The sequence below is a fragment of the Bos grunniens genome, chromosome 2, assembly GCF_055505025.1.
Source record: "Bos grunniens cultivar Pamir isolate PY7600 chromosome 2, Bosgru_T2T1.0, whole genome shotgun sequence".
Lineage (NCBI taxonomy): Eukaryota > Metazoa > Chordata > Mammalia > Artiodactyla > Bovidae > Bos > Bos grunniens.
Genome location: NC_141166.1, coordinates 1,340,250 through 1,604,088, shown reverse-complemented (window position 1 = coordinate 1,604,088; position 263,839 = coordinate 1,340,250). Strand labels below are relative to the sequence as shown.

Below are 263,839 nucleotides of genomic sequence, written 5' to 3'. Positions count from 1 at the left end.
GGAGCCCCCCTCGGTGAGAAGCTGAGCTCCACAGCTGGAGACGAGCCCCCACTCTCCCCAGCCAGAGAAAGCCCGCCCAGCAAGGAAGATCTAGCACAGTCATAAATAAATTTTAAATAAATAAAATGTAAATTCGTATTTTCCATGTCAAGCTGCTGGCAGTTTGCTTGCATATTTCATCTAATCCTTTTAGCTGGAGATTATATTACCCTTGTCTTACAGATGCAGAAACTAATTGGAATCAGGTATCAGGTCACTTGCAGAGATCACACAGCTAGACACAGACGTAAGATTGAAACCCAGGTCTGTGCTTCCCCCCGCTCCACAACTGAATTGAACTAACAGTGTGTTGAGAGCTTTCAGACCTGAAGTTCTGTGGCTCTGTTGGAACAGTTTATATTTTTGGATTGGTCTTCTTGCAAAATCCGCTCTTCTGCAGCCTGGTGCCTGAGCCTGTCCCTAGCCTCTTCCCAGGTCAGCCCATGGCTCCCAGGAGGAGGCACCACTCTGTTCCCCAGCCTCCTCTGGAGGCTGTTCCTTTGTGGGAAATCTCCCAGGAAACATGCGAGAGTCTGTGCACCAAGCAGCCACTTGTCCAGGTAGAGTAGAGAGAGCATGAAACTTGGGACTCGGGAGAACTGGGCTATTAATCTCATATAAGTTAATCCCCTGGCGTTACAGGACAGATACTCTTCTGAGACCGGAGATAGAAAAACCAGTGAGACACTTCTGCTCTCTGCTCCTCAGTCCGCCCACCTGTAAAATGAGAGCCTTTGACTAGGTCAGAGGTGGCAGGAGGCACAGCACACCGGCCACTTCTCTCCATTCCAGCTCTCGTGGCAGACATTGCTAATCGATCCCGGAGTGCTTTCCTGCTGAAACACATCAGCCTCCGCTATATAAATGCCAACAGTCACCAAACACCAAGGAAAGAGGTGCCAGAGGAGATGAAATATTTAGCCTTCCCAGGACCAAGGCAGCTCAGCTTCTGCCCAGCTTCTGCCCAGCTCTGCCATTCAATCACTACCTTCCACTCCCCCCAGGGCCCTCAGCTGTGAGGTTTGTCTGCTCTAGGAAAGTGTTCTCCACCGTGATGAGTGAGACTGCTGGGCCAAACCAACAGCCACAGGGCAGGCTCCTCTGTCTCTTTCCTTGTGCTGAGAGGAAGGACACTTAGTAAGCCCCCTGAAGACCTGCCCCCTGCAGCACTTCCTGGCAGGCCTGCTTCCAGGCTTGCCGCAGGGAGGCTTAGCCCTCCTGCAGTCAGATGTCATTCAGCTGCCCCCGAAGACCACACTGGCTCAGACCGAAGTTCAGAAAGGAAAGAAGTAGGAAGTTGGGGTGAGCCAGGGAGGAATCCCACAAAGCTGTAGCTTTCCCGTATCCATCAACTGCTGCATACCCCCAAGCTTTTGCACACACAGTTCCCTCTATGCTGACCGCTCGGCCCCTTTGTCGGTCCGATGAGCTCCTGTTCATTCCTTGAAACCCTATTCAGATATCCTCTCCTTTGGAAAGCTTTCCTTGCCTCCCCTTCAGGCAGTCACCTACTTATTCTTGGGTATGATGTCTCTGTGTCGTGTGCAAACTTATCCTTTCTTGGGGTCACTGTGTACACACTTCTCCTCTCTCGAGGTCACTGTGTACACACTTCTCCTCTCTCGAGGTCACTCTGTACACACTTCTCCTCTCTCGAGGTCACTCTGTACACACTTCTCCTCTCTCGAGGTCACTGTGTACACACTTCTCTCTCAAGGTCACTGTGTACACACGTCTCCTCTCTCGTGGTCACTGTGTACACACTTCTCCTCTCTCAAGGTCACTGTGTACACACTTCTCTCTCAAGGTCACTGTGTACACACGTCTCCTCTCTCGTGGTCACTGTGTACACACGTCTCCTCTCTCGTGGTCACTGTGTACACACGTCTCCTCTCTCGAGGTCACTGTGTACACACGTCTCCTCTCTCGAGGTCACTGTGTACACACGTCTCCTCTCTCGAGGTCACTCTGTACACACTTCTCCTCTCTCGTGGTCACTGTGTACACACTTCTCCTCTCTCGTGGTCACTGTGTACACACGTCTCCTCTCTCGAGGTCACTGTGTACACACTTCTCCTCTCTTGTGGTCACTGTGTACACACTTCTCCTCTCTCGAGGTCACTGTGTACACACTTCTCGCTCGAGGTCACTGTGTACACACTTCTCCTCTCTCGAGGTCACTGTGTACACACTTCTCCTCTCTCAAGATCACTGTGTACACACTTCTCCTCTCTTGTGGTCACTCTGTACACACTTCTCCTCTCTCGAGGTCACTGTGTACACACTTCTCCTCTCTCGAGGTCACTGTGTACACACTTCTCCTCTCTCGAGGTCACTGTGTACACACTTCTCCTCTCTCAAGGTCACTGTGTACACACTTCTCCTCTCTTATGGTCACTCTGTACACACTTCTCCTCTCTCGAGGTCACTCTGTACACACTTCTCCTGAGGTCACTGTGTACACACTTGTCCTCTCTTGTGGTCACTGTGTACACACTTCTCCTCTCTCGAGGTCACTGTGTACACACTTCTCGCTCGAGGTCACTGTGTACACACTTCTCCTCTCTCGAGGTCACTCTGTACACACTTCTCCTCTCTCGAGGTCACTGTGTACACACTTCTCACTCGAGGTCACTGTGTACACAATTCTCCTCTCTTGTGGTCACTGTGCACACACTTATCCTTTCTCAAGGTCACTCTGTACACACTTCTCTCTCGAGGTCACTGTAGTGCAGTTGCTTACTTGCCTATTACTCTCTTTAGACTGTAAACTCCTTGAAGGCAGAACTATGACTCATCAGTCAAGGGCTTGGTACCGAGCCAAACTCACTAAATATTGATCCAACCCCAAGCCCTACCCCCTGAGAAGTTTAAACTGTCTCAAGTTAATGAGCCAGGAACAAGTATCATTATCCCCAATTTGCAAGTGACTCACTCAGGTCAAGAGGCATACCAAAACGTCACCTGTTCATGCCACTAACTAAGTCAGGGCGAGGATCTGGATGCCCGAGCTCACCAACATTCCAAGGAGGGGAAGCTGTCTCTCCTTTTGGTGCTGTGTAAGAGTGGACCAACCCTGAGCATCCGTTCGTGTTTTTCCATCATTTACAGGCTGAGGCTACAGCCGTCACTCCAAGAGGTAGGAGCTACATGTGCATGCTATCATCGTCGAAAGTTTGCAGCATTTGTTTCGGCAAATGCCTTTTAAGAAATCAAAAACAAAGTGCTAACATCCTTGATAAACAAAGAGCTCTTACAAGTAAATAAAAGTAAAAGCTCAGTAGAAAACAGATAAAAGTCACAAACAGGCAAGCCGCAGAGTTTTAAACAACTCAGTGAGCTTCACTGAGCAACTGTATGCATCAGGCACTATCCAGACACTGCAGGTCCACAGTGAGCAGGACGAGGCCCCTGCTCTCGCGGAGCAGCCTGGCGAGAAGGGGGCGACATAAGTAAAGAGCAAACATGTATCTCATACAGAAGGCAGGGTAAGTGCTGAGAGAGTCGATTCCTAGGCGTCCGGAGGTCCCCGAGGAGAGAGTGGTCTGGAGTTCTCAAGGAGGAGGAAAGGACAAACATCTGTTTTCTCTACATTCCTTAGTCTTAGTCACTTAAAACACTTTTTTCTTTAGGCCCGGAACTGATGATTACACCACAAACAACTCAGTTTAAACTCTGTTCTAAGGATTATAGAACAACAGTGTGTCTTGCTTGAGGACAGTTTCTCCTTGAAAACCTTCGGGCTAATCCTGTTATCTTAAAATGTAAACTATGGGAGTGGGTCTAGTGAGATCATTACAACCTTGAGACATTCTTTTGATTTATTGTAATAACTAATTTAAAAAGTATTTAACTCCCTTGCTAACACTAGCGAGGGGAACACTCTCCATCCCCCTTCTGAGTCTATGTCAGAAACTTTCTCTGTGACTTTTCTTACTTTAATCAAACTCTGCTACACAAAAGCTCTTGAGTGATCAAGGCTCGTCCCTGGTCCCAAAGCTAAGTCTTCTTCAGAGATCACAAATCAGACACATTCACCATCAGCTCTCGGTTCTGCGTAGCAAAGTGAAAGAGGTGATGTGATGGAAGTGACAGAGCTAGAGTAGGTAGGTGGTCAGGAAAGATGTCTCACGAAGGCGAGGAACGACTTATAATGGTTAAGACATGGAAGTGACCACAGTGCCCATCAACAGAACAGACGGATGAATAAAGAAGATGCGGTGTACATGTTGGACTGGCCCAAAAGTTCATTCAGCTTTATGCCGTCTTAATGGAAAACCCAAATGAACTTTTTGGCCAACCCAATACACACTGGAATACTACTTAGCCATACAAAAGGGTGAAATAATGCCATTTACAGCAACATGGATGGCCATAGAGATTATCAAGGTATTAAGTGGTGGTATTAAGTGCAATAACACATATGATATAACTTGCATGTGGAATCTAAGAAATGATGCAAATGAACTTATTTACAAAACGGGAACAGACTGCGAATCCCCTGGTCCCTCAGTTGTTGGCCCTCCGTGCTTCCACCGCAGCGGGCAGAGGCTCAGTCTCTGGTCAGGGAACCACATCCCTCAAGTCATGCAGCACAGCGAAAACGAAAAACAACAGACTAACAGACACAGAAAGCAAACCACATACGGTTACCCGAGCGCATGGGGAGGAGTACCCTAGGGCTCTGGGATTAACATCTACACACTGCTGTCTATGAAGTGAACAGCAGGGACCTACGCGGGGAACCATGGTCAATATCTTGTAACAACCCGCAATGGAAAACAATCTGAAAAGGAATATATGTATGCACACAGATACATATGCGTGCTCAGTCGCTCCAGTCGTGCCCAGCTCTTTGTGAACCTATGGACTATAGCCCGCCAGGCTCCTCTGTCCATGGAATTCTCCAGACAAGAATACTGGCATGGGTTGCCATGCCCTTCTCCAGGGGATCTTCCTGACCCAGGGACTGAAGCCCAGTCTTCTGTGGCTCCTACAACGCAGGCAGATTTTTTACTACAGAACCAGCGGGGAAGCCCACGTATACACACATATACATATATAAAATCTTATAAATGAATCGCTTTGCTATATAACATGACATTGTAGATCAACTATAATTTTTTAATGGTTAAGAAAAAAGGAACTGCTGATATGTGAATGACAAAACCACTCCTGAGGAGAGGCCAGTGAGGCAGGACAAGCTCTCTAAGGAGGAAGGAGCTCAGACTTTCAAGAAGCCAAAGGAAGGTGAGTGTGGCCAGAGAGGAGAGGGTGAGGAGGGGCGAGTGGACAGAGAGGAGGGATGGGGAGGGGCGTGTGGACAGAGAGGAGGGGTGAGGAGGGGCGAGTGGACAGAGAGGAGGGGTGAGGAGGGGCGAGTGGACAGGGGGCAGAGGGAAGGGGTGAGGAGGGGGCATGTGGACAGAGAGGAGGGGTGAGGAAGGGCGAGTGGACAGAGAGGAGGGGTGAGAAGGGGTGTGTGGACAGAGAGGAGAGGTGAGGAAGGGCGTGTGGACAGAGAGGAGGGGTGAGGAAGGGCGAGTGGACAGACAGGAGGGGTGAGAAGGGGTGTGTGGACAGAGAGGAGAGGTGAGGAAGGGCGAGTGGACAGAGAGGAGGGGTGAGGAAGGGCGAGTGGACAGAGAAGAGGGCTGGGGAGGGGCGAGTGGACAGAGAGGAGGGGTGAGGAGGGCGAGTGGACAGAGAGGAGGGGTGAGGAGGGTGAGTAGACACAAGGGCCCAGCGCACAGGGATGGGTGAGCTGGGGAGAGAGTTGAGACATGAGAGAGGCGGGAATCACCAGAAGCAGGAGAAGGACATGATCTGGTTGCGTTTTTTCATCACTTTGGCTGCTGAATGGGAAACCACAGAAGAGGGGCCAGAGGGAAGCAGGGAGTGCAGTCAGGAGGCCCCTCATCCGTCCAGGGCAGACAGGACGAGGACTTGGACTGAGGGCGTGCCTGGGGTGGGAGTGTCAAGGTCTAGGGGAGTAAGTCACAGGATTTGCTGATGATGGACTGGATTTGGGGGGGAGGGGGAAAGGGGAGTCGAGGATACTGTATATATCTTGCCTGGGGCAGACGGTGGTACTTTTTCTTGGATGGGAAAAATGGGAGAAAGCAGGAGGGAAGGAGCTGGTTCAGACAGAAATTTGGATTTTAGTTTCCCAATCAGGGATGGAACCCACGCCCATTGCAGTAGAAGCATGGAGTCTTAACCACTGGACAGCCAGGGAAGTCCCTTTAAAACAATAACATTAGCTGACATCAGCTGAGCTGTTCCCCTGTGCCTGGCACACTTTCCATCACGGCTTTGAGGCCAGATAATTCTTTGTCACGGGGCGGTCCTGGACACTGTAGGATGTTTAGCAACATCCCTGGCCTCTGCCCACTAGATGCCAGGAGCACCTGTGTACACACACACACACACACACACACTCAGTTGGACAATCAAAAATGTCTCCAGACAGTGCCTACTGACTCCCTGGGGTAAAACCACTCCTGATTGCAAATGCTGCTCTTCATAGATGCTCTCTCATCTAATCCTTGCAAGCACCCTATGAATTCAGCCATCGTCAATTTACAGATGAGGCCCAGACTAGCTAAGCTCTTCTTTGGCCAGGTGACCGTCCATGGCGAGATACCTTGGAGTCGGGTGTGTGGCTGTGCCTGTGGCTCGCAGGGGCAGTTAGGGTGCCGAGCACGTTGCATTCAGTCGTCACTGGTGTCCCAGTGGGCTGACCCCATGGACTGGGGGAGGCCGTCCCACTGCTGCCCGCCTTGCAGGGTCAGTTCTCCAACCAGGGCCTGAGCCTGGGCTACAGCAGTGAAAGTCCCGAATCCTAACTACGGGGCTGCCAGGGAACCCCCGCTTTTCTTCTGAAGAACGTCATTCCTCCTGGTATCACTCCTGTTTCCTGAGTCAGTTTCTTTCTCTTCTGAATGTTCCCCGTGAGCAAACACAGGCAACGCCACCCTCCCTGTATCGCACTCCCCTCCAGCTCCCACCCCGTTTCTCCGCTCCTCGTCACAGCAGCCTTCCTGAAATAGCTGGCACAGGCTGTCTCTCGCAAACCTCACTTCCCATGCTCCCTGCCACCTTCTGTAATTCCTGGCCTCCATGCCGACTAAGCCCACCAGTCACTCCCCTGTCCCCGTTTCACTGGCCCTCTCAGCAGCCTTGGACACACCTGGCCTCCCTCCCTCTTGAAGCACCTTCTTTCCTGGCCATCTTTTGTTGTTGTGGTTTTATAAAGTTGCTAAGTTGTGTCCGACTCTTTGCAACCCCATGGACTGCAGCACACCAGGCTTCCCTGTCCATCACCAGCTCCCAGAGCTTGCTCAAACTCATGTCCATTGACTCAGTGATGCCATCCAATCATCTCATTCTCTGTTGCCCCCTTCTTTTGCCTTCAATCTTTCCCAGCATCAGAGTCTTCCAATGAGTCAGTTCTTTGCATCAGGTGGCCAAAGTATTGAAGCTTCAGCTTCAGCATCAGTTCTTCCAATGAATATTCAGGACTGATTTCCTTTAGGATGCACTGGTCGGATCTCCTTGCAGTCCAAGGGACTCTCAAGAGTCTTCTCCAACACTACAGTTCAAAAGCATCAATTCTTCAGCGCTCAGCCATCTTTAGGGTCTAACTCTAACATCCATACGTGATTAGTGGAAAGACCACAGCTTCGACTACATGGACCTCTGTTGGCATCTTGACTTTCCTCAGCTCCTCTGTCCCTCCTCTAAATGTTAAAAGGGTCCAAGAGGGACTATCCTGGTGGTGCAGTGGCTAAGACTCTGCACTCCCAATGCAGGGGGCTCGGGTTCCATCCCTGGTCAGGGATCTAAATCCCACACACCTCAACCAAGACTTCAAATGGTGCAACTGCAGATTCCACAAGCGCAGCCGACACCTGGGACAGCCACGTGAATAAACAAGTAATTCTTAACAAGTAAAGTACAAGCGTCCAGGGCCTGGGTCTGGGTCCCCTTCGCTTCCTACTTACACAAAAGAAGAAAACATACATGGCCAGTACACAAAGAAAAATGTGCTCAGCCCCAATGTAACAAAAAGAAATGTCCAATAAAACAGATGAGATATACTTTCAATTTATCACAATGTCAAAGACTCACAAGATGAATAATACTCAGTGTCAGTGTGGATGTGGGGAAAGAGGCATGTCCACTCACCGCCGGTGAGAAAGATAAATGGGACCTTTTGTGGACGGCAGTTTTGCAGTAGCTATCTGTAGACTCGTAAAACAGAACAGAATGGTCAGTCCTCTGCTTTGTCCTAAAATTGTTTTATTGACATAATTTAAGATTTACAGAAAAGTTGCGAGAATAAAACAAAGAGGGAATTCCCTGGTGGTCCAGTGGTTAGGACGCCACGCTTTCAGTGCTAAGGGCCCAGGTTCAATCCCTGGCCTGGGAAATGAGGTCCTGCAAGCCACACATACACAGCATGGCCAAAAAAGTGTAAAAAGTAATAAAGATAAATAAAAAAAGAACAAAGAGTTTGCAGATGCCAGGCTCTAGACCACCTAGAGTCCACAAATGATAATGTCTTACTACGTCGGTGCTCTCTCTCTCCCCCCCACTGTATGCATTTACTTATAGTTCACATGGACTTATATCCTGGGTATTTACAGTCCATGTATCACATGTCTGTTTGTTTCCCAAACCACTTTGTGGTGAGCTGCAGGCATGATGTTCTTTTTCTGTAAATATTTAAGTATGCATCTCCTAAAAGTACGGAATTCCCTTCCATAACCACAATACAATTATCAAGATCAGGAAATTAACACAGTGATACAACACTCTGCTCTAACCCATGGATCTCATTGCGATTTCACCAATTGTCAAAATAACATCCAATTCAGCAAAAGAAAATCCAAGATCATGTGTCACACCCAGCCATTGTATCTCTTTAGGGTCCTTTAATCTGGAGCAGCTCCTCAGACCTTCTTGGTATTTCACGAAATTGACCTTTTTGAAGAGTCCAGGCAATTTTTTTTCATAGAACGTCCCTTGGTTTAGGTTTGTCTAATGCCCCGGGGCTTGGCGAACTGCAGTTCACAGGCCAAATCTGGGGCCCACCTATCATTTTTCTACAACCCGTGAGCTAAGAATGGTTGTCGTGTTTTTAACTGGTGGGGATGCGAGCAAAAGACTAGTCCACGACACTTGAAAACTGAATGAAACTCGGGTTGCACGTCCACAGATAAAGGTTCCCTGGAACACGACCAGGCCTGTCCATCACGCTCTGCGTGGCGCTTCAGCCTGTGATTGAGTCCTTATGACACAGGCTTGTCCTCTCGCCCCTTTGCCTGGCTGCTCAGAGCTCGACGGGTCACTGGCCCAGCTACACCGTGACAGCGTGCGTATCACCGTCACGTGGCTTTTTACTGTTACCGGTGCCCGTCCATCATGTCAAAACAAGAAGAGGCCACTGACTGGTCTACCTTTTTTTATTGTGGTAAAATACACAACATATAAAATTTGCCACTGTAGCCACCGTTCAGCGACCAGTTCAGGGGCTTTCAGCACAGCCCCGGGCTGCGTGGCCACCGCCCCCACCACCTCCAGAACGCTTCATCTTGCAGAAGTGAAACGCTGCCCCCATTAAGCAGTAACTCCGTGTTCCCCAGCTGCCAGTCCCCGGCAACCACCATTCTACTTTCTGTATCTATGAGTCTGACTACTCTAAGGACGACTTTTTCACAAAATATTTCTTTATGTATGTATTTGGCAGTGCCATGTCTTAGTTGCGCCACGTGGGATCTAGTTCCCTGACCAGGGATCAAAGCCAGTGCCCCCGCACCGGGAGCCCAGAGTCTCAGCCCCTGGGCCGCCAGGGAAGTCTCCTGTAAGCACCTTCCCGACTGGCTTCTTTCCTTCACCTTCTCGAGATCCGTCCACGCTGCGCCATGTGTCGGAACCCCCTTCCCGTTTGAGCACTTATTTACTTTTGGCTGCTCTGGGTCTTTGCTGCTGTGCATGGGGGCCTTTCTCAGCTGCGGAGAGCGGGGGCTGTCTCTAGGTGGGCGTGCGGGCTTCTCATCACAGTCTTGTCCCCTCTCTTGTTACGGAACATGGGCTCTAGGGCACATGGGCTTCCGTAGTTGCTGCAAGTGGGCTCAGGAGACGCGCCTCGTGGTCTCCAGAGCACAGACTTAGTAGCTAGAGCGCACGGGCTCAGTTGTCCCGCGGCATGTGGGATCTTCCCCAATCAGGGGTTGAACTGGCGTCCCCTGCACTGCAAGAGGGATTCGTAACCCCTGGACCAGGGCCGCCCTCCTTCCTTTTAAGGAAGAACACTCTGTTGTATGAATGAATCACATTTAGTTTATCCACGCATCCACTGGTGGGCAAGTGGTGTGCTTCTGAGGTCCGGTGGGCCGTGCAGTTTTTAGTCTAATGAGATGGCAAAGCGCCGTCCTTACTGTGCAATGACACTGCATCTGAGCTAAAAGAATCCACTGCGCCTAAAGCGTTCACTGTCAGTCATCCATGCGCACGCTGGCTGACCCTCGTTGTTCACCCTGGCTTCACAGCAGCCCTGGGGCTTTCCTGCAGGTAGGACTCCACTGCGCACCCGTGCTGGCATGGTTTCCACTTCAAATACAGGCTCAGGTGCTCAGCCTTTTTGTCCTCAACTCTGTACGGGTTTCCCACAGATGCTCTTGACTCTTTCCTCTCAACGGTGCCCACACAAGCCCTGTACCTGGCCCCAAACCATCCCAGCCCCCGACTCCACCCCCAGCCAGCCCTGTTCTTTTTTACGCAGACGTCAATCATCTCTGCATTTCCTGATTCCTCTGCTGTACCCAGCCCTGGGGAAGTTAACACTCGAGGAAGGGAGGGGTGGGGTGGGGAGGGGGGTTGCCGCTTATGGATCAGAACTCTTCTTGCCTTCCCCACCCACACACCCAGCATTTTCCTGAAATTAATCACAGAATCTGCAAATTACAGGATCTGAGACACAGGGCTCCTCAGTATGTGTGAATTACAGAACTTCTGAGTTTTCTAGCTCTTGGGTTAATAGAAGTTGAGAATGCAAGAAATACAAGACCTTAGACCAGTAAAATGTTGGGGTTAAGGAATCTTAATGTGCTAAATTGTTAAAAAAAAAAAAAAAAAAAACACATTGGGCTTCCATGGTAGCTCAGTGGTAAAGAATCCACCTACCAATGCAGGAGACACAGGTTCGATCCCTGGTCCTGGAAGTTCTCACAAGCTGCAGAGCTACTAAACCCGTGCGCCCCAAGTACTGAGCCTGTGCTCTGGACCCAGGAGCCGCTGTGACTGAAGCCCGGGGGCCCAGAGCCTGTGGTCAGCAACCAGAGAAGCCACCACAATAAGGAGCCTGCCCGCCGCAACTGGAGAGGAGCCCCGACTCGGTGCAACCAGGAAAAGGCCAGGCTGCAGTGAAGACCCAGCACAGCCAACAGACACATTATTTTTAAAAGTAAAATAAAAACCCTGAAACGTCCAAGCCCTGACCACATGGCCTCCCCTGCCCAGCTTGCCCATCCCCTTTCTCCTCACCTCCCTACCTCTCCCCGCTGACAGACTAACGCCACCCCCACCAGCGTGTACCCCGTCATTCCCCTGTGCAGAGGCCACAGCCCCTCTATACTCAGCTTCACTTCCAGACTACAAGGCACTTTAATTCTCAGAGCTTCAGTTTCCCATCTGGAAAATGGGGAAAAAAACGTGCCGCCTCTCAAAGGGCTGCTGTGGAGTGAAATCAGAGCACACAGGCAACGCTGAGCCCAGCGCAGGCCGCGAGAGCCGAGGCACTCCGGGCGGCGGGGGAGGGTGCTCCGGCTCCAGGGCCCTTGCTGAAGGCTCCGGGCACATGGCCACCGGGGGCACGTGCAAAACCATTTGATCGTGGTGTTGAACCGGAGCCCAGGAAGAAGGAGGGTGTGCGCCTGGCAGGGAGGTGCGGCCAGCGGGTGGATTACCCTTAACTGGCCCCATTTAGATGATGGCGGAGGATGAGGGGCAAGGGTGGGGTGAGGTCAGCGTGTGATGTCAACCTGCGCCGAGGTGGCCGACTGGTCAGAGGGAGGGGCGAAAGGGGACATCTGTCATGAGCCTGCTGGGGAGGGGTTAAGGTTTCAGCTCTGAAAGGACTCACCCTAGCAGGCAAGAAAAAGGAACAGTACACTTACTGAGCATTTGGTGTGGGCCTGGCTTCCCAGGCGGCGCTACTGGTAAAGAACCCGCCTGCCAAGGCAGGAGACCTAAGAGACTTGAAATTGATCCCCGGCTGGGGAAGATCCCTGGAGGAGGGCATGGCAACCCACTCTCGTATTCTTGCCTGGAGAGTCTCACGGACAGAGGAACCTGGCGGGCTACAGTCCATGGGGCCACAAAGAGTCAGACACGACTGAGCGACTTAGCAGGCACTGTGTGCCTGGTGCTGTGCTGAACATTTGATAGGGCCGGGTTGGTCCTCACCAAGTCCCAGCGTGAGACTGAAAGTGTAGCAGGAGAGCCAGGGGGGTCTGGGTTCAAATCTCATCTCTGCTGCTTCACGGCTATGTGACATTGGGCAGGTCACAGCCTTTCTGAACCTGTTTCCTCATCTGTAACACAGGGATAATGATATGAGGTTAAACTAAATAAATTGGTCAACATTTCACTGTTTTGACCTACAAAAATGGTCATTTCGTATGGTTCAAACTAAAATCTATCCTGGCAGATTGCTGGGAAGATTAAATAAATTAATGCATCTAATATCATTGGCCCAGTGTCTGGCACCCAGTAAGTGCTTGCTTTTCTAATTGTCCCCAGAGAGCATACTAAAAAGCAAATATATCACTTTGCCAACAAAGGTCTGTATAGTTAAAGCTATGGTTTTTCCAGTGGTCACATACAGATGTGAGAGTTGGATCATAAAGAAGGCTGAGAGCTAAAGAATTGATGCTTTGAACTGTGACTGAAAGTTTAGCAGGAGAGCCAGTGGGGGTCTGGGTTCAAATCCCACCTCTGCTGCTTCACAGCTGTGTGACATTGGACAGGCGCTGGAGAACTCTTGAAAGTCCCCTGGACAGCAAGGAGATCAAACCAGTCAACCCTAAAAGAAATCAATCCTGAATATCCATTGGAAGGACTGGTGCTGAAGCTGAAACTCCAATCCTTTGGCCACCTGATGCGAAGAACTGACTCGATGGAAAAGACCCTGACGCTGGGAAAGATCAAGGTAGGAGGAGAAGGCGACAACAGAGGATGAGATGGCTGGATGGCATCACCGACTCGATGGACATGGGTTTGGGTGGACTCCGGGAGTTGGTGATGGACAGGGAGGCCTGGCGTGCTGCGGTTCATGGGGTCGCAAAGAGTCGGACATGACCGAGAGACTGAGCAACAATAACAAGCAATAGGGGAAAACACGGAGGCTCGGAGACATTAAGTGACTAACCCAAGTTCACCTGGCTGGCAGGCAGCAGAAGGAAAGTGCTAACCCAGAGGAGAGCCCCCTCCTCTCTGGAGCCAGCAGGGTAGACTCGACGGCGCTGTTCTGGCTCGGCCTTCCTTCCAAGCTCAGGGGCAGGATCCTGCGAGCTGGAGCCCACGTTCCATTGACTGCCTCCTCCCGCCCCCTCCGCCTGGGGCCTGAACCACAACCTCGGGAGAGACTGGCGGCCACTGCCGCCGTCCTGGGAGGGCAGGGGGGTCCGGAGACCCCCGCAAATGGCGGAGGGAGGAGGGGGCAGCGACAGTCAGAGGTACCTCAAGCTTTTCCTCGGACTCTGCTTCCTTTCCGGCACAAAACAGTGTGACTCGCAGCGCCTGGAGCGCTGGGCGTGCGTGAGCGTGTGCACGGGGTGGGCGGGGTGAGCGTGTGCACGAGGGTGGGCGGGGTGAGCGCGTGCACGAGGTGGGCGGGGCGAGCACGTGCGCGGGGGCGGGGCGCGCTCACGCCTTGGGACGAGCCTCGAAGCCGAGGGTGTTGCTGGCGAGGGCGCGTGAGCCCTTGTTCCAGGACGCGGGTTCCTCACGAATGTTTCGTGTGTGTGTGTGTGTGTGTATCTCCTGGAGTCGTGTAGGCGGTAGGGCCCCCAACAGATGGCTTAGCAGAGCTTCCGGAGCAGAAGGCCTGGGTCTGAACCCCAGCTCTGCCACTTGCTGTCTGATTAAGTTTTGTCCAGTTCAGTTCAGTTCAGTCGCTCAGTCATGTGCGACTCTTTGCGACCCCATGAACCGCAGCACGCCAGGCCTCCCTGTCCATCACCAACTCCCGGAGTCCACCCAAACCCATGTCCATTGAGTCGGTGATGCCATCCAACCATCTCATCCTCTGTCGTCCCCTTCTCCTCCTGCCTTCAATCTTTCCCAGCATCAGGGTCTTTTCAAATCAGTCAGCTCTTCGCATCAGGTGGCCAAAGGATTGGAGTTTCAGCTTCAACATCAGTCCTACCAATGAACACCCAGGACTGATCTCCTTTAGAATGGACTGGTTGGATCTCCTTGCAGTCCAAGGGACTCTCAAGAGTCTTCTCCAACACCACAGTTCAAAAGCATCAATTCTTCGGCGCTCAGCTTTCTTCACAGTCCAACTCTCACATCCATACATGACCACTGGAAAAACCATAGCCTTGACTAGACAGACCTTCGTTGCCAAAGTAATGTCTCTGTTTTTTAATATGCTGTCTAGGTTGGTTATAACTTTCCTTCCAAGGAGTAAGTGTCTTTTAATTTCATGGCTGCAATCACCGTCTGCAGTGATTTTGGAGCCCAGAAAAATAAAGTCTAACACTGTTTCCACTGTTTCCCCATCTATTTCCCATGAAGTGACGGGACCAGATGCCATGATCTTAGTTTTCTGAATGTTGAGCTTTAAGCCAACTTTTTCACTCTCCTCTTTCACTTTCATCAAGAGGCTCTTTAGTTCCTCTTCACTTTCTGCCATAAGAGTGGTGTCATCTGCATATCTGAGGTTATTGATATTTCTCCCGGAAACCTTGATTCCAGCTCGTGCTTCTTCCAGCCCAGCGTTTCTCATGATGTACTCTGCATGTAAATTAAATAAGCAGGGTGACAATATACAGCCTTGACGTACTCCTTTTCCTATTTGGAACCAGTCTGTTGTTCCATGTCCAGTTCTAACTGTTGCTTCCTGACCTGCATACAGATTTTTCAAGAGGCAGATCAGGTGGTCTAGTATTCCCATCTCTTTCAGAATTTTCCACACTTTGTTGTGATCCTCACAGTCAAAGGCTTTGGCATAGTCAATAAAGCAGAAATAGATATTTTTCTGGAACTCTCTTCCCTTTTCCACGATACAGTGGATGTTGGGAATTTGATCTCTGGTTCCTCTGCCTTTTCTATAACCAGCTTGAACATTTGGAAGTTCACAGTTCACATATTGCTGAAGCCTGGCTTGGAGAATTTTGAGCATTACTTTACTAGTGTGTGAGATGAGTGCAATTGTGCGGTAGTTTGATCATTGTCTGGCATTACCTTTCTTTGGGATTGGAATGAAAACTGACCTTTTCCAGTTCTGTGGCCACTGCTGAGTTTTCCAAATTTGCTGGCATATTGAGTGCAGCACTTTCACAGCATCATCTTCCAAGATTTGAAATAGCTCAACTGGAATTCCATCACCTCCACTAGCTTTGTTTATATTGATGCTTCCTAAGGCCCACTTGATTTCACATTCCAGGATTTCTGGTTCAGGTGAGTGATCACACCATCATGACTCTCTGGGTCATGAAGATCTTTTTTGTACAGTTCTTCTGTGTATTCTTGCCACCTCTTCTTAATATCTTCTGCTTCTGTTAGGTCCCTACCATTTCTGTCCTTTATTGAGCCCATCTTTGCATGAAATGTTCCCTTTGTCCAGTAAAACCCAACAAATCCAGACTAAGAGCCTTCAAAGAAGAGGACTGTCTCAGGGCAGATGCCACTGCAGTGCGCATGGTGGGGCCTCTGGCGCCCGGGAAAATGTGCTGACTGTAAATGCTGCAAGCTGCTCGAGAACTGGGCAAAATCAGGTTTTCTTTTATAGCGAGGCGCAAACAAGGCTGCAAGGATCAGGGGTGGGAAAGTGAATAAAAAGGCTGGGGGGCAGGAAGGAGGGTCTGAGACTGTTCTATCCTGAGGCCGGCCTGTCCTCAGGAGGGGTGGGGGCCACAGCACGGGCCTAGGCGGAGGAAAGAAGCTCAAGTTTGGGTAACAAGCGTTTTGTTCTGATTGATCAGCAGAGGCAAGCTATTCAGCTCCTCATTTATCCAGTAAAGAATGGGAGTTCAGAGGGTCTCCTTGGCACGGAGAAACCGGGGGGCATTCGTGAGTCTGTCATATGGGTGAGAGGAGGGCTTCCCGAGTGGCGCTAGTGGTGAAGAGCCCGCCTTCCAGTGCCAGTGACATAAGAGACGCAGATGCCATCCCTGGGTGGGGAAGATCCCCTGGAGGAGGGCCTGGCAACCCGCTCCAGTCTTCTTGCCTGGAGAACCCCATGGACAGGGGAGCCTGGAGGGCTACAGCCCATGGGGTCACAAAGAATCGGGTACGACTGAAGTGACTGAGCACAGCACGCACGCGTGCGGTGGGTGCACACACACACACACACACAAACACACACGCACAAACACACACACACAAAGACACACACACACACACATATACAAACACACACACACATATACAAACACACACACACACACACGGGTAAGCGGGGCTCTGCACAGCAAACCATTTTATGAAAGAAGAGGGGAGGGGATTTCTTTCTCTCTTTTTGGGTACAAAGATCCTGCATGCTGCATGGCACCACCAAAAAAAGAGAGAAGTTAACTTCTTCCACTTGGTAGGGGTTTCAGTATCTACAAAACAGCTCAAAGGACATGGCTCAGAATATTATATATATAGGCCATAAGGTGGAACTGAAGATCCTGAGTTTGTTTTATCTCTAAACTATTATTTTTCCTTGTTTGACTACTTTTCTTTGATTCTACTTTTTTTTTTTTTTCATTTCTCTGATTAAATTTGCTCTTTGGAACTCCGAGAAGGCCTAGGAGGCCAAGGCTTTTCTACAAACAGGAGGCAGGGGACACAGCAGGGTCCTGCTCAGTCACCACACCTCTCTCGACTCCTGCACTCATTACGTCGCTCATTCATTCGTTGAGCACCCACCATGAGTTGCGTCCTGTCCTGGGGCCAGGAGCACAGCAGTGAGCGAGACAGAGACTGAGCCCTCCAGGGTCACAGTGTAGTTGGGGGAAGGGTGCAGGCAGACAGTTATCAGCACAAATCAGCAGGGCTGCCAGATAAACTGGAGCAGGCGATGGCACCCCACTCTACTCTTGCCTGGAAATCCCATGGATGGAGGAGACTGGAAGGCTGCAGTCCATGGGGTCGCTGAGGATAGGACACGGCTGAGCAACTTCACTTTCACTTTTCACTTTCATGCATTGGAGAAGGAAATGGCAACCCACTCCAGTGTTCTTGCCTGGAGAATCCCAGGGACGGGGGAGCCTGGGGGGCTGCCGTCTATGGGGTCACACAGAGTCGGACACGACTGAAGCGACTTAGCAGCAATAGCTAGATAAACTACAGGACACCCAGTTGAACTTCAGATAAACAGTGAATAATTTTCCATGTTCCAAGCAATACTCTGGGGTAATTATCCATTGTTGATCTGAAATTCAAATTTAACTGCATGTCTTGGCTTTTTACATGCCTAGGTATTTTCCATTAGTAACAATCTGAGGAAACTGAGCTAGTGTAACTTTTGTGTTACAGAGTGCCGGGGGCTGGGGTCTGCCTTAGCCAGGTTGTCAGGGAGCTGAGACCTGAATTGGGGGGAGGCCCTCACCCCAAACTCTACCTCTAACCCATTCACCTCCGATTTCTTCGTTTCTTCAGCTGCATCCTGGCTTCTTAAGGTTAGACTCATCATCACTATTAAAAGAGAAATCTTACGGGCTTCCCTGGTGGTCCAGTGGATAGAATTCACCTGCCAATGCAGGAGACAGGGGTTCGATCCCTGGTCCGGGATCGAGAGCCCGTGAATCGCAACGAGAGAGGCCACTGCAGCGAGAACCCTGAGCTCTGCAACTGGAGAAAGCCTGCACGCAGAGACGAAGACCCAGCGCAGCCAAAAATTAATTAAAATTAAAAAAAAAAACAAACCCTTAGAATTCTTCCCAGGAGCCAGGCAAAAGCAGAGAGATTCAGTAACATCTTTTGGGTGGCCCCAAAAGAAAATCTTGGAACAAATTTCAGAACAGAATCAAGCAGTAAATTCATCAGCTGAACCCAAACCCAGACACTGCAACTCAAATCTGACTTGAGAAATGGGGACTACATAAACTGAACTCACAGGAGCCAGGCTATATAATCACTCATGTTTTAGATGATGGGAAATCTTGTTCAAGAGATTATAAGTGGACTCATGTCCCAGCAAGGTCACGGGAAAAAGCCTATATCTAAGCCTGAGGTTTCTGTGGACATGAGAGAATCTTAGAGGAGAGGATTACCCCAGAATGGCTTGGGAAGTCAACCCCAAAATTTGCTTGGGGTGGCAAAATCTTTGACATATGAGCCCACATCCCTTAAGCATGATAAGAATTGAGTTAAAAAAAAAATACAGAATCAAAAATATAGTAGTTACATATTTGCGTTAAGAAATTACAGGTGCTGGCACTTCCCTGGTGGCCCAGTGGCTAAGACTGTGTGCTCCCAGTGAAGGAGGCCCAGGTTCAGTTCCTGGTCAGGGAACTAGATCCCACATGCCCCAACTTGAAAGATCCCTCGTGCCGCAGCTAAGACCCAGTTCAGCCAAGTAAGTAATTAAAAATAAAGAAATATTTTTTTCAAAGAAATAATGGGTGCCAAAGTATATTAGGCATGGCAAGGGCATCCGAACTCTCTTAGAGACTTCATTTAACCTCATGTTAAATTGCTCAAGTTCCTAAGAAAACAAAAATCATGGCCAGATGTGAATATAATTATAATGCTACATTGCTTTCCAATCTTAGAGACAAAAAATTTTAAAAGACTCATAATGAGATCAAATAAAACAAAGAGAGATAATGTCCAAGATTTAAAAAAAAAGGTGCATGCTTGAAATTTTAAATATTTGTAATATTTAAAAGAATATGCTCTATGGGAATAGCAGATTAGTCTTTAAGTTTCTAATTTAACATGCATATATGAATCATTGATTGATTTAGACTTCTGATTTTCAAGTCAAAATCTTACTAAATTTGTCAACAGTACTAGAATAGCTATGAGAATTTAAATTCACCCCATTTATAAATGCAATTATTGGATTTCTAAGATCTATTTAAGTGCTTGAGTGAGTTTTCTTTGTCATTAAAGCAAGTGAAGTGTTTTGAAAAGAAACATTATGTTAAATTTACATGTAGTTTAAGATGTTTAAGCATATTTAATTAACCATTAATTATTTTTATAATTAATTATAAACACTCATCTAATGTCCCCTTAAAATTATTTTCAAAGTTGCTATATTCATGAAAGAAGCTTTTTAACCTAACTCAAAGGCCAAACATGAGAGTGTTGGATTAATAAATTGAACATCATAAACTAATAATTTTTTTAAAGGAAAGGGGAGTCCGAAGACTTTTTTCTATTCAGAAGAGCTACCCTCAAGGGCACCAAAAGCTCACACTGACATACATATAACAATAACTACAGAAATTAAAACCAGGCCACCCACTCCCACTGTCCCAGTGACTGTCGGAGGTCCCCAGGCTGTCTGGAGGGACTGGGCCCCTCAGCAAGGCCCAGGGCTCCGGATGCTCAGCTGCCTCCTACGGTTGAAGGTCCTCCGGGCCTCAGCCCTCCTGGGCAGTGCCCCGTCCAGTCCCGCCCACCAGGGGCAGCTGCAGTGACTCTGGGCCGGGGGCTCTAGGTGACTAATCTCCTCTCATCCTTTTAACAAACATGTGAAGAAGATACTTTCAATTGTCTGCATTTTCAGGTGGCAACGTGGAAAGGTCAGGACACAGGCAAAGCAGCACTAGGGTCCAACCAGGCGGCCCGACTCCAGGGTTCTCCCGGCTGCGACACGGCAAGCTCCCCCCTGGAGACAGCAACCCCTCCGATAACGGACTCAGAACGAGCCCCTTCCCTCTCTGAGCGCTAAGAGGTCACGGCAAGCTCCCCCCTGAAGAAAGCAACCCCTCCAATAACTGCACAGAAGCGCTAAGAGGCTGAGGGTTTTGTGTGCTTGGCACCCCTGCCGGAAGCTGGACATATGGCACAGCCGTTCACAGCCGCTCAGAAAAGCGCTCGCCTGAGATTTCTACCCAGGAGAGGGACAGAAAGATCCCCAAGCCCTACGGCTTCTAGAACTCACCCGGGAAAGTCTTTCGACCTCCAACCTGCCCCCAAGGTCAGCTCCACTGTCCCACCTAGACGCTCGTCCCTTGCCACTTGGAGCACAGCCTCCCACCTGCTCTCGGGAGTCCCTCCCACCTACCACCACCTGCAGCAGAGAGTTCTACTTTCCATGGCTCACCACTGCCCAGAGAATCCAGCCAGAATTCTCTCTGGCCTGGCACTCGAGGCCTCCATAGCTTAGCCCTGGACAGTCTTCCTGGCCTAGTCCCCGAAACATCCCCCCATAGTTGACCCAGAGCTTCCACCTTCCCTTTCCTTGGCTGTGCTTGGCCTCCTGACAGAAAGGCCCCTCCCCCACCTCTGCTTGTCAAACTCCTACCCAACCTTCACAGGTGAGCGCAAAGGCCACCTCTTCCAGGAAGCCTTCCCTTCTTTCCTTAGCTTGAATTAACTTTTCCTTTCTCTGTTGAAGCAGAGGCTGTACATACCAGTCAGACTCCTAACAGCACTTGTATCTCTGCCTGGAGGTTTTCTTTATGAGCAGACAACAGACCAGGAGTGCTGGGAACTACCCCAGCCCCCACCCAGACACAGCCCTCTACCTGTGATTCAGTTGGAGGGTGGAGGATGAACACCCCAGCTCCCTCACCCCTCGCTGGAACAACTTTGAGTTGTTTTTCAGTCGCTCAGTCATGTCCGACTCTCTGCGACCCCATGGACTCAGCACGCCAGGCTTCCCTGTCCTTCACCATGTCCCAGAGTTTGCTCAAGCTCATGTCCACTCAGTGTTACTGCTCCACAAGCTACAGTAGCCTGCCAAGGTAAATCAGCTTACCTTAAATTGCTATTGTCCTTATTAATTCCTTAACGTTTATGCATTCACTTCTCATTCTCCTACTGGTGTTTTCTGGGACTCTCAAACAAACAACTTGTGCTGAATTCCTGCCCCGGGATGTGCTTCCCAGGGACCCCTCGCTAGGCCGTCTGGGCATCCCCATTCTGGTGCTTAGCTGATGCCTTTGCTGCAGCCCTGCTCGGCAGGGGCCTTGTGTGACGACCGTTAAAGCCACAGGCGAGTGACTGGCTTCCCTGGTGGTCCGGTGGTTAAGCCTCTGCGCTCGCAGTGCAGAGGGCCGGGGTTCCATCCCTGGTCAGGCAGCTGGATCCCACGTGCCAACTAAGCAAGACCCAACACAGTCAAGTTAAACAAATAAATACATTAAAAAGTTTTAATCACAGGCAAGATGAATCCAGCACTTTCTACTTTTCCTTAGCCCTACATATGTGTTATTTCATTTAAACCTCATGACAACCTGGGAAGTAGTGATCGTGGTTATCCCATTTCACAGATGAGAAAATCAAGACTCAAGTAAAGTGACTTTTCCAAGGTCTCAAAAGCCAGCAAGTGTCAGAGCTGAGGCTTAAATCCAAGAGGACTGCCTCTAGAGATGGGCATTTAACCATCTCACGAGGTGGAGCGGGAATAATTACAGCACCCGTGTCCAGGTAGCTAGAAACGCCTATTCTTATAAGAGGGTGTGTGTGCATGCACCTTCTCCTGCCCAGCCCAATGCGTGGCACTTACTCAGTGACTACTTATCTCAGTGATTATTTATTAAGTGCTTGTCGGAGTGAATCAACAACTCAACAACCAAGGCCCCAGGACCAAGGCCTTATGACAAGAAGACCTGTGAAAAGGACGAAGCTCACGGGACCTGCTGTGCTCTCAGTAGGCTTGTGCAGGGCACTGCCGCTCTTTCGGCCTCACTCCCCCTTCTCTGGGTTCCCAGGTGGCTCAGTGGGTAAAGATTTGCCTGCAGTGCAGGAGACGCGGGCAGATGTGGGTTCCATCCTCACTTGCCCCTCTGTGGAAGAGAGGGCCCCCTCTAAGGATTCACACCGAATCCCTGAACCCTGACCCCAGCCCCCTGTGGGAGATAGGGTCCCAAAAGCTAGAGAAAGGAGCTGAGTGAGGCTGGGCCGAGGCAGGAGGCATCCTTGCGGGATCAGCTTCTTGCAGGCTAGGTGAGGAAGAAAAAACAAAAACACCTCCCTCCTTCCTGCTTCTAAAGTGGGGATCTGGCGCCACCTCGTGGGCACCACCTCTTCCAACCTCCACCTTTTCTGGTTTGCATCTTCTTACCATAGACTCCACTGATGCCCTCGGGAACTCCAGAGCAATTCCACTCTCCTCACCAAATATGTACCTACTGTGCCCAGGCACCAGGGCTCAGCCCAGGAGCGATGATCACAGACAAGGTACCAACAGTTCCTGCCTAACAGTTTAGAAGCGTCTGGACCAGCACTTCCCAGTAGAAATCTAATGCAACTCACAAGTTCATGCCTCGTGTACTTTTAAATTTTCTAGTAGCCACATTTCAAAATTGATGGGTGAAATTAATTTGAATAATATTTTATGTAATCCAATACATCCAAATTATAATCATTTCAACATGTAGTCAATATGTTTTTAATTACCTTTTCTTTTTCTTACAAACTGTTTGAAACCTGTGTATGTTACATTCACAGAGCACCTCAATTTGGACTAGCCAAATTTCAAGTGCTCAGTGGCCCTGGATGTCAGCAGCTACCTACCATGCTGGACAGCACAGGTCTGCACAGACCAGTCAGCCTCCTCTGGCCCTTGGCAGCTCTTCAGAGATTCGACCCATCTGCGTCTTCTTCAGGCCTACATTTGTAGCTTTGCTTTAGAGGCGTGGAAGGAGTAAGAGGCCAGGTTCCTTCCTCCCACTGAGCTGGGTTTGAATCTCAGCGCTTAGGGACAGGACCACATGCAGGTCATTTCACCCTTTGAAATGTGGAGGAGGCTGCCTCTGGGGTTGTAGCAAGAATGCCTGGCCAGAAGGACATGACCCATAAATGGGATGCTGACCTCGGCACCAGAGCTTTAGCCACTTCTTGGCATGGTTGCAGGCATGCGTGCTCAGTCACTTCAGTCGTGTCCGACTCTTTGCAACCTCAGGGACTGTAGCCCACCAGGCTCCTCCGTCCATGGGATTCTCCAGGCAAGAATCCTGCCGTGGGTTGCCCTTTCCTTCTCCAGGGGATCTCCCCGACCCAGGGGTTGAACCCATGTCTCTTATGTCTCCTGCATTGGCAGGCAGGTTCTTTACCACTAGCGCCATCTGGGAAGCCCTCTGGCATGGTTAATGATGGTTAATTTTACATGTCAATGTGGCTTGGCTTTGGCTCCCCAGTTGTCTAGTCAGACACAGACTAGGTGTTGCCGTACAGGTCAGGAAGCAACAGTTAGAACTGGACATGGAACAACAGACTGGTTCCAAATAGGAAAAGGAGTACGTCAAGGCTGTATATTGTCACCCTGTTTATTTAACTTATATACAGAGTACATCATGAGAAATGCTGGGCTGGAAGAAGCACAAGCTGGAATCAAGATTGCTGGGAGAAATATCAATAACCTCAGATATGCAGATGACACTACCCTTATGGCAGAAAGCGAAGAGGAACTAAAAAGCCTCTTGATGAAGGTGAAAGTGGAGAGTGAAAAAGTTGGCTTAAAGCTCAAGATTCAGAAAACGAAGATCATGGCATCTGGTCCCATCACTTCATGGCAAATAGATGAGGAAACAGTGGAAACAGTGTCAGACTTTATTTTTCTGGGCTCCAAAATCACCACAGATGGTGATTGCAGCCATGAAATTAAAAGACGCTTACTCCTTGGATGGAAAGTTATGACCAACCTACATAGCATATTCAAAAGCAGAGACATTACTTTGCCAACAAAGGTTCGTCTAGTCAAGGCTATGGTTTTTCCAGTGGTCATGTATGGATGTGAGAGTTGGACTGTGAAGAAAGCTGAGCACCGAAGAATTGATGCTTTTGAACTGTGGTGTTGGAGAAGACTCTTGAGAGTCCCTTGGACTGCAAGGAGATCCAACCAGTCCATTCTAAAGGAGATCAGCCCTGGGATTTCTTTGGAAGGAATGATGCTAAAGCTGAAACTCCAGTACTTTGGCCACCTCATGCGAAGAGTTGACTCCTTGGAAAAGACTCTGATGCTGGGAGGGATTGGGGGCAGGAGGAGAAGGGGACGACAGAGGATGAGATGGCTGGATGGCATCACTGATTCGATGGACGTGAGTCTCAGGGAACTCCGGGAGTAGGTGATGGACAGGGAGGCCTGGCGTGCTGCGATTCATGGGGTCGCAAAGTCGGACATGACTGAGCGACTGATCTGATCTGAACATTTAAATCCGTAGATTCTGTGTAAAGCAGGTTGCCCTCCCCACCACCACCACCTCATACTGTGGATGGGCTTCATCCAATCAGTTGAAGGCCTTATGAGCAAAGACTGAGGTTTCCGGAAAAAGAAGAAATTGTGCCTCAAGAATACATCACACAGGGACTTCCCTGGTGGTGCAGTGGCTAAGACTCCGTACTCCCAATGCAGGGGCCCGGGTACGACCCCTGGTCTGGGAACTGGATCCCACATACGACAACTGAAGATCCCGCGTACTGCAACCAAGACCCAGTGAAGCCAAACAAATATCTTTAAAGGCGGGGAGGAGGGGACTTCCTGGAGGTTCCATGATTCAGAGTCCGCCTCCCAATGCCGGGCACACGGTCTGAGCCCTGGTAGGGCTCACATGCCACGGGGCTTCTAAGCCCTCACTCCACAGTACTGAGCCCAGGCCACAGCTAGAGAGAAGCCTGTGCTCGTGGATGAAAGCACCTGCACACCACAGCAACTCAGACCCAACGCAGCCAAGTAAATAAATTAATTAAAAAAGAAGAAAACATCATAGAAACCCTGCCTGAATTTCCAGCCTGCAGATTTCAGACTCAAGACTGCAGCATCAACTCTCCCCAAATTGCCAGCCAGCCTGCCTACTCGACAAACTTCAGAATGGCCAGCCCCGACCATGGCATGAAGCAATCCCTTAAAATAGACGTCTGTAGGTGACAGCAGCTCCGGAAGGCTTTGAAGGATGAGTATAGAGCAGAGCACACATCACTCGTTCTGAATACCTATGGTATTAGCGGCTGAAGAACAGCCTTGCTCCAGCCGCTGGCATTAATAGTGCAACACCCCAGCCCTGTAACTGTGTTAGTTGCTCAGTCCTGTCTGACTCTTTGTGACCCCACGGACTGTAGCCCGCCAGGCTCCTCTGTCCATGGAACTTTCCAGGCAAGAATAGTGGAGTGGGTAGCCATTCCCTTCTCCAGGGGAGCTTCCTAACTCAGGGATCGAACCTGGATTTCCTGCATTGCAGGCAGATTCTTGACCATCTGATCCACCAGGGAAGCCCCAGCCCTGCTCTTCCCCTAAATGAAATATCCAGCAAGAGCAAGGGCTGGGACAGAAGGAGAATGACTCCCTCATCCCAGTGCCCGTCCTTCACTGGCTGGCCAGAGACCCCTCACAGGTGGGATGAGAGGGTGGGCTTGGCTGGGGAAAGGGCTATGAGGGCCCAGAGAGAGACCCAGGATGTGGGGAGCTGCTCTTGAGGGCAGAGCTGAGGGTGGAGGAGGTCCCTGGGCCCAGAGAAGCTGCCCTGGGGACAACGACCCAGGCCCCATCACCTCACCACTCTGGCCTCCTGTCAGAACTCCTGTTGAATTCAGCCCTGCGTGGCAGGCAGAGTGGCCTTTCTAAAGCATCCACCACGTCATCGCCATGTTTCAGGGTCCTTCCTCGGCTCTCCTGTGACGGCCCAGGCCCATCACCTCACTGCTCTGGCTGGCCTCCCATCAGAACCTGTGGACTTCGGCTCACACGGCAGCCACAGTGATTTTCCTAAAGCACGTATCAGGTCATTGCCACGTTTCAAGGTCCTTCCCCAGCTTTCCTGTGACCTTGAGATAAAGTCAAAAGTCCTTTACGTGACATAAGATCAGGCCTGGTGTGACATGGCCATGGCAGGCCAGCCTCTCCCCACCCTCAGCCTGGCCAGATGGAACTCACCGCGCCCTTCCGTGTGTGCGTTTCCCTCTGTCACCAACACCTTTCCCGTGTTCCCGTCCCCATAGTCAGCCCACCCCTCCGGGGCCACCCAGCTCCACGCCCTTGGTCTGCATGGTCCTGCGTCCCCTCCTCTGGACCCCCGGGGCCCTGCTCAGTGGCCCCTCCAGAGCTTCCGTATTTAAGGACTTTAGACACAGGCATCTGCTTGGGTGGCTTCAGGGGGGCCTGAAGATGATCACAGGGCCCCCCACCCTGCCCTCCCCTCCCTTGAGGCCACAGCTGTACGGCGGCTGCTGTACCAGCTCTCGGACCACCTGGTACCCGGGACAGCCTGGCATACAGGGCTTCACTGAATCATGCCTGCTGCTCCCTACCCTGGGTCGCTCCATCTGCAGTCTGGCTGGGACACCCTGCACCCATCCTTATCTTCTCTAAGTCTCCTTAGCTTATTAGAACCCTGCTTTGGTTTGCAAACTATGAAGTCCTAGACATTGTGAACGGGGATTGATGCCAAAATCTTGGTTCCCTGTTCACCGACGCCGAAAAGAAATAAGGAGACAGATTGGAGGGAAAATGAAAAAGGAAGAGTGGCCTCATTCTGTGCCAGGCAAAGGGAACACCGGCTTGCTAGCGCCTCAAGAAGCGTGCCCTCCTCCCGGGGGAATAGGGCAGCCTTCACATCCTCATGAAGGTACTGCTTTTTTTTTCCTTTTGCAGAACTTCAAACCAGCCACAGCTGGCATCAGGTAACTCCGTAACTGGGGTTGGCCTTCTTTCCAAAATGAAGAACTCGTCTCCGGCCATATCAGCCTGAAGGCACCCGATCTCGTCTGATCTCGGAAGCTAAAATGAAGAGCTCCGTGAGAGGCTCCGGGGTGGAGAACGCCAGGCGCAGAGTGTAGTTCAGCGGGTCGGGGCGTCGGCGGCTCGTGAAGGCGAGTCCCGATACAGTCGTTTGTTAGCTGTTGTCGCCGTCGTTTCAGTTGCTGTTGTTTAGCCACTAAGTCGTGTCCAACTCTCTGTGACCCCATGGACTGTAGCCCGCCAGGCTTCTCTGTTCATGAGATTCCCCAGGCAGAAATACCGGAGTGAGGTGCCATTTCCTTCAGGGGATCTTCCCAAGCAGGCATCGAACCCGGTGAGCCACCAGAGAAGCCCAAAGAAGAACCAAGACTGCTTAACTCTCTCAGGCCTGCTTACGTTGTTTGCCTGGCCTGTTCATTATGTCCTTGTTTTCCTTGTTTATTAGAAAAGAAGGGCTTCCCAGGGGGCTCAGTGGTAAGAAATCCGCCTGCAATGCAGGACATGCGGGCTTGATGCAATGCATTAGATCCCTGGGTCTGGAAAATTCTGTGATGAAGGAAACGGCAACCTACTCCAATATTCTTGCCTGGGAAATCCCATCGACCGAGGGAGCTGGGCAGACAACAGTCCATGGAACTTAAAAAGAGTCAGACAACTTAACGACTAAACAAAATCCGAAAAGTCTCATTTTTGTTTGAGAAAAGTCACACTTCTGTGTTTGCTGCAGCAGAATGAATGCCTGCTTGGGACGCACTGCAGAGGTTCTTAAAGTGTGTCATTAAATAACACGTACAGTTCGAAGACAGTTTTTATAAAAACTTAACTGCATACAAGCGTAGAAAAGAATTACCATCTACTAGAACTTGAGTCTGTGGTCCTGAAGCATTTTGCTCGGTGTCTGCTGGTTATTCCTTACAACCCTGTGGGCTGGGTGCTGCTAGTATCTCCTGTACAGAGGAAGAAACCGAGGCCCAGGGAGGTCCCCTAGCTCCTGAGGCGCTGAACTGGACTTGACCCCAGGTTTGCCAAGTCCAAAAGCCAGGCATGCTCTCACCTCCAGGCCGATTGCTGCCTCTGTGCAAACTAGGGATATTATTAGCTCCCAGCTCATAGGGCTGTTCGAGGATTAAATGAGCTAAGAGGTGTCAAGCCCTAGAGAAGTTCCTGGCACAGCCCAAGGGCTCAGTAAGCATGATCGCTACAGCAGCATCTCACTGCCTCTGCGTGGGCCCGGTGAGATCACCCCCCACAATGTTCACAGTGGTCATCCCTCTCCTGGGGTCGTGGGGGACCTTTTATAAAACTTTTTCCAAAATGATCAGGTAGGGGAATTCCCTGGCAGTCCAGCGGTTAGGACTGCGAGCTTCCTGTGCAGGGGGCACCAGTTCGACCCCTTGTTGGGAAAGTAAGATCCTCAAAGTGGCAAGGCACAGTCAAGATAATATTTGACCGTAGCATATAATAAGAAATACATATTACTTGTGTGTTTCTTTTTAAATTCTTGCCCGTGTGATGCCCTAAATGAACTTGAGAACAAGGCGGGCTTGTGAGATATCTGGGTCATCTCCCAGCTCCCCTCAAGGCCTGGCACAGATCGCCCCCCAGTATAGGGTCCCAGCAGGGAGCAGCTCAGATGGGCTTCTCCCAGCCCAGATTCTCCGGCCACTTGTGTGGCAGGAGCCAGAGTGAGTCGGGGGTGTGGGGTGCAGGTCGGAGCCAGAACTGGCCCCAGCTAAGCCTGTCCTTTGCTGGCCTTCCCCAAAAGGCACAATGAGGTGCCCCGTGGCTCTTCCTGGCCCCAGGGGAGCAGCCGTGATGGGTGAGACCTCCGGCCCTGAATCCACCAACAGCTGTGACCACTTCAGCTATTTTAAACCCTTGGGCACCCGGAGGCTCCTGTCCCACCAACCACGCGCTCTGACCCAGCATCACAGGCCCCAAGCCAGGGATGGGAGCCCTGTAGGTGGGTGTGCCAGGCCTGGGTGGGATTTTTTTTTTTTTTCCAGAAGAGGGAATTTGATTTCTTGAGTGCTCGTCTTGTACCAGAGACTGTGCTAATGTTTTCCATACATTGTCACATATCAAGTCATCTTTGTATCTAGGCTGAGAGATCACTTTGTTCACAGATCAGGTAAATGAGGAAAATGAGGTCCCAGGTCCCACAGAGGCACGACTGGGATTAGAGCTTGGGCTTCCTCGTCCGCCAGGCAGGGGCCAGCATCCCTCCCTGCTCTCACCCGCTTTGCCCCACCCCCACCTCACCCACACACACACCCGCACAGTTCCTTTCCTGGCTCTGTGCTCTTAGGCGCTACGAGACCGACCAAGGGCAAATTCTCGACCGCTTCTGTGGCTCAGTTTCTTCACCTGTAAAGTGGCAGGGTGATTGGGAGGGTATAATGATCTCATTCTAGTGCATGAAAACGCCGCTGGAGCAGCGCCCAGCACACGGAGGGCGCGCGCTCGGGGCCCGCTGCCCCTCCTTGTCTCCTGGCAGTCGCCACCTTCGCCTGGTTTTCTCTCTCCCCTGCACCTGTGATGACCCGCCCAGCCTCGGTGGGGGTGCGGTACTGTCCCCCCATTCTGGGCCCCAGCGGGTGACGTGAGGGTGCTGGATTCTATGACCCCCAGGAAGGTGGGTACCCTGGCATATGTCCCGTATCTGCCACATAGTAGGGGCTCGAAACTAATTTTGGTAAAGGACGCCCAGACAAGAGTCCACCCTGGGGGCCTCGGGGTTAGTTCTGAGCTGCACGAATACTGTACCATTTTGGCAGGGGGCCACCCTGCCTTCTGACCGGACGGTGCACTCAGCAACTGCGGGAGCCTGTCAGAAGTTACCAGGTTTTCCCAGGTGTGTGCACCTTGGGGGCAGATGCATGCCCCCAGCCCGACTCAGGCCTTCCCCCTTCCCCAGCTGTGTGCCTCCTAGATCTCAGCTACCCGGGAGCAGCTGGGCTCTTGGCCGTCTCCTAACGTGGGCCTCTCAAGGAGGCCGCTGGGGTCAGGCATCTGGGTGTGTCTCCGCTCTGAGCAGTTGTGAGCCTGAACCCTCTTACTCAGACGCACCCTGTCCCATGGCTCCTCTCCCCCAGCAGACTTACCCACTTCCCGTGTAAGCATCCTCTCCAGCCTGCACATCCTTCTTACAACCTCTGCCCTCTCAGAAACACCCCACTTCCGGCCCCTTCTACCAAGGGCCACTCAGTCCTTTGTGAATTATTTGGCTTGGCTTCAGAGCTGGAAGGGTCTGGGATGGGGATCCCGCCCAATGCCATCGTGCACCTCCAGTGGGCCCACAAGTCACAGGCTGACCTCTGCAGGGGCAGCCTCTCTTGCCCAGGGCCCCAGTGATCGATCCCTCACTGTCCCTGCACGGGAACATCAATATTTCAGTCCACAAACACTGGTCAGATAATCCCCTCTCTCCAGAGCTCTCAACAGCCCAGCAGGGGTCTTTGTCGACCCTGCCCAGGACACCTCCTGGCACTCCATCCAGGACAGCCAGAAGGGCCTCCTTCAATTCTGCCCCCAGCCACTCCTCACTGAGGACCCGTGCCAGGGCTCTCATTGCCCACCCATCAATCAATGCCTTGGCTTGACATTCCAGCCTCACTGCCACCCCCCTCCCCACTTCCCGTCTGTAATATTGACCTGATTGTTGGGGGGTTAATGGGGGCAGTCAGGCTGTATCTGGCTTCCCCATTTGGTCAGGAAGCTCCCTCTCTGCCCTTCCCTTCAGTCTGCAAACCCCTTTTTTTTTTTTTAAAAAGTTATTTATTTTAATTGGAGGATAATTACTTTAAATCCTGTGATGGCTTTTGCCACACTTGAGTATGAATCGGCCATAGGTGCGCGTGTGTCCCCTCCACCCTGAGTCCTCCTCCCGCGTCCCTCCCCACCCACTCCTCCAGGTCGTCACGGAGCACTGGCTCTGGGGCCCTGCTCCGCACAGCAAACTTGCCCTGGTTCGGGCAGAAGACCTAAACAGACGTTTCTCCAAAGAAGACACACAGATGGCTAAGAAACACAAGAAAAGATGCTCAACATCGCTCGTTATTCGAGAAATGCAAACCCTTCCTCCAAGAAGGCTCACTCCCCAGCCCTGGCTGGGTCAGCGCATCCACTCGCTCTGTCCCCGCCCCTGTGGCGTTTGCATTATCTGCCCGCGGGGCTGGAGTCGCCCAGAGGGGCAGCTGGCTCTGCGTCCTGGCGCCTGCAGCTGGGGGCCAGTGGAAAGTCTGTTGAATGAAAGAATGAGCAACTCAACTGCTGACGTCACCCTGACCAAGCTGGGGGGGGCGTGGCCACGCTTGACGGACGGGCCCGCGGCCCATTGCGCGAGGAGGCCACGGGCTGCCCCGCCCACCGGCGGCCCGATAAAGGCGGGGCGCGGGCCGCGGGCGGACTGTTGCGAGGGGCTCACCTGCGGCAGGTGCTACGCCGAGCGGCCGGGCGAGGACGCGCGCGGGGCCGGGCGCTGCGCGACGATGCTGCGCGAGCGGACGGTGCGGCTGCAGTACGGCAGCCGCGTCGAGGCGGTGTACGTGCTGGGCACGCAGCTCTGGACCGACGTCTACAGGTGAGCCGGGCCGCCGCGCCCCTCCGCCTGCTGGCTGGGCCCGAAATCTGGGCCCAGAAAACCCGAGACCCTCGCCGGACTCGGGGACACGAACAGGCTGCCTCCAGCCCGAGTCGCCCCTCGTCCGAGGCCCCCGCGCCCAGAAATCCTGAGAACCAGCACCCAAAACTTGTGTCAGACTCCCCCATATACAGAGACCCCCCCAGATATGCAGACACAGCATGGGAACCCCCACTACCCCTTACCAAGAACCCCCGCCGCTTCTCCCCAGACTTCCCGCCCCCGACCCTCTCCAGCCCTTCTCCAGGGACGACCTGGGCACCCCTCGGCTTCCCCAGCCTCTTCTCTTTCGCCTCCCCGCTCTGCCCTCAGCAGCGCCCTGAAGCCCCCAGACTCTCTGGCTCACCTCCCACCGCAGCCCAGACCCTCCCCCGACTCCCGAACCAGCTGAACTTCCTCCTGGATCCGCCTGGGGCATGGCCAGGGGGAACCTGGCCAAGGGGTGGCCTAGGCTCCAATTTCGCCCTGTGGGGGCTCCGGGCGATTGTCTGTCCCCAAGCACTGGCCAGGAGCACCCTGTCCCCAAATGCCTTCCCCTGACTTCACCCTGGGGTCAGGGAGGGGCCTTGTTCCACCAGAGGGAGGGTGTGGACGTGCGGGTTTTTGTCAGAAGAGCTCTCCTCATTCAGGACCCTGTTCCCACTGGCCCTGTTCTCCCGTCCTCAAAGTCTGGTGGGGTGCAGGATTCCTGGGACCGCAGGCCGTGGGATGGGGGAATGGAATTAAGCACCCCACTGCTCCCGCCCCCGCCAGGAAGCGGCCAAGTCCCAGACTGGTGCGAAGGAAGCGGTGGAGAGTCCCAGGTGGGACCCTGCAGTCCTCTGCTCCAGGTCCTTGAAGTGTTCCGCATTGCTGGCATGGGAGGGGTCGGTGCTGAGAGGAGGGAGCAGGGAGGACTTGGGGTGGGGACCCCATGCTGATGCCTGTGGGCAAGTCCCCCGATCCACTCTGTGCTTTGAGTGGCTTACTGCTCCCAAGTCATTCTGTCATCGGGCACCCTGCCTCTCCCAGCCTCTCTGACACCCCATCCCTGTGTCTTCCCCCACATCCTCCCAGCGCATTCCCTCTGTCACCTCCAGTGGCCCTGCCAGCCCTGCCAGGCCAGGCCAGTCCCCTGCCCCCTTCCTCCTCAGCAGGCACTGGCCGACCCCGAGGGCAAAGAGCCGGTCACCCTGCAGACCTGGGGGCCCTGTCCAGCCGTGGCCCCTGCCTCCAGTCTCCGTGTGTGAACCTCAGGGTCACAACTCAGAAGTGCAGTGTGGTCCAGGCCTCAGTGGCCCTGGGGGCGCTCCCCTCCCTTCCCCACCCCTGTCCTAACTGGGCACTGCCAGCGAGTGGGCCAGGAGCCAGGACACTCAGGCCTCTAAGCCTCAGCTGTCACCATACCCGCCTGTTTGTCCACCGGGGCACTTTTAGTGCAGCCTGAGAGGCTGGCACGATGCCTCCGTTGGGGGATGGGGAGTCAAGAAGGGGTCAGGCTCAGGCCCACCCTCTGTCAGAGGGGGGCAGAGAGCGGGGAAGGAGGTGCTCATCCCCCTCTAGCAGGGCGCAGAGGTGTGACCATCCCCTCTGTGCTTTCTCAAGAAGCCAGTCACAGCCCCTGCGACCCTCACCTCCTACCTGCATTCGGCCCAAGACCCTCTCACACCCCCCGCAGAGAAGCAGTACACTCTAGACCCCTGTTGTCCAGTGGAAATAGAATGCAAGCCACAAAGAGAGCCTTAAGGTTAAAATAAGCAGGTAAAGTTAATTATAATAATATATGCATGTGTGTTAAGTCGCTTCAATCGTGTCTGACTCTTTGCAACCATATGAACTTGTAGCCCACCAGGCTTCTCGGTCCATGGGATTCTCCAGCCAAGAATACTTGAGCGGGTTGCCATGCCCTCCTCCAGGGGATCTTCCCGACCCAGGGCTGAAACCCATGTGTCTCACATCTCCTGCACTGGCAGGCGGGTTCTGCACCACTAGCGCAGCTGGGAAGCCCTAGTCGCTAAGTCGTGTCCGACCCTTGCGACCCCATGGACGATAGCCTGCCAGGCTCCTCTGTCCATGGGATTCTCCAGGCATTAATACTGGAGTGCGTTGCCATTTCCTTCTCCGTGGGATCTTCCCAAACCAGGAATGGAACCTGGGTCTCCTGCATTACAGGCAGATTCTTTACTAACTGAGCTACGAATAGCTTATACTTTAACCTCAGTTCAATTCAGTTCAGTTCAGTTCAGTCTCTCAGTCGTGTCCGACTCTTTGCGACCCCATGAATTACAGCACTCCAGGCCTCCCTGTCCATCACCAACTCCCGGAGTTCACTCAAACTCATGTCCATCGAGTCAGTGATGCCATCCAGCCATCTCATCCTCTGTCGTCCCCTTCTCCTCCTGCCCCCAATCCCGCCCAGCATCAGGGTCTTTTCCAATGAGTCAACTCTTCCCATGAGGTGGCCAAAGTACTGGAGTTTCAGCTTTAGCATCAGTCCTTCCAAAGAAATCTGGTCTCCTTTAGGATGGACTGGTTGGATCTCCTTGCAGTCCAAGGGACTCTCAAGAGTCTTCTCCAACACCACAGTTCAAAAGCATCAATTCTTCGGTGCTCAGCTTTCTTCACAGTCCAACTCTCACATCCATACATGACTACTGGAAAAACCATAGCCTTGACTAGACGAACCTTTGTTGGCAAAGTAATGTCTCTGCTTTTGAATATGCTATCTAGGTTGGTCATAACTTTCCTTCCAAGGAGTAAGCGTCTTTTAATTTCATGGATGCAGTCACCATCTGCAGTGATTTTGGAGCCCAAAAAGATAAAGTCTGACACTGTTTCCACTGTTTCCCCATCTATTTGCCATGAAGTGATGGGACCAGATGCCATGATCTTCGTTTTCTGAATCTTGAGCTTTAAGCCAACTTTTTCACTCTCCTCTTTCATTTTCATCAAGAGGATTTTTAGTTCCTCTTCACTTTCTACCATAAGGGTGGTGTCATCTGCATATCTGAGGTTATTGATATTTATCCCGGCAATCTTGATTCCAGCTTGTGCTTCTTCCAGCCCAGCGTTTCTCATGATGTACTCTGCATATAAGTTCAATAAGCAGGGTGACAATATACAGCCTTGACGTACTCCTTTTCCTATTTGGAACCAGTCTGTTGTTCCATGTCCAGTTCTAACTGTTGCCTCCTGACCTGCATATAGGTTTCTCAAGAGGCAGGTCAGGTGGTCTGGTATCCCATCTCTTTCAGAATTTTCCACAGTTTATTGTGATCCTCACAGTCAAAGGCTTTGGCATAGTCAATAAAGCAGAAATAGATGTTTTTCTGGAACTCTCTTACTTTTTCGATGATCCAGTGGATGTTGGCAATTTGATTTTTGGTTCCTCTGTCTTTTCTAAAACCAGCTTGAACATCTGGAAATTCACGGTTCATGTACTGCTGATATTTTAACCTAATATATCCCAAATATTAGCATTTCAATATATAATCAGTATAAAAATTGTTCAGAGCTAGTTCGACATCCTCTTTTTCATACTAAGTATTGGAAACTCAGCGTGTGTTTCGTACTGTGCAGCACGCCTCGGTGCGGACTAACCGCATTTGAGGCACTCGATGGGCGCCGCTGGCCGTGACCACTGTGTGTCCTGCGCAGCACAGGTCTGGGCGACGTGCCTCAGCCTCGGCACCGCTGCGTTTGGGCCAGGATGGCTCGTTGCCACCAGGGGTGTCCTGGGCACTGTGCCATGTTTAGCAGCCTCCCTGGCTTCTCACCCCCCAGATGCCAGTGTGTGCTTAGTTGCGTGCTTAGTCACTCAGTCGTGTCCGACCCTCTGTGACGCCATGGACTGTAGCCCGCCAGGCTCCTCTGTCCATTGGATTCTCCAGGCCAGAATACTGGAGTGAGTTGCTGTGCCTTCCTGCAGGGGATCTTCTCAACCAGGGATCAAACTTGCGTCTCCTATGCCTCCTACAGTGGCAGGCAGTGCTTCTCCTACAGTGGGAAGCCCATGGATGCCAGTAGCAACCCCCAGCTGTGACACCTAGAAACGACTCCAGATAACCCAGCCACCCATGGTAGGCCAAGTCGCCTCCAGCTAAGAACCGCTGGTCAGCGGAAGGAAGCCCCTCCCAATACCAAGGAGACTGAGCTGTTGTCACTCCTGATAGCTGTAATGATAGGAACATCTGTCAACATGGCAGAGGATAAGAGGTTAGACAGCATCACCAACTCAAGGGACATGAATTTGAGCAAACTGTGGGAGATAGTGGAGGACAGAGGAGTCTGGTGTGCTGCAGTCCCTGGGGTCGAAAAGAGTCATGACTTAGTGACTGAACAACAACATACCACGTGCATTATCTCCTCTTTTCCTCCCCGCAGACCTTGGAGATTGTGCTTGGATCATCTCATTTCGTAGATGAGGAAAGTGAGGCTCAGGGAGGTGAAGCCATTTGCCTGATGTCACACAGGACTCAGGTCTAGTCCTGTCTGGCTCAGAACTCATGCCCTTAATCTCCTCTCTAACCTCTGTGTCCTCAGCCACTTAAATTGTGTACGACTCTTTGTGACCCCATGGACTGTAGCCCGCCGGGCTTCTCTGTCCATGGAATTCTCCAGGCAAGAATACTGGAGTGGGTAGCCATTCCCTTCTCCAGGGGATTTTCTGAACCCAAGGATCAAACTCGCATCTCTTGGGTCTCCTGCACTGCAGGCAGATTCTTTATCACTGAGTCACTGGGGAAGCCCCTCTAACCTCCAGTTCAGATTGAATTAGATGACCCTCTTAACCTGTGTCCCTCCCAGCCCCAACCAGGGCCATGAGACACTGCTCCCGGAGACTTCACCCACCCCCAACTGACCTTCCGCTTCCCTCCCCACCCAGACACAAGTCCTGACTCAACCCCCGCGTGATGCCCCAGGGTCTCCAGTCTCCAAGGAGACACTGAGGGACAAGGTGGTGGGCCTTGGGCCCTGTCAGTGAGGGAGTGGTGTCTTGACCCCTCGGTCCTAAATCACAAAGATGAGTGAACAGACTGCAACACCCACCTGCTTTCCCAAGGGCTCTGGGTCCCCTCTCCTGAGACGCACACAGACCTCCTTCACCTCCAGACGCAATGCAGGGCCTCGCCCGCCCCTTCCTCGGCTGGCCCTGAGGGCCACCCACCCTCTCCCAGCAAAACCGGTCCTTTGGGGATGATGACCTGACCCAGCGACATTCTGAGGGCTGGCCTGCAGCACGCTAAAAACAGATGCACAGAAAGAAGGAAGTAGGAAATGTTTTTGTAGAGATTTACTTCGGGATCCTTGTTAAAGACACTTGCTGTTTCCTCTCCCCTCCCTGCCCCCCACGCAGCGTGCTTATCTGAGGTCTGGCGCGGGCCTCGTCTGCGCACCGGCCTCGTCTGCGCACCGGCCTCGTCTGCGCGGTCTCCCCCAGCGGTCCCTTCAGCCCACAGCTGCTGCTTTGGTGGGCCGACCTGAGTCCACATCTGATTCTGACTTGTTGGAGAGAAAGCGCTGCGTGAGTGGCACCCCCATGTCAATTTCATCCTGCTGCTCACCTCCGCCAGGTCCCCTGGGAGCCTGGAGAACGCACAGCCTTGGAATAAGGTGACAAGGCGGCTGCACTCTGCCTGACTCGTCCCCTGACCCACAAGCCCTGGGTTCATGCATCTGACCAGGAGGGGAACAGTGCTTGACTGGGTGGTGAGCTCTCTCCATACCCGTTTCCTGAGGTCTGCAGGAGCTTCCGGGCAGAGGTGATGTCATCGGTCGCCTCTTGCTTCTGTAGGGCTTTCTCTTGGCTGCATTTGACCTCATGATGAGCCCAGGAGGTTGGAAGTAGAGTGAGCCTGGGTTCCTTCCTCTGAGATTCCCCAAGGCAGAGGCTGGCCAGCCATTTCTCCCAGCAGGGCCTGGCCCGCCACCTTCCGACCGAAGACAGGAGAGGGGGTAGCAGGGAAGGAGTCCCAGACGTCAGTGCAGTAAAATGCTGGGCAAACAGGGCTCAGGGCAGTTGCACATCCTGCCTTGGGGGCACCTGTGTGCTCAGTCACTAAGGCGGGTCCAACTCTCTGTGACCCCATGGACTGCAGCCCGCCAGGCCCCTCTGTCCGTGGGATTCTCAGGCAGGAATACTGGAGTGGGTTGCCATGCCCTCCTCCAGGGGGTCTTCCCAGAGACAGAACCTGTGTCTCCTGCAGGCTGAGCCACCTGGGAAGCCCCCAGCCTTGGAGGAGAACCTGCCAAAGCTAAATGCAACCCCACGTCACTCCCTCAACTCAACTCAGATCGCCCTCTCTCTGACTCTTTGTTGGTGTGAGTGTTTTACAAAGTGTCCTTAGGACCCGATCGAAGGGCTAGGGCCTGCGGTGCCTGAGCGCCCCCCCACCGGGTGTCAGGCCCCCCCTCCTGCTGACCCACCTGCCTCCACTCCAGCCTCGCCGGTTCTGTAGACGCTGCTCTTGGCCCCTGACTGCAGCTCCTCCTCCCTGCTTCCGGGCCTCTGCAGGTGTTGTTCCCTTTGCCTGGCACGTGGCCCCCAGACCTCTGCAAGCCTGGCAAGACTCAACTCCTGTCACCTCCTCCCAGCTTTCTGAACTCCTCCCCACCCAGCCCGCATTTCGCGGTGCCGACCCCAAGCCCCAGGCGCTCCCCACCTCAGGACTGCTGCTTTTCTTTGTAGATCTTATTATTTACTTAATATTGCTAGCTAACTTATTCTGTACCAGGCAGCCTTATGGGCACTTTGTACATTCATGACATATGCATTTCATAATTTGAGTTCAGTTGCTCAGTCGTGTCTGCCTCTTTGCAGTCTCATGGACAGTAGCCTGGCAGGCTCCTCTGCCCAGGAAAAAATACCAGAGTGGGGTGCCATTTCTTACTCCAGGGATTTGACAATTTATTTGTGTTTAAACCTCACAGCGGGCTTCCCAGGTAGCTCAATGGTAAAGAATCCACCTGCCAATGTAGGAGACACAGGTTGGATCCCTGGGTCGGGAAGATTCCCCTGGAGAAGGAAATGGCAACCCACTCCAATATTCTTGCCCAGGGAGTCCCATGGACAGAGGAGCCTGGCGGGCGACAGTCCCTGGGGTCGCAGAGAGTCGGAATGACTTAGTGACTGAACAGCAGCAACAAAACCCGCAGCAGCGTCGTGAGCAGGTGCTGTTACGGGGAAACGCACTGGGGGAGCTTGTCCACGGTGGCGAAGCTGCATGATGGCGGCGTCGCGGAGCCCACGCCTGTGGCCGCCCTGGCAGGCCATCTTCTGGGACGGGTGTTGTAGGTGCGTCTTCCCCCTGCTCGATGCCTCCCTCGTTCCTGTGAGCCTCCTGCCCTCAGGTCATTGATGGCTCCTTGGTTGGCTGGCTGGATGGATGGATGTGGCCAGGGGCGCACATAGACTGGATTGTCACCAGGCTCCACCACCAGCCTCAGGGATGGGCACCGCTGGACGGAACGGCGGAAGGCCAAGGGCATGTGGCCGAGCTTGGCCAGGGCAGCGTTGCCCCTGAGAGAATGACAGAGGTGGAATTCAGGCCAGGCCAGGTGGCCCCATAAATTAGAACAACACCCAGGGCCCTCAACTCTTACAAACAAGGAAAGGCTCTGGTTCCAGGCTAGTCCCCAGGGAGTGGCAGCTCCCTGTGGTCAAGCCCATCGCTCCCTGCACGGCTGGGGTCCCCCAGATCTTCTGTCCCTAGCCACAGGGCCTGAGTCGGGTGGGAGCACAGTGGCAAGGGCTCACCCCAGTGCCCATCCCCAGCTGGACAGGCACGTGGTTCAGCTTCGGGGGAGGCCAGTTTTTGGTGGCAGCTTTGTCCTGCCCAGCAGTGCCCGGCCCCATGCCCAGGACACTGACAGCTTGCCTTGGTCACTTATCCTAAGACCCAGGGTAGGATGCCAGCTTTTGGTGTCCACTCTCTGGACTGATGCCCACCTGCAAAATAAGTGGGGGCTTCTCGTTTGATCCTTTCCTGACCCAGGCCTGGCACTCCCCCTCCTTCACCAGGTGCCCCTACCCAGATGATTTTTAGGGAGGACTGGAACCCCTGGATCTCTCCCAGGACAGGAGCAGCCAGGCCTGGAGCTCAGAAAGCTTCAGTTTCCCCCACATCCTGCCTGTCTCTGTCCCTGAGACTCAGAGCAAATGCTTGCCCTCTGTGGGCCTCAGTGTGCTCATCTATAAAACGGGATGACATTAACACGGGTCTCGTGGGGTTGTCAAAAGGATAGACTGAGATTACGTGGGCTTAGGACTTAAAACAGTGTCCAGCACGCAGTCAGTCGTAGTTTTCGTGAATTAGTATTGGGTTTTGTGCATGCTGAATCGACTCTCTATGACCCCATGGACTGTAGCCCACCAGGCTCCTCTGTCCATGGGATTCTCCTCCAGTCAAGAACACCGGAGTGCTTGCTGTATCCTCCCCCGGGAGATCTCCCATCCAGGGATTGAACCTGTATCTCCTGCGTCTCCTGCGTTGGCAGGCAGGTTCTTTACTGCTACTGCCACCCGGGAAGCCCGTTGGGTTTATTATATTATTAAGACAGATAACAATGAACTGTGGCCTCAAAACGCTTAGAATGTTCACGGGAGAGAAACGTTGAAGACGTGTTAAGTATTGTTTGAAGCACCAGCACAGGGAGGGAGAGGTGGGTCCTGGCTGATAGGATCGGGGAGGACTTCCTGGAGGGGGTGGCAACCCAGCTGGAGGATGGACGGGGGTTCACAGTGTGACCCGGACAGGCCATGCAGGAGCAAGGTGCCTGGCAGGAAAGTAGGGACATGGAGGGGCAGAAAGGGCGTAGTTTCTGTAGCCTGGAGTGTAAGACTAGAGAGTGGATTCGTTTAAACCTGGGCTTTGAACGCTGGGATCAGGCATTAACCTTGGATCTGCAGGGAGTGGTTGCAGGTGTCTGGGGAGGGAGTGACCATGGATTAGATTGTTTCTTCCCTAAGGACAGGGCCCCTGGGCAACTAGTGAGAGACGCTGCTGAGCCCACCAGGCACAGAAGAGGGCTGGCTAAAAACAAGAGTCATGGTCTGCCTTCACGGATCCCAGTCCAGACCAGCTGCCCACTCCAGGGCTCCAGCTGCCTCCCCCTCAGAAGGCTCCGGGAGGGTGCTCGCCGTGGGGCTGCATGCCAGGCTGGCACCCACAAACCCCCTCAGATTCCTGCAAAGACCTGGGGACAGGATGTCACACCCAGGCTGCCAGGAGCTGGGTTCACAGTGGAGTAAGCCCTGCTGGTGTTAACGAGGCCCAGGGCAGGTGGACAAGCTAGGAGAGCCAGATGCCAGCAAGCTGCAGGCACGTTCTGCCCTCAAGTCTGGGGCAGAGGGAGCGTCCCAGCCCTGCGAGGCCAAGCTGGCCCTCCCCACTGACTACGGGAGGACCACAGAGGCTGATGGCTCCCTCGAGGTCACACGGCATCTGTGGGGCTGAGCAGATGTTAGGCTGCAGCCCCCAGAATCCCCTTGGGCCAGGCACAGTAAACACGCCTCTTCTTCATCTGACACTGCTTTCCAGTCTTGCTCACAGTTCCTTTGTTTGATGCCCGCTGACTGGCCGTGTCCCTCCATCTCCCCGGCCAACACCCCGCCCCACGCCACCGCCAGCGCTCCCTTGGACAGCTGCGGCCACCTTCCCACTGGTCCCCGGCCCCAACGCTCTCCTGACTCTGCCTCCCACCCTGCACCCTGGAGGAGCTGTCTGTCCCTGCGCAGCGGCCTCGGGGCCTGCAGGGGAGCGGCCGGCTCCTCACCGTCGCCTGGGTCCTCTCCCCGCTGCTCTCCCTCTGTCGTGCTCACAGACTCCAGCCACGTTAACCTTCTTCCATTTTCTCGAACATGCTGGGCTGAGTCCACCTCAGGCCAGCACCCACGCTGTCCTTGCTGCCTGGAAATCTCTGCTCCTCTTCCTCTCATCGCTTTGGGCAAATTCAGCGGTTCCCACACTGGTCCCTGGACCAACAGCTTCACCTGGGAGTTTGTTAGCAATGCGGTTGTCTCTCACGGTGTATGTGTGTCACATCTTCCGTTTATACTCTTTCAGTTCCGTTCAGTTCAGTCGCTCAGTCGTGTCCGACTCTTTGCGACCCCATGAATCTCAGCACGCCAGGCCTCCCTGTCCATCACCAATTCCCGGAGTTCACTCAGACTCGCGTCCATCGAGTCAGTGATGCCATCCAGCCATCTCATCCTCTGTCGTCCCCTTCTCCTCCTGCCCCCAATCCCTCCCAGCATCAGAGTCTTTTCCAATGAGTCAACTCTTCGCACGAGGTGGCCAAAGTACTGGAGTTTCAGCTTCAACATCAGTCCTTCCAAAGAAATCCCAGGGTTGATCTCCTTCAAAATGGACTGGTTGGATCTCCTTGCAGTCCAAGGGACTCTCAAGAGTCTTCTCCAACACCACAGTTCAAAAGCATCAATTCTTCGGTGCTCAGCTTTCTTCACAGTCCAACTCTCACACCCATACATGACCACAGGAAAAACCACAGCCTTGACTAGATGGACCTTTGTTGGCAAAGTAATGTCTCTGCTTTTCAATATGCTATCTAGGTTGGTCATAACTTTCCTTCCAAGGAGTAAGCGTCTTTTAATTTCATGGCTGCAGTCACCATCTGCAGTGATTTTGGAGCCCCCCAAAATAAAGTCTGACACTGTTTCCACTGTTTTCCCATCTATTTCCCATGAAGTGATGGGACCAGATGCCATGATCTTCGTTTTCTGAATCTTGAGCTTTAAGCCAACTTTTTCACTCTCCACTTTCACTTTCATCAAGAGGCTTTTGAGTTCCTCTTCACTTGCTGCCATAAGGGTGGTATCATCTGCATATCTGAGGTTTTTGATATTTCTCCTGGCAATCTTGATTCCAGCTCTTGCTTCTTCCAGCCCAGCGTTTCTCATGATGTACTCTGCATAAAAGTTAAATAAGCGGGGTGACAATATACAGCCTTGACATACTCCTTTTCCTATTTGGAACCAGTCTGTTGTTCCATGTCCAGTTCTAACTGTTGCTTTCTGATCTGCATCCAGGTTTCTCAAGAGGCAGGTCATGTGGTCTGGTATTCCCATCTCTTTCAGAATTTTCCACAGTTTATTGTGATCCTCACAGTCAAAGGCTTTGGCATAGTCAATACAGCAGAAATAGATGTTTTTCTGGAACTCTCTTGCTTTTTCGATGATCCATGCAATTCTATTTGTCAGTTCTCCAATAAAGTTGCGGGGAAGAAATGCATGTTCCTCAATCTGCTGAGTCAGAAACCCTGGGGTAGCCTGACAATCTGCATTTTAACAGGCTTTGCAGGTGTGGCCAGTGCAATTCAAATTTAAGAACCACTGATCTAACAAACTCCAAGCTATAATTTAGAGTGTAAAATTAAAACTTCAACTCAAATGCCACGTCTTCCAGGAAACCTTTCTCGACCTCCAGACCAGGACCTCGTGGAACCCCATACTTTTCCTTTAGAGCAGTTTTCACAGCTGTCATCAAAACTGTGCAATCCATCAAGAGCCTTTTTCTCTTCCACTCGAGTATTTGCTCTATGGCCCCAGGAGCATATTTCCTATTTTGCTCTATCCCAGGACCTGCTGCTGCTGCTAAGTCGCTTCAGTCGTGTCCAACTCTTCGCGACCCCATGGACTGCAGCCCACCAGGCTCCTCCATCCATGGGATTTTCCAGGCAAGAGCACTGGAGTGGGGTGCCTAGCACACGCCTGACACATAAAAAGTCCTCAATAAATTCTGTCACATGAATGGCCACATATGCAAGTCCCCTCTTCCAGCCCTTCCTGGGGCGAACATTGACTGACTGCATGCCTGTGCTAAGCTAGGTGCTGAAAGTGAAAGAAAATACACTCTCTGCCTCCAAGAAGATGAGCTGCCACCAGGGAGAATAAACATGGATGGAGCCAAATCAGTTGAGTTGAGTCATCCGGGAAGGATGAGTTGCCAGGCAGAGAAGCCGGGGGAAAGGGTTACAGGTGGAAGGGCCAGCACATGCAACGCGCATGGCGAGATGAGACAGCGCCGGGAGTCGGGACGGTGGGGCGTTGCAGGCGGTGAGGCGGGCAGTCAGTTTGGGATGCGGTGGCTGAGTACCACTGTGTGAGTATCAGGCCCCAGAGTCTGAATTTTACTGTTTGGTGGTCACTGAAGAGCCACTGAGTATTTTCCAGCAGGCAAGTAACCTGATTTCTTTCCCTTTTTTTCAATCACTCTGATAATACAGTTTGGAAAACCAAGAAGGGTGGGTCCATTCATTCATTTATTCCTGAAATATATACATTGAGTGTGGCCGTGTCCTGGGTGCTGGGATATGATGGGCGGTGCAGATGTGGCCCCCGCCTGTCCTTCTGTCCACATATCTTTAGCCTCTTTCCCGTAAGCCGGAGGTCATGGCCACCGTGATCCCAGCTCTGTCCCCTCCATAACTGTCCCCCTGAGCCCCTCCCTGCAGCCTCCAGGGAGAAGCGAGATGCCCACAGCCCCTGGCTCTTGGGTTTCTGCAGGGGATTCTAAGAGGTTCTTCCTGGGGAGGGAGGCAGCCAGCAGGCTCCACAGGGAACAATGGGCGCCTTTGTTGCTTCTGCCAGGGCCACTCCATGAATAGCTGTTTGCTCAGTTCAGAGCAGGGCTGGGACGGGAGGCTGTGGGGCTCTAGAGCTCCAGTGTAGGTGAGGTGTTAACCCCCAAGCCTCTGGGGCCTCCTCTAGTTTCTCACTGGCTCCGAGGGATGAAGGAGGTGGGGAGCATCACTCAGAGCGACCATTGTCAGAGTCGGGCCCTAAAAGATCATCCTGCCCTGTGAGTTTACAAAGCAATTTTTTAATAGAGTTGTATGCAGAAACAAAATGAAATAATAGTGCTCTGGTTAAAGGGGGTGGGCATCTAGCAGAGGGATCCCCGCCTGGTCAGCACCTCTTCGCCACCCCTTTGTCCAGACCCGCCCCTCTGTGCTCCCCAGACTCCAGCCAGCCTTGTCCTGGTCCCATCCTTTCCCTTTACTCTTGAAACAGAGAGGACAAGTGCTTCGGCCAAGGCCACCCAGCAGCTTTATGGTCAAACCCAGGGCTTGCACTAGAGTGATATCTCCTAGACCTGAGCGCACAGCTACCCAGACTCCCATGATTTTTACCAAAAGCATATTCTAACTCTAGTATCATTGACTTAAAATTTTCTTTAAACCATCTCTTATTTTTCTTATAACTTTAAGTGGAGATCTTATATCATTACCATAAATGCCAAGCCTTTATCAATTTCCATAAAAGATAACACGTTTAATGAATACCTATCTTCTTTTAAATTATGCCACCTAAAAGTATCTCATGGGTACCCACATCTCCTTTTGGGATTTCCAGCCTGGCATGTCTAAAAGGTTCACTTCTGTCCTGCTCAGAACATGTGAAAATGTTAGTCACTCAGTCATGTCCAACTCTTTGTGACCCCATATACTGTAGCCCACCAGGTTCCTCTCTCCATGGAATTTTCCAGGCAAGGATACTGGAGTGGGTTGCCATTTCCTTCGCCAGGGGATCTTCCTGACCCAGGGATCAAACCCAGGTCTCCTGCATTGCAGTTGGATTCTTTACCATCTGAGTGACCAGGGAAGTCTGTCCTGCTCAGCTCCACCCCCTCTGCTGAGTGGGTGTGATGTGCTCAGCCCTGTGCTAGGCTCTGGAGGAGAACAGACCTTGCCCTCAGGGCCTTACAATCCAGAGGAGACAGATTGGCATCCCGTGGCAACAGGAGACGTACCCCGCCCCGGGGAGGAAAAGACAAGGCCTGTAGGATGGGAGGGATGGGTGGTCATTCTTCATCTTATGGGTTGACAAGTGGACACTCAGAAGGTGCAAGAGACACACTCAAGTCCCCCTCAGCACGTCAGTGGCAAAAGGGGTTGAACCCAGATTTTTGGCACATATCCCCCCAAGCCAGGGTTTCTGCCTTCTGCCCAGACTCTGTGCCGCAGCACACCACAGCCAAGTGTCCCCATGATGGGCTGAGTGGTTTGGAAGAAGACAGACAAGAAACAGAGTGATTCTGAAACCTTTTTTCACAATCTCCTTTTCCAGCCCTGGGCATGGGGCTGCCCAGCCCTTGCTGCTCTCTCCTGACAGTGCCCGGGAACGCAGTAGTCTTCACCAGTAACTCTCACCGTCTGTGGCCTGGATCAACGAGGCTCCGCCTGGTGGTCTGTTTGCCTGGTGGTCTCGGCAGACTCCCACTCACGGCCTTGGCCACCTGTCCCAGGACTCTAAGCGCCAGAGTGCAGTGCTGCACGTCTAGACCAGTGGCTCTCGAGCTGTGGTCCGTGGAGCAGCAGGACCAACAGTTCCCAGAAACATGATAGAAATGCAGCTTCTCAGGCCCCACTTCAGGCCTCGTGTTCAGTTGCTAAGTTGTGTAACTGAGTCCTTGCGATCTCCTGGACTAAAGCATGGCGGGCTTCTCTGTTCTTTGCTACCTCCCAGAATTTGCTCAAATTCCACTGAGTCAGTCCCACTATCTACCCATCTCATCCTCTTTCGTCCCCTTCTCCTCCTGCCCTCAATCTTTCCCAGCATCAGGGTCTTTTCCAATTAGCTCTTCATATCAGGTGGCCAAAGTACTAGAATTTCAGCTTCAGCATCAGTCCCTCCAATGAATATTCAGGGTTGATTTCCTTTAGGATTGACTGGTTTGATCTCCTTGCTGCCCAAGGGACTCTCAAGAGTCTTCTCCAATGCCACAGTTCAAAAGCATCAATCCTTCAGCACTCAGCTTTCTTTATGGTCCAGCTCTCACATCCATACATGGCCACTGGAAAAACCATAGCTTTGACTAGACAGACCTTTGTCAGCAAAGTCATATCTCTGGTTTTTAATACGCTGTCTAGGTTCGTCATAGCTTTCGTTCCCAGAAGCAAGCATCTTTGAATTTCATAGCTGCAGTCACCATCTGCAGTGATTTTGGAGCCCAGAAAATAAAGTCAGCTACGGTTTCCACTGTTTCCCTTTCTATTTGCCATGAAGTGATGGAACCGGATACCATGATCTTCATTTTTTGAATGTTGAGTTTTAAGCCAGCCTTTTCACTCTCCTCTTTCACCCTCATCAAGAGGCTCTTTAGTTCCTCTTCGCTTTTTGCAGTCACAGTGGTATCATCTGCATATCTGAGGTTGTTGATATTTCTCCCTGTAATCTTGATTCCAGCTTGTGCTTCATCCAATCCGGCATTTTGCATGATGTACTCTGCATATAAGTTAAATATGCAGAGTGACAGTATACAGGCTTCTTTCCCAATTTTGAACCAATCTGTTGTTCCATGTCCAGTTCTAACTGTTGCTTCTTGACCTGCATACAGGTTTCTCAGAAGAAAGATAGGTTGGGCTGGTATTCCCATCTTTTAAAGAATTTTCCACAGTTTATCGTGATCCTTGCAGTTAAAGGCTTTCATGTAGTCAATGAGGCAGATGTAGATGTTTTTCTGGAAATTCCTTGCTTTCTCCATGATCCAGTGAATGTTGGCAATTTGATCTCTGGTTCCTCTGCCTCTTTGAAAACCAGAATCGGAAATGCTAAGAAGGGGCCAGATAATCCATGCTTTGACAAGCCCTCCAGGTAATGGTTCTGCTGCTGCAGCTGCTGCTCCTGAACTCTGAGGACCGCTGTTCTGAAGCTCTCATTCATCCCTGGCCACTGCCCCAGGCGCACTTCCGTCATGCCAGCCGGACTCTCTGAAAATGGCACCCACAAATCTGTAGCCGCTAAAAACAAGAAAGTGAAGGTTTAAACAGTACCCGCTAATGATTCTGATGCCCGATCATAGTGGAGAACTCTTTGGAAGCCCGAGAGCATCAGGCCTTCGAGACAGCAGCTGTGCCTCTAAGGCAGACACTTGCACCTATATCTTCGTCCTAAACCCCACGAGAATCCGCTTAAATCCCTCTGAGCCCTCTTGAGCTTTTGCGAACCTTCAGACCGTGGGCTGGAGATTTAGCAAAACCGTCAACCCTGGGCGCCTTCCTCCTCTGTCTCCTAGTCCTTCCTGTTATCGCCCTGTAAGTCGGAGTGTTAATCTGCTTGAGCTGCCGAAACAAAATACCACGGGCTCAGTGGCTTAAAAACAAACATTTATCTCTCCCAGGTCCGTCGGCTGGAGTCTGAGATCAGAGCACCAGCCTGGCTGTCCCCCTGGTCTGCACCCAGGGCCTTCCGGCTGTGGGCTCACATGGCCCCCCCCTCGGTGCCCATGGAGGAAGACCGCACTCTCTCTGCCTCTTCTTACAAGGAGACAAGCCCTATCGCTTAGACCTTACTCTCCTGACTTCATCTAATGTTCAACGATGATCACACTGGGGGTTAGAGCTTCAATGTGTGAATTTGGGAAGACTCAAACATCTAGTCCACAGCAACCAGCTCAAACCAGTTATTTTCCAGCCCCGAAATCTTGATGGCTTCTCAAGAATTCTATTTCCCATTCAGTAGAAAACTCCTCCAGAACCCCGAGGAATGACTCTCAAATAGGAGAATTCCAAGCCGTGAAAGCTGCAGCGAAAAGGAGGTGTCTTTGTGCAGAGCCCACCCACCCCTGCCCGTTAAGCTCCTAGTTCATGGCTCCGTCTGTGTGCAAACCCAGCACCTGGAAGCCTGCCTCCTCGCCGGCAGCCGAGCTCCCCTGGTCTTCAGCTCAGACACTGAACAGGGCTTGGGAGACAAGAGTTCTAGGCCCAGCCAACTGTCTTTGCTGCAAATTCGGTCTTCTGTCTGAGCCTCAGACCTCTACCCTTAGAGTAGCAGGTGGCTTCCAAGCTGGTTGCCCATCAGAAATACAAGGAATCTTGTTAAGGACTCAGGTCCCCAGGAGGGATGACTAGGTGGAGCACAGGGGATTTCTAAGGCAGAGAAATTATTTTGTACAATACTATGAACGTGTATACTTGACACTGTGCATTTGACAAAGCTCATAAGACTACAATGCAGAGTAAACTCTGGACTCTAGTTAATAATAGTACATCAATATTGCTTCATTAGTTATAACAAATGTATCACACGAATGCAAGATATTCATAATATGGGAAACTGCATAGAGGAGAAGGGGTGTATGGGAACTCTCTGTACTATCCGATCAACTGTTCTGTAAACCTAATACTGCTTTAAAAACAAAGCCTACTAATTTAAAAAATAAAAGCAGATTCCCCAGGCCCCAACCTGGAACATTCTGAATCAGTGGGTACAAGATTAGCCCAGGGAATCCGTATGTTTCTTCTAACTTATTTATTTTTGGCAGTGATGGGTCTTCATCGCTGCTTGGGCTCTTCTCTAGCTGCAGCGAGTGGGGGCCACTCTTCGCCGAGGCGGATGGGCTTCTCACCGCAGCGCTTCTCCTGCTGTGGAGCACAGGCTCTGGGCGTGAGGGCTCAGTAGTTTGGCTCCCGCTCCTGGAGCCCAGGCTCAGCAGTCGCGGTGCACGGCCTTAGTTGCTCCTTGGCGTATGGGATCTTCCCAGATCAGGGGTCGAGTCCATGTCCCCTGCATTGGAAGGTGGGCTCTTCACCACTAGCACCACCTGGAAGCCATACACATACAGACTCTTTTTCAGATTCTTTTCCTTCAGTCCAGTCGCTCAGTTGTGTCTGACTCTTTGCGACCCCACGAACCACAGCAGGCCAGGCCTCCCTCTCCATCGTCAACTCCTGGAGTCCACCCAAACCCATGTCCATTGAGTCGGTGATGCCATCCAGCCATCTCATCCTCTGTTGTCCCCTTCTCCTCCTGCCCTCAATCTTTCCCAGCATCAGGGTCTTTTCAAATCAGTCAGCTCTTCGCATCAGGTGGCCAAAGTATTGGAGTTTCAGCTTCAGCATCAGTCCCTCCAATGAATATTCAGGACTGATTTCCTTTAGGATGGACTGATTGGATCTCCTTGCAGTCCAAGGGACTCTCAAGAGTCTTCTCCAACACCACAGTTCAAAAGCATCAATTCTTCGGCTCTCAGCCTTCTTCACAGTCCAACTCTCACATCCATACATGACCACAGGAAAAACCATAGCCTTGACTAGACGGACCTTTGTTGGCAAAGTAATGTCTCTGCTTTTCAATATGCTGTCTAGGTTCATAACTTTCCTTCCAAGGAGTAAGCATCTTTTAATTTCATGGCTGCAATCACCATCTGCAGTGATCTTGGAGCCCAGAGAAATAAAGTCTGACACTGTTTCCACTGTTTCCCCATCTATTTGCCATGAAGTGATGGGACCAGATGCCATGATCTTCGTTTTCTGAATGTTTAGCTTTAAGCCAACTTTTTCACTCTCCACTTTCACTTTCATCAAGAGGCTTTTTAGTTCTTCTTCACTTTCTGCCATAAGGGTGGTGTCATCTGCATATCTGAGGTTATTGATATTTTTCCCGGCAATCTTGATTCCAGCTTGTGCTTCTTCCAGCCCAGCATTTCTCATAATGTACTCTGCATATAAGTTCAATAAGCAGGGTGACAATACACAGCCTTGACATACTCCTTTTCCCATTTGGAACCAGTCTGTTGTTCCATGTCCAGTTCTAACTGTTGCTTCCTGACCTGCATACAGGTTTCTCAAGAGGCAGGTCAGGTGAATTTTCCACAGTTTCTTGTGATCACACAGTCAAAGGCGTTGGCATAGTCAATACAGCAGAAATAGATGTTTTTCTGGAGCTCTCTTGCGTTTTCGATGGTCCAGTGGGTGCTGGATTTCCATTACAGGCTCCTGCTGTTCCCTGTGCTCCTCAGTAGGTCCTTGTTTATCCGTTTGATGTATAGCAGTCTGTATCAGTTCATCTCAACCTCCTAATTTATCCCTCCCACACTGAAGGAACCTGTATTTTTAGCTAGTGCCCTCTTCACTACCAGGTGATTACCTTACAGCTGAGTCCTCTGGGAGACCCGGCCGCCTGGGGAGCCCTGCAGCCTTGCCCCCCAGGGGTGTCTTCCTGAAGGCCCTGGCCCCTCCCACCCAGCGGTCCCTGTGACGCGGCCTCCTCTCTCCCTCCAGCGCGGCCCCTGCGGGGGCCCAGACCTTCGGCCTGAAGCACTCGGAGCGCGTGCGGGTGGAGGTGGTGCGCGACGGGCAGGCCGAGGAGGTGGCCACCAACGGCAAGCAGCGCTGGCCCCTGTCGCCCAGCACCACGCTGCGGCTCACCATGAGCCAGGCAAGCCCCGAGGCCAGCAGCGACAAGGTACCGTGGGCGGGGCGGTGCTCCTGCGCGGGCCTGGGGGCCGGGGGCCAGGCCGGTATCTGGACGGGCCGGATCCGCGCGGGCAGGAAAAGCCGAGCATGGGCCACACATGTCGGTTTCAGTTTTCTCACAACCACATTAAAAGAGCAAAAAGAGAGACCTCCCCGGTAGTCCGGTGGTTGGGACTCCACACGGTCTCTGCAGGGCTCACGGGCGCGATCCCTGGTCAGGGAACTGTTAATAAGGTTCCCCTATACTGGGCGGGATGGCTGATAAGTAAGTAAGTAAAAGAGCAAAAAGAAATAGATGGACTTAATTTTGATGATTTTTTTTACTTAACTCCATATATCCAGATACTGTCATTTCAACGTGATATCAATATAAAAAACAAGACCAAGGTTTTCTCCACGCCGAGTCTAAATCGTCTGTGCATTTCACACCTGTAGCCCATCTCAGTTCAAACCAACCACTTTTTAAGAGCTCAGTAAATCAGCTCATGGCTACAGCCACAGAAGGATGAATTCATGGCAGGTTAATGTCACGGGACTCTTAGCACAGACTCTTAGGCTACTGGAAGCGACGGCCACGAACGTCCTTGGTTTCATTGTGTATCAGATGGGATGCTGGGCGCCCATGCCCAAGAGATAGAGCCGAGACCAGACCCTTTGTTCCCTGGGTTCTCTAATTATTAACAGGAACGTCACATGTGTCCCGTGTCAGAGATGGCACTGGGCGTCGTCCAGTGAGAACAGCCTAAGCTCCATTGTTGCTGAGTGGGAGCTAGATACACACCCCAGTAGAAGTGGGGGCCGGCAGCAGGACGCACAGGGGGGCAAGTAGCAGACAACACCCTGGATGCCCTCTGAGAGAGGGGAGCCCCGTCTACTTAGATATTCTGAGAGAAACAGCCCACCAAGCCAGGAGCACTTCCTGGAGGAGAGGGTCCAGCTGGTTAGAGCGGATTGGCTTGACAGACTGTGAGGTGGTCCCTGCGGGTCTGCCTGCCTGTGACCTGTGACCTCTGTTCTCTCCCTCCCCCGGTGCCCCTCCCCCACCCCCATCAAGGTCACCGTCAGCTACTATGAGGAGGAGGGGATCACGCCCGTCGACCAGGCTGGGCTCTTCCTCACGGCCATCGGTGAGTCTGCGTGGCTCCGGCCTGGGTGCCTTTGTTCCCCAGGGGCTGGCACTGCTGCCCTTCCCAGGCGCTTGGACTGTTCTCAGTGCTGCCCGCCTGGCACTCGGAGCTTCCTCTAATAATGCAGGCCTGGGGGGTGCTTCGGGGGGAGGTGTGCCTTGGTCCTCCAGCAACTCAGCTGGCTGTCACAGTCCCTGTCACAGGCTCTGTGGACCGTGGGGAGAAAGAGCCAAGGCTGCTCCTCCCCCGTCTCTGCCCTGCAGCCCGGAGAAGAGCTCGCTTGTCGAGAGGAGAATGGCCTGTCTACAAAGCCTGCACTGTCCTTCCCAGCCCCAGCTGCACCCCTGCCTTCCCCAGACCCAGCCCTCAGGGTGTAAAGATGCAACCTGGGTCCTTAACCCACCTTGTCCTAGCCCTTCATTTGATTCACAAGGACATTGAGGCCCAGAGAGGCTAGGGACCTGGTTCAAAGTCACGCAACAACACGGTGCCGGTTGGGTCCAGAGCTCAGGCTCACTCCTTTGAGGGTTCTTCTGTTTGCGCCGCGCTCCCCTCCCCTGGATGCCAGGGCACGTGGAATGCGAGGTTCCAGGGCTTCACCCCATGGGCTCTTCTGCAGTGAAGGTATTACTTGTCCTTTCCATTTAGCTCCTATAATGTTCAAGCCAGGGGGACATTTCAGTGAGTCCTTAGTTTAACATTGACAGAGTGGCGACAGGTCAGGGGAAGGTAAGCTACCTGTTCCTGAGCATCAGCTATGTCCTGAGGGCGTTGAAGATAACAGTGATGTCTATTTGCTGAACAGCTGCTCTGTGTCCAGGACTTTGGTGTGGAGGTGGCGATTACTATGAGCACTGACAGTGTTTCAGGCTGCAGCGTGAGGTGGTTTAGCTATCATGAGCTCAGTCTATTCTCACATCTATTCTAAGAAGACATGCTATTATAGTCCCCATTTTACAGATGAGAAAACCAAGGTTTGCCTGGGGCCACACAGCAGAACGTGGTCTATGGGACACCCAGCCGTCTCAATTATGTCATATTCTCCCGGGGCGTGGGGGGGGGGGGAGTGGGGGCGCGTAGGGGGGATATAGGGGGGTGTAGGGGAGGTGAGGGGGTGGGCTCGGAAATCCCCCCACAAAACAACTAGCTCCCAAGCCAGCCTTTCCTTCTCCAACCCTGTGCTTTTAGCCCCAAACAGGCTCAGTAGTATTGCTCTCCCACTTCTGAGCTGATTCCCAAACGGGCTTGACTGCCGGTCACTTGCCCCTCTTTCCGCACTGAGGGAGTGAGTGCCCGGTCTCTGGGGGCCAGTCCTCAGGACTACGTGGTGGGAAGGGACCTTGGGAGAGTAAACCAAAGCTTCCAGCGCTGCAGCTGAGGGCTGGCACGTGTGAGCCTCACGGGTACACGGTGCCCCAGGCTGTCTCAGGTGACCGTCCCTAGGAAACCCAACCCCACAGAGGCAAGGACACTTGAGGACGTTAGCGGGACGGGCAGCAGCCCAAAGCCTGGCAGAGGAGGGAGCTCCCAGGGGGCTAACAATGCCACTGACGATACTCCCGCAAAACGCAGCGGCCCCGGACGGGCGGCGCAGTGACACTGAGGAGGCCGGTGCGGGCTCAGGACGGACGGCGCAGTGACACTGTGAGGAGGCCGGCGTGGAGCCGGGACGGACAGCGCGGTGACACTGTGAGGAGGCCGGCGCGGGCCCAGGACGGATGGTGTAGTAACACCGTGAGGAGGCCGGTGCGGGCCTAGAACGGACGGCGCAGTGACACTGTGAGGAGGCAGGCGCGGGCCCAGGACGGATGGTGTAGTAACACCGTGAGGAGGCCGGTGCGGACCCAGGACTGACGACATAGTAACACTGTGAGGAGGCAGGCGTGGACGCAGGACGGACGGCGCAGTGATACTGTAGGGAGGGAGGCGCCGGCCCAGGACGGATGGTGTAGTAACACTGTGAGGAGGCCGACACGGGCCCCAGAAGAATGGTGTAGTAACACTGTGAGGAGGCAGGCACGGGCCCAGGACAGATGGTGTAGTAACACCGTGAGGAGGCAGGCACGGGCCTAGGACAGATGGTGTAGTAATACTGTGAGGAGGCCGGTGCGGGCCTAGAACGGATGGTGCAGTGACACTGTGAGGAGGCCGGCGCGGACCCAGGACTGACGACATAGTAACACTGTGAGGAGGCCGGCGTGGACCCAGGACAGACCGCACAGTGGCACTGTGAGGAGGCTGGCTTGGGCCCAGGACACATGGTGTAGTAACACTGTGAGGAGGCCGGCGCAGGCCCAGGACGGACGGTGCAGTGACACTGTAGGGAGGGAGGCGCGGGCCCAGGATGGATGGTATAGTAACACTGTGAGGAGGCAGGAGTGGCTTCCCTGGTCTTTAAGGGGCAGAGAGTCCGCCTCCCAATGCAGGCGACATGGGTTCGGTCCCTGGGTTGTTGGGAAGATCTCCTGGAGGAGGAAATGGCAACCCACTCCAGTATGCTTGCCTGGGAAACCCATGGACAGGGAAGGCTGGGGGGGGAGCTACAGTCCATTGGATCACAGCATCAGACTGACTTAGCGACTACACAACAACAGCCAGGAGGCAAGCGAGGGTGCCATAGGGCTGAGACTGGGCAGAAGATACCGAATACATGATGAAGGACCAGGCTTGTCCTGGGGTGCTGACACTTTCACTGAAGAGTTATTTCTGTAACCGCCACAAGTTCCAGATATTTAGGCTCCATGGGTCAGTAAAATGTCCCCTCCCCTCCCCACCAAATTAGTAGACCTAACGATTTTGAAGGTTGGCCGAAAAGAAACAAAGACATTAATAAAGTAATTTACCATCAATTATTACCATCTTGTTAACATGTTAGCACCTAAAAAGTAGGCAGGGCATGATCTCAAACTACCCCACAATTGCACTCATCTCACACACTAGTAAAGTAATGCTCAAAATTCTCCAAGCCAGGCTTCAGCAATACGTGAACTGTGAACTTCCAGATGTTCAAGCTGGTTTTAGAAAAGGCAGAGGAACCAAAAATCAAATTGCCAACATCCGCTGGATCATCGAAAAAGCAAGAGAGTTCCAGAAAAACATCAGTTTCTGCTGTATTGACTATGCCAAAGCCTTTGACTGTGTGGACCACAATAAACTGGAAAATTCTGAAAGAGATGGGAATACCAGACCACCTGACCTGCCTCTTGAGAAACCTGGATGCAGGTCAGGAAGTAAGAGTTAGAACTGGACATGGAACAACAGACTGGCTCCAAATAGGAAAAGGAGTTTGTCAAGGCTGTATATTGTCACCCTGTTTATTTAACTTATATGCAGAGTACATCGTGAGAAACACTGGGCTGGAAGAAGCACAAGCTGGAATCAAGATTGCCGGGAGAAATATCAGTAACCTCAGATATGCAGATGACACCACCCTTATGGCAGAAAGTGAAGAGGAACTAAAAAGCCTCTTGATGAAAGTGAAAGAGGAGAGTGAAAAAGTTGGCTTAAAGCTAAACATTCAGAAAACGAAGATCATGGCATCTGGTCCCATCACTTCATGGCAAATAGATGGGGAAACAGTGGAAACAGTGTCAGACTTTATCTTTTTGGGCTCCAAAATCATTGCAGATGGTGATTGCAGCCATGAAATTAAAAGACTCTTACTCCTTGAAAGGAAAGTTATGACCGATCTAGATAGCATATTAAAAACCAGAGACATTACTTTGCCAACAAAGGTCCATCTAGTCAAGGCTATGGTTTTTCCAGTGGTCGTGTATGGATGTGAGAGTTGGACTTTGAAGAAAGCTGAGTGCTGAAGAATTGATGCTTTTGAACTGTGGTGTTGGAGAAGACTCTTGAGAGTCCCTTGGACTGCAAGGAGATCCAACCAGTCAATTCTAAAGATCAGTCCTGGGTGTTTATTGGAAGGACTGTTGCTAAAGCTGAAACTCCAATACTTTGGCCACCTCATGCAAAGAGTTGACTCACTGGAAAAGACTATGATGCTGGGAGGGATTGGGGGCAGGAGGAAAAGGGGACGACAGGGGATGAGATGGCTGGATGGCATCACGGACTCGATGGACATGAACTTTGAGTGAACTCCGGGAGTTGGTAATGGACAGGGAGGCCTGGCATGCTGTGATTCATGGGGTCGCAAAGAGTCGGACACGACTGAGCGACTGAACTGAACTGAACTGAATCTCAAAACAGAAGACAGTCGTTCACATTGCAGAAATAATGCTTTATGAAAAACTCACCCCCACTGAATTTATGTTTCACCAGGAAGCCTGGTGAAAACTAGGTTTCCCTTGGGACCCATCCACTGGTCTGTCTGACCCATCTGGGTCTTGTCTTCCCTCAGGGATCTACCCCAGGAGCCCCACAGCCTAAGTGATCATTTGAGGGTGGCGGCTCAGAGGCAAGAATGCCTTGAATGACCCATGATGGTGGGACTGTCCCCCAGGGATGTATTAGTGTCCATCTCACCCTACTTCTGTCCTGAGTCCACACTGGGTAGAAAGAACACTGGCCTCAGAGTGCACGGAAATACAGTAGGTCTAAGTTCTGGCTCTCCCCTCTCCAGCCACATTAAGACCACCATTCCGCTGAGCCTCAGTTTCCTCATCTGTAAAATGGGTTTCCAGTGTGCTCTTGCACAGTGCTTATAGGGGTTCAGTGGGATGGGGCATCCCCAGGCCTGGCAGGGGCTAGGTGCTGAGGTAATGCTCTTTGCTTTTGTCGCTTCCTCTTGGGGCACTGGGCAGCCCATTTTCTCTCTGCCTATGTGACGCTGAAGAACCTTATTGTGCTTCAGTCTTCCTCCTGGTATCAAGAACAAAATCATGATGCCCTTGGTCAAATCAGGCTGTGGTTCTCGGTCCTAGTCTTGCCAAAAACCTGTGATATGCCCTCTCCCTGTAGACCTCACTTTTTTTTTTTTTTTGAGGGGGGGGACTGTGCCATTTGGCTTGTGGGGCTTTAGTTCCCCAACCAGGGATCAAACCCAGGCCCTTGGCCATGAAAGCACAAAGTCCTAACCACTGGCCCACCAGGGAGTTCCCTGGACCTCACTTTTTCGAGGCTATAAAGTGAGTTTCGAGCTCATTGATCCCGGAGAGCCTCCGAGCCCCTGGGTAGGGCTGATTCGCAACTTCCTCGCTGTTAAGGGGGTTTGAGGGGAAGATGGTGGAGAGAGGCGTAGCCTCACCCTCTTTGCCGAGGTCCTGCAAAGGGAGGAGCACATGGATGGGACCCTGGAGGATTTTTTGCATCAACCTAAGGCCCTCGTTCCTTGTACCCTGTCCCAGACCCAGGATAACCGCCCTCAGTGACTGTCGGGGAGAGTCCCCTGCCCACCACACCCCAAGCTGCCCCGTCAGGCAAGAAGGCCTGGTGCCCCGCCACCATCCAGGGGCTGGCAGCCACCAAAGCGCTCGTGCGGAAGCTGAGGCCAGTGTCTTGATTCCCCAGGGCAGGCTGCCTTGAGCCCAGTCCTGGTGACATTTCCAGTTAATCTATCTCACACCCTGGGTGCCACCTGACACCTTGGGGCTATTCTGGGGAGCTGAGGCAGGATTTGGAGCCTCCGGGAAATGTCTGGAGCCCAGAGGCCCTGAAACAGATGTCGCCTCCCCCTCCCCAGGGAGGACAGAGCGGCTCCGGGAGGCAGAGCCCTGGGCAGGCCACAAGCCTGCTCCCATCCCCTCAGGAGCATCCCATAGGAATCCAGTTAGACTGGACCTTGAGGGAAGCTTTGAAGGGGAGAAGTCCTCGAGGAATACCTTGTAACTTGGGGGAGTCTCCGAGGGAGGGCGGCAGGGTGAGGAGGCCGTTCCAACTGACCATAAAGTTTTGTCAAGAGTCACAAGAGAGAAGGTGTCAAGCACCGTGGGATGTCAGGAGGTGGATGATAAGGGAGCCCGATTATGTGATTTCATGGAAAGTCAGTGAAATTTGTCCCAATTGAATAAACCGAAGAAAAAATAATAGGCATATTATTCGGTATTATAGAGCTTCCCTCAGGCGGTGAGGGGACAGGCTAAACAAAGAACCCCTGGGTTTATTTAGAAGCTGTTTGGTACTCTCTTTGGGTTTTTTTTGTTTGTTTGTTTGGTTTTTTGTTTTGTTTTTTTTTGCACTTGTGCAAATATTACATTGATAACAAAAATTTAATGTAAGAAATTCATAATGGGGAGTTCCTTGGCATTCTGGTTAGGACTTGGTGCACACCACAGGTTCAGTCCCTGGTCAGGGAACTAAGAGCTCGCAAGCCACATGGTGCAGCCCAGAGTAACGAAAAGTTCATAATGAAGTACAGGGAAATGCTCCTGATTTCTCTCCTGTGACCACTGCTTTCACGGACCACAGGAGCCGTGATGCAGTGGCGCCTTGCAGCTTAGAGACCAAAGCCACAGGGTCACCAGGGTGGGGAGTTGGCCCCTCCTCTGGGAACGACCTCTAGAGGAGTGAGTCCTGGGTCTTGGAAGGTGGGCTTTGGTTTTGGAAACAACCCAGGGCGGAGGTCAGCCTGAGACTGTGGAGAAAACAGCCAAGGGCAGGGGTCTGGAGTCCAAGACCTGAGGGCGACCCCTGGCCCTGCACTTTTTGGGGTCTTCATGGTCATTGCCCTGCTGGGAGCCTTCCTTCCTCCTATTTATGGCAGGATGGCCAGGGTGGTGACTGAGGGAAAACACCCATGGGAAGTGCGCTCCTGTCCACAAAGAACTGTACACCCAGGAGAGATTGTTATCTTGAAAAGCAAAGAGTCATTCCTGGAGAGGGCTGGGTCTGCAGCAGGTCCCCTGGGAGAAGCTTCAGGAAGGCAACCTCCCCAAACAGCAGCATTCCCTGGGGAGTGTCCCGCTGGAAAGTCCGTGGCAGTCTGGGAGCCAGCATCAATATTGGTGCTTCTAAGCCTTCCGTCTCTAACAGTAGCTGGTGGGGCTGCCTTCTCCACTCTGTCCCTAGGAGTCTTATCCCGCACCAGCCCCCAGATCATCAGCCCAGTGTGCTGACAAGTGACATCTCCAAGTCTGAGTTTGCTCGCCTATAAAGTGGGAACAATAATATTTGTCTCATAGGACTTTCCCTGGTTGCTCAGACGGTAAAGAATCCACCTGTCGATGCGGGAGATCCGGGTTTGATCCCTGGGTCAGGAAGATCCCCTGGCGAAGGGATAGGCTGCCCACTCCAGTATTCTTGTCTGGAGAATCCCATGGACAGAGGAGGCTGTGGTGTACAGTCCATGGGGTCACAGAGTTGGACACGAATAAACGGCCAACCACACACAGAGAAGACTGGGGGCTCCTTGAGAGCAGGCACTGTGGGCCGATTGCCCACCCCGCTCCCCATGTGTGGGGCCTAGAGGCAGTCGATGCTCAGTAGTGATTTGCTGTGTGAATGGGATCAATGGGAGGAGTTTATATAATTATTTCCTACAGCACCTAATGTGGGGCGCAGAAGTGGGGATACTGCCTCCCTCTCCCAAGGACTCGGTGCCCTTAGAACCACCCTCCTACCTCCTTCCAGACCTGGAAGAGCCGCATTCAGAGTGAGGAGGCAACTGGGCTGTGGGCAAAGGGAGGCCCTCCGTATAATCCCTGACTTAAGAGAGAGGAGGCACGCCACCCCTCCAGGGAGACAGCTCAGCTGCCAGCAGGACCGACCAGGAACCCGGTCGTTCTCACCCAGCTCCGACCTCCGTCCAAGTCATGCTCAGCCCAAGGCCGAGCCCACAGGCTGTCCGCGACCTGGACCCAGCTCGCCCCACTCCCCATGTCGCTCCCACCACCTTCCCAACATTTCCCCTGCCTCACCCTCTTGGTCTCTAACTCAGGGGGCCATGTTGCCCCCAGGGGACCTTTGGCAATATCTGGAGACCTTTTGGTTGTCTCAGCTGGGGGGATGTTATGGGCACCCAGGGGGTAGAAGCCAGGGATGTGGCTAAACACCCTGCAATGCACAGGGTAGACCCACAACAGTAGCAGCAGCAACAATCTGGTTCAAAACGTCAGCAGCGCCTACCGTTGCAATTAGGACAACTCATCTAATGGGAAAGCGCCTCATTTTTCAGGTAGAGTGACTGGGGCTCAGAGAAGCTGTCTAAGCCACCCAGCACCACACAGCTTACAAGCTGCAACCACGGTTCAAGCTCAGTCCTGTCTGATGCTGAACTTTGGGCTCATTTCATTGCCCCAGAAGTCCCCACAGCAGGCCTACGAACAAAGAAGGTCCCTCCCCCAGAGGAGGGACAGCGAGGACCCCATCCTGGATCCTCTATCTGGCGGCTTGGCCTCTTGGGCACAGTCAGATCAAGAGGAGCTGACAATGCAGTTTCCCACCCAAAGTAAAACCCTCAGTCCTTAGGTGTGGGGTCTAGACACCCTGGAGTTCTGGAAGAGAAACACACAGACGCATATGTGTACACAGCCCCAGGACAGGCCAGGAAGGCAGGTAGGGAGTCCCGTGAAAGTTTCCAACATCTGAGCTTTGATTCACACGAAATGCGGTGTATGCTTCAGATCTCCTTGTGTGACCCTGTGACCTTGTGCCCTGGGCACGCGCCTTGACCTCTCTGAACTCCCAGATCTGCCCAGTGCGGCTCACCCCGCCCACCACCCAGAGCTGTAGAGGAGCAGCAAGGGGTCGGGAGACCCCAGACCCACCCGGCAGCACCTTCATGAGTTTCGCAATCTGCACGGCGTCCGCTCGTGTCTCCATCCAGCAGTGTGGTGTTGAGGCAGGGGGTTGGCTAAGGTGACCTCAGCACAGCTCTTCCCTCGGGTGAGCTGCACCGTAACCCCGTAGGTCCCCCTCCTGCCCCCTCCCCACCCTCTCTGGCCAGCCCAGCAGCTCACCCACCTGTCTGTCCCCAGAGATCTCCCTGGATGTGGATGCAGACCGCGACGGCGTGGTGGAGAAGAACAACCCAAGAAAGGTACCTCACTCCCAGGGCAGGCGGCCCTGAATGGGGGGCTTCCAGGGCCAGAGCCCCAGCCTGCGGCCTGCAGGCAGCCACGGTCCTCCCAGCAAACTCCAACAACTCTCACTTTACAGATGAGAAGACAAGTTCCCAGACACACACACCATTGACAGAGCCCACCGAGGAGCAAGCTCCTTAGAGGAACAGCCACAGAGCTGGTCCCCAAGTCTCAGTGGCCCATCCGGAGGGTGGGGACACCCAGGTCATGCAGTTGGTGTAAAGGATGAACGTCCGGCCACAGAGGAAGTGCCGCCAAAGCATTTGCTCTTACAGTTTTGCCTTTTTGGGGTTTTTTTGGCCATCAGGAGCAGAAGATTGCAGTAATCATTCCCAATTCAATGCGTGTCATCTCTAATGATGCACACACACCCTCTTCCTGGTTTTGTGTATTCATTTATTTGTTCATCCGGTCTTCCCTGGGGGCTCAGACGGTAAAGAATCCGCCTGCAATGTGGGAGACCTGGGTTTGATCTCTGGGTTGGGAAGATCCCCTGGAGGAGAGCATGGCAACCCACTCCAGTATTCTTGCCTGGAGAATCCCATGGACAGAGGAGCCTGGTGGGCTACAGTCATGGGGTCACAAAGAGTCGGACGCGACTGAGCACATTTGTTCATTCATCATTCACTCATTTGTTCATTCATTCATTCTCCCCGGTCCTACATTCCTTCACTCCCACTCTGCTCCCCTGCAAAGGACCACGTGGATGATTTTAATGGGTCACTTTCCGTTCTTGTGATTCTTGCGAAACATGCAGTGTGGTTAGGGTGTGTGTATTTTTAACTTGTGTAGGCGGCATTGTGTTCTCCAAGTCGTCTTCCTCACCCCCGTTTTATCTATTTTTAATTGAAGGATAGTGGCTTTACAGTAATGTGTTGGCCTCTGCCATACATCAACATGAGTCAGCCACAGGTATAGATATATCCCCTCCCTCTAGAACCTCCCTCCCACCTCCCACCCCATCCCACCTCTCTAGCCCTGGTTAAAGTTCCCGGAGTCGTACAGCAAACCCCCACTGGCTGTCTAGTTTATATATGGTAGTGTGAATCTCAACCCCATTTTTAAGTTCCGCTGGTTTTGCTCTGCACATCCTGGCTTCTATTTTCCATTTTCTGCTCTTCTAGAGCACTTAGATGTTTGCCATGGGCATACACTACTTTTATAACAACAACCTGTATGCTGGTTTAAATTATATGGAGACGGGCACTTTAAAAAGTAATTAAATACAGCCCAGTGAGAAGCCTGGGGCCTGGCAGCCAGCTCCAAACTCTTGACGTGCCTCTGGGGGTTCCTCGGGGCTGTAGGGGAGCTGGCTCCCGGAGGTTCCCAGGGAGGGGCGTCCGCCCACCCCTGCCTTCCTGAGGCCGAGTCAGCCCACAGATCTGTGCTCAGTGTCTGCGGCCACATGAAGGCAGGCCCCAGGGCGGCCCCTGAGGCGTCCTGCTTCCCCCGAGGAGCTGGGGGCTCACCCAGCCCCTGTGGGCCTGGACTTGCCCTGACTTCCTTCATCTGGGCCAGTGCAGTTTAACGTGATCTTCATTCATCTCATAAATATTTTTAACTTCATTGAAGTACGGCTGATTTACAGCGTTGTGTTAATTTCTGCTATGCAGCAAAGTAACTCAGCTCTACCTGTGCATTCTTTTTCATTTCTCTTCCATTACGGCTTATCACAGGACATGAACACAGCTCCCTGTGCTAACCAGTAGGGCCTTGCTGTTCAGCCATCCTGTATGTACTAGTACGTCCGCAAATCCCAGGCCCCTGGTCCTCCCCCCGCCACCGCCTGGGCAACCACAAGTCTGCTCTCTATATCTGGGAGTCTATTTTTGTTTTGTAGATGTGTTCATTTGTGGCGTATTTTAGATTCCACGTGTAAATGCTGTCACTGGTATTTGTCTGTTTCTGACTTATTTCCCTTCGTATGACACCTCCGAAGTCATCCATGTTACTGCAGACGGCGTGTACCATTCATTTTGGTGGCTGAGTCCTATTCCATCATACCCATATGCCGTCGTGCGCACGTTCCACGCCCATGTGCCGGCGTGCGCACGTTCTATTCCACGCCCATAGGCCGGCGTGCGCACGTCCCACTCCACGCCCATGTGCCGTCGTGCGCGCGCTCCACAGCCTCTCCGTTCGTCGTCGATGGACACGGAGGTTGTTTCTGTGTCTTGGTGACGGTGCCTAGTGCCGCTGTGAACGTGGTGGAGCGTGTATCTTTTCATATTATGCTTTGTCTGGGAATATCTCCAAGTATGCGATTGCTGGATCATGCGGCAACTCTGTTTTCAGTTATTTGAGGAACCTCTGTACTTTTCTCCACAGCGGCTGCATCAGTTCACATTCCCACCAACAGTTCCCTTTCATCCACACCCTCTCCTGCATCTATTATTTGCAGACTTTTTAATGATGGCCGTTCTAACCAGTGTGAGGTACCAGTGTGTGTTGTTGTTTTGATTTATCCCATAAATATTTTTTCAGCGTCTCTTATGTTTCACGACTGGGTCAGGCCTGGGGGATGGCGAGAGCAGGAGAGACAGCAGGCCCTGCCACCGGGGCCCGCAGTCCAGGGGGCATGGGGGCCACGGTGAATGAAGACTGGCGGCGGTTTCGGCACAGTTGTCCTGAGTCCGCCCCAGAAGGAGCGCGTGAACCCAGGGAAAGCTGCTTTGGTCCAGAATATCAGAGAGGCTTCCAGGAGGAAGGGGGGTTATGCTCTGGGACCGGAAGGAGGGGTGGACTTGGCGAGGTGAAGCGGGGCAGGGCCGCTTTCCAGGTAGAGGGGGCAGCGCGTGAAGGCCCGAGCTTGGAGTCTTCTGGGAGCCGGGAGGCGGCCAGCGAGGGGGAGGCAGACGGAAAGGGGCCGAGGTGGGCAGGTCTCGCGGGGCCCCACGGCCCGAGTCAACAGGGGGCCCCTGACAAGGCGTGAAGCAGGGAAGCAACGCGATCCGGTTGGAGTTTGTCTTAATATCGCTCTGGCTTCAGTCTTGAAAAGGAATCACCTTACAGGTCCCACTTGGAGCACTCAGAGCAAGTTTGAAAATGGCCGGGTGTCCGTTCACCCGAGAGCCCTCAGCCCCTCTGGGTGCCTCTTCTTCCCTCCAGTGTTACGGAGATATAATTGACGTATATCAGCGTGTATGTTTAAGGTACCGCAGAATGGCTTTGTTTATTGATTTGGGCTGCGGCGGGTCTTGGCTGCAGCACTCGGGGTCTCTGTTACACCGTGCGGGATCTTTCGTTACAGCGCGTGGACTCTCTAGCTGTGGTGCGTGGGCGCAGTAGTTGCCGCAGCGAATCCAGAGCACACGGGGCTCAGTGGTGGTGGCCTGTGGCTTCAGTTGCTCTGTGGCACACAGCCTGGTGATTGGACTCACATCATGAAATGGTCACCGCACTCAGTTCAGTGTAAATCCATCATCTCATATAGGTACAGAGTTGTTGCTCAGTCACTCAGCCGTGTCCGACTCCTTGCGACCCCGTGGACTGCAGCGTGCCAGGCCTCCCTGTCCTCCACCAACTCCTGGGGTTTCTTCAAACTCATGTCGTTGTGTGGGTGATGCCATCCAACCAGCTCATCCTCTGGCGCCACCTTCTCCTCCTGCCCTCAATCTTTAGAAATAGAAAAAAAGAAAGTTTTCCTTCCGATGAAAACACTTAACATTTACTGTCTTCACAGCTTTCATTTATAGTACATAGCAGTACTTGTCTCTCTCTGACTTACTTCACTTAGGTTCATCCATGTTGTTGCAAATGGCAAGATTTCTTTTTTTTTAATAGCTGAATACTATTCCATTGTGTATGTGTACTGCATCTTCATTATCCAGTCATTTATTTTTTTTTCTCACTATGTGCCAGGCACTTTTTTTTTTTAACTTTACAATATTGTATTGGTTTTGCCATACGTCAACATGAATCCACCACGGGTGTACACGTGCTCCCATATCTATTCATTACTGATGGGCACTTAAATTCCTTCCATATCTTGGCTATTGTAAATAATAATGCAATAACATGGGAATACATATGTCTTTTCTAATTTGTGTTTTTATTTTCTTCAGATAAAGACCCAAGAGTGGAATTTCTGGATCATACGGAAGTTCTATTTTTAATTCTTTGGAGGAATCTCCATACTTTTTTCCATAGTAGCTGCACCAACTTATATTCCTACCAGCAGTGCGCAAGGGCTCCCTGTACTCCCCATCCTCGCCAGTGCTTATTATTCGTTGTCTTTTTTGTGGTAGCCGTTCTGACAGGCGTGAGGCATTTCATTGTGGTTTTCATTTGTATTTCCCTGTTGATTAGAGATGTTGAGCGTCTTTTCACATATCTGTCCCCCTTTGTATGTCTTCTTTGGAAAGAATGTCTGTTCAGCTTTGCTGTCCATTTTTAAAATCAGGTTGTTTTCTGACCTTGAGTTGTATGAGTCCTTTGTATATTTGGGGTATTAACCCTGATCAGATATATCTGTTACAAACGTCTTTTCCCATTCAGTAAGCAGCTCTTTTATTTTGTTGATAGTCTCCTTTGTCGAGCACAAGCTCTCTAGTTTCATGTGATCCTATTTGTTTTCGCTTGTGTTGCACTTGCCTGAGGAGATAGATCCCAAAAAACTGTTTCTAAGACTGATGTCAAAGAGCACACTGCTTGTGTTTTCTTCTAGAAGTTTTATGGTTTCAGAGCTCACATTTACGTCTTTATTCTACGTTCATGCTTGTGTGTGGCATTTGTAAGAAAGAAGCCCAGTTTGGTTCTTTGGGCGTGGCTGTCGGGGTTTGCCCAACACTGTCTGTTGAAGAAGCTGTCTTGCCCGGGGTAGGCTTGCCCCTTGTCGTGGGCTGACGGCCCCGTAAGTGTGCTTCCTCTCCGGCTCTGTCCGCGCCGGTCATCTGTGTGTCTGTCTCTGTGCCCTCACCTTGCTGCTTTGACTGCTGCAGCTTTGTGGTTTGGTCTGCAGTCAGGCCCCATGTTGCCTTCCCTCTGCCTTGGAGCCCGTCATAAAATGTCTGCCTGTCCATTTCTCTGGGCCCTGCCTCCCCACCCCACTCCAGGCAGTGGGGCACCAGATGTGAGGCTCGTGATGCCCGAGCCAGCCTTCTGTATCTGTCTCTCTGCCTGTCTGTCCCCACCCTGAGCCTGCCTTGGCGCTAACCCTGGCTCTCTCCAGGCATCAGGCGAAGGACTCGTGCTCGCCAGGTCACAGCTGCCCCCGTGGCTGCTCTTGAGTCTCACCCTGGGCCGTCTCCCCAGTGTCCTGTGGGGTCTGCTCTGAGGCTGGGAACATCTGCAGAAGTAGAGACAACAGCGTTGCCCTCTCTCCTCGCCGACGCAGGCATCCTGGACCTGGGGCCCTGAGGGCCAGGGCGCCATCCTGCTGGTGAACTGTGACCGAGACACACCCTGGTTGCCCCAGGAGGACTGCAGTGATGAGAAGGTCTATAGCAAGGAAGGTGCGCGGGCTCAGCACTCGGGGCTGCGAGGAGGGCAGGGAGGGGCAGTGGGGACATTCGGGCCAAGTCTTGGGCAAAGCGGGAGGCGGGTGTGACCTTGGCTCTCCTGAGAACTGGACTCAGGTATCCACTCTTGCTAAGAACAGATGGCGAAACTATCAGTACTGCTCGGTTGGATTGGAACCACGCTCTTCACGAAGCTGCACCTATGTTAAAAAAGGAGCAGAAGGATGTTCCAAAAGTGTTATGGGAGGTCATCTGTGGTGTTGGAGATAGCAACTAGTTCTTACACTTTTCATAATATATATGTTTCCATAATATATACGTTTGGGGTTTGCTTTGTCCTGCTTGTAAAAGTAACAGGCCAACATTCCAGCCACAGTTCTCTTTTGTTTTTCTTTTTTAATTGAGATATGATTGACATACAGCAATATGTGAGTTTAAGGCACACAGCACAGTGATTTGATTCCCATACATCATAAAGTGAGTATCTCAAGAAGTTTAGTAAACATCCTTCATCTCATATAGGTACACAATTAAAGAAATAGAAAAAAAAATCCTTGAGAGGAGACCTCTTAGGATTGACTTTCTTAACGACTTTCACGTGAGACGTGCAGCAGTGTCTGAGATCAGTTGTGTTGTTCCTCGCATCCCGAGGATAACTGGAAGTTGGTACCTCCCAAGTACCTTCATCCAGTCCCCTGCACCTCCGACCCCTGCAGCCCAGAGCGGTTCTCTCAGTTCCAGCCTCCTCTTGCCTCTGCCCGCAGACCTGAAGGACATGTCCCAGATGATCCTGCGGACCAAAGGCCCTGAGCACCTCCCTGCCGGCTACGAGATCGTCCTCTACATCTCCATGTCGGACTCGGACAAAGTGGGCGTGTTCTGCGTGGAGAGTGAGTATCCCCTGCCCACCCTCCAGCGGCTTCTGCCCTCGGGGAGCGTGCTTCACCCTCTAAGGCTCCCCAGGGCCCCCTTAGTCATCACAGGGGCAGGTGGCTGGAGAGGTCCAGGACTGGCCTCTTGGTAATGGACCAGCCATCATCCAGGGCCACCTCAGCCCTGTGAAGTCAGGGCCCCAAGGGCTCGGCCTCTCCGCCCTCAAGGAGTCAGCGGTGACAGTCACGGGCTTTGTGAGTCATCCTCCCCAGACTCATGTCGCCTTCATGACGCCTGAGGCAGGGACCCACCCTCTCCCCGGCCGGTGTTTCTCCTCTTGGACTTTCTGAAAATGAAAAACTGCCCCGACTTTTTTTTTTTGGCATGCCAGGTCTTCATTGCAGCATGGGGGATGGTTAGTTATGGCACGTGGGCTCATGTGGGCTCACGTGGCCTCTGGTTCCCTGACCAGGGATCGATCCCGGGCCCCCTGCAGTGGGAGCGTGGAGTCTCAGCCACTGGACCACCCAGGGAAGTCCCCCGCCCCGACTTTGAAAGAGCCCCTGATGATGCTGTGTGCACCCTCGAGGAGTAGACCCCTAGTTCATCTTGCCAAGGACAGGGCATCCGGGGCCCCCTGTGTGGGAAACATGCTTTGCAAGGGGCTAATGCCCACAGCTGCCTGCTCTGTCTCATGCCTTCTGCGGTTGGCTGTTGAGCGCCCCCGTGCCGGGTGCTGGGTCTCAGCACCAGGATCCCTGGGTCAGCACCCTGCCCTCAGGGAGGGGACAGCCTGTGAGGGAGACGTCACGGGGAGCTTGACAAGGCAAGGACACAAAGCAAGTCGTAGGGGACAGCAGGTGGAGGCGGGAGCCACTGGCATAGAGGGTCGGGGGGCCTCTCCAAGGGGGGCGACATCTGAGTCGAGACCCAAACCAGCCATGAGAAGTGCTGAGTGCTCAGTCGCTCAGTCGTGTCCGGCTCCCTGCAACCCCACAGACTGCAGCCTGCCAGGCTCCTCGGTCCATGGGGTTTTCCCAGGCAAGAATACTGGAGTGGTTTACCATGCCCTCCTCCAGGGCATCTTCTCAACCCAGGGATCGAGCCCAGGTCTCCCGACAGTGAGAAAGAACCAGCCATTCCCGAGCTGAGGGAAGAGCGTTGCAAGCGGAGGGAACCGGTTTGGAGCGCTAGGGGAGCAGGCAGCAGACCGCAGCAAGGGATGTGTTGGAGTCAAGGTCGGCGGACTGGGCAGGGGCCAGGGCAGAGAGAGGGCTTGGATTGACTCTAAGCGCAGCCAAAAGCCATTAGAGGCTTTTAAGCAAGCGACTGTCAAGCTCTGATTTATGTGTTAAAAAGCTCTCTCAGCAAAATAGTTCGCTTTGCGATTTGCCGTGGTGCGGGGTGGAGCTGCCCTGCGTGCCTGTCCCTCCAGGAGCCTGGGGTCTCCTAGCTCTGGAACCCACCTCACAGAACAGGCCCACTCAGAACCGGGGCAGGTCCCGGTGACCCCGGGCCCTCGCCTCCAGGAGGGGTTCCGCCAGGACCGCAGTGGACAGCTGTCACCTGAAGCCCGTCCTCCTGCTGATCCACCCCGGGATCGGGCAGTGACTGCCGAGGGCTGAAAGGTCCCCAGTCAGGCCGGCTCCACTGCCCCAGGGGGCCCGAGCTGTTGCTGTTTACCCCATCCAGGCCGGGGTTACCACGGCGGGTGGGGCTGCTGGCCGGGCTGGAGGGGTACGGGCAGCCTCCGAGGTCACGTTGTGACGCTCGGCCTGCTGCTCCCGGCGGCCCCCAGCCGTGACCTGGAGGCCTTTCTGAGGGTGGCGGTAGCCTGAGGTGTGGCTCGGGATTACGTCCGTCCCCCGCCCAGCCTTCCACGCTGGGCCCCGAGCAGACGGGAGCCGAGCAGACGGGAGCCGCCGCTGGAAGCGCTTTGCTGCGCCATCCCCAGGCTGTGTTATCGGGTTGCCATCCCGTGGAGGGGCACGGCCTCACTGACGCAGCGATGAGCCCGGGAGAGTCCGTGTCCCCCAGAACCGAAGCCCCGGGTGAACACTCGGCACCAAAGAGCAGGCTGAGAGGAATTTTGTCAATGGCGTGGTTTCCTTTTCTTCCTTTTTGCGACATTTTGAGGTCTCTGCCAAACTCCAGGTGTACCGTGGGTGAGGCTGTGTGGTGTTACACGAATGTCACGTGCCACTCGTACCCAGCGGCCAGGGGCTGGGCTGGGGGCTCAGGGGCCCTGAGACGCCATTCTGGAGCCCAGGGGCTTCACATCCCGGGCGTGGGCAAGTCTCAGCAGGCCAGCCCTTGGGTACCTAGTGTGGGATGTCACTCGTGGCTAAGGAGAGGCCTGACTATCCCCCTGGCAACAGAGATCAAATAAGAAACATGTCAGCACTCAGCAGCTGGTCCGTGGAACGCTCCCTGTGGATGACACTGCTTCTCAGGGGGCTGTTATTGTGATCGTTGATTATAGTCAGTGACGTGGACAGGCATCCCCAGTGCTGTTAGGAAGGCCCAGGCGTGTGTACCCCGGCCTCGGATTCTGCCCTCGGGTCTCAGAGGTCAGCTCCTGACCTTTCTCTGCAGAGGTCGGCTCCTGACCTTTCTCTGCAGGGGTCGGCTCCTGACCTTTCTTTGCAGGGGTCGGCTCCTGACCTTTCTTTGCAGGGGTCGGCTCTTGACCTTTCTCTGCAGGGGTCGGCTCCTGACCTTTCTCTGCGGGGCTGCGGTGACTGGCTTGCACCAGTTTTCCCAGGACTGTCCTGGTTTTTGCACTAAAAATCCCTCATTCTGAAAAGCCCCTCAATCTCGGACAAACCAGGACAGTTGCTCACACTCTCAGAGTCTCCTTGGGAGGTGGAATGACTCCACCCTGACTGGAAGGGTGATGCCACGTGCCAGCCTGTGGGCCAATGCCTAGGGCTAAGGAGAGGTCAGGGTGGCTGGTGGGGCCAGCCCGAGTCGCGTGGGCCATGCCATAGAGGGGCATTGTTGGTTCCTGCAGGGGGAGCTGGCCACGCGGAGGCAGGCCCGCGTCCAGCTGGGGATGGGAGACAGGGGAAGGAGGCTCCGGGGACAGTGGCTGATTGTTCCACCGAGTGATCGATCTGCCCGGAGCTGGCCCGAGATACTGTGGGCCACAGACAGAAAAGACTACACACAGATGGGCCAAAACGTGTCCTCGTACCCCACCCAGCTCCCCTGCCAGAGCCCCACCCTCCCAGGCCCAGGGGGAGCCCACACGCACACACATCCCACCTAGCTGCCCTGAGCCGTGGGAAAGTTCTGGAGCTTTCTGGAAAGACAAGTCAGCTTTGTGGCCTGAGATCACTTTCCCAGCATCAGTTCAAGTGCAGCCTGAGACACGTGGTCATGGGAGGCCCTGGGTCCCTGGGGGAGAATTTTCCTTAATGATGCGGAGCCATCTGGACCTCCTTGGTGGTTGGGACACAGGACACGTGTCTTTTCTGCATGAGAAGGATGTCACCTTTTGCTCTGACCTGTGACAAACCCCTTGGGACACGCAGTGTTTCGGTCTGTCTTCCTCATTTCTTGGGCCCACCCACAGAAAGGGAGGTGAGGTATTTTTTCCTTTGCCTTCTATTCCTAAACCATTCAACGAGAAAGTCGTGTTTTTCAGTAAAGGGTCTGCCGATACATTCACAGGTTCTCATAACAGTAATACCAGCGGGTCCCAGCTGTGTTACCGATCATCACCCTTGGTTACCAAGCTTACCTCGGTTCCTGATTTTATCTTGCAAGCACCTTGTGGCATGAGTGTTACTGTCTCCCATTTAACAGATGAATAAACGAGGCTCGGGAAGGTTAAGTGAATTCCCTGGGGTTTTGCAGCTTGAAAGCCAAAGAGGCATCTCTCTGACTCTGGAAGTCATAGCCACTCAGGTAACCCACCCTCAGGGAGCTGTATTTATAACCAAGATCTAATTGAGCACCTTCTCCTATGTGAGGTGCCATCCCGAGCCCAGGCCTCGCTGGTTCCTCTGTTCATTTTGCACACGTTGTAGCCCTCGGGCGCCTGCTCATTAATCGTTCCCTTTGTTGTTGACGACAGCACTAAGCTGAGCCTTACTCTGCCCTTCCAGCTCTGCAGGGCATAAAGAAACTTCTCCTGGAACTGCCTAGGGTCCTACCTCCATGCGTTTGGCAATGCAAGTATTGCATCTTCTCGCTGTGCCCACCTCTGCCACCCCCAAGGGCATCTCAAAGGCTGCCTTTCTTCGCTCAAACTCCTCCCATCCCGCTCCCTTCCTCTGCCTCCCAGTAACCCCTCCAGCTCACTCACCGCAGAGCTCTACTGTGACGCTTCCCTCACCTGTGCGATCTTACCACCAGCTGAGCCTTGCGAGGGGCCACTTCTTGACCCTCTCTGTCTTGCGCAGAGGTCCTTGCCCATGTGGTCAGAGAGCAGTAACTCAGTATATGCACTCTCAATTGGCCTGAAAGTGCTCCCATACGGTGACATGGGCGCACTGGTGCATTCGGCAGATGTTTATCAAACCCAACCTGCGCTGGGCCCGGCCGGGCCTGTCTCAGCCATCATGCAGGTGACAGGCTCTGGGGGCCAACAGCTGAACACTGAGATCATGTCCGTTTGGGCTGGGACAGGGAAGGCCAGGGGTGCAGACGCTGCAGACAGAGCCCCTGGCTTGGTCTCTGGGGGATCTGGGCGCAGTTCAGAAGCCTGAAGGTGGGAGACAAGCCTTCTAAGCAGAGGGAACAGCACTGCGAGGAGCCAGGAGATTTCAGTGGCCTAGGAGTGCGGGAGAAACCGGCCTTTCCTCCCAGCTGCAAACGTGTGCAACCAGGAAAAAAAAATGCACAGCGAGAGACCCACATGCTGATACGGCTTCCACTGTACAGAGGGGAATTGAGGGCATAAGTGGGTGTTTTCTTTATATAAAGGGGAGGAGAGATTGGGGTTCAGAATTAGGGATTTGATTCCCAGCTCAGCTACGTACTGGCTATATGACACCAGACAAGCCATTTTCCCTTCTGGGACTCAGTTTCCTCCTCTGTAAAATGCGAACGATAATTCCCTTCTTCGCCACCACTGGCTGCCCAGTCCTCAGCTTCTCTCATCTCTGTCTCCTTCCTGGGGAGAGCTCACTCACTCTATAGCCGAGGAAGCTGGAAGCTGGGAGGGCGTCTGGTCCGGGGCCACAGGGCTAGGGCCCAGCAGGGCTGGGACGGTGACCGGGCCGCGGCCCTTCCGGTGGCGTTGGCCGCTCGTGCTTTCCCTGTGTGTAGAGGACAAGGGGCTTTGCTGTCGCGCCCCCATCGGCGAGCCTGCCCCACGGTCGGCTGGGGGAGTGGGGCCTGAGCTGGGTCCTTCTTCCTCCAGACCCCTTTTTCGGCCAGCGTTACGTCCACATCCTGGGCCGGCGGAAGCTCTACCACGTGGTCAAGTACACGGGCGGCTCCGCGGAGCTGCTGTTCTTCGTGGAAGGCCTGCGTTTTCCCGACGAGGGCTTCACGGGCCTGGTCTCCATCCACGTCAGCCTGCTGGAGTACATGGCCGAGGTGAGGGCCTTCGCCAGGAGGGGCTCCCGGGGGCGGAGCGGGCTCCCCTTGGAGGAAGCCCAGGTTTGGAGATCTAAGTGCTCCCATCACCTGCACACATCCGCCAGGGCCTCCGAGCCCCGCCCTGGGGGTCCTCCTCACTGTACCTCCTCCCCAGGATGCTCTTCGGGTGTGTCTCTGACCTCACGCCTGTCCCCAGGTCTGCCTGCTCCCTGGAGAGAGTGTGTGTGTGTGTGTGTGTGTGCGCTCAATCACTCAGTTGCATCTGGCTCTTTGCAACCCCGTGGACTGTAACGAGGTGCCCAGAGCAGAAACAGGAAGGCTGAGCCTGGCCTGATTATCATGTGAGCTGACTTCAGGAAGAAAACTTCGATGCAGCGAGATCAGACATTACTTGAGGAGCCAGGCTCCTCTGTCTGTGCAATCTCCCAGGCAAGAATATCTGAAGTGGGTTACCATTTCCTTCTCCAGTGGTTCTTCCTGACCCAGGGATCCAGCTTGCGTCTCCTGCGTTGGCAGGCAGGTTCTTTACCGCTGCGCCAGCTGGGAAGCCCCCATCCATGTGCAGGGTGGGTGTAGTTCTGGGCACAGGGAACCATTGGTTGGCACGAGGAGCAAACTAAGCCACGCGCGTGTGCCCTGCTCTTCCCTCCCTAACGGGCCCTGCACCCTCGCCGTGGGAGCTGCCGAATCACAATCCTGAACCACGTCCCCCCGCTGCGGCCAGACATCTCGCGCACGTGGGCTCCTGGTTTGCAGAAAGTGAGCGAGGAGGCGAGTACTCGCCCCCTAGGGGAGCGGTGCCCCCAGCTGAGGCTGCTTCCCACCCGTAAGGACCTCTTACCAAAACTGCAGCCCCGGAGCCCTGGCTCTCAGGCCCCCTTCGCTCAGATAGAGGGAGGGCCCGGCTGCCCCCTCAGACACGGGCTTGCTCCTCTGCTTCGCCTCTAGACCACTTCAAGGCGAGATGCCATGGGCTCGGCCGCAGGTGAAGCTGGGCCTCAGGGCTATGAGAAGGAGCTCGAGTCAGACTGCCTGGGTCTGAGCCCACGAGACACTGGGCAAGTGAACTGGCCCCGTGCGCCTTGGTTTCCCCATGTGGAAAATAGAAATGACACATGCTTCTGCTTCCTGGGGTGATTGTGAGCATCCAAGCTTGGAGCAGCTCATTCACAACGTGCTCTCGAGTCCCTGGGAGGAGGGAAAGGCAGAAAAAATGGAGATAATGAGATGGGGCGGGGAGGGGCTGCTCCTGCACCCGCAGTGCATCAGGGTCTCAGAGCGGCCCCTCCAGCGGACACCAGCGGAAGGCAGACCCATGCGGGAAAGGCCACCCCCATGCTCCCCACCAAGGGCGGGACGCGGCTTCCTGTAGCTTTCCAAAGCCAGCCATGCAACGAAATCTTACCTCATCTTCCCTCAGGTTCCGGGCAAGCTTCCCGAACCTTTCCTTAAAAAAAAATCTGGACAGAGCAAAATTTCGCCCGATAACATTAAAATGTTCACATGTAGAAAAGAGCAAGGTACCCAGAGCAAAAACTGAGGAAGGCTGGGTCTGACTCAGTCATCGTGTGAGCCGATTTCAGGAAAAGAACTTGGATGCAATGAGATCAGATAGCAGTTGAGATTGAGCTCAACAGTCTGGGTTTAAATACAGGCTTACCCACTTACTGATCACTTGACCTTGGACAGCTTTGTACAGTTTGTGAATCAGAGGTCTGTGACTCAGTTTTCCCATCTACAAAACAAGGATTAAAATAGTATGTACCCCTGAGTATGGCAGAAGTGAAATCTCACCTGTCACAATAGGACCTGGCATACAGTAAGTGCTCAATAATGTACTACCATTGGGAAAGACTGAGGCAGGAGGAGAAGGGGACGACAGAGGGTTAGATGGCTGGATGGCATCGCCGACTCGATGGACGGGAGTCTGAGTGAACTCCGGGAGTTGGTGATGGACAGGGAGGCCTGGTGTGCTGCAGTCCATGGAGTCGCAAAGAGTCGGACACGACTGCGCGACTGAACAGCAGTTACTGGTCTCACCTACTTTGTTAGACAGGAGTGAAAAGCACCCTGACAAGACCTCCTGATCTCTCCCACGCCCAGGAGATCCCTCTGACGCCCGTCTTCACGGACACCGTGACGTTCCGCATCGCTCCGTGGATCATGACCCCCAACATCCTGCCTCCCGTGTCGGTATTTGTGTGCTGGTAAGTGGTAGGCACAGTGCAGACAGGCCAGGCGGCTGGAGCTGGGGCTTCAGGAGGTGAGAGACCTGGGTCAGGTCACGCTCGTTGCTTCTCGGCTGCGTGACCTTGAGCACTAACGTGACCTCTCTGTGCCTCTGTTTCTCTGAGATGGTGACATCACAGAGTCTCTGCGAGGATTAAGTGGGGTGAAGCAGGCAAAGCATTTGTCAAGGTCCTGGAGCAGTTTTTGTGCTCTAAAAGTGATAGCTGCGTTTTCTTTCCCACATCTTTTGGGCCTGTGCTGTCCATGTCCTGAGCCCATCCCCTGCCTCCGGGTTAGGTTAGCTGTTTCTTGGAAATCTGGGAGTCAGAGGTGGAAGGCTTTCAGGAGGCGGGGTGAGAATTCCCCTCCTCGCTTTGTTCATGACCGTGGCAGACACTGCAGGAAGGGCTGAGTTTGCACGGCCTTTGACTCCAGCAGCCTGTGCACAGGTGAGCACAGAGGGGCTTCACCTGCCCAGCAGGGCCCAGCCCAGGGGCTCGCTGCTGCGCCTCCCCCATGGCAGGCCTGTGCCTCCTCACGCTCCCTCCTGGTCTCTCCCTCTTGCCCACGCTTCTCAGCATGAAGGACAACTACCTGTTCCTGAAAGAGGTGAAGAACCTGGTGGAGAAAACCAACTGCGAACTGAAGGTCTGCTTCCAGTACATGAACCGGGGAGACCGCTGGATCCAGGTGAGGCCCCCCAGGCTGGGAAGGACGCGACTCAGGACTCAGGCAAGAGGGGCAGCTTAGTGTCAGCACCCTGGCAGCCAGCTGCTCCGCACGTGTGAATTCTATGTCAGATCACGCGTGTGCGTGTGCACAGGGACATAAACGCACCAGGCGGCTCACTGCAGCTTCTTAGAGGGGCGGAGACTGAAGCAACGGAGACATCCGTCCGTGGGGAGGGGCGACTGCGTGACCGGTCGCCTCTCTGTGGAGCACCCTACAACAGCCAAAGAGGAGCCCATCTGTGAATACAGCATGGCTCTCGAGTTAAGGTGTTCCTTGCAGGAAGATGCACACAGGATGTTACCAGCTTTTTACAGCGGGGTCAGCGAGTGCAAGCACACCAGGGGCCTGCAGAGCCTCTGAGGAAGGCTGCATAAGAAACTCCTGCCGTCGTATGCGAGGGACTGGGGAGGCAGCTGGAGTTCCCTGGAGGCCCCCTGGGCTCACTGGATGGCTCTTCCCACTGTCCCCACAGGATGAAATCGAGTTTGGCTACATCGAGGCCCCGCACAAAGGCTTCCCCGTGGTGCTGGACTCCCCCAGAGACGGAAACCTGAAGGATTTCCCGGTGAAGCAGCTCCTGGTGAGAGGCTGAGGGCCGCCTTGCCGGATGGGGTCGGGGTGCAGCCCGGGGCTGCAGGGCAGAGCAGTGGGGAGGCCTCGGGCACCCCTCTGTCCCCGGGAGTCTCAGGCAAGAACCCCGGAACGGGTTGCCGTTCCTTCTCCAGGGAATCTTACGGACCCAGGGATTGAACCCGGGTCTCCTGTGTTGCAGGCGGACTCTTTACCGTCTGAGACACCGGGAAGCCCCTTGGCAAATTAGTCTGTTGCTTCCATCTTCTCATCTGCAGAATGGGTCATTGGGATAGTAACCTCCAACATCCCTTCCTGCTCTCATAACTGATTCTATGGGAGACAGAGATCTGCCCCTGCCCCCACCTCCAACTTGCAACAAAATACATTTCAAGGAGGAAACTTATAAGCAGTTGTTGGAAAGCCTGGTTCCAACTTCAAAGCTCAGTAAGGCTGTGATTTTTTAGTTCATGAGTTTTTAAAAAAGCAATCTAACCCCCACCCTTGATCCTAGAGGTCATTACCACTCTCTTTTTATGCCCTCAACAACCAATTGGATGAGGACAGAACCCAACTCAGTCTTCCTTGTCCTGACCTTCTGCCCTGAATAGGCAAGGAGAGCTTGGCTGGAGCATAAAATGTAGGTTAGGGGTCTTTCCCAAAGTAACATGCAGGACAGCCTCCCTGAGACACCAGAGCTGCTCAGAGGCAGCCCTTAGCCAAGTCCGCACCTGCTGCTTGAGAACACTCACTAACCTTGTCCCTCATCACAGGAGATGGCAGGGCCATGAGCACACGGCTCTGGAACGCCAGATGGAGCTGGCCTCGAGTCCCAGTTCCGCCCCTTAGCAGCAGCGTGGCCTTGGGCAAGCAACTTAACCTCCTCAGGCCTCAGTGTGCTCGTCTGTGGAACGGGGATTGGAATGGCATCCGTCTCACAGACTTGCTGCAAAGACCGAAGGCGTGATCTAAGACTCCCATGCTGCTCCGACACAAGGACTATATTATTAGCTGCTGTTCTGGTTCTCATTCCCCAGCCCTGGACACCGTCCTCAGTACGGACTGTCCACTTCCTCCAGCACGAGGGGCAGTCACACCGTTCAGCAGTTGCCACAGGCCTGAGAACTGAGGCCTCAGATCCTGTTCTCACTTTCTTCCTGGGTCGCCACTGCCTGCAGTGTTCCCGGCTGGCCTGGTACCAGTGCCCTGGGCTACGTTGTTCCTGGAGGCCCGGGCCAAGCCCGGCTCTGTGCTGCGTGCCTGCCCCCCGCCCCCTGTGTGAGGCTATAAAAGCCCAGCTGCCCCAGCCTCTGGCAGATCACACCTTGCCGTCTGGGGCTCCCAGGAGAGAAAGCGCTAAGCTGCAGCCATTCACCCCTCTGGGCACAGCTGTCCCTTGAGCCTCTGAGCTGGCCCAGGATAAGCCACGTCTTCTCACTCTATGATTTTTATTAGCAAGGATGTCTGTCGGACAAGCTTTGTCCCAGCCCCAGTGCAAGCTCTCAAGCAAGATCCCTACCTTTTTACCAAAAAAAAAAAAAAAAATCATGAAAGGAAACTTAAAATTCAGGGAGTCACAGGGGCTTTACCATACTCATTACGGGGGTTGTATCATGTAACTCCAGTCTGTTAGAGCTCTGTGCTAAGAAGGAGTCTGAGGCTGCATCTGGGCTCAGTGAACACACATGGTTGGTTGGGGCTAGATTGAAATTGTATGTTACTTATCTGACGTTCTTGCATGTTTGGCCAGCTTTCACTTGGTAAGATCATAGTAACAAACAGCCCCCATCCGTCAATAGCTGCCGGGGACCAGCCCCGGCTGATCCAGGGTATTCGAAGGAGAGACGGCATAGGCGAGGATCAGGATACAATAGCTTCAATTAGATATTAATTAAAGATATAAAGAGTAATAGAATAAGGATAGCTCAGTAGGAAAATTCAGTGGAGAAAAGAGGCTGAGTGGCTTGGTTTACGCAGGAGACCAATAAAACTTCAAGACAAGAAGTTTGCACCACTTACGTAGGCCGCAGGCGTCCTTCCGTTCTCCCGAAGGAGAGGAGACACTGAGGCCTCCCCGGTCGGATCTTAGAAGCCCAGGCATAATTAGTAAGCATGGCGGGTTCCGCGCTCCAGATGGAGACTCAACCAGAGTGAGAGAGAGAGCGACATGGGGAGACCAGTATTTCGAGAAACTGATCCCAATTCTTTATTTTCCATGGTCTGTTTTTATACACTGAGATGTTATACAAAAGTCACGCGGGGACAGCAGTCCTGACTTTTATTAAAGTCAGGTGCTTCACACAAATGTATACAGAGGTCTTAGGGGTGTTACATCATCTTCTGGCCAGGGGGGCCTGCTGACAATTTACGACCCTCTCCTTGTGACAGCGGTCAGTCAGTCAGGACACTTATTTCTCCAGGGCTGATTATTCTCAAAACAGACGCCACCCAAATAAAGTTACATTCCTATAGGGTGAGGGTGTAGTGGGTTTTAGTTAAGGAAAGAATTTACTTAGCCTAAGGTCTAACGTGATTAATATCAAAGGTTAATACTTATTTCTTCTATATATTCATTAATGTGTGTAAGGGCAGGGGATGTGGAGACTTAGCAACAAACATTGGCTCAACAAATGAAAAACCCTTCACCAATACAATTTCTAATCAGCCCATTATACTTATACTAATAGTTTTCTAACTTTTCTAAGGAACCTGTTTTTAGAAGGTTTAAAGCATCTCGTGCCTCTCACGGTTGGGAGGCTGTGAGCAATCACATGTGGCCGGACGAGCCTGTCAGGCAGGCTAGAGAACCTTCAGAGGAGTTTGTAGGTTAAAACACTCTTGTCACACCCAAGAGTTTTTATTGACAGGAGCTCTAGGTTAACTCCTTCTCCGAAAGAGGTGGTGGGGGACAGCCCCCCGTAAAGTCAGAGGTGTAGGTAAGAGCACAAAGTAGTAAAGTAGGCAGGCTCTGGTTATGGGGGTAGACGCTCGAGGATTTCCAGGGGGACTCCTGAGGCTCGATCCCACCTTTGCGTATGTCGAGCCTCCTTCCTCATGACCTTTGCCATGGGCGGAGTACCTCACTCTGGCCCCCAACAAATAGCTAACATCAGCAAAGGTCTGTTGCTTGCTCACATCAGCAGAGGAACAGGGATGTCAATGGCACAAAACAAGGACCAATCATGAAATCGCCAGTATTTCTCTGTGTTTAAGAAATAGAGACGGATGCAGAGACACAGATGTGCACGCATGCACACACACACACACACACACACGCTCATACCGACGTGCTCACAGCCTCCCCATGCCGGGTTCCTGCTCTTCAGCGGGAGTAACAAGCAAATGGGCAACCCCCAGAAGCTAAGTGCTCTCAGGGCCATACCAAAGGTGGTGAAAAGTGGTCCTCAGAGGGTGGCTGGGCTGGGACTGAGGGCTCCTGGCCACGGGGGACTAACCACAGGTGTGTGCCCCCTGCCCAGGGCCCAGACTTTGGCTATGTAACCCGGGAGCCACTCTTTGAGACTGTCACCAGCCTGGATTCCTTCGGGAACCTGGAGGTCAGTCCGCCAGTGACCGTGGATGGCAAGACATACCCGCTGGGCCGGATCCTCGTCGGGAGCAGCTTCCCTCTGTAAGAGAAGCCAGGGAGGGGCTGGCGGGGTGGGGGGGGTGGGGGGTAGCGGTTGTTTCTGTCGGAGCAGACTGGGTTGCTCCAACATGGAGTGATTGGCTGGGAGAATTAACCTGCCCATGACTGACAAGATATAGACATTCTTGGAAAGAAAATCAAGTTAGCCTTTACATCTTAGTGTGAATTAGGATCTAACATGAAGTGAAGTGAAGTCGCTCAGTCTTGTCTGACTCTTTGCGACCCCATGGACTGTAGCCTGCCAGGCTCCTCTGTCCATGGGATTTTCCAGGCACGAATACTGGAGTGGGTTGCCATTTCCTCCTTCAAGAGATTTTCCCGACCCAGGAATCGAACCCAGGTCTCCCGCATGGTAGGCAGACGCCTTACCGTCTGAGCCACCAGGAAAGAAACTAAGTAAATGACCCTCTTCCCCAAATGGGAGGGTATATGATGAGATTATAAATAAGGTGGGGAAGGGGTGCAGGAGTTGGAGGAGGAACAGCACTGAGAGAAGATGAGTGGGGGTCTCGGCAATATAGAAAACAAACGTGGGAGCAAGCAGCCAAGTGAGATACTTCTGGGTGCTAACAGATGCAGTGAGGAAGATAAAGCAGGTACAGACAGAACAAGGAAGAGTAAGGTGAAGTAGGAGACATAGACGGGCCCAGATCAAAAACGAATCTTCCAGCCACTGTGAAGATCTTGGGTTATAGTGTAAGGGTAATGGGCAGATTGAAGACCTCAGGGAGTGTAGAAGTCAAGAAGGGCTTCCTGGAAGAGGCGTCACTTGATGGAAGACTGAAAGTGAGATGTTACTCGCAAAGAGGGACATAGGCAGGGGCGGATTGTGGAACGCTGCCTGAGCCTGAGCCCCTCCAGCAGTCCAAGAAGGACCCCTGGGCACAGAAGCTGGCCTCCCTGTACCCACTGACACCCTCAGGGCCTAAAGGCCGGGCTCCATGCCCTTCACACACACCGTGGCTGCAGCTGACACTTCCTTATTCCCCCCTGGACTCAACTGCCTTTCTGGCTGGGCAGTGTCTCTGCAACTCAGGTTCCTTCTCATGACTTTTCTGCTGATGCCACGCTGGGTCCAGGCTGGGTTCCAGGGGCGGAACTCCTGCAAGCCCTCTGGCAAGACAGGCACCACGGGCAACCTTCTGAAGAACTGCCCCCTCCCAACCCCACCCAGGTCCGGTGGTCGGAGGATGACCAGGGTGGTGCGGGACTTCCTGCAGGCCCAGCAGGTCCAGGTGCCCGTGGAGCTCTACTCAGACTGGCTGACCGTGGGCCACGTGGATGAGTTCGTGACCTTCGTCCCCATCCCAGGCACCAAGGTGAGCTGACCTCTGAGACTGGAGCGGGGAGGCTGGTGCGGAACCCCTGTACTACCAGCTCTTGTCAGCAGCGGGGTATCTAGTAGAAGTGGACTGTACAGAGGAAGAAGGAAGGAGGCTGAAGCTGGTTTGTATGTTGTTGCTGTGGCCAGTAAATGTTTAACCCAATAAATCTGAAATTTTAGCATTTCAACATGTAATCATTATAAAAATTAATGATGAGAGGTTTTACGTTCTTTTTTCATACCAAGCATTCAGAATCTGGTGTATGCTTTATTCCTCACACATCTCCACTAAGACCAGCCGCAGTTGAAGTGTCCAATAACCCCACAGGGCTGGTGGCCACGGTACTGGCCGTAATGCCCTGGAGAGCAATGGCGTATGGGCCTGGGGCCCTAGAGAGAGTCTTTCATTTTCTGAAACGCAAAGAAATGTCTGCAATTTAATAACCCTGGAAATCTGGAGCAAATGGCCGGGCCTTTTGGCCCCTTGGAGATGCTCTCCCTCTCTGTCCAAGGTCACCTTTTACTCTGAGCTTCGACTCGACTGCGTTGCTGAGGCAGGAAAATTTCTGTGGCAGGAAGGGTGAGAAATACTCCTCTGAAATAGAGAAATCCTGCCAGGCAGCCTTCGCCACTCGGTGTGGGTGGCTGAGACAATGTGCAGGCAGGGCCCCGGGTCCTCAGGGCGGGAGCCCCCCACACAGCTCGGCCACCTGCCCTCTGCTGACCGGCCGGCCGGACGGTCTCTTGCAGAAATTCCGGATGCTCATGGCCAGCACCTCAGCCTGCTACAAGCTCTTCAGAGAGAAGCAGAAGGAGGGCCACGGGGAGGCCATCATGTTCAAAGGTGAGTGCCCACGGGGCCCTGGCAGCGAGCCGGGCCCCCAGGGGGCCTTTGGGAGGACGGGGCTGGTAAGCGCTTTGTCCCGGACAGCCAGCTCCACTTCCGGTCGTCCAGCCCGCTCTGAGGCTGTGGGGTCATCCTGGTGGGAGGCGGCCCTGGCCTCTGTGGGCCTCGCGGTCGTCACCCCCACCTCAAGCTGCCCACCGCCCCTTATGACCCTCGACAGTGGCCTGTGGTTCTTCGGGACATGGTGTGGGACACTTCAAATGGCACCAGCCCCGAGGAGAGTTAAATGGTTCAAAACCAAAGTGCCGTCTGCACTCGGGGACCTTGCGCTTTGGAAACGAAGCTAGAGAAGAGCGTACATCCTGCAGTTTAGGGGCAGGAAGAAGAGCGGAGCTGACGACGCAATGCAAGACGGCTTCACCACGAGTCCCGGAGCGAGAAACCGTCTGCTTAATTCAGACACATAATTGAGACAGACAGACTGGGAGGAGCTTTGCTCTTAAATTAACCATGGAAACAAAGGGAGCTGATCAGGTGGATTCAGTGAGGCGCCATGACAGTTTCTTAAGTGTTTTTCGTAAATTAGTTGTTGTCACTTTTCAGGTTGGCATCTCTAATCCACCTGATCCCAAGAGTCTGTATCCCTCAGACTGGTTGATACTTACGTACATGACCACCCTCCACGTCCAAAGGCAGCGTTCCTGATGGTGACTAGTGTCTGGGACGGACAAGATAAGACCACTGTCCTTTTTTAATTCCCACCGATAGGAACTTTTTACGTTGGCAGGCATGAGTCTCGACTTTCTGAAAGCTTCTTTCTATATTAACCCCTCAAAGCCCCCCATAGGGTACAGGAGCTATTATCTCTGTACAGATGCGTCCAAGGGGTTGGAGACCGCTCAGCAGCAGCCCCCATCTGTTTGCCATCTGTTTGCTGCACAACTAGGAAACGCAGTGGACCAGCATCAGACACGGAGAAAGGAGTCAATAGCTGGGCTCTGCAGTCTGGCTTCCTGGTCTGCTCACGGGCTCAGCCACCAGCTGTAAGGCCTCGGATGAGTCAGGGAGCGTCTCTGTGCCTCCGCTTCTTCATCTTTAATGCTGGAAGCTACCTGATAGAGATGGGGGGCGACTATTGAGCTACTGCGGTGAATTTCCAGACGGCTCCCTGCTACATAGCGGGTGCTCCCTAAGCGTTGGGGGTCACCAATCAGAAACCACACGGGCCCCCACGAGCGGACAGGAGATAGATGCAGGCCCAGCACAGCACGGGGGCGGGCGTGAGGCGGGCCTGAAACAGGAGGGCGTCGCCGCCTGGCCCCCTGCTTCTGCCACCCTCCCCCTGGCCCGCTGCTCGTCCTTGGAAGGAGGTCGCTTCTGCCACCCTCCCCCTGGCCTGCTGCTCGTCCTTGGAAGCAGGCCTCTTGTGCCACCCCACCCTCGGGCCAGAGAGAGAGCAAGGCAGCGGCCCCCCTCTTCCCTGGCCCTGGTGACATGGCCAGCCCTGGGAAAAGAAGCGTCCGCAGGGGCTGCCCTCCCACGCTCCTGCCTGTTCCTGCTCCATCGGCCTCGTCCTGAGAGAGCCCAGAAGCTGAGAGTCTTGGCAAAGAAGAGCACGAGGCAGGACATAGACCATCCCCTGTCCTCTGACCCCCACAGGCCTGGGCGGGATGAGCAGCAAGCGCATCACCATCAACAAGATTCTGTCCAATGAGAGCCTCGTGCAGGAGAACCAGTACTTCCAGGTGAGCTCGGGCTGGGTCTTGTGGGAGGGAAGAGGCTGCGCCTGTCACAGCCTTGGGGCCGCCCTAGGGGATGGCGGCCCGCCTGCCTGACTTACTCCCTACTGGAAGCTGAGTGGTGTGACAGTAGTGGGAGGTGCAGGCCAGCAGAGGCCAGAAGCAGACAGGAGACCTGGGAAGGAAGATGTACCAAGCGGTGCTCAAGAGCCGAAGTTTCTGTAAGGCTAGAGCCCGCAGCATTTGGGGGAGACCCACAGACACCAAAATACGAAAACTACAGACCTACTTCCAGGAAAACTCTTACAGGAAGATATGCCCTGAAGTTTTATTTTTTAGGGGTCACAGATTCCTGAAGTTTTCTCTCTATGGATGAATCCTACTTTCTGAATTCCTAAATCTCAAAATTATATCCAGAAGTAGAAACCAGTCAACAGGGTCCTATTTAGTTGAATTAGATCTCTGTTTGCATGGGCATATTTAAAGCACCAAGTTTAAAAAAAAACTCGGACATATTGAGACAAAAGGGCACGATTGGCTCATACAAGTGGCAAGTTCGACAGTGGCGTGGATTTCAGGCGTAGGCTCATCAGGGCTCTGGCTCCATCCCTGCACTTCTTGGGCTCTGCAGGCACCCTCCTGGCAGAAGCTTAGTTGCAGCAGTTCAAGGTCGTCCATCCACCCCCCATACCTCCACAAAGAGAGAGGTCTTACATGCCGCCAACAATTAAACAAAAGCTTTGCATTTCACTCTGCGCCAACCTGAACCGATTCTTATAGCCAGAGGAATTTCATATGCTGACTGCCTCAATCCTAGTTTATTGCCCTTGAACTGACCCCTGGAACAAAGAGGCAGGGGCACCAGCCGTCTCAAGGAGGCGACAGCTCAACCCAGCGACTGGCTGCTGCATTTCAAGGGGAGGGGTGGAGGGATGTTGGAGAAGCAACCCCAAGTTTCCCAAAGGTCCCCAAACGTCTCACGGCCGGTTGAAAGTTGACTTTATCACAACCCCTCTCTGTTTCACTTTTTGGCATCAGGTAGATCTGAGGTCAGACCATGACCCCTCGCTTTCCGCACTGGGACTCTGGGCCGCTCACTAAGGACTCTGTCTTAGCTTCCCTCGTCTCTAAAAGTTGAGATGTGTGTGCTCAGTCGCTCAGTCGTGTTTGGCTCTTTGTGACCCATGGACTGTAGTGCAACAGCTTCTCTGTCCATGCGATTTCCCAGGCAAGAGTGCTGGAGTAGGTTGCCGTTTCCTTCTCCAGGGATCTTCCCGACCTGGAGACTGAACCTGAGTTTTGTTAGGCAGATTCTTCACCACCGAGCCACCTGGTCTCCAATAAGGGGATACTAACAGTGTCCACCTCACGAGACTGAGGTTGAGACAAGGAACGTACGTACAGCACTCAGAACCGTACACTTAGGGTGCTCGTACATGTTAGTTTCTATTATTATTAATCAAGACCATCGTCACTGTTACTCTTTCCACCTCGGGTGGCCTGAGGATTCAGTGGGACGCTGCATGGCAAGCGCTCAGGGTCTGACTCGTAGTTGGTGATCAGTAAATGAGTGCTGAGTGTCATTGCTGTGAGCTCCTGGTACGAATTCTGTAACTTTCTCTGCTTCTCCATTACTCCCAGTGCGGGTGGGAGGGGCATGGGAGAGGTGCCCCGTGCTGGAGGAGCCCTGCACGCTCCCTGGAGTGCTGGGGCCCCGGGTCTGATGCCTCAGGCAGGGCTGAGGTGGACAGAGGTGTCGGGGTGCCCCTCACTCGCCCGCCCTCCCTTCTTCCCCGTCACCCAGCGCTGCCTGGACTGGAACCGCGACATCCTTAAGAAGGAGCTGGGACTGACGGAGCAGGACATCATCGACCTGCCCGCCCTGTTCAAGATGGACAAGAACCGCCAGGCCAGGGCCTTCTTCCCAAACATGGTGAGGTGTTCTGGGCTCCGGACCTCACCCAAACTGTCAGTAGGGGCGGGCCAGACTTGGAGGGACCCCTTGCTGAGGCTGGCCGAACGGGAGGCCCAGACCCCAGGCCCGGCTGAGCTGCCGTGTGGCCTCCCACCCCAGCACTCACCCTGCCGGGAGGACTGCTCCTCCTGGTTGCCCCTTGGGATCCTGGGGGAGGCTTCAGCTTAACACAGTGGAAAGTGCTTTGTAAATTCAAAGGCCTTTATAGACGAGAGAGATTCTTGTTATCATAGAGGAGAGTCTTCTAGAGCTAGAAAGAGGTTAAAACACACACACAAGAAACACAGCTGCGTGTATACGCACATGAAAACACGCGTTCACGCGTGCGGTGCGCACACCGATGCACATGCAGCCGCATGCACACGTGTGTCCACACACACACACGGGGCGGTTGCTAGGCTTTCCATGTAGCTCTGCCATGTATGGAGTGCTGAGCCCCCTCTGAGCCTCCGCTTCCTCATCTGTAAAGTGGGGATACTCACAGTCCCGGATCGCAGGGCTGTTGGAGGGCTTGGAGCAGGGCGGGCAGAGCAGGCGCTCAGTGACGGTGACTGCCGCCCCCCTGCCCGTCCCAGGTGAACATGATCGTGCTCGACAAGGACCTGGGCATCCCCAAGCCGTTTGGGCCGCAGGTGGAGGAGGTGTGCTGCCTGGAGACGCACGTGCGCTGCCTGCTGGAGCCCCTGGGTCTCTGCTGCACCTTCGTGGACGACATCTCCGCCTACCACAAGTTCCTGGGCGAGGTGCACTGCGGCACCAACGTGCGCCGGAAGCCCTTCGCCTTCAAGTGGTGGCACATGGAGCCCTGACCTGCCCGGGGCTGCCGTGAGCGGGCCGCAGCCCCACGGCTGCCGTGCTGGCGCCGGACCAGCCTCTGTGGTTCTTAGTGTGACTGCAGGATGCCCTTCAGCGATAGCCATCAGGGAACTTGGGGAAAACGTTTCTACTTTCAATTTCACTTTACTTACAGGACCCGGAAGTTGCCTGGCACACTGGGCCACACAGCGAGGTCGTGGGGAGAGAGAGCCCAGGAAACTGGGCCTCTGCTTGCATGCGAGTTGAGGGTGGGGGTCTGGTTTTTCGAGGGCTTTCTCTTTCTTGGTGAATTTTAAATGGGAGAGTGGAAATTTAAAGCGAGGGAAGAGGGGGGAAAAAAGGTAGCCCCAATTGTCAGTTATCAGAATCAACTAAGATCTCTAGAAGAAAGGGCCTCAGTGAGGGGAGGCGGCCTGGCTCCTTACCTGGTCATGTAGCTGGCAGTGTGTTCACTCAAGGTCACCATGTTTGAAGTGAGTACTCAGCAACCAAAGCCGAGTCAGGCGCTTGTATAACAAAAAGGAGGAAACCCAGCTGTCGGGGCTAACACCACAGGGGCCCGGGTGCCCCCCGCCCTCCCTGACTTCTCCAGACTCTTCGTACCCCCAGAGCACCCCCTGCCTGGACTGGACTGCGGGCCGCCCCTGAGGGGCCTTCCAGCACTGGGGAGGGGTGTGGGGTATCCGTGCCTTGCCTCCCTCAGAAGGGCCTCAGCACCCACAATGTCATCTCCCCCCGTGACCCTCCACGTGGACCGTCCTGAAAGTAGCTGAACGTTTGGCCAGAGTCTATGTAGCCCTGATGTGAAAAGCAAGCCAAAAACCCCAGGACCCAGAACCTCCCCCAGTCTTTAGTCTGTTGTCCAAAGCGGAATGAGAGGAGACGGGAAGAGGCTCTGGGACGGCCAGTTTGCCCAGCAGCCGTGCCCCAAGGGCCAAGGCAGCCGGCATGAGGGGATTCTGGGATCCAGGTGTACCTAGAACTGCCGTCATCCTTTGAAATCCACTGCTGTTTGTCCAGGGGGCCACCCCATTTATTCATTCCTTTCCAGGCTGCCGCAGATCCCCTTGCTTGCCCTCTGCAGTGTAGACACCACTGGCAGCTCCCCACTCCCCAAGGGTCCAATCATCGAGCTTAGACCCTTCGCTGGCAGCAGATTTTATCAGCACAGCCTTCTCCATTTCTGAGATGCTCCTTCTGCCTCATCTTTCTCATGGACCCAGGCTCTCCCAGATGTTTGGGAGTTCCCCCCCGCCCCGACCCCAGCATCCTCATGGCCCCAGAGTTCCGTGTGCAAAGATGCCCCAGGGTGAGCTGTGTTACCCATCTTCTCTGCTGGGTTCTCGATTCTCTGGCCGCCCCTGACCCATCTCCTCTCACGGCCTCCACTTCCTGCTCTGATGCTGTCTCTCCAGGCAGCTAGACAAGGACTTCTTCCCCACCAGCCACGCTCAGACCTCCCCGCCACAGGACACAATTAAAGACCCACCTCTCCTCTCCAGATGTCAGGCGCAAGACATAAAGACCCTGCCCTAACCTCCAGCCCCAACAGCCAGTTCTGGGCCGGCTACTGGCCTTAGAGATGGACCGATGATCCCCACTGAAGTTTATTAGTACATGCTGAAAATCCTCTCATTTGGACATAATCAGATTCATTCTCTGGCTCCCACTGAAAAGACTTAGTTTCAGCTTTAAAATTTCCTTTAAGGGCAGCTGACTTCAGAGAATAAGTGAATTATAATTCCACTTCGAGAGTTAAAAAGGAACTGATTTATAACCAATGAAAAGGTTGTAAATTTGGATTCCTGAAGAATGAGATCTTGGATTATTCACTCATTCAGCAAACCTGTATTGTGTGTCTGAGTGCCGGGCACAGTGGTGGGCTCTGAGGGTACAGGGCCCGGTAGCAAGCAGGTTCTGGCCCTTGCCCTTGCCTCCAGGAGGCAGCCACCCACATTTAAATGGCCAGCATCTGCCCTTTCAGTGATGCACTCTTTAGAAATACCAGTTCACTATATTCAGGGAATGCACAGGGTGCAGAGCTTCCACAAGTCGCTGTCGCAGTGAAATGAGAGGGGTGGGTCTTCTTTAAACAAGCCTCCTGCCCGTCCAGCTGGGCCAGTGCCCCCCAGCAGATGGGGCCCCAGCGCCTTCAGAAGCTGCTGTTCCCACTTTGGGAACAGCGGCTCCTGCCTTTGGGGCCCAAGCCCCAGGTTTCTCCAACCCCAGAGCTGAAGACACCAAGTGCCTATTTGTGAATGTTTATCTAGAGACTTAGAGTTTGCTGTGTGTTTTTGTGCTTGGTTAATGTGTGTTTGGGGCTTTCATTTTTTCTTTTTTAGTCTGCCTTAAGGGGAAGCGCGCACTTCCCGTGTGGAGACGGTGTGTATTTCTGGATTTTTCTAAGGCTCTCCCCATCAGTAAGTTAGCAGTTGCTGATGACTCTGAAGCCCCCAGGCCTCAGACGGCCTTCCCCATCTTGCTTGCCCACCCGTGTGACTGCCCTTGCCGTGGATATCCCCCCAGCATCCCTGGGCTTGACATTCTTTCCCACCCACCACCTTCTATAAACATAGGCCTAGAATATACTTCCGTGTTGCAAAACTCAGCCAAGGTCCTGTTTCGATCTTTACTTTGAAATCTTTTAAATAAGAGAGCAGAGGGTATTGTGAAGATGACGAGAGGCGGGGCATGGTTTCAACTTTCTGGATGAGAGGCGATGCTGGAGATGGCGACATGTTGGGAAAGAGCCTGATTAAGCAGCAACAAAATAAATGGTCGGAGGGAAGTCCTGTGGCTGCTGGTGTGATGTTCATGGTTGCTTCATGGCCATACAAGGGCCCTCTCCTGGCCCTGTGGTCACTGCCCTTCTGCACACACAACCAGGGCTCTCAGAAAGGGTACCCCGAGGGTTTGGAATCCCACACAGTCGATGGATGTGTAGTACTTGGCCACCACCCAAGGTCAAGACCAACACCCACAATAAAGTCTGACTGTTTTCTGGTGGGGTTCCCCAGAAGGAAAGCCAAAGGTGAGCTTTTGGGAACAAGTGACTTATGAAGGAAATGCCTCCCTGAGAAACCAGGAAGGGAGCGCAGGGAGCAGGACCAGAAAAGGGAAGAGGCCAAGAGTGTGATTTCAGATGTAGCCTCAGCCTGGTCACAGGAGGGCTCTGAGCAGAAGTGGCAGCTCAGTCATTCCATCTGGGGCCAAGTCTCATGACCTACACCAGTCGCGGGCCGTGGGGACTTGAACTCTGAACGGGCAAGGGGGTCCCTGGAGCCCACAGGCAATCATCTGAAGGGGGTCACAGCTGTAGTTTTGTGTTTTGCCATGCCTCTTGGCTTGCGGGATCTTAGTTCCCTGACCAGAGATTGAACCCGCACCCCCAGTGGCTGTAAAAGCATAGGGTCCCAACCCCTGGATGGCCAGGGAATTGCCCACAGCTTGTGCTTATTAGCACAGGAGTCCCAGGAGCTGGGGAATGGGTTCCCAGAACAAGAAAGGGATCTGGGCAAAGCGCCAGTGTGCCCACTGCTCTGAGTGATAACATATTCTCATAATGTGGAGTTGTCGCACAGGACGTACGATTTAACCCATGGCATAAAACCCATAGGCTTCCCTGGTGGCTCAGACAGTAAAGAATCTTCCTGCAAGGGGGGAGGCCTGGGTTCGATCCCTGGGTTGGGAAGATCCCCTGGAGGAGGGCATGGCCACTCACTCCAGTGTTCTTGCCTGAAGAATCCCATGAACAGAGAAGCCTGGCAGGCTACAGTCTGTGGGGTCGCAAAGAGTCAGACATGACTGAGCGACTGAGCACACACACATAAATCACAGCCATGATCAGCAAGGTCTTTGTGAGTAAGTCCCTAAGGCCCTGAAATAGGATCACCTAGTTGGTTGCTGAAACTGGAAGCCACTTGCAAGCTCTGGGATGCACCTGGGGGCTTCTTACCTCTCAGCCGCATCTTGGGTTTCTGGACAGATGTTCTGGTGAAAATTAAAATCTCCAGTTCTCTTACTCCCGGACTTCACCCACAGGCCCAGCCCTCTGAGGTCATTCTTCTCCTTTGTACCCAAGTAGCATTGCTGGAGCCCATCCTCGACGGGGGTTTCCTGACTCACCTATGTCGGGAACTCCCCAAGGGACGCTAGTGTGCTGAATCCATCCTGCGGGTGTCTTCACACCTTGGCCACTCACTCACCTCAGAATTGCTGAAAGTCATCCGGAGACTTCCAATAGAAACAGTGCAAGCCACATATGTAATTTTAAATTTCCTGGTAGCCACATTTTTAAAAGTGAAAAACAGGTGCAGTTAATTTAATAATGTCTTCTTTATAGCAGTATATCCAAATTATTATCATTTCAATAGGTAATCAAATTTTTAAAATATTAGTGAAATATTTCACGTTCTCTTTTTTGGTAGTAAGTCCTTGAAAGCTAAAATATATTTTATGTTTAAATCACATCTCTCTTAAGACTAGCCACATTTTAAGCATTCAGTAGCCACAAGTGGCTACCATATTGGGCTTCCTTGGTAGCTGGGGGTAAAGAAAGAGTCTGCCTGCAATGCAAGAGATGCGGATTTGATCCCTAGATGGGGAAGATCCCCTGGAGGAGGGCATGGCAACCCACTCCATTATTCTTGCCAGGAAAATCCCATGGATAGAGGAGCGTGGTGGGCTACAGTCAGGTTTGCAAAGGGTCGTACATGACTGAAGTGACTGAGTGCAAGCTTGGGCACAGCTACCGTATAGGATGGCAGAGTTATAGAATCATCTCTACCAGGCTGAGTCCCAGTTGTAGAAATAGGTACATTCCTTAAACCCTCAGAATCCAGCTAGACTGACTGCGATGGCTAACAAAAGTTGATTGTATAATACCAAAAAGAGAAATAGAAGATAGATATCAGCCCTCCTTGGCCCTCATGTGCAGCATCTCACCCCTACAGAAGGTTCTCTTGCCTGGATCGTGGCTGCTGCGACGTTGCCAGGACTGGCCTCTCGACAAAGGGAGTGCCCTTGGCCAAGTCCCCTCTGCTCACGTCAGGAAGAGAATCCCCACCAGCACTGTGGAAAGGGAAAACCTAACTCCCTCACCTCCGGCCTCCTTCCTGTCACCATTCTCTGGGATACAACCTGATTCTGCATTTTAATATGTCTTCTGTTCCCAGGTAAGGGGCATTGGGGTTGTCATTATATCAGCCTCTTCATTCCAGATGGGATCTGATCCACACCCTGGCATAGCCAGAAGCCTGTGGAAGTGGAATCCCTCCTCCCCAAGCAAAAGAGCAGCCAGGGATAAACTCTGCCTGCCCAGGAGGACTTATCCAGGATCCTCGTCCAAGGGGCATCAGCTCCAAGGGGCTGATGGCAGTGTTACTGATAATACAGTGTGGTGATACCAAATGACAGCATGTGGTATCTCTCCTCCAGCTGGACAACCAGATAAAAGACATATTCATGCAGAAAGCCCAGCTCTGCAGCCTTGTCTCAAGCCTGGATGATGTGAGCAATGTGATTTTCACCTGTGGCTCACTCCCCAGCCAACTGGGTTCCTGTTCAGCCCTGACCTTGTGCGCACCAGGACCCAGAGACCCCACAGAGACTGAGACGGAACTGTGTGTGAGTGTCTCCTGAGGAGGTAGGGTCAGCAGTGGACGGAACTGTGTGTGAGTGTCTCCCGAGGAGGTAGGGTCAGCAGTGGACGGAACTGTGTGTGAGTGTCTCCTGAGGAGGTAGGGTCAGCAGTGGACGGAACTGTGTGTGAGTGTCTCCTGAGGAGGTAGGGTCAGCAGTGGCCTGCCGCAGAGGCAGGGGCTCTGGGCGCAGCAGACCTGGGTGTGGCACAAGCCCTCTGGGAGGAGGTCGCCAGCAACCCCGCCATAGAGCTGCCAGGACTTACACAGGACTGGGGACACAGACTCTTGGAGGGCACACACAGAACTTTGTGTGCACCAGGACCCAGGAGAAAGGAGCAGGGACCCCACAAGAGACTGACCCAGACTTGCCCGTGAGCATCCAGGAGTCGCTGGTGGAGGCGTGGGTGGCGGTGGCTGCTGCAGGGTCGGGGGCCCTGAGTGTAGCAGTGTCTGCATGGGGCGTTTTGAAGGAGGTCGCCATTGTCTTCATTATCTCCACCATAGTTTGGCCCCAGGTAAATAACAGGGAGGGAACACAGAAAATTGGATTAGATTTACTGAGCATGGCCTCACCCATCAGAACAAGACCCAGTTTCCCCCTCAGTCAGTCTCTCCCATCAGGAAGCTTCCTTAAGCTTATCCTTCTCCATCAGAGGGTGTCCCTACATGGCATGGCTCATAGTTTCAGTGAGTTGGATGAGGCTGTGGTCCATGCGATGAGATTGCTTAGTTTTCAGTGATTGTGGTTTTCATTCTGTCTGCGCTCCCGGTTCTACCACCAAGGTTGTGTGGAGATGCCCCCGGGGTAGACCTGATGGCATCCCAGACTGACTTAGTTCCATAACACCAGGACCTTGGTTTGATTTGCCCTCTTCTTCTGATGCCTCCCGGGGTGGAGGAGAGTAGCTTTCCCAGAATGTTTCCCAAGCTAGGACTCCTAGGGGAAGCGTGTGAGTGGTAAAGGGACGAACAACAACCAGGATGCCCCTCCTGAGTGTCGCCACGCCGGTGTATGTGAGAGCAAAGAGGTGGTGGAGGGCTGGCCAGCGAAGGAAAAGTGATTTTTGTTCTCAAACTATTAGGGCCATTCCTTCCAGTTCATTTCGACAGATTCCACGAAAGGAATATCTAAGGAGTTGAGACAAAAGCCATCAGAGAGCCTCCTCTGGCCCGCTAAGAGCTAGCGCTACCAAAGGAGGAAGCCTGTTGCACTTCCAGCCTGACCAGACCCTGCAGTTCCCAACCTATGTCCTCAGAAGGCCTCACGGTCTCCAGCAGTGCTTCTCTCCACATAGACAGGAGGCACGGCTGTGACAAAGCCTCCCTTTCAGGTCGCTGACCCCTGGGGCAGGCAGCCAGGAGGGTGACATCTAGCCTGAGAGACGTTCCTGGAGCCAGAGGTCCTCCTCGCTCCATACGCGCTCCTGCAACTTTGGGCTCCTAGCAAGGCCAGGCGCTTCCATACACGGGGTCTAAGTAAAAGTGCATAATAACAGCCTGGATCACAATTCCTGTGAAAGTCTATGATCCGACAGATTAGGTTAGTAGCTCTAATTCCCCACACAATTACAGAATGGTCAAAGAGATCAGGAAAAGCTGACCGAGAAAGGAAAGTTCAGTCCACGCGCTTTTCCCATCTCTGCTGCTCCCCTAGCAGGGACCTTGGGTGTCTCTTGGCCTTGGCGGGTTGGCATGAACCCCCAACAAGGCTCCCCTTTTGGGGGCTGCCTTCAGTCATTATGAGGCACCACAAAACTGCATAGCAGGGCTCATCACCCACTTCACACAGGGCATGTCACTCACTCACACAAAGAACCGAAGAGCTAAGAAGTAAAGCAGACCATGTGTGTACTGAGAAAGCAGGGAGGCTAGAGCTCTGCGTGTTCTTACCTTGTCCTGAAGATTCCGGACGAGCCCCCAAGAGGGTAGCTTACGGTGGACAGTGTCGAATCTGTGACCTCCAAAGAAGATTCAACTTCAGGACCAGGGACCAGGTTTGATCACTCAGGAGCTTTTGTGTAGCAGAGTTTTATTAAAGTAAGAAAATGGACAGAGGAAGCTTCTGACAGACATCAGAAGGGGATGGAGAGTGCCCCCCTAACCAGTGTCAGCAAGGGAGCTGTATGCTTTTAAATTAGGTATTAAAATAAATCAAAAGAATGTTTGAAGTTTGTGACAATTTTATGAGACCCACTCCCACAATTTACATTTTAGGATAACAGGATTAGAACTTAACAACAGAAAGATCCTACCAGACCCACTCCCATAATATACATTCTAAGATAACAGGATTAGTTCCAAGGCTTTCAGGAAGGAGAGACTGTCCTCAAGCATTGTTGCTATATAATCCCTAGTACAGAGTTTAAACTGAGTTGTGTAATCATCAGTTCCAGACTTAAAGAAAAAAAAGGTTTTATGTGGCTAAGACTAAGGAATGTAGAGAAAAAAAAAGTTTATCCTTTCCTCCTCCTTGAGAATTCCAGACCCCTATCTCCTCCTGGAGAACCACAGACCCCTTTTGCCTCCTTGGGGACCCCAGACTTCTTATCAACCTGCCTAGGAATTGACTCTCTCACTCTCACATCCGTACCTGACCACAGGAAAACCCATGGCTTTGACTAGATGGACCTTTGTCAGCGAAGTAATGTCTCTGCTTTTTAACATGCTGTCTAGGTTTGTCATAGCTTCTCTTCCAAGGAGCAAGTGTCTCTTAATAGTCAGTTCTCAGAAAATGTTTTGAATGAAAGAATAAAATGCCTGTTCAGTTAGGCCACGGAAGCCGAAATATCAATCCAATCAGATTGATACCGATCAGGGCTCTTGACCTTCTCCAATCAATAGAAATTGAGTAGAGGTCAGATGAGAAATTCAGGCAAGGCTTTACCGAGATGCTTGTGCTGACTGCAGCAGGGAGTGAACAGAAGCAACTTGCTTGCTCCCCAAGGGGGCAAGGTCCTCCTTGCACAGCGGGGTGAGGATAGGGTGTGTCCAGGGGTGGGAAAAGGAGTACGTCAAGGCTGTATATTGTCACCCTGCTTATTTAATTTCTATGCAGAGTACATCATGAGAAACGCTGGGCTGGAAGAAGCACAAGCTGGAATCAAGATTGCCGGGAGAAATATCAATAACCTCAGATATGCAGATGACACCACCCTTATGGCAGAAAGTGAAGAGGAACTAAAAAGCCTCTTGATGAAGGTGAAAGAGGAGAGTGAAAAAGTTGGCTTAAAGCTCTACATTCAGAAAACGAAGATCATGGCATCTGGTCCCATAAATTCATGGGAAATAGATGGGGAAACAATGGAAACAGTGTCAGACTTTATTTTTCTGGGCTCCAAAATCACTGCAGATGGTGACTGCATCCATGAAATTAAAAGACGCTTACTCCTTGGAAGGAAAGTTATAACCAACCTAGATAGCATATTGAAAAGCAGAGACATTACTTTGCCAACAAAGGTCCATCTAGTCAAGGCTATGGTTTTTCCTGTGGTCATGTATGGATGTGAGAGTTGGACTGTGAAGAAGGCTGAGCGCCAAAGAATTGATGCTTTTGAACTGTGGTGTTGGAGAAGACTCTTGAGAGTCCCTTGGACTGCAAGGAGATCCAACTAGTCCATTCTGAAGATCAGCCCTGGGGTTTCTTTGGAAGGAATGATGCTACAGCTGAAACTCCAATACTTTGGCCACCTCATGCGAAGAGTTGACTCATTGGAAAAGACTCTGATGTTGGGAGGGATTGGGGGCAGGAGGAGAAGGGGACGACAGAGGATGAGATGGCTGGAGGGCATCACTGACTCGATGGACGTGAGTCTGAGCGAACTCCGGGAGTTGGTGGTGGACAGGGAGGCCTGGCGTGCTGCAATTCATGGGGTCACAGAGTTGGACACGACTGAGCGACTGAACTGAACTGAGGGGTGGGCCGGGGGCGTGGCTTAGGTGGCTTGCCCACCCCTTCGTGGCGTTGGGTTGGGGGCATGCTCAGTACCCTGCTTTGGTTCCTAACACTCAGCTTCTGTTCCTTGCTCTTCAGAAATGGCAGCTGGGTTTTCTGGGGGGTTGTATCTTTTGGTACAGAATTTCCCCCGGCTGCACATGCACACAATTTTTAGTTCCATCCCGTTTCTTTGTATTTTATAACTGGAAGAGAGCTGTGCCCAGTGCAAGCTTTACAGCAAAGGGTCCCAGGTCCCAGGCTTGCAGTATTAGCCACCACGTCTCAAATGCTGATTGCCTGCCAGGCACCTGCCATATTAAACTGTGTGATGTGCCATTTTAGAGCTGATGAGGGTCAAACAGAGATGGTTTCCTATGGTTCAGCCTAACAGTTCACACTCACTACCTCATCTAATTCTGACAACAAAGCTGTGAGGTTGATGCCAGAATCTTGGTTCCCTGTCCACCGCCGCCAAACAGAAACACAGAGACGGAGTTTGGAGGAAGGAACAATAGTAACTTTATTCTTTTCCAGGCAAAAGGGAAACACAACCGGCTCGCGCCTCAGTGACTCTGCCCCCACTTCCTGGTTTCATATCCCCATGAAGGTCTTGCATTTTTTTTTCTTTTGCAAAATTTCAAAACAGCCATGGTTGGCATCAGGCAACTTGGTAACTGGAGTTGGTCTTTTCTGCAGTTAGCGGCCTGTGGTCTTCTTTCTGAAGTGAAGCCTGCTACAAGAGAGCGCAGGCAGAGAGGAACGTCAGGGGCAGAGCACAGTTCAGATGGGGTCAGAGTGACTGGCTCTGGGAGGGCGAGCCCAGCAGTGAGTGTTAGTTAGTCGCTGTTGTTCAGTCATCCAATCACGTGCAACTCCATGTGACCCCACGGCTGCAGCGCACCGGGCTTCCCTGTCCTTCACTATCTCCTGGAATCTGCTCAAACTCATGTTCATTAAGTTGATGAAGCCATTCAACCATCTCATCCTCTGAGGCCCCCTTCTCCCTTGCCTTCAATCTTTCCCAGCATCAGGGTCTTTTCCAATGGGTTGGCTCTTTACATCAGGAGGCCAAAGTACTGGAGCTTCAGCTTCCGTATCCGTCCTTCCAATGAGCATTCAGGACTGCTCTGCTCTAGGACTGGCTGGTTGGATCCCCTGTTGCCAGCAGCAGCTGAAGAATAACCAATATCGCCTGACTCTCGGGCCTGTTTGTGTTGCTTCCCCAGCCGGTTCATTGTGTCCTCATTTAAATAAAAGCCTCATTTCTATTTGTGCTGCAGCAAGGTTATTATCCCCACTTTACAGACAAGGAGACTGAGGCTCAGCGAAGAAGTGACTTGTTCCAGTTTACACAGCAGGAAGCAGCCGAATCCTGATGCACTCAGGTGTCTGACTCCAGAGCCCACAGGCTGAACTGCTGTTCTTGACTATCATATCTTAGGAGCAACTTTCTAACTGAAGTTCAATGAGTCATGCTTTAAAAAAAAAAAAAAAACTTTTTTATTTTGTATTGGGGTAGAGCCAAGTAACAATGTTGTGATGATTTCAAGTAAACAGTGAAGGGATTCTGCCATACATATGCACGCATCCATTTCTCCCCAAACTCCCCTCCCATCCAGGCTGCCACGTGCCACTGAGCAGAGCTCCATCTGCTGTACAGCAGTCCTTGTTGGTTATCCATTTTATAGATAGCAGTGTATACATGACCATCACAAACTCCCTAACTATCCCTTCCCCCACCCTGACAACCATAAGTTCGTTCTCTAAGCCTGTGAGTCTCCTTCTGTTTAGTAGGTAAGTTCATCTGTCTCATTTCTTTTTGGATCCCACATAAGGGATGTCATACAATATTTCTCACCCTCTGTCTGACTTACTTCACTCAGTAGCATCACCATCCTTTTAATTAATAGACATTGCCTTTGCACCCGTCATTTTTCAGCATACTAGAGAAACTATTAGAATCTTATAACAAGAACACCTGCAAACAAGTGTCTGCAGATAATAGGATTCCTAGATGGTATCACTGACTCAGTGGACATGAGTTTGAGCAAGCTCCGGGAGTTGGTGATGGACAGGGAAGCCTGGCGTGCTGCAGTGCATGGGGTCGCAAAGAGTTGGACACGACTGAGTGACTCAACAATGACAAAACCCTTCAAAGACAGCAGAGTCCGGAGTGAAATAACCTCTATGTAATACAGAATGTATCATGGTCCATGTAGTCAAGGCCATTGTCTTCCCGGTGGTCACACACAGTTGGGAGAGCTGGACCATAAAGAAGGCAGAGCACTGAAGAATTGATGCCTTTGAACTGTGGTGCTGGAGATGACTCCTGAGAGTCCCTTGGACTGCAAGGAGATCCAACCAGTCAGTCTTAAGGGAAATCAACCCTGAATACTCATGGAAGGACTGATGCTGAAGCTGAAACTCTAATATTTTGATCATCTGATGGGAACAGCTGACTCACTGGAAAAGCCCCTGATGCTGGGAAAGATCAAGGGCAGAAGGAGAAGAGGGCATCAGAGGATGAGATGGTCGGACGGCATCATCGATGCAATGGACATGAACTTGGGCAGACTCTGGGAGATGGGGCAGGACAGAGAGGCCTGGCGTGCTGCAGTCCACGGGGTCGCAATGACAGCTGGGAGACTGAACGGTGCAGAATGCGCCCTCAGGTCTTCCGCTCAGTCGAGTGGCACCTCAAAATCACGAAAAACAAATTATATTCATTCATCCACTCATTCATTTCTTTGTTGATATTGACTGTATGCATCTATCGTGTGTAAAACTAGAGAGATCAGAAAGTTTTTCATCTAAACCAGAATGACAGTTGGACCATAAAGAATACCAAGTGCTGAAGAACTGAGGCTTTCAAATTGTGGTGCTGGAGAAGACTCTTGAGAATCCCTTGGACTGAGAGGAGATCAAACCAGTCAATTCTGAGTATTCACTGGGAGATCTGTGGCTGAAGCTGAAGCTCCAATACTTTGGCTGCCTGATTCAAAGAGCGGACTCGATGGAAAAGACCCTGGTGCTGGGAAAGGTTGAAGGCAAAAGGAGAAGGGGGTGGCAGAGGATGAGATGGTTAGATAGCATCGCTAACTCACTGGACATGGATTTGAGCAAATTCCAGGAGACAGTGGAGGACAGAGGAGGCTGGCGTGCTGCAGTCCACGGGGTGGCAAAGAGTCGGACACAAGGTAGCGGCTGAACAGCAATATAATAATCCTACCAGTTTAACAGGTGAAAGTTGGAACCATGCTGAGCAAACCAGAATGTCTGTTCCCCCTGGAAACCCTGTGTCTGAGACATGATCTCATCCCTCAAGGAACTGAGAGAGTCAGGGAAGACAGCAGAGCAAAGAGACAAAATGATAGACACTTGATAAATACTTGCTGGATGGAGGAATGAAGAAGGCACACAAGCTGTGGAATCACATACACACATACTCACACTCACAGTTATTTCCAGCTGGGGAAGTGACTGAGGGCAGCCCTGAAGTTCATCTGAGCTGAATGAGTGAATGTAGGGCGGGAGGACTGGGCAGAGAAGGAAGGGAAGGCCACCAAGCTGGACAGGAACACAAGGGTGGAGGGGATGAGGTTTAAGAAGCGGTGATCACAGAGCATGGCAGAGATACAGACTGAAGTCATCCTGGAGATACTAGGCTTTGAGCAATGGGAGCCCCCTGAAACTGTGGGGCAGCTGCGGTCACTAGACCGACTCTGTATTCCAGGAAGAATACAGTAACGTATATATCTTCATTGCTATTAAGAAACTTCCTGAGGAATGATCAAACCATTGTACATCCCCACATTTACATATTTTGCAGCACTTAAAATGAGTACTATGCATACTGACAAGGAAAGAGCTCCAAGACAGAACACTTGATGTTGGTGTTAAAAAAAAAAAAGTCTGGGACTTTCCTGGTGGTCCGGGAGTTGAGTATCCACCTGCCAAAGCAGGGGACACAGGTTCGATCCCTGGTCTGGAACTAAGGTCCCACGTGCTGCGGGGCAGGCAAGCCTGGGCGCCGCAACCACTGAAGCCCACACGACCTGGAGGCTGTGTTCTGCAAAAGAAAAACAGGAACAAAGAAGAAGCCACCGCGAGGAGCAGCCCACGCACCGCGAGTAGACGGTGGCCCCCGCTCGCCACATCTGAGAGAGCGCATACACTGCAACGAAGACCGAGCCCAGGCAAAAATAAATACATAGGTATGTTTTTTCAAAGTCAAGCAAAGCCATGATTTCTGTAGAAACAGAGATATGTATATACATGAAAGAAAAAGACATGGGAGAAATCCCATGAAACTGACGAGAGTAATCACTTCTGGGAGAAAGAAGTGTGGCAGACGGGATTCAAACTTTATCTATGCTGCTTGAAACTCTTACATACTGAGAATTTAACTACACAGGTGTTTTTAAATATTTTTAAAGCTGCCTAAAACCCTTGGCATCTTGTTTATGCTGAAATCTTCCCATCCTGACTAGTGATGTCTTCCCCCTAATAATTCACAGCTTACATTTTTCTGCCCCACAAGCTGGGCTTCCCACCACCAGTTTAAGACTGATGGCTCCTTACTGGTACTAATTCATTTACTCTCCTCCCTGTGAGGAGAGTATTATTCTTACGTCCATTTTGCACAATAGGAAACGTCTGCACAGAGAGGTTAGGTAACCTGCTGAAGGTCACATAATGATGTCCGACACAACAGGAGCTGAATCTCCCAAAGGCCTTCACATGTAACCATGTCATCGGCTGCCTTCCTGCTTGTCTTGCTTTTTTTTTTTTTTTCTGGCCACATCGCACAGCATGTGGGCAGTTCCACCACCAGGGATCAAACCCATACTCCCTGCATTTGGAGCAGAGTCTTAACCACTGGACTACCAGGAATTCGCTCAACTTGCTTTTAACATTCTGCATTCTTCTGATTTGATTTGCTTTCAGCAAGCCAATATGTAGCCACAGCACACGCATATTCACCACTATCCCTTTTTTTGCGTTTCAATTACTTGGCGCTGTCTCTGTGCCATGTAAGGGGTGTTCAAAATTCAGATTCAGCTGGAAAGGGAGTTTTATCATATACCATGTTTAAAAAGCACACGCCCACACACATCCAGAGGATCAAGTTCACGGCTAATTTGAGAGTATGCAGGTGATGTGGCAGGCAGATGAGAGCGAGACTGAGGTAGCAGAGTAAAGGAGCTCTCATTGTGTGCCTGTGCGTGTGTGTGCGCGCGCGTGCGCGCGCCTGTGTGTGCCTGTGCACGCGCGCACGTGTGGTGCAGCAGGGCCCAGCAACGTGACAGTCCCCAGAAGCCCTCGGGCCACTTGCTAAGTCCAGCAGCTGAGCTGACTTCAGCTGTGCAAAACACAGCCCCATCTGGAGTGGCGATGGCTCGTGACTTTTGCTCCGGGAGTTCCATAGAGTCTGCTCATGAAACTGGAGAAGTCTGTAGCATATAATTGTCACCATCCCACTCAGAGAGAATATTTTGAGAAGGCTAATTACACCATGAGGGTTGAAGGGAAGAGGGCTGAGATGAGCCCTTTCTAAGGGCAGACTGGAAGGGGCTGGGCGTGGGGGCCGGGCGGGTGGGGGGCGAGGCGGGGGGCAGCCCTGGGCTGGTCTGTGTGACAGGAGCGCCCTCTGCAGGTCAATCAGAGGGCTGCAACCGCTGGGCTCCCGAGGGCCGTGGGGGCAAGTCCACAGCCCACCCAGCTCCCAGCAGAAGATGCTCGCCTCCTAGCTGTATGAGTCAGGGTGAGTTGGTGACCCTCTCTGGGATTCAGCTGCCTCGACTGTTTAGGACAAAAATTCCTACATCATGATCAAAGAGAGAGAACGCACCTGAACTGCTCTATAAAGGACCTGGGACGCAGCCAAGTCCTCTGCGGCAGCGACGGTCAGCAGCGGCGGGAGCAGCAGCCCCCTCATCGCCGTCCCTGGCATCCTGAGCCGCAGTGAGGATGACCCCTGAATGAGCTGGCGGAGGGGGAAGGGCTCCTTGGAGAGTAAGCGCAGGCAGGCAGGGGCAGGGGCTGGAGATTGGGGCCAGGTGGCCAACAGCATTCTTTTTTTTTTTTTTTTAATGTTAACCATCATTTGAGCCTTCAGTGAATCGTAATCCTTTCTAATTTTATTTTTAAATTTTTATTTGTCTACTTGTCTGCGTTGTCTCCGTTGCGGCACACGGGCTCTTTAGCTGCGGCGCGCAGGCTTAGTTGCTCCGGGCGCATGGGATCTTAGTTCCCCAACAACAGATCGCACCGCACCCCCCGCATTGGAAGGAGGTCCTGAGCCGCTGGATCGCTGGGGAAGTGCCCCCGATAGCATTTGGTTTTCCCTACTATGTCTATTCCACTTCTGGGGGACGATTTTTGCCTCTTCTTCTCCTCAGAGCCCCACAGTGACAAATTAAGCTGCTTCCTGGAAGAAAAAGAGCCCAGGCATAGCGCTGGGGTATATTTGGAGGAGCCCAGAGGTTTGCAAGTCTCAATGGTGGCAGGCCTGCTGGCCGGGCTCCAGGGGAGGGACCCCTTCCTCAGCTGAAGGGAACGGAGGCAACACTCTCCTACCGTCTCAGCCCCAGCCTCTCTGTAAGGCTGTCCCGCTGGCCCCGGGCACCCAACGGCTCCCTGTAGACGAGACAGCCGGACCAGCTGAAGGCCTGGGCTGTGATCACCACCACCACTTTCTGCCCCCGTTCCTGCCCACCCAGGCCCACTCCTTCCTTCACCCTGGTCCCTGAAAAAGCACCCAACAGCCTTGATGCCTCCTAAAAGTTCTCTGATGCTAACCGCAAGGAAACAAACAGGGGTCGGCAAGACTAAGACACGATGGAGAAGTTACTGAAAATAAGTCGAGAAAGAGTGGTCTCTGGTCTTCACCAGGGCAAAAAGGAACCGGGGTGAATTGCTCCCAGCTCCCTTGACTGACTCAGTTCACTGGTTTTTCTTGAAGAATGCTGTCTGTACTTAAAATGTTGATGTTTCAGTCATGACATTTTTGCATTTTTAATAGTGCATTAAAATATATCATAATGACTGAGTTGTTTTGGTTTTGTTTTTTCTTACCACCTTAAATGCCATGCACTCACTTTGCCTGAGTCCTGGCTCAGAGATGAAATCTGCCTGGGTCTCCAGGGGGCTCCTTCCTCCCCCAGCCACCCACCTCAACCCCAGCCTCCCTTTGCACCTTCTATGAAGAGCAGGGACAGCTCATCCTAAGTTTTTATTTACTCCTTCATTCAGCCAATACTGACTGCATATCTACTGTGTGCTAGGCCCCAAGCCAGGCACTTCAGAAACAAAGACAAATGTGTTCATTCACTGAATGCTCACTGGCCACCATGTGGGTACCAGCCACTGTGCCGGACTCTGGGGACATCACAGTGAACAAGAAAGACGTGGTTCCTGACCCCTGGCATGAGAAGCTGAGATGGTAAATATATTCAAAAGAATCAAAAACAAACTTGCAGATAAAAAGCAGTCCTACAAAGAAAATAAAGTGAATGGTCCAGGCCCTCAGGATGCCCACAGTTTGGGGAGACAGACATGTAAGTGGGTAATTGTGAAACCAGGAGTGATGTGCCTGGATGGCAGATGCAAGGGATGTTTTGACGGGGGTGGTCAAGAGATGATTTCCTAGAAAGGAGACAGTTGAAGCTGAACATTAAATTGGCCACGTGGAAAAGGAAGAAAGATCTATCTGATCCCAGCATAGAGGTGAGCGAAGGCATGGAGGTGAGGGGCAAGGAAGGGACAGAGCTGGTTTTATCACAGGGATGGATGAGGCAGGAGAGGACAGTCTTGGAGGCCACTGGACCCCAGGTGGAGATGTTTGGAAGATGGCTAGAAATGGGAAAGGGTCCGCCAGACAGACGGAAGACAAACGCTGATTGGTCAAAGATAAAGAAAACCCTGAATTTTGGATGAGAAGGCCCCTGAGTCCCACCACAGGGGTCTATTGGGATGAAGTGAGTTTCTCTCTGAGGCAGATAGATCTCCCAGGCGATAAAATCATCAGGCTTTTCCCCGCTAAATCCAACCTTCCTTAGCCTCTGCCTGGCGGGGTGGGCAGTCAGGTTGTCTGTCCTAAATCACAGGACACTCAAAATACAGTTGAGTATACAAATGACAATTGATTCTAGGCTTCTTGGTTTAAATTTTTAATTTCCAACTCTTGGAGAAGAAAGAGGTCCTAAAGCAAGATTCACACCCAGGATTGCTCAAGCTTTTTCATTATCCAAAGACTAAAGTCTGTAAAATGGAGTTAGTCATGCCAACCCCAAAGGGTTGTTACGAGGAGTAAGGGAGACTGCTCATGTAAACATATTTGTGAGTGAGAAGATTCAGAATAAGCATAAAGCATCTAGCTGACTGGCAAAAAGCAACACTTCACTAGCTAGACAAGTGGAAACAGGCCAAGAAACTCTGGGTCTTATCACAAAGACACCTTGGGAAGATACGTCAGGAGCAGGCCATGAAAACCTCTCCTGCGGCTGTGCCTTCCTGGAATCCCAAAGTTCAGGGCGGAGGTACAGCTGCCCAGGAATTTATTGCTCCATAAATTTGAGCTCCCCAAATCCCTGTGAAGCCCAGGAATGACGTGACTGCAGGGCACGTGTGCCCACTGGCACCAAGAGCCCCTCCATAAATCAAGGTCTCACGGCCGCCGGCCTCAGACTGCTCTGTCCAAGGTGACCCGGGCAAAGTCAAAGGGTAGTCACTGACCTAGGCGTAGCATCTGCATTCGAGATGAGAGAACCTACAAATGCCTATGGGGTCAGTTCCCTGGAAACATATCCCTAGGAGGCAGAGGTAACTCTTCCTTCATCTCAGAAGGTAAGGCCGCCTGGAGGACTTCACGGGAAAGTGACAATGTTTCCACGATGTCATCCAATTTGCGCAGCCCCTTGGGGCAGACATGGAGGAGCTCTATTTCAATGCTGGATCAGCCCCAGTGAAAAGCCAAGTGACCTCAGCCCTGTGACCTGCTACCCTGAGGCCAGCCCCTCAAAGCAGCCCTCGAGGCAGCCATGTGACTCACAGAATCCTAAATCAGCTTGCCCAACACGCTGATGATACAGGCAAGGGAGGCCAGGGATGGGGTGGGAAGACTAGTCCAGGGTCACGCGGCCTCCGCTGGAAGAGTCAAGGTTAGGCCAGTCCTGGTTATTCCTTGTGGCCCCGCTACACGCCGCCTCTAATGAGGCCGTGTGGTAGTTCCAGCCTGAGCTGCTCTGCCAAGTGGCTTCACTTGTATCCGACTTTTTGCAACCCTCTGGACCACAGCCTGCCAGGCTCCTCTGTCCATGGGATTCTCCAGGCAAGAATAGTGGAATGGATTGCCGCGCCCTCCTCCAGGGGATCTTCCTGACCCAGGGATTGAACCCAGGTCTCTTACATCTCCTGTATTGGCAGGCGAGTTCTTTACCACCAGCACCGCCCGGGAAGCCCAGGACTCCACAAACTAAGCCTCATCCACCAATTCATTTGACCATCTTAATTTCTCCAGTAGCATTTAAATTATGTGAACGTGGAAGCCAAAGACTATAAAATGGTGCCTTTCACAAGGGTAGGGGATTAAGGGGTACAAACTACAAAGTAAAAAAAATAAGATACAAGGATGTGAGCACAACAGAGGGAATACACCCAGTGTTTTGTAATCACTACAAATGACACATAGCCTTTAGATTTTGTGAATCACTATGTCATACACCCGAAACTTATATAATAAATTATAACTTCGATTTTTTTTTTTCTTTTGGCAGCACCATGCAGCTTGCAGGATCTCAGTTCCCTGACCAGGGGCTGAACCCCAGCCTCTGTGGTGAAAGTGCCAAATCCTGGCTCTAGGCCACCAGGGAACTCCCTCAGGGTTTTAAAAAGTGAAATGTGAAAGTTGTTCAGTCGTGTCTGACTCTTTGCTACCCCATGCACTCTACAGTCCATGGAATTCTCCAGGCCAGAATACTGGAGTGGGTAGCCTTTCCCTTCTCCAAGGGATCGAGCCCAGGTCTCCCGCATTGCAGGCAGATTCTTTACCAGTTGAGCCACAAGGGAAGCCCGTGTTTTAAAAAGGTGGCTTTCATGTGTCAAAAAACAAGTAGGCAGAGAAGGAAGGACATTATTCTGGGAAACACAGGTACCTGTAAAGTTAGCTACACACATAGACTGCCAGAGGTGACTGACGAGACCAAGTGACTTGGAGGACACGGGCCACACCTGGCCAAGGTAATCAAGCCACCAGAGTCGGTACCAACCAGGGTTCTCAGCTCCGTAATCAACAGAAATTGACAAGAGGCCAGACAAGAAATTCAGGCAAGGCTTTACTGAGGATCCTGCGGTAGCAGGCAGAGTGAGATCAAGTGACCCTTGATCACTCCTGGTGGGGGGGGGGAAGGTTAGGAGGGTGGGGGTTGCTGAGCTGCTTCCTTACCTGTGGAGAGGGTGGGGTGTGACCCGGGGTCAGCCTGGAGGGGGGGCTTAGGCGCTTTGCCCACCCTTTTGGCTGTGTTGTGTGCAGGGGGCATGCCTGGAACCCTGCTTTTGCTCCCAATACCCTGATTTTGCTCCTCAGGAGTGGCAGTTGGGTTTTTGGTCTTTTTGTATCATGTTGTCCATAATTTGCTCCAACTGCAGCATGCATGCAGTTATATTTAGTCCCTTATAGTCTCTTTGGGGCTTCCCTGGTAGCTCAGCTGGTAAACAATCTGCCTACAAGGCAGGAGACCCAGCTCCGGATCCCTGAGTCAGGAAGATCCCCTGGAGGAGGAAACAGCAATCCACTCCAGTATTCTTGCCCGGAGAATTCCTTGTATTCTATTGTTCCAGAAGCTATTTGTCTCCACGCAAACACTGCAGCAAAGGGTCCCAGGTCCCAGGTCTGAAGTGGGACAGGGGTCTGGAAAGGCAGCTGAGGCGACTGGAATGGAACTTAGAACACACTCGCACAGCCTATTGTACAGCACAGGGAACTCTGCTCAGTGCTCTGTGGGGACCTAGACAGGAAGGAGATCTGAAACAGTGAGCGCACATATACGTACAGCTGATTCACGCTGCTGCACAGCAGAGACTAACAACGTCTGAAGCATCTACACGCCAGTAAAAAGGCTAAAACAAAAATAGATTAAGATGACGGATCACAGTGTATGGTACAGAGCAGGTGTTCAAAAAATGGTTGCTGACACTAGATGTCTAAACCGTGGAGAGCCAGTTTCCCTCTTGGCCCACTTTCACAGAGCAGAGCTGACTGTGTTGCAATTGTCCAGTTACTTGCAGGTTTGAGAGTGAATTCAGTGAGGGCACAACCTTACCTGGCTTGCTCACGCATTGTAGCATCCTAGCGCCTGGCACATAGTAGGCGCTCCATACATATTTTTAAACAAACGACGAAAAAATGAATAATGAGTGAATAAATTACACCTTTGCCCGCCGTCTTTTAAGTCCCCTTGGTTCATTCATCAGCTCTTCTGATTTGCCTGGGACTGCCCCCTGGAGGAGGAAATGGCACCCACTCCAGTGTTCTTGCCTGGAGAACCCCATGGACAGAGGAGCCTGGGGGGCTACAGTCCACAGGGTCGCAAAGAGTCAGACACGACTGAGTGACTTAGCAGGAACGAGGAGTTTCTCGGAACCCAGGAGTGCTGAAACCTGTAAAGTCTCAGGCAAACTGCATTGTGTCTCACAGAAATGACTCTGAGACTGAGTGATATGATTGGTAAATTTTACGGAAAAAAGAACCGCAGTGCTGGAGAAGATTCTTGAGAGTCCCTTGGGCTGCAAGATCCCACCAGTCCATCCTAAAGGAAATCAGTCCTGAATATTCATTGGAAGGACTGATGCTGAAGCTGAAATTCCAATACTTTGGCCACCTGATGCGAAGAACTGACTCATTTGAAAAGACCCTGATGCTGGGAAAGATTGAAAGCGGGAGAAGAAGGGGACAACAGAGGATGAGATGGTTGGATGGCATCACCGACTCGATGGACATGAATTTGAGTAAATTTCAGTTGGTGATGGACAGGGAGGCCTGGCGTGCTGCAGTCCGTGGGGTCGCAAAGAGTTGGACACGACTGAATGACCGAACTGAACTGAACAGAAAAAAGGGGTAAAAACCGGGACAGGACTTGGATCGGACGGCCCCGCCCCCTCGCGCACTTAGCCCCGCCCCCTCCTTCGGCCCACCCTCAAACCCCGCCCCCTTCCTCTGGGAAGGTCACCTTCCACCCTGGGAAGCCGAGTGGGCCTGCCCCGGCCCCTGCACTGCGCACGCTCACGTTGGTTCCCCCGCCTTCCCTCCGCCCCCTTGGGGACCGGAAGCCCCGCCCACTCGGCGGCGCCTGCGCCGCTAGCGGGGCCTCTAGGGGCCCTGGCGTGGCGCCGCGGTGCTCGGCGGGACGCCGGCGAAGCGCGACCTCGGGCTCGAGGGGTGGGGCTCGATGTCAGGCGCCAAGATGGCGGCAGTGGTCGCGCTCTCCTTGAGGCGCCGGTTCCCGGCCGCCGCCCTCGGCGGGGCCCGCCTGCAGGTGAGCCGCGGCGCGGGGCGCGGGGCGAGGGCTGGCGTGAAGGTCGCGGAGACGGCCTGCACGTGAGGGGCGGCGGGGCGGGTCCCGGAGAGGAGTGCGACCCGCTCCCGCCGCCCGGGGTCCTGAGGCCGGATCGTTACTGCTCCTCTCTGCCACCTGCGAGGTGGTCAGGGCGGAGGGGGACTTTTAGACACGGGGAAAAAAGGGAAGGGAGGGCGCTTGGACCGCCCAAGGTCACATGGCGAGCGGGTGACGACTGACTGGTGGAAGCGGAGCGCGAGTACTAGCGTTTGGACGCCAGGTCCCTGTTCCGCCCGCAAACTGTCACGCCTGGGACGGACAGACCCGCCGGGGCGTGAAGGGCAGGGCCTGGGAGGCGCCCCTGCAGGCGCACGGCTGGGAACTCGGGCCAGACGGAAAGCACAGGAGAAGGGAGAAGCGGGGGCATCCACTTAGCCCCCAAAACACCGTGGTCTCCCCAGTGTCGTAGAACCGACCTCACAGTTTGGACCCGGATCGGATCCGGAGGTTGGCGCCGCTCTTATTTATATCGTTCAGGGCGCGTTGATAGTTTTTCTCCACGTCCCTTATATTGTCAGGAAAATGGGAACATGGAGAAGGGGAAGGGAAACTGCCATTGCAGTCTGTGTATATCAAAGACTAGGGTTTTACAAATCCCTTTCAAATCTTTTTCCTCTGGGAAAAAAAATCCCGTGATGTGGGTGAGCAGGAATTCTAACCTCATTTTAGAGATTTGAAAACTGCTGCTGCTGCTAAGTCGCTTCAGTCGTGTCCGACCCTGTGCGACCGCATAGACAGCAGCCCACCAGGCTCCTCTGTCCCTGGGATTCTCCAGGCAGGAACTCTGGAGTGGGTTGCCATTTTCTTCTCCCTTTGAAAACTGAGCCCCACCCCCCACGAAAAGGTTTTTTTTTCACTTGCTCAAAATATCATAGCCAAGAACCAGTTGATCTAGGACCTAAACTCACTGTTTTGAACATAATGTGTGAAAAACTCCATGTGATAGGTGTACAAAATATATTCGTCTCTCTTCTTGCAGTCATGTGAAAATACATCTGGTATTAAGTAATTGCTGTGGTTTTACGGCACAGTGCCTATGGCCCGTCTTCTAATGCTGATTCTTTCAAATATGCTGTCCGTGAACCTGGACAAGTCACTTTACAGTCATTCTGAAAAGCAGGGATGGGAGTGAAGCCTGCCTACCAGAGCCTCAAGCCGGTGCCCTCTGAGCATTAAATTGGTGATTGACGACCTTGTTTACCAGTTCCTTTTATAGTTGCTGAGCAAGCAATCAAGTTGTGACAGCCCCACCAATGAGAGTGAGTTCTAAAGCTCAGGTCCCTCTTCAAAGAATGAATTATAGAGAGGGCTGGTTTCAGAGGTCAGTGTTGTAATCCCCTGTGAGGCCATCCTAGGGCCCTGAGGGCAGAGAAAACAGAAGATTACACCTCCACACTCACGTTTTCTAGGAATGTGCATTCATAACCTCAAAAGTGGCCTGAACAGTAATGAGCGTGGTGTATTACCTTGGGGCATATTGAGATTCTAGGAGCCTAGAACATGGTGGATTTCTCTTCTGAGCTCCTTTTCCGCTTTAGTTTGCACCAGCGAACCACAGCTCTGCCTGTATTTACTGCGTTGTCGCTTGTGATGTTGCTTCATTCTCTTGTCTAGACTGTATTCCTTGAGGGCAGTTAGCACCTGCTTTCACTTGTGTGTATCTTTGCTCCCAGCACTGGCAGGGTTAGGATATCTGTCTGCCAATCAGAATAATACAGGAACTGATACGGTTGCCAGTATTGAAAAGCAGAAATTATTTTCTGAACAATTCTAGGAGCTTGGCCCTCCACTGAATCCTCTAAGGTAGATGTTAATACCCCCGCCTTCTTACAAAAGAGGAACTAAAATCAGAAAGGTTATGTAATTTGCCAAAGCACGCTCAGCTCTCAAGCGGTAGAGCTTGGCAGCAGTGCCATGCACATGTTTCAGAAGTAAGCCTGGCCTTCTGTTCTCCCCAGGCTCGTGCGGCCTCCCTGCCTTCCTCCTCTCCGTCTCTCACCTTTCTGTCCCACCTGCAAACCTGCCTCTCAGTTCAGTTCAGTCGCTCAGTCGTGTCCCAGTCTTTGCGACCCCATGAACTGCAGCACGCCAGGCCTCCCTGTCCATCACCAACTCCCAGAGTCCACCCAAACCCACGTGCATCGAGTCGGTTATGCCATCCAGCCATCTCATCCTCTGTTGGCCCTTCTCCTCCTGCCCTCAATCTTTCCCAGCATCAGGGTCAAACCTGTCTCCATCTAGCTCCAAACCTGCCCCTTAAGGCAGCTTTCCCAGAGAACAGGCTGCCTTCGACATAATGGAGAATTCACCCTTCTTATCCTCAGTTCCTTTTCAGTCCAGTTGTTTGATCTCGCTTCTCCCCTTAAATTATAAACTGTGGATCTCATCTAAGATGTCCTACAAAGGTGCGCTCAGCCTTGAACAGTCTTTAGTTTTGTAGATTGAGGTAGAAATGCTTTTGAAGGACCCCTCCCCCCCCCCCCCCCCGCCACTCTTGGGTTTGGAGTATGAATTGCTAGGTAGGCTACCAAAAAAACCCTCAAATATTTGCCCACCTGCCGGGAGCCGGCATATTGCATATTGAGTGCATATTGCATATTGAGTGCAGCACTTTTCAGGATCTGGAATAGCTCAACTGGAATTCTATCACTGCCGGTAGCCAGCGTGAGGAACTCCGCCCATGACAAAGGTCATGAGGAAGGAGGCTCGGCATACGCAAAGGCGGGATCAAGCCTCAGGAGTCTCCCTGGAAATTCTCGAGCAATCTACCCCCAAAACCAGAGTCTGCCTACTTTCTGCTTTGTGCTGTCACCTACACCTCTGACTTTACGGGGGGCTGTCCCCCACTACCTCTCTCTGCAAAAAGAGTTAGCTTACAGCTCCAGTTAATAATTCTTGGGTGTGACAGTGTTTCAACCTACAAACTCCTTTGGAAGTCCTCTAGCCTGCCTGAATAGGTTTTTTCCGGCAACATGTGATTGTTCAGAGCCTCCCAACTGTGAGAGGCAGGAGATGTTCTAAACTGTCTAAACACAGATTCCTTTGAGTAGTTAAAAGATTGATTAGAAATTGTATTGGTGAAGGGTTTTTCACTTGTTGGGCCAATGTTTGCTGCTAAGTCTCCATATCCCTTACCTACTGTGTCCTTGGCGGTGTATTGATTGATATAATGGGTGTATAGAAATGTAAGCAGTCGCCTCAATGTTTATAATCTTGGACCCTTGAGTTAATTCTTTTCTTGATTGAGCCCACCTCACCTTTGCCCTATAGGAATGCAACTTTCTCCAATGCTTTTTGGAGGCTGGCGCCTGACTTTAAAATAATCACCTTTAGAGAAAAATAAGTTTCTTAAAATGTTAACAGGCTTCCTGGCCAGAAGATGATGTAAATCACCTAAACTTTTGCATATGATAAGTTTGAAAGCCTGACTTCGATAAGGATCAGGAACTGCTGTCTTTGCATGCCTCTACCCCTTCCCCCATTATCCTCTATGCACAACTTAAGGTATAAAACTGCTTTGGAAAATAAAGTACCTCCTTTTTGTTCACCGGAATTTGGTGTCCCCATGTCGTTCTTTCTTTCACCTTCTAGCTAAATTTTTCCTCTGAGGCAGGGAAGCTTGTCAAGCCTACTAATTTTGCCTGGGCTTCTAAGATCCGACCGGGGAGGCCTTAGTGTCTCCTCTCCTTCGGGAGAACGGGAGGACGCCTGCGGCCTTCGTAGGTGACATTAATTCCCTGCTTTGGAATTTTATTCAGTCTCTTTTCTTCAGTGAATTTTCCTACTGAGCTATCCTTATTTCAGCCTCTTTTCTTCACTGAATTTTACTGAGCTATCCTCATTCTATTACTCTTTATATCCTTAATTAACGTTTAATTAAGCAATTGTTTCCTGATCTTCGCCTACGCCGTCTCTCCTTCGAATACCCTGGTTCAGCCGGGGCTGGTCCCCGGCAGGTGGCGCCCGAAACAGGGACTTTCGAAGGTAAGCTCCCCAAAGCAATCAGAGCCATCAGCCCTATTGCTCCCCGTTCTCGGAACAACTGGGTGACCAGCCCTCTTGTTCCCCCACGGAGCAGTTTGGGTGACCAGCCCTACTGCTCCTCCCTTGGAACAGTTTGGGTCACCAGCCTACTGTTCCTCCCCCGGAACAATCTGGGTCACCAGCCCTATTGTTCTTCCAGTGTTCGGGACGGCTAGGACCCCACTCAAGGGTGCCGCGGACCCCCCTGTAGGATAGACAGGGCGAGAGGAGTGGGAAGTGTTGAAAGTGTTAAAGAGTTAGACTTAGAGAAAGAAAACGGTTTTCTGAAGTTAAAAGGCCAAAGAAGAGCCTGATCTTTTAAAAAGCTAAAAGCTTTATCTTCTATTATATTTAATTTTCTGACATGGGTAACACTGAATCAAATGAAAGACAGCTCTTTATAGGAGTAATTTTACAGTTATTAAATAAAAGAGGAATCAAAGTTAAAAAATCTACCATTCAATCATTTTTTTCCTTTGTACAAGAGCATTGTCCCTGGTTTCCAGATGAAGGCTCTGTTAACTTAGATGTCTGGGAGAAAGTAGGAAAACAGCTAAAAACTTACCATGCCGAACATGGCTCAGAAAAGGTGCCTAATGACACCTTTTCCTTATGGAATATCATTAGAGATGTCTTAGACCCTGCCCCGGATTCAGAAAAAGTACATCTTAAAAGGGATAGTGAAGAAAATGCTGTAGCTAAACCTGCCCCTGAATCTAAAAGAGTAACCGTTAAAGAGGAAAATGAGGCTGAAACTGTAGTTAAACCTGAGGAAAATGAGAAAAACGAAGACCCGCCTGACTATCGGCAACTAAGAAAAATGTTAGCAGCCATGACTACTCAGGAACAACTTAAAGACAGGGATGAGAAAGGAGATCAGTCTTCCCCAAAAGGAAAAGAGAATTTAGATGAGATAACAGCTAAATATCACTCCGATGAAGATTGGCATCTCTTAAACAAAGACGCCCCAAAAAGCCTAAGAGAAACTTCCCCTATCAGGCCATCTGCTCCAAGGAGCCTAAGGGAAATTTCTCCTATCAGGCCATATGCCCCTAGGAATTCACAGGACACCTTCCCAGTTAATCCATTTGTAACCTCTGAATACCAAACAGTCCAAAGAGCTCCAGAGTACAGAGCAGGAAATACGGAACCTATGTCTTTGCCACCACCTCCCATACCAAGCCAAGCAGGTCCCATACCGAAGGACATGAAATGCAGGCCACAAGATATTAAACCCATAACACTTCCGCCACCTCCTTATCGAAGTGGGAATGCTCCACTATCGATTCCACGGAGACAGAGACGGGTCTTTTCTGCCCCTGGCGACAAATTCGATCCCCAACTCCAGGCTTGTTTCCCTTTAATTTTTGACAATGATGAAGACGAACAAAAGGCTCTCGGCTGGGAGCCCGTTTCTTTTCAATTGGTAAAAGAACTTAAAAATGCATGTGTCTCGTATGGGCCTAAAGCCCCATACACGATGCAGCTGGTAGAAAATTTAGCAGGTCAATGGTTAACACCTCGAGAATGGAAAACAATTGCTAGGGCCTGCCTGTCTGGAGGACATTTCATACTCTGGAAATCTGAATATGATGATCTCGCTCGCATGTGTGCTCTTAGCAACCAGGAGGGAGAGCTTCAATATATCACTGAAACTATGCTACTTGGACAAGTTGACTACCCCTCGCTTAATGAACAGATGAAATTAGATAAAATTGCTATACGACAGGTAGCTAATTGTGCTTTTACTGCCTGGCGTTCATTGCCCGATGGTAATGCATCAGGTACTGCTCTATCTAATATTAAACAAAAGTCAGAAGAGCCATTTGAAGACTTTGTCTCACGGCTTTCAGAAGCTGTCCAGAGAATAATTTCTGATTCTGAGGCAGCCAAATTATTGACTAAACAATTGGCCTTTGAAAATGCTAATTCTACCTGCCAGGCTATTTTACGCCCTATAAGAAGATCTGGAACTTTAATTGATTATATAAAGCAGTGTGCAGATGTAGGACCGTCAATGCTACAGGGTGTTGCTATAGCTGCAGCAATGAAAGGGAATTCCTATCAGCAAGCAGTCCAATCCTTTTTTACTAATAAGAATAAACCAACACAAGGCGATCCCAATAACCAAAATAGGAATGCATTGCCTAGAACTTGTTTTTCCTGTGGTCAGGTGGGACACATTTCTCGTGCCTGCCCTCAAAGACCACCTAGTTCTTATCCGCCTAACCCTACCCAACCAGTCGTGTCTGCTCTGCAAAATCCTGCCCCCCAGCCCACGTATCCTAGGTCTCTCTGTCCTCGCTGCCAGAGAGGATATCATTGGGCAAGGGACTGTAGGTCAAGATTTCATAGAAATGGAGTCTTTTTAGGCCCCGACCAGCAGTCGGGAAACGGGTTGAGGGGCCAGCCCCAGGCCCCGACAACGATTGGGGCAGCCTCACTGAACCCATTCATTCCCTTCGTCCCGTCGCAGAGCTCATCAGAGCAACCCCAGGCAGTGCAGGACTGGACCTCAGTTCCACCACCTCAACAATATTAACTCCAGATAGCCCCACTATTAAAATCCCTACAGGAGTTAAAGGCCCATTACCAACTGGCTTGGTAGGAATTATATTAGGCAGAAGTTCCTTAGCTATGCAAGGTCTTACAATTATTCCTGGAGTAATTGACTCAGATTATACAGGAGAAATTCAGATAATGATTTCACCCCCAACTAAAACTTTCCAAATACATCAGGGACAGAGAATAGCCCAACTTTTACTTTTGCCTTATCATACTGCAATTGGGCAAACAGCCACCCAAAAGGAAAGGCAGGACAAAGGATTTGGATCTAGTGACATGGCTTTTTGGGTAACAGAAATTACTAAGAAGCGTCCTATGAAATCTATTTTCGTTAGTGGCAAGTCTATTGAAGGACTATTAGATACAGGAGCAGACGTTTCTTGTATTTCTGGGAAAGACTGGCCCAGTTCCTGGCCCACACATACTACTGAAAATGATTTGGTGGGCATAGGAAGAGCTCCTGCAGTAGCTAAAAGTGCAAAAATTTTAGACTGGCAATTTGAGAATACCCGTGGAACATTCCAACCATATGTGATTCCTTCGCTCCCCTTTTCCCTGTGGGGGAGAGATGTGCTGTCTCAAGTGGGCATGTTACTTTTTAGCCCTGATGATAAAGTAACTTTTCAAATGCTACAAATGGGCTATGACCCTTCAAAAGGGTTAGGTAAACAGCAGACAGGAATAACTGAGCTGATTTGCCCTGCTCCTCGAAAGTTCCGTGCTGGATTAGGGTATCCAAATTTTTGATGGAGGCCATTGTTTTTGCTGCCGACCCCATTACTTGGAAATCTCAGGACCCAGTGTGGGTAGAACAATGGCCTCTGACTAAAGAAAAACTACTGGCAGCCAAAGCGTTAATTTCTGAACAACTAGAATTGGGACATATTGAGCCCTCCAATAGCCCCTGGAATACTCCTATTTTTGTCATTAAGAAAAAATCTGGTAAATGGAGACTTTTACAGGATTTAAGAGCCATTAATGCCACCATGGAGGACATGGGGGCCCTACAACCTGGACTCCCTTCCCCTGTAGCCGTCCCAGAGGGATATAATATAATCGTAATTGATTTACAAGATTGTTTTTTCACCATCCCCTTAAATGCTGAGGATAAAAAGCGATTTGCCTTTAGTTTACCAGCAGAAAATTTTAAACAGCCTCATTTAAGGTTTCAATGGAAAGTGTTGCCCCAGGGAATGAAAAATAGCCCTACTCTATGTCAAAAATTTGTTAATGCTGCTTTAGAAGATGTTAGAGCTAAATATGAACAGGTCTATATGATTCACTATATGGATGATATTTTAATAGCTCACCCTGATAGAGCTCATTTACAAACTGTCCTCCAGGATTTGACCCTGGCATTAACAGACAGAGGCTTAAAAATTGCCCCAGAGAAAATTCAAGTCAATCCGCCCATAACTTACTTAGGACGGGTTATCAATTCAGAAACTGTGACTCATGCCCCATTAAAATTGAGAAAAGATCACCTTGTTACTTTAAATGATTATCAAAAACTTTTAGGCGACATTAATTGGATCAGACCTTATTTAAAATTAACCACTGCTGAATTAAAACCTCTTTTTAACATTTTACGCGGGGATCCTGATCCAACTTCTAAGAGACAATTAACTGCTGAGGCTCAGGAGGCCTTAGAGAAAGTGGAAGCAGCTTTATCTGATAGCTATGTAAAAAGAGTTAATTTACAAGCAAACTGGCAATTCCTTTGCCTAGCTACTCCAACTGCACCTACGGGAGTTTTATGGCAAAGCGGCCCCCTAGAATGGGTCCATCTCCCCACCCAAGCTAAAAAGGTAGTAGCTTCTTATCCAGGACTGATAGCTACGTTGATATTGAAAGGAAGAAAGCGGAGCATTGAACTATTTGGCAAAGAGCCAGCAGAGATTGTAATTCCATATAATAAGGAACAACTTGATGCTCTTCTAATGTTTGATGAGGATTGGCAGATTGCCATAGGAAATTATTATGGTCAATTTTTGCATCATTTACCCTCACATGTTTTGCTGAATTTTATGTCCAAACATCCAGTTACTTTTCCCGTCAGATGCAAACAGTCTCCTATCCCAAATGCTCAGATAGCCTTTACTGATGGGTCAGCAAACGGTAAAGCCTCCATAGTTACTAAAGATCACCAAAAGGTTTTACAAACACAGGAAACTTCAGCTCAAAGAGCTGAAATAACAGCAGTCATAGAGGCTTTTGCTATGTTTGCAGATGAGGAATTTAACCTTTATTCTGATTCTCAGTATATTGTCAGGTTGTTTCCACACATTGAAACTGCGGTTTTGCCTGAAAATAAAACTACCATATTTCATTTGTTAACTAAATTACAGCAACAAATTTGGAAAAGAAATAAAATATTTTTCATTGGACACATTCGGGCTCATTCCAGATTGCCCGGCCCTTTAAATGCCTTTAATGATTTGGCTGACTTGTTAACCAGAAATACAGTGGCTACTGTGATTGAGGAGGCCAGAGCCTCTCACTCACTTCATCATCAAAATGCTACTGCTTTAAGATATCAATTCCAAATTCCCAGAGAGACTGCTCGAGAGATAGTGCGTTCTTGCTTACACTGCCCCACTGTTTATAATAGTCTACCTATGGGAGTTAATCCTCGCGGTCTTAAGCCCAATGCACTCTGGCAGATGGATGTAACTCATATCTCTTCATTTGGAAAATTGTCTTTTGTTCATGTAACTATAGATACTTTTTCTCACGTTATTATTGCAACTGCTCGTACCGGAGAGGCAGTTAAAGATGTGATACAACATCTCTTTACTTGTTTTTCATATTTGGGCCTACCAAAAGCTTTGAAAACTGACAATGCTCCTGCTTATACTTCTAAGTCTTTTCAGGAATTTTGTATGAAGTTTCAAATTAAACATAATACAGGCATCCCTTATAATCCCCAGGGACAAGCCATTGTGGAAAGAGCACACCAAACATTAAAAATCCAAATTCAAAAATTAAAAGAAGGGGAGTTTAAGTATAGCTCTCCCCATCAAATCTTGCAACATGCTCTTTTTGTAATAAATATTTTAAATGCTGATTCGGCCGGAACTACTGCAATGCTTCGCCATTGGTGCCCGGAGCAGCTGAATGCAAAACCATTAGTTAAATGGAAGGACCTCCTTTCCGGACAATGGAAAGGTCCCGACCCATTGTTAACCAGCGGTCGAGGATATGCTTGCATTTTTCCACAGGACGCAGATTCTCCAATTTGGGTTCCCGACAGATTGATTCGCCATGTCTCAGCCCCTCGGATACCGGATTCCCCGGCTGCCGCGACCCCGAAAAAGGAAGGGACCTCCTCTGCCTTCACTCCCCGCGCCAGCACGGGAAACGCCGCCGGAGTCGGGACAACTGACAACGGAGATCCCGGATGAACAAGGAACAGATCCGCCCACCAAGCAGATGTCTCAACTTCACATACAAGATATTGCTCCCCCCGATCCTTTGCCTCACAAAAGGGTGTCAGGCCGCCTGACTCAGGCGACCCAGAATGCCTCCATACCTACTTGGGGACAAATAAAAACACTCTGCCACCAGGCACGGGGAATAGCTTCCTTACAGGGATCTCCAGCTTCTCCTGAGAAAACGTTTATTGCCATGCTTGCTTTGCTTTCCTGTCAGGTAAGCGCCTCTCCTATTCCAACCAAATATTGGGCGTATCTCCCAGATCCTCCAACTTTCCAAGTTGTTACTTGGGATAATGAGCCTATACGGGTCAACACAGACCAACCTCAGCTCTTGGGAGGATCCTATACTTCTTACACTAGAGATAAATATCCTATTAACTTCAATTATACCTTCAGGGGATTAACAGGTGATTTCCCTGTTTGCTTTAACTTCCCCAATGACCCTAGAAGCTTTATTACCCCCGCCAAAGAAGGATGTGTTGGGGCCTCTAAAAAAATAATTATAACAGATTCCTGGTCTTTACATCATCGGTCAGCTTGGGTATTATTGGCTCGTATGCCCGGGATTCTTGACCCCTATGTAACCCTGCATTTCAAATCTCCACCTAAATATCCGAATTGTTATAAGGTTGCTCCTTCAGACAAAGTATGGAACACCATAGACAGTCATACAGGATATCCAACTTGGACATCTTGTACTTATGATTCAAGGATTGATTATAGGATACCAGGAGGTAGAGATTATACTATTCAGGACTGGAGCAACCCGAATCCAGGTGAGGATCCATTAGCCAATAATACATTTGAGGGCAGATTTGAGAATTGGGATAGGATTCCTCTTCCTTGGCCAATACATGCCACTAGAAGGCATCGTAATCAATTTGTTCCTCCTATGCTGTCTTATACGACTAAGAAACAGACCTATTGGCAACCTGAAATTTGGAAAGCCCTTGCTGCTACTGCTCCTGTTTCCTTATACCGCCCAGATAGCAATTCTACTTATTCTGTTTTAGCTTGTCTGCCCTCCCCTTATGTTTTTCTTTTTACTAATGACTCCAAGAGACTTAATGTACGCATGAATTATTCAGGTGGACCTAATATAGTAACCTGTGAACAATGTATGCTTTCATCTTGTTTGACCCCTCAATATAATGTTTGCTCTTTTGTGGTGTTACAACGCCCACCCTATCTCATGATACCTGTGACAGTGACTAGCCACTGGTATGACAATTACGGCCTCGCCGTGTTACAACAACTACAAGATTTAATGCGACAACGGCGATTTGTGGGCTTACTTATTTTAGGAATATCAGCTTTGATAGCAGCAATTACTTCTGTTACTGCAGCAGCGATATCATTGACTCAACAAGTGCATACTGCCCAATATGTTAATGCTATGTCTAAAAATGTCTCTTTAACTCTAGCAACACAGGAGGTTATAGATAGAAAATTGGAGATGAGAGTAGACGCCTTAGAAGAGGCAATAATGCATATTGGGACTGAGTTACAGGCTTTAAAAGTGAAAATGGCTCTGTCTTGCCACGCTGATTACCGGTGGATATGCGTGACATCTTTAAAGGTAAACGAGACAGATTATGAATGGGAAAAAATCAAAAATCATATCTCAGGTGTTTGGAACAGCTCTGACATTGGCCTGGACTTAGGGAAACTTCATAATCAAATACAGACCCTGGAACACTCTCAACTGGATTTTACTGCCGCTGGAGCAGCTAATGACTTTTTTCACACTTTCTCTAACTTCATTTCAGGAAAAAACATTCTGTCTAATATCCTTGGATACATCGCTGCTGGTGCTTTAATTTTGCTTCTCATAATCGTTCTTCCTTGTATTGTCAGGATTCTTCGGCAGAATATTCAGAAGCTCGCGACTGAGCTGCATCTGGCTGTTTTAAGAAATAAAAAAGGGGGAGATGCCGGGAGCCGGCATATTGCATATTGAGTGCATATTGCATATTGAGTGCAGCACTTTTCAGGATCTGGAATAGCTCAACTGGAATTCTATCACTGCCGGTAGCCAGCGTGAGGAACTCCGCCCATGACAAAGGTCATGAGGAAGGAGGCTCGGCATACGCAAAGGCGGGATCAAGCCTCAGGAGTCTCCCTGGAAATTCTCGAGCAATCTACCCCCAAAACCAGAGTCTGCCTACTTTCTGCTTTGTGCTGTCACCTACACCTCTGACTTTACGGGGGGCTGTCCCCCACTACCTCTCTCTGCAAAAAGAGTTAGCTTACAGCTCCAGTTAATAATTCTTGGGTGTGACAGTGTTTCAACCTACAAACTCCTTTGGAAGTCCTCTAGCCTGCCTGAATAGGTTTTTTCCGGCAACATGTGATTGTTCAGAGCCTCCCAACTGTGAGAGGCAGGAGATGTTCTAAACTGTCTAAACACAGATTCCTTTGAGTAGTTAAAAGATTGATTAGAAATTGTATTGGTGAAGGGTTTTTCACTTGTTGGGCCAATGTTTGCTGCTAAGTCTCCATATCCCTTACCTACTGTGTCCTTGGCGGTGTATTGATTGATATAATGGGTGTATAGAAATGTAAGCAGTCGCCTCAATGTTTATAATCTTGGACCCTTGAGTTAATTCTTTTCTTGATTGAGCCCACCTCACCTTTGCCCTATAGGAATGCAACTTTCTCCAATGCTTTTTGGAGGCTGGCGCCTGACTTTAAAATAATCACCTTTAGAGAAAAATAAGTTTCTTAAAATGTTAACAGGCTTCCTGGCCAGAAGATGATGTAAATCACCTAAACTTTTGCATATGATAAGTTTGAAAGCCTGACTTCGATAAGGATCAGGAACTGCTGTCTTTGCATGCCTCTACCCCTTCCCCCATTATCCTCTATGCACAACTTAAGGTATAAAACTGCTTTGGAAAATAAAGTACCTCCTTTTTGTTCACCGGAATTTGGTGTCCCCATGTCGTTCTTTCTTTCACCTTCTAGCTAAATTTTTCCTCTGAGGCAGGGAAGCTTGTCAAGCCTACTAATTTTGCCTGGGCTTCTAAGATCCGACCGGGGAGGCCTTAGTGTCTCCTCTCCTTCGGGAGAACGGGAGGACGCCTGCGGCCTTCGTAGGTGACATTAATTCCCTGCTTTGGAATTTTATTCAGTCTCTTTTCTTCAGTGAATTTTCCTACTGAGCTATCCTTATTTCAGCCTCTTTTCTTCACTGAATTTTACTGAGCTATCCTCATTCTATTACTCTTTATATCCTTAATTAACGTTTAATTAAGCAATTGTTTCCTGATCTTCGCCTACGCCGTCTCTCCTTCGAATACCCTGGTTCAGCCGGGGCTGGTCCCCGGCACCCACCTGTTCACGTCTGCCCGTATATTGCGCTTTTCTGCCTGGTGCTGTGGAGAAATTGGCAGCACTCCTCTGGCTGCCCTTCACTCATGCTCTTGTTCCATCGCTTATTGAAAGATAGCTTTCCAGAAATTCTCCTCACCCGCCCCGCCCCGCAATCAGGTTTTCGTTCTCTGTCAAATCAGCAGCAGCACACAAACGTGGTACAATTTTCCTCATCTCAGAAAAAGCCAGATCCAGCCACCACCCCAGTTCTCCACTCGTCTTTACAGAAGAATTTCCCGAGAGGTGTCTGAACTCACCACCCACAGTTACCTCTCCACATCTTCTCAGGAGCCTATTCCAGTCACACTTCTCACCCTTAGCACTTCACGGAAGATACCCGGGTCAGGGTCACCTGTGACTTCGGCTTTGTTAACCCCAGTGTCACTTGGTGCTTTGCTCCCTGAAGCGTACTGTCAGCGCCCTCCTCAAAACATGGTTTTGGCCTGCCTGCCGGGCTCCAGGTGTTCCTCCTCACGTGCTGGCAGTCCTTCCTTTCTCTCTCCCTTTGCTGATTTCTTCTCATTGCCCCGAACTCCAGGGACTCTGTCCTTAGGCCTCGTCTTTATAGACACTCCTTCGGGCTTTAGATGCCTCCTAAATTCATGTCTCTAGCCGAGACATCACCCCAAGTCTTCAGACTCAGATGGCCACTCAACCATATTCTCAGAATTTCCACATGGGTATTTAATAAACTTTGCTGGCACAAAACCAAAATCCTGACACACACACACACCAGCCGTCTCCTCCCACCTCAGTTGATGGTAGCTCCATCCTTCACATTGCTTCAGTTCAGTCGCTCAGTCGTGTCCAACTCTTTGCGACCCCATAGACTGCAGCACGCCAGGCCTCCCTGTCCATCACCAACTCCCGGAGCTTTACTCAAACTCATGTCCATCGAGTCAGTGATGCCATCCAGCCATCTCATCCTCTGTCGTCCCCTTCTCCTCCTGCCTTCAATCTTTCCCAGCATCAGGGTCTTTTACAGTGAGTTGCCTCTCCGCATCAGGTGGCCAAAGTACTGGAGTTTAAGCTTCAACATCAGTCCTTCCAATGAACACCCAGGACTGATCTCCATTAGGATTGACTGGTTTGATATCTTTGCTGTCCAAGGGACTCTCAAGACTCTACTCCAACACCACAGTTCAAAAGCATCATTTCTTCGGTGCTCAGCTTTTTTTATAGTCCAACTCTCATATCCATACATGACTACTGAAAAACCATACCTTTGACTAGACGGACCTTTGTTGGCAAAATAATGTCTCTGCTTTTATTATTAATATGCTGTCTAGGTAGGACTTCCCTGTTGGCTCAGCCGTTAAAGCATCTGCCTACAATGCGGGAGACCCGGGTTCAGTCCCTGGGTTGGGAAGATCCCCTGGAGAAGGAAGTGGCAAGCCACTCCAATACTTTTGCCTGGAAAATCCCATGGACGGAGAAACCTGGTGGGCTACAGTCCACGCGATCCCAAAGAGTTGGACACGACTGAGAGACTTCACTTTGACTTTTTCACTTTCAGGTTGGTCATAACTTTTCTTCCAAGGAACAAGCATCTTTTAATTTCATGGCTGCAGTCACCATCTGCAGTGATTTTGGAGCCCCCAAAATAAAGTCTCTCACTGTTGCCACTGTTTCCCCATCTATTTGCCATGAAGCGATGGGACCGGATGCCATGGTCTTAGTTTTCTGAATGTTGAGTTTTAAGCCAACTTTTTCACTCTCTTACTCTTTTATCAAGAGGCTCTTTAGTTCTTCTTCACTTTCTGCCATAAGGGTGATGTCATCTGCATATCTGAGGTTATTGATATTTCTCCTGGCAGTCTTGATTCCAGCTTGTGCTTCTTCCAGCCCAGCGTTTCTCATGATGTACTCTGCATAGAAGTTAAATAAGCAGGGTGACAATATACAGCCTTGATGTACTCCTTACCCGATTTGGAACCAGTCTGTTGTTCCATGTCCAGTTCTAACTGTTGCTTCTTGACCTGCGTACAGATTTCTTGGGTTTTAAAACCAGGGAGTTACAGCTGACAACTGCAAAGTCCCAGGCTTTTTTTAAATTCCAAGGTTTACTAATGTTTTTGAATTTGTAGAAGTTAATTTTTTTAAGACCTTTTGTCCCTCTCCCCCTACTGCCTGACTCAGGCACAGCAGCTCCTACTTTGGAGCACAGTTTATTGAAAGTTAAACATTCTCCTGCCATCTGTTATTGTTGTTCAGTCGCCCAGTCACTTCTGACTCTTTGAGACCCCGTGGACTGCAGCACAGCAGGCCTCCCATCCCTCACCAGCTCCTGCAGTTTGCCCAGATTCATGGCCAGTGCATTGGTGATGCCATCCAACCATCTCATGCAGTGTTTCCCCGCTTCTGCCCTCAGTCTTTCCCAGCATCAGCGTCTGTTCACATCAGGTGACCAAAATATTGGAGCTTCAGTTTCACCATTAGGCCTTACAGTGAGTATTCAGGGTTGATTTCCTTTAAAATTGACTGGTTTGATCTCCTTGCTGTCCAAAGGACTGTCAAGAGTCTTCTCCAGCACCACAGTTCGAAGGTATCGATTCTTCAGCGCTCAGCTTCTTTATGTTCCACCTCTGACAACTGCATGTGACCGCTGGGAAGACTGTAGCCTTCCCTGGATGGGCCTTGTTGGCAAGGTGATGTCTTTGCTTTTAATTACACTGTCTAGGTTTGTAGTAGCTTTCCTGCCAAAAAGTGATTGCCTTCTGGTTCCATGACTGCTGCAGTCACCACACTGATTTTAGAGCCCAAGGAAAAGAAATCTGCCACTGCTTCTACCTTTTCCCCCTTGATTTGCCAAGAGGTGATGGGACCAGATGCCATGATCTTAGTTTTTTAAATGTTGAGTTTTAAGCTGGCTTTTCACTCTCCTTCCTCACCCTCATCAAGTAGTTCTTGAGCTCCTCTTCACTTTCTGCCATTAGAGTGGTGTCATCCGTTTATCTGAGATTATTGATGTTTCTCCTGCCGACCTTGACACCGGCTCATAACTTGTCCTGCCCGGCATTTCTCATGATGTGCTCAGCATATAAGTTAAATAAACAGGGTGACAACAAACAGCCTTTTCATACTGCTTTCTGTATCCTGAACCAGTCCATTGTTCCATGTCCAGTTCTAATTGTTGCTTCTTGACCTGTATACAGGTTTCTCAGGAGGCAGGTAAGGTGGTCTGGTATTCCCATCTCTTTAACAGTTTTCCACAGTTTGTTATGATTGACACAGTCAAAGGCTTTAACGTAGTCGATTAAACAGAGATAGATGTTTTTCTGGAATTCCCTTGCTTTCTGTATGATCCAGTGAATGTTGGCAAATTGATCTCTGGTTCCTCTGCGTTTTTTTAACCCAGCAGTTACACTCCTGGGCATTTACCCCTGAGAAATGGAGACTTACGTTCACATAGAAATTTATCCACAACTGTTCATTTCAGCTTTATTCATAATGCCTCAAACGTGGAAACAGTCTTCTAGTGGTTGAATGGCTTAACTGTGGTGCATCGGACCGGGGAACACTACTGGGCAATAAGAAGAAATTTGTTGAGGCGTCTAACGTGGCTGAGTCTCCAGAGAGTTACGCTGAATGAACTGCCCTCTCCCACCCCCACCCCCCCCCCCCGCCAAGTTATAGAAGAGATGATTACATAATACAACTTTTGTTTAATGACAGGCTTATGGAAATGTAACAGGTCAGTGATTCATTGCCGGGGGGTGAAGGAGGGGGTGGCAGGCCTGCAGGGCCTGACTGGGACTGTAGAGAAGCAGGTCCTGTGATGATGGACGCGATGCTCTGCACTCTCGGCCGACCCTGCGGTCCCGTGGACTACACAGTCCATGGGGTTCTGCAGGCCAGAATACTGGAGTGGGTAGCCGTTCCCTTCTCCAGGGGATCTTTCGAACCCAGGTCTCCCGCATTGCAGACAGATTCTTTACCAGCTGAGCCACAAGGCAAGCCATACCTTGACTATGTCGGGGTTAATATTAATGTACTGTTGTGCTGTAGTTTTGTACATTGGTACCACTGAGGGAAGTCAAGTAAAGGACAGGTGGGAGCTCAGTATTATTTTTATAAATGCGTGGGATTCTACAGTTATTTCCAAATGAAAGGTGTGAACTTAAAGAGCAGCAGTCTATGAGCATACGCAGCAACATGAATGAATCTCAGAAGCATTTTGTGGAGCAGGAGAAGCTAGGCCCACGATGTGTGGTCTCATGGTATTTGTATGGAGTCTGTCAGAGGCACATCTGCAGTGATAGAAAGCCAGTCAGTTGCTGGGGCTAGGGAGAGGGCGCTGACTGCAGAGAAGCACTAGAGAACTTTCTTAATGGAAATGTTCTGTTTTGACTGTGGTAGTGGTTATACAATTTTATCAAAACTCATCAAACTATACACTTAAAATTGGTGAATTTATTATAATGAATATACCTCATTAAATCTCACAAAAAAGAGTGAAGAAGTGAAGTGAAGTCGCTCAGTCGTGTCCGACTCTTTGTGACCCCATGAACTGTAACCTTCCAGGTTCCTCTGTCCAGGGGATTTTCCAGGCAAGGATACTGGAGTGGGTTGCCATGTCCTTCTCCAGGAGATCTTCCGGACCCAGAGATCGAACCCAGGTCTCCTGCATTGCAGGCTTTACCGTCTGAGCCACCAGGGCAGTCCCCAAAAAGGGTGGGGGTGGGTGTTAAGCAAGCAAAAGCTTGCTGGAGCTAATACCTGCAACTGGAAATTCTCGGCAGTCTAGTGGTTAGGACGCCCCTTGTCACTGCTGAGGGCAGAGGTTCTGGGCTGCTGAGATCCTGCGCGCTGTCAGGACGACGCGGCCAAAAGTGTCTTCAAGAGTCTGTTCACCTCCTCTTAGTCACCACAAGGTGGCGTTAGCCAAGCATTCCTGACATTTCACAAAATGGAGTCTCTAGTTGGAAAGTGTTCATTTGCAGAAATGACTTTCCTTTTTTTAATGATCTTCACCAGCTTGGTGATTTGATAAAATACAGCTTTCATCTTCACCTTCACTTTCATTTTCTTCATACATTTTCTTCCTGTACTGAGGGTTGATATCTTCAGCTTTATTTAATTTGGGGTGGTTTTTGCCAGCCAGTAATAAACTCCAGGGCATTTCTTGTAATTACTGAGTGAACCTTAAGGGTTTTTGCTTTCTTTAGCAGTTTATAAGAGAATTAGCTGGCCTAGAATGTAGTTTGAATTTTGCCAAGTACTCTTTGGACTGGCGAGAGCCTTCCCCCTCCTCACAGCCACAGGAGAAGCTTGCAGGACTTGTGGTCTCTGCCTTGTTTTGTCTGCCTAAATGCAAAAGGGCTTCAAGGACTAGGGGGTGGCAGCGGCTTAGCATTCGTTGTAGGACAATGCCACAAACAGAGGGGTACGTTTATTTCTTAATGGCTCGATGTAGGTCGTCATGTTCAGCTTTTTAAGGTACATTCAAAATAAACCACATTTTTGCATTATTCTAATGCTCAGTTTTTGCTCTTTTCTTAAATCATTCCTAACCATGGATTGAATTGCTATATGCGGAGGCCTGGACCAGATATGCTGGGAGACGTAAAATATATGTAAAGTATAGGGTTCCATTCTGTTACATGTTCTGTATCAACTTGACTGGGCCCAGATACTTGGTCAAATGTTTTTCTGAGTGTTTCAGCGAGAGTGGTTTTGAATGAGTTTAGCATTTTAATTGATAGATTAACAGAGGAATACAATTATTATATGATATAATTTATATGTGGACTCTTAAAAATACACCAAAATACTGAACAAAAGAAAAAAAGAAGCAGAGTTACAGAGAACAAACATGGTTACGGGGGTCGGGGGGCAGGGGGCCATGGGGGGAGGGGCGGTCTGCTGGGCGTAAGATGGGCTAAGGGAGGCAACACGGGGACTATAGCCAATGTTTTGTAATAACTGTAAATGCAAAGTAAGCCTTAAAATTGTATTAGAATATTTGAGGGGATTCTCTGGTGGCCCAGTGGTTAAGACTTAAGGCTTTCACTGCTGAGGACCTGGATTCAGCCCTTGGTTCGGGAACTAAGATCCAACAAGCTGCACAATGTGGCCAGAAAATATAATTTTTTTTTAAATTGTTAAAAAATTTTTAATTATGTTTCAAAAAATAAGATAGACTGAGTAAAGCATATTGCGCTTTCTAACATGGGTGACCTTATCCCATCGATTGAAGATACGAATAGAACAAAAAACTGGCCCTCCTTCAAATAAGAGGAAGTCCCCCTCTCAGGCTGGGATATTGATTTCTTTTTCTTGCCTTTGGACTTGAAGTAACAACTCTTCCTGGGTCTCGAGCGCTGACATTGGAACTGGGGCTGCATCGGTGGCTCTCCAGCTTGCCAGTTGCGGACCTTGGGAGTTGTTATCCCCATAATCACACGAGCCAGTTCCCCATAGTCACGTGAGCCGATTCTGTGTACTAAATCCCTTTTCACACGTGTGTGTATGTAGGTACACACCGTTGGTTCTGTTTCTCTGGAGAGCCCTGACTAATACACACGCCCTTAAGGAGTTAGGATGTAAAGAGAAGAAAGCAGCACAGAGGAGAGGCCTGAGAAGATCCCCGAGTGAGCAGAATAGTGTTTGGAACGTGGGCCCTGGGCCAGACCTGGGGCCAGTCCTGGCTCCACTCACCAGCTCCTGATCATGGGCCCGTCACTTGATCGCTGAGCCTCATTTGTCTCATCTTTAAAAATGAAGATCCAGTGGAGTCGTTAATACAAAGCATTTAATACAGTGCCTGGCAGTAATAAATAGTGGCTTTGAAGATGAGTATAAATTTAAACAGAAAACTTTGTGAGCAAAGCACCCTTTTTGCAAATACATTTTTGTGGGGCGGCTGCTCTGTTGGAAGGAGGGCGGGAAGCCGGCCCCCCTTACCATTGTCGTCTCCCAGCAGCCCCTGGCGGCGCTCCAGGGCCCCGTGGCTCTAGCGAGACCGACTGTCACAGACTGTAAGTGCCCGGAAGATGTGTTCAGAGCGCAGGTCTCTGCTGTTTGTTAGTGCCCAGATTTCACCTTGTTTTAAGATACAGTGTGCTTTCTCTTGTTTCCTACACTGCTGTACATAGCTGCCCTGCTGTGGATGGGTTGTTTGTGTTCCCCCAGAACTCATAGCAGAGGCCCTAATCCCCAGTGTGATGATACTTGAACTTGGGGCCTTTGAGAGGGAATTAGGGTTAGATTAGGTCATGAGGGCAGGGCCTGTGTGATGGGCTTCTGCCCTTATAGAGAGAAGGAAAGACCTGAGATCTCCTTGCAGCATGTGAAGGTAGAGCAGGATGCAGCTGTCTGTCCTCACTTAGACACCAAACCAGAGCTGCTGACACCTGGATCTTGGACTTCAGCCTCCAGAACCATGAGAAGTAAATGTTTGTTGTGTTAGCCGCCTAGTCTTTTTTTTTTTTTTTTTTTTTACAGTGGCTCAGACTAAAATGCGTGATCGACACCAGCGTCTCGCTTCGGCCACCGCAGTCGCTTTCTAGCTGGTTTCCCTAGATGTCATCTGACGAGTCTTCCTTTGTAAGCCAGTGGTGGTCTTCTCAAAAATAAAATGTCATCCACCTGATGAATTTTTGTTAGCTTCTCATTGCTCTTAGGATAAGATCAAAACTTAGAAGTCTTTCTTGCCTCCCTGGAGCCTGCGCCGTCTCATCCCGTCTCAGGTCAGCCCCTGCACAGTGGGCGTCTCTCGGTCCTCACAGAGCTCTGTGCTCTCCCACCCAGGCCTCTGCACATGTTCCTTCAGCTTATGATGCCCCTTCTCCTTGCCCTTCACTCCTAGTCATCAAGCCTCAGCTTAAGTTCCTTTATGGAGGCCTTCCTGGCCACTTAGACTAGTGTAAATCTCTGCTGCAGGCTCCCTCGCTGTGTTTTATTAGGAATATTTTGTTTCTCTTCTTGCTCACTGCACGCTGGTTTCTATGAGGGCAAAGGCTGTGTGTGTTTATTCAGCGCCATTTCACCAGCCCCCAGTGCCGTCGCTGGCCTATCATCGTTGCTAGTGCTGTGTGTTGGGTCTTGAGTGGCTGTGTTTCTCAGGAAGACTGTGTCAGTAATACACGAGTTTGTATCCAGTATTGCAATTTATAGTTCCAACTAAGTAGAATGATTTATCTTGCATTTTTAATGATTCTTTTTTTCCCCTTCTTGTGAACTTTTTAAATTTCAGGCCTGCCGTGGGGCTCAGACAGCTGCAGCCGCAGCACCCCGAATCAAGAAATTTGCCATCTATCGATGGGACCCGGACAAGACTGGAGACAAACCTCACATGCAAACTTATGAGATTGATTTGAATAAGTGAGTATCTCTGTGAAAGCTAGATATTTGATAAATGAAGGTGAGCTCTTGGTCTGATTCAGGGACACATTTTTCCCATCCTTGGAAGGTTTTAAAACTGAGCGTATCCAGTGGCTCTGGAATTTATCATCTGTTTTTAAAACAAGAATGACATAGATACCTGAATCAAAAAGATAGTACCAGGAGAGAGGCTCAAGAGGAAGGGGACATGTGTATACCCATGGCTAACCCATGCAGATGTAGGGCAGAAACCAACACAACATTGTAATTCTCCTTCAATCCAAATTAAATTAAAAAAAAAAATCTGGGGTTTTAGATTAAAAAACAATAATACCAAGAAGAACAGCTTTTATGAAATTCCTTTTCTTCTTCCAAATCAAAGTGTAACAGTTTCTAGAATACTTCCATCTCAAAGCATAACAGTAGAGATGGTTTTATGCATAGATCTGAAATCATTAACACATTAACAGTTTAAAAATCCTCAGTGTTTTTATGTTAATTTATGAATGTGGGCCTGTGTATTCTACAATAACGATGAACATCATAAACTTATCCAGAATGGTGGTGGGCCAAGATAGGGATGGAGTTAAAATATTAAAAGTGATCCATTCCTATCTGTTAGCTTTCTGTTTCTGTAGTAATAATTGCTACAGATTTAGTGGCTTAAAACAACATATTTATTCTCTTGGAGTTCTGTAGGTTAGCAGTTCAGTAAAGGTCTCATGACTAATCTCAGGGTGTCCGCAGGCTGCATTCCTTCTGGAGACGAGAGCATCTTTTCTGTCCCTTCACGTTGTTGGCAGAAGCCAGCTGAGGGCCAGTCCCAGCGTTCAGAGGCCAGCGCAGCCCTTGGCTCACAGTCCACATCTCCAGAGCAGCAGCAGCCGAGTCCCTCGAGTTACATCTCTGAACTGCTCTTCCGTCATCTTTAAAGGCGCTCCGCAGAGAGCCGAGAGGAAAGAGTCTAGCGAGCTGGGCTCTAGCTTCCCACTACCGGCTACCTCTGCCTCCCCAGTAACACCAGCCCTGCTCTGTTTTGTGATCTGTTTTATTTATAAATGAGTATTTCCTTTGAACAAAAGCTTCCATGGCACCAAAAAAAATGTTTGAAAACTACCAATATTCTAAATGCTTTTTTTAAATTCTGTCAACCCATAAACTCTTTTAATAGAGTTAATTGATATATGATCTTCTTAGACAAAACTATCAGATGTTTAGCAACTGAAAATTATTAATAAAATCCAAATAAAGGAAAATTGTATAGAGCACACTTTCTGACCGTAATACAATAAAACTAAAAATTCATATTAAGAGCAAAAAACCATAATTACTTGGAAATTAAAAAGCACTCTTTTAAATAAGTACTTGATTAAGGAATAATAAAAATGTTACCACTTAAAAAATAAAAACTTTGCAAATTAAAACTGCAGAATGTGATTAAAACTGGAAGAGTTAAATTTATAACATTTTTAATGATAAAAAAAATTAAAGATCAATTGCATTTACTTCCAGTAATGGCAGAATAGCTTTCATTAGATTGAAAGTGAAATTGAAAGTCGCTCAGTCGTGTCCGACTCTTTGCAACTGCATAGACGTAGCCCGCCAGGCTCCTCTGTCCATGGGATTTTTCAGGCAAGAACACTGGAGTGGGTTGCCATTTCCTTCTCCAGGAGGTCTTTCTGACCCAGGTATCGAACCCGAGTCTCCTGCATTGCAGGCAGACTCTTTACCATCTGAGCGACCAGGGAAGCCCTAACCCTTCCACAAATCATAACTGTACACTCTGGTTTGTAGAATAAGAGGGAACGGGGCTTCCCTGGGGGTCTGCTGGTTAAGGATCTGCCTGCCGACACGGGGGGCACAGGTTTGATCCCTGGTTCAGGAGGAGCCTGCTTGCTGCAAGTGCTGACCCCGTGTGCCTGGAGCCCGTGCCCCACAGCAGGGGAGCCCCTGAGCGAGAAGCCATGCGCTGCAGCCAAGACCCAGCACAGGCAAGACACATAAATCTTCAAAAAAAGGCAGCAGCAGCAGTGACCAGAGGCGCAAGAGAGTAACCAAAGCAGGCAGACACAGAGAGAGTTGGCAGTTGGGGATATAGAATGTTACTTGCAAAAATAAACTCTCTTTGCATGTTCTTTAACTGAGGGTAAGCCCCCATTGATGTGGGAGTACAAGGGCTAAAACTCAATTAAAAAAACCACAGTCTTACTGTGGTCAGTAGCTTACATAACTAGAGTATGCATTTGGAAGCCAGCACAGTAACCAGAAAATGAGGGGGAAATCCTGGAACGAGGTACAGAGGGGGAGTCCCAAATTCTGTTTATGAACTGCCCAGATCTTGAGATCGGTCACACTGATTGTTGCCTTAACAGCAACACTCACCGCTTTCTGAAGCACAGTGCAGTGCAGCGCTACTGCCTCGTGGTGTGCACACGGCCCAGCATACGAGCCAGAATCACCCACACACAGAAGCAGTGGTGTGCACACGGCCCAGCATACGAGCCAGAATCACCCCCACACAGAAGCAGTGGTGTGCACACGGCCCAGCATACAAGCCAGAATCACCCACACACAGAAGCAGCGCAGCACGGGACACACTCGAGTGAAAAGACTCAACGGAGACCAGCCTTGAAGCAACCCGCTTGTGGGAACCAGCAGAAAGGAGTTTAAGCAATTGTAATTGTGTTCTTAGATAAAGGAAGATACACTCATAGTAGGATAGGAAGTCTCAGCAGAGAGTTTGAAACTTAAAGAACCAACGGAAAATCTGGAACTGAAAAGTACAGTATCGGAAGCGGAGAATTCACTGGGTGGGCTTAGTTTAAGAGCAGGTCGAAACTGACAGTGGGGAACGCTGGTGAACCTGGAAGTAACTAGAAATTAAAAAAAAAAAAACTAGAAATTGTCTGTTCTTAAGACAAAAAGGAAAGAGAGTTTTTAAAAAAGCATTTCATTGATCCACGGAACAGTATTAGAAGCTCTAACACACGTGTAATTGGAGTCCCAGAAGTGCAGTGGAAAAATAGGCAAAAAATAATATTCGAAGAGGTAATGGCCAAGAATTACTCAAGCTTGTGAAAAGCATAATTTACATACTCAAGAATCTTAATGAATCCCAAGCAGGGTAATACATAGAAAACCACCAAGCACATCATCGTCAAGTTACTGAGGATAAAAATACAGAGAAAGTCTTGAAAGCCATGAGAAAACACACATTGCATGCAGAGATGTGAATGATTGTTTACTAATCAGAAATTACAGAAGCTGAAACACAATGGAATGACTTCTGGATTACTAAAAGGAAAGCTCTGTGAACTGGAATTCTGTATTCAGCAAAAAGATCCTTCAAGATGAAGATGAAATTAAGACATTTTCAGATAACAAAAAGGGAAAGAATAGCCAGAGACCTGTGCCACATGGAAGAGGAAGTTTTTCAAGCTGAAGAAAAATAATACCTTGTGGAATCTCACTTGTTAGGAAAATAATGAAAAGCGCCAGATATGATAAATGTAACCCCTTCTCCTCTTCACCGTTAAAGCAGATGATGCTTAAAGCGGTCCAGCGTGTCGCCTGCAGTGTGACTCACGTGTGCTGCGGGTGGTCGCTGGCGCCTCGTTTCTGGCGGCATGGGGTCTTCTGCAGCCACCGTGGGCAGTGGGCTTCTCATTCCAGTGGCTTCTCTTGCTGCAGAGCTCGGGCTCTGGGTGCACAGGCGTCAGTAGCTGTGGCTCCTGGGCCCTGTAGACAGGCTCTAGGGTTGTGGCACTCGGGCTCAGTTGTTCCACAGCAGGTGGGATCTTCCCAGACTGGGAACTGATCCCACATCCCCTGCACTGGCAGGCGGATTCTTAGCGCTAAACTACCAGGGAAGTCCTGAGAACTGACAACCATCGTAAGAGCTGAGAGCAAGCTCACCTATAAAGTTGCAAGGTGGTTACCTGAAGTGATACAGTATTAACTTTAAATCCATTGAGAAGTTAAGGACATATAATTCTGGAGTAACTGCTTCAAAGCTGAGAAAGGAGTATGACAAGGCTGTTTATTGTCACTCTGTTTATTTAACTTATATGCAGAGTACATCATGCAGAATGCCAGGCTTGGTGAATCACAAGTTGGAATCAAGATTGGCAGGAGAAATATCAACAACCTTAGATATGCAGGTGATACCACTCTAGTGGCAGAAAGCGAAGAAGAACTAAAGGGCCTCTTGATGAGGGTGAAAAAGTGAGGTGAAAGAGGAGAGTGGTAAAGCTGGCTTAAAACTCTGCATTCAGAAAAGTAAGGTCATGGCATCTGGTCCCATCACTTCAAGTAGAAGGGGGAAAAGTGGATGCAGTGACAGATTTTAATTTTCTTGGGCTCCAAAATCAATTCAGACGGTGACTGCAGCCACAAAATTAAAAGCGTATTAAAAAGCAGACTTTGCCGACAAAGGTCTGTAGAGTCAAAGCTATGGCTTCCCAGGTGGCGCTAGTGGTAAAGAACCCGCCTGCCAGTGCAGGAGACCCGAGAGACCTGGGTTCGATCCCTGGGTCAGGAAGATCCCCTGGAGGAGGGCATGGCAACCCACTGCAGTATTCTTGCGTGGAGAATCCCATGGCCAGAGGAGCCTGGTGGGCTGTGGTGGGCTGTGGTCCATTGGATCCTAAAGAGCCGAACATGACTGAAGCTTCTTGGCACACACATGGTTTTTCCGGTAATCATGGAGATGTGGGAGTTGGACCACGAAGAAGGCTGAGTGCCAAAGAATCGATGCTTTCGAATTGTGGTGCTGAAGAGGACTATTCAGAGTCCCTTGGATGGCATGAAGATCAAGCCTGTCAATTCTAAAGGAAATCAACCCTGATTATTCATTGGAAAGACTGATGCTGAAGCTCTAATACTTTGGCCGTGTGATGCGAAGAGCCAGCTCACTGGAAAAGACCCTGATGCTGGGAAAGGTTGAAGGCAAAAGAAGAAGGGGGCGGCAGAGGATGAAATGGTTGGATAGCATCACCGACTCAATGGACGTAGATCAGAGTAAATTCCCGGAGGTGGTGGTGGAGAGGTAAGCGTGATATACTGCAGTCTAAGAGTTGGACACTGCTTGTTAACTGAACACACACACAGACAACTGTTCTTAATGCAAAGAGACATAGGTAAAATGGAGTTGGAATATATAAATTAAATATATATTAAAATGGAGTTTTTTGAATACTAATGTAAAAATAACTACTTGAAGGCAGAAAAGAGGGCTTCCCAGGTGGCGCTAGTGGTAAAGAACCCGCCTGCCGACACAGGAGACGGAAGGGACGCCGGTTCAGCCTCTGGGCCGGAGGATCACCTGGAGGAGAGCCTGGCACCCCACTCCAGTAGTCTTGCCCGGAGAATCTCACGGACAGAGGGGCCTGGGGGTGCATCATGTTGCAAGAGTCAGACACGACTGAAATGACTCTGAATACATGCACACATTTTGAAAATGTTAAGAAATAGAAGAAAACACAAAATATTCATCTGGCCTCAGGAAGGAGCATGGTCTTTTAGACTTAAAAGAGGACAGTATCATAAAAGGAAAAGTGGTCGACTTTTAACAGTGTGAACATTTAAATTTTTTGCATGTTTTAAAATTTTGACTTTCAAAATCAGAAGTCAGATAGCCAATTGCTGGTTGAGGGCGGAAGCAGGATTAGCATCAGATTTATTAGATGTGTGATATTGTGGTATATATTTGGTCTTGGGTTTGTGGCTTCTAAAATGCTTGTAATCCCGAAGAACTATAGGGCCATCTTTTGTGGTGATTTGTTTTCGTTCTCAGTTCCTCAGATAGCTTCAGATAAATAACAGAGGTGAAATGGTATCTTTTGTTACAACAAGCTCGTTTCAACCACACCTGGGTTTATATTAAGTGACTTCTTAAAAGCCCCTAAATCTACTTGATTAGGGCTGGTTGCTAGGAGAATGTATGAGTTGAGGGCTGGAACTTCCAAGTTTCCCAGGAGGGGTGCGGGGCTAGAGGTTTAATTGCTTATCAGTGACCAGATGTAATCAGTCTTCCCTACATAGTTAAACCTCCATAAAAATCCTTGATTCCAGGGTTCAGAGAGAGTGAATCGGTAAAGCCCAGGAGGCGCTAGGAGAGAGTGGCCTCCAGGAGAGAGTGTGAAAGCTCTTCTCCCTCCCCAAATACCTTTACCCAGTGCATCTACTGTATCCTTTTATAATAAACAGTATTCTAGTCAGTAAACTTTTCTCTTTTTAATTCTGTGAGCCACTCTAGCAAACTGGAGGAGGAGGTCTCCAGGACCTCGCGTTGATAGTGTCAGCGTTGAGCTCCACTGTGGGACACCCACTTGCTGTTGCAGAATCACTTGGCGTGGAAACAACACCCACACAGTTGGTGACCGGAAGTGAAGTCCTGGGAGTGAGGAGCACTGGACAAAAACAGAAGAGTTTCTCTTCTAGAAGATGGTAGTTCAGACCTTCAAAAAGAAAATTCCCCAGACTTCAGTAAACAACGAGGCAAGGAACATGGAGAGGCTGAGTCCATAAGATCAGTCCACTAGAGTGAATGCTGCCTGTGGGCAGGAGTTTGTATCTGCTTTGTCCCCTGGTGGATGTCTCACACCTAGAACAGAACCTGGCACAGAGTAGACTTTCGATAAATAATTGATGTGAGGAAAGGTCAGTGAATTTATCACAAAATTTGTAGTATTCAAAGATCTCAAAACCGTGACAGTAATAACACGTCTCCATTCTCAGAATACCAGGTTTTTTAAAAAAGGTTACAGTTCGCAGTGTTCGCAGAGGTACAGTGGAAAGGGTATGACATATTGTTGGTAGAAATACATGCAGATAATGCAGCTGTGTTAACTAACCAGCCTTATCATGGCAGTCCTTTCACTATATATCAGATTATCATGTTACACACTTTAAGAAAGGGAAAAAGTGGAAGCTGACAGATTTTATTTTCTTGGACTCCAAAATCATTGCAAATGGTAACTGCAGCCATGAAATTAAAAGACGCTAACTCCTTGGAAGGAAAGCTATGACAAACCTAGACAGGGTATTAAAAAGCAAAGACATCACTGCCAACAAAGGTCCATCTACTCAAAGCTATGATTTTTCCAGTAGTCATGTTTGGATATAAGAGTTGAGCCATAGAGAAGGCTGAGCATTGAAGGATTGATGCTTTCAAATTGTCGTGTTGGAGAAGACTCTTGAGAGTCCCCTGGACAACAAGGAAGTCAAACCAGTCAATCCTAAAGGAGATCAGTCCTGAATTTTCATTGAAAGGACTGATGCTGAAGCTCCAATAGTTTGGCCACCTGATGCAGAGAACTGACTCCTTGGAAAAGACCCTGATGCTGGGAAAGATGGAAGGCAGAGGAGAAGGGGACGACAGAGGATGAGATGGTCAGAAAGCATCACTGACTCGGTGGACATGAGTTTGTGCAAATTTGGGAGGTGGTGAAGGACAGGAAGCCTGATGTGCTGCAGTCCATGGGGTCGCAAAGAGTCGGACTCGGCTGAGCGACTGAACAGCAGCAGCAGCAGACCCTGAATTCAGTGTTTGTCGGGAGTCTCAGTTGGGTGGGGGAGAGAAGGAGATGGCAGGTAGAAAATTGGGAGGGGCATATTTTTTTAAACCTCGCGCATAGAGAAATACTGAGAATAGGGTGGAGGAGTCACCCAGGAGGTCGATGTGCTAAGTGCGCGTCTGTGCCAGGCGCTCTGAAGATGACTTTTTGACAGCAGTGCTGAGTGCTGTGCGGTTGGTTCACAGCGCTGTGTTCGTGTCTGTGGAGCAAAGTGACTCAGTCGCGCTTACCATTTTCATTTCTTCTCCACTGTGCTTTATCACAGGATGTTGAATGTAGTTCAGTAGGACCTTGTTACTATATGTTTTTATTTAATCTTCATAATTTTATGTAAATATTAATTCCATTTTACAGATGAAGAAACTGAGGCTCTGAGAGAATAAGCCATTTTCACTGAATCAAAGTCTCTGCAGTCGTCGTTAGACTGAGTGTGTGTGGCAGACACTGCTCTACGTGTCCGTTTTTCCTGTGTGTTGATTCACCTACAGCAGTCCTGTGTGATGTGCACACTGCTCTCTGTGCTTCAGAGCTGAGAAGCTGTTAACTAACCATTTAAAGCTATTTACTGTTTTCATCCAAAAAAATAAAACTGAAATTTTAAATAAATTATTTGGGAAACTTTTCCGGGAGCTTTAGAAGAAGAAACGAGCTGCTAGCGTGTGGAAGTTGTTCCTTAAACACGTCTCCCTTTCTTTACGCTCCGTTTCCTAGACACGTACATGCAGTGTGGTCATCAGAGCAGAGCTCAGTGGTCCTTAACTGTGTAAGAGTGTGTGCACTCTACTCTGTGCACACAGTAAAACCTAGAAAAAGTCTGCAGGTGACCCGAGAGGCCAGATGGGTAAGCAGAGCAGCTAACCTGTGCCGCTGTCTCAGGTTACATCATGGTGACGTGCAGGGAGATCGAGCGTCAACATAAACACAACTGGGTCTGTTATTTCTGTAATTTTTTTTTTTTTCCTCTTGGTCAGCTGTGGTCCTATGGTGCTGGATGCTCTAATCAAGATTAAGAATGAAATTGATTCCACCCTGACCTTCCGGAGATCATGCAGAGAAGGTGAGCCTCCGCCTCCCTGTCGCTGGGCTTGGACACTTTTGTCCTGGTTCCCAAAAGAGGCCTGGGCTGGCCAGAGCCGAGTCTGGGGCTACCTGGACGGTGGCTGTAGCGCTTCGCCAGGTAGCCCCGTCACGGGTCACACTTGCTTTTCGTGGGCAGAAGTGCTGGGAGTTTGAATCTGGATACAGGTCCGGGTTTCGGAGTTTATTTCCCTCAAGGAGCTTTCACTTGCGTGGTTACCGTGTCTGGTGGCCCCTGTGAGCGGCTGCACCCTTCAGGGACCAGCTCAGATCGTCTGCCTGAGGCCACAGAGCCCCTTCCCTTGGGGGGTAGTGGGGAATTTCTAGACACTCACCACTTGTCCAACAGGGGAGTCGCGCATCCCCTGCCAGCTCCCAGCGTCACACGTACACAGAGCAGGTGGTCAGTGGGATGTTCTGGGTGGGAACAGCGATTGCTACATTGCGCTGCTGATTCCAGGCTGTGCTACCGACATTGTTCGCTTTCATAGCTACGTACTAGAAAAATATAATTACTCACAACAGTGGAACGGTGATAGAAATGATTTTTTAAATAAGAATTTAAGTAAAAGGAGCTGATTTAAAGAAAACTCCTAAGTAATCATCCAGAGAGTTCTCCAGTGTGGGAAAAACCACAGGCGTGCTGTGCCAGCTGATGATCCTGCCGGCTGTGGCGCACAGACTGTGCGCACTCCACGCTGGGCACTCCACTCGAGACAGACAGGCGCTGCTGTCATTGACTCTTGGTGGAGGGTCCGGGCTTCCAGAAGGACCTGGAGGTGGTGAGTTGGGAGCCAGGACTCAGGCAGAGCTGTCAGATTCTAGAATTGTTCCCTCGGGCGGTACACGCGCTTAGCCTGGCTTGGAAGCCTGGGATAAACCAGAACAGGGCTGCTGGGGCCAAGACCACAAGCCGTGGCTGACTTTGTCCCTAAAATACCTTCCGTACAAGGAAGGGTCGTCAGGGCTGCTGGCCCACCGCGCTGCACACGTGTCCTGCTGTGGCTCAAGCGTTTGAAGTCCTGCTGCTGAGCCTCTGTTGTGGTTCAGCTAATCTTGCAGGGTTGGATTTAATGTAGCCCATGCTGCTGACACATACGATAGTTTGGCTGAATCCTGCTGTTGAGGGAACATCCTCCTGTAATCAAACACCAACCTGACGGCACAGGAAATAAAGACGCTTTTCAGTAACCTTTCTGAGCCAAGAACACCAGGTGTGGCCATGTGAGCCAAAAATAAACAAGGCAGAGTGATATTAATTTTGGCTACTTCTGTTTCCCTTGTTTGTAAAGAGAATTTCCCCGCGAGCCCTTTTAAGGGAAGTTTCATTGTTTTTTTTTTTTTTTTTTTAGAGACGTGGTAGCGGGTTAGATCGAGTAGTCATTTGTAACCCTGAAATACCTAAGAAATTCCATACGCAGGAAATGAGTGCAAGCTAAGGAAATCTCATTTCACGGTGCTTGCTCAGCGCCTTCTTTTGCTTACTTTGGTTTGGTTTCACATTAGTTCATCCTCCTTGGGAAGTCGGTGCTAAGGCAACGCGTGTGGGTTTCATATCCACAGTGTAGGCACCAAGCTGCTTTGTGGAGACAGTAGAATCAGAGCAACCTCTGGGTCACCTGTGTCCAGGCCTCGACTTTAAGATGACCAAGACAGTGGTGATCTGATGGGGTCTTAACCTGTTGAGGGTTTGCGTCCGGTGAATTCCGAGGCAGTCCAGTGGTTCGGACTCTTGAGTTTTCGCTGCCAGGGGTCCAGGTTCAGGCCCTGCTTGAGGAACTAAGACCCCAGAAACCATGCGGCATGGCCAAAAAAAAAGTTCAGTAGGAACCAACACGGTGCTGTAAAGCAGTCCTTCAATTAAATAATTTTTTAAAGTTTTTAAAAATAATTCAAGTAACAGTTACTTTAAAAAGAAACACACAGAAAAGGCTGTTTTTCCTCTCAGCAGACCTGGAGCGAGGAGCTAGGACCCGGGGGCCCTCGGGCGCCAGCAGTGCCATCCTGGGCGGGCACCTTCCAGCCTCAGGGCTGCCCCTGGTTTCACAGCAGGGTTTGGGTCTCCAGCCTTCAGCGCCTCCGTTCTAGGAAGCAGGGGAGGGAAAGGCGGCGGGCGCCTCCGCACGGCTTGTGCGTGTTGGTGCCCCCCGCTGCCGCGGGAGCCTGGCAGGGAGCCGACGCGGTGGGTCAGGGCGCCCCTGTTCCCTCTCCAGGCATCTGCGGCTCCTGTGCCATGAACATCAACGGAGGCAACACTCTGGCGTGCACCCGCAGGATCGACACCAACCTCAGCAAAGTTTCCAAAATCTACCCTCTGCCACACATGTATGTGATAAAGGACCTTGTTCCTGTGAGTTCTGTTTTTTAAGTGGGTTGGGAGGTGTGTGGGTTATGCTGTAGTTCTTCAAGGCAGGTTTCTTTCCTGTCATGAGTTTAATTAAGGAATGTGAATGGCAGAAGATAAAAGGCCTAGAAGATCCTCCAGCCACTCCTTTGGTGAGGATTGTTTGGGAGTAACAGGACACAGAATTTTAGACCTGGGAGTTTCAGAAATGAAGAATTTAGCCCTAACACCAAAGAATTCATGTGGAAAATCTCCATTGGGAAAGCTTTAATTTGCACCCCCCGATATCTGACCGCCTTTCCTGTCCCTCACTGGGTGCTTTCAGGGGCATCGGGAGAAAGTACTGCAGGGTGGGAAGGTTTCTCACGTGGCTAGAGGAGAGGTTTCCTGAGCACGCCTACACGCGACCACTTCTCCTTTCACGGATTTGCACGTGTCTGCCAGAGGAAGAGGCTGACTGCCGCCTGTCACGGGGTGGGAGTGCAGGCAGTGTCCAAGAAACGGGGTACATAAGGGCACCGAGCGTGGCGGTGGAATCTGACCCGTTTCTTCCTCTTCCTGTTAACAGGATTTGAGCAACTTCTATGCTCAGTACAAGTCCATCGAGCCTTACTTAAAGAAGAAGGATGAGTCCCAGGGAGGCAAGGAGCAGTATCTGCAGTCCATAGAAGACCGTGAGAAACTGGTCATTAGTCCCCGTTTATTGTCTGACTTGAGGATTTTGTGGCAGAGATGTTTACCCAGGGGGCTGGGGCGGGGGTGGGGAGGCTGGCGGCAGGGGCAGCAGGAGACGATGTGGACCGTTCCGCGTCTTCCAGAAAGGACCTTCAGAACTAACTGTCCAGGGTTGACGCCCAGCCTTTCAGGGCCCGGCGGGTAGTGAGGGCCTGCAGAGGACCGAGGGCTGGAGGGCCCAGCCTGGGGCGGCGCGGTGCTGCCTCGGTGCCAGGGCCTGCAGAGGACTGAGGGCTGCGTCCGTTGCTAACCGTGCAGGCGAATAAAGCACGTGCTGGCCGTCTGCGGCCCGGCTGCCACCGCTCTGGTTACAGACAGGAGTGAGAGGTGACGGCGGAACCAGGACTAGGACCTGCTGCTCTCCCGACACCACATGTCTGGTAGCGCAGTGTGGGCTTGCTCCCTCTTGGAGGTCCCACACCTGGGGACAGGCTGTGGAGTCTCTGAGAGTGAAGAGGTTATTATCAAGGCTTTAGTCTCTCTCTCTTGCACACTTTTATCTCCTTTAAGAAGTCTCTGGCTTGCACACTCCTCTGGAGAGGAAGAGGTGGGAAGGGGGACCAGAGGAAACAGGTGCCAACATTGCCTCTGCGTGAGGCAGGGACTCACGCTGCCTCGGCCACCGTCTCATTCATTTACGGGGCAGCGCGTCAGCAGGCCGAGTGCGCCTCAGCGGCGGGGCCGCTCCTTGCCCTTTGAGGGTCCCATTGCGTGAGCCGTCTTACTAGCAAATACAGTTGTGTGAGTGAATACATGAATTTTGCCTTTTTAGGTTCTAGGGAATATTTAGCGTGTACTCTCTTCCCTGTTGGAGAAGGAAATGGCAAACCTGCTCCATATTCTTGCCTGGGAAATCCCACCAACAGAGGAGCCTGACAGGCCGCAGTCCATGAGGTCGTGTAGAGTCAGACAGCTGAGCGCACGCTCATGCATACCTCTTCCCCATAAAACATTAAGAAAGGAAAGTCTTTGGGACTTCCCAGTGGTCTAGTGGCTAAGGCTCCAAGCTCCCTGCGAGGGGCGTGGGTTCGATCCCTGGTCAGGAAACTGAATTCCATGTGCCACATGGTACAGCTCAAAAAGCAAGTAGAAAGTCATAGTAAGGATGCCCAGCTCTGTCATCATGGGGATGTTGAGGGTCAGCATGGTGATGTTGCAAGTCAGAGCAAGCAGCCAACTTCTCTTTCAATACTTCCTTATTCTCAGGACGTAGCTCTACCCCTAATTTCTAACTCCAAGGAGTCTCTCATATCAAGGAGACTAAGTAATATGATTATTACTAAGGCTTTGACCTTAATAAAAGGTTGTAAAAGCTGTGATCTTATGCCTTCTAGACAGTGGGGCCGGCTTGGACGCTCACCAGCTGAGAACACAGGTTTTGTTGGAGACCTGTGCTCACAGTGGTGACCATCAACTCTGCCATCTGCTTATGGCTGTCACTTCAGATGTCAGCATGCCCTTCTGTTTTGCCACTTGTAAGCAGTTTCTGTTGTTCCGAAAATCAAAGTCAGGTTTGTTAGAACCTGTTGGGCAGGTTGAGTCTGTGAGTGTGGCAGTGTTAGAAGAGGGATTCCAAAGCAGGCCGCTCCGCCGAGCCTCAGCCTCACCTGTAAGATGGGAATCTGATCACACCCCAGGGTCATTGTGCCCCTTAGATGAGGTCATAAGGCGCCCAGTGCTCGGTGTGGGCTGGCTCTTGGGGACAGTGTTCATGTTCCCCCTGGAAACCTTGAGACCCTGCTGCCCCAGGGCAGAGGCTGGTGTAGACTCTGGAGGCCTCGGCACTTGGGGGGGCGTTTAATTTCTGCTAGACTGCATTTGAGGCAGTAAGGTCTTCTCATGTGTGTGTGTGTGTGTTTTAAGATAAGTAAGGGATTATTTATTAAAGGATAAGTACATCTGGACTTAAGAACTTTGGGCTCTGATCCAGCACATGTCTGAAGATCAGTTCCAGGATCTTTTTTATGAACCTGGTAAATCTCTGCAAACCACTCCCAGGATTTTGCCAAGAAAACTCACGCAGAGCTCAGTGCACTTTGTCCGTGTGCTGACCCCACACGTCACGTTTAATCAGCTCAGGTCACGACTGTCTCTTGCGTGGTAGGCTCTGACCGCCTCTCTCCCCACGCAGGACGGGCTCTATGAGTGTATCCTCTGCGCCTGCTGCAGCACCAGCTGCCCGAGCTACTGGTGGAACGGAGACAAGTACCTGGGCCCCGCCGTGCTCATGCAGGTGAGGCGCCTTCGTTGTCAGGAGGGACGCTGAGGCTCGGGCTTCCAGGACTCCAGAAGGACAGTGTGCCGGAAACCAGCTGTTGTGAGGGGCGGTGTCCTTCCCGGCACCCGCTACAAACAGAGAAGTTGGTCACACCACCTTCACTGGCTTCGATGAATCTGGGGCTTCACCTGCAGAAGGCCTCCGTGTAGTGTGGCGAGGGCCACGCCAGGGGCTGGTGGCTGCGGGTTGGCAGGCCGTGCCGTGCAGATGTTTCAGACGTTCTCCTGTGCAGCTGGCTCTTCGCTGCCCACTTGCCCACTTTCCCTGACTCCATCTGTCAGGAAGCTCCCCACCGCCCTCTCAGGGATTTTCAACATGCAGGCAGGGCAGAGAGAAATTTCACTGAGGGGCAGTTACCTAGTGAAAGGTTGGAGGTTTCCCGGCTGATGAAAGCCTGCAGGGCTGGGTTGAGGGGTTGCTTAGAAAGAACCGCACGCTGCTTTTCATCACCTTTGACTGGGTGTGTAGTTCACAGCTGAGGTCACTGTCTTTGTTCCCAGAAAGCTCATACTTTTTAGATTTGTGGTCAGTGCTTTTCATAGAGCCTTAAGCAACTCGAAAAACAACTTCCTGATTCTCATTTTCCCACAAAAAGAGGAGTTCTGTGGTTCTGTGACCAGTTAGCAGTACTGATCCTGGCCAAGTTAAAGACTGAATAGTAAGGTGTGTCCACACTTGGCACTTAGGCCGGTGTCTGAGTTGGGACGTGCAGAGGGCCTCTCGGCTGCTGCCGGAGCAAGCCTGCTGCTCAGGAGCTGAGTCCGTGTTCAGCTGGCTGAGCTCGGGCTTCCTGGATGGCCACGCTCATGAGAAGAATCAAAAAGTAGATTAAACGTTAAGTCTGTTTACTCAGAGACAGTGAGTAGTGCTGGGAAGGCAGTTAGAGTCAAGCACAGCTTCCCTGCCTTTGCGCTTTCATGATCTAGGGAGGAGGGTAACGAGGGCATGAGATCAGTAGTTGACACGACGCCCCTGGTGCATAATTAGGCACCAGGGACCGGGTGCTGTGGCTCAGAGGTGCATGGGGATCATTAGTCGAGGTGATCAGAAGATGTTATGAAAGGGTGGGAAGCCGTTCTCTGAAAGAGGACGAGAAGTAAAGGGTGTGGAGATGACCTCTAAGCTGGGTGAGCGCGGTGCTCTGCATGCCAGGAGCCTTCCTGTCAGTCAGAGGGCTGCTCCGGCCGGTCAGGGCACAGCTCGGCTCACCAGTGCCCACTCCCCCAGGCCTATCGCTGGATGATCGACTCCAGAGACGACTTCACGGAGGAGCGCCTGGCCAAGCTGCAGGACCCCTTCTCTCTCTACCGCTGCCACACCATCATGAACTGCACGCAGACCTGCCCCAAGGTACGGCCCGCGGCCCCCGCTGACCTGTGCCCCAGAGGCAGAACACGCGGTCACCTCGGTGTGGGCCCGGGGGTGTCGGCGCGAGGCAGGGTTCCCTCAGGCACGGACGCGGGTTCCTGCTCGGATCCGCTGGGCTCGCTCTGACTGCAGGAACCACGGGATGGAAGCATCTGAGCACAGGCGGCCATGGGGGCTGCGGGCCCGCCGGCTGAGGGCTCTGCCCGCCACTCTCTGCCCCGCGGCAGGCCTGTGCTCGCTGTGTCTGCTCTCGGCTCGGAGCTCTGCTTGCTCAGCTTTCACTCCCTCTTCCTGTTCCTGCTCCTGGGCTCGCCCTGCCGCAGCCTCAGCAGCTGCCTGTCTCCTCATTTCTTGGCTTACGTTCCCCAGAGGGAGGCTCGTGGCCCAGCTCAGCTCTCCTGGCACAGCCCACGTCAGAGCCGGCCAGCAGCTGTGGTCTGGCCCGTGGGCGGGGAGCCGCCAGGACCGCCCTCCGCGCGGGACTGTGGATGGAGCAATTTCGTTTTAGAGGACAGGCAGCAAGATGGAAGACTCACGCCCAGCCAGTTAGCGGCTTAAAAAAGAAAAGGCGGCATATCTCAGCAGACGTGAAATCCAGACTGGGCCACGCCACTCTTGGGACCCCTGGCTCCGGTCTGCCCGGCGGGCATCGGCGCGGGGATCAGCAGGGTCTGCTGGGTGCTAATGGCCGCAGGCAGCGCTGCCTGCCCCTACCTGGGCTCTGCCCAGTGAGCCGTGCGGCCCGGAGGTGGCTCACGCCGCTGACCTTCTCAGGACAGGGCCTGGCACGGAGTGAGCGCTCAGCACTGGGGCGTTCTGTGATTTAGAACAAGATAGGTCCTGGACCCACTGGAGCCGGTCAGTCAGAAAACAGCCGCTCCAAGGTGGCCTGGCTCGTGTGCTCATGTCTCTCAAGAGTTCCACACAGCCTCCTGAGGCGCCTTCCTGGGCGAGAGCCTGTGCGTTGCAGAGGGCAGCACACGGGCCAGCCAGGGGCCGACTTGCCATGTCCCGCCCGCCCCTTGGTGAAGAGGGGCGAGCACTGGGCTCTGAGGCTGCACACAGGCCCAGGGTGATTGAGCTGGAAGGGGCCCTGAAAACCGTCCAGTACACCCCCTTTTACACATGGGGAAGCTGAGCCCACGACGGGTCACGGTCGGGCGGGGGCAGGCCTAGAGGCCCGCCACGCGCCTCCCAGCCCAGGGCTACCCTCCTGCCAGGTCCGCGTCAGGCCCTCTTACTGCCCGTCCGAGTCTCAACCGTTTCCTGAGCTGCAGCGGGCAGGCGGTGTACGCGGCTCAGTGGGTCAGAGCGGCAGGAGGTCCTCCCCCAGCCCTCCGGGAAGCCGTGCTGGAGCCAGCTTCCTGGGCGCCCTCGGCTGGCGGGGTGGGTGCACACGGCGATTGCGTGCCCTCTGTCAGCGTCTGCCTTGTCTCGTGTTGTGTACTGATAGTCCAGGGAACTTCCTTTTGAAGGATCAGTTCAAAGGGATACACTTCTGATCCCATAAGCTTTCAGGGACCAATCTTTTGAAGACTGACTTCTCTTTCTCTCTCTCTCTCTGAAGATCTCTTTTTTCCTACACGCTTCAGTTTAAAAGTTAAGAGTTGTCCTAAAATGAGGAGACCGCCACTCGCCTCGGATGAGCGTCTGATTTTACCAAGCACTGGGCTGTCCCCTTGCTGTCTCGGGAGGCTGGCATTCGCTGGGTTTCATTACTGTGCCTCCTGCAGGACAGCTGTCACAGCTGTGGGCCAGGCTGCAGCTCGTCCCAGCGTCACCGCCACTTAACTCATGGAGCTCAGGAAGGGGTAACAGGGTCGTTCCTCCACGTAGTTCTGAGGGCTTATAAAGGCTGGTTTCCGGTGGTGGTGACTTAGTGATAATAGTATGATATGAAGCCTTTAAGAACCTGCCTGCTTCTGACAGTGTGGTCACAGGAGGAGGAGCTCTTCCTGGGCTCTGACCAGCCCCAGGGAGCCTCACTCGCAGGTGTGCAGTGAGACCGGCTCCTGCAGAGAGAGCAGCTGTCTCGGGAGTGGGGATGGGGGGCTCTCCACCCCAGCCAGCCCCGAGGAGTCAGAGGCCGGGGTCTGCAGTCACAGGGCTTGGACCCGGCACCACCAACGGCGGGAGTCTCGCCCAAGGTCATCGGGCTCTTCGTTCAGTTCCACTTAACGTTTCATATCAATGCTCTTCTCCTTTTTTCAAGGGGCTGAATCCTGGGAAAGCTATTGCTGAAATCAAGAAGATGATGGCAACCTATAAAGAGAAGCAGGCTTCTGCTTAACTGCCGTGCTCAACCTGACTGTAGCCGGCTCAGAATGCAGTTCACCCCTGAGTTCCTTCAGAGGCCGTGACTTCCCACAAACACAGCGTGTACAATAAACACTCTAAGAAATAAATCAACGTTATTCTAGTTTATTAACAGAAGCAGGCCTGCTCCTTCCACATGCTGCAGCGGGAGGTGCAGCTGCCGTGAGGAGGGGCCCGTCCTTGAAGGGGACCTGGCTCCAGAGCTGAGCCCCCGTGGGGAGTGCGTGGGCACAGGTGCAGAACCGGTGCTGCAGGGCCGGGGCTCGCTCCGGGCTCTGCTGCCCCGTGTGCCCGTCCTGGGGGGTGCCCCTTGGCCCCCAGAGCGCGGCGCCTCCCTCCCTGGGGTGCTCAGTGACCACTGGCCCGTGGAGCGCAGCATCCTGGCTTCTGCAGCTCCCAGGATTAGAATTACCTAAAACCACGTCTCTGTCTCATGGAGACGGCGGTACAGAGTCCCCCGGCATAGCTGTGAGCTCCGGTTCCGCAGCGGCACGCCAGAGGCCTGGACGTCAGCGGGAAGCGTGGATTCCCGCCGCGGCCGCCCTGGCTCTGCGCTGCCCCCAGAGTGGTAACGCTGAGACGACAGTGGCGGCTCGTCAAGTGAAAACCAAGCCCCTCCAGTCCCCAGCTTTCACACCCCTGCTGACCATTCACGTCGTTCCTCCAGAGCCTTGTCATCTCAGACGTGTGAAGTTCTTCATTCCCTTCAAAAATGAGGTACAAAATAGTAGCAAGTTTCTGTTGTTTTTCCTCCTCGTGGTAAAATGCACAAAACTTACCACCTCAGTCGTTTTTCAGTGGACGGATCAGTGGTTTAAGTACATGCGCATTATTGCACAGCCCTGTCTCCAGAACTATTTTCCTCTTGCAAAACTCAAACTCTGCCTGTTGAACACTTAAAACTTCTCCGTCCATAGCGCCTAGCCAGTCACTCTACTTTGTATTTCTGTGACTCCGACTACTGTACCTCACAGAAGTGGAATTAGACGGGATTTGTCTTTTTTGTAACACCTTTCAGTCAGCATAGAGTTCTGCAGGTCACTCCTGTTGCGGCGAGTGTCAGAATCCCCTTTTCCAGGGCTGAAGAAGCCCACTGTACACAGCACGTTTTGTTTATCCGATAGTCTGTTACTGTACGCTTTGGTTGCTTCCACGCCTTAGCTACTGTGAGTAACAGCAGCTTTCTACTTTTACCCTTAGGGTATATAAGGTCCACGGTGCTACTAAAGATGTGTGCGTATGTGAGTGTGTGTGTGTGTGAGTGTGAGATTTACCTTCAGCTTTAGCTTATTTACCCACTGGTTCTCTGCTCTTTGGCAAGGATGTAATTTATTTACCCGTTTCCAATGCACGTTCCAGTGCATTCACTCTGAGGGATACTCCAAGGCTGTTTTTCAAGTTGTAGCACTGAGATTATCCTGGAAACAAAGGCTTCTTGTATCAAGAGGCTAAGAAAAATGTCTGGCTCACTGGGAATGAACCTTAATGGGCATTTCTGACTTTAATAGACAGTTCGGACTTCGCCGGTGGTCCACTGGTCAATAGTCGGCCAGCCGTGGAACGTCCCTGGTGGTCTGGTGGTTAAGACTCTGCACTCCAATGCAGGGGGCACGGGTTTGATCCCTGGTAGGAAGCTAAGATCCCGCATGTCATGCAAGAAGTAAAAAGATCTGCCTGCAGGTGCTGAGAACAGTTTCGATCCCAGGTCCAGGAAGATCCCACAGACCGAGGGGCAGTCACGCTCAGACACCACAACTGCTGAGCCTGTGCTCTGGAGCCCGCTCCCCGAGAGCCTGCGCCCCAACCAGGGACGTCACTGCAGGGAGCACCCCCCCCCAACCAGGGACGTCACTGCAGGGAGACCCCCCCCAACCAGGGACGTCACTGCAGGGAGACCCCAGGCTACTGCAGCTGCCGAGCCCGCTCCCCGAGAGCCTGTGCCCCCAACCAGAGATGCCACCACAGGGAGACCCCAGGCTCCGGCTGTTAGAGGAAGCCTGTGTGCAGCGACGGAGACCAAGCCCGTAAATAAAGGGACAGTCCAAAGGCACTCGTCTGGTACTGCAAGAGGTGAGGGCAAGGCTTGTCCCCTCCTGCCTAGGAGCCAAGGTCACCAAGAAAAAAGGAACAAACATTAAATTACTAGAAATTTAGAAAACAGTCTTCGCCCTTCCATTTGCTGCTATTGTTCAGTCGCTTGTGCCCACATCTGCTCCCCCATGGACTGTGGCCCACCAGGCCCCTCTGTCCTGACTGTCTCCTGGAGCTCGCTCACACTCACGTCCACTGAGTCAGTGACACCATCCCACCACCTCATCCTCTGTCGCCCCGCCCTTACACTGTGTGTGTGTGAGTTGCACAGTCGTGCCCGACTGTGACCCCATGGACGAGTCTCCAGGCAAGAGTACTAGAGTGGGCGGCCATTTCCTTCTCCGGGGGATCTTGCCAACCCAGGGATCGAGCCCCGGTCTGCTGCACTGCAGGCAGATTCTTTACTGTCTGAGCCACCAGGGAAGCCCTAACATTAGCATCTCAGAATTGTTGACCACCTCAGTAAGAACACGCAGTACAGTCTTCAGATGTTCGAGCTCCAGGTTTGGAAGTGAGAACTGGAAAGGCCTCAGACAACCCTGCGCACCCCGGGCTGGGCGGCAGTTGGGCAAACACCGCCTCGCAGGCCTGTTCACACGTAACTGATCCCTGACGGCCTCGGGGGGAGGCCACATTCCTGGGCAATTTGATTTTGCTTCTAATCTCTAGACCTGTAGGGAAAGATGGGTTTTCTCGGGACTAATTTAATGGTTTTAAAGATGAGTTCTGAGCCAGCCAGCTACTGAGGAGAAGCAGGGGAGTTGCCTCTTCAAATCAGCTTTGTCAGACGTCAGGTTTGCAACCATAGATCATTCTCTCACCCCATTTAAACTTGAGCTAAATTAGAGTACGGTATCGACTGGTCGTTTAATTTACTGCTTATTTAATCTTCAATTGGACTGCAGGCGAATGTTCTATTTTAAGTCACAAAGACTTTTCTAATAAAACTGCAGACTTGAACAGGGACGGTGTTTCGTCCTTCACGCCACTTCTGTGCCCTAATTGTGTCCAGCTGATGTGCTTCCACTCGCAAAAAGGCATCCTGTGGAATGCTTTGAGTTTCTCTAAGGGCTGAAGCCAGCCACCTCTTCTTACTCCGTCTTTGGGCAAGTTGAACCTCTGAGCCTCTATTTTCCTATCTGTAAAATGGGGATTAAGAGCATTTGCCTCTCAGAATTGTGGGTAAAGTCTCCATAAGAATAAATGGGGGGCTTCCCTGGTGGTCCAGTGGTTAAGAATCTGCTTTGCAATACAAAGGAGGCTGGTTCAGTCCCTGGTCCAGGAAGAGCCCGCAGGCTGCCGCAGGTCCCCGGGCACCACGACCGCTGAGCCTGCGCTCTAGAGCGCATGAGCAGCAGTCACTGCACTGCCCTGGAGCCAGCGCTCCACAGCCAGAGATCCCACTGCAGGGGAAGCCGATGCACCTTAGAGAGCAGCTGCTACTCGCCACAGCCAGAGAAATCCTGGCCCAGCAACAAGACCCAGTACAGCCAAAAACAGATACATAAGCATTTTTTTAAAAATATGAGTTGTTACCATCCCCCCAAAAAAGTTTGTGAGGTATGAATGTGTTAATTGAACTGATGAGGGGAAAACGCCTTCACAGTGTATATCAAATCATCATATCGTACACTTTCAATATCTCACAGTTTTCAGTTACGCTGAAAAAACTTCAAAAATAAAAACACATATGAAAAAAATAAAAAAAACACATATGAGTTTAAAAAACTAATAATGTAAAAAAATGCTTCTAGCTTGCACTTGAGCAGATGCTCTGTAAACGCAAGTAACTGGTTTTCTCAAATACCTACTGTGTGGAAAACTGAATCACATTCCAAGGTGATCAATTCCCTGGGAACTCCTTGGTGGTTCAGTGGTTTGGACGCCTCTTTGACTGCAGAGGGCCCAGGTTAGATCCCTGGATTCGGGAACTGAGATCCTGCGAGATTTGGGCACCAGCCCTCAGGACCGTCACAACTGGTGTATTTCCAACGTGGCCGGAGTGGGAGACCCCCCGTGCAGAGGGCGGGCTGTCTGTGCAACGCTAATAATGCTCCCTTCTCATCGCCCACATCGCACTGACGGCTGGATGCCAGGAGGCTGTGCCACTGACACCCGACAGTCAGGTGTTCTTCCCGCCTCCTCCCTGCCCAGGAAACTACCAGACTGACTGCTGAAACTCCACCTGATCTGTCTAGACAGCCATCATCTTGTCATGGGGTTTGTCACTAATGAGAAAATCCCTTTTCTTGCAAAGATGTAGTGAAACCAGGGAAACAGAAGTTTGGCAACGCTCTAGAGTAAACCAGTCCAAATTAGTGCATCGTCAGGCCTTCTGCCACTTGGCCTGCTACCCGATTAAATATAGATATATCCCCCAAAGCAGCATCTCCCCAGATAGCAACACTAGGGGAGTTTTAAGCTAAGGGTGCACGCATATTCGTGAAGGGGCTTGGGCAGGCAACAGAGTCCAAGCTTTAGTTGATTGAAGTCACAAGAGTTGGAAAAGGTCGACGTCAGGTTCCAGTTGATCTGGTGGTTGAGCATTTCAGGCTAATCATCACCATTGACACAGAAGTTGACATTTACAACTGATGTATTATCTTTGCTAGTGTTACTTCTCTTGCCTGATAACAATCCTTTATTCTTTTGTTCCCTTAAGATCACTAGTTACTGAGACCTGGTCTAGGGCAGGCATCACGCGCAGGCTTAGATCACAGAATGGCTTGGACCAAAATGGCTTCTCTTACGTCAAGAAAGCCGTGCCTGACGTTCTTTCCCCAGGGCTCCCCTACCCTATTTGGTTACAGAACCAGGTATATTATGTCCTTCCTGTGGGTCCTCGAGGACCCAGCCGCAGCAGGGAACCTCCTCCCTGGGTCCTGGCCCGCAGACCGCCCGGTGACCACAGGGAGAGCCGCTTCCCCAAAGGTGACCCTGGGCAGATGCAGGGCCTCACATATCCTCTATGGTTTGGAAGGAAGCCTCCTTTGGCCTCCTCCCGTAAAGACCGTGGACCACCTGGCAGCTGTGGCTCCTTCCCAGATGGCTCAGAGGTTGGAGTCTCTTAAATGCCAAGTGAAAATGAACGAGTTAGTGGCTCAGTCGTGTATGGCTCTTTGTGACTCCGTGGACTGTAGCTTGCCAGGCTCCTCTTTCACGGAATTCTCCAGACAAGAATACTGGAGCGGGTGGCCATTCCTTTCTTCAGGGGATCTTCCCAACCAGGGATCATATCTGGGTCTCCTGCATTGCAGGTGGATTCTTTACCATCTGAGCCACCAGGGAAGCCCCAAAGAGCCATACAAAAAATAAGGGACAAATCTTGAGATGCAGTCCCCAAGCCCCTGCTTTTAGGAAGCTTTTAGCCCAGCGCCAGGACCTCAAGAAAGCTGGCTCCTGCCACCCCGTTTCAAGAGCTTTCATTTCACAGAGGAAGAGAGAGGCTCAGAGAGGGAAAGTGACTTTTTAAAGCTCTCACAGTAGACACAGCTGATGCGCATCCAAACCCAGGTCTCCCCAGGGCCAGGCCCAGCCCCTGGCCACTGTACCACGCAGTCTCCTGGTAGGGACATCTGAAGAAGTCATTTATGCAGGACTGTTGCAGGAATGGGGACCCCTTCCGGGGCCCAAAACTGGGCTCTTGTCTAACACTAGGAAATGAATCGTCCGAGGAGGCACGTGTGCTGACAAAGCAAGAGACTTTATTGGAAAGGGCACCCGGGTGGAGAGCAGGAGGGCAAGGGAACCCAGGAGAACTGCTCTGCCGCGTGGCCCGCAGTCTCGGGTTTATGGTGATGGGATTAGTTTCCGGGTGGTCTTTGGCCAATCATTCTAATTCAGAGTCTTTCCTGGTGGCGCACGCATCGCTCAGCCAAGATGGATGCTGGCGAGGGGGATTCGGGGAAGTGGACGGACACGTGGTGTCTCCTTTTAACCTTTCCCGAACTCTTCCTGTTGGTGGTGGCTTATTAGTTCTGTGTTCCTTATCAGGATCTCCTGTCATAAAACAGCTCATGCAAATGGTTACTATGGTGCCTGGCCAGGGTGGGCCATTTCAATCAGTGTGCTTCCCTTAACAAAATCAGCCGTCCAGCCTGCCACCAAAATCAGGGTTCCCTGGTTAAGTGGTCTGCACTGGCACCGAGCTAAATTCTGAGGGAGGAAATGGGGGCTCAGAGGAGTAAGCTGCCCTCCCTGGGGCGTCAGCAGAAGAAATGGGTCTTCTCACCTGAACCGAGGGAAGCTGGCCCCACGCCCCGGTGTCAGCCTGCTCCCCCAGCCCCAGCTGAGCAAACGGCTCCACTGCCCCACCTGCTCAGAGCAAAACTCAGTGAGGAGAGGCACCTTTGATTCCATTCCTGCACCTCTACCTCCCATTCATCAGCAAGTCCTGCCAACACCCTCCCCTTTGTCAAATGGATGGACTGAGTCCCTGGTTTGTATCAGACACTGTCAAAGCCTTCCCTGTCCTTCCCTGGAGTCTCTCCCCACACTGGTACTCCTCATCACAGCTGTCTCCTTGCAGCCCTCTCCACTTTAGGTTACTTTGGAGTTTCCTCTGCTTGCCCCCGGCTGCTGCCCCTGTCTGTTCACCCTTCTATTCCCAGCTCCGAGAGCCGCTCCCAGCTTTGCAGAAATGCGTAATGATGCGCTGGGCCCAGTTCCAGTCTCTATGTGATCCTTCCTGGTTTGCCCTGGAGCCCAGGGTCTCTAATCCTTTGGAGATCCTTAGTCCAGAAGCCTCTGACCCCCGGGTCAGAGGACACCATCTGTGCCTGTCACTATGGGACGACGTGCTAACGCCACATACAAGCCCGGGGTCTTGGTGCTTTTCGGGGGCTTCCTGTTCCCACCTGTGCGGGCTTGTCTGCAGTCATGCTGTGAGGCTTCTGAGACCCAGGTTATGCCTCTGCTGTTTCTTTATTTTTAAATTCTTACTTATTTATCTTTGGCTGTGCTGGGTCTCTGTGGCTGCGCCCAGGATTTCTCTGGTTGCAGTGAGCGGGGCGCAGGCCTCTCACTGCAGCGGCTCCTCTTGTTGCAGAACACGGGCTCTAGGCACACGGGTTTCAGCAGTTGCAACATGTAGACTGAGGGGCTGTGTTGCGTGGGTTTAGTTGCTCCAACACATGTGGGATCTTCCTGGACCAGGATCACACCAGTGTCCCCTGCACTGCAAGGCAGATTCTTAACCGCTGGACCGCCAGGGAAGCCCCACCTCTGCCATTTCTCTGGCATTTTAGAAGCATTCTGTACATCACTGCAGAGCCTGCCCGTGGGCACACACACCTCTGTAGGGGTGTTTCTGAGACGGAGTCTCCGGGCAGGTGTGTCTTCTTCCTTTGACATTTATCCAGTACTGCCAGGCATTGTCCCAAGGGCTTTACATGCTTTTCTCTTGTAAGCCTCACAGCAGTGTCAAGCAGGTATTGCTCACGTCGTCATCCTCCTAAAGGTCAATAAATGATGCCCAGGGGGACTTCCGTGGAGGTCCAGCGGTTAAGACTTCACCTTTCAACTTGGAGGGGGGGCTGCGGATGTTTCACCCCTGGTCGGGAAGCTAGGCAACATAAAACAGAAGCAATATTGTAGCAAATTCAATAAAGATTTTAAAAATAGTCCTCATCAAAAAAATAAATAAATAAAATGTAACTATGCTTTTAAAAGAAAAGAAACGAGACGCAGGCTCAGTGGCTTTCCGGGGTCACAGAGCCTAGAAGAGGGGGCGCAGCTTGAACCAGCGTGCCTTGTACCTAATGGGGGGCGGGCCGGGCTGGTCTTACCTGTGTGTCTCCTAAGGGTCAGGCTCCCAGGTGTGAGTCCCTTGTGTCTAAGCATCACCTCTGTGTGTGAATCCGAGCTGTGTCTGGGTCCTGGGAGTCCAGCCTGTGTGTGCGAACCCACGTGTGTGTCTGAGGTGGTTGTGTAACAAGGCCGTGCTGCTACCCCGGGGGCCCTGGTGTAGCTGGGTCACACCCTGTACGCGAATCTGGGCGGGAAGGCAGGGCTGCGCACTCGCGCTTGCATCTGAGGACTAGATCTCTGAGTGCGCCCGTGTTCATGCGTCTGAGGGTCGTCCTGTCGGGTCTCCGTCTTCCCCTCTCTGTGCGCCTCTGCCCCAGGGCTCCCGCTCCTGTCTCCGGGTGCCCAGGCCCGGCGCGCGGCGGGGCCGGCTCGGACTACAAGTCCCGGCGGCCCGCGGGGCGCGCGGACGCAGAGGGCGGGGCTTGGCCGGACGCAGAGGGCGGGGCTTGGCCGGACGCAGAGGGCGGGGCTTGGCGGGCGCGGGGCGGGGCTCGGGGGGCGCAGACCCGACTGCGGCACCGTGGCGGCCGCTCCCTCCTGCCGGTCCTGCAGGTGCTGCGGGCGGCCTGGCTCTGCCGCGCCCCGCGCCCCCGGCCTTCCGCCTCGGCCCCTACCGCGGGGCCTCGCGACGCCCGTGCCGGCGATGAGCGCGAGGAGCCGCTATGAGCGCAGGTGAGCGCGCCGCCGGGGCAGACGGGACCCGGGCGCGGTCCACTTGCCTTTGAGAGACCCCCACCGCGGGAGCGGCCCCCGGACACCCCCCCGCCCTCGACAACTCCGCGCCGGGCACCCTCCCGACTCCAGATCCCAGAGAGGCCGGGAGCCCGGGGTGGCTCCTTCCTAAAGACCCGGCGGCTTAGCGCCCGGCGCCGCCGTGCAGAGGGTTAACCAGGGCGCGGGCCTCCCGGTGCGGAGACCGGCGTCAGATGGGAGAGGCGTGGAGGTCGCCGCATCCGGGCCTCCGAGCGGGTGTTCCTTTGGGCTGAATGAATGAATGGAGCTGGAGGAGCCAAGGGTTCCTCAATCTCAGGACTGGAGTGCCCTGGGGTACAAATGTCACTCCAGGCCTCCAGAGGAAGCCTCAGTGCCCTGGTCCAGGGACCACACCGTCCCTGTCACCTGTCTCAAGCCGTGTGTCTGGAGGCCACCTAATTTAAATCCCGTCTGCTGCGAAGGGGACCAGTAGACCTCCGGTGTTTAGAGAGGGCTCATTTCTCAGCCAAGGGCCACCAACAGCCGAGCATCCTCTCTGCAGCTTCAGACCCTTCAGGCCCCTCCCTTCTGTCTCCCACCTCACTTCCCCAGCCCCGACTCTAGAAAGCAGACCGGCTGAGGGACTGTGGCTCTTGGACTCCAGATCCATAGATCAGGGAGCTCCTGGCAGGTTGTCCCTGACTCAGCCTGGCCCCGGAGAGGAGCTCCTGGGCTGCAGGAGAAGCGCAGCAAGGGAGGAGGCTGCCCTGGGCCTCCGCCGGGTCATCAGCAGGAAACCGGCGCTTCCGCAGGAAACAAGAGGTTCCCAAACGGCTTTGACTCCAGTCCCTCGGCTCTGCGATACTCCTCTGCAGTGCTCTTGGCATTGCCCCGGGGCTGTGGAATCAGACTAGGTTCAAGTCTAGTCTTGACCACTCAGAGCTGTGTGACTTTGGACATGTTAATCAACCTCTCTGAGCCTCATTGAAATGGGGATCCTAATCCTTACTTTCTGAGAGGTGGCTGTGAGGGTGAACGGGAGGAATGTGTTCATTCAGACCCACTCATTTCCAGCTTCTCCCCTTTCAAGCTCTATGAGCCTGGGCAAGGGACCTTGAGGCTGTGTTCCTCAGCTTCCCCAACTGTAAAATGGGATAATAGTCCCTCCATCAGAGGGTTACCTGTGAAGATCGGCTGCTGTTATCGAGAAGAGCAATGCCGTCATTTGTGAAAGTCTTCTCATCTCAAGCAGCTACCAGTCCTGAAAGAGATCAGACACTGCCCTGACCTTCCTGTGCCATCCCTGGGGAGCCTTAGATGCGCGTAGATATAAACAAAGCCTTCTGAGTATTTTGACAGGTGTTCTGCAAAAGCAGGCCCTGAGCTTGACCTTGCTGGGAATCTAGAGTGTTCCATAGATGTCACTTCCTCCTTCAAGCTGCCTTCCTCCTTCCCCAGGTTGACTGGGAGAAGTGATGGGCGTGTGACAGACACAAAGAAATTTCCAGAGGGAACACTGGTTAGACCCTGGGGGAAGCGAGATGGTGAGGGCAGTTCCAGGTGGGCTCTAGTGGGGCCCGTCAAGAAGAGGCTGGTCCCTCAGCACCTGCCAGCTGGCCCAGGGCACAAGAGGGACTCAGTGACCCTTGCCCCGTTGCTTCCCTGCCCTGTTATGTCAGTGAGGCAGCCTTCCCTCACTCATTCGTTCGTTCAGTAGGTTCCAGGCGCTGTGAGCAGGAGTGGGTGACGCCTGGGCAGGCCTGACATGCTGCTCTCAGCGGAGGTGGGAAGTGGGCAGAGAGGACTTGGAATAATGCCCTTTCCAGTTGTGAGACAAGTTGGTGGGTACCACGCTGCAGCCTGGTCCCCAGCACGGCCGCTGGCCTGGGGGCGTGGAGGCCAGGGAATGGCTGCTGAGCGCACAGCTGTGGGTTTTCAGATGGGGCGATGGGAGCGTGGAAGGGAGCCCAAGAAATGGGTCAGGGCGGAAGCCACACCTCCTTGGCAGAGGAGCCAGTGACGCCCTCCTGCACAGGCCACGCTTCAGGAACTTGCAGGCCACGCTTCAGGAACTTCAAACATTCCCTGGGCCAGCTGCCTCAGGGTTACGATCCTGGGGAGGGGCAAGCCGGAGAGGCTGAGGCCCTTGTGAAAGAACCAGGACCACGGTTACCGATGGGAACAGCAGCGATGGCAGGCATGGAGCTGCGGTTAAGAGCAGGGACCCTACGATCACACCCCCTGGATCACATCCCACCACACGCTGGCTGTGTGCCTTTGGGCGACTTACTCCACCTCTCCGGGCCTCAGTTTCTTAATCTGTAAAATGGGGATAAAAGCAGTCCCCGCTTGACACTGGTGAGGAATGAGCGAATCCAAGCGTGTCAAACCCTTGAATGTGCCTGGCCTGTGTCAGCCCCCTTTGTGGTGGTGGTTTGGGGTTTTGTTTTTTTGACCTTGCAGCTTGCAGGGGATCTTAGTTCCCCGACCAGGGATCGAACCAGTGCCCTCTGCAGAGGAAGCACAGAGTTCTAACCCCTGGACAGCCAGGGAATTCCCCCGTAAGGTGCTTTTCCCCTTATACCCGCGGTCAGCCCTAAAGGGGAGAGACCACCCACTCTGCCCCCTTAGGAGGCAGGTCTCTAGGGCTGGCGGGGGCTCTGGTAGGAAGGCCAGCGGGGACTGTGGTCTACGAAGCGAGAACAGGAAAAGGGCTGGGCCTGTCAGGGGCCCAGGCCGGATGGGTCCTGAGCGCCTGGTGTCCTGCCCCAAGGCGAGCTGCCTGCTCCCCACCTGCAGGCACAGACGCACACAGACCCACAGCAGAGAGGAGGGCCGCACACATGCAGAGAGCAGGGGGCTCAGGCCTTTGTCGTCGCGCTGCCATCAGGACGGGCAGGGAATGACGCCCCGACAAGCCTCCCTCAGAAGCCGGGCTGGGCCGGGGCCAGAAAGCAAAAGGGACCACCCCCAGGGGTCTCTGTGAGCCGGGGGAGGCTGACCAGGCCCAGGTGATTGAGAGCTGCAGGCTTCGTGCGTGCGTGTGTGTGTGTGTGTGAGATGATTGAGAGCTGCAGGCTTCGTGCGTGTGTGTGTGTGTGTGTGTGTGAGATGATTGAGAGCTGCAGGCTTCGTGCGTGTGTGTGTGTGTGTGTGTGTGTGAGATGATTGAGAGCTGCAGGCTTCGTGCGTGTGTGTGTGTGTGTGTGTGTGTGTGAGATGATTGAGAGCTGCAGGCTTCGTGCGTGTGTGTGTGTGTGTGAGATGATTGAGAGCTGCAGGCTTCGTGTGTGTGTGTGTGTGTGTGTGAGATGATTGAGAGCTGCAGGCTTCGTGTGTGTGTGTGTGTGTGTGTGAGATGATTGAGAGCTGCAGGCTTCGTGCGTGTGTGTGTGTGTGTGTGTGTGAGATGATTGAGAGCTGCAGGCTTCGTGCGTGTGTGTGTGTGTGTGTGTGTGAGATGATTGAGAGCTGCAGGCTTCGTGCGTGTGTGTGTGTGTGTGTGAGATGATTGAGAGCTGCAGGCTTCGTGCGTGTGTGTGTGTGTGTGTGTGTGAGATGATTGAGAGCTGCAGGCTTCGTGTGTGTGTGTGTGTGTGTGTGTGTGAGATGATTGAGAGCTGCAGGCTTTGTGTTTCTGCGTGTCTTTGTGTGTGTCTGTGTGTCTCTGTGTGTCTGTGTATATCTGTGTGTGTCTGTGTGTGCGTGTGTGTGTGTGGCTCTCGCTCTCACACGTGCGCGCGCGCGCTCTCTCTCTCTCTCTCTCTCTCTCTGTCTCTCTCTCTCTCTGTCTCTCTCTCTCTCTCTCTCTCTCTCTCTGTATTCCCCAGAGACTAGGCCCTTCCTGGAGCTGGTGGCTCCTCCATAGCTTTCTGAGCCGCCCAGTGGCCGGGTGGCTTGGCCGTGGTGGAGCCTGGCTGCGTGTGGGTTTTGGGTCGTGTTGCTGAGAGAGGCTTCAGGCGGTCCAGGCGTGTGCCCTGCTCTCCGATGGTGCCCACTGGCCCCCAGAACACAGGATCTGGGCCGTGACTTCAGGGCTGCACCGTTCGCTTGGGGGCCTTCGTGACTCAGCCTCAGTTCCCCCATTCGTAAGGACAGGAAAGATAAGAGCTCCTCCTCTTGTTGCTGGGGAATGAAAGGAGCCCATTCCTGTGGCAGGTGTGAGCCACTCTTGTCACCAGGAGGTGCTTAATGGACGTTGGCGGCTCTGGCTCTGATCGTTACCATAGTAATTATGATCACCGTCCGTAGGTGGAGGCGTGGGGGCTGGGACACACAGACAAGCAGACTGGTCTGATCTGATGGGCTTTAAAATCCTACCTAACCTCTCTGAGCCTGACTTTTTTCTGTAAAAAGGTGGTAGTTACTGTGCTCACGTGGCAGGGTCACTGTGTTACCCACATAAGAAGGACCGGGAGCAGAGCCCACACGTTGTGGGTCCTTGGGAAACGCTGACCCTCCTGGCTGCCTCGGGGGTTGGAGCAGCTGCAGGAACCCGAGTGTTTGGGGCCAGAGCCCCTGAGGGACTGGGGGTTGCTACAGGATCAGCTGCCTGGGACACCTTGGGTTTGTTGGGTGGGACCTTTGGCTCAGGCCTCTGCAGGGCTCTGTCTGGGGAGGCGGGGAAGGGAGCCCAGAAACTCAGCAGGTTGCTCCCCACCTACCCGGCTTCCCACCCCCTGCAGCGAGCTCTTCCTGGGAAACTTGCAGCTGCCCAGCACCACAGCCTTCGTGCCCGCAGGTCTGGGAGGGGCTCGGGCATTGTCATGTCTTAACAGCTTCTCCGAGATGTCTGGGGACCGCAGTTGGAGAAACCCTGGGAGAGGCTGGGAGCCGTGAGTCCTACCCGCTCCAGGGCCCCAGATCGCCCCCTGTCTGCCTGCTCTGCTAGGAATGTAGCTCTACAGGAGGGGAAGCAGGAGAAAAAGAATGAGTTCTGCAGTAGAAATGCCCACCGTGCTTCCATGAGCCTCAGTTTACCCATCTTTAAAATGGGCCCCTTCCTCACAGAAGGAAGCTGCCCGCTGTTCCTCTGGGCCCTGGCACGTGGTAGCGTCTCTCCTCCAGCCCTGGGGGCTTGCTCAGCTCATTCCCGCCTCCAGCCCACCCCCAGTGATGGGGTTCTTCCTTCCTCCCCCCTCACTTCACCTCCACAGTGAGGCTGCCCTTACATTTTATTGGTCTGGATTCTCAGCGTCTCCTCACGGCCAGGCCTGTGCTGGGCAGGAAGGTTAATCAAGGATGAAGAGCCCTGTCCCTGCCCTTGGGCTGGAGACCAGGTGTAAAGTGGGGCACAGAGCTCCCAGGAAGGCAGCAGCTGGGTGTGTGGGTGCTGGCGAAGCCGGGCGGGCCCCGGGCCCCGACTCTGGGCCACAGCCAGTCAGAAATCACCAGGCGCTCAAGGAAACAAGGCGCTGTGAGCGAGAGCCAGCAGGACGTGGGAACAGGGCCAGGAGGACCCAGGAGGACCCAACTTGCCGGGTGCATTAGCTTCAGTCGTGTTTAAGGAAGGAGGCCAAGCCCTGACCACGGACGCTTCCCCTTCTGCCCACAGACAGCAGCCCGCTCGTGGGCAGCACGCCCGCCGGCTATGGGACCCTGACGATCGAGACATCTACAGATCCCCTCAGCTCCTCAGTTTCATCCGTGGTATGTGGGGGAGGGGCGGGGTGGGGAGGGTCCCGGGCGCAGTGGTTAAGAACCCGCCTGCCGACGCGGGAGACTCGGGAGGCATGGGTTCGATCTCTGGGTCGGGAAGATCCCCCAGAAAGGAACTGGCAGCCCGTCCCAGTGTTCTTGCCTGGGAAGTCCCACGGACAGAGGAGCCTGGTGGGCTGCAGTCGTGACCTGGGGGTTTCAGAGAGTCGGATGTGACTGAACACGCGTGCATGTGGACAGGGAGGGGCGGGTGAGCTCTGAGTGGGGGTGGACCAGCCCACCCAGCTGCCCTGGCCTTGTCCCGTGGTGTAGAGGCTCAGCGGTTACTGTGGCAGTCCATGGAGAGCCATCGGCTATCACGCCGTGGTCTGGATGCTGGCGGGGCTCCCTTTGCTGCTGTTCCGGTGGAAGCCCCTGTGGGGGGTGCGGCTGCGGCTCCGGCCCTGCACCCTGGCCCACGCGGAAACACTCGTCATCGAAACAAGAGACAGAGAGGTGAGCGGGTGGGGGCGGGGAGAGCCTGGAGTGGGAGGGGTGGCAGTGCATCGGGCTCAGGGGTGCAGGAGGCCTGGGTTCCCGGCCCAGCCTGGCTGCTGACATTCTGTGGGGCCTGACGGGCACGTCTCCTCCCCAGACCTCAGCCTTCCCATCTGAGCAGTGGGCAGACGGGGCGTGGCGGGTGGTTCCCGGGAGGTCCCCTGCATCCTTGATCCCTGCCTCCTCCAGCGGGGACCACCTGGCCATGGGGTGGGGCCGGGGAGGGGAAGGATCGCTTCCAGACCGAGTCCACGCCTCCGTGTTCCAGGATAGCTCGTGGCAGCTCTGTACGGTCCAAGTGCAGACGGAGGCCATTGGCGCGGACGGGTGAGGCAGCCGTGTCCCCCTTCCCAGGAGCCCTGCTCCCGCTCTCCTCCCATGAAGACGCCGACCCGGGCCTCCTGTCCCAGGGAGCGCGGTGACTGGGGACAGGCGGGTGCTGGGCCGGCCCGGGGTCCACAGTAACCCCAGCCTCTCCGCAGCCTGCAGCCACCCCCACAGATGCGGGCAGAGGACGGCCGGAGCCGGGCGGCTGTGGGGGCAGAGCCGGAGGATGCCTGGAAGGACACCGCGCAGCTCCACAGGCCCGAAGAGCGGGTACGTGGACGGCTGGGTCCGAACACGCCCTGCCCGTCCCGGGGCCGTTTCACACCCTCTGCGATTAGAGCTGGCCTCCACTGTGCTCCGGGCACCTCTGGTTCTCCTAGGAGGCCAGGATACTGGCTGATCACCTTTTTTATCTTGAATTAATTAGTTTATTTTTTATTCATTTTTTAAAATTAAGGCTGCGCTCGCCCTTAGTTGCAGCACGCAGGCTCTCTTCGTAGTTGCCTGACCAGGGATGGAATCCCACCTCCTGCGTTGAGGGCGAGGGGTCTCGGCCATTGGAGCCCCAGGGAGCCCCTGGTGGGTCACCTCTTTCATTCCCACCCCTCTCCCGGGGCCCCTGCCTGCCGCCTGCCCCCCAGGCACACGCCTCAGCCCGGGCCCCCGTCCGTCGCCCCCACGCGCACACCCTCCTGGGGCTGCCCCCCACGCGCACACCCCTCTCTGTGCCCCCTCCAGCGGAGGCTGCGCTACTATGTCTTCCGGGGCCAGCGCTACGTCTGGATGGAGACCCAGCAGGCCTTCCGCCAAGTCAGGTGGGCACCGCGGCGGCGCTGGGCCGGGCAGAGGGTGTGGCGGGGGGCAGCCCAGGGTGGACTCCGCTCTCAGCTCCGGGCCTCGGCCCCCTGTGACCCCGGGAAGGTCACGGAGCTTGTTAGGGCCTCATGGTTTCTGTTTGTAAATAAGTCGTGAAGGGGATCCTGGCCTCGAGTTCCAGAGTTTTTCTGAGGTTGTTTATTTAGGGCTGTGCTGCATCTTCGCCGCTGGGGGCGCTGTTTCTAGTTGGCGCGCACGGGCTCCTTAGGGCGGAGCCTTCTCTTACTGGGGAGCAGGGGCCTGGTTGCCCCGGGGCACGTGGGGTCTTCCCTGACCAGGGCTCGAACCTGTGCCCTCTGCGTCGACAGGAGGGCTCTCAACCGCTGGGTCACCAAGGAAGCCCCATCCTAGCGCTGTTTGGAATGTAAAGCACGCGCTTGGGTGCAAGACTTGGCCCAGCACCCGGCGGTGGTGGCAGCGCCGCTGTGAGCAGACTGCCCGCCCTGGACGCGGACCTCCTGGCACAGAGCGGGGTCTTTGTAGCTGCTCTGCCACCTATTAAGGGCTTGAGAAACATGACCTCTAACTAAACTTTATGTCTTAGTTTGAGCCCGGAGAAGCAGACCCCAAGACAGGATTCAGGTGCAGGGAAGCTGGAAGGTGACGCCAGGAGACACCGGGGTCGAGGCAGGGAGAAGGCAGCGGAGGGGCTCATCGTGGGCGCCCGGGGTGCAGGCCTTGGGGGCCCCTTTGAGCCAGTGACACACACAATCCCGGGGGTGCCCTCACCCAAGGAGCAAACCAGGGGGCCATACCGGTACTCTCTTGGCTGTTACTGGTCGCGGAGTCCGCTAACTCGGGCACGATTCCGGCCTTCCTGGGTCCTGGGCAGGGCGTGCTCACACAGCCAGGAGGAGCCCTAAAGCCACGACAGGTGGTTGGTAAAAGGCAGCGCCGCCCAGAGGTGAGCGCCCAGCGGGCGTGTGGATGCCCCAGGAGCCTCCGCTGCGAGAGGAGAATAGGAGTCACTGCAGTGTTCGTGGCTCAGTCTGTGCCAGGAGCCATCCAAACGCTGTGCAGAGCTTACCCCATTGACCCCACCCGCAGCCCTGGGAGGTGGTGCTGTCTCCGGCTCCATCCTGCATCTGAACATCTGAGGCCAGAGAGGCTAAGTGACCTATCTAAGGCGGCATCTTTTTTTAATGTAGTTGCTTTAACAAAACTTATGCCAACTTTATCTATATACATATGTATTTCAAAATCAGAGCGGCAGGCACACAACCTGTTAACGCAGGACTGGTAACGATGCTTAAAACGTTTTGCAGCGTGTTGTTTTCCACTCATTCTGGCATTGATGTCAGTAAATAAGCGCGGCACTAAACGTCACTGAACAATAGCAGCTGTTGTCCCTGCTAAGTATTCTCGTCACCTCTCATTGTTTTTCTTGGGTGACAGGGTTTGAGGCCCGATCAGAGGAACAAAAGGGGAAAGTTAGGGCTTCCGTAGTGGCTCAGACAGTAAAGAATCTGACTGCAATGCAAGACACCTGGGTTCGATCCCTGGATCGGGAAGATCCTCTGGAGGAGGGCATGGCAACCCACTCCAGTATTCTTGGACAGAGGAGCCTGGCAGACTGCCGTCCATGAGGTGGCAGAGTCGGACACGACTGAGCGACTGACACGTTCACTTCTTTCAGGCCCAGAGTTAGTGGGGGATGCGCTTTCTCCCGGGGGCTGGGGTGGCAGAGGTGGGCCGGGAGGGGGGACAGAACTCAGCCCCCGCCGCCCGCTCCAGCCCCACTCCGCTCCCACAGCTTGCTGGACCGCAGCCGCACCTGTGACGACCTCCGCCGTGCCAGCGCTGGCCTCGGCCTGCAGGACCACACTGTGAGGTAGGGGCTGCCTGAGGGCCGGGCCTCTGTAGCCTGCTGCCAGTCTCCTGCCTTCCCTGGCCTCGGTCTCCCCGGCTGTGAAGTGGGGTGCTCCATCCCTGCTGGAGGGTCCAGCTGCCACTGCCCACCCCGCACCTGACGGCTCTGTCACCCTCTTACAGGAAGGCCGTCTACGGCCCCAACGTGATCAGCGTCCCGGTCAAGTCCTATCCCCAACTGCTGGTGGACGAGGTAGGGCTGTCCCGGCCTCGCCCCAGCTCTGGCCCTGTGTGACCTGGCCTGGGAACCTGCCCTCTCCGGGCCCCTTAGCAGAAGCAGGCCCTGCCTGTCGCCCTCTTCTCCGCAGTGGAGATGACTCAGATCCCGCCCTGGTCAGCTCAGGGAGAGGGATCGGAAGTTCTGGTCCGGGCTGGGCTGAGGCCAAGATACCCCACACGGCCGGGGCTCCCGCTTCACCGAGAGCTGGGCTCCAGCGCCTGGGTCCTTGTGTGCATTGCCCACCTTCCTGCTCCAGCAGCCTCGCGGCAGGGACGCGTTTCACATGCGAGGAGCCGGAGCTTCAGAGGGGGGAAGACACGGCCAGGGTCACACGGGGACAAAGGGAAGCCAGTGCCGGACACACCGAGAGTATGAGCTGACACAGCCCTTGAGCTGGGGCGGAAGCCGCAGAGACAGAGGGGAGGCCCGGAGCGCGGCCTGGTGCGGGCCATCAGCCGCACGGGGCGTGGGGCGTCAGGCAGAGACCCCGTGGCACGGTGGAGCTGGCGGCGGCAGCCTGTGGGGCTGCCCTCACCCTCATGTGACAGGCGGACGCTGTGCGTTGGGGGAGCCTGGCCTGCAGACCTGTTTTCCCCTTAGAGCAGAGAGCGGGGCCAAGGGACTCGGGGTGGGACCGACCAGGAGACGGGCCTGGCTTCCGTCCTTGGAGCCGTCGGCCCTCCGCTCCGGGGCTGGTCCCCCCCGGGGGCCCTGGGCCCTGGGCCCTGACGCTGCCTCCCCGCCCCCCCAGGCACTGAACCCCTACTATGGGTTCCAGGCCTTCAGCATCGCGCTGTGGCTGGCCGACCACTACTACTGGTACGCCCTGTGCATCCTGCTCGTCTCTGCAGTCTCCATCTGCCTGTCTGTCTACAGGACCAGAAAGGTGGGTGGGCGGGGCGGCGGGGACGGGGTGGGCGTCCCGGGACCTCCACCCACCCGTGCCCTGCTGTCCGCCTGCCCACAGCAAAGCCAGACCCTGAGGGACATGGTCCAGCTGTCTGTACGGGTGTGCGTCTGCAGGCCCGAGGGAGGTAAGAAGTGCGGGAGGAGGGCGGCCTGGAGAGGGGAGGAGGCTGGGGGAAGGGAGAGGCTGAGGTGGGGAGGAGCCGGCGGAGGGGAGGAGCCAGTGGCCCCCGGCCCCGCCCTGGCCCCTGCTGACCCCCAGCTTGCCCGCAGAGGAGTGGGTGGACTCCAGCGAGCTGGTGCCCGGAGACTGCCTGGTGCTGCCCCAGGAGGGCGGCCTGATGCCCTGTGACGCGGCCCTGGTGGCCGGCGAGTGCGTGGTCAACGAGAGCTCCCTGACAGGTTAGCCCCTGCCCCTGGCGCTGCGCCCCCCCAACCCGCTGCCAAGCTCCTCTGCCTTTCAGAACGGTCCTAGCTGGAGCTTTCTTTCCCCTTTGCTCTCAGGTAACCGTCCTGACCTCACCCCTTCCCGCCCCACAGACCCCAGGGGAGGCCGTGTTGCTCTTCTCCAGCAGCCGGCTTGGGGCTGGAGTCAATCTCTTTGGTGGTTTGAGTTATAAAAGTAACACAGCTGGTTACAAGTAATCCCAGTGGACAGACAGCAGTGCCTTACCCCGACCCTGGCCCCCCAACTTTTCCCGGCTCCCTGGAGAGACGGTTCCTGGACTGAGACCGCCTCACTGTGCCTGGGTCTTCTGCGCGCTCTGGGCCTCAGTGTATCTCTCTGTAAAATGGGGGCAGTGACTCCTTCACACGTAGTTAGACGAGCTGAATGAGGCCCAGGACTTCCGTACCAGTTCTCTGCTTAGGGCTCGGTCTGGTCGGTGGGGGGGCTGCCTGGGCCTCACACCACGTACCCCCCAGGGGAGAGCATCCCAGTGCTGAAGACGGCCCTGCCCGAGGGCCCGGTGCCCTACCTCCCGGAGACCCACCGGCGGCACACACTTTTCTGCGGGACCCTCGTCTTGCAGGCCCGGGCCTTTGTGGGGCCCCACGTCCTGGCGGTGGTGACACAGACAGGTGTGAGGTGGAGGGCCAAACAGGGATGCCAGGGTCAGCAGCTGGAGGAGGACACAGAGGCGGGCGGGCCGGCTGGCTGCAGCGGGATGCCAGGGTCAGCAGCCGGAGGGGGACACAGAGGCGGGCGGGCCGGCTGGGCGCAGCGGGATGCCAGGGTCAGCAGCCGGAGGGGGACACAGAGGCGGGCGGGCCGGCTGGGCGCAGCGGGATGCCAGGGTCAGCAGCCGGAGGAGGACACAGAGGCGGGCGGGCGGGCTGGGCGCAGCGGGCGGGACCTTGGCGAGAAGGAAGGAGCCCCCTGAGGGAGGGCAGCCCTGTGCTCCCCAGGAGGCCCCTGCGCGTGGGAAGGGGACCAATGTCACCAGATTGGACTTCTTTTCAGCCAAAGCTGCAATCTAGATTTGAAGTAAACCACCCAGCTTGTAGCTGGTGTTACTTACTGATTCTGTGTTGAGTAAACCTGTCGGGCAGGAGCTGTGGGTCCCCAGCTGGGCGATCGCTGACCCCGGAGCTGTGGGTGGTGTGGGGGCAGGCCGCGTGACCCCTCCTGACCCCTGCTTCCCTTCCCAGGGTTCTGCACGGCCAAGGGGGGCCTGGTGAGCTCCATCCTGCACCCCCGGCCGCTCAGCTTCAAGTTCTACAAGCACAGCATGAAGTTCGTGGCCGCCCTCTCTGTCGTGGGTGAGTGGCCCCTGCACCCTGCCCTTTGGGGGCACTGAGCCCCGGCCCAGCCCCGCTGAGCCTCTCCTGTCTCCCCAGCTCTGCTCGGCACCGTCTATAGCATCATTATCCTCCTCCACAACCAGGTAAGCCTGGGGGCTGGGGGCGGTTCTGGGGGGGCCCAGGGCCCACGCCGGCTGGCCCTTGGCCCTGACAGCGCCTCCCGCCAGGTGCCCCTGGGCGAGATCGTGATCCGGGCGCTGGACGTGGTGACGGTGGCCGTGCCGCCCGCCCTGCCGGCCGCCATGACCATGTGCGCGCTCTACGCCCAGAGCCGGCTGGAGAGCCAGGGCATCTTCTGTGTCCACCCAGCGCGCATCAACCTGGCAGGCAAGCTCCGGCTGGTGTGTTTCGACAAGGTAGGGGCTGCGGGGACGCCGACATCACAGCCAGGCCCCCCCACACACACCCACACACCCCTCACCCTGCAGTGCTGACCGAGCGCCTGCTGTCCCCACTGCCAGCCCGTGGGCCCTTCTCTGAGCACCGGCAACCGCCTTGTGTCCTGGGATGGAGACACTCAGAGGTGCCCTCCACCTGTGTCGTGCTCACGGTCTGAAATGCAAAATGTGCGATATCACCTAATTTGTTTGAAGACCACTGAGGGCCTGCTGGGTACCAGTGTGCATGCTAGGTCGCTTCAGTCGTGTCCGACTCTGTGCGACCCCACGGACCGTAGCCTGCCAGGCTCCTCTGTCCGTGGGATTTTCCAGGCAAGAATACTGGAGTGGGTTACCATGCCCTCCTCCAAGGGATCTTCCCGACCCAGGGATTGAACCTGTGACTCTTCTGGCTCCTGCATTGGCAGGTGGGTTCTTTACCACTAGCGCCACCTGGGAAGCCCCTGGGTACCACAGGGGATCCGGCAGTCAGCCCCTCAGAGATGTGCCCACCACCAGGATGAGCGAACCAAGGACCATGGAGAGCTGCAGCTGGCGATGGGCTCTAGGAGGGAAGAGATGGGGTACGTGGGAGGAGGCAGCGGGGGGACGCCCTTAGAGAGAGAGGGCAGTCAAGGCTCCTTGAATCCCACATGATCTTTGAGGGGTGGCCCCCACCGCAATGAGAGTGGGGCTGGCCCAGCGGAGGGGATAAGCCGTGTGGCTCCTGGCTCCTTGGAGGAACAGACTGTGGGAAACAGTGAAGAGACGAGACCCGCAGAGCCCTGACTGATCAAAGGCTGGCGGGCCCTGGTGAGCAGGCTGGACATTATCTGCGCAGTTGTTTTTTTGGCTGCGATGAGTCCTTGTGGCTGCGTGCTCTCTCTTGTTGCAGCGAGTGGGCTGCTCTCTCACTGCGGTGCCCAGGCTTCATCGTGGGCCGTTTCCTGCCGCACCGCACGCTCCTGGGCACACTGGCTTCAGTACTTATGCCACACGAGCTTAGCGGCCCACATCATGTAGGACCTTCCCGAGCCTGGGATCCTCGCGCTGGCAGGCGGGTTCTTATCGCTGCACCCCCCAGGGAAGCCCCGGGTGTTATTTAAACTGAAAGAGTGGAGCGTGGTCAGATCGCAGAGCTCCCAGGCCCGTGAAAGGGCCAGTGTGGAACTGAGCCGCTGAAACACGGTGCGGAAAATGCGGGAATCCTTTCACCCCATTCATCCATTCATTCATTCCTTCATCTCCCTGGGAGCCCGGCACAGCCAGGCCCTCTTGGTGCCACAGTGGACAAGTGGCGGGGTAGTATCCCTGGAGGGAATGATGCCAGACAGAGAAGCCCCAGGGCTTGGTGGGGCATCCTGGCTGAGGGGCCTGCTTGATCAAAGGTCTGGAAGCACAGAGACCTCTTCTGGCTCCAGCCCTGCCTCCTGGGGCTCCCAGGGGCCCCCCTCACCGGGGACACGGGCGCCCACCGCCACAGGACCAAGCTCACCTAGGACTTGCCACTGACCCGCCCTCTTGCCCCCTTGCAGACGGGTACCCTCACTGAGGACGGCTTAGACGTGATGGGGGTGGTGCCCCTGAAGGGGCAGGAGTTCCTGCCGCTGGTCTCGGAGCCCCGCCGCCTGCCCATGGGGCCCCTGCTCCGGGCACTGGCCACCTGCCACACCCTCAGCCGGCTGCAGGACACCCCAGTGGGCGACCCCATGGACCTCAAGATGGTGGAGTCGACTGGCTGGGTGAGGAGCCCAAGCAGGTTGTCCCCCTGCCTTTGGGCACCCAGGCCAGAGGGTGAGCCCACCTCGGCTGAGCCCCCTGATCTCCATTTTTGGGACTCCCAGGGCGTCTCTCTCTTACCCACCACCAAGAACAGCAGTGGCCACGGCCTGTGCCAGCCCCATGCCAGCGCTCTGCTGCAGGGGCCTCATCTTGTAGTGGGGGCCTAAAAGCTGCCTCGCCGGGAGGAAGCGGGGAGATTTGGAGTAACGTGTCCAAGGTCACCAGCCAGCTTGTCAGTGGCAAAGCCGGGGTTTGAACTCGGGTCCTCCCCACTCCAGAGCCCACGTTTGTGACGTCTGTTCCGTCCAGCCTCCCATCAAGGAAGTCCTCCATGCTTCTAACTCGAGTCTCTCCTACTGTCTCTTTCCCGGGGCCAAGGGTTGGCTGCCCCGCCCCTTGATCCCCACATCCTCTGCCTGCCTCCCAGGTCCTGGAGGAGGGGCCAGTTACAGACTCGACATTTGGGACCCAGGTTTTGGCAGTGATGAAACCCCCGCTCCAGGAGCCCCACCTGCAGGGCATGGTGAGTCGCGGGGGCGCCCGCGGGGCATGGGGTGTCGGGAGCCCACCGGTCAGCCCTCAGCTACCCTCCGGTCCTGCAGGAGCCCCCGGCGCCCGTCAGCATCCTCGGCCGCTTCCCCTTCCTGTCGGCGCTGCAGCGCATGAGCGTGGTGGTGGCCTGGCCAGGCGCCGCCCAGCCCGAGGCCTGCGTCAAGGGCTCTCCCGAGCTGGTGGCCAGCCTCTGCGACCCCGCGACAGGTGAAGGGGGCCCCCAGGGTTCCGGTCGGAGGGCGCCCCCCCCGGCCCCGCCCCCTGACCCACCCCTCCCCCGGCAGTGCCCGTGGACTTCGCCCTGAGGCTGCAGAGCTACACGGCCGCGGGTTACCGCGTGGTGGCCCTTGCCGGCAAGCCGCTGCCCGTCACGGCCAGCCTGGAAGCCGCTCAGCAACTGCCCAGGTGGGGACCGAGCGCCCGCCTCGCGCTCGCAGAGCCAGGCCCGGTGCCCTGCGGGGGCTGGGGAGGCGCGTGGCCCACGGCCTCTGACCCGGGCCTGCCCCCCAGGGACGCTGTGGAGCAGGAGCTGAGTCTCCTGGGGCTGCTGGTCATGAGGAACCTACTGAAGCCTCAGACGCCGGGCGTCATCCAGGCTCTGCGCAAGACCCACATCCGCACCGTCATGGTGACAGGTAGGTACTGCCGGCGGGGTGGCCCCGAGAGGGCAGGGTGCCCGGCATCCGCTCTGGGGCGTCTCTGCTGGGCTCCTGCTCCCGGTCTGGTCCTCTTCAGACATTTCAAGTATCGTCAACTCTAAGCAGTAGTTGTCACCCCAGCTGACAGAGGAGGGAGGTGAGGCTGGGCAGGAGTGACAGCCTGCGGCCCACCGGCTGGGTGAGCACCCCTGAGGGCGGAGGGGCAGGTCAGCCCCGAAGGCCTGTTTCACGGAGGAAGGAAGAAAGACTCCAGCCAGGGTGACACGGAAGGACGCAGTGGGTTTGTGTCCTCCCCTGGTCCTCCCAGCCCTACACACACACACACGTATACACACCCACAAACATACACACACACACGTGTACAGACATACACACAGAGACAGAAACAGATACACAGACACACATGTACACACACACATGTACACACAGAGACACACACACACTCTCTTCCCAGCAGAGCCCCAGCATCACACGGTGCATGTGGGACTGACCCCGGGCCCCGCCTCTCCTCAGCCCACTTCTACACGTGAGCTGGCTCCCTTCCTGGCTGCGCGTTGTTTCCGGGTCTCGGGTTCAGCCTGTCGCTGGCTGCAGCGAGCAGGGCTGCTCTCTCTGCAGTGCGCGGGCTCCCGTGGCTTCTCTGAAGAGCACACGCTCTGGGTGCCCAAGCTTCAGTGGTGGCAGCGCTGGGCTCAGTGGTCGCAGCTGGCAGGCCCCAGAGCGCGGGCTTCTGTGGCCATGGCTTGTGGGCTTAGTTGCCCCATGGCGTGTGCGACCTTCCCAGACAAAGGATCAAACCCGTGACCCTGCGTTGGAGGCAGGTTCTTATCCACTGGACCACGGGGAAGCCCTCTCCTAGGACCTTTGACACAGTCTTATAGATGAGGAGACCCAGGTTCAGAGACCTTGGTGCCCTGCCTGAGCTCGCTCAGCCGATCGTAGTGGACGGAGTCCGTCCAGCCTCAGTTTTCCCAGCTATACACGTTAGGGTTAGGATGGCCCCCCAACGGCGGCCGGACCCTGACCCTGCCCCGCACCCCCAGGGGACAACCTGCAGACGGCGGTCACCGTGGCCCAGGGCTGTGGCATGGTGGGCCCCCGGGAACGCCTGGTTATCGTCCACGCCGTGCCCCCAGAGCAGGGCCAGCGTGCCTCCCTTCAGCTCCAGCCAGTGGAGTCCTTCGCAGCCACGAACGGGGCCCAGGTGAGGCTGACCCCGAGTTCCAGCCACAGCCCCCCACGCCGCCACCCCCATGTCACCTGCCCCAGCCCTAGCTCTCAAGAGGAGCAGGGGGCGCTGAGCTGACCTTCCCGGGCCCCCAGGGTCCTGACCTGGCTGCCAGCTGCACCATGGAGCCAGACCCCCGGTCCAGCCACCTGGCCCTCAGCGGGTCCAGCTTCAGTGTCCTTGTGAAGCACTTCCCCAAGCTGCTGCCCAAGGTAGGCCCCCGGGGTCCCCCGGTCAGCCCACCCCCGCCGTGCTCCGCTGCCTCCTCGGGGCCGCCTCAGCCCCTCCCTCCTCCCCGTGCCCCCAGGTGTTGGTCCAGGGCACCATCTTTGCCCGCATGGCGCCTGAGCAGAAGACAGAGCTGGTGTGTGAGCTGCAGAAGCTCCAGTGAGTGCCTGCGGGTAGGCCGAAGGGGGCGGCTGGCCCACGTGTCCCTGCTCCCACCCTGGGCGTTAGGGAGCCCTCAGCTCGGAGAACTCCGCGGGCACCCCTGGGTCTGTCCTGCTAACAGGCACCCCAGCCCTTGGTATCTGCAGGGGACTGATTCTGAGAGTCCCTGCAGATACCGAAAGCCACAGGTGCTCAAGACCCGTATGTAAAGTGGCCAAGTGCTGTCCACCCTCCGTGTGCGTGGATTCAGGCCCCGCGGCCGTAACCGCACCTGTTCACTGAGCACACAGCGCGCCGTTTCCCGAGCATTTCCCAGGCACCCTGCGAGCAGGGGGTGCAGCCAGCCCCCTCTCTGCCTGCAAACTCCCGGGGTGGGGGGTGGTGTCCCAGCCACAGAGGCCCCTGTGGGCCCAGAGCCGGCGGGTGAGTCGGGCCGCCCACCCTCCCGTCCCCACCAGGTACTGTGTGGGCATGTGTGGGGACGGCGCCAATGACTGCGGGGCCCTGAAGGCGGCGGATGTGGGCATCTCACTCTCCCAGGCCGAGGCCTCAGTGGTCTCCCCCTTCACCTCCAGCGTGGCCAGCATCGAGTGTGTGCCCATGGTCATCAGGTAAGGCAGGCCGAGCGCCGGCGGGGGCTGGGAGGGGCTGGGCGGGGCCTGGACCCCGCACACCCATGCTCGCTCCCCAGGGAAGGCCGTTGTTCCCTGGACACGTCGTTCAGCGTCTTCAAGTACATGGCCCTGTACAGCCTGACCCAGTTCATCTCTGTGCTGATCCTCTACACGGTGAGCGTCTCCTGGGCCCTCAGCCGAGGGGCGAGGAGTCAGCAGGTTCTGGTAGTCGGCATGGCTGCAGATCCTGCTCCAGCCGCGTGGCGTGGGCACTGTGGGTCTCAGCAGTGAGGATTGTCTGAGATGGTGAAAGCGCTGAGCCCCTGGTGCACAGTAGGTCCTCAGAAACCAGAGTAGCTGTCCTGGGCTCGTGTTTTCCCCCCATCCCCTGGGAGACCGAGACAGAGCTCAGGCTGGGGTGAAGGAGGCGGTGGCCTCTCTCCCACGGAGCAACCTTTCCCCACGTGCCCTGACCCAGACCTCAGTTGTGCCCCCTGCATCCTGCCAGCGGGCATCACCCCCTCTCTGCTGGGAGCACACGCTGAACACCCCCTGGAAGCAGGTGACGCCGCGGGCGGCGGAGGCCTTGCGCTGGCTTCTGCCCTGTGTCCACCCGCAGCCTGGGGAGGGCGGAGGGCAGGAGCTGTGAGTCCTCTAGGACTGCCTTCAGGCTGGGCGCTCCCATCAGAATGAGGCCACCCAGGTCAGCGGGCATGCCTTCCCCAGACCCGTGAGGGGCTGCAGAGAGGCAGGGCAGTGTCCACTCCATCAGACCAGCAGTTCCCAGAGCCGCGAGGGGCTGCGGAGAGGCGGGGCACCAGGACACCTCCCGCAGCAGGGCTTTTCAGGGCAGGGCGGGTCCTCCTGGCAGACTGGAAGCTGTCCTGCCCCCTCTCCGCCGGCAGGTCAACACCAACCTGGGCGACCTGCAGTTCCTGGCTGTGGACCTGGTCATCACCGCCACGGTGGCCGTGCTCATGAGCCGCACGGGGCCGGCACGGGTGCTGGGGCGGGCGCGGCCGCCCGGGTCCCTGCTGAGCGGGCCGGTGCTCGGCAGCCTGCTGCTGCAGGTGGCCCTGGTGGCCGGCGTGCAGCTGGGGGGCTACTTCATGATGGTGGCCCAGCCCTGGTGAGTAGCGGGAGCCGGTCCGCATCCCCCCATGTCCCGTCCCCTCCCCTGGTTCCCTGACCCTGGGCCCTGTGCCCCCAGGTTCGTGCCTCTGAACAGGACCGTGCCCGCACCGGACAACCTGCCCAACTACGAGAACACGGTGGTCTTCTCCCTGTCCAGCTTCCAGTACCTCATCCTGGCGGCCGCTGTGTCCAAGGGAGCGCCCTTCCGCCGGCCTCTGTACAGCAATGGTGATGCGCTGGGGGGATGCGCTGGGCGGGGCGCGCTGGGGGGATGCGCTGGGCGGGACGCGCTGGGGGGATGCGCTGGGCGGGACGCGCTGGGGGGATGCGCTGGGCGGGGCGCACGGGACGGCCGGCTGGGGGGCTGGTGCCCTCAGGGCCCCTTTACCTGACGCGCTCCCCCCCCACCAGTGCCCTTCCTGGTGGCCCTGGTGCTCTTGGGCTCCGTTCTGGTGGGCCTCGTCCTGGCCCCCGGGCCCCTGCAGGGGCCACTGACGCTGAAGAGCATCACCAGCACCCCGTTCAAGCTGCTGCTGCTGGGCTTGGTTGCCTTCAACGTCGTGGCGGCCTTCATGCTGGAGGTGGGGCCCGGCCCGGGCTGGGGCTGGGGGGGCTCTGGGGGGCCTCGGCCTCAGCTGCTCCCGCATCGCCCTGTCCCTGCAGAGCCTGCTGGACCAGTACCTCCCGGGTTGCCTGCGGCAGCTCCGGCCCAAACGGGCCTCCAAGAAGCGCTTCAAGCAGCTGGAACGGGAGCTGGCGGAGCAGCCGTGGCCGCCGCCCCCCGGGCCCGTGAGGTAGCGCCCCCTGCCGGGCCCGTGAAGTAGCGCCGCCAGCCGGGCCGTGAGGCAGCACCCCCTGCCGGGCCCGTGAGATAGCGCCCCCTGGCCGCCACGTGAGGTAGCGCCGCCAGCCGGGCCGTGAGGTGCCGGCCCTGTGAGGCAGCGCCCCCTGCTGGCCCCATCAGGTAGCGCCGCCCGCCGGCCCGCGCCCTGCACACTGGACCTGCTGCCTCTGAGCCTCCGCTGGACCCCAGACCCCCTCCGCCATTCCCCCCGAGGCCTCACCTTCCCGCCTCCCCCCAGGGAGACGCTAGCCATCCACATCCCCCACTCCGGACATTCCATGTAGATGACAGCCACCGCCCCAGGCAGAGCTGCTGTCAATGTAGCAAATAAAGTCCTCCAGTTGTCCCGGCCGTGCCTGTCTCCTGCCTGACACCACAGACCTGGGTCCCCCCGCGTGTGTGTGCTCCTGGCATCCCCTGAATTTTTCAGATCACGGTGGACCGTGCCCCTTCTGAGCTTCCGGGTCCTCTGACAGTCTGACAGTAATATTTCTAGGTCACGTGCGTGCCCAGTGCTCTGTTCAGCGTTTCTATGTATCGTCATTTAACCCTTACGGCTGGGGAGCACCGTTCCCCCCCTTCCTTCGGGTTTTAGTTTTGGTCATGCCACGCAGTTTGCAGGATTTTAGCTTCCCAAACAGGGATCAAACCCCGCGCCCACAGCAGTGAAAATACCAAGTCTTAATCGCTGGACCACCAGGGAACTCCCGGTCCCCCTTTTACAGACACGGAACCTGAGGCTTAAAGGCCGTGCAGCAGGTAGAGCCGGGACCAGGTCGCTTTGACCCCAGAGTTCACGCTGTTAACCTTCCTACTCTCCTGTGGAGGCAAGAGAGAACAGGGTGTCTCAGACGAGTGCCAGCACCTACGAGGCGTTAACTGGGGCAGCTCCCTGCTTTCCCAGCCGCAGCATCCTGGGCTGTGTTTGTGGTCCGGTCCCTCCCTCAGATGGACTCAGGCTCAGCTAGAACCACGTGCACCGTCCCCCAGGAGAGGGTGGGTGCTCCTGACGTCATCCCAGCGGCAGGCGAGGGGGGGCGCCCTGGCCAAGCCCCGCCCTAGAGATGTGGCCGGTCATCTGTGCTGGGCGGGGGCGACAGGAAAGAAAAGCCCCTCCCCAGCCTTATTACTGGAAGCCATTGTGCACTGCCCCCCCCACCCGCAGCTTGCCCTCGTGGGAGTTTAGTGAATGTTAACTCAAACCGAGAACCAGGGCACGGGGTGTGGAGAGACAACATGTGCCACCAGGGGCACCCACAGACCCTCCGCTGGGCGCTGAGTCTCAGCGGCGGTTCAAGTGGCAGATGCTGCTCGGGGGCCAGAGGACACCGCCAGGCCTGGGTGTGAGTCCCTTCTGCCCCTAACTGGTTACTCCTGCCTGTGCCGGACAGTCACGTGTCAGGCACAGCGCCACAGTGGAGAACAAAAGACATGAGCTCTGCCTGGGTGCAGTTTATAAGACATGACGTGAGAGGCGGGCAGGGAAGGGGCAGCTGTCCAAGGAAACAGGGACGAGAGTGCCCTGCCTGCTACCCCGCCCCGAGTGAGCTGCCAGCTGTGTTCGTGTCCTTAAGACAGAGGAGTGTGCAAGCAGTGGAGGGCCTGGGAGTCAAGATCTAGAGGCAGTAGCCTGGGGCTCAGTGTCCCCCTTTGTCAAGCCTGGTGGTGATTTAGTCACTATGTTGTGTCCGACTCTCGGGACCCCATGGACTGTAGCCCGCCAGGCTCCTCTGTCCATGGGATTCTCCAGGCAAGAGCACTGCAGTGGGTTGCCACTTCCTTCTCCAGGGGATCTTCCCCACCCAAGGATTGAACCTGGGGCTCCTGCACTGCAGCAGGATTCTTCACCTGCTGAGCCACCAGCCAGAGGGTTCCTAGTGGGATTGCACCTGGCAGCAGGGAGGGGCTTAGGGAGGGCAGGGAGGGGCTTAGGGAGGGCAGGGAGGGCTGCGCTGGCCGCTGGGCCAGGGACAAAAGTCCCCACTGCTCTGCCATCAGCGGGTGGGGGCACATAGTTATTCATCCATCATTCATTTGACAAACCAGCATCTTGGAACTAATAACCCCTGCAACGGGTTCACTCCCTGCCTGATAGGACTCAGAGTCTAAAGGACAAGCAGCCTAAGGAAAGGAAAGGCGGCCTGAGGACGTCTCGGCCCCCCTCCCAGCCAGGCCTAGACCCCTGTGACCAGGCAGGAGACCTCAACCCCCACACCTGGCTCGTCTCCCAGGAGAATCCACTGTGCATTCGTTTATTCTTCCACAGATGTTTACTGAACAGCTGCTCTGAGCCTGGCGCCGTGCCGAGTGAGCAAAACGGAGGATGAGCTGAAGCCAAGCTTGTCCCGGTCTCCGTGCAGTGGACGGGCTCGGGGGGAGAGAGGCCACTGGGGCCACGGCTGGAACAGGGAGAGGGGTGCTCCGCTGAGGAAGTGGGGCTTTGACCTGTCATCTGAAGGGGGAGGGACTCATCGGTGTTGCAGGAGGGAGACACAGCTTGAGCAAAGGCCCTGTGGCAGGTAGAGGAAGGGGTTTGATGAGAAACAGCTAAAAAGCCATTGAGGCTATTGGGAGACCAGGCAGAGGGAGCCAGAAGGCAGAGCCGGGCTGTGGTGAAGGTCGGGTCCTTGGGGTCTCCAGGGGAGTTCAGACTTGTTCCCAGGTACCTAGGGACACCAGTGAAAGGCTTCAGGTAGAAGCCTCCCCTGGCCCACCCTGAGTGGGTGAGTGGGTGAGGGCTGTTTGGGAAGGCCTCCTGCTGCTGCTTGGCCGCTCAGCTGTGTCCGACTCTCTGTGACCCGTGGACTGCAGCCCGCCAGGCTCCTCTGTCTCTGGGATTCTCCAGGCAAGAATGCGGGAGTGGGTTGCCATTTCTTCCTCCAGGGGATCTTCCGGACCCAGGGATGGAACCAGCATCTAGGCGGGCAATGGCAACCCCACTCCAATACTCTTGCCTGGAAAATCCCATGGAAGGAGGAGCCTGGTAGGCTGCAGCCCATGGGGTCGCTCAGAGTCGGACACGACTGAGCGACTTCCCTTTCACTTCACTTTCTTTACCGCTAGTGCCACGTGGGCAGGCCTAGATGGCAGGTGTCCGGGACTCAGGATTAGAGGTGGGGGCTTGGCGGGCTGCGGGTGGGGAGTTAGCTGTGTGAGGGAAGGGTGGTGGGCTCACTCCCTGAAGGGAACACCTTCCGGGGCCGGGGCCGGGAAGGTCAGGAGGCTGTGATTCTGGACTTAAATCCTCACTGAGTTTGGGGCCCTAGGGACATGGTGGGGCCAGGCCCGGTAGCCTGTGGCCGGTGGGTCCGCAGAAACGCTGGTTATGGAAGCCCGCTGCGGCCGCAAGCTGCCTGGGGAGACGCAGGAGGCCCGGGAGGGCGTCCTGGAAGCCGGGAGAAGCCGGAGCGGAGGGCAGGGCGCGCGGTCCCCTTCGGGAGGCTGGCTCGGTCCTGTGTCCGGCGGAGGCGGTACGCCCGCCTCACCGCGTTGACAGCGGGCCAGGCGGGATGGGGACAGGACGCGGGCGCATCCTGCACGGTGCGAACTTCTGAGAAGACGTGAGGCCGACCCCGCGCCCCCCGGAGCACGGCGGCCCGGCGGCGCTCGCGTTAGGACCCAGCGGATCCGGGAGGGAGGGCGGCGCCCGCCCCGTCGGGGGCCCGGAGCGGGGCGCGGGGGGCGGAGGGGCGGCTCGGCGGCGCGCGGACTCGGAGCGGCGCGCAGGGACCCGCAGGTAGGCGCGGGCCGGGCAGGGGTGGGGGCCGGGGCTCCGAAGTCGGCAGGCCCCCAGGGGCTGAGGGGCCCGGGTCCGGGGGCCGTCTAAGCAGATGTAAGAGGGCGCCGGGAAGCCTGGGTCCTCTGGAGGGGCGGCTTTTGTCTTCCCGGAGGAGGGAGGTGGCGGCCGGCGGGGGTGTCCGCGGGGCGGCGGGGACGGAGACAAAGGGCAGGCCCGGCCGGGCCCCCGGGTGCGTCCCCGGCCCGCTGGGCCGCCCCCTCGTCCCTCAGGGTCGGCCCCCCTCCCCGCCCGATCGCCCACCGTCTGGACGCGCTTGCAGACGCGTCTCCTGGAGGGGCCCCTTCTCCGCGCGGACTCTCCTCGGGACGGCCTGGCCAGGGGCCCCTTCTCCCAGCGAGCCTGGGCGCCCCGTGCGGGGGCCTTCGAGGCTTAGGAGGTGCTCTGGGGACAGACAGAACCCCCACCAACCACCTCCCCAGCTGCGGCCTTCCAGTGGTGACAGTGCCAACCAGCCTGGGAGCCAGATGGGGGCAGGGAGGACTTGAGGGGGCTCCAGGCCTTGGGTCCCCGCGCGAGGAGGAGGCCGAGAGTTTTCAGAGTGGACGCCTGGCCTGCGGGGCAGCTGGGTCAAAGGCCTCAGCTTCCCCACCCCTTCCTCACCCCTTCCCTCCTCAGTAAGGCTTGAGAGGGAGTGAGACGGGGAATGTGTGCGGTGACCGGGTCACAGAAGGAGAGGTACCAGGTCTCTGCCCCGTCCCCCCTCTCCCTTGAGTCCCCGCGGCCTGGAGAGGGCAGGGTTAGGCAGTTTTCCAGTTACCCGCCTGGAAGAACTCCTCATGTTGTGGGAGGGCGGGCCCCGGTGGGTGAGCTCAGGACTCCCTCCCAGCCCCCCCGGCGGAAGGCGGGCAGTCTGGAGGCTGCCCCCCACTGCGCTGGGGCTGGCCGTGAGGACTTTTCGACTCTGCCAAGTCCACCTTGGGGCCAGACTGGAGACGGGACTCACCCAGAGCTTCAAGAGCCTGCCCCCTCCCCCCAAACTATGCTTGTGACACTCGTCACAGTCATACCGTCTCAGGCGGTCCAGAGCCCCTGGGCTGGGGGACTGTGGTCCTCTTGAGCGCTGCCCTCCAGGCTCGGGAGAGACGCTCTTCAGACCCCACCCTGAGTGCTTCCTGCCCAGCAGACAAATAGCCCTCAGTCTCGTGAGTGTGTGATGGAATCAGCCAGGTCCTGGGCGGCCTGGCAGGAGGCGTCTTAGAGGGGCGGGAGCCGGCGGGGCTCATGTGGTTTCCTGCTGAGCAGGATGCCTGGGCCCCCGGGCTAATTGGGAGCAGGTGTCGGTCTGGCTGACTGCTGGGTCTGGGCTGTGAAGTTAGTTGGGCAGGACTGGGGTCCCAAGGATGGGCCTGGGGTTGTGGTCTGGGCACTAGATTCCTGGTTAAGTGCTGAGCAGAGGGTGGGCATTGGTGTGGCAGGGAGAGCAGGGGCAGGGATTAGAAATGTCCGTGGAGTGTGGGCGAGCAGGGTAGGGTCCGTTGTCACGATCGGCTCTGGAGCCGGGGGGAGGCGAGTCCCTCAGGTCCTGAACGCCCAGTGGGCTCTCAGGGACAGATCCCTCCAAAGTGGTTGCTGCCCCCGAGGCCCGCCCTCTGTGACCCTCGTCTGCCTGGCCTCTGTTCTGGGCCCCCCTTCTCCAGGCTGAATTCTGGGAGCAGAAGCGGCCGTGAGGCCCTGGGGAGCAGCTCGCCCCTCCTCTTTCTCCAGCTGTCCCCAGACACCTGCCCAGCGTGCTCACTGAGCAGTCATGAGAGCTGCCTCCCTCTTCCTGCTCTTCCTGCCTGGTAAGTGGCACTGGGCTGCTGGGGCTCCCGCGTGGGTGCAGGCAAGGGGCTGGCCGCCAGCTCTTGTCCTGCGGCCGGAACTGTATCCCGAACCCCAGGGCCTGCTACCTCTTGGACCACAGACTGGACTGGCCAACCCCCCAGAGTCTGGAGGCATCTCCGGGTGCCTCCTCAACCCTCCGCGCAGCAGGCTCGCCCAGGCACCAGGAGCCATGCTTTTCGTCTCACTGCCTGGTCCTCCCGGGAGCCGACGTGCAGGAATGGAGGCCCCCAAAAGGGGGTCTGAAGGCCTGGGATTTGCACTCCCTTGGGGCCAGCTCAGCGACAGTCCTGACCTTGGAGAGGCCCCTGGTTGTCACATGAGAGTTGTTAGCGGGGATCACAAAGGGCCTGCCAGGCCTAACATTCGCTCATTTAACAGATACCTGTGGAGCGCCTACTCTGTGCCAGGCGCTGGGATAGGCCCCGGCGATGCAGTGACCAAGCGGCAAACGCCTGCCTTGCGTGCTGGTGCCCTGCCGGCCTAGAGAAGGGCGAGATGATAAACGTCAGGTTGTGCTGGGTGCTGTGATGGAAACAAACAGGAGGACGCAATGGTGCGGGTGGGCGGGCCAGCGAAGGCCTCTCTTACCTTTTCATATTAATTTCTTTGGCTCTGCTGGGTCTTACAGCACATGGGACCCTCAGGCCTCGTTGTAGCTCGTGGCATCTTTCACAGTGGCCTTAGTCGAGGCATGTGGGCTCCAGTTCCCTAACCAGGGATTGAACCCGGGCCCCGTGCTGGGAGCACAGAATCTCAGCCGCTGTACCGCCCAGGCAGTCCCAGGCGCTCAGTCACTGTCCTGTCCCACTCTTGGTGACCCCGTGGACCATAGCCCACCAGGTTCCTCTGTCCGTGGAATTTTCCAGTGCAAAACACGGGCGTGGGTGTTGTTCGTTTCCCACACCAGGGGATCTTCCCGACCCAGGGATTGAACCTCAGTCCCCGGCATTGAGCCACCTGGGAAGCCCCCAAGCAGAGCAGAAACTTCAGTAGAGACATGAAGGAGGAGAAGTTAACCAGGCTCTCAGGCCCAGGAAGAGTCCAGTGAAAGGCCCTGGGCAGGCAGGAGTGGCCAAGAGCCAGCAAGGGGGAGCTGGTCAGGGAGGCGGCCCAGGACCAGGGCGTGTAAGGTCTTTGTGGACAAGGAAGCCGTTTGCGTCCTGTGAGTCTGAGTCTGCTGGGATCTTACGGGCCCACCCGAGGGGCTTCTGCCGTCCTCAGGGGTCCTCAGGCCCCTGCTGCCCCTCCCTGCTGGCGCCCCCTCAGCTCTGTCTCCCCACAGCAGGCCTGCTGGCTCAGGGCCAGTATGATCTGGACCCCCTGCCTCCGTACCCAGACCACGTGCAGTATACCCACTACAGCGAGCAGATCGGTAAGCCCACCGCCCACCCCCAGGCCCCCCCAGCCTGCTCCCCAGATCGGCGTGGCTTGGCCGAGGGTCAGGCGGGGCAGTGGGAGATGGGCTTTCAGGGCTGTGGGCCCTGGCTGCAGTGTGCATGGGGGCTAGCCTGACCCCCGCCAATTCCACATCTTTATTTCCAGACAATCCGGACTACTATGACTACCCAGGTAAAGGACTGAGCGTAGGGCAGCACGGGCAGGCAGCAGGGTGGGGAGTCCGTTGAGGCCTACGGCGCCTACGGGAGGGAGCAGACCCCTTTACCGCCTTTCCCGGCAGAGATGACCCCTCGGCCACCCGAGGAGCAGTTCCAGTTCCAGTCCCAGCAGCAAGTCCAGCAGGAAGTCATCCCTGCCCCCACCTTAGGTAGGCCACCAGCTCCAGCCAAGCCTGGGGGTGCGGAGGGCTGCCCAGGGCTGGAGGAGGTGACCCCACCCTGCCCAGGACCGTCCCAATGGTCTCTGCCTGCCTCTCCCCCAACTCTAGAACCGGGGACTGTGGAGACGGAGCCCACAGAGCCGGGACCTCTGGGTAAGAGAGACAGAGGGAGCCCCAGGAGTTAGGGGGTGGTGAGTTACAGGGTGATGGGGGTCCCAGGAGGTCAGAGACAGAGTGGGGCCCTGGAGTTAGGGGGCTGTGGGGGGCCCGGGAGGTCAGAGACAGAGGGGGCCCTGGAGTTAGGGGGTGGTGGGAGTTACAGGGTGGTGGGGGTCCCAGGAGGTTGGAGACAGAGGGGGGCCCTGGAGTTAGGGGGTGGTGGGGGGCCCGGGAGGTCAGAGGTGGGCCCCGGGAGTTAGGGGGCACTGGGGGGCCCGGGAGGTCAGAGACAGAGGGGGTCCTGGAGTTAGGGGGTGGTGGGGGGCCCAGGAGGTCAGACGCAGCCAGGCCCCTCGCTCTTGCTGGGTAGGTGGTGGGCTGGGGGCCTTGCAGAGGTGCCCCTGCTTGACGTCAGCAGGGACCCTGGCAGCTCCGGAGACCCCTCTGCCCTGCACTGGGCAGGGGGCTGGACTGGCCGTGGCCTCGGGAGGAGCCTCTAGTCCCAGACACAGGGGAGTGGCTGGCAGGAAGCCCCCTGGCGAGTGGTGCTCTGGGGCTTCCCAGGCTCAGCGGGACTGTCCCAGCCAAGAGCCCGCCGGCCTGTGTGTGGGGGCCCCTGGGCCTGTGTGTGGCTGTAGGTTTGTTTGAACTTAAGTCTGTTTGGACATAGGTCTCTTGGTGCGGTTGTGAGTTTCCATGTGTATGAATGTATTGGATAAAACCGGCAGCCTGGGAAGGTCTGGCAGTGCTGTGTGCGTGCATTGGCGTGTGTGTCTGTGTGTGTGTGTTCGTGTGTCTAGGCTGGGCCTTAGGGTGCAGGGGTTCCTGGCCCCAAGAGCGTCTCTGTGGGGGTGCGGCTGGAGGCGGCCCCCGGCTGTGAGCCACGAGCTCAGCGCCCTGACCCCACCTGTCACCCAGACTGCCGCGAGGAGCAGTACCCGTGCACCCGCCTCTACTCCATACACAAGCCCTGCAAGCAGTGTCTCAACGAGGTCTGCTTCTACAGGTGAGGGGTGGGGCTCCAGCCAGCCCCGAGGGGCGGGGACAGACCCCCAGGCCGGGGGTGGGCGTGGGGTCCTCCCCCGGGGCTGAGCCCTCCCGGCCTGTCCCCTCAGCCTCCGCCGCGTCTACGTCGTCAATAAGGAGATCTGCGTCCGGACGGTCTGCGCCCACGAGGAGCTCCTGCGGGGTAGGAAGCCCCCACCCCGCCCCTCCCGCTGCTTATCAAACGTGGGTCGGACGTGGGTCCCGTCTCCTCCTCAGACGGCCCCTCACCAGGGCTGGGGCGCGCGGCAGTTCCCTCACCTGGCCGCGCGCTGACCCCAGCTCTTCCCCGCCCTCCCAACAGCTGACCTGTGCCGTGACAAGTTCTCCAAGTGCGGCGTGCTGGCCAGCAGTGGCCTGTGCCAGTCTGTGGCGGCCGCCTGTGCCAGGAGCTGTGGGGGCTGCTAGGGGGAGCTGGCCCCCCGCCGGCCCGGGGCCCCCAGGCTCTGCCTGACCTGGTGCTTTCCCCCCGTCCGACGTTCCTCTCGTCTTGTTAGAGGGCTGCGGGCCTGGGGCCACCCCCGGAGCCTCGAGGGGGCTCCCGAAGGGCTAGTCTCTGCCTCCGGGCGGGGGGACGACCCGGGTGCTCTGTGGGACCTGGGCCCCTGCCATGCCTCCCTGTCCCCCTCCAGGACCGTCCCCACCCCCGAGGTAGGCTGTGACCCCCACCCCAGCTGGTCTGCTTGAATCTCCTACAGCCCCTGGGCGGAGACCACCTTTGTTTTATACAAAATTAAAAACAGGTTTTTACGAAAGACGCGGAGTCCCTTTTTCAGCGGGGAGTGCAGAGATGGCCGGGGCCTCCAACCCTGCCATCCTCCCCGAGGCTGCCCGGCCTCCTTGGGGAAGGGCCGGTTCTGGCGACCGTGGCCTTGGCAGTGCCAGCTCAGCTCTGCCCAGAAAGGTGGGCCCTGACAACCGCCCCACCCCGGGCTGTGTGTGTGTTGCCGGAGGCTGTATCAGAAACGGAAGGTTCAGGAACGTGGCCTCCTCATTTTCAGGGCTGTGTGGGGGGTCTGAGTCCCCCGTCACCGGGGAAGGGCCCCGGCAGGGTGGAGGCCGCCTGTGCAGGGGTCTGAGGGTGCTACAAGGTCGGGTCGGGGGGCTCTGGCGTCAAGGGCGTTTGCGGGGAGGGAGGCCCAGTGCATTTCAGGGGGCAGAAGCAGGCCGGCCGTTTGAACAGCGCCCTCTGACAAGCACAGGGAGACGAGGCTCCGTCTGAGGGCTGGCACACAGCCCTCTTTAAGCCTCTAACCAAGCCTGTGTGGCGGGCATGGGTGGCGTTCCCATCTTACAGAGGGGAAACCAAGCCTAGAGTCAGTACTGAACTCCCCACCCGCCGGGGTCCACGGTGGTCGGTCAGTGGCAGGGCAGACCCTGATGCCGCTGGGCTCCGTGGGCTGAGAGGCAGTTCTCCCAGAAAACACAGACTAAGCACCTGCTGTGTGCTCCCGCATCACCGGCCTGGGAGGCAGTTTCCCACCTTACCGATGAGCACACTGAGGCTGACAGCTGAAGCAGCTGTGCCCAGGATCACCCAGCAGGGCCCGGCGGGATGCCAGGTCCGCCCCCAGGCCTGTCCTCCTTCACCGTGCCGCCTGGAAGGCCTGCTGGTGCTCGGGGGGTGCACCTGTCCTGAGGAGGAGCCAGAGGAAAGGGCAGAAAACTTCAGTTGGCAAGAGCAGAGCTGGGCCCAGCCCCAAGCCTCGATGGCTCCGTCTGTTAAATGGGTGGATGGCCCAGGACCCTGGAGGCCTCCCCAGCCCGCCGTCCCGTGAGGTTGTTCCTTACCTTTCTGCAGGGGCCTTTCTAAAGTCTCCCCCACGTCCCTGCGCACCCCTCACTAGGGGACCCCAACCCTCTGGCCCCAGGGCCCTCCAGTCTCCCCATCTCCCAGGAGGCATGTTAACAGCAAGAGGACACATCTGTACAAAGCGTTCTTTAAAAAATGGGGTTGTTACAAAAACAACAATTCTGAACAGTTAACATCGTAAAAAGGTATAAAAATACAGCAACTCTGAACTCTGAGGAACCTACTGACAAACACTGAACTAAGATGGACAGACCTCTGAGCAGCCACAGTGCCTGCCCCAGGCCCAACCCTCACGGCCAGCACGCCTGCGCCCAGGCTCAGCCAGGGACGGGTCCCTCCAGCCCAGCCCTCAGGGGCCCCCCGAGGGGGTGGCTCTGACAGGCTGGAGCCCCGTCCTGGCCCTGGCACCCCGCCCCTCGCCCCTCACCCCCACGAGCTCCGGCCCAGGCCCCCTGGACTGCGCTGAGGGTGCCCATCCCATCTGGCCCTCCCATCACGGTCCCGTCGCTAGGATGCCAGCGGAGAGGTGCTCACTTCTCTGGGGGCCCGGAGGGCGAGGAGAAGGAGGCTGAGTGCCTTCGAAGCTCCTGCTGCAGCTGCCCCTTCAGCGTGGACACCTGGAAAAGAACAAGGAAAAAGGGCCCACCAGGCCCAGCCTGGGCTCAGAGCCAGGGAGAGGGCAGGGACCCCAGAGGGCCCAGGGAAAAGCCAGGTGTCCTAGCAGCCCAGGAATTCCCTCCCCTTCTTGTTCGGCTCCAGAGCGGCTGGGCCTCTCTGGACTGCCCGGCCTCTCCTTGGGAGCCCCATCCCCTCTCACCACCAGGACAGGCCTGGTGCTAGCTGGACTCCAGGGCGGACCTGGGCCCCGGCCTGACCCACGGGGCAAGCCTTGCCCTGCAGACGTGATGGGGACGATGGTCACGGTGAGCCTGTGAGCTCAGCTCTCCCAGGAGGAGCGCCCTTCGGACTCCAGCTGTTGCTCTCAGGGAAAACGGCCCCTTGAGCCCCCGGGACTGTGAGTCGCTAGGTTATCCTGAGACCAGCTGTGCCACTCTCAAGACAGCCTGCCCAGGCACAGAGCTATGGAGAGGGGACTGAGGTCCAGTGACCTCACTCGCGCCCCCGTGTCCAGCCATGGCTGACACCAGCCCAGGTCCACCCCGACCATCTCAGTTATGGACACCCCGGAGCACCTAAGCCCGAAAGGGGCAAGTGGCAGTGAGACCCGCCCTCTCCCGCTCCCGCCCCGCTCCTGGCTCAGCTTCCTGACGGAGAACCCGCGTACCTGCTCCTCCAGCCCCCGCACCCTCTGCCGGTGGGCGCGCTCCCGCGCCTCCAGCGCGCGCTCCGTCCGCACCTGGGCACCGCGCAGGCGCTCCACCTCCTGCTGCAGCTCCGCTGCCTCCAGCCCGGCTGGGCTGTGGTTCTGCTCCAGCGCCGCCACCTGGGCCTGCAGGAGGGGCCGCCGGTCAGGCCTGGGGCCGCAATGCGCACGCACATGTACGCGAGTATGAAGGGACAGGCCCTCTCTGGGTGGAAGCCCAGGGGTCCCTACGGGCAAAGCGGGGCTTGCAGGACCAGAGCTTTGTCTTCCCCCACCCAGCCCTCCTGGCCTGCGAATCCTGAGTCAGGTTGCTGAGTGATCCACTCAGGAGCGCGCACGCATACACACACACACAGATGTTCAAATGCAGAGACAAGCCCGTATACATACAGTCATACAAGCAAGCATGTAACAATCTGTGTTCACATGAATGTGTGCATGTGTCCAAAAGCCCAATACTCTCATATACGCACCACACACACGCACGTCCAAGAAGACACCCAGGGCTCCCCGGGGGGCTCAGTAGTGAAGACTCCACCCACCAGGGCAGGAGCCACGGGTTTGATCCCTGGTCCTGGGGGATCCCACACGCCACAGACCAACTGAGCCCCTGCGTCACAACTGCTGAGCCTGGGCTCCAGAGCCCGCGTGCTGCAACTGCTGAGGCCCACAGGCCTCAGACCCCGTGCGGCAACCAGGGAGGCCGCTTCAGTGAGAGGTAGGGCGTCACAAATAGAGGGGCCTCTGGACCCAGAGGAAGCCTGCAGCAATGAAGACCCGGCACAGCCACAAGTCAAAAGTATTCAAAACCGAAGACATCTGTACACAAAGATACACCATGCAGATAACATCCTATACCTAGACACGCCACATACACGCACAAGGTCCACGCTACACGCACGGGAGTCTGCTCGCGTACACTCGTAGCTCTCTTTGGCTACAAGGATGAGCACACGCCCACAAGTGTGAGCACACACCCACAAGCTTGAGCACACACCCACAAGCATGAGCACAGACCCACAAGCATGAGCACACACCCACAAGGGTGAGCACACACCCACAAGGATGAGCACACACCCACAAGCATGAGCACACACCCACAAGGGTGAGCACACGCCCACAAGCATGAGCACACACCCACAAGGGTGAGCACATACCCACAAGCGTGACCACACACAAGCTTGAGCACACACCCACAAGCATGAGCACAGACACACAAGTGAGCACACACCCACAAGCGTGAGCACACACCCACAAGCGTGACCACACACCCATAAGCATGACCACACACAAGCGTGACCACACACGTGTGAGCACACGCCCACAAGCGTGAGCACACACCCACAAGCGTGACCACACACCCATAAGCATGACCACACACAAGCGTGACCACACACCTGTGAGCACACGCCCACAAGTGTGAGCACACACCCACAAGGGTGAGCACACACCCACAAGCATGAGCACACGCCCACAAGCATGACCACACAAGTATGAGCACACCCCCAAGCGTGAGCACACACCCACAAGCGTGAGCACACACCCACAAGAGCACACACCCACAAGCATGACCACACACCCACAAGGGTGAGCACACACAAGCGTGACCACACACCCATAAGCATGACCACACACAAGCGTGACCACACACCTGTGAGCACACGCCCACAAGTGTGAGCACACACCCACAAGGGTGAGCACACACCCACAAGCATGAGCACACGCCCACAAGCATGACCACACAAGTATGAGCACACCCCCAAGCGTGAGCACACACCCACAAGCGTGAGCACACACCCACAAGAGCACACACCCACAAGCATGACCACACACCCACAAGGGTGAGCACACACAAGCGTGACCACACACCCACAAGCATGACCACACACAAGCGTGACCACACACGTGTGAGCACACGCCCACAAGTGTGAGCACACGCCCACAAGCGTGAACACACACAAGCATGACCACACAAGTGTGAGCACACCCGCAAGTGTGAGCACACCCCCAAGCGTGAGCACACGTGCATGTGCGCTGACAGGCCTTTAGCATCTCCGTCTCTCTCCATTTTGGAGAGGACCCCCTCCCTCTGAGGCCTGGCTCTGGGCCACACCCTCAGGACTGTCTGGGCTTGCAGGTTGTAGGGACGGGGAGCTGGGTCCTGGGCTACAGAGGGGCAGAGGGCCAGGGTGTCCAGGGCGGGGTGGGCAGCGCCGAGACCTCCAGCAGCTGGATCTGCCTCTGGGCCTCAGCCAGCTCCAGCTCTGCCCCCGTGAGCGTGCGGTCCAAGCGGCCCTTCTCCACGTTCAGACGCACCGTGTCCTCGTGACTGCGGAGCTTCTCCCTTTCCACCTAGGAGGGGAGGGCAGGGGCATCAGGGTGCCGGGGGAGGAAGGAGGTCCCGGGGCGGGGGGGCATCAAAGTGCCCAGGGAAGGAGGGAGGTCCCAGGGAGGGCATCAGGGTGCCCAGGAAAGGAGGGAGGTCCCAGGGAGGGCATCAGGGTGCCCAGGAAAGGAGGGAGGTCCCAGGGTTCTCAGGGAGGGGTGCTGAGTTAGAGGGGGCGGGGCCAGCGGGCAGCAGGGCTGGGACCCAGGGGCAGCCCAGGGAGGGCCCGAGGGGCACGGCCCACCTTGTCCAGCGTGCTCTTAAGGGCTGCCCGCTCCTTCTCCAGACGCAGGGCTGAGCGCTCCGCATCCCGCTTCTCAGCCTCCAGCTGGGCCAGGGCGCGCTGCAGGCTCCCCAGGCGCTCCTGCAGCTGCCGGCGCTCGTCCTGCACCTTCTGGGCCGTGTGCAGAGCCACAGCCTCAGCCTCCTGCCGCTGCCGTAGCGCCTACAGAAAAAGCCAGCAAGCCTCTGACCCCTGGGGCCTCAGGGTGGGCATCCAGAGCCCCATCATGCTGGGGGTGATGAGGCCAGCTGCCCGGCCAACTCACGAGATGAGGCTGTTATTAGGAGGCCCACAGCGGGGAACAGTCCCTGGGACCTCAGTCTGCACCTGAGTAATGGGGACACGGATGAAGGAGCCGCGCTGCCTCCTGGAGGCGCGGCCCAGCCGTGGGAGGAGGTGGAGCTGAGTGGGAAGGGCCCTGGCCCTCACCTCCTGCAGCTGCTGCCGCTGCCCCTCGGCCTCTGCCCGCCGCAGCTCCAGGTCGGCCAGCTCGCCCCGCAAGGTCTGCAGCTGCTCGCCCAGGGAGCTGCTCTGCTTCCGCGCCTCGGATGATGCCTGCCGCGCAGCCTCCAGCCGCTCCTGGGGGAAAGGGGGCGGTGCCAGGCTGCCTGGGGGCCCTGGGCAAAGGGCTCCCCGCTGCCCGGTACCTCCAGGCCAGGCTCAGAGCCCAAAACACGGGCAGTCCTCTCACCTGCATGGTAAGCCAGAGTGCAGGCCTGGCCACGGGCCCCCACAAGGCGGGGAGCCCCCAGACCCCAGCCCTGCTCCTGCGGGCCTGACCTGGGGCCCCACACCCCATCCTGGCCGTCGTGACCACCCCCACCCTCCTCTCACTGGCCAATCTGCGTACTGGGCCAGCACCCCCACAAAGGGCACACCCACAGATGGCTCCCAGGGGCCAGCTCTCCACCGCGTCCCCCACAGCTGGGCCCTGGGGCCCCCATACTTGGAGCACTTGGCGGTCATGTTCACAGGCAGTCAAGGCCTTCTGCAGCTGAACGTTCTTGTCCTGGGTGCTGGCAAGGCTGGCACTGCTCTGGGTCAGGGCCTCCGTCAGACCCTGCACCTTGTCCCGCAGGAGGCCCTCACTCTCCTCCACCTTGGCCAGGGCTCCGCTCAGCCGCTCTACCGTCAGCTGCAGAGTGCTTGCCTTCCTCTCGCCGTCTGCCACCTGGGGGAGGACGGATCAGGCAGTCCAGGTGTGCCCGAGCCAAGCCCTGCCACCTCTCTCCAGACGTTTGTCACAGACACTCCTGGTTCCCAGGCGCTCCCACAGGCTGTGCCAACAGCTGCCTGGCCCGAGGCGCACTGCCAGTTAAGTGCCCTCTTGCAGGGCACCGTCAACCCAGTTGTCCCAGAAGACGCACTGCCAGTTAAGTGCCCTCTTGCAGGGCACCGTCAACCCAGTTGTCCCAGAAGACGCACTGCCAGTTAAGTGCCCTCTTGCAGGGCACCACCAACCCAGTTGTCCCAGGCCCTGTGGTGGTCTCCGCACTGCTATGGAGGAGAAAGGGGAACCACCACCACCTGACAGTTTGTGTGTTCTTGGCATAGGCGGGTGATGGCGTAGGGCTAGAAGAGCTGCTGAACATTCCAGTTAGCGCTGAGCTTCCTGGCAGCCAAGGCAAAAACAGAAAAACCAAGCACCTCCCTGCTGGCCCAGAGGCTAAGGTGCCGCACTCCCGATGCAGGAGACGTGGGTTTGATCCCCGGTCAGGGAACTAGACCCCACCTGCTATGACTAAGACTTTGCATGCCACAGCGAAACATCCTGCATGGCTCAACCAAGCCAGTGCAGCCAAAATGGATACATATTTAAAGAAAGAAAAGAAAATGAGTGAAGTCTCTGTCTCTCCATACACCTCCTTTCAGAGCAGACTCCATCATCAAACAGTCAAGTCTAGTTTTTGCCCTGCCCCTGCTTAGCTCCGTGATCTCGGGCAGAGACCTCAGGTCTGCGAGCCTCCATGTGCCCATCTGGGAAATGGGGTGATGACGATACACACGCTGCCTCGCAGGGCTGCTGGGAGAGCGGGGCCCCCATGACGCCCTGGCTCGGGGCAGGTCGGGGGGACCCACCTGCCTCTGCAGCGAGTCCGCCCGCTCCTGGAGGGCCTGCGCCTGCGCCTCCCGGTCGCTCAGGCCCAGGCGGCTGCGCTGCAGTTCCCCCTCAAGTGCGCGCCGCTGCAGCTCCAGCTTGACGCTGCGGCTCTCGGATGCGTCCAGCACCTCCTTCAGACGCCGCTTGTCGCTCTCCAGCTTCGCCTCGTTGGCCTTCATCTTGCTGAGCTTCTCCTGGGGGTGGGGCAGGGTGATGGCAGACCACCCATGCCCCCCACACCCTTCAGGGCCCGTGGAGAAAGCGGGGGGCGGCCTGGAAGGGGCTGGCCCAACCACTCACCATGGGATCAGGGGTCAGCCCCTGACTCTCCTGGGGCCTCAGTGCCCCCCTGTTCACGGGGTTACTCGGGGACCCCAGGGCACTTTCCAGCTCCGCCCAAGTCTCACGGGCCATGAGGTCCAGGCTCAGCCTCCCTCCCTGCTCCCTATTGCACATCCAGGGAGCCCACACCTTGGGTGCTCACAGAGCGCTGGGGGGTGGGGTGTAAAAGTGCAGACTCCAGGGCCTCCCTGCTCTGCCCCATGGCGCTCTAGAGGGCAGCCCAGAGCTGCCTGGCGGGCAGGGGCCCAGGGTCCCCCTGGGTTGTAGGGGATGATGGTCCTTCCCACCCCAAGCAGGACGAGCCGGTGAGGGGGCCTGGGGATTGGGGACAGAGCAGGCAGACCAGAGCCCCTTTCTCCTGTCACCATTCCAGAGCTGGGCAGGTCACGGGGCTGCTCTGACCACAGCCCCCCAGGCCTGGCCCCCCGTCCGTGGGCTCGAGCCCCAGCCCTGCCGTGTCTGGGCCCCGCTGCCCCACACTGGCTCCTGCCCAGCTTTGTTCCTGGCCACCTCCCGCGCCCCTGCGGCTGGGCCCACGGCCAGAGCTGGAGCCGCAGACACAACAAGCCAGCTCAAGCTCGGCCCGGAGCCAGAGGCTGGGGGCGGGCTGCGGGGGCAGGCAGGAGGGCCAGGGGAGAGGGGGGATCTGTGCCTGCAAGAAGAGCTCAAGGCTCCAGCAGCCTGACCGTCAGTACCAGGGCCTGTGTGCCTGCCCCAGACACACACACACACAGGGACACACAGGCATCGCCCAGACACACATAAACCCCTAGAACAGCCCTGGTGTGACTACACAGAGACAAAGGAAACAGGCCCTGTGAGCACCGTCCGTGAGTTCCCAGTGTGCGTGCATGGCCTCCGGGAGAGAATTACTTGTCTCCCCCTTTCATAGATGAGAAAACTGAAAACCACAGGGCGAGGCAAGAACTCAAACCCATGTCTGTCAGCTGTAAATGCCCAGAGTCTTTCTTCTATAGCCTAATGACCTCAGCGTGAAACCAGACAACAAAATCTGAACGTGCTTTTGGAGAAAGTCACAAGCCAATCACTTCAATGGGTGCTGAGAGACCCACACAGACAGAACACAGACATGCACGGGAGCACTCACAGGCATCCACGCACAGGAGCACGCATGGGAGCACTCACTGACACACAGGCAGGGAGCACTCACTAACATCCATGCACTGGAATGCTCAGACACCCACGCACGGGAGCACTCAAGGGAGCACTCACAGGTATCCACACACGGGAGCACACAGACACCCATGCATGGGAGCACACAGACACCCACACATGGACATCCTTGTGTGGGAGCACTCACTGACACACAGGCAGGGAGCACTCACAGACACCCATGCACGGGAGCACTCACAGACACCCACACACGGGAGCACTCACAGACACCCACACACGGGAGCACTCACAGGTATCCACACACGGGAGCACACAGACACCCATGCACGGGAGCACACAGACACCCACACATGGACATCCTTGTGTGGGAGCACTCACTGACACACAGGCAGGGAGCACTCACAGACACCCACGCACGGGAGCACTCACAGACACCCACACACGGGAGCACTCACAGGTATCCACACATGGGAGCACTCACAGACACACACACACGGGAGCACACAGACACCCACACACGGGAGCACTCACAGATATACATGCACAGGAGTAGTCATAGACACCCACTCATGGACAGGAGCACTACAGACACCCACACACGGGAGCACTCACAGGCATCCACTCACGGGAGCACTACAGACACCCACACACGGGAGCACTCACAGACACCCCCGCAGGCATATCCAGGCCCCCACCCGCCGCCCTCCCCCTGCCTACCTGGCTGGCCTGGAGCTCGCTCTCGGTGGCCTGCAGGCTTCTCTCCAAGGTGGCCACGCGGTCCAGCACCGCCCGGCGCTCCCGCTCAGCGCGCCGCGCGTTCTCCTCCTGCTGCACCAGCTCGGCCTGCACCCCGCTCAGACGCCCATCCACGCTGCGCCGGGCTGCGGCCCCAACCTGGCCCGTCAGGCTTGGCCGAGACCTGAGCCCTTGGAGCCCTGGGGGTTGGGGGTCTGGACGCGGGGTCTCCCCACAGAAGGGTCCCCTGGAGGAGACCACCTCCCGCCTCCGTGGGAAGAGCCCAAGAGCGAGGTGAGGATGCTAGGGTAGACTCACCTTCCTCACTCTCGACCACGGCCTTCTCCAGCTGCCTGGCCCGCAAGGCCGCGCCGTCCCGTGAGGCCTCTGTCTCAGCCAGCTGCTGTCTCAGGGCGCTCGTCTGGATGCGAAATTCATCCTGCAGCCCGGGGGTCGGGCGGGGAGGAGACCGGGGAGGAGACCCAGCTCTGACTGCGGCTCCCTCCGCAGCCCCTCACCCCTCACTCGCTAACCCTGGGCCCCCTCCGCAGCCCCTTGCCTCTCATCCGCTCTCTCTGGGCCCCCTCCGCAGCCCCTTGCCCCTCATCTGCTAACCCTGGGCCGCAGCTCCTATGCAGCCCCTTGCCCCTCACCCGCTCTCTCTGGGCGCCCCGCAGCTCCTGCACGAACTCTTGCAGGGCCCCCCGCACTGCTTCCGGGTCCAGGTCTGCAGGTGCTGGGGAGATGGCCGGTCCTGGGGAGGGCGGCTGGGACCCGGGGCTGTGTTCCATGGGGTCGGGGCTACTGAGCCCTTCCACGCTTCCTAGAGGAGGAGACACGCTGGGGGACACAGGAGCCACTGGCCTCTGCTGTCTGCGGGGTGTCTGCACCATCCCAGCGCATCGTGCCTACTGTGCCCCGCCGCCCCTGTGAGCTCCCCGGGGCACCTGCTGGGTCCACTCAGCCTCTCGCTTCACCTTCGATCAGCACTCACAACCCTCAAAATCACACCCCTGTCCTGGCCACCCCCTGCTGCTTCCCTAGCATCAGTCTCTCTCCTTATAAGCTGGCCAGCTGATACCACCCACAGCTACCATGCTCCACAACATTCCTCCCTACAAAGGCGCTGGGGTCTGTGTATGTGCTATTCCCTTCTCTCCCCAAGACTTCTCTGGCCCATTCCTTTAGGCCTCAATGTAAAGAACACTCCTCAGAGGCCTCCCTGACCCCAGCCTTGGGTGGGGGTGAGCTCCTTCCCACCTCCTGGGGGTCCAGTGTCTGCCCCCCACCCCCAGACCACAAGCACCATGAAGGCTGCATCCCCAGGGCCCAGTCTGTGGGCAGACACTCCCTCGCTTCATTACCTCCCTGTACTGATGGCTAAGGGCTTCCCTGGTGGCTCAGATGGTAAAGTATCTGCCTACAGTGCAGGAGACCCAGGTTCAGTCCCTGGGTCAGGAATATCCCCTGGGGATGGGAATGGCAACCCACTCCAGTATTCATGCCTGGAGAAACCCATGGACAGAGGAGCCTGGAGGGCTACTGCCCATGGGGTCGCAGAGTCGGACATGACTGAGCGACTAACACGCGCTCTGAGAGCTCACAATGTGAGCATCTCCAGATGCTGGACCAGCGCTTTCCATACGCCACCTCTTTCCATCCTCACAGTAATTCCCTGAGAGGTAAGGCCCAATCTTCCCCCTTCACAGGCTGCACAGGCTCAGAGCAGATTCAGTCAGTTCAGTCACTCAGTCGTGTCCGACTCTTTATGACCCCATGAACCGCAGCACGCCAGGCCTTCCTGTCTATCATCAACTCCTGGAGCTTGCTCAAACTCATGTCCATCAAGTAGGTGATGCCATCCAACCATCTCATCCTCTGTCATCCCCTTCTCCTCCTGCCTTCAATCTTTCCCAGCATCAGGGTCTTTTCCAAGGAGTCAGTTCTTCGCATCAGGTGGCCAAAGTATTGGAGTTTCAGCTTCAACATCAGTCCTTCCAATGAATATTCAGGACTGATTTCCTTTAGAATGGACTGGTTGGATCTCCTTGCAGTCCAAGGGGCTCTCAAGAGTCTTCTCCAACACCACAGTTCAAAAGCATCAATTCTTCAGCGCTCAGCTTTCTTTGTAGTCCAACTCTCACACCCATACATGACCACTGGAAAAACCATAGCCTTGACTAGACAGACCTTTGTTGGCAAAATAACATCTCTGCTTTTCAATATGCTGTCTAGACTGGTCATAGCTTTTCTTCCAAGGAGTAAGCATCTTTTAATTTCATGGCTGCAGTTACCATCTGCAGTGATTTGGAGCCCAAGAAAAGAAAGTCTGCCACTGTTTCCATTACTTCCCCATCTATTTGCCATGCAGTAATAGGACTGGATGCCATGATCTTAATTTTCTGAATGTTGAGTTTTGATCCAACTTTTTCAGTCTCCTCTTTCAGTTTCATCAAGAGGCTCTTCAGGCCCTCTTCGCTTTCTGCCATAAGGATGCTGTCATCCGCGTATCTGAGGTTATTGATATTTCTCACTTCAATCTTGATTCCAGCTTGTGCTTCATCCAGCCTGGCATTTTGCATGGTGTACTCTGAACATAAGTTAAATAAACAGGGTGACAATATAGAGCCATGACATACTCCTCTCCCAATATGGAACCAGCCCACTGTTCCATGTCTGGTTCTAACTGTTGTTTCTTGACCTGAATGCAGATTTCTCAGGAGGCAGGTCAGGTGGTCTGGTATTCCCATCTCTCAAAGAATTTTCCAATTTGTTGTGATCCACACAAAGTCTTTGGCATAGTCAATAAAGCAGAAGTAGATGATCTTCTGGAACTCTCTTGCTTTTTCTGATCCAACAGATGTTGGCAATTTGATCTCTGGTTCCTCTGCCTTTTCTAAATCCAGCTTGAACATCTAGAAGTTCACAGTTCACGTATTGCTGAAGCCTGGCTTGGAGAATTTTGAGCATTACTTTACTAGCGTGTGAAATGAAAGCAATTGTGTGGAAGTCTGAACATTCTTTGGCATTGCCTTTCTTTGGGATTGGAATGAAAACTGACCTTTTCCAGTCCTGTGGCCATTGCTGAGTTTTCCAAATTTGCTGGCATATTGAGTGCAACACTTTCACAGCATCATCTTTCAGGATTTGAAATAGCTCAACTGGAACTCCATCACCTCCACTAGCTTTGTTCGTAGTGATGCTTCCTAAGGCCCGCTTGACTTTGCATTCCAGGATGTCTGGCTCTAAGTGAATGATCACACCATCATGGTTATCTGAGTCATGAAGATCTCTTTTGCATAGTTCTGCGTATCCTTTCCACCTTTTCTTAAGTGATTTGCCTGGCCTCAAAGCTTGGAAGATCCAGGGCTGAGACTGGAATCCAGGTGCCCCTATTTCCCTGCAGAAAAACAAACTCTGCTTGGGAGATGATGGGCAGTGAAAAGGGGGGGCAGGGCAGTCAGGACGGCAGGACGGCACCTAGAGGTCAACCTGGGAACTGCAGGACGAGGAGTCCGCCTGCCCTTAGCATCCTCTGCCCAGTGACACCCTAACGGCCTCGTAGCTCCGTGAGCACCCAAAGGACCCAGAGCAGGACATGGACTCACTGCCTCATCCTTCACAGTGAAGCCAGCACCTTGTGGGGGCCCGCAAGGTCTGCCTGAGCAGGTCCCGTGGCCGTCACTCCACCCCTCTCCACCTTGCCCACTGCATCCTGGCTGCCCGGTGGCCTCTGCGGGTCGCAGGGTGGGGGACCGCCACTCGGGACCCACCCACTCGCCCGCAGCCTCTTCTCCCTTCTTTCCCTACCGACCACCTCCTCAGTGAGGCTCTCCCTGCCCTCCCACACAAACCCCGAGCCCACAGCGCTGCCTTATCTTTAACAACAAGCATTTTCTTATTTCTTTTGCCACACTGCACAGTTTGCAGGATCTTCGTCCCCTGGCCAGAGATCAAACCCCTGCCCCTAGGAGCACAGAGCACTAACCAGTGGGAAGCCAGGGAATTTCCCCAAACACTTTTATTGTGATAAGACAAATATAACGAAACAGGGCTCCCTGACCATCTTTAAGTGGCATTAGTCATATTCACACTGTTTATATGAGCATCACCATCATCTGTTTCTAAATCCTTTCTATCACCCTGTTATGAACTGCATTCCCTCAAAATCCATATGTTGGAGTCCTAACCACCATACCTTAGAATTGGACCTTATTTGTCATGAGTTAAGATGAGGAGTCGTGTCTGACTCTCTGCAACCCCATGGACTGTAGCCCACCAGGCTCCTCTGTCCATGGAATTCTCCAGGCAAGAATACTGGAGTGGGTTGCCACTCCCTTCTCCAGAGAATTTTCCAGACCCAGGGATGGAACCCGCATCTCCCACACAGCAGGCAGATTCTGTACTGCCTGAGCCACCAGGGAAGCCCCATACTGGAGAAGGATGGACCCTAATCCAATATGACTGGTATCCTAATAAAAGGGGACATTTGGGGGACTTCACTGGGAGGCCAGTGGCTAAGACTCCATGCTCCCAATTCAGAGGGCCTGGGTTAGATCCCTGGTCAGGGAACTAGATCCCACATGTTGCGACTGAGACCTGGCCCAGCCACAAAGCGGGGTCTGGACACACCCTCAAGGAGAGCTCCAGGTGAAGACGGGGCACGCTCCGCCGCCAAGAAACTCCCACAGGCTTCGAGCCTGGAGCCAACTCTTCCCTCCCTCTGCAGAGGAAGGGCCTAGGACTTCTGGCCTCCAGACCCACGAGACACAAATTTCTCTTGTTTAAGCCACTCAGTTTGTGCTGCTGTGTTACAGCAGCCCCAGCAGACAAATACAACTGCAAACTCCATAACCAGTGAGCAGTAATCCTCCCTTCCCCACACCTCTGGCAACCTCTAAATTCTGTCTCCATGAATGTCTATTCTAAATGTTTTCTATAAGTGTAATTATACTATATTTGTCCCTTTTTTTTTCTTTTGGCCATGCCAAATGGCTTACAGGATCTTAGGTCACTCACCAGGGATCGAACACACACCTCCCCATGCAGTGGAAGTGCCGAGTCTTAACAACGGGATCCCAGGGAAGTCCTTATATTTGTCCTTTTGTGACCAGCTTACTTCACCTAATATAATCCTATTAAAGTTCATCCATGTCGCAGCACAGATCGAGATGACCCTCTTTCTTAAGGCTGAATAAACTCCATTGTATTCAAATACTACATTACCAATTCACCTGCTCATGCACACTTTGAGATGGTGTACAATGTCTATCCAAGTGCCTCTTTTTAATTCTCTTGGGGATATACCTAGGGGTGGAACTGTTGAGTCATATGGTAATTGGGCTCCAAAATCACCGCAGACAGTGACTGCAGCCACGAAATTAAAAGATGCTTGCTCCTTGGAAGGAAAACTATGACAAACCTAGACACCATTAAAAAGCAGAGACATCACTTTGCCAACAAAGGTCCGCATAGTCAAAGCTATGATTTTTCCAGTATCCATAAACAGATGTGAGAGTTGGACCACAAAGAAGGCTGAGCACTGAAAAATTAATGCTTTTGAATTGTGGTGTTGGAGAAGACTCTTGAGAGTCCCCTGGACTGAAAGATCAAACCAGTCAATGCTAAAGGAAATCAACCCTGAATATTCATTGGAAGGACTGATGCTGAAACTCCAACACTTTGGCCACCTGATTCGAAGAGCTGACTCATTGGAAAAGACTCTCATGCTGGCAAGGATTGAAGGCGGGAGACACCAGAGGATGAGATAGATAGCATCACGAACTCAGTGGACATGAATTTGAGCAAACTCTGGGAGATAATGGAGGACAGAGTCTGGCGTGCTGAAGTCCCCGGGGTCACCAAGAGTCGGACATGACTCAGCAACTGAGCAACAACAACAACAAATAGTAATTCTAAATTTTAGTTGCTTGAGGAACTGCCAAACTATTCTTTCACAGTGGCTGCATTATTTTACATTCCAACCAACAATATCCCTTGACTTTTCCTTACCTACTTTCTAGCCCTGGAGTCAAGGTGAGCCTGGGGTTAGGCTGAGACAAGATGAGGGCTTCCTGAAAGGCCGCCTCTCCCAGCGTCACCCCCTGGGCCTTGGGAGCAGATGGCAGGTGGGAGGATCTCTTCTGAAGTTCCTGGAGGGCGGTTGGGCTGAGTGTGTATCTTTCTAGGGTAGACATAGTGGCCACAGGCCGGAACAGAGGAGTGGGCAGCCGTGATGGGAGAAGGAAGAGGATGAGGAGCTGATGGAGAGAGGGCAGGAGTCAATCACAGAGGACAGACAGACCCAGAGGAGGTAAGGACGTTAAGATGCAGCACTCTCAGCCACTATGAAAAATAGTATGGAAGGTCTTCAAAAAATTAAAAATAGAGTTGCCATATGATCCAGCAATCCCACTCCTGGGCATATACCCAGACAAAAACATAATTCAAAAAGATACATGCAGACTGTGTTCTCAGTGGCACTGTTCATGTTAAGACATGGAAGCAGCCTAAATGTCCATCAACAGAGGAGTGGATAAAGAAGACGCAGCACATATACACAATGAACTACTGCTCAGTCACAAAAGAGAATAAAATAATGCCATTGGGAGCAACATGGATGTACCTAGAGATTATCACGTTAAGTGAAGTAAGTCAGAAAGAGAAAGACAAATACCATTTGATTTCACTTATATATGCAATCTAAAATACAGCACAGGGACTTCCTTGATGGTCCAGTGGCTAAGACTCTGCACTCCCAATGCAGGGAGCCACGGTTCAATGCCTGCTCAGGGAACTTGCCCAGTTACCTTAAAATCCAGCACGCCAAAAACGAAGACGGAAGATCCTGCGTGCCGCAACTAAGCCCAAGTACAGCCAAGTGAATAAATAAATATTTTTTTAAATATATGGCACAAATAAACTCTTATAAAACAGAAACAGGGCCACAAAAATGGATAACAAACCTGTGGATGTCAAGGGGGAGATGGTTAGGAGAGTGATGACCTGGGAGTTTGGCGTTATCAGATATAAGCTAGTTTATACAGAATGGATAAACAAGGAACTATATTCAATATTCTGTAATAAACCGTAACAAAAAAGAGCATTTTAAAATACACATACATACATAAAGTGAAGTAGAAGTCTCTCAGTTGTGTCTGACTCTCTGCGACCCCATGGACTATAGCAGTCCACAGAGTTCTCCAGACCAGAATACTGGAGTGGGTAGCCTTTTCCTTCTCCAGGGATCTTCCCAACCCAGGGATCAACCCCAGGTCTCCCACATTGCAGGCAGATTCTTTACCAGCTGAGCCACCAGGGAAGCCCAAGAATACTGGAGTGGGTAGCCTATCCCTTTTCCAGGGGATCTTCCCAACCCGGGAATGGAACCCAGGTCTCCCGCACTACAGACGGATTCTTTACCAGGTGAGCCACCAGGGAAGCCCAAGAATACTGGAGTGGGTAGCCTTTCCCTTCTCCAGCGGACCTTCCCTACCCAGGAATCGAACTGGTATCTCTTGCATTGCAGATGGATTCTTTACCAACTGAGCCATAGGGGAAGCCCACTTACATAGATATAACTGTATTACGTTACTCTACAAATTTGCAATTTGACATTGCAAATCAACTATGGTTCAATTTAAAAAAAAAAAAAAAAAAGGAGCACCTTCCACTTCCTTTAAAAAGCACGTGTGCCCGTTTGCCTCAGTGAGGGTGAGGGGCTGAGATGGGCTCGGGGGCGTGGCCCGGCTCAAGAGGGCGGGGCTGAGATGAGCTCAGGGGGCGTGGCCCCGGCTAAGGGGCCGGAAAGTGACTTGGGCCCCAGGTGGGCGGGCTCTGCGAAGCCACCAGAACCAGCCACAGGGCGGGGTCATCAGAGGAGGGGTGGCCCGGCACCCTGGGCCCAGGGTGCCTCGTGGCGGGACAGAGCTAGGCCTATGGGCGGACGAGGGGCGGAGGCCCCGCAAGGCCCGCCCGCTGACCCCAGCCTCCGTTCTCACCTCCTGCAGGCGTGCCCCGGGCTGGGGAGCCGGCCACCGGCCCCCCGAGCCCCAGGCCCCGGCGCAGGGCCGATCGCAGGCCGGCGAGCTGGGCCTCTGCCGCGCGCCGCTGCGCCTCCACGCGGGCCCGCTCAGCCTCCAGGCCCTGAGCCCGGCCCTCGGCTGCGCTGAGTCGCAGTCCCAGGTCCGCGGCCTCGGCCCGGGCGGCCTCCAGCTTGAGTCCCAGGCTGCGGGCATGGTCCAGCTGCTGGTTCCGGGCGCCGCGCGCCTCCTCCACGGAGCCCAGCAGGTCTCGCTCCCGGGCCCGGAACTCGCTTTCTTGCTCCTGCAGCTTCCGCTGGGCCCCCTGGAGCTGGAGTGGGGACAAGGCCCAGGAGTAGGGGTCAGCAAAGCCACCCCTCAACCGACATCCAGCCTCCCGGCCCACGGGCCCAAAGTAGGGTACACAGCACCTGTGGTCTCCACCCAAGCAGGAAATGCGCGAACGTCGTGAGTACGGAAGGAAACAGCGTCTCTCTCTGCCTTCTCTGTAGGTGCCTTGCAGTGTACACCATTTATTAGTAATAAACTAACAGCTAAGGCCTGCACAGATAGGACTTACTAGTGCCAGGCACTAAGTACTTCCCCCCCACCCAGAAAATCAAATCTAATTACCACTATGAATCATCTCCATTTTACAGATGAGGAAACTGAGACACAGGGCAGTTATGTACCGTGCCCAAGGCCACAATGCTAGAAAACTGAGAGCTAGGATTCAAAGTCAAGCACCCTGGCCCCAGAGCCTTTTCTCTTAACCACTAGACCACAGTGCCTCTCGTGCACATAATTTATCAATGAATCAGACAACGACAGGAAGCACTAAAAACTCCTTAGGAGCGACGTGCCTGACGACACACACGCCTCTGGTTCTGAGAATGAGCCAACCCCTCACTCACTGCCTTAGTTTCACTGAACACCATCCACCCTGGATGCCGAGACCTGCTCAGGGCCTGGTATACACCCCCCATCCTATAACTGCTCTGAGGCACAGAGAGTTCGAGTGACTCAGTCAAGGTCACACAGTAGGTTCAGTGCCAGAAAAGAGTGGAAAGAGTGTCGGCTTTGGAGTCAGACAGACCTGGGTGGCTGTGTGACCTTGGGTAAGTTCCCTTGACCTCTCTGAGCCTCAATATCTGGTTCTCTCTCTAAAATGGGGCTAATTATACCTACCTCATGAGACTGCTGGGAGAATCAAACAACTTCTGTCTACAAAGCTCTCCCCACCCCTGCTACGCAGTGCTTGTCATTATTATTATCATTATACTTGGGGAAGCAGTGGGGATCAGGGGCCAGTCCTAAGGAGTGACCTCTCAGAATGACTCCAGCACGACTTCCCTGCTGGTCCAGTGTTAGGACTCTGTTTCCACTGCAGGGGTCATGGCTCAATTCCTGGTCGAGGAACTAAGACCCCACATGCCAAGCAGCATGGCCAAAAAAAGACCCCACTATTGGAGTCCCCAGCCCCTTCTAACTGCCTGCGAGGACCCTCCCGTCCAGGCCGCCTGCCCACCATCTGGTTACCTCCTGCCGAATTGCCTCCAGGTTGGCCTCACCCTGCAGCAACTTCTGTCGCAGGCCCAGGGCCTCCCGTCTGCCCTCCTTCTCTGCCCGCTCGCCCACCGCCAGGCGGCCCTGCAGCTCCAGCAGCTCTCGGCCCAGCCTAGCATTCTCGCTGTCCAGCATCTTCATCTGGGAGAGAGTGGGCACAGGCAGGACTGAGGACCCTTCTCAGCACCATGCTCCCTTTGAGTCCAGGGTGCCCGTGAGTGCCACAAGCTCCAATGGCAGTCCTTCAGCTCTGCCCCATGACCCTCCCAGTCCAAACCTGGCACTGAGGGAACTCAGGACCCGCTGCTCTGGAGACCACGACCACGTGTGCGTGCTTACTGTCCGACTCTTTGCAGCCCCATGGACTGTAGCCCACCAGGTTTCTCTGTCCATGGAATTATCTGGGCAAGAACACTGGAGTGGGCTGCCATTTTCTCCTCCAGGGGATCTTCCTGACTCAGGGATGGAAGCCACATCTCTTACATCTCTTGCATTAGCAGGCAGATTCTTTACCACTGAGCCACCTAGGAAGCTCTAGGGATACATACATTGAACACAACCCTAATCCACTGGAAGCCCGTGCCTGATATCTCCAGCCAGGTCAGACACCTGGGCACCAGTGAGCTCAGTGTACCACCTAATCATAGCTACCTACCATGGAGAGTGGTAGGAGTTCTGCAGGGCAGGGACTCCGGGGCATCTTTCACCTCCACAGTGATGCCTAACTTTTGTGGAGTGTCCATCACACGTCTGGGTCATCTTTCACCTCCACAGTGATGCCTAACTTGTATGGAGTGTCTATCACACGTCTGGGTCATCTTTCGCCTCCACAGTGATGCCTAACTTTTGTGGAGTGTCTATCACACGTCTGGGTCATCTTTCACCTCCACAGTGATGCCTAACTTTTGTGGAGTGTCTATCACACGTCTGGGTCATCTTTCACCTCCACAGTGATGCCTAACTTGTATGGAGTGTCTATCACACGTCTGGGTCATCTTTCGCCTCCACAGTGATGCCTAACTTGTGTGGAGTGTCTATCACACGTCTGGGTCATCTTTCACCTCCACAGTGATGCCTGACTTTTGTGGAGTGTCTATCACACGTCTGGGTCATCTTTCACCTCCACAGTGATGCCTAACTTGTGTGGAGTGTCTATCACACGTCTGGGGCATCTTTCGCCTCCACAGTGATGCCTGACTTTTGTGGAGTGTCTATCACACGTCTGGCCCTATTCTAAGTGCTTTGGTCATGTGAACTCATTAATACAGGATAGGTACTGACATCATCCCTCTTTAACAGACAAGAAAATGAAAACTCAGAGAGGTGAAGTGACTTGCCCAGTCACACAGCCCACAAGCAGCACACTGGGATTTGATCTCAGACAAACAGAATCAAAGGGACGTTTCTAGCCCCCTATTTCCCCAGGAGCAGGTGGGGCTGAGGTCTACCTACCCTGCAGCACCATAGCAAAGGGAACTTGAAAACGTGCTGTCTCACCCAAAACCCCAGCAAGAGCCTGGCACACGGGTGTGAGCTCCCTTCAGAGAGTCCTGTGGTTTCCCAGGACTTGAGCCTCACAGGAGGGGGCTTGGGTAGAGGGGTGCACTGGTGGAAGGTGGGGGGGATCTGTTATTCAGGCTGTAGTATCGGGGGGAGGCAGAGCCTGGGTGCCAAAGGGGGCTGTTTCCTGTCCTGCTGGTCTTCTGGAGTGGGGAAGCCTGAGTCTCAGTGACCAGGGCAGTGCCCAGTATACAGTGGGCACTTGTTAAATGCTTGCTGCTTTTGACGGCCTTGGAGGTCATCTAATTCAGAGCTCTGCAAGCTGCAGGCCAAGATTCCACAGGCCAAATTCCACTAGTCACCTGTTTCTATAAGGGTTTGAGCTAAGGATGGTTTGTGTTTTTAAGTAGTTAGAAATGACTCGTTTTTACATGGTCGAAAGAAAAGCAAAGGAAGAATATTTCTGACGCGTGTAAAGTGTATAAAATGCAAATTCCAATGTCCACAGGCGAAGTTTTAAGGGAACACACTCCACTCACGTAGGTACCATCCAGGCCTGCTTTCTCCCTATGATGGCAGAGTAGAGTAGTCGCGACAGAAACTGTAAGGCCCAGGAACCTGGAAATATTTACTATTGGGAGCTTTTCAAAAAAACGGTTTGCCAGCTCCTGACCTAGTTCATGGGATCTGCACCTCTGGTTGTTCACAGATTCCTTTGAGAACTGGCTAAGAGCTCCGGACCCAATCTTTGGAGATATGTGAACAAATGTGTACACTAAAGTACACACACACGCACAGTTTCATGGTTTGAGGACTCCTCAAAGACCACCCATTAATACCAAGGACAGGTAACAGGCCTTGTTACAGTTCAAGCCCTTGGTTTTGACTACGCAAGGGGCCGCGGCTCCAGGAAGGGGGTGTGGTGGACTTCAGGCGCACAGCGAGTGCCGGTGGGGGGACAGGTGAGGGGACGGGGGTGGGGTGGGTGGGGTACCTGCCGCCGGAGCTCCTGCAGCTCCCGCCGGGCCTCCAGCCTCGAGCGCTCCACCTCCTGCAGCCCGGCCCGCAGCTCCCCGGCCTCCTTGCCCACAGCCACCCGGGCCTCCTCCAAGAGCACCAGCTTCTGCTCCTTGTCCTCGTTGGCAAGCTTCAGGCTGGAGGGGGCAGAGGGCAGAGGGCAGAGGTGGCCCCCGGTCCTGGGGAGGGTACCCTGAGTGACCCTGTACAGCAGCCCTTCCCCAGGTTTCTGGAGTGGCTCTGACAGCCTCCTGCCTGCAGGTGCCCATTGCCGCCTGCCAAGCAGTCCTCCCTTGGGCCAGGCCCTCCAGGGACGGGGAGCAGACCCTCGGTGGGGAGAGGTGGACCAGACGGCACACTGGCTTCCAGGGCGATGCCAGTAGGTGGGGCCAGGGTCTGAACGCTCCCCCAACCAGACCGGCCATCACCACTCCCCTTCCTGCAGGGAAGGAAAATCACCTCAAACCAGGCAAGTCTGAGCTTGCTCAGAGGGTAGAGACACCCCACCTGTGCGATTCCCCCAGAACCCTGGGGGTGCAGTTAGTCCCGGGGATGAGGTTCAGGGAAGTGAGGGGCGGAGCTTGGTGAAGGGGCGGGGCTCGGTAAAGGGTCCGCCGGCCGAGACCCCACCTGACCCGCTCGCTCTCTGCCGTCTTCAGGGCCGCGCGCAGCTCCTCGTTGGAGCGTCGCAGGGCCTCAATCTCCCTGACGCCCTCGCTCAGGCTGCGCCGCAGCTCGGCCACCTCCTGGCGCTGGGCCTCGCGGCTGTCCTGGCCCTCCCGCACCTTGCGCTGGGCCTCCAGCAGCTCCCGCCGCAGCCCGCTGCGTGCCTCTTCCAGCAGGCGCAGCTGGGTCCGAAGCTCTTCTGCCTGTGAGGACAGCGGGTGTCCACAGCCGGGGGCCGGGCCCCCTCGGGCTGGGTGCGAGCCCGCCCATTCCCGTCTCCGGGGCCACAGGGCGCCTGCCCCATCCCTCTGCCGCGACTGGGCCTGCAGGTGAGCAGGTTATGATTTGGGGCAAAGCATCCTGGAGTCAGCGGTGCTCTGGCCTGAAAGAATCATCAACCAGGGCTTCCCTGGTGGCTCAGACGGTGAAGAGTCCGCCTGCAATGCGCGAGACCCGGTTCAATCCCTGCGTCAAGAAGAGCCCCTGGAGAGCAGAACGGCTACCCACTCCAGTATTCTTGCCTGGAGAATTCCATGGACAGAGGAGCCTGGTGGGCTACAGTCCCTGGGGTCGTGAAGTCAAACACAACTGAGCAACTGACACTACTGCCACCTAATCATCAGCCAAGAGCGCCCTGCAGGGATTCTCGTGGTGGTCCAGTGGTTAGGACTCCACACTTCCCCTGCAGAGGGCACGGGTGTGATCCCTGGCTGGAGAAGTTGCCACATGCTGTGCAACGCAGCCCCCCCAAAAGATCGGTCAACCTAAGGATCAACCTTAACACGTTATTGACCAGAGATGTATTAATACAACTTCTGTTACCTGAACGTGTTGACCAAAGACGTCTCAATATTCACTTACAAATTGCTGGCCACAGGCATCAGTTTCCGCAAAAATCCCTGGTCAATAACGAGTTAAGAAGGCAGGGGCCCCGCCAACCTTTCTGTGAGAGCTCAAGCTCCACATGTACACAGAAGGCCCTTAATAAATGTTTGCTGCTTCCCTCCCTTCCTTCGTTCCCTTACTCTCAAGGGCACCTTCTGGGCCCCCAGCAGCCTCAGCTGTGCTGCGCAGAGGGGCGAGCAGGCAGGCGGGCGGGTGGGCGGCTCACCTCGCGCAGGCAGGACTCCCGCTGGCGGCCCAGGTCTCCAGCCTGCTCCCGCAGCCTCTTCACCTCCTGGGCATGAGCCGCGGCGGCCTCCTCCAGCTGGGCCCGCAGGTCCCGCAGCTCGGACGTCAGGGCGTTCACGGTGCTCTAGGATCGATGGCTCCTCAGACTTGGCGCTGTGGTGTCCGACCCCGCCCTGCCCCCGCCAGCCCGCCCCTGACTGCTGCTGGGCTAGCAGGGCACTGTCCACTGTCGGCTCCCAGCACGGCCCCGCACGCCGGCACGTCAGGCCCTCTGTGATCTCCTGACACCCAGCAAGTGCTCTGCACGCAGCTCGTCTTCCCCAGGCTAGGGGTTCACAGGGCCCAGCTGTATCCTCTGCCTCCAGTGGGGACCCCCAAGTAAGGCTGAAGCCTCCTGCACAGCCTGGAAGCTGCCGCAGGGCACAGCCACGCCTCCGTCCCCAAGCCCCGCCCCTGCCCGGGCCACGCCCACCCAGGGGCCACACCTCCGCCACGCCCTGGCCTATGCCCGCCCGCCCAGGCCACACCCCCACCCACCCCGACCCCGCCCGCCCTACCCTGTCCTGCTCCTGGCGGTTCTGGGCATCCCGCTTTTGTCGCTCCATCTCCAGGGAGACGGCGGCCAGGCTGTGCCGCGTCCCCATCAGCTTCTCGGACAACGCCGTCTTCTCGGACTCCTTTAGGGACAGGGCCTGGGGAGAGGCGGGAGCAAAGGGCTCAGGGCCCTGGGAGGTCCTGGGGGATTCTTGGGCCTTTCCCCACCCTGCCCTGGGAACGGTGCCCCCGGGGGCTTGGGGCCCTGACCGGCCACCGCAGGTGGAGCCAGGGTCAAGGCGCAGCCCCAGGAAAGCGCTGGTGCACTGTTGTTACAACAGCAGTTACAACCTGGACACAGACACAACCTAAGAGATCGCACATCCTGAAGGGCCTTTCATTACTCCCATTTTACAGATGAGGCTACTGAGGCTCAAAGAGGTAAAGTGACCTGCCCCGGATTACGTGGCGGGTAAGGAGAGACGGGCGCAGCCTGCCCTGTCTCCATTTCGTTACAGAAGGTCAGGAGTTAGTTCTTTCTGAGGAGGGTCAGCTGCTGCACGTGGGCTCTGTGGGGACAGCTCGTAGGCGGTCACGGGGACGCCACACCGGGCCCGGGGTGGAGGAAGGGTGAGCGGAGGGGGTTAGCTTTTCGGGAACAACACTCATGGTGTCAGGATTGTGGTGGTTATGTGTTACGCTCCCGCCGTGTGCCAGGCCCACCCGCTGGACATGGGGATCTTGGTGACACCTCACAAATGCCCCTTGAGTTCCCACTGTGAGGTGAGGAAACTAAGGCCCGGAAAGGACTCCTGGCTGCAAGCCTGGGTGGCGAGCAGGGCCTGGCCCCTCAGGCGGCCGCCGGAGCCCACGCACCTGCTGCTTCTCAGTCTCGGCCAGGAGCAGGCCCTCGTCACGCTCCTGCTGCAAGGCGGCCATCTCCTCACTCAGCTCTTCCTTCTCGGCCTCCAGCCGGGCCAGCAGCTCCTCCCGCTCCCGCTGGAGCTGACCCTGCAGGCGGGCCCGCTCTGCGCCCAGCTCCCGCCACGCCGCCTCCTGAGGGCCAGGCAGAGGTGTGCGTGACCCACACGGCTGGGCGGGCAGCTGCTCTCCACCCTCGGGGCGGCCGGGCCTCGGGGCAGGTGGGGTAGGTGAGAGGAAGGGTTATGACGGGGACATGCCGGGGCTGTGCAAGCCCCAAGGAGCAGCAGCTAGTGGGCTGAGAGGATGGGGGCTGAGTGGAGCGGGAGCAGAAAATGTTTCCTGGAGGAAACAAGCAGCAGTCAGTCAGGTAGAGAAAAAAGAAAAAGGACCCTGGGCCAGAGTACAGCCCCAGAGGCAGCTTGGAGGAAGGAGGAAGATGAACAGGGAAACCGTGATGTTTACGGTCCCTGGAGCTCGAATTACAAGGTGGACAGGGTGAAGGCCAGGGCCAGAGCCACACGGAGCAGTCAAGCCAGACCACGCCAGACCAGTGGGCGTTCGGGAGGAGTGATCTGATTCCTAGGGACAGGAGAGGCCTCAGGCCAGGGTGATGAGGGGCAATCTGAAGTTTAGAACAGTGGGTTGCTGTGGGCTTCCCTGGTGCTGCTAGTAGTCAAGAACCAACGTGCCAGTGCAGGAGACATAAGAGACTCGGGTTCGATCTCTGGGTCAGGAAGATCCCCTGGAGGAGGGCATGGCAACCCACCCTGGTCTTCTTGCCTGGAGAATCCCACGGACAGAGGAGCCTGGTGGGCTACAGTCCATGGGGTCGCAAAGAGTCGGGACACGACTGAGCGACTTAACACGCACACACGCAGAGCGTGGAAGAAGGCCTGGGACCAGGGGTCTGGGCAGAGTGTGCTGGGTTGGCAGTGAGGACTGAGGAGGCCTGGGTCTGGGAGCCACAGATCTGCTGACATTAAGAGGCCGAGTCTGGGGTTGCAGGGAGAGGGAGGGTGGGCACGGAGTCTGGCCCCCAGGACTGGGTGGGTGAGACCCACAGGCAGCACAGGCAGAGCCCACCCGGGGCCTGAGGGGGGCGCCTGGCCCCGTACACGTCCTAACAGCTGTGAGGACTCCCTGCATAAAACGCAGTGCCACCCCTGCTGGGGGAGGGGGGCTCCATCCACCCAAATCCAAGAAGACGGGGTGCGTGGGCCCCTGGTGGAGGGGGCCACAGTCCGAACCCTCTGTCAGAAGCAGCCCAGTCCAAGACGGGTGAGGCAGGGCCCTGCCCAGAGGCCAGCCCAGGGAGTGTTTCAGTGCAGTAACCACCACCAGCATCCAGAAAGCGCCTGCTCTGTGGGAAGCCGTTCGTGTAGTTGGGCTGGCCAAAAAGTTCATTCAGGTCTGCCATTCCATGCCGAACAAGCTTTCTGGCCAGCCTCAAACTATCACCGTCCCCCACGGTTACGACGAGGAAGTGAAGGCACAGAGGCCTTTGGTAGCGAAACCAGCAGGCGGCCAAGATCAGGTCTGAGCCGGGCTACACAGCTCCAGAGCCGGTGTGCTCAGACACCACTGCTCTGCTCTTCCAGTGACCCGGCCCCTCACTTTTCTATGTGCTCTGGTCTCCAGAATTTACTTTCATATGCAAATAGCGCTTCTTCACAAATTAAAGTGCTTTCCTGCTATACATTACATCAACATTTTCCAAACATGTCTGTGGACCTCCTGCCTCGGATCACCAGGGCTGAAACAGACTGGGGCCTGGGAATCTGCATGGTTGATAAGAAGGGGCCCCTGATGGATCCTCCCAGCTGCCCATAGGACCTCTGAAACACAGATGAAGTTCCATTTCACAGATTTGGAGACTGGGGCAGAGTGAGAAGGCTGACTTGCCTGAGGTCACAGAGGAGCTAAAGCCAGTGGTTCAGAGCCACCCCCCATGCAGCCCTCCCCAGTCTGCCCCAAGCCAGCAGCCCGAACCTTCTCTCGCTGGAGTCGCTGCAGATCCTCCTCGTGGGCTGCCCGCTGCTCCCGCAGAGAGGAAAGGGCCTCCCGCTCAGTCTGAAGCAGCTTCTGGGCCGTCAGCTCCTTGTCCAGAGCAGCCTTCTCCTCTGCAGCTGCCATCTGCTGTCGCAGGCCCGCCAGCTCCCCTGTACAGGAGAGATGGGATGGAGTCAGGTTTGGGGGGAACTCCCCAGTGGGCCAGCAGACACGGGCCAGAGGAGCCACAGGGGCAGAGTCCCAGAGGGGAAAGGGTCCCTCTGGTTTTAAGGCTGAGTTCCCTGGAGAGCCTCCTTGCCCTCTCTGGGCCACAGTTTCCCCATCGGCTGCATGGCCCAGTGGCCCTACCCACCTGGAACGCCATCGAAATGCTGAAGAAGGGGCCCCAAAACGGGGAGAACACAAACATACAGCAACCCCCGTCACTGAGCGCTTACTCGCCAGGCACCTGGCGGGCACGTCACAGCTTCACATCACGCCTAGGCGGCTTACCCCCACTCCCCAGATGAGGACAGGGAGGCTCAGGGGAGACATGGGACCTCCCAAGGCCGCACAGCTTTCCGCAAGACGTCACCTTTAGTGACTGACTGCAATAGTATGCTTGGGGGACTGTCAGCACTAATGAAGATGGCCGCGACGAGGGTGTGCCCCACTGTGGGCCAAATCTAGAAACCATCCTGGGGGCTGGAGGCCACCAGGCACTGTCAGCATTCCCCTTCTTGAGGTGCTCAGTAAATGCGGAGCGAGAGAAAACCCCGAGTTCAGAGACTGCGGGCAGTGAAAGCCATCATAAAAGCAGCTGATGGTGGCTCCACAGAGAGTTCAGGGCTCTCTAAGGGTTCTGATGACGATAAGCAGCAGGCATCAGGCCAAGGCCATGCTTCCCTCACCTCATCCTGATGCAGCCTCAGGAGGCGGGGCTCCTCATCTCTAACTGTCAGATGAGGAGCCCACAGCCCACAAAGAGGAGGGGCTTGGAGCCGGGTCAGCCAGAGCCAAGGATCCCAACTTCAAGGAGAGCCCAAGACTCCACGGGGTACGGTCTGGGTGGAGCCCGGTGTTCCCCGCCCCTTGCCCCAGGCCTGCCTACCGGTCAGGGCCTCCTTGGCCAGCAGCAAGGCCCGCCCGTCTGCCTCTAGCTGTTCCCGCCGGGACTCAAGCTGCGCCAGCTGCCTCTGCACCTCAAACAGGCTGCTCTCCAGGGCTTCCTTCTCCGATCTGCAGCACACGCCATATCTGAGGCCTGGGACGCAGCCCCTCAGGCCCCAGCGGATTCCGGGGTGTGGCCAGGCAGGGCCAGGTGCCACCCTACCTGCCCAGCCAGGTCCAATGCGTGGGCGGGGCTGGTCACCGGGCAACCCTGGCCAATCCCCCCGAGGGGGGCCAGGCAGAGCCCAAGGCCTTACCGCAGGCGTGCAGCCTCCTCTGACAGGGCCCGGCCTTCACGCTCAGCAGCCGCCAGCTGCACTGCCAGGCCGGCCCTCTCCTTGGCCAGCGCCTCCTTCTCCCGAGTTGCCCGCTCCAGTGCCTCCGTCTGCCGCTGCGTCTCCTGTCGGGCCTGCTCCAGCTGCTGCTCCCGCTCACTCAGCTGCCGGGAGAGCTGGCCCCCACCAGGTGCCATGAGCACCACCCCTGGGGTCTCCCCTGCTTATCCTGAAGCATCCCAGCCCCGGGCCTGACCCAGCCCTGGCCTGGCAGGCAGGAGACCAGGCTCAAGCCCAGGTCTACCCTGATGTGCTGTGTATATCCTGACAAATCGCAGCCTTCTCTGGACCTGCAGTGCACAGGGTCCTCGCTCAGTCTGGGTAGTAACCGAACCCTTGCTGTTCCCCCAGCACATCCAGGGAAGGCGGGTATATAACACAAACCACAGGAGAGCGGCCCTGCAGGCCACAGGGAGGGGCTTGGAGCCCAGCTCCCGCGCCACATGGGCTGCTCGCTAGCAACCCCTCCCAGGAAGCCAGGCCCTCCGGGACAGGCACCCTAAGGTCCCTTCCAGCTATGGTTTCCCAGCACATCTGATTTCAGTTGTGAACTTCTCTACCGATTATCGTATCTTTGCAAAGTGGTGACTCATTTCTCCAAGTGTTTACACGGCGCACTCTTCAGAACAACCCTCTGGGAATAAGAACTACCATCCCTATGTTGCAGATGGGGCCACCAGGACATGGGGGCCTTGGGGAGCTTGCTCCAGGTCCCAGCTTGCAGAGGCGGGGCTGGATTTCAGCGGGGAATCAGGCTCCAGAGCCTGTGACTTCTGGCGTCTAGAAGCCCTCCAGAGCTGCCCCCTCACCCACCTGGGCGAGCTGCTCCTGCAGCCGGCAGCGCTCGCGGTGCAGCTCGGGGAGCTGGCGCTCCAGCGCCTCCCGGCCCCGCTCCGCCGCCCGCAGGGAGCCCTCCAGGCCCTGCCGCTCCACCTCCTGCTCCAGCCGCTCCTGCTGCAGCCGCTCCTGCTCCTCCCGAGACGCGGCAGCCGCCTGCTCCACCTGCTGCTGCCGGCCCAGCAAGGCCACCTTCTCCTCCTCCAGCTGCGGGTCAGGTGGGGCTGAGAGCAGGGGCAAGCCCAGCCCTCGTTCCGGGAAGGGGCCACCCGTCACCCACACTGGGCGGGAGGACAGGGGAGGTTCCTGAGGGCCAAGCGCGGGGCCGGAGGCCATCAGGCCATTGGGGAGGAGACACAGGGACCGCAGAGCTTCTTTTCCATCAGACCACGAGGAATAAGACAGACAAAGTCCGAGACAGAGGGACGGAGGTATCCAGGGAGGGGTGGGCTGGGGCTGGGGACGCGGGGCGGGGGGAAGGCAGGAGGGTCCACAGGCCCACCACGTACCTGGGCGACGAGGTGGTTCAGAGCCAGCTTGTCCTGCGCCAGACCCTCATTCAGGGCACTCAGCTTGGACAAGGAGTCCCGCAAAGAGGCCTCCTCCGCCCTCAGCTTGGCCGTGGAGAGCTCGAGTGCCACGCGGCCGGCCTCCGCCTGCAGGGTCGGGACCAGCGGCCAGTCAGGCGGAGAAAGCAGGGAAGAGATGCAAGGGACACGGAGATGCAGAAGGATGAGGAGAAGGGTAGAGAGATGGGCGTAGAGAGAGGTATGGGGAGACAAGGCCCTCAGACAGGGTGGGGGACGTGAGAAGGGAGACGCAACAGGAAACAGACAGAATCCCTGCAGATGGCCTGCTGTCCACACAGAGCTGGACAAGGGCTGACAAGGCTGGCTCCTGCCACGGGGCACGGCCCGAGGTCAGAGGGTACCAGAGCGGGGTCGCGGGTGGGCCTGCTCAGGGCCTAGACCACAGGGAGTGGGACAGGCACCAACCAAGAACTGTGCCCCCAGCCCTCAAAGACCCCAGGACCCGTGCCCAGAGATGGGGCTGGACGACTTGAGTCACAGGCCCTGCCCCAGAAGCATCTGGAAAAGCAGAGGTATGACCAGGCCTGGAGGGCAGTTCACTTATGGCTGTGATCAGAGGTCAGCCTGAGTCCAGGAGGAAGGGGTCAGTCTGTGGCCAGAGGGAGGAGGCCTGGGGCCAGGGCAGAGGTGGGCTTGTGGCAGGGTAGCAAACGGGGACCCACCTTGGCCAGCGCCTCGGCCACCTCAGCCTTCTCGGCCTGCAGCATGTCCCGCTGCAGCGTGGCACCACTCAGCGCCTCCCGCACCTCCACCAGCTCCTTCGCCAGCCCTGAGCGCTTCCCTTCCAGCTGCTCCAGTTGTCTGTGGCTGTGGGACAGAGGGCAGGGGGTGCTCCAGGTCACTCCCCTGAGTCTCCCACAGCCAGACATGCTGGAGCAGTGAGGGGCCAGGCACAAGGCAGGAGCCTCACCCGCAGGGGCAGCCAAGCCCATGGTGACTCTGAACCTCAGTTTTCACATCTGCAAAGTGGGTAACACCCACCTTGTGAAGTTGTTAAAAGGACGCGTGTCCTTATTGTAACCTGACATACCCCCCAAGGGCCTTCAGAAACAAGGATAATGTCCACTGCCACCACGTGCTGAACATCACTGTTACTTATGCCTCAGAGAAATAAATGAACAGCACAGGGGTTAAGAGGTTAACTCTGAAGGTTTATGGGGTCACAAAGAGTCAGACACGACTGAGCGACTGAAGTGAACTGAATGTTATATATAGCTTTGTGTTATAATATGAAGTTACACGTAACTATTATTTAATATTACATACGTTATCTTCCCTGGTGGCTCAGACGGTAAAGCGTCTGCCTGCCATGTGGGAGACCTGGGTTCGATTGCTGGGTCAGGAAGATCTCCTGGAGAAGGAAATGGCAACCCACTCCAGTAGTCTTGCCTGGAAAATCCCATGGACGGAGGAGTGTGGTAGCCTACAGTCCGTGGGTTGCAAAGAGTCGGATACGACTGAGCAACTTTGCTTGCTTTCGTATAAATGCTATGTATGTAATTACAGGGAAGTTATTATATATTATATATAACAACTACAGGGAAGCCTACCATGCTTCCATGTTGCCACACGTCCATGGGGTCACAGAGTCGGACACACCTTGGCCACCGAACAACAAAGTAACTCCTGTTATATTAGCTGTTATCATCCACACTCTACCTCCTACCAGCTCTCTGATCTCTGGGAAACAACTCCATCTGCCCGAGCCCCAGTTTCCTGTAGGTCTGGCTAGAAGACCCTGCAGCAGGGGGTGCGGTGAGGACTCCCTGAGACAGTAGGAGGCCCCGCGCACAGTCAGTGCTCCCAAGCCCCCAGGGACAGCCAGGGCCCCAGAGCCAGCTGAGCGGCCCCGGCAGAGCGCCAAAAGCCACCCGCCTGCGCTCGAGCTCCCGGCGCGCCCGTGTGCGGTCCTGAGCCGCGTCCTCCCGCTCTTCCTCCAGCTGCTCCCGCTGGCGCCGCAGCTCCTCCTGGGCCACCTGCAGCTTTTCCTGCTCCTGCCGCAGCTCCTCGACCTGCTGCTTGGCCACCTGCAGGCTGTGGGCCAGGCTGTCCTTCTCCCTGCAGGACGAGAGGAGGGGGCACTGAAGGGGCTGCCAGGGCCCCTTCCACCGGGGAGGATGGCCACGTTACTGTCCTAGCCAGGAACCACAGACTGCCGTCTTCCGAGGCCTGTGCCTCCAGGAAGCCTTCCTCCCCCTGCACGTGGCCCACTCATCTCCTCCACATCTCCCTGGAGCCGACTCTTTCCAGCAAAGAGAATCCAGATGTCCTTCTTCCTCATTCAGCCCACGTGGAGGCCCAGAGAAATGGGTGGAAGCCTCGCCATTGGGTGAAGAGGCCAGGCCAGGTTCCTGAGACATTTGGGCACCGCTGCCGCCAGCTCTGCTGGCCCACCTCGCCAGGAAACGCCCCCTCATAGCAGCCCGTGCCCTTCCATTCTGGGAGGCCCAACAGAGCAGGAGCGTCCAGATCCCAAGGGCTGCTGCCCAGGCCAGCAGCACGCGGTAGCTGGGGCAAGGGAGGGAAGAGCCTCCTTCCAAGCCTGGAGTTTCTGCTTTAGGGCTGACAGCTGTCATATCCTCCAATGCCAACTCCCCTTCGCTCAAAATGGCAACCTGTAAATACACTAGGAACGAAGGCTGGCAGTAGGCAGAGGAAAGCATAACAGCGTGAAATTAAGAAACACAGCAGAATGCAAAATGAGGCATTCACTAAGAATACAACTACAAAAAAGCACTCCTCCTTTGAAGGCATGGGAAGCACTGGTTTTGCTATCAGATGGACCAGAATCCCATCTCCTACCCCAGCGACATTGCTGTGACCTTGGGCAAGTCTCTCAACCTCAACAGTAACAGCGGTGAACTGCATGGGTTTGACAGGAAGACTGACTGAGACTATACATGCGAAGGACTTGGCAATGAGCCTGGCACACAAGAGGTGTACAGGGGACGTTTGCAAACTGTCAGGAAACACAATGGGAAGCAAAGCCAGGGCATTAACAGGGTCAGGAGGGGTGGGGGAGGGAGGGCTGTGAAGACATTTCACCTTTTTATTTCCCTCCATTTTCAACCTTTTTATTATGTAGTTACGTTTAAAAAGAAAAAAAAAAAAAACAATAAGAACAAAAAATCAAAAACATCAGGCAGCCAAGAATGGATACTTTCTTGTCTCTGAAATCCCCAAGAAACAGAGTCTAGAATAACACTGCCAATACGACTCTCGGGGCTGATGGAAATGTTTCATAGTCATAGGTGCACTTGAAATGAGGCTAATGCAACTGCGGGGCTGAATTTTTACTTTTGTAAATGTTGACTTATATTTGAATAGACACACGTGGCCAGTTACGACCATATTAGTGCAAATCCAGCACGCGCAGGCCGATTCATCCCTGGGGCTGGGAGCCCCACCTCTGGCCTCCGGCACCTGTTCAGGAGGTCGACAGCGCTGCGCAGGCGCTGGGCTTCCCGCTGCGCATCCTCCTGGGCCTGGGCGGCCCCGTCGGCCTCGTCCCGCAGACGCTGCAGCTGCTCCTCCAGGGCACGGCGCTCACCCTCACTGTCACTAAGCTGCTTCCGCAGGGTGCCCAGCAAGTCCTGGCTGGCCTCATAGCGCCCCCGCATGTCCTGTGGCAGAATCACTAAGTCCAGGGAAGCCCCTGCTCTCGGCAGGATGTACACCAGCCTGCGCTGGGACCCAGACCTGTGACCATCTCTGGGCGGCAAAGTGGAGCGACTCGGTTTCCACTCCCCTACACGGTGCCCTCCCACCCTTCTGACACCTCTGCTAGGGCTCTGAACCTCCAGCTCCTGGGGCCCCAGGCAGTTCCTACCCAAGTCTCCAAAACACCAAGCACACTCCTTTCCGCACCCTGCGTCTGACGGCCCCACCCAAGGCTCTCTGTCTTGGTCTATGTGGGCGCCTCGTCTCCCCCTCTGCACCAGGAGTCTAGCTCCACCCCAGGCTCCGCCCACAGTGGCTCAAGCTCCTCCCATATTAGGACTCTAGCTCCGCCCAGGATCCGCCCCAGTAGCTCAAGCCCCTCCCACACCAGGACTCTAGCTCCACCTCAGGCTCCGCCCCCAGCGGCTCAAGCCCTTCCCACACCAGGACTCTAGCTCCGCCCCCAGGAGCTCAAGCCCCTCCCACTCCAGACGAGGAGCGCTCGGCCACCTCGGGTCCCGACTCTCTGCCTTCTCCCGGGGCTCTGGCTCTCCCTAGGGTTCCCTAGGGTGCTCAGGCTCCACTCACGGAGGCCCCAGGCCCGCCCCCAGGCTGGAGCCCCAGCACAGGGTGCTCAAGCCCCGTCCCACCTGGACCTGTAGCTGGCGCTTGTGCAGAGCTGAGTGGATGAGGGCCAGAGTGGAGTCCGAGCAGGCAGGGGACGGGCCTCGGCGCGGGGAGCGGCCGCGGCCGGGCGAGGGCCGCCTCGATGGGGACGGGGTCCGGGCCCCCGAGAGCCCCCGCAGGCTGCCGTCTGAGGCGTCCGCTGTGCGCTCGGAGCCACTTAACTGGACGCCGCTGTCCGTGTCCGACAGGACGGCCTGGGGGCGGGTAAGAGAGAGGGGGAGGGGAGCTGCGCGGTTAGTGGTGCGCAACGTGGCCACCGGAGTCCTGGCCTCCAGCTTCACCACAGCCCCCGCAGTACACCGTAGGCCCCTCCCAAAAGAAGGCTTCTTGATAGCCCTCAGCCCACCAGGACGCCGTCCATTTACTGGGAAGACACCATAGAGCCTTTCTCAGACGGGCAGGGCACAGGCAGTGCCTCCTCTCGGGGCAGAGTTTGAGCTGAGCTACTTATTAATAGAAGGGGCATTAAACAGCAGGGAGGGCGCCAGGGCCCTCAACCGCTTGCAACTCAGCTCAAGGCCACTAGGGGACGCAGTGGTCCAGGCCCGCCTGCCCTGGCCCTGCCCAGGCCCCCGCCAGTGCTGGCCTGGCTCCAACCTGTGCCATGCCCCTCAGGGTCTGCTGCAGCCCCTCTCCTTCCTCTGTCTCTAGGGCTGCCTGCTCCTGGAGCCGCAGGGATTCCTGGAGTGGTGTTGGGAAGACAAAGAAAGAGTGGTCAGGGTCTCTGCCCTAGTCAGAGACTCCACGGTCTCCCTACCAGGGCGCCTCGAAGGCCATGCCCAGAGGCCAGCGGCTTCGGAGACCCCACAGCGGCACCAGTGCCCTCACTGAACAGACCAGGCCCCCAAGAGGTACAGTGTGTGACCCAGGGCACACAGCTTATTGGAAGAGAGCTGGACGTGGAATCCAGGCCAGACCTCACACAGGATGACCAACCCAGGCAGTACCCATGAGGGGTGTCCCTCTGGTGGGGAGGCAGCTGAGTTCCAACAGAAAGAGCCCTGGGCCAGCAGGGCACAGGCATGAGTTCCAGTCCTGACGCACCAGCATCATGGCTCTCAGACTCTGGACAAGTATTTTCTCTTGGGCCTCAGCTTCCTCATCTGTGTAATGGGGATCATGCTACAGAATGGCTAAGAGGATGAAATGGGATAAAGGAAGTGAGTGTGCTAACCATTACGGCTGGCACATACTAGGTGCTCACATTAAAGCTGGCACACATTAGGTGCTCAGTTAACGAGGGGTGATGCTGATTCTGAGTGGGCTGCCCAAGCATCCCAGCCCTCAGCCTATGTCCGGTCCCTCTCATCCCACCCCGCGTCTCACCAGGGCCTCAAGCTTCTCGCTGAGGACTTTGTTGAGCTGGTCTTTCTCCAGATTCTGGTCCTGAAGGCGCTCCACTGTCAGGGCCAGCTCGGTCACTCTGGAGTTGGGAGAGTTACACAGGTGAATGGGAGACCCACCCAGCTTCTCCTCAAACCCCCAGCTTCCCCAAACCTGAGGCAGGGATGCTAGGCTTTGCCTCTCCTGCTGTGTGACCTGGAGCAAGTCTGTCTCCTCTCTGGGCTGCAGACTTCTCATCTCTGAGTGCGAATGAGGTACCAGGCACTTTATCTCATGGGGAAGCACTCTGGGACCTGCCTAGATCTCAGGAGCAGAGTGCTGCTGCGTGCCAAGCCACTCAGTTGTGTCTGACTGTTTGTGATCCCATGGACTGTAACCTGCCAGGCTCCTCTGTCCATGGGATTCTCTAGGCAAGAAGACTGGAGTGGGTCACCATGCCCTCCTCCAGGAGGAGGAGGGATTTTCCTGGTCAGGGGATCTTCCTGCCCAGCTATTGAACCTGCCTCTCTTACATCTCCTACACTGGCAGAGGGGTTCTTTACCACTGGGAGCAGAGGCTGGACTGCAAACATGAAATTAACCTAGGGCAAGAGCCCTCTGAACCTCTGTCTTCCCCTCTGCCAAATGGAGGGCCTGGGGAGATGGCCAAGCGCCCGCAGGGGAAAGGCTGGTGAACAGACACCCCTCCGGCCCAGACCCCCGGCCGTGCACTCCAGCGAGGCCTGCCTCAAGCGGCGCCTCCGAGAACCCACCTGGCACTGAGGTTGGCCTTGTCCAGGTTGCTCTGCAGCTGCAGCCGGGCCAGCTCCTGCTCCTGCAGCTCCTTGCCCCGCAGCTGCTCCTCCAGCAGGGCCTGCTTCTCCAGGGCTGCCTCGGCCCGGCTCTCGGCCAGCCGCAGGCCTGCGCTCAGCCCCAGGCCCGCCTCCTGGACGGCTCTCGAGGTGCGGGCCAGCTCCCCTCCCAGCTGCAGCAGGTCCCTGGTGGAGAGGACACAGAACAGGGGTTGGATTGGGGGTTAGGCTTCCAGGTGTAAATTATAACGACAATGGGGGCTTCCCTGGTGGCTCAGTGGTAAAGAGCCCACTTCCATTGCAGGAGACACGGGTTCGATCCCTGATCCGGGAAGATCCCACATGCCGTGGGAGAGCTAAGCCTGGGAGCCACAACTACTGAGCCCGCGAGCTGCACCTACTGAAGCCTGAGTACCCAAGCGCCCGTGCTCTGCAACCAGAGCAGAACCAGAACACGGGAAGCCCATGTGCCAAAACAAGGGAGCGGGCCCCACCTGCTGCAGGCAGAGAAAAGCCCGCGCAGCCAAAAATAAATAAACAAATATTGTTTTCAAGAGCGGTGGGAGAGGCCAGGGCAGGCCACGCACAGTCTGCTGTATTCGCTTCTATGAAACGTGCCTGAGTGTCTGGGTCAAAGGTGGGAGGGACGCTTCACAGTAAACCTTGTAAAATTTGAATCTTGTGCTTAGGTGAATTATTCAAAAGCAAGATGCTAAAATGTTAAATGCTGATTTAAAATAATACATATTTTAAATATATCAACTAGGTTAAATTCTTCCCTTTCCTGAATGAACTGTACCACTGGGTATCAGATGGTAAGAGGAGGAAGTGTCTTCTTGTAGAAGAATTCCAGCTAATACATGATGCAGTGACAGAGTGAGACCGTCACGATTTTGCAATCTCTGATGAATGTCTGGACCTTGGCATGGAGTGTCAAGGGCTGCCAACACACAGAAAGAGAGGCTCCTGACGGCAGGGTACACAGCACCATGAAGAAGCTGTGTCAAAACACAACCACCCGAACCTCAATCTGATGCAGCCTTATATCCAACATCCAATTTACAACAAGTACAGAGGACAAAGTTGTTAAGGGACACCACAGAATCCAGACTGTGGGAATCTCTGAGGACAACTGTCCCAGTTTCTGGAACAAATAAAATATTCGACTTAAAAGACAAATCAATGAATCACACCTTGTGAACATCTGTGGATCCTGATTCAAACAATTTTAAATGCAAAAACCAAAGCAAAACCATCTGTGATATTGATGAGTCAATTGGAAATCTGGATTCTGAGTGAATATGAGATATCTCACCAAAAGGTCGTTACTTATGTTTAAGGTGCAAAAGGAGACAGACTGGTCTGCCTGCCTCTGGGCTCTCCCCACAGCCTCCCTTGCTCAAAGAGCAAGTGGGAAGGGACTTCCCCGGCACTCCAGCTCTTAGGACTCCATGCTTCCAGTGCAGGGGCACAGGTTTGATTCCTGGTCGGGGAACTAAGATCCCACAAGCTGTGCGTGGCGGAGGTGGGCGGGGGCAGACACCAAGTCCCCTGTGGCAAGGGACCTGTGAGGCTCTTTTCCAACCTGACCTCCCGCTCACTTGCCTTTTGCTTCAGCCCCACGGGGTACCACTTTCTCCCACCTCCAAGCCTTTGCTCCTGCTGTTCCCTCTCCCTGGAGGGCCCTCAGCTCTGCCAGTTAAAACCCTACCTATCCTTTGGGGTCAGTGCAAATTCCATCTCCCCTATGAAGCATTTTTCCGGCCTCCCAATCCCTTCCCTTGGGGCCTTCCCTCATAGCTCAGTTGGTAAAGAATCCACCTGCAATGCAGGAGACCCCAGTTTGATTCCTGGGGTAAGGAAGATTCCCTGGAGAAGGGATAGGCTACACACTCCAGTATTCTTGGGCTTCCCTGGTGGCTCAGCTGGTAAAGAATCCACCTGCAATGCGGGAGACCTGGGTTCAATCCCTGGGTTGGGAAGATCCCCTGGAGAAGGGAAAGGCTTCCCACTCCAGTATTCTGGCCTGGAGAATTCCATGGACTGTACAGTCCATGGGGTGGCAAAGAGTCAGACACGACTGAGCGACTTTTACTCTCACAACCCCTTCCATCCTTCTGAGCATCTGGGGTATCCTTTCTGTTCCACTTTCATGCCACTGACCACTCACTTCCTCAGTCTAGAGACTGCAAGGTCCTTTGTTCTTATTTAAAAATTTTTTGGCCGCACACAGCTTGCGGGATCTAGTTCCCTGACCAGGGATTGAACCTGGACCCTCAGCAGTGAAAACACAGAGCCCTAACCACTAGACTGCCAGGGAATTCCCTAGAGGTTGCAAGGTCCTTGGCAGTAGACACTGAATAGTCTAGTGGATTAAAAACAGGGGCGATAAATCCTGACTCAGCCTCTTTCCCACTGCTCTGTGATCTTTGGAGTCACTCTAACTCTCTGAGCCTCAATGTCCACCCCTGAAAAGTGAGGACTATTACGGTTCCTACCTCAGAGGAACACTGGGGATATGAAATGAAATAAAAGGTACAAGGAGCCTAGACAGAAGCAAATATCCAGTAGATGTTTACTAGTTGCTAGTAATGACTGTGCTGTGCTCAGTCACTCCGTCGTGTCTGACTCTTGTGACCCCACGGACTGCAGCCCGCCAGGCTCCTCTGTCCCTGGGGATTCTCCAGGCAAGAATACTGGAGTGGGTTGCCATGGCCTCCTCCAGGGTACTAGTAGTGACTAGGAAACAGTAAATTTAGTAAACACTAAAATTGTTTTTAGTTTAGTAAAATATGTTTCTAAACTAAAAAAAAAATTTTACTAAAAATTATTAAAACTACAAAAAAAGTAGTTTTTACTAAAAAAAATAAGTTTAGTTTAGTAAAATATGACTATTTAGTCACAGTCAGTTTAGTAAATACATTAAGCAAATACGAAATGACTGCCCTGATCTGCTAAGAGTTAATTATTACTAGGTGCCTCTGCGTCTCCCAAGGCCGGCACACAGCAGGCGGGTCCGGTCGGACTGAAGCCCAGCTGGGCGGTGTCCCGTGGCCGCGCCTCCGCGAGCGACCCCTCCGCCGCCAGCCTCACCTCTCGGTGGCCGTCTTCACCTCGCTGACCAGCCGTCGGGCCCCCACGACCTGCCTCCAGACGAGGAGCAGGCGACTATGCTCGTGGCTGAAGTAGGCGTTGAAAGACTGGGGGGACGGAGGGGCTGAGTGAGGGGCCGGGGCGGCAGGCCCAGGTCCCACCCGCGCGGAACGTCCCGAGGGCCGCCGCGGGGGCGCGTGTCCCGTCACCAGCGCCGGCTTGCAAGGCTGGGTCGGAGCTGCCTCGCTCACCAGCCCCCACCTCCCCCTGGCCCAGGGAGCTGGGTGTCAAAGCCTCCACGGGGAAGGGCAGAAGATGCCTGAGACCTCGGTCTGCATCCCAGCTGCCTGCTGCACGACCGGGCAGCAGCTCAACCTCTCCTCAGGAGGACAGGAACACCGTCCATGTAAGTTAAGAGGATCAGAGGAGAAAACGCCCGCCTCTCACACAATACGATTAGGGCTATTATTATGACAGCCATTTTCCTCCCTAATGGGGCTTCCCTGGTGGCTCAAATGGTAAAGAACTGCCTGCAGTGCAGGAGACCCGGGTTCCATCCTTGGGTCGGGAAGATGCCCTGGAGAAGGGCCTGACAACCCACGCCGGTATTCTTGCTGGAGAATCAAAGGGCCCAGGTGGCGCGAGGCCCCTCCCCCGCCAGCCCAGTGAGGCCGTGCCCTGGGGTCAGGCTGGACCCCCGGGCCCCGCGGCCCCCAGCCCCTCGTCCACCTCGCCCTCGCGCCTCCAGGTGGCCTCCCGCTGCTCCAGCTCCTGCCGGCTGCGCGCCCAGTCACTGGTCACCTTGCGGATATCATCCCGCAGGGCCTGGTTGGCCGAGCTCGCCTGGTCCAGCTGCTCCCTGAGCAGCGCGTTCACCTGGGCCAGGCTGGCGCTCCTGGGCGGGGCAGAGGAGAGCAGGTGGGTGCCTGGGCAGAGGGCGGCCGGCCCCCGCGCGCCCCCCGCGGGCCCACCTCTGCTGCTCCTCCTCCAGGCGGATGAGGGCGCTCTCCAGGTCCTGGCTGTGCCCTGCGTCCTGAGGGGTACGGAAGCAGGGCGTCAGACTGGGCAGGGCAGGAAGGGTCAGCCCTGCCCCCCCGGCGCCCACCCGCAGCCGCAGCTGCTCCAGCTCTGTGCATCTCTCCAGCAGCTGCTGCTCCGTCTCCGAGCTCTTCTTCTTGCACTGGAGAATCTGGGGGTGGGCGGAGAGCGGGTCAGCCGCGGTGCTTGGGGTTGGGGGAGGAAAGGTGCGCGGGCGCGGGGCGGCGGCCCGACCTTGGCCTGCAGCCGCTGCACCAGCTGCGCCTGCCGCTGCTGGCCCTCCTGGTAGGCCTGCAGCTTGCGCCGGTAGGAGGCCTGCTCCTCCTGCAGCTGCCGCCGCAGCTCCACGCTCTGCAGGGCCAGCCCCCTGGGCTCCTGGGCTGCCGGCTCCCCGGACTCCCGCCGCACAGCCTGCTCCAGCTGCGGGGAAGGGCCCCGGGTGAGAGTCCTGCGCCTCCCCAGAAGGCAGGCTCAGGCCTCTGTAGGGGGCGCCAGGCTGGACCCCGACCCACGATGCCTTGCAGGCCCAGGTGGGCAAGCCCAGGACGCAGTGCACGTGTGCACAGCCAAGCATAAACACAGAGGAGGCAAGCAGGGACACACAGACAGGGTGTGCAGGGACACAAGTAGGTGGGCCCACACACGTGTGCACACAAAACACAAAGATGCCCCTGGGGCAAACCTTGAGGGCCCTGGGCATGCTCCAAATCACCCAGCGCCCTGCGTGGGCAACTGTTAGATCCACGCCATGCCACCCGAACTCTCAGGAAACCTGGATTTTGCTCAGAATAGCATGCTGATGATGTAACAGCATGAGCACATGCAATACACTGAGGCATCAGTACACATGCGCACACGCGAGCTCAGAGACATGCACACACACCACACACTCAGGTCGTCTCAAACACCCCAGACTGACACCGATGGACTCACCTGCCTCCCACTGCCCACGCACAGTGCTCAGGTTTCTAAGAGGCGAGCACAAGTGTCCTGACACGTGGCGTGGCTTATGAACGGCCTCCCAGCCCAGCCTGGCCCCCAGCTCTCCGCTCCCCCTCACTGGGGGCCTCCAACCCACCCTGTCCCCCACGCCCAGGCAGCCTGAAGCCCCTTCATCACCCGACCCTGGGGTCAGCGGCAGGACGCCTGCCGGCTCTGATGGCCTCCACTAGCCCAAACCCCCTCACTCCTCCAGGGACCTGCTGGTCCCAGGGGCCCCCCAGCCTCCTCCAGCCATCTAGAAAGGAGGAAGGAGGCAGCCAAGGATGGCAAGGCTCAGAGGAGGATGGTGCCCAGAGTGGACTGACAGCAGGGCCAAGCCCAGAGCCTGGCCTTCGAGAGGCGGGGCAGGGCATCCATTCACACACCCACCCACGTCTGGTCCCAGGGAGGCCAACGGCAAGGACGACGACCGTCACCCATGCAGACCAGGGGCCCAAGCCAGGCCGGCCCTCCAGGCCGGGCTTAAGCAGTGTGCCAGAAGCTCAGGGAGCCAGCCAGCTGAGAACACCTCATCTCCACCCCCACCCTGGGCACTGTGCCCACGGAGGCTGTGTGGCAGCTGCAGCTCATGTTGGGGGAACCTGGTCTGAGGGTGCAGGAGCAGGCAATATGCAGGGGGTCTCTCTCCCTAGAGGGTGGGCACCAAGCCCGTGGCCAGTATCTGCGTGGAGTCCACCCAAGCCAGGTGAAGGGCAGAGCGTCTGTGCTGGCCGTGGCACCGGGATGCTGTGTGTGTGTCAAGCATCAAGCAGGTGCTTCCTGGGCGTGGGGGGGTGTGTTTTGTCGTTTGTCTCCATGTGTGACCCTGTGTGTCTGTGTCTGGGCCTTCATGGGGACCGGGGTGAGCTGGCATCTCTTGTCCAAGGTGTACGCTGTGGTGAAGCAGATGGGTACATCTGCGTGTGTGCCTACGTGTCCATGCATTTGTACGCCTGTGTGCACAGTTGTACACACAGGGGGGTTCTGCGTGCATCTGTGCACACCTGTGTCTGGCTGTATGTGGCCAGCCAGCACTGGGCTGTCTGCCATGTGGGCACACCAGACACGCCACGGCGTGTGGCTGTGCGTGCAGGCTGGATGGCGTGTGTCTGGTGCAGCTTCTGTGAATCTGAGTGCATCCTCCTGGTGGGCTGTTGGTGTGTGTATATATAGAAGGGCTTCCCAGGTGGCGCTAATGGTAAAGAACCCACCTATCAATGCAGGAGACATAAGAGACCTGGGTTCGATCCCTGGGTTGGAAAGATCCCCTGGAGGAGGGCATGGTAACCCCCTCCAGTATTCTTGCCTGGAGAAGCCATGGACAGAGGAGCCTGGTGGCCTATGGTCCACGGGGTCACCAAGCGTCAGACACGACTGAAGCGACTTGCACGCATGCACATGTACACGTAGAAAGGGTCTGACGATGGCCGCGGTGTGTGTCTCACACAGCTGTGTGAACCAGGCGCTGTCCGTCTCTTGGGTTTAGAGGGGTCCCTGCCGCTGTGTGAACCAGGCGCTGTCCGTCTCTCGGGTTTAGAGGGGTCCCTGCTGCTGTGTGAACCAGGCGCTTTCCGTCTCTGGGGTTTAGAGGGGTCCCTGCCGCTGTGTGAACCAGGCGCTGTCCATCTCTGGGGTTTAGAGGGGTCCCTGCTACTGTGTGAACCAGGCGCTGTCCGTCTCTGGGGTTTACAGGGGTCCCTGCTGCTGTGTGAACCAGGCGCTGTCCGTCTCTCGGGTTTAGAGGGGTCCCTGCCGTTGCTGGTGCTCCGCTGCTTCCCAGGGCTCACGGCCAGACCCCTGCCCCTCCGGCCACACCCCACCTCTTTCCACAAACTCTGCCTTTCAATTTCACTCATAAGTCAAAAGGGAAGCAGGCTGCTCCCAAGCCAAGGATGAAAGAAGTTTACTGTCTCCCCTAACAACCCCCGCTCCACTGCCTGCCGCTCCGATCACCGGGTCCAGGTTACCATGGACACTGAGGGAGCGGGGCTGGCCCAACACCTGCTCCTCAGGGACAGGAGAGCGGGGGCCTCACAGGGACCCAAGGTCCGCCCTCTGACCCGGGGGGTCACCACCTCAGCCTCCCCACACGCAGCCTCTGGACACAGATCACGACCTCAGCTCTACCCCGCTAGGAGTTTAAGGGGTCCGAACAACCTCAAGCCAGGCCACATGCACTGCTGTGGCTGCAGGCCCCACCGCCCGCAGCCCAGCGCCACGTGGGCAGCCGAGAGGGACGATGTCCCAGGGCTGCGGCGCCCAGGCCAGGGGCTCAGCCCAGCTCTACCAGCGGGCTTGGCCCCACGATGCCCTCCCTGGGCCTGTCTCCCCACCGCTGATGAGGCTATCTCCAGGCTCTGATGTTCCCTGGGGACCCACCCCCAGGACAGGCCTCAAGGTCATCCTCATCTAACCAGGGGGGCCCACGCACACCACCGCACACAGGGGACAGTCTCACGCCAGGCTCCCTCTGCATGCTATCCTAGCTTCCCCAGCCACAGGAGGGAACTTCCTAGACTAACGCAGCCCCCCAGCCTCGTGCTCGCAGGAAAGGGAGCAGCCCCCTCCACCTCTTCTTCCCTTCCCCTCCCAGCCCGGGGGCTGTGCTGCCCCCACTGTTGGTTAGAAGCTGGCATTTAAGAGGCAGCCTCCCCCCGGGGCCTGACACTGTGCCAGGGGCCCCAGGATGACTGGCCTCAGCGGGAGGGGCTGGCTCAGGCACCACCAACAATGCACATTAGCCCAGCCTGCCCCCCATACTCCCTGCAAACTCTGGGAAAATGAGCTCTGCGCTGTGCCCAGTGCCGGGGGCCGCTTTAGGCCCCCCGCCCTGCTTCTCTGCATGTCCCAACAAGCCGGGGGCTTATCCCGGCGGGCGGATGCCAGGACATGGGCATAGCCCACACCCACAGGGAGACACAGATCACTCCTCCCCCTCCCACCGCGGGGTCACAAGCCCTTGTGTAGACAGGCCCAGCTCAGTGAGTCCTGGGCAACCCTGGTTCTACCAGTCCCGCTCAGGGGACCCTGGGCCAGCTTCAGCTTTCCGCTTGCAGTATTAGGGGGTCGTATCTGAGGTCCTTCCCGTTCTCCCAGGACCAGCTGCCCGCTGGGATGCCCAGCCCAGTGGCCTCTTCCCAGCCCCAGGAAACAAAGCCACAGTGCTGAGCCCCGGGCTGTGTGACTCGGAGCACGGCGTGCTCCCGCTCTGAGCCTCAGTGAGCTCCTGTATTACACGGGCGTCGGAAGGGCCCCAACCTCTGTATCTTAAATGCCAAGCTCCCAGCACACACTCGGCACACAGCAGGGGCTCAATAACCCACAGACACTATTATGTGTTACTCCATTACCACCCACGCACCCCTCCCACGGGCACACACACTCCCTCCCGCATGCAGCTCTCTCACCAGCTTGCAGCCACCATCACCTCCCCAGGGCCGCCTGCCCCGAGCCTGGCGGCCTAAAGGAGACAACGCACTGAGAATGACCTGCACCCAGCACACCGACCTCCTGCCCCGGCCCCGCTACACAGGCCCCCGGACACAAACCCTGTCTGGACTTGGACACAGGCCCGGCTACCCCTTCCTTCCTTGGTGGGGCCTCACCTGGGAGAGCAGGCCAGGTCTGTGCCCACCCCAGCCTGCTGGGTGGACCCCAAGGCCCAGGTACATGTGGGTACAAGGCGGTGCCCAGAGACTCAAGGGGCGGCGGGGCACTCTTGGGGGTCTTGTTCTCTGTGCCCCACCCAACCCAGGACAGCCGGGGATGAAACACCCAGGCTCCTGGCACTTCATCCCCTCGTCCCATCGGTTCCTCCCAGCTCCGTGTCATTACTGTCCCCACTGTGGACAGCAGGCGTGCAGAGTGGAGACACGTGTTCAAGGCCACTCGAGTGGGCAGAGTCGCAACTTGAACACAGGCCGCCTGGCTCCGGGGCCCACCTTTCCCCCAGGGCACGCTGCCCAGGCTGCCTCCCACCCCCAAGGCTGGGGAGCCCCGCGCCCTGCGCCCTGCAGCACCCACCCTCTCGCTGACCGCGCTGTACTTGATGGCCAGCTCGTCACGCTCCGCCCGGCTCTGGGCCAGCAGGTCCTCCACGCGGGACAGCTCCTGCTGCAGCAGCTGGTTCTCCTCCTGCAGCAACAGCACAGAGGCCATCTCGGGGGCTGGGCCTGCAGGACAGCGGGCACAGGACTGGCCTCCACCTGTGTCCAGAGGGACCGCCTCCCCAAACGGGTGCCCCACCCATCCCTGGAGGCAGGAAAACAGACAGGGTCCCCGCGGGGAGCTGCAGCTGAGGGGGTCTTTCCCAGACTCTCAAAGCACATAGGAGGTTGTGGGGGCCGCCCTCCAGGGGCCTGGGGGCCCATGAGCCTTCCTGTCCAGGTGGAGAACGGGAACTGCCAACCCCAGGCCGTCTACAGAGCCCTGAGCTAAGCTGAGTTGCCTTCTCCCCACTGTCTTGGATTCACCCAGGTCAGCCCTTCCCTGGCAGAGAATGCTGTGTTTGGGGTTTAGTCTTCGCAGCAGGCTGCCTGCAAGCAAGGAGGGGATGCTCAGCCCCGCCTTCTCACAGCAGCACGTGGAGACAAGTCTAAGCAAAGGACACCTTAGAGCCTCCGTTTCCTCATCTGTAAAATGGGACCCTCCATCATGGGTCCGTGCCTGCCTCACAGTGAGGATTCAAGAAATGGAAGCTGCAGCCGTTCCCGTCGTCGTGACTGTGGAGAGGACTGGGAAACGGGACGCAGGAGTGTCTGGGGCGGGGCGGGCGCAGGGAGCGGTACCTGCGCTCTCAGGCTGGCAGAGGCTGCGGGTGACGATCTCCCTGATGCGGGCAGACAGGCCGGCGGGCCGCGAGTCCTGGGCCAGGCCCGACCCCAGGACGCTCCTCTGCAGAGTCTGCGGGGAAAGCGGGAGGATCTGCGGGGGGGCTGAGACCCGGGGCTCCCTGGCGTGGGTGGCAAGGAAACAGTGCTGCCACCCGAGACGTGGGTGCCCAGGAGGCGCTCCAGAAACCCCGCCCGGAAGGGCGCTTGCGAGTCAGACTCGCACGAAGCCCAACCGGAGGACGCTCCGTGCGCCCCTGCCCTGGGAAGGAGGCCCGCGGGGGCCCGAGAAGCGAACCAAAGGCACGGCCCACTCACAGACCCAGCCCCGGGCAGGCGGCGTGCCGGGGGCTCCCGCCCAGGACGGGCGAGGACCCCACAGTGCTAGCAGGCGTCACCCCAACCCTAAAACCTGGAGGTGAGGACTCCCCTTCACTCGAGGAGCACTGGACAGAGCCCGGAACTGAACCCCAGAACCCTCCGCCCCAACCCTGGGCGAGAGTTGCAAGCGGGGGACCCCCGGCGCACCCACGCCCGCACCCTGAGACGCGCCGCCCCTCACCCTCTCCTGCGAGGCTCCGCGCCCCTGCCCTGCACGGGGCACAGCCCCGGGCCCACCTGGATAACCACCTCCAACGACTGCTCCAGCCCCAAGCTCATGGAGGGCGCCCGTGGGCACCCTCTGCAGGCCTCTGCCAGGGCCCAGGAGACCCACCCAGACTCCCCCACAGCCAGACCGCCGGCTGAGCGCCGGGCAGATTAGGCTTAAATCCGGCGGGCCCCACGTGATCACGGGGTGGGCGGGGCCTGGGAGGGGAAAGGAGGGTGGGGGAGGGGAGCCTGGTGGTGGAGGACTGAGGAGGAGGAGACGTGAAGGGGCGAGGGGAGGGGCGAGGGGAGGGGCGGGGGGGAGGGGAAGGGGAGGAGTGGGAAACGGAGGGAAGGGTGGGGAGGGGGAGGGCGTGGAGGTGAAGACCCTCCCCAAGACACACACACACACACACACATCCAGGCGGCGGGAAAGGCCAGTCTTCAAGATCATCTTTACTGACCCAGAAAAGGGGTCACACGCTTTGCTGAAAATGTGTTTAGGCGCTCGGAGGACTTCACACATCAGGAGCGGGCTGCGGAACTGCCCAGTGCAGGCACGGAACCGAATCCCCCTTCCCCACCCAACTCCCGCCACGCCTCCCTCCGGGTAGCGTCCCAGGGGAAGCAGCTCCGCCTCTGTGAGCCTCAGTGTCCCTGCGCAGGGAGCAAACATTGGCACCCGTCTCAGGGCGGCATCTGGGGGCAAAGGGCGTGTGACTGAGCGCCGGGCTTAGAGTGAACGTGTGAGCCATACTGGTTTCGTTCATCCGAAAATCCAACCCGCAAGGTCGCTGTACCCCGGCCCTGGGGCGCCGAGCTCCACCCCCAGCCTCCCACCGCTCCTCCCCTGGGGCAAGGAGGCTGTGCGGCGCCGCGGGTAGGCCGTCAGGTCCGGAATCAGGGCCACAGCGGGGTCCCGCCCTGCCACTTGTTGGCAGTGTGACCCACGAGTCACCGAGACTCAGCATTCTCGTGAAACTGACAGTCACCGTGAGGATTAAATGGGTTGAACCGAGTAAGGGGTCTGACCACGGCTGGCACGTCACCAGCAGTCAGAGCAAGGCGGCTGCTGTTCCCTCTGTCGCTGGCGTCGCCCGTCTGGGCTCCTGCTACCTCTTGACCCCCGGCCTCCGGGTGCTCTCTGCTCTAACACTGTGTCACATTCGTGCGATCACTTTGAATCCTCACCTCAACCCATTTCCTGATGAGAAAACCAGGCGCAGAGAGCTGGGGGCTCTCACCTATTCCAAACTGCGGCTGCTGCAGAAAGGGGAAGCAGCCCTAAACTCTTTCCACTTAAGCCAGGCAGCCTCCCAGAGGGCCTGAGGGCAAGGCAGGGGCATTTGCACTCCAAGGCTCTACCAACCTTGTCTAGGTCAGACCGAGGAATGCAGCAGGTGCCGTATAAATGTACAACAGTCCAAGCTGAGCCTGAAACCCCTTGTCCCCAACTAGGGAATCTACTCTGGAAATGGAAAACCAGGAATGGAAAACCAGGAGCCAACACACGGGGCCAAAAAAATAAGTGCCTGGATGTTGCCATGACAACCAAGGCCGGATTCAGGCAAAACTAGACTCAGAGGCAGGGAGCTCTCACCACAAAAACCTGGGGCTCCATCTTCCCACCTCCAGACACAGCCTCCAGAAACGCCCCCCTACAGGCTGCACACCCACAGCCAGAGCAGAGGGGGGCCACAAACACCCCCAGCCAAGCTCTGCAGCCCTGCTTTCCCAGATGGGCAGAGAGGGGGCCCAGATGCGCCTGGTGAACTGAACTAAATTATTCCCCACCAGGGCCCTAGGGGATGGGGGCAGGGAGTCAGATGCCCTTGGCTCTGCCCACAGAGTTCTCCCCGTCAGTCCTTCTGGGTTCTATCACAGAGCCCAAGAAACCATACTAAACCCTGTGTGTATGTGCACTTTCTAATGTTCATAGCTTCCATCCAGCTGTCAAAATAACCACTGAATTCCTCATGGAAAGCTCTGGATATTACAGCTTTAGCATCTGACTGCCTGGATTTGGCTGTGCCTCCCATCAGCTGTGTGACCCCGGGCCAATGACTTTGCTTCAGTTTCTTTATCTGTAAAATGGGATAATAACAGTGCCTGCTTTTACCATGAGTTTTAAATAAGATGATTCACGCTTAGCTATGTACCAGGATATGGTATGACAGGAGCTGCTGTGTGTTCACCAAAGAACATTTCCAGTTCTTCTATGGGAAATGGCTAGAAGCTATTTCCCAGACTCCTTTGCAGTCAGATATGGCCATGTGATCTAGTTCTCACTAGCAGAATTATTGATGCTTTTGAACTGTGGTGTTGGAGAAGACTCTTGAGAGTCTTGGACTCTCCTTGGACTACAAGGAGATCAAACCAGTCAATCCTAAAGAAAATCAGTCTTGAATATTCATTGGAAAGACTGATGCTGAAGCTGAAACTAATACTTTGGCCACCTGATGCGAAGAACTGACTCATTGGAAAAGACCCTGATGGTGGGAAAGATTGAAGGCAGGAGGAGAAGGGGACGACAGAGGATGAGATGGTTGGATGGTATCACCGACTTGGACATGAGTCTGAGCAAGCTCCGGGAGATAGTGAAGGCAGGGAAGCCTGGCGTGCTGCAGCCCATGGGGTCTCAAAGAGTCAGACATGACTGAGCAACTGAACAGCAACAGCAGAATTAAGACAAAACTAAAGTCTGCCACTTCAGACCTGGCCCATGAAAACCTCCCACGAGGACTTCTCTCCTTCCCTGTCCCCCAGCTGGAAGGAAATAACGCGGAGTTCCTAGAGAATGCTAGAGCCACAAGCTGGAAGGGGTCTGGGTCTGTAGGTCACCACGTAGAAAGCACTTAACAGGACTTCTCATGAATGAGAAATAAACTTCTTTTGTGCTACGTCACTGAGATTTCAGGATTTCACTATCACATCAGCTGTGCTGTGCTTAGTTGTTCAGTCGTGTCCGACTCTGAGACCCCATGGACTGTAGCCCGCCAGGCTCCTCTGTCCATGGGATTCTCCAGGCAAGAACACTGGAGCGGGTTACCATGCCCTCCTCCAGGGATTCCTTCCCAGGGATCGAACCGGGGTCTCCCACGTTGCAGGTGGATTCTTTACTGTCTCATCCACCAGGGAAGCCCAGGAATACTGGAGTGGGTAGCCTATTTCTTCTCCACGGGATCTTCCCGACCCAGGAATTGAACCAGGGTCTCCTGCATTGTAGGTGGATTCTCTACCAGCTAAGCTACCAGGGAAGCCCATCGCATCAGCCAGAATTACCTTAATGACTCCCCACTGTTATGTAATTAATACCACTGGTCTTTATTTGTTTGTTTTGTGGTGGCCAGCATGAGGTATCTCAGTTCACCCACCAGGGATGGAACGCCAGCCCCCTGCAGTGGAAATGCAGAGTCCCAACCACCGGACCGTCAGGGAAGTCCTTCGGGTTGGCTATTATTAGTGCTATCATCACCAGTACCAGTACCCAATCTAGAACCCTGCCTGGTGCACTGTAGCCCCTCAGCCGTTGTTGGGTGAATAAATACAGAGAAGACACCCTTTGCACTCATTCCCTCCCCACTCTTGCTTAGTCCTCTGCCCACCCTGCAAAGCTGCCGTTTGCCAGGTCCAGCTGCAGGCACTAGCCAAAAAGTTCCTCAAAGGCTACTCATGAATCTCAAATGTACCAGCTGCTCTTACCCATTATCCCTTCTTTATTCTCCAGTTGCTGACTAGAAATTATGATAAAAATACTGAACCTACCATGAGCCAGACCCTGTGCCTAAAATTTTGCACCTCTACCTTATCTGCTTAAACCTTCTCGACAGCCCTGGACGCTGCTACTATTCTACCCACTTCACAGATGACAACAGTAAGCCTGGGTGCAGTTAAATGATTTGCTCAGAAACACTATTTTAGGAACAATCCCAGGTGTTCTCCTTACTTATTGCAAGTAATAACACTTTCCTTTCCTCTCCCCACACCGAAAATTATTTGCTCAAAGTCATCCAGTCATGGATGAGTTACAAGCTGGAATCAAGACTGTTGACAGAAATATCAACAACCTCAGATATGCAGATGATACCACTCTAAAGCAGAAAGCGAAGAGGAACTAAAGAGCCTCTAGATGAGGGTGAAAGAGAGTGAAAAAACGAGCTTTAAAACTCACTATTAAAAAAACTAAGATCATGGCATCCAGTCCTATCACTTCATGGCAAATAGATGGGGAAAAGGTGGAAGCAGTGACAGACTTCCTCTTCTTGGCTCTAAAGTCACTGCAGATGGTAACTGTAGCCCTGAAGTTAGAAGACGACTGCTTCTCAGAAGGAAAGCTATGACCAACCTAGACAGCATATTAAGAAGCAGAGACATTACTTTGCTGACCAAGGTCCGTCTAGTCAGGTCTTTCCAGCAGTCATGCACAGATGTGAGAGCTGAACCATAAAGAAGGCTGAGCACCGAAGAATTGATGCTTTCTAACTGTGGTGCTGGAGAAGACTTGAGAGTCCTTTGGATGGCAAGATCAAACCAGTCCATCCTAAAGAAAATCAACGCTGAAGCTCCAATACTTTGGCCACCTGATGAGAACAGTCAACTCATTGGAAAAAGACCCTGATGCTAGGAAAGACTGAGGGCAGAAGGAGAAGGTGACAGAGGATGAGATGGTTGGATGACATCACCAATTCAATGGACATGAGTTTGAGCAAACTCCAGGAGATGGTGAGGGACAGGGAGGCCTGGCGTGCTGCAGTCCATGGGCTTGCAAAGAGCTGGACACAACTGAGTGACTGAACAAGAGCAACACATCCAGCCATGAAGAGCTGAAGCCACAGGTGAGACCCACGTGTGCCTGGTTCCAAAGTTTTAAACAATCACAGGATGGCTACCATGTAGTACTTACTGTATGCCAGTCACCACCCTAGGTTTCTGATGTGTATCAAATAAGCCACTGCCACCTCTTGCCCAGCCTGCTAAGATGGCTCATGGGTGTCCCTACTTCCTCTCTTGTCCCCCACCCATCTGGTCTCACACATCCCTCTTCTGTTCAACCCCTACTCTGGCTACCATCACGCTCAGAATAAAATTCAAAGTCCTACCACGCCCACAAGGCCTGCTTGATCCAGCCTGGTCCACCTCTCCACCTCATCTCTCCTCTCCCCCAGCGCACTCCTCCCCAGCCACGCTGGCCTAACTGATTCTCAAACACACCAAGCACGCTGCAGCTCAGGGCCTTTGCACCTGTCACCTTCTCCGCCTGGAATGCTCTTCCCCTTTCCTTTCACGGCCGACTTCTGCTTCTCAACCAGACCTCGGCCAAAAATGTCACCTTCTGAGAGTGTAAACCCTGATCTTCCAGCCAAAAAAAATTTTTTTTCCTACAGGTATGCTGTTGGTCTGCTCCAAGGGCAGGAACCAAGTTGGCCTTGCTTACTGGTGTCTCTGCAGAGCTTAAGGCTCCAAATACCATTAACAGTTGTTGAGTGAGTGAAGGAATGCTAGGAGACAAATAGTAATATAGGAAACTAAATGAAAAAGAAAAAAATAGAAAGGAAAAGAAAATTTCCCTGGGTTTGTCGGGGTCACACAGGGCAAGTCTTGGCCTGTGTATTCTCCACAGAAAAGGATCCCACAAGGACCCCAGGAACACATATTCAATACCAGCCACATCTCAGGAGCCCAAGGTTAAAAACCGGGCCGTGTCCCCCACAGCAGACTCCCGGGTGGGAGGGGTACCTAGTCTCCAAGGGCTGACCCAGGGCTTGAGAGAAACACGGGAGAAGAGGAACTAAGTCAAAGAAATCTCCAAGATCCGTTTCTGACTCCTGAGGTCTTTCCTGACTGAGGAGCCTGCCCTGGCCTTAGCCTCTGCTCTGATCCGGTCACAGGATTTGGTTGGTAAGCACCTGCTGTGAGCTTAGCTATGGAAAACAGGGAATCTCAGATGAGAACAGATGGTACCCGAGTATCGCTTCCCTCCAACCGTCTCCCAATCCCCAAGACAAGTAGAGGTCCCAGAGGGACCTGGGGAGACTGGTCCCCAGGAAGGCAGGCAACGGCTCAGAGCGCATAAAAATCACAAGGGAGCCGGCTCACAAGGGCAACCCCAGAGATGGGGGTCTCAGGCCCCACGGTGAGAGGCCCCAGGAGGGCCCAAATCCCTGCAGGGTTTGCTATGTTGGGGAACTCAGTGGACCGCGCTGGGCCTCAGTCTCCTCATGGGCAAAAGGGGACTTCTTGCGACTTCGCAGGCTGCACTGAAACAAAATCCCAAGCATGGGGGGCAGGGCCGGCGCCTGGCCCACCGGAAGCGCAGGAAGGGATGCCTGCTGGTGGCGGAGTTGGGAAAGGCCTGTCCCGGGCGAGCCCCCGCCTCCTCCCGCCCACCCTAGGCCGCGGCAATCGGGCGGGATTTGGAGCCGGACGGCGGGCAGGACGTCCGCAGAGGCCGCGGGCGCTGTCCGCCAGCAGCGGGCCGGGGAGCGCGAGGGGCGGCGCGCGCCCTGAGGCCCCCATGCCCCAGGCCCGGGGCTCCGGCCCGCCTCCGCGTGCGCCCGCCTCCCCGCCTCCGCGCGCGCCCGCGACCCGCCCCACCCGCGGCCGCCGCCCGCCGCGCGCGCCCGAGCCCCTGGCCCACGGCAGGGCGCGCCGCCGGCTTCCTACCTTCGCGCGCCAACGCCGCTGCCGCGCAAGCCGAGCGGGCCGGGCCGGAGGGCGGGGGTCAGGGCGGGGCCAGAGGTGGGCGGGGCAGTGGCGGGCCGGGGGCGGGGCCAGAGGCGGGGTCGAGAGGGGCTGGCGCCCGAACCGCCCGCGTTCTCCCGTCGTCTCGCGTCGGGGGCGCGCCCTGGGCCCGGGGTGTGGCCGGTCGCAGGGAGCGTGAGGCGGGCTCTGGCCCGGAAGCCACACTGGAAGGAGGGCTTTTCCCACAGGCTTGCATTTACTGCTCCGGACGGTAATAACCCCCAAACAGGGATTATTAGCTCCTTATGCCAAAACGGGAAATTGAAGACTAAGCCAGTTGCTCAGGGCCTAGAAGCTGCAAGGTGGTAGGGTCGACTGGAACTGAGACCCAGCAGCAGTCTGGGGTTCTGTGTCCCCTGCTGTTTGGTCTCTAACTCGTGTCTGACCCTTTGCGATCCCATGACTGTAGCCCACCAGCCTCCTCTGTCCTTGGGATTCTCCAGGCAAGAATACAGGAGTAAGTTGCCATGCCCTTGTCCAGGGGCTCTTCCCGACCCTGGGGTTGAAATCCCCTCTCCTGCATTGGCGGCAGGGTTCTTTACCTCTGTGCCACCTGGGAAGCCCTTGTGCCCCCTGGCCCTGCCTTCAAGGCCTTAAACTCCTAAAGTCTGGCCTTGACCCATCGCCCAACCAGACTGAGGAGGCATCAGTTACTTGACCTGTGGGGAGAATGCCTTTGTTTTCTTGATTGTCCTGCAGTCTCCAGTGAGGCACTCTGGCTTCCGCTTGTTCGTGGATAAAATGGCAGAAGCCCACGTACTGCCCCTCCCATCTCAGAAGCTCGGGTGCCTTCTCCACATGGAATGGGGAGGAAACCATAGAGGAAAGCATGCTTTTGAAACTAAACAGCGATGTGTCCTGTCTGTTCTAACAGTAGCTCAGATGTCCATCCTCAGTGGGCCTCAACTTCCCTGCATTCCTGAAGGCACTGGGTCCATTTCAAAAGGGGGAGGCAGGCAGTCCGAATCTCTAGGGTGGAGGAAGGAATGTTTTGTTTGAAGAAGCATGTTTGATTTTGTGATTTTACATTTGGAAAAAAGTAAATTCCCACAAAGAAAAGCAGCAGGCCTACAGCTGATGGTTCCGTTTCCCCACCGGTAGGAGGGGATGGATGGTGGTGGTGCTCAGTCGTGTCCAACTCTTTGCGACCCCGTGGACTGTAGTCCCCAGGCTCCTCTGTCCGTGGGATTGCCCAGGCAAGAACACTGGAGTGGGTAGCCATTTCCTCCTGTAGGGGATTTTCCTGACCCAGGGATCAAACCCTCATCTTCTGCTCGGCAGGTGGGTTCTTTACCACTGTGCTACCTGGGAAGCTCCCCAAATGGTAGTTTTATCTTTGTCAAAGCCTGGGTTTTACACCTGAGAAACTACATTAGGGGTTGCCAATGTGTCCTTAGGGCTCTGATACCTGGGGATGATGGAGGCAAGGCTGCGACCTGGGCCAGGCCTGAGAGCTGTGGTCCAAGATTTGGGTCAATCCCTGGGGTCTGGGATGAGGAGGGCTGTGAGGTTTGCAGGAGAAGGGCACAGATTCCCTGTGGTGTCCCTGGCCCAGCCTAAGGAGGGCTGACCGACCTCTGCCAGTAAGCAGATGGGCCCCCAGCTTCCCCAGCGTGGCTCAGGTCTGTGTCAACCTGTCCATAATCTCCAGATTTGGTGAATCCCTACCCAGGCCCGGCTCCTTCATGGATCACAGCCTTGTCGTGACAAACCTAGACAGCATATTAAAAAGCAGAGATATACTTTGCTGACAAAGGTCCATATAGTCTACAGACTATGGTTTTTCCAGTAGTTGTGTACAGATGTGAGAGCTGGACCATAAAGAAGGCTGGGTATTGAAGGGTTGATGCTTTTTTTTTTTTTTTTTTTAATTTTGTTTTTAAACTTTACATAATTGTATTAGTTTTGCCGAATATCAAAATGAATCCGCCACAGGTATACATGTGTTCCCCATCCTGAACCCTCCTCCCTCCTCCCTCCCCATACCATCCCTCTGGGTGGTCCCAGTGCACTAGCCCCAAGCATCCAGTACCGTGCATCGAACCTGGACTGGCAGCTCGTTTCTTACATGATATTTTACATGTTTCAATGTCATTCTCCCAAATCTTCCCACCCTCTCCCTCCCCCACAGAGTCCATAAGACTGCTCTATACATCAGTGTCTCTTTTGCTGTCTCGTACACCGGGTTATTGTTACTATCTTTCTAAATTCCATATATATGCGTTAGTATACTGTATTGATGTTTTTCCTTCTGGCTTACTTCACTCTGTATAATAGGCTCCAGTTTCATCCACCTCATTAGAACTGATTCAAATGTATTCTTTTTAATGGCTGAGTAATACTCCATTGTGTATATGTACCACAGTTTTCTTATCCATTCATCTGCTGATGGACATCTAGGTTGCTTCCATGTCCTGGCTATTATGGGTTGATGCTTTTGAACTGTGGTGTTGGAGAAGACTCTTGAGAGTCCCTTGGACTGCAAGGAGAACAAACCAGTCAATCCCAAAGGAAATCAACCCTAAATATTCATTGGAAGATCTGATGCTGAAGCTGAAGCTCCAGTGCTTTGGCCACCTGGTGTGAATAGCCGACTCACTGGAAAAGACTCTGATGCTGGGAAGGATTGAAGGCAAAAGGAGAAGGGTGTGGCAGAGATTGAGATGGTTGGATGGCATCACTGACTCAATGGACAGGAATTTGAGCAAGCTCCGGGAGACAGGGGAGCCTGACGTGCTGCAGTCCATGGGGTCGCAAAGAGCTGGACATGACTGAGCGACTGAACCCAGGTGCTGACAGGCTCATGGCCTTCCCAGCCCACTTCTGGTCCTGCCTGTCCCCACAGAGCCCTTACTTCCAGAATGTTGCTCACAGCGTTGAGGTCTGCGCTCAGACCCTGCTCTGAGCTCCAGGGTCTGCGCTCCCCCCTTCTTGCCCGTCTCCCCAGTGGACCTGTCCAGGCCCACCTGTACCAGGTCTTCCTTGGGGGTCCCAGTGCGCACACCTCGTGGGCAGCCCATGCTGGCGGCCTTCCACACTGCCGGCGGTTAACCTCCCATTTTCTCGTTCCATCCTCCGTCCCCTTTGAACTCTTCTGTGAAGGGGAATTGTAGGCTACAGCTTCTAGGGTTACTTCAGCTTTACAGGTAAGGAGACCGAGACGTCGCAAAGGTGCAGTGGCTTGGCCGAGGGCACACAGCGCGAAGTCCAGTGGGTCTCACCCCATGTTCTTTCCTCTCCACCACGGCACTGCCTCCTGGTGTTTTGGGAGGGACAGCACACAGCTCCTCTGCTGGGCCTCCTTAGCCCGGGGCTCCCAGGAGCCCACTGCAGGGAAGCACACACTGGCATCAGCCCTCCCCCGGAGGCTTTGAGCCCGCTGCCGTGCTGACCCGGGGCTCTGTTCAGCCCAGCCTGGCCTGTGGGCATTTGAACCCGCAGGGCTGCTGACGCTGGTCGCTGCCCCATAAACAGGGGGCACCCAGCCCTGCGGCCCGGGCCCGGCCACCAGAAGGGAGTCATGCCGGCTCCACTGTGCTGGGGTCCAAGTGTGTGGCTCCAGTCACGGAAACACGTGACCGGGACTTAGCACCCACACGCTGCTAGGGCCAAGTGCTTGCCAAACCCAGGTGCGAGGCTGGGTTGGACTCTGCACCCCATCGGCAGACCACATTAAGCAGGAGGCTTAGAGGACATGTGTTCTGGTCAACTGGACTTGCTGGATACCGTAAGGTTAACTGACAGGGTCTTATAACGCCTGACTTTTTTAAAGATCTTTTTTAAACCTTATTTATGGCTGTGCTAGCTCTGTGCGTCTGTGCCCGCTCTCTCCGGTTGCTAAGGGTGGTAGCCAGTCTTTGTTCCGATCCGCAGGCCTCTCACCGCAGTGGCTTCTCTTGCTGTGGAGCCGGGCCTTGTTGCCCCGCAGCATGTGGACCCCTCCCGGACCAGGGATCCAACCTGTGCCCCCTGCAGTGGGGACATGGAGTCTTAACCACTGGACTGCCGGGGAAGTTCCTGAGACAAATTTTACCTTAAGGGCACAGACCAGTACCTTGCAGACATAAGCAACAGCTGTTGTCACAGAAAGGGAAAGTGAGGCCCCAAGGAGCCGGATAAGTGGCCTCCCAAGGCCATACTGCCATTCAGTGTGTCCAGGCCCTTCTTTCCCTCTGACTCCCATTCGATGCCCTTTCACCTTTTGTATTAGTTACTTATTGCTGCCTAATGATATCACTGCAAACTTGGCAGCTTCAGACACGTTTACTAACTCAGTTTCAGGGTTCTGGGGTCTGGGCACAGCTTGGCTGGGTCCTCTGCGAGGCTGCCAAGTGCTGGCAGACGGGGCTTATCTGAGGATCAACTGGGGAAGGGTCTGCTCCCCAGCTCAGGTGGCTCTGGCAGCGTCCGGGTCCTTGCAGACCGCTGACCTGAGTGCTTCAGCTTCTTGTTGGCTGTCGGCGAGGCTGATCTTCCCACCTCGACACTATGGCCCCGGGACCAGGGCAACTCACACAACGTGGCAGTTGGCTTTTTAAAGCCGGTGAGACATGTTGCAATGTTATGTAATCATGAACACATCCTGTAGTCTCAAAGCCCTCAAACCCAATACCTACCTCCTATCCCCACCCCAGTTTGGAAGCTCCAGTCAAGGATGTGAGGAGATGCATGGTTTGGTACTGGGGGCTGACCTGGGGACCCCGGTCCCATTGCTGGGGTTCTAGCTGGTGACGCACCAGACTGTCCCCTGCCCTACAGATCCCTCAAGGTGCTTTCCAGGTTAGATTTTTTTGACTGCGGTTTCTTCAGCAGCACTGTTGTGAATAACAGTTCTGGATGCATTACCTGATTCTACATCAAGGTGATTAAGGTCAGACTACAGGATGGGCACCTGCTAGTGCTTCAGATGCCTCGTCCGAGTGACATTTGGCTTAAGGAGACTGCGGGCACACGTTTTTACCAGGAAGATAGTCTAGATCAAAGCCCAGGTCTGTCTCCAAGAACCAAGGGCTCCCCTTCAGCGGCACATGGCTCCTGTCAAGGGCCTCCTCTAACGCTAAGCTTCCTCTTTCCTAGCGTCTAAGGCATTTAGAGAAGACGGAGAATGACAGCAGACAGACAAAGAAGTTCACTACTCCTGAGAATCCCTTGATGTAATTTCCTTTTCCTTATTTAAAAGGCAAGAGGATCTTCAACTCCAACGCCCTTCGTCCTTGGCTGCTGTCCCGTTGCTCAGCTCTGTCCACCTCTCTGTGACCCCACGGACGGCAGCCTGCCTGGCTTCCCTGTCCGCCACTGCCTCCTGGAGTTCGCTGACTCACGTTCACCATCCATCTCCTGCTCCTGTCACCCCTTACTCGGCTTACCAGTAAGGGGGGGCGTTTCTATAACTACAGTGAAAGCACACCTTTGTTACAGAAGCCACAGGTGTGGTAAACGCCACGGCCTTTACCTTGTTTTTCGACACCCTTACTGTTTAGGGAGCTGCTTCCACGGGGACGTCTTGGCAGGAGGCAGGCTCGCCCCCCACATTAGAGGGCAAGAAGCCCAGAATGTCCCAGAAGGGCAGAAAGGCTGTTCTCTGTAACCAGAGAAATTACTGGTTGCCTTAGGGCAACAGGGCCAAATCCCCCCATTCTGGCCAACCTGTCGCTGTGGCCCGAGTCTTAAGTCTGGACGTGGGTTCAGTGGTAAAAGGCAGTGTGTGTCCTGTGGAGGCATCCTGGAGGAGTTAGCAGCCATGGCGCCAAAAACATTTCCATCTCTGACATACACTGACAGAGTAGAAATATTTATTTTTTATCTTAGAAATCTGGTCCCACCAAAAGGCCAAGACTTTTTTTCAGTTCATCATCTAGACCTTTCAAAAAGGAACGCTTTCAGTTAAAGAGGTATTGGATGTCAATGGAAGCGATTTTAGAGGTGTGCTCAGATAAAAGTATTTCCTATAAACCAGGAACACAGGCAAGCCTAGACTTCCAGTTGCTTCAGAACTCCTTCTGTGTGTCACGTACAGTCCCCGAAGGAGAGGAGAAAGGAAGGAGCTGTCTGCAGACAAGGCACTTCAGGAAACAGCCGGGAGAGAGCCCAAGTCCGCCAGGAACCACGCAGTGAGCCTGGGAGCCGAGACGGCAGCCCGCGACAACAGGGCCAAACCCCTCACCCCATGAGAGCAGCGGCCACTCTCTGGCCCGGACGCAGGCCTACCTGCCGCCAGCGCCTGCCTCGGCCCTGCCCTGCCCACCGGGCCTTGCACACACGGAAACCAGGCCACAAGGTTGAGATGAACACTGCTCCTGAAGCTCAGAGAAGCTCCTGCGGCTGACGGTGAGGAATGCTTTCAGAGGCTCCTACGGGGGCAGGCTGCCAGAGCATGCTTTTACAAAGACCATGAGTTAGTGCAGATCAGCACATTAGCAAAGCAAACATTAAGAGAATTTTAAAAAGCTGGTTAATACTCTTGGTTTCCCTCCTGATCATCTGTTCAGGCTGCAGCCTAAAGACCTGCTGGAAATCAGGAAGGACTCCCTCCTCCTGACTGGAGTGGCTCAGCCGACGCGTGCACAAAGGCCCCCTCCAGACAGCGATCATGTGACACCTATGGCCTCCCCCAGACGGGCTGGTCTGAACCCAGGCAGTACACTCCAGCCCTTCTTTTGCTTTGGGGGCTTGTGTTTAATAAGAGTCATCACGATGGAAGAGTCTCAGAGTCTCTTTCATGTCAAGAGGACAGACGGGGGTAGGGATCCAGAAACTCTTCTTCCATGTTCTGGTTGCAAATTTGAATCCCAGGCAACAGTGTGACACGGGGCCAACGTACCGCCCAACACGCCCAGTCTGTTGAGAGAGCCAGGCAAGGAGGAGGAGAGGAGAGACTCATGTTCCCAACAGAGGCTGGCCAGGGAGCACCGCATGCTCCTTCCTTCAGCCCCGACGAGGCGACTCCTCTCCAGAAGTCCTATGAGGAAGAGAGTCACGTCCAGGTCAGAACTGGACCCAGCCTGCGCCTGGCTGAGTCTGGCTGGAGGTCGACCTGGAAAGATAGGGAGAGGGGCAGATTTCAAATGTTTGGAAATACAGAGCACAAAAGATGTAACTTCTCTCTAGGCAGAAAGAACTCTAAGAAGCCAGTTTCTGAATGTTCTAGAGCCAGGGTCAGCAAACTACAACCCAGGACTAGACCAAATCTAGTTTTCTGCCTGTCTATGTAAATAAAGTTTCACTGGTACACAGGCACACTCCCTCACTCACATACTGTGGCTGTTCTGGGCTACAGGAGTGCTGATGAGGAGCTGGGATAGAGACCAACTAGCTTGCACAGTTTAAACTTTGGCTTCCTGGTCCTTGAGAGCAAGTGTGTGCTGACTCCCAGTCTACAGCCTGTCCACATAACGATGCTGTGCATTTAGCATCTTTTCACCCTGATCCCTAGGAAAGGCTTGAAATTTTAAGGAAGCAGAAAAGGCAGAGGTCCCATGAGGATGGGCCAACGCCAGAACCCTGGTGAACGCTTGGCCCAGTGTCCTGGGGTAGCTAGTTGGGAGGAGATTAGAGGTACTGTGACAAGCCAGAGTACCTGGTGAGGTGGTTTAAAGACCAGAAGGAGCTGCAGAGGGCGGCTCCAGGCCATTCAGCAGCGGAAGGCAGCAAAAAGCCTTCCCAGAGAGAAACGTGCCACCCAGAGTGGGCACTCTGGGGCTCCGTCCCCTCAGTGGCCTGAAAGCGTCTACATCAGTGCTCTTGCTCCTGACGTCAGAAGGCAGGCGCTGGGGCGATCCCAGGTTTGTAAAGTAACAGCCCTGGCCCCAGTCCCAGCACAGAGAACCTGACCCTCCTCACCCTGTGGATTTGGTGAAGTCTCCCCAGATGTCGGCAGTGGCAGTGGTGGCAGGCTTGGGCTGTGGCCAGGACACAGTGGCACCTCCTACAGACGTCCCCAAGTCCAATGGGAAGAAGAGGAGAGAAAGAGATAGAGGCGTCAGAGACCTCCCCTTCTGGTTGCCTCAGTAACCAGGAAATCAGACTGTGATTCCAAGGTGCTGAGAAAGACGTGCAGAGACGTGCCTTTTGGCAACAAACACCTCCAGCCATTCACATTTCTGCTGCTTCTAATGAGCCCGAGGGGCCCCTGGAGACGCGCAGAGGCCACATGCCCGGTGAGAGGAGGGGACCAGCAGGGGCCCCTGGAGACAGCGCAGAGGCCACACGCCAGGCGGAGGGGAGGGGACCAGCGAGGGCGGGTCCCACGCCATCACTCTACCTGGAGCACACCTCGCCCCAACCATTGATGCTGGAAATCTGTAAAATGTACTACCTCCTGACCTCTTGGACGAAGAATGCTCACCAAAACTGCAACACTGTCTTTATATAAAGTCCTCGGGCCAGTGTCTGGCTCAACTAGCTGAGAAAGTTATGTCCCAGACATGTGCCAAGTCCTAGGAGCCAAACTTATGGGGCTGGGGAGTCTTCCAGAAGTCCCAAGGGGGCATCTGTGTGGGCGTTGTCACCGGGTGGAGGGCATGACATGGCGGCAGGCCTGCTTTTCCGGCCCCTCCCCCAGTGGTGCCAGCCACCTGCCTTCCCACCAGCTACGTCTAATGTCTAATGGGCCGGAAAACCACATACAAGCAGGGCCCTCCACAGTTCAGTAGTTCGCCCAGTTGGACACTCAGTGAACTGTAAAACGTGGGCTGCCCCGGTGGCTCAGATGGTAAAGAATCTGAGGTCAAGAATCTGCAGGTAAAATCCGCCTGCAATGTGGGAGACCTGGGTTCTACCCTGGCTGGGGAAGATCCCCTGAAGGAGGGCATGGCAACCCACTCTAGTATTCTTGCCTGGAGAATCCCATGGACAGAGGAGCCTGGCAGGCTACAGTCCATGGGGTCGCAGAGTCGGACACGACTGAGCGAATAAGCACATAAGTATTTAATAGACATTATCTCCTTTGAACCTCACCACAGCCCCTGGGGGAAGACAGGCCAGCCTGTTTGACTTTATGCAGGTTACCTCAGCCTCAATCTCCGTATCTCTAAAATGGAGACAGCAGTGATGAATACTTTTCGTAAGACTGACCTGTCTGAGGATCAAATATGTTAATACAAGTGGAGGGCATCCAACAGGCCCAGTCAACTGTGATGATGGTGTAACGATGCAGTGCCACGCACACGAGAGCCAACGTTCAGGGAGCGCTTACACTGTCCAGGTGCCGTTCTGCGCGCACTGTGTGGGTTGGCGCATTGGATCCTCACAAGAAACCTGTGCTGTAGGCATCATTACTACTCCTTTCCTACAGATAAAAAAACTGAGGCACGAAGTAGCAGGCAATCTTCTGAATATCACACAATGGTTAGCTAGACTGTGAACTCACTCAGTCTGGCCTGGGAGCATATAGCAAGTGCTCATGAATGCTGGCTAGTCACGACCCGCAGCTGCCTGTCCAGCGCGTCACGTCACGAGGCCTTGGGAGCGGAGGCCTGGGGCTGCACCTGCAGTGCCCTCAAACGCTATCTGGCATGACACAGGGACTCCACGTTGGCACTGGACGTGCATCGGCCACAGACAGAACGCCCGAGACTGTGGCCCTCAGGCCTCAGTGAGCCCCCAACGGTGTGAAGTGTGCAGGTTCCCGCCCCTGTCCCCAGAATGCCAAGCCCAGGGGTCCTGTGACCTCACTGAGAGTGACTCCAGGGGCTGGGCAGGCACACTCCCCAACTGCTGCTCCTGCCGTTCTCTTGGGGTGAGGGATTCCCCACAGGGCTGAGGTTTGAAGCCTGACCTCCAGGTAGGCCCGACCCTTAAAAGGGAAAGAAAGCAGGCTTCTTGTTGGGATCCTCCCCCAGCCCAATATGCTGGTCAGAGAAAGGGGTCTGGCGACAGTCAGCCAGCCCAAGGAAGGCGAAGAGCATCACACTGGCCTGGCAGGCAGGGTGGGGACACTGAGGGGCCGGGCTGGCCTCCCAGCACCTCCGCGGCTGGCACGAGGCACTCACGTCCAGAACCCCGGGTCTCCAGGGGCGCTGCTCACGGCCTGGAGCGAGCGCCAGCGCAGCCGCTGGGGGAGCTGCCTCACGGCGTCCAGTGCCCAACAGCCTCGCTGAGGAGCCTGCTACAAACTCAATCTCCAGGTATACTTCCCACCACCCACCGTGGAACACTCGTGCAGCCTCCATCTCCCTAACACACCAATGCTTAAAAGTCTAAGTCCTGTTCATGCTCTTCTTCTGTCTGCAACGCCAGCACCCCTGCCCAGATCTTTGTCCTTCAAGGCCTGATTCAATGCCACCTCTTCCATGACGACAGCTCCCGAGATCATGTGAGTTTGGTCCCTGTGCATTTGGTCTCTGTGCTCAGGACTCTTCTCTTCTGTTACGAACAGACTGAGCATCCTGTGACCAGAGACCATGTCACCATCACTCACTCATTTAATGAGCAGCCTCTGAGAACCAGGAACCCATGCGCTGAAGATTTCACGGCAACAAGTGAGTTGTAGTCCCTGCCCATCAGGGCGGGACAGACACCCTGAAGGAGAAGTGGTGGGAAGAGAGGAAGCCCTTACCCAGTGTGGGCAGGACCAGCTTTGTGGCACCCACCCTCCAGTTCCTCACAACGGGCACTAAGTGTGACCAACGTGGGCGAAGGAGGGAAAGCTGCGGGGCCCGCTGCCAGGGGGAAGAGGAGCCCAAGCTGCGGGGCCATCACCCTCGCACACTGACCTGAGCTGGGAGAAACTGCTGGCTGGACGACAGAGCCCCCCACAGACAAATGCTCCCCGGAGAGAGGGGCCAGGGCAGCGGTCTTTGCCCCCGGGGGTGGGGGAAGCAGGCTCAGTCCTCCCGTGCTGGTGGGCCGGGCGCGGGGCGTCCCGGCTGCGCCGTCCTTCTTCTTCATGCTCTAAAAAGAGGGGAGGAATGAGCGTCGGTCAGCTCTGCTGGACCCCACTGCCATCAGAAAGCTGCACAAGGTGACCCCGGGGCCCCAAACGTCTGCGTCACCAGGACGCGCAGCAGCCATCCACGCAGCATTTTCACCTTGAAAAGCTGTTTGTAAGAATCTTTAAAGCTGAACATATGACCTGATGCCTCTGCCATTCCACTCCTACATGGACCCAACAGAAATACATACACGTGGGCACCAAAGACACCATCTGCACACTGACAGCAGCGCTCCTGTAACAGCCCCAAACTGGAGACAGCCCCGATGCCCACCATCAGGTAACTGCATTCCTTCTCATAATGCAGCCTGCCACCACCACAAGGATAAACCGACTACACTCAACAATATGGATGCTCTCACACATGCCAGGCTGAGTAAACGAAAGGAGCCATACATAAAGGAGTATGAGGTGTGTGAGTCAATCAATAAAACGTTAAAAACAACATCAGGATAGTGCTCACTCTGTCCTGCGGAAGAGAGCAGGGGAGGGGCTTCCAGAGTGCTGAGAGCCATCCACGTCTTCATCTGGGGGCTAGCTTGTGTGAGCAAACTTGTGTTTTCAACATTTATTTCCTCATCTTCAGCTGCACTGGGTCCTCACGGCTGTGCATGGGCTTTCTCTCAGTGCAATGGCGTCTCCTCTTGCGGAGCATAGGCTCTGCAGCACAGGCTCAGCAGTTGGGTGCACAGGCTCAGCTGCTCCACAGAATCTGGGATCTTCCCGGACCAGTGATAGAACCCATATCCACTGCACTGGCAGGCAGATTCTGAACCACCAGACCACCAGAGAAGCCTGCATATTTGTTTTTAAAAAAGTCACTGAGTTCTGCATTTACAATGTGTGTGCTTTTCTGTATGTATATTATACCTCAACGAAACATTTAATAAAAAAAAACAGAAACGTCAACACCGAGGTGAACCAAAAGCCAGAGCATCTCAAAGATGAAGATGGCATGGTTCCCACCTTGCCAGGAGAGCAGCAGCTTAATCCAATGCTGAGATCACAGACCAGAGTCAAGTGAACTGAAGTGAAAGTCACTCAGCCGTGTCTGACTCTTTTTGACCCCATGGACTATACTGTCCATGGAATTCTCCAGGCCAGAATACTGGAGTGGGTAGCCTTTTCCCTCTCCAGGGAATCTTCCCAACCCAGGGATCGAATCCACGTCTCCCATATTGCAGGTGGATTCTTTACCAGCTGAGCCACCAGGGACGCCAGAGAATACTGGGGTGGGTAGCCTAAGCCTTCCAGGCCCTGGGTACGCGTACAGCTGTGCTGATTATTCTAGCTCGACGACCCTGCGCAAGACCCTCCAGCTCTCTATGCCTCCACTTCCTCTCCTGTAAACGGGGAGAATGTTTAATCCACGTGAGAAGTGCCCTAAAAACACTACCTGGCACACGGCTGATGCTCTTTAAATGTTAGTTTCTTCCCAATAAGACAGAGACTCACATCCCAACCAGTCCACGGGACATGACCTGGATTTTCTCTTAAGAGACAGTTGACCAACTTCAAGGGTCCCAAATCATCACCAGCAGGAAGCAGAAGAGAGGAGAAAAGAGATAGTAAGTGAAGCGGAAGACTGTTATTTTCAGGTTACAAACTGTCTTCAGAAACAAATCCACCAGGTCCTCAGTTCCCCCAATCATTCAGCTCCACCCCCATACCCAGGCAGAGGCCACGTCCTGCACTCCAGCCCAGCTCAACTGCTCCTGAGATGCAGGGCCCGTCAGGACCACGACAAGGGAGCCAGGACACCACCGCCAGCAGAGCTGCCCGCGACCCCCAGTGCCCACCCGACACTTCCCCGCCAGCAGAGCGCTGCCCATCTTTTTTTTTTTTCTTAATTTGGCTGTGCCAGGTCTTAGCTGTGGCGCGAGGAATCTCTTAGTTGCAGCATGTGGGATCCAGTTCCCTAACCGGGGACTGGACTGGACCCGTGTCCCCCGCATCGGGAACGTGGGGTCTTAACCAAAGGGCCACCAGGGACGTCCCCAAAACACAACCTGAGGTGAGTACATGGGCCCCCCTGCCAAGGGCCAACACAGAAACATCAGCTACGTCAGCAAGCGACTGATGTTCCTCAAGAGGCTTTGCACACGCCATGCCCTCTGAACCGCCCTCTGACCTCTCTTCCCTTGCTCGTAGGTCACTTCTTCCAGGAAGGCATCTCTGGTTCCCCCTAACTCTAGGCTGCAGGACCCCCCACTCCAGGAGTTCACAGCACTGAAGACATCCTGAGGTCACAGAACCTTCCCGCCACGTAATCACATCTCGATTCCCTCATCTCAGCTCCACTCTGAGCTCTGTGATAGCAGAGCCCTCTTGCTCGCCCCCAGCGCAATACCTGGCGTTGGGCTGCTGCTCAATAAACACGTGCTGAACTTTGAGAAGAGCGGCGGCTCTGGGCTGGGCTTGGTGTGGTGGCCAAGGCCGCCAAGCAGGGGCAGCACTCACCGCGATGTTGAGCTTGATGGTCTGGCCCTCCTTGAAGCTTAGGTCCAATTTGGGACCTTGATCTGGGTTCTGGGCTTGTTTTGCAAATTCACACTGCTGTTTCACCCACCTGGGGAGAAAAGAGGAAGGAAGAGGTGAGGAAGGGGCGGGCTGCCCTGTGTTCACGCCCTCGCTTCAGTCCCACCTGCCATCAGTCCAGGACAAGGCTGTGACTGCAACCTTGCAGGAGGACCTGAGAGCAGCTTGAGAACTAGGCCTGCGTTCAGGTCCTGGCTTTGACATGTAGGCAGCTGCGCGTTTGCCAGTTTCCTCACTAGCAACACGGGATGCCGACTGCCTACGCCTCAAAGACTATGAAACGCCACAAGGCCATTTAGGTAGAGGGTCCTAACACTGGTCTTCAGGAAATCTAAGAACCTGGGCCTCTCCTCCTCAGCATGTGGCGTGAAGACCAAAACACCGTCCAGGGGCTTAAAAAGTAGATGGTGAGACAGGACAGATGCCCAGCAAGTGGAAAGCACCAAAAAGGTCCCCCACTCTCCAAAGAGCAGTGCTCCAGCAGCCACGTAGAGCAGAGCGGAGCTAGAAGCACTCACGTGAGCAGCTGCACACTCCCCACAGCCAGAGATGGAGGCCTCAGATGGCAGGGGATAGGTTTTCCTGCCGTTCTAGCTTCAGAAAGGACCAGCAGGGCATGTGCTGAGTGGCCTGGAAATCCCAGCACTGCTTATCACAGCATAGAGGAACGGGTCTGCAAAGGCCAAGGGAGCCGGGAAAGGACCCCGGCCACTCAAGGGACTGACGGGGGCAGAGACATGACACCTCCAAGGCTGGGGCAGCTGACTGGGGGTCAGAGATGGGCCTCAGGAAAAGGAGACCTCAAGGCAGAGATGAGGACTCGAAGAGCGCAGAGGGGACCTATCTTAAAGGAGAAGTGAGTTCCCCTGAGACTGCCAGCAGACAGATCACACACAACCACCTGGGTATCCTAACCTGGGAGATCATTCTGTCCCACGAAAGAGGGAGGAAGCATGAGTGTGTCTCCTGGAACCACTCACTTGAAATGGTCCTGCAAGGCAACATTGAAGTCAAAGGCGTCACCTCGGTCCCCGAAGCCAATTCCAATAAACGCCCGTCGCCCTGAGGGACAACACACAATCAATCCTACTTTCCAAAGGCAGAGGAAACCCTTCTCGGAAGAGGAAGCCCCGAGTCCCGAGCTTACCGTTTCCATCTTCGATGCGGATAACGAAGTACCTGCTGGAATCCGTCACGCTCTCCACAGCTGTGCCGGGAAACTGATCCACTGGGGCCTGAGCAAAGAGCTCCCCTGAAAGCGGAAGTGAGGATGAGCCTTGAGGCCCTCACAGCCTATTTCTATCCCATGACTAGGGCCCTTGCCCTTCGAGGCAGAGCGGCAAACCTGACTCTGGAATTCAAGTCAAATGCATTCTGGCTAAAGGAACACAACAGGAATACAACCGATGAGAGGTCTAAGTCAGAGGTGGCCTACAGGCCAGACTCAGTTCCTAGTTTAGCACTTTCAACTTAACTGCCAACACTTCAAAATCAAATTACATGTAAAATAATCCAGATTTCTGGCTTCTCTTAAAATCAAAAGCTCTAGCAACGTTGGGCTTCCACTTCCACGTGAGAATGACGGGCTGGAGCTGGTCACCGTTCCGTGTCTCGCCCATTCACATCCACTGCCTGTACCCTGAGGGCCCTGGTTCAGGGAGATCACACGTTCTGCATCATTCCAGTACCAAAGGCAGGACTCAAGGGACAGGTGAACCCAGTGAAGCGGGCGGGTTTCTGCACTCTCAGAAGGACCTGAAGCAGGCTGATTTAATCTAATCACAGGCCAAAAGAGTGACTGATTTTAAAAACAGCTCTTCCTTGGAGGAGGAAATGGCAACCCACTCCAGTATTCTTGCCTGGAAAATTCCATGGACAGAAGAGCCTAGCGGGCTACAGTCCATGCGCTGGCATGACGGAGGGGGTTAGAGAGAAATGAATTGGTAGCAATAAACAGGTAGAACTAAAAAAACAACAAAAACAGCTCTTGTAAAATGCATCCCTTTATCAACTACGGCTCTCCAGGGTGTAGTACAACACACATCTTCTGCGAGCATTTACAACTGGTATTGTTTTCGAGTGTGCTAATCTCTGTTGATGAGTCAAGTATTGACCAGTTTCTACTAAATCCTATGGTTCAGAGGTGACTGTGCGATCAAGGCTGAACTGAATCCAAATCGGTGGACCAAGTTTGTAGCTTCTTGTTAACTCCTCTGCCCTCTCTAGTTTGGTACCTGGGGATCTGGGATTCACCCGGATGCTTTCAGCCTAGAGCAGTGGTTCTCCATCACAGGTGATTTGGACCTCCCTTCTGCCAAGGGACATCTGGCAATGTCTGGTGACACTTGTGACTGTCACAACTTGGGGGTGCTACTGGCATCTAGTAGGGAGAAGTCAGAGATGTTGCTAAGTTATCTTAAATATGACTCAGGCCACATAACTCAGCTGGCCCCAAATGTCACTACTGCCGAAGCTGAGACACCCTGGCCTAGAGTGATTGGAAAGTGAGGGACAAACACGACCCAGTGGGCAGGACCCCAAGCTAAGGGTGTCCTGGGGTGGCTCCTGCAGGTGAGGCTCAGCTCTGAGCAGTGGCTGGCCCACCAGGTGTGTACCTTAAAGGTAGTTCCCAGGGTCCCCAGAGAACAGGTGCTGCCATTCCCTTGTGATGCCACCTGGGACGTCCAGCAAATCTCGCAGCCAGAGTTCTCTGGGCAGACCAGGCAGCCGTCCCTTCAAACTCCTCTGCCATCAATGCTCAGTCATGCTTGAAACAAACTGGCGCTTTGGGTCACCTTGCAGTTCACAAAGCATTCGGATATCTATGTGCTCATTTCGTATTCCAACAATCCCGGGAAGCAGGAAATAATGTGCTCCCCATTTCACCAAAAAGGAGTCCAAGGTATCAAAGGTCATGTGGCTTGTCTAAGGCCCCATAGCTCAGACACAGTGATGCAGATCTGAGAAGAGGCAGCCAGTTTTGCTCACGAATCTTTGCATTTTATTTGCCCCACAAAGGAAAACCTCTATGGTAGAAAAAGAAGACATTACAGAATGCTGGGGCATCTGACTGAGAAGCCCTGCATCTGACTCCAACTCCAGGGGGTAGGCTGGGACTGCTCCAGGCCATGTTGCCCTCCACAGCCCACCCAGAGGCGCTGGTGGCGCAGGATTGCCAGAGATTTTGCCAAGGGGGACAACTGTCAGCTGAGTCCAACACAGCCCAGCTTGGCTTGTCCTCTCGCCACAGAAAGAGCTGAGAAGGACAATTTCCAGTTCTTTCAGTTAGTGGGTGTGGTCAGTCTGGGAAGTTACCATTTAGTTGATAAGCAGAATTCCTGATTAAGAAACCAAGCTAACAGCAGAAGTCAACGTGTGGCTTATTTTCCAGGCAAGCTCCAGGGCTTCCTACTTGGGACCAACCTGTAGGCCCTTTCTCTCTGGGCTCCCAAATTAGTACTTCCTTGCTATGCTATGCTTAGACACTTCAGTCGTGTCTGACTCTGTGCGACCCCATAGACGGCAGCCCACCAGGCTCCCCGTCCCTGGGATTCTCCAGGCAAGAACACTGGAATGGGTTGCCATTTCCTTCTCCAATGCATGAAAGTGAAAAGTGAAAGGGAAGTCGCTCAGTTGTGTCCGACTCTTAGTGACCCCATGGATTGCAGCCTAACAGGCTCCTCCGTCCATGGGATTTTCCAAGCAAGAGTACTGGAGTAGGGTGCTATTGCCTTAAGGATGCCCAAAAGAACAGGTGCTTGACAGAAAATACTCTTTTAAACTAAAGGTTGGGGAATGGAGTCAGTGTACAAGTATACCCGGGCTCTGATCTCCAGGACAGATCCCCCGATTCCCTGAGTGGCTTGGCCAGGCCCCATCCGCCCCTCCCTTTACAAAGTGGGAGGTGTGGTACCTCAGCCCCACGCAGGCCTCCCTGGCCTTTACCTGAGGTCCTGTCCTCCAGCTTGATGTAGGCCACTTGGCCTTTTGCAGTGATCCGCAGCCGGCCACTCCATGATGGCTGGTCCAGCTGCCACTCCGCAGCCCTAAAGGGACAAAAACCGTTGTGCCGCTGCGAGAGGCTCCTGCTCCCCTTCTCCATGTTGGGGGTGGGGATAGGGATGGGAAGGGCATGTGGGCTGTGTGCTCTAGACCGGGGTTGGCAGACGTCTTGGGAAAAGGACCACACAATCTCCATCCGGACTCCTCACTCTGCAGCCGCAGAGGGAGAGCAGTCATACTGCGTCACATGTTGGTGCTTCAGGTGTTCTAACTACATATTTTCTACTGAACAGGGCTGTATTTCAGTGAAACTTTATGGACAACCTGATTTTCATATAATTTTCACATTCTGAAAAATTCTTCTTTAAAATGTTCCCCAACCATTTAAAAATGTAGAAACCATTCTTAGCTTATGAGCCAAACAAAAACACATGGGTCATAGCTGGCCAACCCCAGTTCCAGATTATAGAGACCGTCTCTGAAGTAGAATTCTAGGTTTTTTTCTGTAGAGAAAGCAACTACTACAAACTACATGGTTTGCTGAAGACACTGCTAGGCTGTGGCCATCAGAGCAATCATTTGGGACCACTGAGACCATCTTGGAGGAAAAGAAGAAGGGGAGCAAGCGTTAGCAGACGAGCAAAGGACAGCCAACAGGACATGTGGGAAAAGTGAATGAGTATTCAGGAAATCTATTCTCAAAGGCAGCCTGAGGAGAAATAAACCCAGGAAACCACAGACCTATCTCAACAGCCTCTTTTGGCTCTTTTAAAGCATTAACTTTACATTTTAGTTCCATCTCAGTAAACCCCCCAAAAGCAAAAACCTTGGGTGTTTCCAAGAGGCTTTTCTTAGAAGTCCCTAAGCATATGCCAGGTCTTGGAGAGACGTCATAACTGTGGACGCAGGTTGTTTTGAAGGCCACATTAATGCAGACTTTCAATTCACAAGTCAGCTGACACAGCTTCAGTTCCTCTTATTGAGACAAGAGGCCTTTAACTCAAGTTAAGCAGAGCTCTGAGGCTGAAGTGCAGAGGCTGGCAGTTCCCTTTTTGCCAACCTAGCCATCCTTAACACTTGGTAACCTCGATCTCTGGGGGACCAGACTCATCCTCCTGACGGGAGGGAGGCAGATGACCATCCCTGGTTTGGTGGCCCATCCCATTTGCCCACAGAAAGCAAATGAGTTTTTGTCTCACTATTGTTGCTTTCATATTATTTTTAAACTATGTCATGGATGTACTAGGTGTTCAATAAAGTATTTGTTCACTAGAAAATCAGCTACGAGGCCATGTTAACACAATTGAAAAGTAACAAGAGGCCAGAGACGTTGACACTCCACCATTCCTGTGGTGCAGGACAACCCTGTATCTCCAAATAACCTGGACAAACATTGCCTTCAAGACCGCTCACCCCCACCCCCAACCCCGTGTGGCACAAAATAGCCATAGGCTAGGTTATCCATATGAGACATTATCTTATTTTCTTTTAATGCTTTTAGTCGTTGACAACGAAGACAAAATGCAAACTGTACAAAGACATTCGGTGAAAGGAAGTATCCTCCCAACCCCCCCTTTCCTCTGGCAGGGCAGTTTCCTGTGTTCTCTTCCACATAATCTACTTTTACAAACATGCCTATTTGTTCGTCTCAGGTGAACATTTCACCAGACAAGTGGGGATGGATGCCTCTCAACAGCCAGAGGCTGTGATCAAGGCCGAGGTTCGTGCCAAGAAAACTGGGTAAGGAAGGGCCCCTGGGCTTTCAACATCAGCTTAAAACTTCCCAGGACGGGTCCTTTGGACCGGTTCTGGGCTCCCTTCCTTCCCTGGGGGATTTCTGCCAGTGACAGGGCTCCTCCCCTCAAGTCTTTCCAAGGATCCCTTCAAGGCCGTCAGCTAGCGCTGAAAAAAAGGTCTGTGACACCACCACTCCCGACCATGTTTAGGGTCTAAATGCTATATATCGCTTTCAACCGTCCCCGCCGCCGGGACCCCATTCGTCGGACTGAGACAAGAGAAAGTCTGGGTACCCCTCGCTGCTCCGGCCTCGACCTGAGAGAACCGGCAGCATTACCTGTGCCCGCCCCTCGCCCGTCAACTGGCCGGGCCGTCCTCTCCCACAGTGGGCGTGTGGGGATGGCCGGGGAGGGGTTAGGTCGTGACTAGCCTAGCCTGGCGGCAGGTGGTCACCTGTAACCACGGTTGGTGGCCCGCGGCGGGATGCGGTAGACGTGGACATCTGGCTTCACACAGAGAACCGACTCGTACTCCGCTTCCTCCATCTCGACGCCCCGAGCCCGCCGAACTTCCGGCTCCTTCCCGGCCCGACGGAAGTCGCGACTCTATGACTCACGTCAGGCTAGAGCGGCAGATCGCGGGCGTCAGCCGCTCCTCGCCGCGCGCCCTTTACTGGAGGTCTCGCCTCACGACCTGTGGCGGAAGGAACCAGGAGCCACCCAACAAACTGTGGGAAATTCTTAAAGAGATGGGAATCCCAGACCACCTGACCTGCCTCCTGAGAAATCTGTATGCAGGTCAAGAAGTAACAGAACTGGACATGGAACAATGGACTGACTGCAAATCGGGAGAGAAATAGTCAAAGCTGTATGTATATTGTCACCCTGCTTATTTAACTTATATACAGAGTACCTCATGCGAAATTCCGGGCTGGATGAAGCACAAGCTGGAATCAGGATTGCCAGGAGAAATATCAATAATCTCAGATATGCGTATGACACCACCCTTATGGCAGAAAGCGAAGAACTAAAGAGCCTCTTGATGAAAGTGAAAGAGGAGAGTGAAAAAGTTGGCTTAAAACTCAACGTTCAGAAAACAAAGATAATGGCATCCGGTCCCATCACTTCATTGCAAATAGATGGAGAAACAACGGAAACAGTGAGCTTTATTTTCTTGGGCTCTAAAATCACTGCAGGTAGTGACCTCAGCCATGAAATTAAAAGGTGCTTGCTCCTTGGAAGAAAAGCTATGACAAACCTAGAAAGCATATTAAAAAACAGAGACATTACTTTGCCAACAAAGGTCTGTCTAGTCAAAGCTATATTTTTTCCAGTAGTCATGTATTGATGTGAGAGCTGAGCACAGAAGAATTGATGCTTTTGAACTGTCGTGTTGGAGAAGATGTTTGAGGGTCCCTTGGACTGCACGGAGATCAAATCAATCAATCCTAAAGGAACTCAATCCTGAATATTCATAGAAAGGACTGATGCTGAAGCTGAAGCTTCAGTACTTTGGCCACTGGATTTGAAGAACTGACTCATTAGAAAAGACCCTGATACTGGGAAAGATTGAAGGTGGGAGAAGGGGACAGCAGAGGATGAGATAGATAGTTGGATGGCATTACCAACTCAATGGACACGAGTTTGAGCAAGCTCTGGGAGTTGTAATGGACAAGGAAGCCTGATGTGCTGCAGTCCATGGGGTCTCAAAGAGTTGGACACGACTCAGCAACTGAACTGACTGACTGACTGAGGGTTGTCTGAAGGGCTTCTCAGGTGTCACTAGTGGTAAAGAACCTGCCTGCCAATTCAGGAGACATAAGACACATGGGTTCTATCCCTATATGGGGAAGATCCCCTGGAGGAGGAAATGGCAACCCATTCTTGTCAGGAGAATCCCGTGGATAGAGGAGCCTGGCGGAGTACAGTTCATTGCGTCGGAAAGAGTTGGACATGACTGGAGTGGCTTAGCATACACTTAGGTTACTTGATGTCTGAAGCTCCAGTACTTTGGCCACCTGATGTAAAGAGCTCACTCATTGGAAAAAGACCCTGATTCTGGGAAACACTGATGCTGGGAAAGATTGAAGACGAAGGGAGAAGAGGGTGGCAAAGGATGAGATGGTTAGTTAGCATCATTGATTCAATGGACCTGAATCTGAGCAAACTTCAGGAGATAGTGGAGGACAGGGAAGACTGGCATGCTGCAATCCATGGGGTCACAAAGAGTCAGACATGACTTAGCGACAACAACAACAAGGGTTGTCTGAGCACTTCCCCTTCCACAACATCTCAGGAGCCGCAGAGAAAACTTTAATACGCATCACACTGCAATCCATTGTCTGGTTGTGGGTCATCTCTGTTGCCTCGACACTTACACCTGATGTCCAGTTGGCTGAGATTCAAAGCTGTAGCTACCTAGACAGTTCTGTCTGATTCCTCTCTCTCTTCCAGCCTTTGCTTCCTTCTGCTCTTCCTGAAGGTCCTGCCATCAGCCGACTCTAAGATGCAACCAAGCCTTTTCCTTCTAGAGAAAGCTTTACCTTTCCCACCAGCTAAATGTGATTTCCCTACTGTGCCACCCTTATCCTAACCCACTGTATGCCCTGGGCCCCTGTAGTCTAGATTCAACAAAAGGATGTATTAAAAGGAACCAAGTTTACTAATATAAGTACTTTTTAAAGTATCCCAGTCTTAACTTGGATTTCTCAGAATGTTATGGGAGTTACAATGTTTGGGTGCACGCTCAGTTGTGTCCGACTCTTTGTGACCCCGTGGACTGTAGCCAGGTTCTGCTGTCCATGGGATTTTCCAGGCAAGAATAATGGAGTGGGTTGCCATTTCCTCCTCCAGGGGATCTTCCTGACCTAGGGATCAAACCGAGTCTCCCAAATCTCCTGCACTGCAGGCAGATTCTTTACCACTGTGTCACCCTGAGTCAAATTATCAAAATCCCTTCCCCTTCTCTACCATTCTATTTCTTTTTAAAAAATATTAATTTGTTTTTGACTGTTCTGAGTCTCCGTCGCTGCATGGGCTTTTACCTCATCACAGTGAGCAGGGGCTACTCTCTAGTTCCGATGTGTGCCTCCTCATTGCGGTGGGTGGCTTCTCTCGTTACGGAGCACAAAGAGCAGGTTCCAGAACTCGGGCTCTACATCTCAGGCTCAACAGTGGTGGCCCGGGGGCTTAGAAGCCCCGAGGCATGAGGGATCTTCCCGGAACCCACGTCTCCTGCATTGGCAGGTGAATTCTTTACCAATGAGCCTCCAAGGAAGCCCTACCATTCTCTTATTCATTACAGAAACATTTCAGTGCTTATGATGAGTTAGGTCCTCTGTGTGCCGCAGCTGATTCCAAACCTCCGATTCGCTGAACGCTCCTAAACTTTCTCCCCCTCCTTCTTCCCTCTTGTCTCTCTCTCCTTTTACTCACTCTGTATAAACTCCTTATTACAGGATTGATCTGCCCTCTTAAAATATAAACAAGGTGGTAAAATATACATAACATAAACTTTACCATTCTAACCATTTTAAGTGTACAGTTCAGTGAAATTAAGTACATCCACCACTGTCTATTTCCAGACTTTTTCATCATCCAAAATCCTATACTCATTAAGCAATAACACCCCATTCCCTGCTACCCCCAGCCCCTGGTAACCTTTGTTCTACTGTCTGTATATGAATTTGTCTCTCCCAGGTATCTCATATAAATGGAATCATACAGTATTTGTTTTTGTTTATTTTACTTATTTCGTATTTTCAAGGTTCATTCATGTCATAGCCTATATCAGAATTTCATTTATTTTAATGATTGAATGATATTTCACTGTATGGTATAAAAAATTAATAAACAGAAAGTTCGGTTAAATAAGAGTCAGGAGCCCAGGATAGGGAGCTCCCAGGCCCTGCAATGCTAGCCCAAAAGGAGGAAGCAAGACTCTTCTTTCCTGGCAAGGACTCAGCCAATGAAAAGTCACAGACTCTGTGTACTGTATCCCTCCTTTCCCCAGCTTCCTTTTCCCCTCAATAAAAGAGTTCTGCTCCCCTTGCCCTGAGGAGCTCTGCATTCATTTTGGGCTCCAAAATCACTGCAGATGGTGACTGCAGCCATGAAATTAAAAGATGCTTACTCCTTGGAAGGAAAGTTACGACCAACCTAGATAGCATATTCAAAAGCAGAGACATTACTTTGCCAACAAAGGTCAGTCTAGTCAAGGCTATGGTTTTTCCTGTGGTCATGTATGGATGTGAGAGTTGGACTGTGAAGAAGGCTGAGCGCCGAAGAATTGATGCTTTTGAAGTGTGGTGTTGGAGAAGACTCTTGAGAGTCCCTTGGACTGCAAGGAGGTTCAACCAGTCCATCTAAAGGAGATCAGCCCTGGGTGTTCATTGGAAGGAATGATGCTGAAGCTGAAACTCCAATACTTTGGCCACCTCATGCGAAGAGCTGACTCATTGGAAAAGACCCTGATGCTGGGAGGGATTGGGGGCAGGAGGAGAAGGGGATGACAGAGGATGAGATGGCTGGATGGCATCACTGACTTGATGGACGTGAGTCCTGAGTGAACTCTGGGAGTTGGTGATGGACAGGGAGGCCTGGCGTGCTGTGATTCATGGGGTCGTGAAGAGTCGGACACGACTGAGCGACTGAACTGAACTGAACTGCCCTGAGGAGACTTGCACAACATGGTTGGCCTTGGTTGCAGACCCCGAGTTGCAATTCTCTGCTGATCTCATGCAAACCCATTTTTGCTGGAGCAGTTCTGGTAACTTCATTACTTCAGGTGAACATTGGATAGAACACATTTTGTTTATCCATTCGTCTATTGATGGACATTTGGGTTGTTTCCACTTTTTGGTTATTGTGAATAATGCCACCTGAATTAGTGGTGAATGATATCTGTTCAATTCCTTGTTTTCAGTTATTTTGGGCATATATCTAGAAGCAGGACTTGCTAGCCCATACAGTAATTCTACGTGCAGCTTTTTGAGCTCTAAACTTTTCCACAGAAGCTGCATTTTACATTTCTGCCAGCAAAGTTCCAAATTTCCACATCCTTGCCAATACTTATTTTCCATTT

General features: G+C 54.4%; 6 protein-coding genes and 6 long non-coding RNA genes across 35 annotated transcripts; 5 read left to right on the top strand and 7 right to left on the bottom strand.

The window, feature by feature from the left end:
• Positions 1-31,522: 31,522 nt before the first annotated feature.
• On the top strand, positions 31,523-89,607 carry PADI2 (peptidyl arginine deiminase 2). Of its 3 annotated transcripts, none has more exons than XM_086324832.1 (16): positions 31,523-31,694; positions 50,754-50,937; positions 52,003-52,075; positions 60,949-61,010; positions 66,389-66,506; positions 67,277-67,402; positions 72,757-72,935; positions 75,042-75,145; positions 75,746-75,857; positions 76,372-76,479; positions 79,949-80,100; positions 81,293-81,437; positions 82,193-82,286; positions 83,949-84,034; positions 85,833-85,961; positions 86,579-89,607. In XM_086324832.1, the coding sequence occupies exons 1-16, from the start codon at positions 31,603-31,605 to the stop codon at positions 86,810-86,812; spliced, it is 1,998 nt and encodes a 665-aa protein (XP_086180958.1). In that variant the 5' UTR covers positions 31,523-31,602; the 3' UTR covers positions 86,813-89,607. The 3 variants fall into 3 exon arrangements, with proteins under 3 accessions (XP_086180958.1, XP_086180950.1, XP_086180965.1); XM_086324824.1 differs by having other exon boundaries at positions 74,991-75,145; XM_086324839.1 differs by lacking the exons at positions 83,949-84,034; positions 85,833-85,961; positions 86,579-89,607 and adding an exon at positions 83,164-83,336 and having other exon boundaries at positions 74,991-75,145.
• On the bottom strand, positions 82,722-86,606 carry LOC147377233 (uncharacterized). Of its 2 annotated transcripts, none has more exons than XR_015136350.1 (2): positions 86,110-86,580; positions 82,722-83,401 (listed from the first exon to the last, which is right to left on the bottom strand). It is a non-coding gene; the product is annotated as an uncharacterized LOC147377233 (long non-coding RNA). The 2 variants fall into 2 exon arrangements; XR_015136351.1 differs by having other exon boundaries at positions 83,023-83,401; positions 86,486-86,606.
• A 19,139-nt stretch (positions 89,608-108,746) lies between the features above and the next one.
• SDHB (succinate dehydrogenase complex iron sulfur subunit B) lies at positions 108,747-148,518 on the top strand. 4 transcript variants are annotated; one of them, XM_086324961.1, is made up of 10 exons: positions 124,618-124,812; positions 124,918-125,057; positions 129,856-130,100; positions 130,607-130,734; positions 139,283-139,368; positions 141,602-141,738; positions 142,301-142,417; positions 144,599-144,700; positions 145,973-146,095; positions 148,326-148,518. In XM_086324961.1, the coding sequence occupies exons 4-10, from the start codon at positions 130,706-130,708 to the stop codon at positions 148,401-148,403; spliced, it is 672 nt and encodes a 223-aa protein (XP_086181087.1). In that variant the 5' UTR covers positions 124,618-124,812; positions 124,918-125,057; positions 129,856-130,100; positions 130,607-130,705; the 3' UTR covers positions 148,404-148,518. The 4 variants fall into 4 exon arrangements, with proteins under 4 accessions (XP_086181081.1, XP_086181075.1, XP_086181095.1 ...); XM_086324955.1 differs by lacking the exons at positions 124,618-124,812; positions 124,918-125,057 and adding an exon at positions 108,747-108,928; XM_086324949.1 differs by lacking the exons at positions 124,618-124,812; positions 124,918-125,057; positions 129,856-130,100 and adding an exon at positions 108,747-108,928.
• LOC147377231 (uncharacterized) lies at positions 118,816-121,963 on the top strand. The gene is made up of 2 exons (XR_015136341.1): positions 118,816-119,248; positions 120,892-121,963. It is a non-coding gene; the product is annotated as an uncharacterized LOC147377231 (long non-coding RNA).
• Positions 144,602-146,255, bottom strand: LOC147377230 (uncharacterized). Its single transcript, XR_015136358.1, has 2 exons — positions 146,120-146,255; positions 144,602-144,813 (listed from the first exon to the last, which is right to left on the bottom strand). It is a non-coding gene; the product is annotated as an uncharacterized LOC147377230 (long non-coding RNA).
• Positions 148,519-154,204: 5,686 nt separating the features above from the next.
• Positions 154,205-156,728, bottom strand: LOC147377228 (uncharacterized). 2 transcript variants are annotated; one of them, XR_015136335.1, is made up of 3 exons: positions 156,307-156,728; positions 155,813-156,083; positions 154,205-155,691 (listed from the first exon to the last, which is right to left on the bottom strand). It is a non-coding gene; the product is annotated as an uncharacterized LOC147377228 (long non-coding RNA). The 2 variants fall into 2 exon arrangements; XR_015136332.1 differs by having other exon boundaries at positions 154,205-155,696; positions 156,307-156,713.
• Positions 156,729-156,814: 86 nt separating this feature from the next.
• On the top strand, positions 156,815-177,148 carry ATP13A2 (ATPase cation transporting 13A2). Of its 8 annotated transcripts, none has more exons than XR_015136225.1 (29): positions 156,815-157,000; positions 162,576-162,670; positions 162,992-163,174; positions 163,485-163,543; positions 163,699-163,813; positions 164,282-164,358; positions 166,173-166,250; positions 166,412-166,481; positions 167,260-167,394; positions 167,476-167,542; positions 167,688-167,816; positions 168,339-168,494; positions 169,065-169,175; positions 169,254-169,300; positions 169,385-169,573; positions 171,130-171,336; positions 171,804-171,899; positions 171,979-172,135; positions 172,213-172,333; positions 172,439-172,563; positions 173,631-173,791; positions 173,911-174,027; positions 174,123-174,216; positions 174,664-174,816; positions 174,897-174,993; positions 175,725-175,948; positions 176,030-176,181; positions 176,365-176,534; positions 176,617-177,148. XR_015136225.1 is itself a non-coding variant. In XM_086324650.1 (29 exons), exons 1-29 carry the CDS (start codon positions 156,991-156,993, stop codon positions 176,775-176,777), a joined length of 3,504 nt encoding a protein of 1,167 aa, XP_086180776.1. In that variant the 5' UTR covers positions 156,815-156,990; the 3' UTR covers positions 176,778-177,148. The 8 variants fall into 8 exon arrangements, 7 of the variants coding, with proteins under 7 accessions (XP_086180776.1, XP_086180784.1, XP_086180755.1 ...); XM_086324650.1 differs by having other exon boundaries at positions 167,287-167,394; positions 174,123-174,202; positions 176,030-176,170; XM_086324658.1 differs by having other exon boundaries at positions 167,287-167,394; positions 174,123-174,202.
• LOC147377227 (uncharacterized) lies at positions 164,530-165,284 on the bottom strand. Its single transcript, XR_015136353.1, has 2 exons — positions 165,175-165,284; positions 164,530-164,772 (listed from the first exon to the last, which is right to left on the bottom strand). It is a non-coding gene; the product is annotated as an uncharacterized LOC147377227 (long non-coding RNA).
• A 1,885-nt stretch (positions 177,149-179,033) lies between the features above and the next one.
• On the bottom strand, positions 179,034-181,738 carry LOC147377225 (uncharacterized). The gene is made up of 2 exons (XR_015136339.1): positions 181,604-181,738; positions 179,034-179,307 (listed from the first exon to the last, which is right to left on the bottom strand). It is a non-coding gene; the product is annotated as an uncharacterized LOC147377225 (long non-coding RNA).
• MFAP2 (microfibril associated protein 2) lies at positions 179,788-186,155 on the top strand. Of its 8 annotated transcripts, none has more exons than XM_086325128.1 (9): positions 179,788-179,910; positions 182,234-182,377; positions 183,706-183,792; positions 183,963-183,989; positions 184,099-184,185; positions 184,306-184,350; positions 185,275-185,362; positions 185,472-185,545; positions 185,705-186,155. In XM_086325128.1, exons 2-9 carry the CDS (start codon positions 182,341-182,343, stop codon positions 185,806-185,808), a joined length of 549 nt encoding a protein of 182 aa, XP_086181254.1. In that variant the 5' UTR covers positions 179,788-179,910; positions 182,234-182,340; the 3' UTR covers positions 185,809-186,155. The 8 variants fall into 8 exon arrangements, with proteins under 8 accessions (XP_086181254.1, XP_086181218.1, XP_086181238.1 ...); XM_086325092.1 differs by having other exon boundaries at positions 179,837-179,910; positions 183,703-183,792; XM_086325112.1 differs by lacking the exon at positions 179,788-179,910 and adding an exon at positions 180,505-180,533.
• A 1,169-nt stretch (positions 186,156-187,324) lies between these two features.
• Positions 187,325-243,072, bottom strand: CROCC (ciliary rootlet coiled-coil, rootletin). The gene is made up of 39 exons (XM_086364112.1): positions 242,943-243,072; positions 242,772-242,877; positions 239,473-239,653; positions 232,180-232,294; positions 231,416-231,564; positions 226,646-226,831; positions 226,479-226,562; positions 226,345-226,406; positions 226,103-226,268; positions 225,374-225,480; positions 222,242-222,466; positions 221,472-221,568; positions 220,743-220,826; positions 220,109-220,339; positions 219,222-219,421; positions 217,674-217,856; positions 216,461-216,605; positions 215,718-215,864; positions 215,185-215,415; positions 214,294-214,487; positions 213,978-214,105; positions 212,867-213,036; positions 210,830-211,009; positions 209,977-210,111; positions 209,400-209,543; positions 208,253-208,491; positions 207,600-207,759; positions 205,079-205,246; positions 203,519-203,870; positions 196,172-196,341; positions 195,837-195,957; positions 195,501-195,664; positions 193,286-193,501; positions 192,153-192,377; positions 191,636-191,785; positions 191,168-191,368; positions 190,758-190,889; positions 188,499-188,663; positions 187,325-187,830 (listed from the first exon to the last, which is right to left on the bottom strand). The coding sequence occupies exons 1-39, from the start codon at positions 243,070-243,072 to the stop codon at positions 187,744-187,746; spliced, it is 6,330 nt and encodes a 2,109-aa protein (XP_086220238.1). The 3' UTR covers positions 187,325-187,743.
• Positions 243,073-245,325: 2,253 nt separating this feature from the next.
• NECAP2 (NECAP endocytosis associated 2) lies at positions 245,326-259,322 on the bottom strand. 3 transcript variants are annotated; one of them, XR_015136307.1, is made up of 9 exons: positions 259,211-259,322; positions 256,964-257,064; positions 254,166-254,270; positions 253,999-254,080; positions 251,877-253,049; positions 250,944-251,275; positions 250,263-250,440; positions 247,390-247,474; positions 245,326-246,583 (listed from the first exon to the last, which is right to left on the bottom strand). XR_015136307.1 is itself a non-coding variant. In XM_086325038.1 (8 exons), exons 1-8 carry the CDS (start codon positions 259,300-259,302, stop codon positions 246,535-246,537), a joined length of 801 nt encoding a protein of 266 aa, XP_086181164.1. In that variant the 5' UTR covers positions 259,303-259,322; the 3' UTR covers positions 245,326-246,534. The 3 variants fall into 3 exon arrangements, 1 of the variants encoding a protein (XP_086181164.1); XR_015136304.1 differs by having other exon boundaries at positions 250,944-253,049; XM_086325038.1 differs by lacking the exon at positions 250,944-251,275 and having other exon boundaries at positions 252,941-253,049.
• Positions 259,323-263,839: the final 4,517 nt, after the last annotated feature.

Excerpts from the sequence above, each read along its gene's own strand:
- PADI2 (XM_086324824.1), top strand. The coding sequence starts at position 31,603 with ATGCTGCGCGAGCGGACGGTGCGGCTGCAGTACGGCAGCCGCGTCGAG. Across the intron at positions 52,076-60,948 it reads GCTCTTCCTCACGGCCATCG|AGATCTCCCTGGATGTGGAT; the intron begins GTGAGTCTGCGT and ends GTCTGTCCCCAG. Across the intron at positions 76,480-79,948 it reads TCCCGGTGAAGCAGCTCCTG|GGCCCAGACTTTGGCTATGT; the intron begins GTGAGAGGCTGA and ends CCCCCTGCCCAG.
- MFAP2 (XM_086325092.1), top strand. The coding sequence starts at position 182,341 with ATGAGAGCTGCCTCCCTCTTCCTGCTCTTCCTGCCTG. Across the intron at positions 182,378-183,702 it reads CTTCCTGCTCTTCCTGCCTG|CAGGCCTGCTGGCTCAGGGC; the intron begins GTAAGTGGCACT and ends GTCTCCCCACAG. Across the intron at positions 184,186-184,305 it reads CATCCCTGCCCCCACCTTAG|AACCGGGGACTGTGGAGACG; the intron begins GTAGGCCACCAG and ends CCCCAACTCTAG.
- CROCC (XM_086364112.1), bottom strand. The coding sequence starts at position 243,072 with ATGACTCCCTTCTGGTGGCCGGGCCCGGGCCGCAGGGCTGGGTGCCCC. Across the intron at positions 226,269-226,344 it reads CTGGAGGAGGAGCAGCAGAG|GAGCGCCAGCCTGGCCCAGG; the intron begins GTGGGCCCGCGG and ends TGCCCCGCCCAG. Across the intron at positions 191,369-191,635 it reads AGCGGCAGCAGCTGCAGGAG|GCGCTACGGCAGCGGCAGGA; the intron begins GTGAGGGCCAGG and ends CTTTTTCTGTAG.
- ATP13A2 (XM_086324629.1), top strand. Across the intron at positions 166,251-166,411 it reads CTGCAGGACCACACTGTGAG|GAAGGCCGTCTACGGCCCCA; the intron begins GTAGGGGCTGCC and ends ACCCTCTTACAG. Across the intron at positions 171,900-171,978 it reads AGCCCCACCTGCAGGGCATG|GAGCCCCCGGCGCCCGTCAG; the intron begins GTGAGTCGCGGG and ends CCGGTCCTGCAG.
- NECAP2 (XM_086325038.1), bottom strand. The coding sequence starts at position 259,302 with ATGGAGGAAGCGGAGTACGAGTCGGTTCTCTGTGTGAAGCCAGATGTC. Across the intron at positions 257,065-259,210 it reads GCCACCAACCGTGGTTACAG|GGCTGCGGAGTGGCAGCTGG; the intron begins GTGACCACCTGC and ends TTGTCCCTTTAG. Across the intron at positions 250,441-252,940 it reads CCATCAAGCTCAACATCGCG|AGCATGAAGAAGAAGGACGG; the intron begins GTGAGTGCTGCC and ends CCCTCTTTTTAG.
- SDHB (XM_086324949.1), top strand. The coding sequence starts at position 108,842 with ATGTCAGGCGCCAAGATGGCGGCAGTGGTCGCGCTCTCCTTGAGGCGC. Across the intron at positions 108,929-130,606 it reads TCGGCGGGGCCCGCCTGCAG|GCCTGCCGTGGGGCTCAGAC; the intron begins GTGAGCCGCGGC and ends TTTAAATTTCAG. Across the intron at positions 141,739-142,300 it reads TGATAAAGGACCTTGTTCCT|GATTTGAGCAACTTCTATGC; the intron begins GTGAGTTCTGTT and ends TCCTGTTAACAG.